We start from the raw sequence: 288358 nt of genomic DNA, 5'->3' as shown, positions 1-288358 counted from the left end.
AATGGCATTAAACCCTACAACAACAACAACACTAGTAAAGAGTTCTTTTTGCTTTAAAGGAAAATATTGGGTGAGATAAATAATATACGTTGGGGTTTGGACTCCCAATGTAACCCCTTGACTGCGATTTACTTGTCTTGGTTAAAACCATAACATAGATTTTATATGTATTTCCCAGAAAGGATGAATGGACAGATGAAAATAATGAGAACGAAGTAAGAATTATTTTATTTAGCAAACAGAAAATGAATTTCTTTTTTTCTGAATTTCTATGAAGGAATGAATCAATTTAAAAGATTTTTTCCATATCATTCCAGAATAGTTTTCCTTTTAAAAATATCATAATATATTTTTAAAAAAGTTATGGCAATTAACATTTCAGATGAAATGTTACTATTAGGAACTGTTATGTTAATAGATTTAGGTGTGGATCTCATCAAGAAAAGGAAAAACATTTTTTTCTGCAGTATAATTGCAGCAACTTTTTTTCTTCACTTTTGGAAACATTTTGGTGAAATCTCTAACAGTTAGAGAGCTTAGTGAACTGCATCAATGTTTGTTGAAAAATAAATTTTATGCTGCCAAATAATAATATAAAGATCATGAAATAAATATATCACTCTTTAAATGACTAGCAAACAATTCATACAGTGACAATAGTATTAATATTTGTACGTAAGAGCATGGAAGCATTATGGCAGTTTCACTTACATTTAGCTATGCAACTCAATCAACAGTTTGTTATTCATAAATACTTATATCTACCATATTTACCATACATGTTGAGACACCATAAATTAATTCTGAATGTACATTTTTGTGCACTGTATGTTCTGGGACAAATTGTTTCTTTTCCACTCTTAAGTTGTGGGCACGTTTTAAATCATTTGAAAATTACATGTCGGAAAATGCACTCCAACTTAAATTTTTATTTAAAAAATTATAAAACTGTACTTTTGTTAAATCCATTGCAGCATCATCTCAACAACCCAACCCTTCTCCTGCACATATATGATCCATTCCTTCAGTGCATGAATATCTTTTTAGTTTTGTCATACAGTGAAAATGTATTGTTGGACGCAACACATCTCCTTAAGCGGAAACTGCATGGACTAAAGTCATTTTATTTAAGATCTGCACCAGCCATGCTAATTCTCACACTTTCAACCACCATCTTATTGTCAGTCCATCCAGGAATGAGATCAAACCACACTGGAATTTCATCCATCTTAATGATCATATTGTCTGCAAAATCATCTACTCTTCTGGGCTTCATGAATTCATCAAATGATTTTATTTTCTCCAAATCATCTAGGTGACCCTGGATCATTGATGTCCATGCATGAAGTACTATATTATGTCACTTTAAAAATTGTTTCATTATTTCAATTTATTTCCAAAATTCCTGTGAAAACTGGTCAAACAGAAGCAAAGTAGTTTCCTTATGTGGGCCGACTTTGTGTGTGTGTGTGTCTACACATATATATATATATATATATATATATATATATATATATATATATATATATATATATATATATAAAATCAGAACACTTAAAAGAATCCAAAGTCAGCTTGCTTTGAAAAAAATAACCTTTATATTGATATCCTTTAAAAAATAATCGGCTTAAAAGTATCCAAAGTTGGTTTCCAAGGTCAGCTCGCTTTGCAACAAAAAAATAACCTTTGTCTTCAATATCCTGCTGGCAAAATGACAAATAATGATTTTTATTTGCAAGATACTGCCATATAATTGAACTGGATATAATTTGAATTTGATTTGATTTGAATTTTTTTATATACGTAGCTTTAACAATTTTTCAGTCATATCGCTACGATGTCTGCAATGTGGCAGTTTATAGTGATGTCTAACAGTGGGGCATCATGCCGCAGGCATGTAGCATGATGTCCCACCAAGTCACATTATCCTGACACCAGGCCGACCACTCCTAACACTAACCTCTTAATGCTGAGCGCCAAGCGAGGCAGGAACTGGATATAATACAATCTTGGTTATTTTGCACATAACACTGTGTCATGGGTGAATGGCACATACCTTCAAGCAATCATTCATGTCTCTGATGTATATTTGGAGTGTGTGGATACATTTTCTTTAATGCTCATGATGGAAAAAAGAGAGGAATAAGTGATAACAATACAATGTTAATTGATAACAATACAATGTTAATTTCTTTCATTTTATTATCAAATAAGTGTTTTGTTTATCAATTTTAATGCAACATGGGGGTACAAATTAAACACAAATTTATTTCATTTTTTAAGTCTTGGAACATATGACCTAGGTGTAAGAAAAGTTTCAACATAAGTTCTAGTACATGAAAAAATTTGTGTCCAATATATACAGTTATTATTAATAGGCAAGTAGCACTAATTTATAGTAATATTGATAGACAATGAAGCCTCTGCACAAACAATAATGTATAAGTTCAAAATAGATCATCCATTTATTAGAACCACCACAATTTTCTCTCTAAAATGCTGCGAAATGTAGTAGATTGTTCATATGTTAGTTTAATTATCTGATTATATAATACAGAGAAAAAAAGTATCTCATAAATATATACCTTGAAATGAAGCTACATTGAACACTGATAAACTGAACTAATTTTTTTCAGCAGCTTAAACTATAAAAATTGATGTTAGAAAAGTAAATTAAGTCAAAGTACTGTCAACAATGCTCATTACATTGCTATTGAGACAAATGATGCCTCTAACTTGCATAATCTAAATTCAGATCAAAACTTGCTTTAACTGCATTCAAATACATGAAATTGGAGTATTATCCATACAACTGAACCGGAATGATTGCAGTGAAAGTGTGTAGTATCCAGTGTGCTCAAGAAACAAAAATCTTAACATCAAATCAACATTTGTCGGGGGCCCCTGAGTGGCCGAGTGGTCTAAAGCACTCTCCGTTACGGATCACTGCCATCTCACCTCTGTCTGCGTGGGTTCGAGTCTCAGATTCGGCCAATGTGGGTATGTGAGAAAGTTTGCCAGTAGCTTCTCGAGGGTTGGTGGTTCTTTCCGGGGATTTTCCGGGTTCTTCCTCCACCATTAATATTGGCCGCCATGTATAGCCTATTGTGTGCTGAAAAATGGCGTTAAACCCTACAACAACAATGTCAACAACATTCGTCATTCTGATTAACTTACCTAAAAAATCTAATGTAATCAGGTAACGCAATATTTCCCTTTACCTTTGATGATGTAATTCTTCTGGAATTGCCCACTGCCTTTATTGGATCACTGAACAAATGAAAGAAAAAGAAACATTTTGCATTAGATGTCTGAACACCTTGTATACCACTGATGGAAACAAAAAGGAATCAAAACATACCCATCTTACATAATTTATTTCACCAACAGAAAGCAGAGGTCACATTTAATTGCATAAAGAGGTACCAAGTCTATTGGTAACTATCAGAAAATCTAGGTGATTAATATTTACATCTGAGTTAACATTAAGTCAGTACTCAGAATTTAGTCCCTACCTTTCTTAACGTATAACCCCCCTCCTGCTGGTTCAACATGTAATCATATTGTTTGTTTATTGACTGGTGTGTGTGTGTGACTTGGATTTTTAACGTAGCTTTAACAATTTTTCAGTCATATCGCTACAATGTCTGCAGTGTGGCAGTTTAAAGTGATGTCTAGCACTGGGGCATCATGACACAGACATGTAGCATGATGTCCCACCCAGTCACATTATCCTGACACCAGGCATACCAGTCCTAACATTAACCTCCTAATGCTGAGCGCCAAGCGAGGCAGCTGTTAGTACCATTTTTGCAAGTCTTTGGTATGACTCGGCTGGGGATAGAACACACGACCTCCCGCATCCGAGGCGGATGATCTAATCACTAGGTCACCGAAGCGGTTTGTTTATTGACTGGAAGGCATTTTAGTTACTCTTTGTAACAGTGTCGCTTTAGTACAATTGTCTAAGTTAGAAGCTGTGCACAGTCAGTGATAAAGCATCTTTTGAATCAAAGCTGTGTTGCTACATGAAGTTTTATCACAATACTTTGTGCTTTGATTTCATCTGGGACTTATTACAATATTATATATTTCTAAGCTTTCTTGACATAGGACGAAAGAGTTCTTTGTCTCTGGTAGAATTAACACATGATATATTTTCTTGACCGGCAACTGTAAGATTATTTGTTAGATGTTAATATTTTGGGATACATCATACAAAGTTGTTTTTCAGTTTGGCCAGTGCCTGTGAACTCTCTCTCTCTCTCTCTCTGTACTTATTACCTACAATGTAAAATTGCTTTCACTCCGAACTTTAGGGAAAAGTTTGCTCTACTTGTGATACAGAGACTATCAATATACTAGAACAGCAGTAGTTAAAAGCAACAGCGGTTTATAAACATTCAAACTCATCAGCTTACCCATCATGTAAAGCTGAGTATCAAATGATACTAAATCATCACTACGAATATCCCACCCAAGAAAGATTAAAATTAATACTGCACATAATAATACAATATGTGTGCAATAACTTATATTTACATGCGAACAATTCAAAGTGAAATATCTAAGACATAATGGAAATAATGTGTTTAATCTAGAAAAATTATTAATTGTTGCTCACAGAAGGTTAAACCATTTAGTGTATTGAAGTAATCACAAAAATATTGCACATTTTTCATGTTAATGTTAAAAATAATACATAATTCAAAATGCCGATCCATAGCTTAAGGAACGGAAAATGTACCATTTTTTTATGACAAATTAAAATGTTCCCACTCTATTACAAAATAAATAATATTTCCCTTTCACACATTAATGTACAGCATATATGTTATGAGATGTGGCAGACAACTTTAGATAGCTTTTTATGTCTCATGCAGAATATGGGATAGTCAGTCACACCCATACTTCTAGCATGGATGCTTATACGAGTCATCTATGATATATCAAATGGAAAATATACCTTTGTAGCATCACATTTCTCAGCCTGTCCTTAGCCGCTGACTCATCTACACACCTTTATCAGAGGAATGGTCATGTGAACATCTTTTCGACTATCAGGTGACAAGGCCCATTTGTAAAGTCCATATAATTACCAAAATCAGCCAAAATCGACACTAATCTGCAAACAAAGTTAACAAAAAAAAAGAGAAAAAAGTTACAATGAAGAATTATATTTCAAGCACAAATGAACTATAATGACATTATGGTCAGCTGTTAAAACATTTCATCGATCCAACAACTTTACCCATGAACAGTTACGCTGGCAATAATATTCTGATAATGATGTTAAGGATTGTCCATAAAGCATGTATGCAAACAATTGGTGATTTTTTACCCCCTTTCTCATTACTCATTGCAAATCATACATTTTGTATCCACCCTTGTGTAAGTACATTGCTGAGTCACCACCCCCTTTCCAAGAATAGATGGGGCAATTGAATTTTAAAAGATGAAGTTATTAGTAGTCATTAAAAATAAGCAGCGGTTTAAATTAATACCATGTAAAACAAACTTTGAAAATGAAAGTAGGAAAGTATTAACATTAACTATAATAGTGATACAAAGGTTGAATTTTACAGAAATCGTAACCAATGCTTTTCTACAGCAAATGTAAATATTTATCTCTAGTAATAGTTTTAAACAAGTGACAGCAGCTAATATTTAGTTGACCTTAACTTTTATAGTCAAATATCAGACAGTGGCTAAAATTTTTATATCAACTTTGGAAAATTGGAATATTATCAGCCGTATCATCATTTGGAATGACTGGACCTCAAATTTTTATCATCAGCTTCGATATCATCAAAATCATGAACCATAACAGTTCTTTTCTCAGGTGACAATTTTTGTAAGGTGTGTGCGATCATGTGACATTTCATGATGGCTTAGGATGAGTAATTAATTTAAGACATGCTTCTGAATCTCACTTTTATAAAAGTAAAGGACAATAGGTGTCAAAAAGGCAATCAATGTGTCTATCCAAGTACAATACTGTCCCAGTCTGGCAAGGTATGGCTTCACATATTCGCATGAGGCACCAGGGTCTGGAATGCATAATCTGTTGGAATCATGAGATAAAATAACTGGTCATGGCAGAAAATGAAGAGGAAAAAATGTCTTCTGCAAAGTGCACCATGTGCAATAAAACTACAACATATCACACTTCATAATTCTAAGCAGATATTGACTCTGCCTGACATGGCATACCAGCCACTTTGCATCTAACTCATCTGCTAGTTATGTTTCTGACTTGATTAGTCTTCATAAACATCACAGTTATCAAGGAATATTGACCCCTATTGCTGCAGAACATACTTAGCAGTTACCCTGCCACATACACAGGCTAATGCTTTTTGAATTTTTTTCAACACCTCCCACCTCCACTCAATGAATACATACTTTATGCTCGACCTATTAGTGTCACAGAAAAAATAAAGTGACAGAATGAACTAATCATGTCACTATCACAAAATTTACCAGTACAGACCGCCCCGGTGGCCTAGTGGTTAGAGCGTCCGCCTTGGATGTGGAATGTCATGGATTCAAACCACAACTGAGTCATACCAAAGACTTCAAAAAATGGTAATAACAGCTGCCTTGCTTGGTGCTCAGTATCAAAAGGTTATTGTTAGGACTGGTCGGCCTGGTGTCAGGATAATGTGACTGGGTCGAAGATGATGCTGCATGTCTGGGGAATGATAAACCAGTGCTAGACATCACTATAAGCTGCCACTGCAGACATTATAGTGATATGACTTAAATTGTTTTAAAGCTATGTTAAAAATCTAAATCACATACTATAATATACAGGCAAATGTACATTTATATGGACAAGTTATTCCTAAAACTCGAACAGTACTGATTGTTATTGTCACCAGATATGAATATGCACTGACAAAGTTATCATTCAACTTAATGCATCTGTTGAACAGACTTCTGATGTTAATGATCAGCTGACTGTAAAATATCAATATGATTACCATCAAGGTTGTAAAATGTTTGTTTTAGGAGATTTTTGGATGGATTTTGGTACATATAGGATATGGGAGGATATGGACCAGTATATAGACCCAGCAAAGTCTTTATAACTACTAAGGTAACATACATTTGTGTGATGAAGCTGTATAATGTATATTTATCATTTAAGCAGACCAAAAATGGTCTTAAAACTTGTGTAGTTATGTCACAAAATTTATGAGACTCAGTCAATTCAGATTTTGATTTAAACTGATTCAAAATTTGAATTATTTCTTTCCTTTTGTTTTGATTTTCTGTTATCTACTATACATGAGTGCTTTGATATTTCAGGTCATAAAGTCTGCAATCAGCAAATAAGTTATTAAAAACAATGACCCTCAAGATATAATTTAAGTCTGTTGTTGTTTGTATTAAAATGAATTTATTTTCCACTATAAATCAGATGGCTGTGAGAAACAAACAATAAACAGACGTTATGTACAGTCCTAGTTGTGAAAGGGGAGTTACTCTGATATTGCAGTAAGACCAGCAACAAAACAATAATCTGATAATGGCATATACTTGTATTAATGTTGGAAATTTAATGTATAATTGTGTTGCACAAAGTGTAATCAACTTGAAAAATGGATGCTACTTCTATGGCCCTCATTATGCCACCTGTGCCCTACAGCAACAGAAACTTATAAGAAAGAATTAAAGAAATGCATTTGTAAATAACCACCCATGATGACTGGAGTTGCTCTGTGATTGTTGCTGAGAATGAACAATCAATATGAGGATGAAAGTACATATCAACCTAAGACTGTTTGAACAACAACCGGTGTTCCAATGAAAAGTAATAAATCGTGTACAATGCAGCTTTCAAGTCAATGCCTGTTAAATGTGAAAGCCACCAAAAAACGACATTAACATGCTTCACATTTTGATTCTTATTTGCTACCGTAGATTTGATTTCCTAGTCCTTGACCATTACAGTAATCATATGATCTAACTCTTGTATAACATTATCAGACAACAAACAGGCTAAACATTTTGTTAAAGTGATAGAAATTTTAAGAAGATATTGATTCTATCTGAGAACATAGGTTAAGGATATTATTTTGAAACAGTAGTATTCATGGGTTTACTTATCAAATAGTGTATGCGTCAGCAATCATGACATTTTTCCAAAATAAACTGGTGATTTAGAACTAGTAACCTATGGTCATGTGGTATATATAAGTACACAATATGTGGTGCAATAGATACAATAAATACCGAAAAGTTCAAATACCGAGATACCACAGAACCAGTATCGTCGGAAGCTAGGCCACACCAGACTGGTTTTTCCACAGGGGCTCGTATCGTTACTTACAACTGACCTGTCATACATGTACTATTTATGTTGTCCAAATATCAAAAATGGGGAGGCAAGGGTCAGAGGAAACTCGGACTAATGTACTATATAATAACTACAATACAGCACATGTATGACAGGTTCATTGTAAACAACGATACGAGCCCCTGTGGGTAATAATAATAACGGTAATAAACTTAGAAGTGTTTTATTCGGAAAGAAATGTAATTGCCAGTACCCAAATAAAATGTAACTTATTTCTTAGTAACGCTGTCAGTATACATACTACCGTGCAGATAAAATAATGCGATCTTATTACTAAACCACGAAAACTGATAACGGTCATAAATGGGTACGAGGCGTACTGTTTCGTTTAATTTCAGTTCTAATTTAAAAACGTGTCTATTGAAAAATATAAACGTACAAAGAATTCATAGATACGGTTATAATAATAATAATAATAAAACTAAAACTACTAGCGAAATAACCTTGCAATTCAACCAATCCACGAAAATTGATAACGCCACCAATGGAGGTCTAATTTCATATAGTACTTAAAAATTGTAATAGTAAACAAAATAAAATGCAATTACCAGCTCTGAAATGAAACGTACAATGAATTATTAATAACGGTTAAAGTATATACACTACCGGTCTGATAACATAATACTAATTTTCTAGCAGCACAAGTCTCAATGTCAATGTTATTTTCTAAAAACCACAATGTCCAATGAAAACCATCGTTTCAACAAAGTCATTTGCATATTTGCATAAATGAATATTTAATGATTGTAGGATTTCTCCATTATCCCAAGTGAGTCATTTCGTAGTGAACGCGGTCAGAAAATAAATCTTGCTAATGAAATGGTTTATGATGAGTAATGCATTGTTTTGTTAGAAAGTTAGTGTGGCAAAATAATGCCTACGCTCCTGCGTTGTTACCATTGCAGTGCATACTGACTGGAGTGTGAACATGCAATCATGTGTTGTGTATTGTACCATTTCTTCTTACGACATCAACTACTGAAAGGTCACAGTACTGGTTCACGTTCTGAAACTGTCAATTTCTTTTTACCTCACTTAAACATTTTGACATACACACTCACGTAGGTAGAGTTAGAAGTGTTACAGTACTGAGTGGCATGGTTTTTTGTTTGTTTTTGTTTTTAAAAATTGTGACTAGGATTTTTATGAAGTAAAGAAACTAAAGTACAGTGAACCTAAGGATGATGACCCAAGCTTACTGTCTATTGATGCGTGTATTTACTTAAGAAGAAATATGACCTCTGAAACACAAAGATATACGGCAAGCATGATTAGAATGAACATATCGGCAGCTAACTGTAGTAACAAAGGGGTGTTTTCCTTCCCGTCCGTGTAACTTCGAATTTCAATCCTCTTTCAAGACAAACTTGTATCCTTTTGTAGGGCTTGAAATAAAAACTGACCAAACTTAAGCACTTTGATATTTCCTTTTGCAGCAACAGACTATACAGCATAAATACTGTTACAACAATAGAAAGCCTTAAATCTTCGAGCAAAAAGAAATCTCCACTTTCACACATTGGCAAATTGAATACTGTTTCTTTTCTAGAGTTTTGGTTAGCCCATATATTCTTATTCTACAACCAAGAGACACTTACGTTTTATGCCAGGTCTATTCTGATCCAATGAGAGTGAAATTAATAGTGGAAGGCAAGTCATACACCCTTTATATACGCTGGTCTACCATGGATATAAAGTGACCCAAGATGTTTCACATGTAGTCATTTGACTTTTTGCAGTCAAGATGAAACGATCGAATTCATTTGGGAAGAAAGAAGAAGAAAGTAAGAGGCAGAAACTTGATCTATCGCCTCGTACCATCGCTGAAGTCTTGGCACAAATTCATGCCAGTGATTTTGAAGATGACATGAGTGAACCAGAATCCAGACCCAGAGAGTCTACACCTAGTTCACCAGTAAACCCTGAAAAGTACTATCATATTCGAGAGACGGAAAAGCGCTTCTCTAGGAAATTTAGAACCACGGCTTACACCTACACGGTGAAGTTTAAAGATTTCAAGTCCGACGTACCATTGGAGAAAGCAGAAGGGTTCATCACCGAGATGTGGGATTCTTTGTTAACCACACTGAAACAACAATGTCAAGCCAAAGAAGACGATTGCTTGAGACTTTCCATACAACACTACAGCTTGAAATCCCCAGTTTGGGTCGAGTTTAGCAGCCCTGCAGAATTGACCCCTTCCAAAGTCATGGACAAGATTCAACACGTACAACAATCCAATGACCAGTTTCACATCACCGATGGAAAAGCCACACTGCTTATGACCCACATCTCGCCTCCTCAAGGGACTGGACGCAAAAAGGTCTTATTGGTGGACGAGCTTCGTAACACCAAAACAAGTCTCGTCCGAATTAACAACCCTCAAGACCAGATGTGTTTAGCCCGAGCCATCGTGGTGGGACGAACCTATGCCAACAAGAACGACACGGTAGAATGGAAAAGAGCCTGGAAAACTATTCGACAATCGGACCGAGCCAAACAACGAAATAAAGCAGAACTCCTGTTACAACAAGCTGGACTGTCCAAAGACACGCCCTGTGACATTCCTGAAATGCAAAAATTGCAAGATGTCTTAGCTCCACGCTACACCTTGAAAGTGCACCCTCAACAAGTGCGTGGGCCTCTGTTGTTTCGTGGCCGATATTTTAAAGATGGAAAATACATTCACCTCTATCATCACCATGAACATTTCGATACCATTACTACCATCACCGGATTCCTGGGATACAGATATTACTGTGAGAAATGTGACTATGGCTATAACAATCGAGAGCAACACAAGCATTGTGGATCGAAATGCTCAGGATGTTTAGCCTCTCAACCCTATCTGGACGAAGGACAAGAGCGAGTACATTGCCCTGCTTGTCTGCGCACTTTTGTCAGCCCTGCCTGTTACCAACAACATCTAAAGACACAAGGTTCACAAAAGAAATGTGCTTGTCAACTTCTGAGATTGTGTCCTACGTGTGGACAAGGTATACGTACCAATAGTGCCAAGGCACACGTATGTTCAGGAAAAAACAAATGTCACATTTGTCACCAAATCGTGGACTTGGAACATCAATGCTATATGCAAAAATACCAACCCCAACAAGAGGAAGAAAATGACCACAAGAAGAAGAAAGGCAATTTCATCTTTTTCGATTTCGAATGCAAGCAAGAGACCGGCATTCACATTCCTAATTTCTGTGTGGCTCATCGAGCGTGTGAAAAGTGCATTCAAGAACCTATCTTTAGTCAGTGCCCTCACTGCAGTAAGATTCCTGGGGGACGTGAAAAAATCTTTCGAGGACCGAACACGGTTAGCCGAATTCGCCCGATGGGTCTTAGACCCCATCGACAAGACATCGAGGACATCGAACGTTACGGAGATTGTCATCGCCATGCCACGGTGATGGCCCACAATTTCTCGGGATACGATGGACAGTTTCTTTTGAGGTACTATATGGAACAAGGCACCGAACGTCCTAAAGTGACTTTGAACGGAGCCAAAATCATTTCCATGCAACGGGGACAAGTACAGTTTGAAGATTCGATGAGCTACTTGGCCATGCCTTTGAGTCGAATGCCTAAAACGTTTGGAATGACAGAAATGGCTAAATGGTAATTTCCACCCCATTTGCCTGAGGCTAAAGACTACGACCCTGACAACATGCGTACCGAACAACGAGAAGCTTTCTACGCTTGGTACCAGGCTCATGCCTCGGACCCTTTCGACTTTCAGGAAGAAATGTTAAAGTATTGTCGTTCCGACGTGGACATTTTACGGCGTTCCTGTGGAAAATTTCGAGAACTGTTCATGGAACACGGAGGGGTCGATCCTTTGAAAGAAGCTTGCACCATTGCAAAAATATATTCCTTAGTGCCGACAATGATTCATGCCTGAAAACACCCATGCTGTCATCAGTCCTCAAACGACCAACTATGTCAAACGTCAATACTCGGTCAAAGCCCTACGTTGGTTACATTACTTGTGCGACAAAGAAGACAAATGGATTCAACATGCCCGCAACGGAGAGGGTGAAAAGACCATCGGAACGTATTCGGTAGATGGCTAGGACTTAGAAAACCCCAAGATCGTGTACGCGTTTAACGGTTGCTTATTTCACGGATGTCCAGTCTGCTACCCTGATCGTAGCACTAAAAATCAGTTTTTACAACGAACCATGGAAGACTTGTACCATGACACTGTCAGCGACGCCTAAAGTTAGAACAGCAAGGATACCAAGTAGTGGAAATATGGGAACACGCGTACGATCACCGTTTGAAAACCGATCTCGAGTTTAAACGCATCGTAGAAAGTTACCGGTGGGTGGACCCCCTGAACCCTAGGGATGGATTGCATGGAAAAAGAACCAATGCCACCTGTTTGCTGTACCAAGCCGACGAAGAGAAAGGAGAAGAAATCAAATACTTGGACGTGTGTTCACTGCATCCGTACGTGTGCAAATATTGTCACTTTCCTGCAGTGCACCCACAGTTGCTGACGCAACACATCGACTCGAACTGAACCTCACTCGGCAATACGAAGGCTTGATCAAGGGCAAAGTTTTGCCTCCCACGAACTTGTACCATCCCGTGTTACCTCACCATTGCCAATGCAAGCTGATGTTTCCTTTGTGTCGTACTTGTGCCGAAACGTGTAACCAAGACCAGCCTTGTCAGCACAAGCACACCGAGGAAGAACGTGCCTTGACGGGGACGTGGGTCAGCGTGGAATTGTTCAAAGCTCTGGACATGGGATACCAACTGTTAGAAGTATACGAAATTTGCCACTTTCCCAAGACACAACAATACCACAAGGGTGACCCAAGTCAGAAAGGCATTTTCGCAGACTACGTGGATGCCTTTTTGAAACTGAAACAAGAAGCCAGTGGCTATCCTTCCTGGTGTCACACTCTCGAAGACCAAGAGACATTCAAAGAGAAATACTGGGAACAAGAAGGCATCACTTTAGACCACATCGAGAAAAAAGAAGGCAGGCGATCGTTTCCCAAAAAATGATGTTAAATTGCTTGTGGGGTAAAATGGTACAACGACCGTGTTTACCTAAGACGGAGTATTTGACAGAACCTTCCCGCTACTTTCAGATGATTCACGACAAAACCAAATTCATGAAACACGTGGACGTCGTTCGTGAGGGTTTGATCTTAGTCAATTACGAAGAAGATCTGGACTTTGTACAAGCCGACGAATTTGGAAATGTCATCATTGCGGCTTATGTGACAGCCCATGCTCGATTAAAATTGTTTGAAGCTTTAGAACTGTTAAGGGATCGTGTCCTGTACTTTGACACGGACAGTTGCATCTACATCGATCGCCCGGGTCAACGTCACCCTGACATCGAAGGAGACCGTTTAGGAGCCTGGACAGACGAACACCCAGACGACAAGATTCTAAGTTTCGCTAGTGGCGGTCCTAAACATTACGGCTAAGAATACCGGGACAAACAAGGAGAAGTGTACACCGAGTGTAAAGTGAAAGGACTGACTCTGAATTATCGTACCAGTCGAGTGGTCAACTTTGGGGTATTGAAAGAAGCCTTGCAGTCTGGAGAGGGTGGAAACTTTAAAGTGACCACTCATCAACCGAACAAGATTGTACGTTTACCCACTCACCAAATCGTCAGTCGACCTTTGGAAAAAGTCTATCAAATCGTGTACCAGAAGCGAGTGCGACTTCCCAATTACTTCACTTTGCCGTACGGTCTCATTGATATTGGTCAGCATATAAAAAGGGGCCATGTGCAAGATCGATAGTGTATTGTGACTACCAAGACCAAGCGAACAAGATGAATACTTTCGGAGAAACACAAAACAAGTTCAGACAGGCGCAGTTCAAGTTTGGGGCCTCTGAAGTGGAGTGCGATGCTGAGCCTTACAATGTGAGCGATGCTGTACGTTCTGATGTTAGTTATGCAGTAAAGCATCATGGGAACTTTAGTATCACTACCCCATCATGGAAAGTGATGCTGTGCGTGTCAAACCTGATGGATGCGAAAGAGATGCCACTGGTCATCGTGGACACTTTACTGGATTTCATGGTGTATGTGGATGTCAATCTTCACGTCTACCACCCTACGGATGTCATTCAGCCCTGAGCAAACTCCTGTCGATGTCACCCTACCCTCATTTAGAACCTGTGAAAGACGAATATCCGTTCCCTGTGCGTTTGCCTGAATACTGTAACTTTGAAAATCGTTTTCAATCGTTCAAAGGAAAATGGCCTAAATATCTGGGAGGACCGACCCCCGAAGAATTAACCAGAGCCGCAATGTTCTACTTGGGAAAAGGGGATAAAGTCAAGTGCCTCAGTTGCGGTGTGTCACTTCACCACTGGGAACCACAAGATTCAGCCTACCTGGAACATGCTCGATGGTCTGCCAGTTGTTACTATTTACCTTTAGTGGGACGATATCAGTAACCCTGAATGGATACGTTACAAGAGAACATTCGCTGTCATGGACATTCCTGAAAGACCCTTTCGGGAGGACACTTGTGTGACATTACCCCCCGTAGAACTTGTCAGAACATTACCCAACACATGTTGTACAGAGACTTGTTTCTATTCCACTTTGATTGTTTTCATGTGCATTTTACCGTTGTACTTAAGCCTTTGGCTTTGAAGTATTTTTGTCTTTCGTGTTCATTTTTGAAACATCAATAAATGTGTCCTGAAAAAGGTATATAAACTCTTGTCTTGTCTGTTTTCGTGTCACAAGTGACTTTCCTGACACTATGGCTACCTCTACTGTCTCTGATCCCTCTTCCTCCACTTTCAAAGTCATCGACGAACACTTTGATCGTGCCAGTTGGGAGGCTTTGTATCTTCGCCATCCCTTTAACATGCTCATTGCTGAACCTAGCGGTTCAGGCAAAACCGAATTTGTCAAAGGTTTGATCGAACATAAACATCATTTGATCGATCGTCCACCTCAACGAAACGTGTGGTGTTACAAAGGGTGGCAATCGGCGTACAGCCACTTGCGAGAAAGTCAAGGCGATTCCATTGTGTTTGTGGAAGGCATTCCTAACGAAGACGACGGAATCGTGTCTGACTCCCGTCAAACCCATTTGGTCATTTTCGACGACATGTTAGGAGAAGACGAAGAAGAAATTAAACTGTGGTTTACGCGCAAAGGGCATCATCGCAATGACAGTGTCATTTACATCACTCAAAATTTGTTTCAACAAAGTAAAGCCCATCGCACCATCAGTCTCAATGCTCAGTACGTGGTCTTGTTTAAAAGTCCTCGAGATAAATCGCAAGTGCAAGTCTTAGCCAAACAGTTAGCAACGCCTTGGCTGACTCAGGCGTACGACGATGCCACTCAAACTCCACACGCCTATTTACTCGTCGATTTGAAACCTACTACCCCCGATTATTTGCGATTTCGTACCCATTTTTTCACCAGTGGTCTCAGGACGGAGGGCCTGTCCTGTACACGTCTCCGTCCTCGACTTAACCCCACAAAAAAATCTATAAAAAACCTCGGACACTTTTCGTCTGTCTCACACAGCGTCAGCATGAGGTCCCTTCAGTCTCATCTTCCCGTCAAGTTGATTCGTGCCTTGTATGTCATCAGTCGCGAAAAAAATCCACAAATACGTGCTCGTGTCTTAGAAGCCAGTCTCAAAGAAGTCTTACGATGGCTTACGGTGACAGCACGTCAATTACTGCAAGGCATCATTCAGATTCCTCATCAAACCAAACGCTTTTTTGATAGAAACAAAGGAGCTTTGACCCAACTGGCCGATCCCCGCATAGACACTCAGACAAAAAGCAAATCATTTTCAAACCTGGAGGGAGCGGTACTATGGGAGGTGTCATCATTCGCTCCCTCTTAAGATGGGATCATAATGCCCCCAAAGTTCTCCCCAAGAAAAAAGCCACTCCCAAAAATGCCAAACGAAGTCCCAAGAAGAAAATGAGCAACGGTGTCAAGACCAGGTCACCACCACATAAAAATAAAAGCCCATAGAAAACAGCTTCTACCCACAAGAGAGGCACTTCGGCCAGGACGCAACCTTACATTCGCAAACAACTACCTGCAACAACAGTGACCGCGTATCCGGTAGCCTCAGGTTCATCCACTTCTCCGTTGATGACACCTTGGAAGCCCATGTCTCCAAGAACTTCTCCTCCAGGGGTGACACCCTCCTCCTCTTTAGCAGCCGTGTCAGCTGCTCACAAAGTACCTGCTCCCAAAATCCAAGTCCAAGAGAGATCGGGCATGTTACAGAGTTTACTGGATTTGTCCAAGCCAGACGCGTTCCAGTATAAAAAAGGCCTTAGACAAAATAGGGGTGCTCCTGATGTCCCAAAAGATGTCACCAGAAAGAAGTGCACACCGTCAATTTCGTCATTCTCCAGTCCAAAAAAAGAAAGAGACAAAGACAGTCTCATGATCCGACAAAGCGCTTAGCCAAGCATCGACGTTACCCTAAGAAAAGACAACATCGTTCAAAGAAAAAGAGGAGTCACCAAAAAGGAGGATTCCTTGGCGATTTTGGAAAACACAACACTCAACAGAAAAGTCTCCGTTTACCTCAAGTGCAACGATGGTTACAAGAACAAGCTACCTACACTTTACACAAACCCATTCGACGCAAGTTTTCCAGAAGTCGCACCCAAGTGGAAGGCATCGATCATCAATGGCAAGCCGATTTAGCCGAAGTCTCTCATTTGGCCACTTACAATCGTGGCTACAAATATTTGTTTTGTGTCATCGACGTCTTTTCCAAATTTGCCTGGGTCGTGCCATTGATTCCAAATCGAGGAGCGAGTTAAAGCGAGCCCTGCAACAGGTGTTGAAACAAAGTGGTCGTCAACCTCTTCGATGGCAAACGGACAAAGGCACCGAATTTCTGAACCAAGCTTTCCAAAAAGAATTAAAGAAACGTGACATTCATTTTTTGACCACCGAGAATCCTGAAACCAAAGCCAGCATCGTGGAACGTTTTCAACGCACTTTGAAAGAACGCATGTGGAAATATTTTACGCATCACTACACTCTCAAGTACATCGACATCTTACCGCACCTTGTGCAAGCGTACAACCAAACTTACCATAGAAGCATTGGACGTGCCCTAAAAGAGGTGACTCCCGACAACGAAGTCCTGGTTACTGATCGTCTGTTTGGTACGTCCCCGACGGGGGCTGTCACCAAGAAAGGTGAAGTGTTGACCGTAGGAGATTGGGTGCGTGTTGGCAAAACCATATGCACTTTCGACAAAGGTTACTTACCTAACTCGACCACCGAATTGTTTCGTGTCACTGGACGAGTGCATGGTCGTCATCCTGCTTCTATAAATTGGAAGACATGAACAGAGAAGTGTTAAAAGGAACATTTTACTTGCCTGAGTTACAACGTGTCACCAAAAAAGAAGACGTGTACGACATCGAAAGTATTCTCGAACGCAGAACCCGTAAAGTGGGCAAACTAAGTGTCAAAGAAGTCAAAGTACGTTGGAAAGGATATCCACCCAGTTTTGATTCTTGGATCGACGCTTCGCAAGTCATCGATTATAAAAAGAAGTGATCATCACGCCGTTTCACTCAGCCTCAACTGACGCTACCGCTGCAGCGACCATTCCTTCACCCAGTTCTTCTCTGCAAGATTTACAGAAACAACCCTTGTGGGTGTGGTGTGGAGAACGTGTGCCTAAAACGCAAATCGTCTTTTTCTGCCAAATCTTTGTGGTGTATTGTGTCATCGGTGAAGCTATTGCCAATTTGAGTTTGCAACATGGAGACAAACAATTGTGGACCATTTTATTGAGCAGTTGCATCGGTTACCTGCTTCCCAATCCCTCCCTGAAATTCTCATCGAACGGGAACAACGGGAATCTTGTGTCCAGTGCCAGTGCCAGTCACCACTCCAACAACAACAACAACCCCATTTTGGGCGGAGACACTCCTCTGACTTCCAGTAACCCCTCGGACAGTCACAGAACTCTGGAATTATGAGCCACCATAACCAATTTTACTTAACCTTACCCAGTGACAGTTCCATGGAGGTGTTTCCCAATAACACTTTGTGCTGTTACACGGCCAAATTACCTCAGGCCATCCAATTTGATCAAGATGCCCATTGGGAAGTGGCTTTAGTGGAAATGATTCACCCGACCCAAGTCCTCAATGTCCTTCCCAATCAAAATTTTTTTTTCAGTGGAAGTTCATGACAAGCAAATGCAACAGTACTTGAATACCCATGTAAAATATGATAAGAAAACACATAACTCAGAATCTCAAAAGTCAACCTATCACTTGTTCATTCCCCCAGGCTATTATTTTAGTGGTCAACATTTGGTGAGCACCATTGCATCCAGGTTTAATGTCGTGTTTCTTAAAGCTTTGGAGAGTGTCAAAAAAGTGTCACCCTTGAGTACCACAAAGTAACTCGTCGCTTCCTGATGAAGTTTCCTGAGGGGCACAAAGTGTTGTCCTTTTTATTTTGTCCTGAATTTGTTGACATGTTGGACGGGGATATGGAGATGAGGATGAAAATGATCAAGAAAAACGAATTGCCAGTCATTTCTGACAACGATTATTTTGCCAAGTTTTTTCGTACCCCGGTAGAACTGAACCAAGGACTGAATTTGATCTTTGTGTACTCCGATGTGGCGGAGTACAACGTGGTGGGACACACCTCTGTACCGTTACTGCGTGTCATTCCTTTCAAAGTGGATTCTGCCACGAACGCTGACGAGGAAGGTGGAAACACTTATCACGTTCACCGCGAATGTTTACATCCTCACTATTTGCCTGTCTTATTTTGACACTGTTAACATTGCTATAAAAGGAGATCTTGGACAAAATATTCCATTCACCAAAGGGAAAGTCACGCTAAAACTCCGTTTTCGAAAACGGTTCTCTAACGACTTGTAAGTCATGTATCCAGTGTACCGAGGGGTTGCTCGACAGCGAGGACATAGTTTGGGAGATATGTTGAAATCAGCCTTTCGTTCGGTAGCCCCCGTGTTGAAACCGATGGTTACACGCGGATTGCACGCCTTGAAAGATGCGGCATTGACACATGGTAAAGAATTTCTCCAATATGTCATCATCAACAAACAAAACCCTTAAGAAGCCTTCTTGAGAGCAGGCAAAAATGTCTTGTTGCAAACGGGCAAAGACATTTTAGGCCGACGAGAAACACCTATAAATGCCCTGTCAGGCATTCCTGCTTCCCTGACGCCACAGCAAGGACAAGGTAGAAAGAGACGACGAAGAAAACACCCTTTCACAAGACTTCACACTTCTAAAACTAGAAAGACAAAGAAAAGAAGAACCGTTCGAGACTTAGACGTTTTTTATTATTAAATTATTGAGAAACAGAAAAAATGATGCACAGAGACTCTTGCGCCTGTTCCAAGTCGGAACTGGATCTGTTTGCCATGCCACCCACCATGATGACAATGCAAGAATCCCAATGGGTGGAATTTCATCCCGCCTCCTATTTGACGGATTCAACTCCCATTAAGTTTGAAATCAAAGGACAACCCGAAGATTATATCGATCTGAACAGCAGTTACTTGTATTTGAAAGTCAAAGTTCTAGATAAGACTGGAGGTACTATAGACGATGACGAGAAAGTAGCTCCCGTCAACAATTTCATGCATTCCTTGTTCAGCGGAGTGGACTTGTACTTGAATAAGAAACTAGTCAGTAGCAGTATGGATACTTACCCTTATCGTGCCTATCTGGAAAATCTCTTGACGTACGGAATAGTCGCCAAGAACACCCATCTCAATGCCTGTGTGGTATGGGCGAGTTTGACGAAACCAAAATTGATACAAAGAAAGACCACAATGAAGGATTTGTAGAACGACGAGACAAAATCAAAGAGGGAAAGAGTTTAGAACTGATGGATCATTTGCATTTGGACATGTGGTTACAAGAGAAGTATTTGCTGAACGGGGTGGATGTCCGCTTGAGACTGAATCTCAACAGTACCGCTTTCCATTTAATGGCTGATAGTGCCGATTACAAAAACATCATTCAAGAAGCCAGGCTCTACGTAAGACGCGTGGAAGTGTTACCTAAAGTAGGAAACGACATCAGTCACACTTTGAGCAGAACGACCGCCAAGTATCCAATACGACGCGTGGAAGTGCAAACGTTCACCATTCCTAGGGGTCAGCGATCCACGATCTGTTCCAAGGACAGCTACCCAAACGTTTGATTATTGGTATCATCGAGAATAGAGCCATCAACGGAGCCTTCACTAAAATTCCTTTCCACTTGCATCACTTTGGCGTGTCTAAAATTGAAGTCAGTCGCGATGGCAAGATATTGTGTACCCGACCTTTCGAACCTGACTTTGGCAAGAAGAATTACTTGAGATCGTACTTGTCCCTGTACGAAGCCACGGGACAATTAGGAACCAACACCAGTCATGGCATTACGTATGAGGATTATGCAGGAGGATACGCTTTGTGGGCTTTTGATTTCACTCCAGACCAAGGTAGCGACGAGGGACATTTCCACCTTATAAAATCCGGCCAGATTCGAGTGGAAATTCAGTTTGCAAACCGAGATCCTGATGAAACGGTGAACGTTATCTTGTATGCCGAATTTGACAATACGATATAGTTCAACAGCTTGAGAGAAGTCATTCTAGACTATTAGAAGCCATGGAAGAATGGTATCCCTCTTTACAAAGTGGAGAATCTTTGGACATGGAATGTGAGGAGACCATGAAAGGAGAATCCCAAGACAAACACGAAGAAGTCATCATGATGAAGTCCCGATGGCCAGAACAAGAACATCATTTAGTCTCCTGCTTTGCTAAATACCTGGCAGAAACAATTACGGAATGGATCAAGAAAGATTGCTATGGATGTCAAAACGATCATCCCAGTCAAATTCAACACGATAAATGTCTGATGTTGAGTCAAGAAGAAAAATTGGACGAATATCTGGACGAAGCTTGGAGTCTCATCATCTGGGAAGAAGACGTGTTTCATCGGTGGTATAAAGACTAGCATTCCTGTCCTCCATTAACGCCTCAAGAGATCCATCGCATCGAAGCCCTCTTGGATCAGAGTGCAAAGACAAAACGAAGAAACGATTACTTGTCAGACATTTTTAAGCAAAATGTCAGGATCGAATTGAAGACTTATTATCACCTGTGAAGAAAAAACAACAACACAAACAAGGTTACCTGGGAACTTTACTACGTTTTGAACCACAGTTCGTACACTGCTTCTTGGAATCCTGTTGTATGTGCTAAAGATGAACTTCCTCATCGCAAACCTCAAGACCGTCAAGCTTATGTGATCAACACGGACGACAGTCATCTCACAGGAACCCTCTGGGTAGCCGTTTACTTTCCTCAAGAAGGATGTTTGGAATATTTCGATCGTATGGATTGCCTCCTTTGGAAGACGATGTCATTGACTTTATGAGAAGAAATGCTCAGACCACAAGATTTAATAATGTGAAATTACAAGGCACAGATTCCTTGGTGTGTGGACAATATTGTGTGTATTTTTTGCATCATCGCCGTCTGGGATATTCTTTAGAACATTTAGTGACTTATTTTGATCGTCATTCTTCTAGAAACGATGAGAAAGTAGATCGATGGTTTTGTGACCATTATGCTTTTGTCTTTAGGTAGGAAACGAAGTGTACATCAATGGCCTAATGACTTCCAACAGTGGAAATCACAATTTCATTCACAACATTGTCAGCCATGTCGAAAATAGAGTGTTATTTCAAAAAAATATTTGTTAGTTAAATTGAATGGTTAATGTTGAAAAAATTTGTTACTTGTTAGTGTTAAGTGATTTGAATAAAAATGTTGTGTTTTGAAAAAAATGCCTTTGTCGTTTGTTTTGATACTGGTATCATGATTCATGCTCTTTGACTTCTCTTTATCCCTCACATCACACTATTTGAACGTTTCAACTCGAAACCGTGTAAGAATGTTTTCCTTCGCGTCCGCGCTTTTACCATAAAAACGGCATAGTCTCCAGTCTGTCCATCCATTGTCAACGAGACATCAGTGAAGAATGAGTAGCAGAATAAGCAAACTGTTGGAACTACAGATACACCTGGAATATGTTAGGCGCCTCCTGAATGAGCTGGCAGCGGAGGCCATTGTAGAAGAAGGAAGAATGAAAGAGGAGGAGGAGCAGAGAAGAAAGAAAGAAGAGGAGGAAAAGAAGAGAGGGATCAGGTTTCACCCAATGATGAGACCTAGAGAAGGACAGCATCGTAGACTACGGGATAGAAAAAGAAGAAGACAGAGGGAAGTTTTCATTATCCCGGAAACTGAAGATTTGGGTGCTGAGGCTACTCATCAAACCTCTGCACTCCCAACCACAAGGGTAAATTGGGAAGGGGATTGGAGCAGACGATGCGTGTGCGGTGCCAGACATGGGAGATGCCAGCATTATCCAGGTGACTCTGAAGTTCCAAAAAAACAGCCCTTTTCAGGGCTAACCAAAGCTCTAGAAAAGAGATACGATTCAATTTGACAATTGGTGTGAGTGTGAAGTAGTGTGATTATAAACACTTACTTCTTTACTAATGTGATTATCTGTGTGTGTCTTTGCATGAGCTCACGTACGTTTGTGTAGATAGTAGAGTGTGTAGTTTGATTTGCTGCTTAGCGTGTGTTGATGGTAGATTTTGGGGTTTGATTTGGCATCTCTGTGTGTGTCGATAGTAGATTATGGGGTTTGTTTCTGCTTCTTCCAGTGTGAGGATAGTAGAATTTGGGTTTAATTTGGCTTCTTCCCGTGTGGATAGTAGATTATTGGGTTTTGTAAGCGCTCACGTACTTTTGTGTGGATAGTAGAGTGTGTGGTTATTTAACCTTCCCTTCTGTGTGGATGGTAGAGTTTGGATGTAAGTTTGCTGCTTAGCGTGTGTGGATGGTAGATTTTGGGGTTTGATTTGGCATCTCTGTGTGTGTGGATAGAAGATTATGGGGTTTGTTATGGCTTCTCCTCGTGATATTTTGAGTTTGTTTTGCTTCTCGGCGTGTGGATAGTATAATGGGGTTAGTTATGGCACCTTTCCGTGTGTGGATAGTATATAATAAGTGAAGTGAATGGTAAGGGTCACTCATAGGCTTCGAAAAGAATTGACTTTCTTGTCTCCCCAAATTTTGTTTTTTAAATGTTGTATCTGTGTTTGTCTCTTGTCTGTTTGTCTCTTGTCTGTTGTCTGTGTTATCTCCATCTCCCCTGTTCATTTTCCCTTGTCCCTATACAGACCCATCCATGTTAAAATTCCCCATGTTAAATTTCCCTTGACGCTATACAGACCCAGGGTGTACTTCAAAGTCTTATCGCTATACAGGCCTAGGGTGGTTTCCAATACTAATTCCCCTTGTCGCTATAATTGCTATAGGGGGTCTGTAATGTTAATTCCCCTTGTCCCTATACAGACCCATCCATGTTAAAATTCCCCATGTTAAATTCCCATTGAGGTTAGGGTATAAACCACCTATTTCCCATGTTAAATTCCCTATGTCCCCAGGGTACAAACTCATTTTTTCCCATGTTAAATTCCCTTGTCGCCAAAGTGCCGGGTCAGTTTTCCCCATGTTGAATTTCCCTTGTCGCCAAAGGGCCGGCCCAGTTTTCCCATGTTAAATTCCCATTGAGGCTTGAGTGCATGGACTGTTTTTTGCATGGTAAGTCCCCTTGAGGCTAGGGTGGCTCCATTCACTATTGTTGTGTGTAATTTGGATTTTTTAACGTAGCTTTAACAATTTTTCAGTCATATTGCTAGAAAATGGAGTTTATGACTTTGACTCAAAACAGTGCATCATCAAAATGGGTAAGGATGAAACTGTTATTGGATCTGCTGTTTTTAGACCATGATTTCTTGTGTATAAAGCACATTCATATAGCTGCAATATCGAAACTTACACAGCATAGTGTTAGGAACGCTTTAAATTACAACTTTTGAGAAGACATATAATAAAATGCCCTTGAGATTTTGGAATTAACTGTCAGATGACTCTTTTGTTTGGAAATCTGTTGAGAACCCTGCCTCTGTGTGTAAGGAGGGCATACGTCGTCAAAGCAGTAGCATGATTGTTTCTATCTTGAGATTCCTTATCAATGCTTTCTACAGAATCAAATGAATAGTGCATAGTTTTTATTACATATGCCGTATTTAATGCGTTTTTATGATCAGCTTTATTTGAATCTTAAATGGTGTTTATGAATTAAGTAGTTGTCCCATTTAAGGCCCCGTTAAGTGGAAAGCACTGACCGCATTACTGTTTCCAAAATTAGAAATTAGTGCTTGAATGATGGACTACTATTGCATTACGGTTGCTAACTCAGCAACATAACACTGTTATCCTAGTCTTACTGTGCAAGCTTTCGCCCCTGATAAGTATAGTGGGATTAGGGCTGTTAATTGTCTTGCTTCCTGAACAAACCGTGCCGGTGGCCTAGTAGTTAGAGTGTCTGCCTCGGATGAGGGAGATTGTAGGTTCGAACCCCGGCCGGGTCATGCGAAAGATGTTACTTACAGCTGACTCGCTTAGCACTCATCATTAAGAGGTTAGTGCTAGAACTGGTTGGCCAGGTGTCAGGATAATGTGACTGCAGGGTCGGTCTTAGTCTGATGGGACCGATTTTAAGTTCAATATCATAAAAAAATTTAAGTTAAACATCATATAAAACTTATATTAAAGATTACTTTAAATACCTTGTTGATAAGGGGTCGCGAGCATAAATCAAGGGGGCCCCACCAAAATGATTCAAATCTGGCCCCACATTTGCTAAGGCCAGTGCTGTGTGACGGAGTGAAGTATATCCAGATAGAATGAAGTATTTGTTTTAATGTTTGGACCACCAAGTAGGTTTTTAATTGTTTTTTGGACCACCAAGAGTTACTAACAAACTAATGTCAAGGAACAAATCTACACCACTTCCAACTACCTTCTCTCCAGTCGACCTTCCGGACATGTTTGCAAATCTCTTCCGTGACAAAGTACAAACCATTAGATATAAGTTTGACACCACAATTTCAATTGACTCGTCGTCACCATACAGTTGGGGTACAGAATTTGAGCGGCAACCATTAGCAGCATTTGAACCTGTCTCTACGGATTTCGTACGTACAATCCTGATGAAGAGTCCACCAAAGTCACGTGAACCTGATCCAATTCCAACATCACTGCTGCTTGAGTGCTTAGATTCAGTATTGTCTTCACTAACTGATGTTATTAATACCTCTCTCTCATCCGGGGAATTCCTATCATTTTTTCAAACTGCCATTGTAAAGCCTCTGCTGAAGAAACCAACACTAGACCATAACGATTTAAAGAACTACCGCCCGGTTTCTAATCTCCCATTCATATCAAAAATCTTAGAAAAGGTTGTTCTATCCCAGCTTGTATCTCATCTGAATTCAAACAGTCTTTTCAGCAATGTTCAATCTGGATATCGCCCTTGCCACAGTACTGAAACTGCTCTTCTAAAAGTAGTTAATGACATTCTCTCTGCGGAAAGATTACACTCCTCACCTTCCTTGATTTTGTCTGCAGCATTTGACACAATAGACCATGATATATTACTTCACCGTCTCTAGCATGTATTTGGCATTCATGATACAGCCTTACTATGGTTCAAGTCCTACTTGGTCAACAGGACACAAATTGTGTCTGCAAATGGAATACACTCCAGCCCAGTTGATCTATGTTGTGGTGTTCCACAGGGGTCTGTTCTTGGACCTGTTCTCTTCATTCTGTACACTCAGTCGCTCTCAAGTGTCATAGATCAACATCCAGTGTCTCACCAATTGTACGCTGATGACACCCAAATATACAAATCTAGCCACCCAACTGAAGTTGATGCTACCATCCAAGGTGTAGAGAGGTGCATTTCTGATGTGAAATCATGGATGACATATAATAAGCTGCAGATGAATTATGATAAAACTGAGGCCATTCTGATCACAACACAAAGACTTTGTCATTCACATCCTTTACCTCAAACAATAAATATCAGCAACACCAACGGTAAATTCACACAGTCAGTACGAAACCTAGGTGTTATTCTGGACAGTACTCTCACATTGCACCAACATGTCATGAACATATGCAAGGCTGCATATCTTGAGCTGAGACGCATCAGATCAATTCTCAAATATCTTTCAGTTGATATCACTAAAACACTTGTGTGTTCATTAGTACTTTCAAGACTGGACAATTGTAACTCAATTCTCTCTGGTTCATCTCAATATCTACTCCAGAAACTTCAAAATGTTCAAAACACAGCTGCTCGGATCATACTTAGAGTACCACGATCAGAGCACACCTCCCTGCTGCTCTGTACCCTACACTGGCTATCCATTCGATCCAGAATCAAACACAAAATTTGTTCTCTGTGCTACCTTTCACTGTCGGACTCTAGTCCAACATACCTATCCAACATCACCCATGTGTACACACCGGCAAGATACTTACGGTCCTCTTCTGACAATCGTATACTCATTATTCCCACTATGAAAACAAAGTCATATGGACAGCGTTCTTTTGCATACCAGGGTCCAGCAACGTAGAATGAATTGCCCACTGAACTTAGACACAAAGACACAGTGATCACATTCAAGAGTGCTCTCAAAACTCACTTATTTCGACTGCAAGAACAAACTTAAAGACCTAATAATGTTTCCTACCTTAAATATTCTCAGCATATTTTTTCTGTTTTCTAAATTTCATGGTGTTTATGTTTGTAATCATATCATATATGGTTTTTTAAAAATCTTATAGGTGTTGTCTAATGTTGTAAAGCGCTTAGAGCTTCTAAAGATTATGCGCTACACAAAGTCCTCATTATTATTATTATTATTATTATTATTATTATTATTATTATTTGTGAAAAGAAAATTTACACTTACTTCACACATAGTAGGCATATCTTTGCTTCCATATCTCTTCAATCTACTGAAATGATGGTCAACACATTTTGAAGATAAATACCTGATTTTATCTGTATATACTTCTGTAAGGAGAAAGGCATCAGAGTAGATTTTGTATGATTAACACAGTTAAAATCAAATCTGAGCAGTTTTATCAATATGGACTGTATGAGAGAGATTCTTGAAAGCTTGCCCTTGTTGTTAACTGCTGATAGGTATGCTATAAGTCAGTGATTGTTCAGGCAGTACATGGACCCTCCACCAGTATGTATCAGGGGTGATGCCCTACATGGTATGACTGACTGGTACCCTAGTAGCAGCTTCTTATAATGCTTCTAACTTTTGTTGCATAGTAAAAGCGTGAATGGGTGGTTGATGCAACCAAATAGTGATTATCCTGAATCCTTGGAAGATATCAACATTGGGCTTGATAAACGGTCCTATAAATACTGAAATGATGTAAAGCACAAAGTTTAGGTATAAATGACATTCAGCTTGAATAAATGTCATTCCAGTTAATTGGTTTAAATATAATCACTTTGATTTTAAAGACCTCATTTTGCATATTGATAATTTTTTCTTCACATTGCAATCCAATATTTCTCATTATTGTTAAAATAGCTGGAAGGATGATGTTGTCATTGTGCTATCCAAAGTCTATCTCATTATTCTGCAGTTTTGTTTTATCAATTCATATGTCCTTTTGCTGACATTTAACCCAGATATGTATAAAAAAAAAAGACAGAGTGCCACGCACAGCGAAACATTTTCTGTCTGATGCGTTTTACGTATCCGATATGTAGTTTTTGTAGCTTCTTGAAATATGATGATGAAACTACATGTAAATATACATTATAGCTCACCATTTATACATATTTGATAGGTCCCAATATTAAAAGTCAGATCATAGCAAGCTATAAGATATATGCTCTTAAGATAAGTAACAGAAAAGAGTGAAAAGCACTAAGCTTTGTAAAATTCAACAAATAATTTATTTCCCTAGAATGCAAAGTGAAAATGTAATTAAAATGAACTTATGGTATTATGAATTAGATCCCAAATAATCATAGAATTACAGACACAAGTCCTACTCATTTAAAGGCCTGAATAAGTTATATCCAAAACTAAGGGTGTTGCTGTGTCTGTAGTAGCTTGTAGAATGTTCACGTTCCAACAGTCTTTTGTTGAACCACAGTAGTATAATTACAGGTTTGAATTCACTGTGTATTCCAGTGACTGTCTCTATCCAAGATTTTTGTCAGAGCACTTTTAAATTTCCAGAGAAAATAATCACTTGAATTCAATAATTTGAAGAAAAAGATTCCAGCCCGGAATGAATTACAGCATGACTGAAAAATCATCTCAATTACAAGATTATATAGTACTCTACTTGACCTCAGGTCACTATTGTCATTTTCTAAAACCAAACCTAATACCTAATTGACAATAACCTCCTAGAATGATCATGATGCTTACAAAATAAATTATTTAGTTATTATTAGAAAGCAGAACCTGGACTTTCTATTTCAAAACCTAGACCCAGACATAAACACACATATTTACTTCTTCTGTTAATAATGATCCCGATATTAAGCCTATACACATAGAGAATATTGTAGCTATGTATTTTTTGTTTGCAAAATAAAATTTAAAAAATATCAGTTTAGGTCAAGCAGAAGATGAACTCAGTTTTGAACAAGGTCAAGTCCAACATGCAATGTTACATTACAATATCATGTAATGAAATACAAAATTTAAAAAAAAAACACCTAACAAGCATTGCAAATTAAATTTACATAACAGCAGAATTTTGTGAAGATACTATATTAAACTTCTTGCCCCTGGAGTTTAACACTTGAAATAAATTGATGTGCAATGCTTAAAAAAACCCAGATGTGATCAGAAAAACCGCTAAGGCTGTGAATTCCTTTCAGGATGGTTACCACAAACAACTATTTGCAAGAACCCGTGATCATCTGTATTGGAAGACGAGCTCATGTATTAAGGATATCCACTTAGTAACACCTATAAGTTGAAATTACATGATTATAACATGTTATTTAAATATATCATACTAGATTGCTTAGACCTATTGTTGTATAAAAATAATTATATTTCAGAACATTATAGCACCATCAGAAATATATTTATTACAAACTACAAGCTTTCACATGAAAAAAAGAAATCACTGTTAATGCTAACATCTGTACTTTCAAGATTGTTTAACAAAAATTGGTGATGACTATATCTCACAATATTAGTCTGAGTTCATCTTTTGTCAAAACTAATTGTTCCAGTATATCTAAATCATATTTAGTTAATGGTACATTATTCCATTTTTGATTTGATATGTTGCTAGAGATGTTAACAATTAAACTTATTTACTTTTCTTTACTGGCTACAACTCATAAACTTTATGGCTGTGATACTGAGGTTAAAACTTTTACTGTGCTTGTAGATGATATTCACTGGTAGCTGTTGCTGTTAAAACAAATTAATAGTATGTTACAATAATATATTTGTAAGTGTGCACTCAAGACCCTAAAGTTAATGTTTCCTATTGTTAGTACTGGTTTCTTTACATTGCTTAGAGTTGTTCCATTTAAACATACATGGTACCCAGGGAAGGCAGTGTTATAAAATTATATGCCACGGTACTTTGCTTTCACAGAATTCATATTAAAATGATAAGAAATTTCTAAATTGTATCTTTGGGTGAGTAACCACTTTAAAAGTGCATTCCCTGAGTTCCATGTGTGTTTTTTGTATGGAACACCTCTTACATGGTAAACAGTTGAACAATTCTTATTTCAAATGGTAAGAATGTTTGTGGAATGTAAGATCTGAAAGTTAAAGGGAGTATTTTGTTTTAGGTAAAAACTGCAAGTCAAGTGTGAAAGCAAAAAGGACGAAAATGACTAGAATACCATGGTCTATGGAGGAGAAGGCAGCTGTAGAAATACAGCTGGGACAATTTATAAGAACTGATTCACTACCAGGAAAAGCAACATGTGAAGAGGCAAAGAAGAATGAACCTATTATGGCAAGGTGTCCATGGAGCCAGATTAATGGGACGTTGTATACCTTAAATGCAAGTCTAGTACAATTTTATTTCTCCAACCTAAGTTTGTCTACATAATTCTGAGGGCAAAACTTATTAACATCTTTCAGATGAATCTGTTTATGCAACTGTTCTGTTTGTCGGATGTTTAAAATGTCAATCGATGAGATTATGTCACATCCATATTCTTGACTTGTATTACGCACCTGTTTTAAGTGTGTTCAAAGGTCAGCTGCCCACGTCTCATTTCTATCATTCTTTTGGACTTAGGGAAAAAAATCTAATTGGAATTATAGCGCAGATAACTTAAACTTTGTTTGCTTCTTTCTCTGAATATGTAAAGATGAAATTATTTGAATTACTCAAATACATTTACACTTTACAAAGGAAAATGTCTTGCTTCTTGGTGTTCCTTCCAAAAAACAAATTGACAGTGTGACGTTTCATCAAGTTTGGAAGGAACCACCTTATCTGATTATAATAGAGATTGTCCATGCAGACAGTAATGATTCATAAGATGATGTTTTTATGTAACAATGCAGCAGTATTGCATATGCCTTCCTGTGATGCCATTTTTAGATGGAAGTTGATGTCCTTTTGTTCATCTGTCAACACCCTTTGATTACTCTCAATGGTACAGTTTGTTTTACTTTCTTTCACTTTAATTCCATTGTAACCAACATTTTGAATGTTGCTCATGAGTGGGGTAAATATGCAGGCTGTGGCCAGCTTCTTGTAGTTATTCAATAATGACATACATATTGATTGAAATGACTTTATTTGGGTTGCGTCTTTAATATTAAACATTTTTGTGGAGATGAACATTTACTGTATGTAGTGAAATATGTGTCATATTTATACATGCTTATCTGGCTCAATTAAATTATAATGCAATTTAACCATTTAATCTTTTTCTTTTTCTTCTCAACTTCTACTGTTATTTATTTTTAATATTCTTTGGTTTCAAACAGTATTGAGTAGGTGGCCATAGCAGCTCAGTAGGTGGATCACTGCGTTTCGTAATCCAATGGTCATGAGTTCACTACACTGGAGAGGAAAAACAAAACCTGACTTTACATCCTGAATAAGAACACTCTGACCAGAATTTTTCTCAGCTACAGTCAATGTACCTGATAATAAAAGGCTCTGAGAAGCTCCTATGTCCCTTAATATTTTAATCGGGATAGGTTTGGTAGAATTGCCCATAGGTGATATAGAACCTTTAAACATAAATGGCTTATAATTGTCACGGAATGGTGTACTCGGGTTTCGTTTCTTTTCTCTGTACAACGATACCCGAGGGTGATTATAATATGGTCTATGTATTTCGAAATCGTGAGTACGATTCGTCCTGTGCCACACGTGCAAGGTGCTTTTGATAAAGAATAACGAAAATTCTAAAGGTATAAATACGTTACTACATGTAAAGGACCTTTACAATACAAATGGTTTTGTCAGCAAGCGGACTGCTTAATGGATTCGCACAACTCCAGCTGTAGGGGTAGGTAATGTTTTGGGTTTTAAGTGATAACTAGTGTATTACCATATTTGCCTTTGCATGTATGTTATAGTTTTCTTTACATACCATAATGCGTGCATTTTTTATTCTTGTTGCGACGTAGATTTATATTGGTAATGTAAAGCTACATTTTTTAAAAGAATTGTTTACTATTGTCTTATCAAGCAGGGTTAGGTTTACTATTGAACCTCTGTTTTGTAATTGCCATTATAATATAATCTTTTTAACTTACCATGTATAACGTCCTTACGTTATGTCTGTATCAAGTGTAGTACACTGTATCGGGTATATTTTCAGCTGAGTGAGTGTTTTGATGGTAGGAATATCCGGGGTGTCCGGTGTTGTCAGAGGGTAGAAACGTCCGTGTGTCCGGAGCGTTTAAGGTGCCGGAGCGTCTAATGTCTAGCGTCCGGAGTGTCCAGAGGGACTAAGGTGACCCAGCTGTAGAGCCGTCAAAGGACCAGGGGGTCCGGAGGGTCTAATATTTCAAGTGTCCGGAGGGTCTAATATTTCAAGTGTCCGGAGGGTCTAATATTTCAAGTGTCCGGAGGGTCTAATGTTTCAAGTGATCATAGTATTCCGAGGGTCCGGAGTCTATATTGGTTGTGAAATTGATTCGGAGGAGCTGTGGAGCGGATATGGTGCACGGGTGACGGAGTGCATCTCCACACATGTATTTTTAGCTGTATGCTAATTTTGGGTTAGTAAGACCCAGTGTATTATTCAGGACTGGAAGGATAGATTGTATATCCGTTCTTGTTTAGTGACATAATTTCGCTACCTGAGCGAATACATTTTTTTTACTATGTGTAAACGCTTACATTGTTTACTATTTGAGTGAACTATATTCATCTTTCCATTATTGAATCATTTGTGAAATCATTTATCCTGTATTTTAGGGTTACTGAACTAAATTTATTTGTATATTTTTTCCATCTTTGAAACTGTGCGGTTTTTTTTGTTAAATAGATCCAATATTTGGATTATAAATACGCACACATCTTCATAGCCCACTACTCATATAAATCGCCACATTAAACCATATATCTGTGTCGTCAAAACGTGTTCTGTTGTTAATCCGAAATATCCCACCCGGTTATCTTGTTACAATAATTCTCAATAACAAAATCAGACTGATTTGTTTGATCCAACAAATTTATTGCTTTCAGTACAGGACTGTGACCATGGACTCTTAAAATAGGAGCCTTTGGAAAGTCTGTCTTTATTATGCTGCTTATTTTTCAATCTCCTGCAATCAGAAATACCATGCACTTGTTGCAATATAGGTCTATCCAGTTTCCATTTTGAAATTCCTAACCTGTGTTGATATGTCAGATGCCAACTCATCACCCCTCAAGATACATTCCTTAACCACATCATAATTAATACTTTGTTACAATGACAATGAAGTGTAGATTTTATTAGTTTTTGCCAATAAGTACACTTTGTACAAATATATTTCAATGCTCTCTTGGCCATATTGATTTACTGTCTCTTCTCTAACAACTGATACTAACCTATTATTTATGATAGCATCAAAACACAAGCGTGCATGTAAAGGGAGGGTCGCTTTTCACTTTTCAGTTCTAATTTTTTAATCTAAATTGCATTTCCCCTTTTTCCTTTTCTCTCTGTATTTTCATCTTTTTTTTTTCAGAATGGCCTCAGTTTTATCATAATTCATCTGCAGCTTGTTACATGTCATCCATGATTTCACATCAGAAATGCACCTCTCTACACCTTGGATGGTAGCATCAACTTCAGTTGGGTGGCTAGATTTGTACATTTGGGTGTCATCAGCGTACAATTGGTGAGACACTGGATGATGATCTATGACACTTGAGAGCGGCTGAGTGTACAGAATGAAGAGAACAGGTCCAAGAACAGGTCCAAGAACAGACCCCTGTGGAACACCACAACATAGATCAACTGGGCTGGAGTGTATTCCATTTGCAGACACAATTTGTGTCCTGTTGACCAAGTAGGACTTGAACCACAGTAAGGCTGTATGATGAATGCCAAATATATGCTGAAGACGGTGAAGTAATATATCATGGTCTATTGTGTCAAATGCTGCAGACAAAATCAAGGAGGGTGAGGACTGTAATCTTTCCGCTATCCAACGCAGAGAGAATGTCATTAACTACTTTTGAAGAGTACTTTCAGTACTATGGCAAGGGCGATATGCAGATTGTACATTGCTAAAGAGAATGTTTGAATTTAGATGAGATACAAGCTGGGATAGAACAACCTTTTCTAAGATTTCTGATATGAGTGGGAAATTAGAAACCGGGCGGTAGTTCTTTAAATCGTTATGGTCTAGTGTTGGTTTCTTCAGCAGAGGCTTTACAATGGCAGTTTTGAAAAATGATGGGAATTCCCCGGATGAGAGAGAGATATATTAATAACATCAGTTAATAAAGGCAATACTGGATCTAAGCACTCAAGCAGCAGTGATGTTGGAATTGGATCAAGTTCGCATGACTTTGGTGGACTCTTCATCAGGATTGTACGTACGAAATCCGTAGAGACAGGTTCAAATGCTGCTAATGGTTGCCGCTCAAATTCTGCATCCCAACTGTATGGTGACGATAGAGTCAATTGAAATTGTGGTGTCAATAATAATAATGTTATTGGGAATATAAATCGCCTCGACAGTGAATTTGTTGATTACCATGAAAAACCCCGCACAATGACCCTTAAACAATTATTTCTAAAACATTATGCGATCGAAGAAGACCAATTACAAGATCTCATATTTCCAGGATTTGAAACTATCCAACTAAAAAAAAATCAATCAACATTCTAAACAATGAGTTTTTTCTAAAATACTAGAGTCATGGAGAAAAATAACGCCGCCACGAAGTATTCTCAGATACAACAATGGTCAGCAAGGTGAAGACCGTCATATTTCGCCGGGAATTGTATGTGACGTAATTGATGGCAGCTATCAGAAAAACACCGATGTATGAAATCAGGCGCAGCAGGGATATATCCTATATACTTTTACACCGCAATTACCATCCAGATATCTGATTGTGCAAGAACCGTTCAATCCGGTCTATCTACGATGTCATAATCCGCTATTATCAAGAATAAATTTCAGACTGACTAGACCAGCAACTTGCTTGACCTTCGTAGAGAAGTTTTAAGTCTGAATTTATATGTAAGATCTTAATGATTTTATCAAAAGACAACATATACTTGATACAGGAGGGAAAAATGCATAATAATCTCGATCCTTGATCATTGAGTCTGTCAAGGGGACATTTTTTACTGACAAATCGACTAAAATCAGTGAGAAAAAAGACTAAAATCTGACATACTTTCATTTTCGTTTTCACGAAATGACTCTAACTTTCATTTTCAGATATAATCTTTCTAAGTTGTCTTATGCGAGTATTGATTGTGTTTTTTTGCTTCGAATTCGCGAGAGAGAGGAATTCCCCTACTTCAGTTTATTTTAATGTAGCCAATGATTGGAACATGGCCTCTTGAATTCGCTTCACAACGTTGTATTCTGATGTGAGTGTGTTTCCCCCTTCGAATTTACGTTCTTGTAATGTTTGAAAGTCAGAAAGAATTTTTCAGGATTTAGTTCATCAGATATATTTATGCCGTCATGTTTTAACTTTTTAATAGCAGAAATAATATCATTGATATTTTCGTAATTCATTATACAGTATATAATATATCTTTAAATTATATTTCTCAACCATGTGATATAATACAATTGTGTAAAACGCAACCTCTAGATTACTGAAGAAAATATTCACTTACCTCTGCTGCTTGCGCTTCCGTCCAGACTGAGATAAAATAAATTGTCCGTCTTTTATAAACAGATGTTTCCAGTAAATCACGCGATGAGTCATTTTTGGTATTTACATGATGAGTTGTATTGGGAATTCACGCTATGAGTCATTGTTGGTATTTACGTGATTCACTGCAAACATCTATATACAAAAGACGGAAATTTGTTCTATCTCAGTCTGGACGGAATCGCAAGCAGAAGAGGTAAGTGAAATATTTTATTCAATGTGCTATGTCAATTATCACGTAGACATTTAAATTGTGTGATCGCGGCGGCTAAAAAAAATAATTAATCAGTAACAAACGAGACAATTACTTAATTAATATCCCGGAGAAAACTTAGCTTGATGGAGTTATCTCTCTTCATTATCCGTACCTAACACTAGTGGAACATAGTAAAATGAAATCCGTTGTTCATTCTTCTGCGAGAACGCCGGTTTTTTTTATTTTTAATCTGCAACATATTGCACCGCGCGCGGGTTAATACCGAAATACTTGCCAGCCGCGTTCATTGACTGAGATATTATTTTTTTTACATGTTTCTGTGTTTACGGATTGAACTGCCTTCTTTGCAATTGTTTTACATCTCCCAGTATTACCTCATTTAGAATTCTCGCTATGTGTGATAACTTGAAAGTTGTCCAAAGAATTATTTTTGCGATCTGAGTCAATATGATCGATCACAAGACCGTTTTTGGTCACCCCGTGAAAAGTCTCGTATAAAACCTATGACAGTAATACCTTTTTTCCCTTTGATTGTGAGAACACTAGATAACCAGTATTACTGACAGCACCAACTGGGTTTTTCCTCCAACAGTGTCTGATTACACCATCACGAGATACTTCATAATACTTGATGATAGGATGTCTGACAAATTCTTTTTGCTCCATTTTATATATGTAATATTATTTGTCTAAATTATAATTTGTCTTTACAAATCTAGCTTTATAATCTTCAGGGTTTCTGATAACCTTATCGTGTATATTTTTATCAAGGTCCTTGACATTGTCAAGGTTATTTTTTAAAATCATAATATCGTTTTAGTTCTCTATATTTTTTACCACCACAATGCACGCACAACTGCGTCCTCCTTCTGACTCCAACACCACACCGTAAGCCGGGTTTTGGACCTAGATTTCCTCGACGCAAGCTTTGCAAATGTTGTCCGCAGAATTCATTTACACAAGATTTGTGACAAGGAGTTGAAGACCCTATCATCAACCAGTTGCACTCGTTCTTTGAGTCATTGTATATATAATATCTTAATTTAAATAGTTGTCTAAAATATAATATGGAAGAGTTTGAGAGATTATCTACAATCCAGCCTTGGAAAACTTCGTTTCCTGAATCCAGATTCGATCTTGACACAATAACTCCTGACTTGCGGAGGCGAACTCTGGCTGATCCGACGAATATTCTGATTAATAATATTCGAGATGCTAAAAAAGAATTTCGCGACGATGGTGCATCTCACGTATGGTCAACATTCATAATTATACGCGATGACAATGGTGTCGACGAAGTCATTGATGCTACAATGAACGAAGAGCAGGCGAAAAAGATTATCGATTATCTCAACGATCAAAAATATTTTTCAGAATAAAATTTGTTGTATTATCAGAAACAGACAATCCCAGCGCTGGGTCGGTTATCCGTGACAAATGTGACCCTGTCCTTGCTAATGGGAAAACCTCTGTCTCAATTAAAAATTCCAAACCAGGAATGTTTACAGGGAATTAACAAACCATATTACGAACGAGCGTATACTATAACAGCGGTTATTTATGGAATTTTTTCGCTAAATGATAAATCCAACGTCAATGATCTTGCGCCAATGAGATTGTCAAGACTAAATTGTGTAGCCGAACGAGTAATCGAACATTTTACAAACGCGATACCTGGAATTGGGTTAACCGATCAGCGACGTGAAAAAGTAAACAAATGGACTGATACCGGAGCTACAATAAATGATGTCGCCAAGTTTTAAAAATAAATTCAATAATAGTAGCTATGATAACAGCACAGATTTTACACGATTCGAAACATTATAAAAAGGGAAGAGCTCCAATAAATATCGTTGATCATAATGCGCACGCGTGGACTAGCGCAGTGACAATATTTCCACGAGATCGAACCGTAAGATTTTACCCTCAAGACTCTGAGGAAAACATGTCTGATTTTATTCACGAAATAAGCAAACACGACCCTGTATCAGTATGGCTACTTAAGAGCTCCGATGATGAAAAATATGATCAATTTGTACGACCTAACGGCGAATTATATCGTAAAGAATCTCTTCATGAAGAAATGAAAAATCTTGCGCAGAAATGTTTAACAGTGAATACTGAATAATTGTTGAATCATTGTTTTACAGTTCCATCTGTCGCAGCTCACTTTGCAAGAGAAAAAATTTCGTGGAAGCCAACACGATTTGAATTTCTTTACGATGTGAAATTAAGTTGTTGTGGGTATGGTCATGGCGGATTGTTGAATACCGAGTATGACCACAACGATATTATTTCGGTTGATATGGTCGCGTATTATCCGGGGAGTTTTCTTGGTTACGGGAGAGTGTTCTGGATATTTTTAAAGATTAGGACACCCCATACACGAGATGGCTAGAGTATCAATAAACAGACCCCTACCTGATTTTGATCTAACTGGATTCGCCCGTATCGAGTTATTCGAGTTTGCTAAAGGTTTCATCCGATCTGTCATGTTTGGTTTGGTAGGCACTTTTCAGAAAAATGTGGGCACCAATAGTGCTGTTACGATATATGCTTGACTACAAAATACTAATATCGTTGATTGTAAGTGAGGCAGTTATATCATACCGTCCTCAGAAAGACGTTTGTTTACCACCACAAAATTATTCTGATTACGAAAATAAAATTGCAAAAGATCTTGGTAGAAGAATAATTGGTAAATTTACTGAAGGCGGAGCATATGATCATAAACGACATTATGCACGATTGATCATAGACGATGTTGAATATGATTTTATAATTGCTGATGCAACGAAGAGAAATATATTTGTAAGTCGAGAAGCCGCTTGCTTGTCTAATGGAGCACGATTAGGTACAAATTGTTGGTTATATTGATGGCGAGTCACCTCAGTTTACTCATTTAAGGTCTTCAATGCTTGCTTATATTTCTATAAATCTAGTATCGATGATAAACAGATTCTCTACCAATGCAGTTAGAGTTGCAACGGATTCGTTTTATTTTGAAAGAAAATATTCAGAATTACTCAGTTTAAATCTCACGATGTATCGTGGGGTGAATGGAGAATAAAACAAGAAATGTTATATAATTATTCTGAATCCGCAGATGTTGTGGTTAAAGATATTTATTACAAAAATAATCAGATGTCAGAATTATTATTTGCACCAACCGTACATGATCCAGTATCCCGACACAAGGCTGTTTATCTAAATCGAGCCGATAGTTCTGGTAAAACAACTCGAGTTATTGAATTATTGAGTTCAGATGATAATGTTGTGGCAGTACTCGAGTAATAATCCAAGACGATTTACCGTAAATAGAAAAGATAGTAGTCTTGGTCATACACGCGAAAATGTGATGTTGACCTGTCTTGAGTGTAATCGTCGTAACGGCGCTAGCTTACAAAGGTGATCGCGGTGGTAACTGTGTGTCTTCAGGAATTACTTGTAATTGTTCATGTGTAAATCCACGTTGAGGAGCAGTTGAATCTAATCTGTAGATTGCAGGTCTTCCCGTGGATCTTACCACGCTGGAAATTGTATGCGTTGTAATACTCCAGAAAGGATCAGTCGCTCTTTTTTACCACCTTCAAGTTCACCGGGTTCATATAAATATCTTACAGTCACATTACCTAATACTGGTTGTTTTTAAAAATTATGTCGTTGTACGGGTATATATATTTTTTTTTTGTAATTGCATGAATGGGTTTCATAGAAGTTGTTCGAGTAATTTCATTATTTAATGCAGCTATGGCACCTGGTAATCTTGCAACCCATTCGCGAGATCTCGTATCTTGAATTATTTCCTTCGCATACTGATATCCGAATAACCGCTCAGCAAGTGGTCGATTAAATCGTTCAACAATTGCTTGATCACGGTGTATTACATTGTGTCCTCGTCGTATTTTGACGTTATGTTGCTTCATCAACGATGATACTGCGTCCTGAAATTCTTTGCCAGGATCAACCTCTAATAGTTGTAGCCATCGTAGGGGTCCTCATTGATAAATTCGCTCAAAAGCAGATACAACTTCAGCAGCTGTTTTAGCTGATAGTGGCTCTGCTTCTTTATATCTACTTGCAACGTTAACGACAGTTAACGTGTATTTGTATGTTACTCGACGTCTTCCAATTTTAATAGCATCATGTAGTAAAAACAAAATATCTGCTTCATGAACTTCATTTGGCACGCTAAATCAAAATGTGCATGTTGAATTTTTTAGGTGATGGTAGTTAAATTTGACATATTGCCTGTCGTGTTAACCATTTTTCAGCAGCAACACGTATAACATTTGCTGCTTCAGCGAGTTTACTAATCGCTGCTCTACCCTTCCTCTTGGACTGTAATAAATCGACTCCATTATAATAATAATCGGTTGATTAATTACCAGCTCCTAATGCTAGTTTACCCTTCATCGCAGATCTCACCAACGAATTAGGTAATGATTCTTTGAAAGATTTATTTTTATGGAATTTAACGCATGAATTAATTTTAGGTTTGCAATGTGTTTATCTTGTGGGTTTTTACTTTTATAAGCTACATCATGAGCGTGACATGTTTTCTCAATGGCATTTACTGGATACTCATCAGGCCTTGGCTAATCTTGGTTATCGAGTCGGATATCACGTCTGGTACCAGGATCGCAGTAGTTATTTCCTGGGAGATGTTTTTCTCCTGGGTATTTTCCCCATGGAGTTCCTGGTAACTTTATCTGCGCGGCAATATTACCTTTTTGAAACGTCTTGCCCGTTGGTTTGTGAGCGGAAATAAATTTAAATTTCTTTGTACCACATTGTTCACACTTACCTGTAACTGCTGATTTGTTATTTTTTGTTGTAATAGTTGTTAGTCCACTTGTGAGGGTACGCGCCCTGCATTTTACACAATATAAATCCATATTATTTATTATATTTCTACAACATTGATGTAATTGATTTCTCAGCGACACGAAAGCATGAGCCGGTCAAGCATCATGCAGACCTTCCAAATTCTGTCGGAATGATCATAATAGGCCCATATGGGTCTGGTAAAACGCAATTGTTACTTAATTTGATAATGAGATGGTTGAAATGGGATAAGTTATATTTAATTGCTCCGTCAGTTGATGATCAGAGATGTTACGAAGTACTTAAGGATTTTAATGATAGCGCAAGATTGTTAAACGAAGACGTTATTGAATTTATTACTGATGTCGGTGAAGCACCATTCGAAGACGACCTTGATGGGTTTATTAATAATTTAGATGTGATGCTGGACAGACAATCAAATCCAGCTCGGATATTATCGCGTGGAAGACATAAAAACACAGATGTGATTTATGTTACTCAGCGGTATACACAAATGCCAATAGTGATCAGAGATAACTAATATTTTAGTTGTATTTAACGGAGTTGATACACATACTCTGCAAAATATTCACCAGACTTCATGTAGCGGTGATATGGATATAATTAAGTTTAGAATTTTTTTTAGCCAGGCTCAGTCAACCACGCATGGATTTATAACAATAAACTTACATGACCCCCGATCACGATATCGTATAGGTCTTGATAAAATTTTTGGATAGCAGAAACAACTGTGCGACCTCCCCTTTAAGTAGGCCGTATAGACATTTTTGCCCGGGCCCTTCTAATGGAGCCTTCCTTTTTGAAAGCTTCATTTTTCAAAATGGAACTTTCCCCCGTTAAGGTAAGCCATATAGACTTCTTTGCTCGGATTTACTGAGGGTGTTGCTAATGTTCTAAAATCGATTATTATTAATCAAATATGAAAATGTCCACCCACCCACCCCCACCCCCACCCTCTCTCTCTGGACAATATTAGCAAGATACGGGCGAAAATCTATGAAAAGACGAGCTAACAGGAGGATTTTCGTTTGTGTCATCCCAAGGTGTTTCTGGACTTATGAATGATGGTAAAAGTTAATTCAAGCCGACCAAAGAGAGAAAGAGAGAGAGAGAGACAGACAGACAGACAGAAAGAGACAGACACATAGACACAGAGAGAGAGAGAGAGAGAGAGAGAGACAGAGACGGGGAGAGAGTTTATTGTCGTCAGTACTGTTATTAAAGCAGAATAATGATTTAGATCAACTGTAAATATATTAAAATATTTTAATTACCTCTTGTTTGTTCATCATTTCGCATGGTTTCTATTCCACACTAATTTCCATACGCTGATCCGTGAAGGGGTGATCGTTCATGTCAGTGATTGAACTAATCATGTGTTTGTAGCGCTCTACCTTCTTCATTAATACCATCTTTCAATTTAAAATCATACATGTGTCTTATATTGATTTTATCAATGTAAAAAGTAGAAACTCAAAAAGAAAACCATCAGCTTATAAAACTGCGAAGGTGATTTTAAATAGCAACAAAAGGCGCATACTGCATTTTGTAGTGGATACACTTGGTAAGGATGCGAGTAGTTCATTCGCTCGGTCAATAACAGTTGCCTGTAGTCAACCTTAAACTCCATTGAAAGTGCAAGAACATGTATTTGCATGTGATATAAATATAATATATGTACAGTATGTACGCTGTATCGATCATAAACCACTCGTATACATTTTTCTTTAAAAGGATGTTCGACAAGCCTCTTTTCATTTTAATGAAAAATGTATACATCTCGTGGTAGGCGGACTTTCCAGCCTTAACACAACCATGGAAAGATTGCGTTCTGCATTATATGCTGAGACTCCCGACCCTAAACAATGGGTTTATTTTATAGTAATTAGGTAATAACTGTACATGTTAATAATGTACTCGTGTAAGAATATTTTACAGGCATGCTTAATAAATCACGTATCCATAATTATTATAGCCATTTCTATTCCTTTTAAATGCCTAATCAATCAACCTAAACACCAGCAACCCAATCAGTGTTTATCATCTATTGCATGATTGTTTGCGTGAAAATTACAGAAGGCTGATAACTCTTTATTGTTTGAAAAAGAAGTAAATGAATTAAAATAAGTGTATGTAACTCCTTCTCAAAAGTCAGCTCGTCAGAGAAAGAGTTTAAATGCATGTCGCCGACTTCATGGTGACTATATGATTATTGTTAAGCAAATGGATAAGTCAGTGTTCTCAAATCATTCAGTTTTAAGAAAAACTATTATTCCATAAAGTCTAGCTTTCATTACTGTACATGTTGATCTGGTAGCGTAGTATAGCTACGATGTCGTATCCTCAACTTGATTTGTTGTGGTTGAGGCTACGAACTGATTCCATAATATGTAATGGAGCAACAAATATCATCACTAAAGTCAGAAAAACAAACAGTGTAGAAATCTACTGCATAAGTATAATCATGCTGTGAAAGAAGTTTGGCTTATTTTGAATTTATTAAGCCCTTACACGATAAAATAAATTGGCATGGTTACACTAACCTCACCCTGTCCGCCATGACAGATAACGCGAGACTCTCGCCGTGACCCCTTTTCTACGTAAGGCTTGCCAGACCATATTTTGATGTTCTACGCTATGTTATTATCAATCAAGTGGCGAATAATCGCCTCTTGGTGGAAATTCAAAATTACCGATAAACCGTATTTACTTTTAATGCGTAGAAGTTCTGACTCAAACGGAGCCAAATTTTTACTACGATTTGTTTACGTTTCCAAATAAGTCGTCAATGTCCTTATATGGCACACAAACAAACGAGGCTGAGAACGGAAGTAATCATTATTTGAACTAATATGGCGGACGATCTAAACGAAAATATCGGCTACAAATGTAAACGAGATTTTACAACTATTTCTACAATGATTTTCGATACTTCCGGTTTTAAATAAGAGAACTACTCAATTTATTGGATTATATGCAAGGAATTTGATCAAAGTCTTATTGTTAGGTTAAAAGAGCGCCAGGTGTGAATCACACTCGGCTTGCTCCATTGACACGTATATGCTCATGTTAGTACCCTGTCCACGAGGTAGGAGTAAACGTACTAATATTAGTACTAGGCATAGTAAAGTGAATTTAATAACGGTTCCAAAAGCAAATCAGATGAACCCTATAGAAATTTTTTTTTAATGTTTCAGTTCAATGTATTTTACCTGTGATATATTGTCACATAATGAGTCAAGCGCCGATTTCCCAAAGGCAACCTCAGTTCCAGAGAATTTGCATTGGGCAAACTGACTTATGACATTTGTGTTGCTTTGGTGTCAACCTACATTTTTTGAAATCACATTTTTTATTTTAATAGACGAATTGATATTTTAGATATGTTTTATATTCTTAAGTTTTTATTTTGCACTATCTAGACTTGATGCATATTTTTTGCTATAATGCTATTTCACATTTACCAACTGGATAGTAATTTTTGATTATGTCAATAAAAGAGGTTACAAAGTTGCAAAACAGTGTCTGAGGTTTTGTTTTTGGCAAAATAACTTAAAGGGGACCAAAACCCTGACCTGACAAAAAAAATTGTAAATCGAAGGATATTTAGTATTTTGTGTATATAATCTATCCCGACTATTCTTTTCTTTGCATCTGCTGTATTTGTAAGATGATTTCATAAAAAAAAAAGACTAGTCCTGTATTCCAAGATCGAAAGGAAAGAACCTGTCTCGAATTTGTTATCTCCCTTCCATATAAACAGGATGTGACGTCATTTGAGACGATTAACTTAAATAAATCATTTTCAGTTTGTGCAGCGAAGTGTCAAGTATAAACAAGATGTTTCAGTGCGCAGCTCTAAATTTTGTCAATAACAGCAGTTCGGGACAGAAGATTAGTTTTTTTCTCATTTCCAAAGGACCCTAAAAGGAGATATGTATGGACGATTAAATTAAAGAGAGAAGGCTTTATGCCAACTCAACACACCAGGTTGTGCCAGAGACACTTCGAGCACAGGCATTTGATTCTGGGGAAACTGATGTGTACACTCACCATTTAACACAAGGTAACTAACTCTCGCCGTTACAATCTGACCCCTCGATGACTCCGATCTAATTTTCCGATACTATCTGCGCATTCAGTCACTCATAACGTATACCGCTGTAAAGAAGACACTCCATACCTTTCATCCATTACCATTTATTTAACCCTACTGATTCTGAAGGGCCAATTTTGCGAAAAGTTTATCCGTTGCTTCGTCTATTCCACACACTGACAATACTTCCATGGCTCAACTTCCGGTCTGCTTCGGAGTGAATGCAATTTGATCGTGATTGCTTTTAGTGATTGGTTCTTTCATTGCATGAGCCTTTTCAAACCCCGCTACATCTCGGCTTAACCCGGCAAATATGCAATCGGAATATACACGGTATTTTCTGTAAAGTCGTTTCACTGTTCCGATAGTTACATGTGCTCAAGACTATAGTATATTTTCCCGGAAAATATTTAACATTTCTTGACATGTTTAATTTTTTCTAAGCGCTTTCTTAATAGCTATATAGGTGATATATGGTTGTGCTTGAAGAAAGATTTTTTAAAATAAATTGTAGACTTATTTAATTAATAGTTAAGTAATTACCCGAATTTCAACTGACATGTTATCTACATAATGTTATAGATTGATTTGTAAACATTTCTCTGTATGTTAAACACTATCAATCATGCATAGGATTTACCCTGTCAAGAAAACTCAAGGATCAATTTGGTTAGTTCTTGTGTAGTTATTTGTCACTAATTTGCATACCCAAACACAAAATTGAATCTCTTATAGGATTTACATTGTCAAGAAAACAAAAGGATTAACTTTGTTAATTCCTGAGTAATTATATGTCGCTAGTTTACATATCCATGCACAAAATTTTATTCAAAATGTATACATGTTATGACTTGTAGAGCTAACATCACTTAACCAACCACGTGAGGTAGGTGATTGTATTTGGTGATGTAACCATTTACTCTTTGTAAATGAAAGCTATTTTATTTTGGTAAACTTCACTTGTTTATGTACTGTATGTGTGTTTTGAATGTAAAATGAATAAAGCACAGTTATTTGCTGTTGAAAAAGCTATAGAGGACCACAAAATCATTTTATTAGGCCAAAGTGGGATAGGCAAAAGTTTTGTGGTTAAGGAAATACAAAAGAAATTGTCAGCAGCAGGTAAAAATGTCAGTGTAACTGGCACAACAGGCATTGCAGCACTGAATGTGAAAGGATGCACAGTGCATTCCTGGTCTGGAATTGCTGATGGTAGATATGACAGTGATGATCTGTGTAGAAAACTCACTGATAAACATTTTGATTCATATAAATAAAATATTTTGAAAGCAGACTGTTTGATAATTGATGAAATTTCTATGCTTTCACTGAAACTTTTTGAACAAATTCAATATGTATGTATGTAGAATGATTAAACATTCAGATTTATATTTTGGGGGTATACAAGTTATTCCAAGTGGGGACTTTTTTTCAGCTTCTGCCTGTACCTGACCCATTCTACAATACAAGTTTTGTACAATTTTATTAAAGTTTAGAATGCTGTAGACATTCTGTTTTTTTTATTAGAGAACCCCAGTGTTGACTTTAATTATGAAACAAGTTCTGATAACTTTTCTGATTGAGAAATTTTAGAAGCTGATGAAATGTTATCCATTGGGGAAGACATGCCTGCTTCATGTAGTGACCAAGAATGTAGGTTAACCACAGTTGACTCTGACATTTTGAAGCATCATGTTGACCATACAAAAATAAAACATCTAATACAAGATAATGCATTAACACCAGAGAAAATGAGATTAAAAGTAACACTAACAGAAATCTTCAAAAAGCCACTGGAAGAGTTGAATACATATTTTGTGATATTGTACCAAAAAAAAGTATCTTTATTAAAGTATGTGGTAATATACAGGTCAGAAAACCAGATTCAAAGACAAGGACTGAATATCATTCTGAAGTTTAGCAGTTTTCAGGCTGACAGTGTTTCAGGAATGCATCTAAATTCCTTAAAATTTCTTAAATTCTGTGCCAAATGATGATAACGTTTTGCATTTGGAAAGATTTTTTTGACAGAATTTTTGAAATTGTTTTGGACAAAAATACTACTGACATTTTTAATACCACACAAGTTGCATGAAAACCTTCCATACTTGTGTCACAGCCAGGGCAAGGAAAATTAAGGTATATTGCAGGCTGATCATTATTGCAAAGAGTAGATACCATAATATGAAGAAAGGAAAGAACACCTTGTACAGAAAGGACAAAATTAACTTGGTCAGTGAATGTGTCTTACAATTAAAAATGTTAGATCACCTTACAACTTTAGCTGTTGATTTGGAAAACAATAGCAAGTATAAACAGACCTTGCATGAGACACAAAGAAGACAGAATATCAACCATGGTCTTACTAACATCAAGGACTCTGTATTTGAAGTTTTCTTGCAAGCTGACGATAAAAGGAGGCAGTATCAACATGTAGAGGCATTACTTTGGCATGCTGCAGGGAGTTTACAATAATGTAAGATTGTAATAGTTAAGGATGAGACACTGTTTGAAAATTGGAAGTTGCTGTACATAAAGTTTGATCCCAGCATAAGTGTCACACATGTGGACAACACCATGATTGCTTCATATATCAGAGATCTATATGACGATTTGATAGGTCATTACAGTAGAATAGGTGACAGTCATTTCAGAAAAGATACCATTTCCAGTCTTGGAAAATTGAAATCAGACAGTTTGAGAAAGAGGGTGGTTATGAGATCTAAGCACAAGCACAGTAGTGATGCAATAGCCTTGGACATGAAATATATCTTGGAAAATCAGTCAGAAAATAAACTGTATTTTCACTTAAACCTGAAATACCAGTTTTATGATCTAAAGATTGTAGTATTTACTAGCTTCTTGAAATCGGATCTGATTTTGCTATGTAAAGCCTATGGCATAGAAGCAGGAAATGCACAGAAGACTGGTCTAATCAATAAACTATATACAGTAACCTGCTTTGAATGAAATGCCAATGCCGTATTTTTAGTACAGAATAATCCTGTTGCCAGTTATTTGAAAGCTAGTAGTAATCAAGACTTCCAGCTGTAGCAAAAGTCAGCCATGTACTAGAAAAAGAACTATAGTAGGAAAAGAAAAATGTAAAGGAAAGAAGAAAATGGAAAAATATGACAAAAGAAACACTGATAATTCAGTTTGCTCTGTATGTAAACGTCATTATGCAGAGGGTGAGTTGTGGATCGAGTGTGATTTGTGTAACGGTTTGATTGGTTTTGTCATGGCATAGATGAAGAGACGTAGAGTAGCACAGAAAATGAAAAATGGTTCTGTACCAAATGCTCTTAGAAAAAGAGTCAATGCAATATCACATATATAAACATGGCAATATTGTCGTATTTTGTCATTGTGCTTTTGGACTTTGGTTACATACACTGAACTCATATGCGCTTGTTTGTATCAGTAAAAAGGGAAAAACTAATGAAAATTTGATCCTCTGCTCTCAATTGACATGTTATGTGTAAGTAAGGAATGGTGTTATCATTAGTTTTCCCCTATTTAACTAAAATGTATTCTTTAGTTGGCATCACCCAAAATCAGGGTTTTGTATATTATGGATAAGTGTTCAAGTTAATATTTTAATTTGTAAATAATTAAAAGGATGGTTTCATCAAAATGTAGCCTCTTGTCCTCTGTGTTTGTCTTTATTCCTTTTACATTATTTGAGCATGCTAATTACTTTTGCTGCCCTTACCACCATTATTGCCCCACTCATGTATTCCATACTGAATAGGGCAAGGTTGCCTGGCTCATACATTTCTTTTTACATGTAGCATTTTTTCATACACTTTACAAGATGAGATTGTGAATTGACTTAAGTGTACTAATATATGGCGAAGAAGAAACACGGATCATGCTTAAATAAACCGAACATTTAGCAAATGATGTATGAAAATAACAAGGAAAGGCGATGGATTCTATCAGAATTAAAAATAAAAATAGAATCAACGATTTGTAAGTGATACCATGTAGCCCTAAGGGTAAAAACGCTCTCGCTCTCTCTTCCTCCCCCCCCCCCCTTTCTCTCTCTCTCTCTCTCTCTCTCTCTCTCTCTCTCTCTCTCTGACATAGAACGTCCAAGCTTGGGCATTCTGCTTTCTGCTGACTGATGGACCCTTGCTAGATTTTACATGACCTTGTATCCATCGATTTAAGTAGCAACTATTTCGGAATACATAAGGATGGTAATGTCCTACTTTAGTTCACATTTTGAATCATACTACATTATTTGATTATTATAATTTTGGCGGCGACGGCTTGCCCATAGTTATGGTCATATTTTAGAAATGTCATTGAACGTTTGTTTGACATTTAACATACAAAATTAAGACTGAAAAACTATCGGGAAATTATTTATCTCAGATGCTGCAGTCATGGTATGAACATCATTACAATGAAAAATATAGTATTGTATATGAATAATAACAACTACTATTAGGTTCACAAAGTACATGTATTACCATACGAAGAAATAAATACTCTAACAACGATACATACAACTATACAAGCAGCAGGGAGGGCGAACAAGGAGGGATTTCAACCAGAAATAACGTCGACTACGTTTCAAGAGGAACTCTCAGAGAGATAAGCCTCTTTGGGAGGTCCTCCTGAGTTAGTCCAAATGTGGTTTCTGGTTGAAAAACCCATTAATGGCGCTTCGATTACAAAAAATGAACCAATTCGTTGTCGTCGCCCTCCCTGCTGCTATGAATTAAAAAATTGTTATACCAAATAATGGTACACCCGGAATCCTACACAGCTAGATTAGCACGAGAGCGACTAGAAGCAATCAAAAAATTTCTTCCTGTCAGAAATGATTTTAGAAAAAATTTACAATTACAACAAGAAGCTAAGGGAGGTTTTACAGAATCAACTGAACTATTGTTTAAGCCTGTTACCACATCATTAGGGCGGCCACTGCTATCAGGGAAGTTTCAGCAAGACCGCCCGGAGAAGTTTTCATAGATGCGTCAGAAACGCTACCTGGAGCCGAAGCTCCGCCGGAATACAAACCTGGTAAAGCAAAAATCAGCGAGGATGTGGAAAAAAATATTACGATGAAAAATTACGATAACGCGGTTGATCTTGTAGGTGAATTTAATGATCATGAAAACTGCCTGGAGCCGAGTTCACCATCGTTAAGTTATGACCAATGGCAATGGTTGGTGTTTACTACACATAAAGGTATTCAGCGGGTCACGGCAAAATACGAAAATGAGTTTATACAATTTAAGAAAGATGTTAAATCAAGGATCGTTGCAAGCCCTGTTGTGACCGCAGATTTATCAACGCCGTTAAAAACACCATTAAAAACAACACCGATAACAACACAGCTGACTAGCACAAAAAAAAAAAAAAACGGATTATGAATAGTAACACCATGTCCTGAAAACATAGTACAAGATGTGCAACGGCTAGAAGTCCTCATAGGAGAAAAACGAGCTGGAAACCAAAAGTAGGCCCTCTTGCAAAACAATTATCAATGAAAGCCATTAATGTTGTTGGTGAAAAAGCTCCTGGTGCAATTGCCAACGTTGCTGGTAAGGCACTCTCGGCAATCAAAGAAAGACTAGCGCGATTAATAAGACGAAAATCACCACCAGTAAAACTGGCAAGCACTGAAATTATGCCCGCGGATGTCAGTAAGGTGATAAATCAAGCTGCAAATCAGAAACTAGCAGCGTTGATATATCAAGGGGCTGACGCAGAAAGAAATATAGTATTACCGGATTTACAATTCTCGCTATGCGTGACAGCTTTCAGACTGGATAAAGAATTGTCGAGTTTGTTGTTATTGATATGATCTATCACAAGACCGTCTTTGATCTCTCCGTGATAAACCTCAAATACGAAACGATGACAGTGATATTTTTTTCTTCCCAAGGCCAAATTGGAGATAACCAGCATTAGTAACAAAATCAACTGGTTTTTTTCAACCTGCAATGTCTAACTTCACCATTACGAGACGCTTCATAATTCTTGATGATAGGATGTGGATAAATCAGAATTATCAGAAATGTCGAGTGCACCATCTGTGTACGATCCAGTATCCAGACACAGGACTGTTTATCTCAATATGCCGGGAGGGTCTGGTAAGACGACTAGAGCAATTGAATTATTTCGGAATTCAGATATGATCGTGTTAACACCTACACACAGACTCGCGCAAGAGATGAAACAATGAGGGGTTAACTAATGCACTTATCACAGCTTTTCCAGATACAAGGGCGACGCATGGACTCCTGATCGAATGGGAGAGAACTATATTCCAAGGATTATAATTTGGGATGAAATATGTACGGTACCGTTAGAAACATTAAAAATATTTTTCGATTGGTTATTAACAAAAAATACAGCAGTGATAATGTGTGGTGATCATGGCCAGCCACCGTTTTTTGTTGGTCTATCTCCACATTTGTGGTTAAAAGATTTTGTTGATTATTACGACGAGATAACTGATGGTTATAGAGCGCTTGATGCAGAATTAAACGAGTTTAAGAAATTAATCAGACTACAACCGAATAAAATTCAATGTGAAATAATGCGTAAAATAATTTCAGAGACTTCAATGAGCGACTTTCTGCAAACGTGGAGACCAAGCGACTTAATAGTTGCAAGTAGAAAGATAGTTCGTGATACACTTCAACAGCGGTTGTTTCAGTTACACAAAGAGAAGTTTCCAACGTTGCCAGTGCCGTTGTGTTATCGACCAGCTGATACGCGACGGCAAAATATTGACGTTGATATACCAGGACAGATCGAAAAACAAAATCTCGTATTAAATGACATTGTCACAGTTGATATCAACGCTGTTGAAGATGCTCTTCACGCTGATAAATCCCCGTGGACGCTAGGATACGCAGTGACAATTCACTCATCACAAGGATTAACTATCTCTGATACAGTTGTTTGGATCGTTGATGATCGTATCGAGTGGTCAAACTTAGTTTATTTGGCAGTGTCCAGAGTTAGAAGAATATCTCAACTGCGGAGAATTGTCTTGGACGAGTCAGTGATCGATGACAACGATAAATGTCAAGTCGATATAATAAGAAAAAATTAGCCGGTTATAAACAAAGTGATAAAAAAAAAATCGCGATTTTGATCTTGATGTTGAATTTATCATGACACTGAAGCAACAGCAGAATAATCATTGTGCAAGCTGTAATTGTATAATGTTGTGGCAGTATTCGGATAAACATACAAGACAATTCATCGTAGATAGAAAGGATAACAGCCGTGGTCATACACGCGAGAATGTGATACTGACCTGTCTTGAGTGTAATCGGCGTAGGGGTGCTAGTTAAGTGATCTGGGCGGTAATTGTGTGTCTTCGGGAATTACTTGTAGTTGTTCACGTATAAACCCACGCTGAGGAGCAGTTGAATCCAGTCTGTAGATTGCGTGTCTACCAGTAGATCTTGTTATACTAGATATCTTGTGTGTTGTGATGCTCCAGATAGGATCAGTCGCTCTTCTTTTTACCCTTTTCAGGTTCACATGATTCATATAAATACCTCACAGTGACATCGCCCAGTATTGGCTGTGCTGAAGAATCACGTCGTTGTACGGGTATATTTTTTTTGGTAATTGCGTTAATAGGTTTCATGTTGGTTGTTCGAGTTATTTCATTATTTAATGCAGCTATCACACCTGGTAATCTTGCAACCCATTCGCGTGATCTCTTGTCCTGAATGAATTCCTTCAAGTACTGATATCCAAATAACCGCTCAGCAAGAGTTCGATTAAATCGCTCAACAATTGCCTGATCACGGTGAATTGCAGTATGTGCTCATCTGATGCTGACGTTATGTTGTTTCATCAACGATGATACTGGACCCTGAAATTCCTTGCCGGGATCAACTTGTAGCACCTGTGGCCATCGTAGACACCACCTCGTTGATAAATTCGTTCAAACGCAGAAGCTACTTCAGATGCTGTTTTAATTGTTAACGGTTCTGCATCTTTATATCTACTTGCAACATCAACTACAGTTAGCGCGTACTTGTATGTTATCTGACGTCTTTGGATTTTAACGGTATCATGAGGTAAAAATAAAATATCTGCCTCGTGAACTTCATTAGGAACACTAACATCAAAATGTGCAAAGTGAATTTGTTTAGGCGGTGGTTGGTAAATTTGCCATATTGCCTGTTTGGATAACCACCTTTTAGCAGTAACACGCGTAACTTTTGCTGCTTCAGCGAGTTTATTAATCGCTGCGGTACCCATCCAGTATCCTCTTGGGGAATAATAAATCGATTCCATTTATAATTAATTACCAGCACCTAGCGCTAACTTACCTTTCATTGCGGATCTAACCAACCAATTAGCTAATGATTCTTTGAAAGATTTATTTGTAATAGAATTTAGCGTGTGAATTAGTTTCACATCTGCGATATGCCTATCTTGTAGATTTTTACTTTTATAAGCTACATCATGAGCATGACACGCTTTATCAATAGCGTTTATTGGTTCCTCACCTGGTTTTGGTTGGTCTTGGTTGTCAAGTCTGATATCAAGTCGAGTTCCAGGTCCGCAGTAACTATATCCTGGAAGATGTTTTTCTCCTGGGTATTTAGGCCACGGAGTTCCAGGTAGTTTTGTTAATTTTGCTGCAATATCACCTGCGTGTTGCTTTTTTTTTACTCGACGCTGGCTTATTGCCCGAGGAAATAAATTTAAATTTTTTTGTACCGCATCGTTCACACTTACCCGTAACCGCTGATCTGTTATTTTTTGTTGTAATGGTTGTTAGATCACCTGTTGGGGTACGCTTCCTGCATTTCACACAATATAAGTCCATATTATTTTATATATTTTCTATATGGAAATCACTGACTTTTCTGCAACAAGGAAACGAGAACCAGTTAAGCATCATGCAGCGCTACCAAATTCTGTTCGTATGATTATTATAGGTCCATCTGGAAGTGGTAAGACGCAGTTGTTACTTAATTTAATAATGAAGTGGATGAAGTGGGATAAGTTGTATTTGGTAGCACCTTCAGTTGATGATCAACGATGCTACGGTGTGATAAAGGATTTTAATGAAAGTACAAAATCGTTAAATGAGAACGGAGACGATGTTGTTGAATTTATCACTGATATTGATGAAGCACCAAGTATTGATAATATTGATGGATTTATTAATAATTTAGTTGTTTACGATGATGTAATGTTGGATAAACAATCAAATCCAGCTAGGATATTTTCCAGAGGTAGACACAAAACCACAGATGTAATTTATGTAACCCAGGGGTATACACAAATTCCTAAAGTGATCAGGGATAACTGTAATATTCTTACTGTGTTTAACGGAGTTGATACTCACACGTTACGAAATATTCATCAGACCTGGTGTAGCGGTGACATGGACATGAATAAGTTTAGAAATTTCTTTTCACGAGCGCAAGCTACTCCACACGGATTTATAACAATAAATTTACACGATCCTCGAACACGATATCGAGTCGGTCTTGATACAGTTTTTTAATTCATAGCAGCAGGGAGGGCGACGACAACGAATTGGTTCATTTTTTGTAATCGAAACCCCATTAATGCGTATTCAACCAGAAACCACATTTGGACTAACTCAGGAGGACCTCCCAAAGAGTCTTATCTCTCCGAGAGTTCCTCTTGAAACGTTGTCGACGTTATTTCTGGTTGAAACCCCTCCTTGTGGAGATCTTATTTCGGCATTTGGAACCTTCTAAAGTTTGTATGGTTCGCCCTCCCTGCTGCTCTACAACCAAAAGTCTCATTAAAAAAAAAAAATGTTTTTTTTTAGAACTTCTTCCGTTGTTCATTTAATCTCATCTGGAAAACATAATTTTTCTTCATATACCTGTACATAAAACAGATATACCACAAACTATACAATTATCACTTACCTCGTTCAGCCGGAAGAGAGCGTTCATGTAGCTATATTCGTCACCATCATTGTTTTTAATGCAAATTCGGCACATAAATTTATAATTCCCGGAAAGAACATTTAATTCACTAAGTGTGATGCCTTCACACAGTGCATGTACCCAACTTTTCCAATAACCATAATGGACCGAATCATTGACACAATTCTGTTTGCCAACAGCGCACGGGTACAGATGGAGTTTAACACGCCTACGAGCACGGGCAGAAGGCATTCTGACAAATATACACTTCTTTACCCAATAAAGAATATTATATGTAGAGAATGTTTAACACTTTAACACAGTCGAAACACTATTACACTACAACACCTATGTTTAAACAGTACAACACAATATTTTAAATAAACTCTATACAACTTATTGTATCCTACACATAGCATTAATCATTTGAAGCTTAATATCGTAACTGAATCATGACAAAATGCTTTTGATGAAGATTTTTATTCTTGGCCATTTAATAATCCACAAACTTAAAATGCCAGGTGTTTAATCAGTCTGCTAATTGATGCAAATAATACATACCTTTGATATAACCCGAAACCGCGGAAGGCGCGACATTACAGTAACAGTACCTACGTTTGAGATTGCCGACGCCGGTATATAATTGAAGGCTGATTAAATAATTACTGTTTGAACAATACTGCATGAACAGATTTGTATAGTAACATAGCCAGGAACCGCGTTTGATTTTGCCGACAGCGGCAGAGTAATTTGTTACTGTTTGTAGTATAATCACTTCTTCTCATCGTATACCGCAAACATTAATAGCAACAGAAAAGATCTGTATTACCGCTTATAACACTGTAATGATTATGCTGAAACAAATTATGATATTAACATGTTAAATGATGTACAGTATTTGTACTATCAATTTTGTCATGGTCGATCATTTTCGATGAAAGTACATCATGAATTTATGATTATGAATGTTAATAGACTATTTAATGTCACTTTCATAATATTATTACGCGTCTCTCAATAAGATAATTATTGTATAAAATTTTTAAATCTGGTTTTGTCACAATTAGATTGCCTTTGTCATGCGCTATCTGTGTTATAAGGCTTCGTCATACTCTCTCTGCCTTTGTTCTACTAAATGTACGTATGTACCAATTTTACTTTCAAACAACATTAAATCACGCTTTTTAAAAATTTAAATATCAAAGCAAAGTTAATATAGTATAATGTATACAAATATGTAGAAAGAAAACAAAAATTTGTCTGCCTTTGTCTGGCTTTGTCTGACTTTGTCAGCCTTTGCCTGACTATGCGGTGTTTAGTAGGATCGAGTAAATATGCGTTAGGGTCTAATTATCGTATCGAACACGGCGCAGAATCTGTTATCTTTTAATACTAGGGAAATTGAATAATGCGGTATCAATAGATTAGTTGAATTGGCTCAGAATAATGAATGCATCATGAAAATGTTATTTACAGTAACATATTACTACTATTTTCAAAAGTTGTGAATAAAATGCTCTCACTCTGCACATACATACATACATACATACATACATACATACATGTGTGTACGAGAGAGAGAGAGAGAGAGAGAGAGAGGGTTTGGATCAGAGAAAATGAGCAGAGATCACATTCAAAGTCGAGCTGTCAAGACAGTATTTTACATTATTTTCGATGCAAAAGGCCCAGTGATCCGGACTTTACTCTGATATGAAACTGTTAATGGAAGCACAGGAGTCCTGTGATAGGAATCATAAAGATAAATTGTAGCAGATGACACAACTGTAATGTCTAACTCGCGTCATTCAATGCAACAGCTGCTAGATACAATTTCCGACTATGCGAAAAGGTGGAGATTAAGATATAATGCAGATAAAAGTTGCACCATCTTGTTTACTAACAAAAGAACGACTGGTATACCTTCTTTTATGCTCGACAAATCTCCAATTCCGGCAGTCAAAAGTAAGAAGTATGCCGGCATACCTCTAAAATACAACTTAAAACCAAACGACGCGATAAAAGAAGCATGTGATAAAGGCAAACACTTGTTAAACTCTTTATATTTTATTGGTATCAGAGATGGAGGAATGAACCCTCTAACAAGTCTGAAGATTTGGAAAAGAATTATTCTACCCTCGGTCCTATATGGATGTGAACTATGGTCAGGTATCACAAACTCAAATATAGAAGAACTTGAGTTATGCCAGAGATATGCAGCGCGACGTATGCAAGCTTTCGATAAATATTCGCCTACGGAGGCAACAAGTAGTACCTTAGGACTCTGGTCAATGGAAGCATACATAGATAGGATGAAATTGCTCCTTTTCAACCGATTGTGTAAGGGCGATTGGACTTTTATCTGGAAAAAGATTTTCATTATGCGCCTATGTCAGTATCTGAACAACCCGCTAAAACAGACGGGATTTATACCTGATATTGACAAAATAACTAAGAAATATGGTATGGGAAATGTTCTTTTAGACTATGCAGAAAGTATACAAACTGAAGAAAAACTCATCTGGAATCGACATATTACTGATATTATCCAAGACCATGAAGAAACTACCTGGAGAGCAAATATGGAACTAAGGGATGATTTAATTCACTTCAGAAACATTCATTTGGACTTAAAACCAAGTAATATATGGTTTCTTGGGCGTAAATATCCATCCATGTTATGGCCTCTCTCTGAAGTAATGAAACTATATATCATGCCTGTTGGTAAAGTTATGGTATGCAAACTCTGTGGAAAAGAGACTGACGACAGAGCGAAACATCTTATTTTAGGCTGCGAAATGCTGCTTGAGGAACGAAATGTTTTCTTTGAGAGAGTGATTGACTCTTTAGAAGTGAGAGACGGGGTTAACTTATTCAATCAAGAAGACGATATATTGTTGGAGACACTTCTTGGAAGCAGGGTTGACTGCATGTCGTCTATTGACGATGACGTATCAGATAGGCTCATGTTGGTGACCGCAAACAGCATAGCTTCATTCTACAATAAAATGTGTGCCCTACTATCAACTAACATGCCCTAACATGATATTAAAAGTAAGTAGTAAATTAACATTAAATATAAACAATTAAAGGCCAAAGTCTTCTTGTCAAATCCGCAAATTTTGTTGTCTGACAGCTGTTTGTGTGTGCGTTTATGTATTTGTTTATGTATTTGTTTATGTTTATTTCCAAGAGATTTCTATATGGTTTTCTGTATTTATATATCTCATTTTGTAAAAGCATTAGTTGACGATGTATATATCATGCTTGCGTTCTCGTCTATGATGTGTCTCATAATCCTATGATATGTATAATATGTATCTTAGCAACCTGATATACTCTTTGTTGTAGAGGTTACTAAGTCACTTAGACAGTCAGTCATAGATAAATGCATGCACGCACGCATACGCGCAAACAAGTATATATATGCATAAATACATGCGTCATATGAAGAAAAGAAACTACATATAGAATTACACTGTTATAAGTTTTTCATTTCATTTTCGTTGCTATCTCGGACTTAATGTTAAGCACATAACACTATAGACGTATTAACTTTTCGAAATATTATCATCATCAAGCAACTGTTAAAAGATCAGTGCCATGCTCCGCCAAATGATTGCAGATTTGTATAATTGCAGGTATTGAGATATTTCGTTTTGTCAATACGGTAGCTTACACAGTATTACAATTGTATTACTACTGTATCTTTGTCACTTTTCTGTTCTATTTTATGATCTTGTATTATTCTGAATTTGTTTAATCTGATGTAATCTCTTTTTAAAGAGGAAATAAAGTCAGTCAGTCAGTCAGTCAGTCAGTCATACATATACATACATACATACATACATACATACATACATACATACATACATACATACATACATACGTACATACATACATACATACATACATACATACATACATACATACATACATACATACATGTGTGTACGAGAGAGAGAGAGAGAGAGAGAGAGAGAGGGTTTGGATCAGAGAAAATGAGCAGAGATCACATTCAAAGTCGAGCTGTCAAGACAGTATTTTACATTATTTTCGATGCAAAAGGCCCAGTGATCCGGACTTTACTCTGATATGAAACTGTTAATGGAAGCACAGGAGTCCTGTGATAGGAATCATAAAGATAAATTGTAGCATGCGATAAAATAAGCTGTTAATGAGAGCCATGCATATATCATGTAGAAAACAATATAAATCTATTAATAGGAGTTATAAAAATGACATGTGGAATATGATAGTGAGCATTATACTGTATGATCTTTCAACAGGGCCCTTGTTACAATAGTACATTAAAAGCACAAAGGATGTATAATTTATTTAATGTGAAATTACATCGTATTTGGTTTTTTATTCATCAGCAGCTAAAATTACACCGGACATTTTTATGTTACTAAAGTGTTCCTAAAATTTCCGGAACATTACTGAGCCACCTGTCGGCGCATCGGTATTTGAAGTATCCATCCACACCATGAAAACATATGGACATAGAACACAATTAATTTTACTATATGTTCTCTACATTTGTTTCTCAATACTGACCTTTCCACTGTGTGACAATCAATACAATTCATATGTTAATCTAAAATACATTCAAAGATGACTTCACGGTGAAGTTCTTGTCAAGGGTTGACCTGCATTTTTTTGAGAGGCTGGACTGTCAACAGAGCAGCATGTAAACAGGACACAGATTTCACTTCCGGATCATCACCAAGACCTTATTGCTCACTGTGCACTGTCGCCGAAATACATACGGAACACCACACCCTAAGTATATTTTCGAACCTACATATAAATTCTAGAAGAACACGGCTAGATTAGTATTATTAGTATTCTAATTAGTATTTTTCTTCTGCTTCTTCTTCTTCTTTAATATTATTATTATTATTATTATTATTAATAGTAGTAGTTGTGGAATGCGTATAATTATATATATTCAAAGTCAAGTTCTAGATCTGAAACGGTTCACATTCTAACTGGATCTTCTGACGTATCATCAGCTAAAGCCTCCTCCCCCTTCCAAACAAATTTAAAAAAAAAAAAAAAAAAACACAAAATGTTGTTTCCTTCTTTCCTGCAAAACTTAAATCAACCAATCAGTGATCGAATGTATTCAAACCATATTGAAAATTAAACCAGCCAGTACCAGAATGTTGCAATTGTTTCATATATGCTGCAGGAGATGGAACATCTCATTGTTAAGTACTTGTCCATGCGATGCTGAAAAAGAACCCCAATAAATGAAAGCCCCAGAAAGAAAAGGGAAAGGCAAAAGGTCAATATCCAGCTTATTCCAAACATGCATAGTTGCCGATACTATTTTGCTCAAATATTGTAGCACTTCGTGGATTCTGGTCGGATGGGCAGTCAAGGAAATATTGTATGAATTGTTTAATCCAGCTTTCAAAATTCTAAACTTTTGTAGTAGTCTTCGGTCTTTTTACTAGTTCGCGGACCACTCCTGTGGCTTGAGTGGTTAAAGCATCCGCCTAAGATGCGGATGGTCGTGGGTTCGAACCCTAGCCGAGTCATACCAAAGACTTAGAAAAATGGTACTAACAGCTGCTTCGCTAGGCGCTCAGCATTAAGAGGTTAGTGTTTAGACTGGTCGACCTTGTGTCAGGATAATGTGACTGGGTGGGACATGATGCTGCACGTCTGCGGTATGATTTCTCAGTTCCATACATCACTATAACCTGCCATGCTGCAGACATCGTAGCGATATGTCCCAAACTGTTAAAGCTACGTTACAAATCCAAAAACACACACATCAGTATATTAGGAACCAGTTGAGGACAAAATTGCTGAATTGTAAGTGTAGCTGGTTGGAGCTTTCTGCAGGTTTTATATGTGATGTCAGTGCATCTTCGCCAGCCAAGGTTCCTATCTACATCTTGGCGGATCGAACAGATATAATGGTGCTTTGTCATAGCGACATCTAATAGATTTCATGAGTTGTCTCCTTTAGCATCCGATGCCAACTAAAAAATAGCGTGGTGCATTGTACATCTGCCGAAAATGGTGGAGGCAACTGACCTAAAAAGGATACTTTGTAAGTTTAACATCAAAAGTATGACTACGTACCAGAGGGAAGCCACTACAGGTGTGTTTGAGTGAAAGGTATTTACGCAAACACGGACCGGCAGTGGAAAATTGCTTATTTTATAAGTCCATTCAGGTTGTGTGCTCCCTTTGTCTCGATCATGTAGGAATATTGTTCAAATTTGAACAACGTAATTTTGATTGAACGCGGTGGCTTTCCACCGCATCCAATGAAATTCACAGACTTGAAGCATCAATATATCTGTTCGATCCGCCAAGGTGTAGATAGAGTTATATCAGATCCTTGTAAGTGCCGATCTAAGGCAAGTTCTTATCTATTAGCGCTAATAAAAATTACCGACGAATATGCATTTATCCCCGTCGAAGAACTTGAAACGCATGACAGGGACATAACTCTTGTCACTCATCTGATAAAAAAGTTTTCCTTAAATGGAAAGAATGTTTCTGAAATCCACGCAATATATCATGCAATATAAAAAGATATTTAAAAATATAAGATAGAATACAGTTGCATTATTCTCTGATTGTATTTAAATTTAAAACAGAAACAGAATCCTCGATGGTTGTTAAGCTAAAACATGACTGTCGCGGTACTAGTTATATTTAGTCGGGTCACGCTAATGTTTTTAATCTACAAGCATTTTACCCCAAATCCCAATTAAAACAATTGGTTATACAATTTATTAAGGACGGGTATTTTTGCCCACAAAGTTTTAATCATTTGTCAAGTTGACGGATGAACATAGTGATGTAGATCTAGAAGTGGAAACCAAATGTTTTTTTAAACTGGCATCTTGCGGAATGGAACCACAATTTATGCGGTTTTCTGGAAATATTACTTTTCTGTTCGCTTTCTTCTATATGCTCACATGTTGCTATCTGAATGCTTCTTCGACAGCAGCTGACTAATTTTAAAGAATCTTTTTATGAATTTCATGCTTTAAATAAATAGCTATAAGTATTATGTTCCGTTTCGCAAAATACAATTACCCGGAAGGAATACTGATATCTTGCAGAACGGTACCAGATATTATAAACAGCGTTCATCTTAGTGTTTGAAACACTATATTCTTTGCATGCTGACACTCAGAGCAAGAAAATATTTTTCTTAATATATTATTATAATTTTGTATGGAAATCCAGGTGGATATTGGTATTTTGCGAACAAAAAAAAAGAATCAGTTTAAACGAAAATGTGTCGAAGCTATAATATATTTACGTAAATGGGTGAGATTACCATTCTGTGTGTCTGTCTGCTGTTCTGTCTTTTTGTATGTATATGCAATAACTGATGTGCTTTTATATATCTTAATGAATAAATGTGTGTCGACAGGTTGGTTAAATGGCTGGTAGATTGTCTGATATCTAGAGAGATATTGGTATTTTGAGGAAAGGAACATAACTAGTTTCAACAAAAACAATTTTATGCGTTCATATATATACTACTTAAATGTACTCTATGTAGCTGACATTCCATCAGTATAAGTTTACCATATAGCAGTATGACGTAATCATATAATAGCATGAATATGCCATTTAGCAGCATGAATGTACCACGTAGCAGTATGAAGTGATTATGCAGTAGTTTGAACTTGCCATGTAGTATGAATTTACCATATAGCAGCATACTATGGCACCGCAACATATCGGCGATAATAACGATTTGGTCCTGTCATCATTTCCACTTTCGTGTATTTGAATAAAGTACTCTGTAACAGAAACAATAAACACTTCTAATATTCGGAATTATATTATCTAAAAACGGTTATGGTATCAGACTTCACCGATGAGGAGTTGATTGGATGCGTCAATGCGAATAGCTTAACCGATCATGCAATGAGATTGTATTTTCTTGAGTGGTGTCATGAAATCCTGTGTAGTGTATTTGAGATCGCATAACCCCGGTTGAATATGTTTATTGGCTACTCTAATCATACCGTACATGCTTGGGTACAGTAGTCTGACGTTTTATCAATAAAGTACGGCGAAATCTCTGACAACATGGAATCACCTTATCGGTAATATCAATTATCAATAAAGTACGGCGAAATCTCTGACAACATGAAATCAAGTTATCGGTAATATAAATGTCATTTATATTACCGATAAGGTGATTTCATGTTGTCAGAGATTTCGCCGTACTTTATTGATAAAACTCCTGTGGCTTGGGTTAACACCGTCGCGCAGGGCATATCAACATACAGAGCTAAATCATTGTTACTGACGGAAAAGTAACGAGTCTGTGAACACGCATCTAGTTCAACTTAAATTTGGGGTAAGTAACCAAAAAGACACATGCATGTGTAAAAACGCTCGCACACATACACACACATACATGCAAATGCACAAATAAACATATACGAATAATGAAAGCAGATTAAATTTTAGTTCATTTGCATTGGCAAAGGTAGAAAGGGGAGCCAGCAAGGGCAAAAACAAAGAATACATATGGAGGACACTCGACGCTCTGCCTTGGAATTGGACATGCAATAGTCAGATAAATAAAAGCTATTGCGTGACAGAACAAACTCTGTCAACTGAAACATTTTACTATTAGCAATATAGATAGTATTAGGATTGTAATAAGTTTGTTGAATCTTTACAACATGTGATAAAATATGAATCACTAAAAAGAGCTGAAAACGGGGTTTATGTCGGTATCTATGCTGGTAATTTCATGCCTTGGTTTTGTTTTAGGGTGACCTATTGTAGGTGGCACATTTTGCTTGCGGTATACAACAAAATTAATTTACCCATTTGTGCTCTACACTGGTATTGATATGATTAACGATGCTTAAAATCTCTTCTAGTTGCCTTATTGACCGGGGTCTATATACCGATGAAAACTCAGCCTGGGTAAATACCTTTTATATTCTTTAATTTTAGTGAGAAAAAAAACTAAAATCTTGACAAAGAAGGTGATCATAGTTGTGACCAATCATGACCAGCTTGGTACAACCGCGAAGACTGGATGGTATTTACCGGAAGTAGCTCATCCACATCACGTATTCATTAAGGTCGGATATGAGGTCACGTTCGTGAGTCCTAAAGGAGGGAAGGCACCAATGGTGAGAATTCATACTTTAATTCTGGGCTAATGACCCACCCTTACAACACACTTCTTTTATGAATTTAACACAGCTAAACTGACCTGCTAACTACTTATTAACAAATACAATGTTCTACAAGTTATTAATATGCTTATAAAATTTGCCATCCATGTTTCTTCAACACTGTTTAGTACACATGTTTAGTACATATTATTGAAAACTTAATCCCAGTGGAAGCAAATATGACCAATTAATAATACGAATATGTATATTTATATAGAGAAAACTAGATATTGATCTTTGCAGATGACATCACGGAAGGTAACTAATGCTGAATCAAAAACATATATTTCTGCGAACGTTATATAACTTCAATAACAAGAGATCTTTCTATACGGGCTTCAGTAGTGTTATATCGATAATTTTGGCCCATTTAACGTCGACACTGTGCATTCCATTCAGCCTAGAAAGTTACAGGCTTTCGTAATGTAAATGTCTGGTATACCGAGACGAATGGCTAGAAAATTGTATAACCTTGCAACTTGTGACCTTCCTTGAATAATGACGTGCTATTGTTGTCTTTATTGTAATTTGCAATCATATTTATAAATAATCGTTCAAGGGAGAAGAAAAACCTATTTTTAATAAACTAAAGAAAATGTTCCAGACAAATTACTGAACTGTTTCCTAGAAATTAATTGCGATGTGGAAAACTGGAGCCACTCCTGCACAATGACTAGAGTTTCATCATTAAAATAACATTGACACACTATGGGTGAGTTGTGTGTAAACTGTCAGCGTCAACTGGAAAAAAAACAAAAAAAAAAAAAAAAAAAAAACCAACTCTGATATTATTGGCGCTCTCTTGATAGGAATAAAAACCTATCAAGCGAGCGCCAATAATATCATAAAAACCATTTGGTTTATTATATTTGTAGACGCATCTCCCGGCACCATTCGCGATATTGTTTGAAACCACTATTGTTCTCAGAATTATCTTTCCTCATGCTCTGAAAAACAGCTATTAGGCGGTAATATTGTTTCGTGCTTGTTTGGTATGGAATAAGAGTTATTCTTTTATCGTGATCACCCCTAAACACTAAATTGATTGACAACAAATTTTCAGTGACCGAATTTAATTCAGTTTCTAGGCTCCAGCGAACTGTTCAACATTGAGGTCGTAGATAGCTTGATACATTCGAATGATTATAGAGACCACAGGCATGGGCATACGCATGAATTTTGGGGGTGGGTGGGTGACAAAGCAAAAATCAAAAATATTATGTACACACAGCACGAATGAATATTTAAAAATCGGAGGGGGAGGGACTGCGTCCACTCCCCACCCGCCCATCGACCTCGAAGCCCATGAGCACGAGGAAGTATTAGGGTCATAGATAGTTTGTTATGTTCAAACGTTTTTTAAGAGGCACGAGGAAGTATTAGGCCCACCCACCCCCACAAAAAAAATAAAAAAATAAAAATAAAAAATAAAACTAAAGCAAAGAGGAAAAGAATACATGGCTCGTGTGATCCGACAAACTTCAAAAGAAAGGAGACTATGTATGATCATTTTAGGTAATTGGCTTCCAAATAAAACAATGTTATAGAAACAACTAGAGAGGTTTATAACTGCTAAATCCTGTACCAAATGGACATATGTGATGTCTATATTTGAATACTGTGTTATGCATATCTATAATTTCTGTAATTTTTATTCATGGCTGTAAATTGTAGTGATTATCTTTAGCTGAAATTTCGTACGCGCATAGGTTCTATTTTAAGACATTAAAGAACGTAAACTTTTATACGATCTATAAATATATGCTTACGTACGTGCTAACCATTACTAATAATAAAATTACAAGCAGATATGTTTATTTATAAGTCTTGGGTTTTCTCCCATTGGACAGGTCGGTTGGGTGGTATCGGAGAAGAATTAAGTTAATTCCCGTTGGATGGGTTAAGTCACTTGAATTCTTTTACGATGTCGTAAATTGCGATTTGTCACGTTGGAGTAGTGATAATATACGCGTTTTAGCCTTTCCGTCTTGTTATTAGTAGCTCGGACTGGGCAGTTTACTAATTCTTATTTCTTGTGTTCTTATTGTAACGTAAAGTCTGCGTACGTATTTAATGATGTATTTAGATACTATTTATGAAGAAAAAACATTTGTTTGAACTGTTCAGCGGTAAGAGAAAGTGCTCATTGGACTAAAATTTTATTTTCGAACTGTTGGGAATTATTCCAAGGAGTTCTGGACAACGCCATTTAGACACGTTAGGACTGTTGTTGGACTAGTATATTCTTGGATCTGAAATTTATACGGAACATTTCATTCTTTTGGACTTTAATGGAACTTTTTCAGGATTATTTTGGATACAGTTCATAATACTGTAAGTGGCTCTTAAATGTTCATTTTTATATCATTGATAATTAAATTGTTTGTTAAGTTTTACAAAACATGTTGATTTTGCTTCTTTCAGTTACTTAGCTTATAAACTACGACTAACTGAAATTGTTTTGAAATTTATATTCGTTTTATTTCGGACGTTTCTTTATCCCTAATCTTTTGACTTCATAAAGTGAAACCAACAAGCCTTCACAATGTAATCTAGGTTGTAGAGTTTTGCTTCCAATCGGAGTCAGGAAGGTTTTGCGTGTTTAAGGAAAGATGAGTTGCTATTCATTTTCGGACACAAAATCTTCTTTTTCATGACAAGAAATTAAAAATATTTTAGTTAAGTATTTGGTAGAAAATATTTTTTCTCACTCAAACGCTTTAGGATTCACTGTAAAAGAAAGAAAGGGAAAGAGAAAGGGAGTGGCGATAAATGAAATTGCAAATGCAAAAAGAAAGAGAGATAGAAATGCAAGTAAAATTAAAAGAATTAAAACTGGCAAGTAGAATGCATTCCCCTCTCGAAAGTTCAGTTTTTATGATGATGGCACAGAAATATTAGATTAGTAACCCCTTTTAAATAAAAAGATTTAGATCAATATTTTTCACATTTTGAAGACAAAAATAGTTGAGAATTTAAAATGACAAAGAGAGCAGTGAAGTTCATTATAACTGAGTGTACTTTTTGGCAAAGATCTTTAAGTTTATACTTCACTGTCGGTAGATGCAAGTTCTGATTATGAATTGGTCAAGGAATGTATCTTGAAGGGTTATGAGTTGGTACATGAGGCATATCGACAGAGGTTTAAGAACTGCAAAAAAGGAAGTAGCCAAACCCACATAAGAGATAATACTGGACAGGTGGTGTACATCTAAATAGATTGATAAGAGTATGACAAACTTAGACAACAACATATTAATTGAAGAGTTCAGGAACTGCGTCCATAGTGACGTTAATATTTACTTTGATGAACACAGGTAACCACTTCGGAAAACGCTGCTCATACAGCTGATGACTATGCCTTGACTCACAAAGATTCTTTTGTCATGTTTTCTTCTCAGTATGTTCTTTGGAAGAAACCGTTTCAGTCTCAAGTGAGTACTTACAAATTTCTTGGCTGTACATTTTTTGATTATCTTTAGTTGAAATTTCGTATGTAGATATCACAATATGCATGCTTAAAACCATGTAAGCCTTGAATGCATATAACTGTTTATACAGAAAAACTTATATCCAGGTGTACCCGATAACTTCCAGATGTTTAGGTAAAAACTAACTTACTTAACATTTTGTCACCTATGATTCCCGGTTGAATTTTTAGGACCCGAGTAGTGAAGAAGCGTTCAGAAGTGATCCGATTTGTCATGAATTTCTGAAGTCAACAGCCAAGAAGCTAGAAAATACAGTTTCCCCAGCCAGTGTTAAGTCAAGGTATGACAAGTTGTACGGTTAAACATATATTATCTGCGCACAGATTAGATGAATACATCCAGTTATCTGAGCTACTTGCTCCTCAACACTACGGCAGCATTTTACATCGTTGTACCGGTATCATTCCAATTATCCAAACTTCTGATCTTCCGGACCGTTTTACACCTACCCAATAAATGAAGATTTGCATAACATATAAGTTTCTTTCTTTCTTTCTTTCTTTACAAGGGCACCTTTGTCGTGTTAGTAGAAACAGAAAACACAGCTTTCAATTTTCTGGCGGCAGCGGAAGGAAGTGATGGTAACGGCAGATGCAAGCTAGGTTTAAAGTTATTATTTTTTATAAAACCTTTTAACGTGGGTGCAATTGTACATGATCATAGCGACTGCCTCCGAACCTTCTTTCTAACCACAGATTGAAATTCAGCCTAAACAGAAGTAAAATCAACAAGGTTATGTAAATCGATTTAGATGCGCTTCATTGTTATGTTATCGGTATTTTGTGACGTCTGCCGCTTGCAACCTTATATTGTTTTTAGTCCTGTCCTCCATTCTCTGCAAGTGAAGAATTCCTTATGTTTCCCTTGTGCGTCCTGTGCAAATATTAACTTCCTGAACCAAAGCTGTTCAAGAGAAAAGATTCCCAAAAAGAATATCAAAACTGAGTGTGATGCAGTTATTAAAGCGTATTACTTTCTCCGGGTGGCAATTTACCAACATGTTTCATCGTTGTAGCGTATCATTCCAAGGGGAGATAATCTATGAAAGCTAAACTGTTTACTTCATTATTTCATTATTTTCTGAGATAGTATAAAATGTGTCCGTATGTGCGTATTTGCAGGGCCGACGGGGGAGGGGGGTGGGCAATCTGGAATATATCCTCGGAGCCCGGGGCCCATAAGGGGACCCGGGCTAAACTAGTCATACAATGTAAGACATAGCACGTGTTGTAAGTGCTATCACCCCCTAGTCCTACAATGCAAGACATAACAGTGTTGGTTTTGTTTTAGTGCTGATGCGCAAAACATAAATATCAGCGTCAAAGTCTTACATGTAGGACTGTATCACCCCCCAGAACAAAAATATCGGGTGATGTGTCATACGTTGTAGGACTAGGGCCAAACCACAGGTGCTCGACGTGAGCTTGATGTTGAGAAAGAAAAAAAAGAAAAATAATCTGAAGGAAAAAAATCGTACAGAGTGAATAAAATTACCTTAGATTACCCCCATGGCCCTTTCTGACATAGGATTCTCTCTATCATACTATATATTATATCCTTTGTCCTTAATCTGGGATTAGGTCAGATTAATTTGGTTATCTCGACGATAAACATAGACAGATATTGTAATATTTGTTTGAATATAATACGAATACACAAATGACAAGTAGTTTTATTCATTTGAAGACCATTTCTCATCTGTATCGCTTTTCTTTATTTCATAACTTGACTCTTTTTTTGTAGATTAACTCTTTTAATCAGATATGCACTAGTTCAGATTTTCCCTTAAATTTTGTGCTAAGTATTTCTTTAGTTGGTTAAGATACCACTTACCGAGATTTCCTTAAAAATAACAACCCCAACATAAATCCATTAGTACAACTAGACTAAATTTGACTAAGAACGGGCTGGTGTTCTTGGGTGTGCACGACATCCATGGCTTGCTTGCCGAGTTCCTTGCCCTCTTGCCTTTCTCGGACATCGTATAACGACGGACATGTGGAACAATTTCCACCCGCATAAAGCTAGGTGTCCTGATGTGACGTCATCCTTGTGACCAATCGCAACGGGCGTTACATACTGCTTGGGTCGACACCTAGTACAGTTAATTCCGGACTGAAATCAACTCTTTGTTAACATGAGTGTGTGTTGGGCCCATTCCCACTTATGAAAGCCCTTCATTCAGGTCGTTAGGGTTATATAGTCCTACGACCTGACGGCTAAATTAGCAGTGCTTCTTGAGCACATAAACGCCTGGGGGATGTGGCGCTAATTCCTTACCCAAGGAACATTTAGCATCCCGCTGTGCGGGAATAAACCCATCGCACACGCCCTTTTGGGTGCACGCGACGTAAATCCAAGTAATCAGTCAACCAGTTGACAACAAGCTTGAGGAGCTCGAAACGTTGTGAAACTGTTTTTGTTCATGTATATGTTTAAAAATTTCCTTTTATACAATCACTTTACAGATTGTTCTTGGTCACATAAATGCCTAAGACATAAACATACGCTATGCATTACTTAAATGAAGTTATTCCGCTTGAAGTGGCACACTGTTAAAATGCATATAAGTACAATAGTGCCTTATTGAAATAAAATCCAGATTCTTTTTTATAAACCTGAAATACAAAATTGAAAGCACTTATCATCATTCTAGGCATTGTGGCATACTGAAGAAAGATATAAACTAACATGGTCCTAGTTTTTTGTCAGTTGTGTCTTGAGAGACACAAGGGATTGCATTGAAGTTACTCGCGTCATATAAAAGGCACGTACATACGACTAGATTGATGCTTCAGGTATTTTGTGAACCTTTTTCTTTGATAAGTAATCCAAACCTTGCACATATGTTTCGGATTTCCTCAGCCTTAGAAATTCGACTCCGCTAAGCAATGGCAAAATAAAAAGTATTCGAACACGAAATTTGTTTTTCTCATCTATGCGACAGAGAAATCTAGCTGTTTTGCTAACCTTACTTTTCTTATCTCAGTCTAGTCACCTCAGACCAGTCATCTCAGTCAAGGTGTCCACGCGCTCAGAAATACTTTAAAAAAATAAGACCTTGTTTTCTGCTGTGACTGACATAGTTGTTCTAAAACAAACAACAGCAACAACAAATAATAACAAAAACATAGTAACTTAAGGTAAATCCACCTTTGAGAACACACCTTACAAAAACATTTCGAGGGAGACAAAGACATACGCGCATAAGATGTCGAGCTTTTTGGTATTATGATAGTTCGTTCCATACAGCACGGTCAGTTTTATCCTATATGCAGACCTAGTTCAGTAAATGTTCAGGTCACCGTTATTAAATGTAGCTAAAAGCTACCCAGCTAGTTTTAATTACTTCATGTGAAACAAATTATATACTGTTAGCTACATTTAATGACGCTGACCTGAAAATGCTACAGATAGGATACAATTCTCAATGCTGTGTGAAATGAACTATGACAGAAAACACTGATCCAATGCACATAGACTATAGACCTATACACTTCATAGCCTCCCAACTCTCTTAACAACTACGGAAAACTTAGCCACAGCCAGAAATGTGTTATGTCAAACAGGCTTTATTGTAATTTTATTACACATCTCCATTGTGCCCCAGTTGAATAAAAAATATACCTACAATATTTAATGACAAATAATGCACTTACCAGCCAGAAGGACTCATTTATCAGTCAACACATTAATCCATAAACAAATTTCTCTGCAGCACTTGCCATATTTCCAAGATAGAAAAATAATTTTTCAAAGAATCTGTGAACTTGAAAGTTTAGCACCTGGTTATCCGCTAGGGTCCGTATTTTGGGGGGATCTTTTATACACGGGGGTAATTTTATAATCAATATTACGGACAACACAAGTATGTCACAAACAGTTTCACCTCCTCCAAAGAAAAGGATAGCTATATATGATAGTGACACAGATTACTAATTACCCATGAATAATCTAATGCAACATGTTACTCTTATTTACAGCTTGTACTATGTATAATTACCGTAGAGCTGAGTACCCAGTATCGTTTCATTATTTACATAATAACTTTTCAAAACTGGAACTGATGAAAATGAAACAGTTTCTTTTAATAAATATTAATTATTTATTGTCAATTTCATATAACATCCAGACATTAAATGTGATAATACCTCATTACTATGCGACGTTTTATGTTATTTTTCTTTGCTTACGCATATAAAATGTACTTCGGATGCAATGGTCACACCACAGCCCTCATTAACATATTTGTATTAATGAGCCACATGCAAACTATATTACACTAGTGAAGAGTTCTTTTTACTTTAAAAGAAAATATTAGGTGAGAAAAATATTCTGCGAGACAAGGAAATCCCAGGAAAGGGGTTACATTATATGTCTCCCCACGAGGCAAGCCTTGTGGGGAGACGTACAATTTAACCCCGCGACTGGGATTTCCTTGTCTCGGTCCAAACACCAGCATAGATTATATATATCTCACACTTGCTCAGCAATAAAGGAATGCTCCTGCTTCAAACTGAATACAAGATTTAATTCTCATGTCACTATATTTTAAAGATACATTATTTCTATACCAAACAATGAATTAAAACTAACGGAGCCTTCAAGCTGTTTAAAAAGCTAATTTATGTTTCATATTATCTTTAATAACTGAAATGAAAGATTTATGCTTAAGATTGTAAATCCTACTGACATAGAACTGGGTGAAGCTGAGGTTAATGACCCTCCCTCCCCCCCAATATTGATATGGTTAGTTAGCCCATGCCATACCTCAGCATGCATTGCTTTTCGTTTTCATATTTGTAGAAAAATCATCACATAACTGTCTTTGACAATTTTTGACGGGCTATAACCTTGAATCTTTATTAAAAAATAGCGAGGAACTGAACATAGATTATATTTCAGCATAGAAAACGGTTTCAAATCAGACGGTGAGGCTTTATCTAGTAAGGTATAAGAACAAATGCTAAGATTATCTGTTATACACGTATGTAGTGCGGAAAAGACTGTCGCCTATTGTGGCATATATAACTTAAATATGTATCATTCTATTTCATAATAGTGATTTTAAAGGCCTAATGTATGCTGGAGGTCACGGGCCGATGTTCGACTTGCCTGATGCGAAGAATATAGCTGATCTAGCTCTTGCCATATATGAAAAGGGCGGCGTTCTGGGAGCCGTGTGTCATGGGACTGTAGGTAAGAACTTTTACTAAACATTAAGTAAAATTTCGATAACTTTGACAACAATAAATCGAATGTTCAACATAACTCGAATGACTTGCTCAGTCATTGTGAAAGGAATTATTTTGTTTGCCATATAAAAATCTCAGAAACAATCGAAACTTTGACTCAAACATGTTAGCCTGCAAGCACTTTGAGGTTAAAGTTTTTAAAGTAATATTATATTTTTATACCCGGTAATGTACAACAAGTTTTAACAACTAATGTGAAGTACTCTCAACGGCCAGCCAATGAGGAGATGCGGTATTGCCAGTTGAAGAAACCAGAAAATCAAGAGGAAAAGAATACTTCGATTCGTATCCACTGATATAATTTAGAAATAGTCCAACAAGAAATAGAAAATAGCCCCACCAACCAAGAAACAAACAAAAGAGCGAACGAACGATCTAAGAATCTCTATCCTGATAAACTGTTGGCGATGAATGGTCGACCCGAACTATTGAACATGATCACATGGTACAGTGCCTGGACCTGATAAACTGTATACTATAGAATGGTCGACCGCGACATATTGAATACACTGGTCAACAGTGAAATCATTACTGACTTGAAAAGGCCCTAATCTGTAGTATTTTGGTGTGCCGAACACGAATATAACCGTGAAAAATTTGTATTGGCTCTCGTTTTGAAGATATTCATATACCTCATTTTCTATGTTTCACTGTGTAAATTTCTCCAGTAGGACTGCAGCAACATCCGGAATAATGATGTAACATTGCATAATACCATCATGCTCACATCATCCACAGTTGATTGCATCATTTTCTGATGCAATGCAATACTAATGCCATGCGGCTGCTGAAGTAAGTTGACGTCAGCAGTGTACTATACATGTGTAGGCCTATTATACTAATGCCAGGCGGCTGCTGAAGCTGACGTAAGCAGTGTACTATATAAAGCCCAATCAGATAGGTTCAGCATTTAAAATATTTTAGACGTTGTGCGAGACAGTTCAAGCTACTGTTACATAAAACTTATTATTTTATCCATTTACGTACAATAAAGAACAGTAATGCCTCGAAAGTGTGTTAATACCGCGGACAGTTTTTGCTATATTTGTGGGGAAGTGACATTTGCCAACCAGAAGAAAAGTATCAATTCTCAAGTGAAGAAGGCATATCATCTTTACTTCGGATGCAAGGTTGGTGACCAAGACAAGCCTTGGGCTCCGCATATATGCTGTGCTACATGTACAACACAGCTTTCACAGTGGTTGAATTGCAAAAGGTCATCAATGCCGTTTGCAGTCCCAATGGTGTGGAGAGAGCCAAGCAACCACCTAAATGACTGTTACTTCTGCTTGGTTCCTCCTCTTTCCGGCGGAATAACGAAGCGAAAGAAGTTGAGAGTAGTCTACCCAAACATTCCGTCTGCATTGAGACCAGTTCCACATGGTGAGGGACTTCCTATTCCAGAACCTCCAGCAGAATATTCTCTTGATTCATCTGACGAAGACAAAGGTGAGTCGACCTGTTCTTCTCCTGGTCCATCAGCATGCAGTGATCCAGATTTTCACTGTGGTGCATCATCAGCCCCACACAGAATAACACAGGAAGAACTAAATGACCTGATTCGTGATTTGGACTTATCAAAGAACAAGGCAGAATTGCTAGGATCAAGTATAACAAGTACAGCTGGCACCTCTGTGGTGATTTGAAGGTAGTTGCCCTTTTAATGGGACTGCAGCAAGGATATACAAAATACATGTGTTTCTTATGCGAGTGGGATAGCCGAGCAAGGGAAATGCACTACATGAGGAAGGAATGGACTCACAGGCAGAATGTAGCCATTGGAGAGAAGAATATCCAACACCCAGCTCTGGTTGAGGCTCAGAAAATCTTGCTACCACCCCTTCACATCAAACTAGGTTTGATGAAGAACTTCGTGAAAGCCATTGACCGGACTTTGCCAGCATTCCGATACCTGCATGAAAAATTCCCTCGACTCAGCGAAGTAAAGATTAAAGAGGGAGTTTTTGTGGGTCCTCAGATTCGAGAGCTTTTCAAAGATGACCGGTTCAACAACTTGCTGGAAGGTGACGCGAAACAAGCATGGAATGCTTTTCGCCTAGTTTCTACAAACTTCCTCGGAAATGTTAGGGCAGAAAACTATAAGGAACTAGTAGAAGACATGTTGATGAAGTATAAGAAACTTGGCTGCAATATGTCTCTAAAGATTCACTTCCTTCATTCCCATTTGGATTTCTTTCCTAGCAACTGTGGTATTGTTAGTGATGAACACGGCGAACGTTTTCATCAAGATATCGCAACAATGGAACAAAGATACCAGGGAAAATGGTCCACTACAATGCTGGCTGACTACTGCTGGACACTCCTCAGAGATGCTCCCGAACAGCTGTACAAGAGACAGGCGAAGAAATCTAAGATGTAGTCAATGACTTGATTTTTTATAGGTAGGCTATTACAGTTGACCTTTTACTATTGGAATGCATTTCGTTATGTAAACATTAATTTCTTGCAGATTACAAAAAAACTAGAGCCAATTTTGCAATTTGACTGTCATATTCGTGTTCAGCACATAAAAATTGATAAGAATTGACTAATTTTATTTCAGTAACATGACTTTTGTAAAAATTTGTTGTCCAGTGATATCATCACACAGTACAGTGTGCCTCGATAAAATAAAGCGATCATCTGTTTTCATTTTTGCATATGTATGCTCTATGTATAATTAATTTGCATTGTTTGATAGTTATTTTTTATTTGTTCAAATTTCAATGTATGCTATGGAAAATTGTATGTTGGACTTGACCCTTGACCTTGTCCATAATCACGATTATTTTCTACTTGACCTGAATCTTTTTATTTAAAAAAAAATAATTTTGTAAAAAAACTAATACATAGCAAATAATTTTTTATGAGTATGGGTTAACTATTCAGGTTATTATCTTAGCTTAAGTGAAGAATATTGTGTTTACCTCATTTTATATTCTAATTATAACTAAGATTTTGTTTTCGTAAACATTGGGAACCTTTTAGTTTTTTCCCTTAGGTAATAGAGTTTCTTTTTGATAGAAAATGCTAAATGTGACCCGAGGTCAAGATTACTGACTATATAATCTTGTTTTTCTTTAAATTATTCATTCACGTTTTAAGATCTGAGCAGAATCGATTGTATTATTGTTGTTTCCAGTAGTTTATTTGGGCTGGAATTTTATTTATTCAAATTTTTATTCACTAGAAACACAAAAACATTCTTGGAAATAGAGACTTGAATTTTTAATAAAAACTTTCAAATGAGGATTTGTTCTTGGACTGTATGATTGTAATCCAAAAATAACGTTGGCACATCACCACTACACAAGCCACAAAAGGCACATTAACACTTCCAGCGTTCGATTTAATTTGGATTTCCCCATAAGTTTATACAGAACTTTAACCATTAGGACTTGTGTCTGTTATTCTATTATTATTCTGAGATTTAATTCGCAATATCATGAGTTCATTTTTTTTCTTCCCATTTTTATTTTGTATTCTAAGTAAATCAATTATTTGTTGAATTTTACAAAGCTTGATGATTCTCACTCTTTCCTATTACTTATTGTAAGACCATATAATTGTAATAGATTGCGTTATGTCACATAATTCCTAATCCATAATCTAATACATAGACTTCAATCAGTGGTACGTTTGCACTTCTCCAATCCACCGAACCACCTTCCCCAGGGAAGAGGATGATGAAACAGGAGGGGTTAGGTAGCAGAAAGAACCATCGAGACATGTTTGTTTTTCTGCAGATTTCTTTCTCATCTTGTAAATTGCTTATGCTATTCGATATCACATGGAACACTTTCATTTTTTTATCAAACAGAGTGTGAATATTAAAATCATCTGTGAATGAAAATCATTTGTATTCACTGTTGTCGGACATGTTGTCCATAATGACCTCAACCCTGGAGTATGATGCATTCTCTGAAACGCATCAAACTGTGCATGATATTTGTAAATTGATTTCACATTTTTAGTTTTAATAATTCCTATTTTCAGCAGTTCACATTTAAAACAGTGTATCCATACTTTAAGCATACGGGCTAGACTAGGCTCGACCCAAGTTTTCAGGAGGTGAAAATTAATATTAGAAACATTGGGAATGACCTTCAACAAGTTATTTTTAATAAATATTTAATCCTAAAACAAAAATGGTCGTCTAGAAAGATTTTATTTAATATCAAAGTCAAATAGGTACATGAATTCAAGCCAAGTCAGCCACCTCTTAGAATGAGCAATGACAGCGATGATGTAATCGTACAAATATGGATGTTCGCACACAAGACAAGACTGGATGAAGCTCCCAAAACAGATACTGCAGCCAGATATGTGAAGCAGAGTATAACTTTATTAGGTCTCCACCATATCCATGTCCCCTTTTGAATCACCAGGAGTTACTTATATACTATACTAAAATCTGAAATCAAAAGAGTATTTTTCTGCATATATCTAAGAATTTTAAAATCATTTTAAACAGGTTTCGTCCCTATCTAGCTCAAAAATGGTTCCCCTTTGGTGAAGGGTGCCAATGTAACAAGCTTCACTAACAGTGAGGAAGAAGCTGTCAAGCTTGTGGAAACCATGCCTTTTCTTCTGGAAACAAAGCTTCGGGAACTTGGAGCGAAATTCGTGGAAGCAGAAAATTTCAAAGCAAATGTCCAAGTAGGTTATATTCACTGCATGTAGTCATTTGTTTTTCTGCTTGTCCGTTTGTTTATTTCTTTATTTGCTTGGTTATTTTATGATCAGATGTGACAATTTAGGTAGTTCATTGGTTGGATAGAAAGGTATTTGATGCCGTAACGTTTGTGTTTAATAACAAAATGTCGAAATCTATGTAACTGGGTGTTTTTTAACAGTTCTTAGCTAGGTTTTTTTTTTTTTTTTTTTTTTTTTTTTTTTTTTTTTTTTGTATTTCACCCTATGGATAGAATTTAATCCAAATTTTCTAACTTAAATTAACAATGAGTATGAGATTGAAACTAATGGAAATATATCTTGATCTTTATTTGCAGACATATATTTCCTTGCACAAACAATGGAAGAGTTCAAAATATCAATACACACCCATGTTTCCTTTATTGTTAAGAAAAACTCTACGAAGCCCTAATTTTTTTGTAAAACTGCGCTTTCTTTTGTTCTTTTCTGTCATAGATGCTTAATTGCAATATACTCCTTCGGAGTTAAATCAGTGTAGTCATCTGTTTAAATGAGACAGAGAAGCCCAAAATGTTATGGCTGAGGATCTGTATATATTTTCGTATTTAATTACATGTAAATGTAGATGCATGTAAATTATATATAGCAGTTATTTGTTTCAATGCCGAACTACAAAGGATAAGCTAATTCTTATTTTAAAACTATACTTAAAAATATTGCGTTGTTTGCATTGTTTTGCTACGATGTTCCTATTCACAAGGACAAGCATTGGCGGCACATGTGTCGAATCTAGTTAAGTGCTTATGATTCTTTTTGGACAAAGTGTGGTCGAGAATTATTATAATTTTGACTTTCGATTAAGATCACGGGTCTCATTTAAAAGGCTGCCTTTGTTTAGTGTTTCTCCCTGTTGATAAACTTGTTTTTAATTAACGAGTGTCCCTCTTTACAAATAATTTCAGGTGAGTGTTCGTTTGGTAACAGGACAGAACCCAGCTTCATCTACACCTATGGCAGAAGAGATGGTTAAATTGATGAACAAGTAAAAAAAAGTTTTTGTTTGTTCTTTTACAACATTTTGTAAACAAAAACTCTTTTATCCTTTCTCAAGATATCTTTTTTTGTGTGTGGAAAAGAGGATTGAGGAACACTCTTATTGTTTGCAAGTCAGTGAACTTTAAAGCATTACTCACTAGTCTAAAAAAGGAAAAGAAAATAAACGAAAAAATAATCAAACAATGTTTCTGTTTATTCTGTTATTGACATCTTTTTGCCGAGCTATTGTCTTGCCAAGGAACAGTGATATGGCATCACAAAGTATGTTAAAGTTTTGTGTGAAAGTTTAAAAATCATGTTGACCAGTTGCTGTATTTAAATGACACTTTGGTAACAATATTACTAAATGACTCAAGTTTATACCCTGGTAAGCTAGAATTCCTGTCGCGCGTGCGTCAACAGAAGGATATGTCATCATAAAGCTGTTCACAGGCTAGATATTACCTTCCACTAGAAATAAATGTGAAAAGTATTATGCCAGTGGTATTAAAAAATAGTTAGCTTGGAGTATAACACCAGCATATTGTGTGGAAATGATTTTCTATGACGAGTCTTTTAAACTTTATACGAACATGTCTTTTTAAACTAATTATAACTTCAGAGCTTTAAATCTGAAATGCTTAGTAAATTCTTATTTCAAGGTAAATTTCGGTTCAGGCAAGTAACGTTATTTAAAAAGTACATTATCTTCGTTTAGTTAATCAACCTCAGAGAGATCCGTTTTAGGTTCACAATGACATACTGAGTAATGTGGCAGATGTTGTCGGTATGTGTAATTTCTTTTAATATTAACAGTTGTACAGGGCTACATTGTCATGCTTGGATTCAAGTACTTCTTTATTTTAAATTTTTTGTAACAGTTTTAGGATTTTTTAAATACTTTTTACAAATATGTTAAAAAATCTTTTCTTATGTTAATACATATCAAATTTCAATAAAGCCGAAAAAGTGTATTTTCCCTGCTTTTGTGCTGAACCCCTCACATCATTCATCAAATAAATTTAGCTACCTTACTATCCAGAATCTGTGTATCACTACCCAGCTACGGGAATTCTCCATCTGTTTATTCAAGTCCAGACTGTTATCTGACCAGTTGGAATAAGTTCCCAGTACAGAATTGTAGCATTGCATCGAGAGAGAACGTGAGTGTGTAAGTGCGCAGATAAAAAAAATTTAAAAAAATAGCAGGGTGTTAAGACATTATTTGTGTCTACGATTGTGTACTCAGAAGTCACCTGTGTGTTTGCGGGTGTTTTATTCTACATTCCTTGGTATAACTTGTGACGTGGAAATGTCACTTTTATCACAAACAATTAATTTAAATTTTTTCTGGTACCCATGTATAGAGATATACTTTTGTACGCGTTTTATTCTCGTATTTGCGGTAACAAGCACAAAATAAGAACATAAAAATATTAAACCCAAGGAGAATTAAGTGAATTTACCTAGTAACATATCCAGAGTTTCACGTCCAAATAGTAATATACAGAAATTGGCACCGTTATTCATATAAGTATATATATTCTCAAGACAACCTGCATTCTTTTTAATCGGTCAAGTGTCATTAAGTTTTCGCAGGGCAATAATGAAATAGATATGTACATCTCAAGATAGATTTCGAGGACACTTTACGAAATATTACACTCAGATTAATGCAGGAAACTAGATAAGACATGAACATGATCACAACAAACAACCAAAACATCATCACCATAAATCATTAGCAACACCACCAACCACTACATTTACTGTTACTGCTCCTACTATAACTTATACTGCTAAAATGAACATTTGGAATGTTTTACTTTGACATAGGATTGTTAAAAAAAATATTTTGATAATTATATTGTTTGGAAAAAGTTACTGATGTAATATTTAGAAATATTAAAATATTTTTTTTTAAACTAAAGGATTAGGTTGTTATTAGAAGAAATCCCTCATTTTCCAAAGAATTTTATATGCGTTTGAAAACCTTTAAAGCTTTATCATTTGCGAGTATCACCTTTAAAGTTTTCAGTGTTGTAAAATAGTTGATAAATATATACTATATAATACAATCATATATAAATCCTAGGTAGAGGAATCTATTATAAACCGTTGACAAGTGTATTACATATTCTATCATAAACTTAAACCAGTTTGTTTGTTATTCATCAATGTGATAAAGATACTTCTGAATTAAAGACCTGAAATTTTAAAGTCATTTTGATATTTAATTCCTGTGTGTCAAACATTTGCGAATAATCTCATATAAAATAACCAACAAGGAAGAAATGTTTGAAATTTTCAAATACTGAAATGTACACATCACCAAGGACCGAATATCAATTAGAGATGGAAGCCCCATATAAAAGTTTTGCTTTTCAGATTGTTGTTACGACTTTATCTCTTCAATTCAGTACAGAAAGAAGTGAAATCAATAATTTAAGTAAAATCAGCAAACAATCTATTACTCTAAGTTAGGAAGTGAAAATTGAAGAGACTTGTATATTATTAGGAATTAAATCCCAAATAATCATAAATGTCTTATCCCAAGTCCAAAAGTAAAGATTGTTCTGAATGAATTCCAATACACTTGAGTGTCCTGATGCAATCCAAATTGTTTTTAAATGATTTCTCAATAATTCCATAAATAATGTGTTAATCCAACGTCAATAAGCACTTAGCAATTCCACTGAATAATTTAAATAAATAATTCTCTCGAATTCGAACTGAACACAACTGTAAAATCTTGTGACAAAATGGATTCCAGAGACTGACCTAAGTTAGGAATGACTTGTTTGTTTATCAATTATACACATTTTCACTTGACCTAGATGTGAATCGCTGTAGTAGAAAATTCCAATCATATTGTAAACAAGTCAGTTTCTAGAATATATTATGAACTCGAAAAGTTGTCCACATCTTATTTACAACTTACAATCATGGACAAAAGAGTTGGCTATGTAAGCATGTTTACACATGACTTGACCTAGATGTGAATCACTGTAGTAGAAAATTCCAATCATATTGTAAACAAGTCAGTTTCTAGAATATATTATGAACTCGAAAAGTTGTCCACATCTTATTTACAACTTACAATCATGGACAAAAGAGTTGGCTATGTAAACATGTTTACACATGACCATTATCTTAAAGTACAATCTACATCATGGACAAAAGTTAGGAATGTATCCATGTGGTATGTATGGATTGCAGTAGGACACCTATGCATGCTACACTGGACAACAAATTTTTACAAAAGTCATGTTACTGAAATAAAATTAGTCAATTCTTATCAATTTTTATGTGCTGAACACGAATATGACAGTCAAATTGCAAAATTGGCTCTAGTTTTTTTGTAATCTGCAAGAAATTAATGTTTACATAACGAAATGCATTCCAATAGTAAAAGGTCAACTGTAATAGCCTACCTATAAAAAATCAAGTCATTGACTACATCTTAGATTTCTTCGCCTGTCTCTTGTACAGCTGTTCGGGAGCATCTCTGAGGAGTGTCCAGCAGTAGTCAGCCAGCATTGTAGTGGACCATTTTCCCTGGTATCTTTGTTCCATTGTTGCGATATCTTGATGAAAACGTTCGCCGTGTTCATCACTAACAATACCACAGTTGCTAGGAAAGAAATCCAAATGGGAATGAAGGAAGTGAATCTTTAGAGACATATTGCAGCCAAGTTTCTTATACTTCATCAACATGTCTTCTACTAGTTCCTTATAGTTTTCTGCCCTAACATTTCCGAGGAAGTTTGTAGAAACTAGGCGAAAAGCATTCCATGCTTGTTTCGCGTCACCTTCCAGCAAGTTGTTGAACCGGTCATCTTTGAAAAGCTCTCGAATCTGAGGACCCACAAAAACTCCCTCTTTAATCTTTGCTTCGCTGAGTCGAGGGAATTTTTCATGCAGGTATCGGAATGCTGGCAAAGTCCGGTCAATGGCTTTCACGAAGTTCTTCATCAAACCTAGTTTGATGTGAAGGGGTGGTAGCAAGATTTTCTGAGCCTCAACCAGAGCTGGGTGTTGGATATTCTTCTCTCCAATGGCTACATTCTGCCTGTGAGTCCATTCCTTCCTCATGTAGTGCATTTCCCTTGCTCGGCTATCCCACTCGCATAAGAAACACATGTATTTTGTATATCCTTGCTGCAGTCCCATTAAAAGGGCAACTACCTTCAAATCACCACAGAGGTGCCAGCTGTACTTGTTATACTCAATGGAATTCAGTAGCTGCCTTAAGTTATCGTATGTCTCTTTCATGTGGACAGCATACGCTACTGGAATAGATGGAAGAATGTTTCCATTGTGCAAAAGCACAGCCTTGAGACTCAGTTTCGAAGAGTCCACAAATAGTCTCCATTCTTGTGGGTCATGAGTGATTTTTAAAGCATTCATGAGGCCCTCAATATCGGAACAGAATATCAGATTACTTTCCTTTCTGAAGAAAGGCTCCAATTGCTGGTGGCGCTTTCGATATGCAGTAATTGTGACATCTTCTTCTAGAAGATTCCATTGTTGGAGTCTTGATCCTAGCAATTCTGCCTTGTTCTTTGATAAGTCCAAATCACGAATCAGGTCATTTAGTTCTTCCTGTGTTATTCTGTGTGGGGTTGATGATGCACCACAGTGAAAATCTGGATCACTGCATGCTGATGGACCAGGAGAAGAACAGGTCGACTCACCTTTGTCTTCGTCAGATGAATCAAGAGAATATTCTGCTGGAGGTTCTGGAATAGGAAGTCCCTCACCATGTGGAACTGGTCTCAATGCAGACGGAATGTTTGGGTAGACTATTCTCGACTTCTTTCGCTTCGTTATTCCGCCGGAAAGAGGAGGAACCAAGCAGAAGTAACAGTCATTTAGGTGGTTGCTTGGCTCTCTCCACACCATTGGGACTGCAAACGGCATTGATGACCTTTTGCAATTCAACCACTGTGAAAGCTGTGTTGTACATGTAGCACAGCATATATGCGGAGCCCAAGGCTTGTCTTGGTCACCAACCTTGCATCCGAAGTAAAGATGATATGCCTTCTTCACTTGAGAATTGATACTTTTCTTCTGGTTGGCAAATGTCACTTCCCCACAAATATAGCAAAAATTGTCCGCGGTATTAACACACTTTCGAGGCATTACTGTTCTTTATTGTACGTAAATGGATAAAATAATAAGTTTTATGTAACAGTAGCTTGAACTGTCTCGCACAACGTCTAAAATATTTTAAATGCTGAACCTATCTGATTGGGCTTTATATAGTACACTGCTTACGTCAGCTTCAGCAGCCGCCTGGCATTAGTATAATAGGCCTACACATGTATAGTACACTGCTGACGTCAACTTACTTCAGCAGCCGCATGGCATTAGTATTGCATTGCATCAGAAAATGATGCAATCAACTGTGGATGATGTGAGCATGATGGTATTATGCAATGTTACATCATTATTCCGGATGTTGCTGCAGTCCTACTGGAGAAATTTACACAGTGAAACACAGAAAATGAGGTATATGAATATCTTCAAAACGAGAGCCAATACAAATTTTTCACGGTTATATTCGTGTTCGGCAGACCAAAATACTACAGATTAGGGCCTTTTCAAGTCAGTAATGATTTCACTGTTGACCAGTGCTATTTATATAAGACAGTGGTTCTCAAAGTGGGCGGTATAGCCCCCTTGGAGGCGGTGGGATTACGGGGGGGGGGGGGGGCACTAATTATGAATATTACTTTTTGCGGGGTAAGTTAGGGGAGCGCTCAGGATAACCAAGGGGGTGGTGGCCTGAACAAATTTGGGAACCACTGATATAAGATATATAGTGTTGTGTATATTTAATTTAATTGTTCATTTCTTAGTTTTTATGTTTTATTTTATTTGATTACATGCTACTGTAATGCAATATTGTTTATTGGACTTGATTTTTTTTTGTAATTAAGTTCAGTTCTGTTTGACCTAACTTTTTTTAATTTTCGTTGGTAAACACCTAATAATAGAAACATTCTATCAAGTTTCTGACCTTGATTCTGAACCAATGACAGGTTTAGTAAGCATTTTTTAAAATTCTTTCTCAAAAAATTGTTAAGTCAATGCCATACCTGGATTACGTGATATTTATCATGTAACAAACTTCAATTTCTAGATGGTTGACCCCCATCCGGGAAACTATTTTGTGTCTTAGACTTATTACTGATGCATTGAGAAAGAACTGTCAGTCGTGCCGTAACACTTGAGATGTGAAGTTTTTATGTTGTGTCCAGTTTGGGCTAATTATTTTATGTTCTTCAAATTATTGTATTTCAGGTGATTGTTTTCCCTGGAAATACTAGTGCTCTAAATTAAGTTTTGAGCAAGGACATTTATCAAATTTTTTATAGAATTCAAAAACTGGAATAATATTTTCTGTGATTCAACAAGAGACCGTTGACACTGCAGCACTTCGCAGGTTACAACAGACGTCATCGTCATCCATTTTGGATTTCATTGGGATTTGAACTCACTTTCATTCAGGACTTTTTATTATCTGGACTTCTATTTTTTAATTCTTGGATTATAATTTGGATTTGATTCGTAAAACCAGAAGTTTTATTTCTCTCATTTTTCACTAGATTTTCGAGGAAAATAAATTATTTGTTAAATTTTACAAAGCTTGTTCTTTTCTGTTACTTTCTGTAAGAGCCTAGACTTAAAACAATAGTTTCAAACATTTAGAATTTCAACATCACTCATCTAAATTTGTATAACATTTTCATAACTGACTTAAACGTCCCATGTCAACCAAAATTGTTTTCAAGCCAACCCATTGCAGATTTTAAGAAACTTTTTGCTAATTTGTGGAAAAAAGTGTTTCCTTACACCTGTGGGGTCATTTGACTTATCGCCAGATCCGAGATATCCACGCCTACTCATTAGCATATTACATTTCAAAAAATCCAAGTATTCCATGTTGACACGTACTCCATATGAAGTAGTGTTCATTCTTTAGTGTAAACTCAAAATGTTCAAAGGATTTTGAAGTTTTGAGTTATTAAAAAAAATTGTGATACGTACGGCTGTCTATTAGGTGACAGACATAAAACCTGAATGTCTCACAAGCTTCCAGTGATGCTTCACACCGCTGCAAGTATTGTACAGGTCAGCCATCCTTTGGTATGTGTTAAGGTTTGACTGACAAACAATGATCTGTTCATTTACCAAGCAGGTGCTATATCAGGATCTATTTACAATTACAGCCAACGATATAGCTATAGCCAGTGCAGACTTGATGCATTAGCAGATTTCTTGTTAAGGAGAAAGTGAATTTTTGTCCCTATGGGCCATTCAGTAAAAGATTTGTCTCAGGATGTGGAATTATGAACTCTCTCCATACATCGCGAATGACATGCAGATTATCTGCTAAAAGACTAATTACTCGCTACATGTATGCTTTAACACTTTTGACTTCAAAGGTCCTATCGAAAGTAAGAATGCCCCCCCCCCCCCTTGTAATACCCCTTTGGAAATTTACAATAATGGTTCAATGATACTCTTACTTTAGTGGAAGATGTAGTTGAAATTTGTTTAGTCAGAAGCCTAATGTTCTGTGACCCATTTGTAGAGTTCTGATAGCGATGTTAAGTTTCCTTGAGCAAATTATTAGGGAACAACGGACACTTTTCCAATCATATTATTTTCACTATATTGTAAAAAACAAATGATTAGAAGACTGGATGGTATTTACTAGAAGCAGATGTTTTGTACCATAAATTCACCAAGGCTGGATATGAGGTCACGTTTGAATCTATCAATCCTTATACCCAACTTATCTGTATAATTACTTACTTAGCTTCATGCATACATACGTAGATACATACTTGTGAATGAATGGTCATGAACTATGCAGCAGAAAGAAGTAAAGCCAACGAGATTAACAAAACCAAGAAATATTTCCCTAGAATAAAATCAGAATATTCAAAAAGACACAGTACTGTGAATTAAATTAAAAATAAATGTTTTATCAAGTCCAAAAATATAAAATAATCCTGAATTCCAATAGTTTTGAACGTGCAAATTTACCAATATTCTTGAATGTGCTCATTAATAGTCTCGACTATGTTGGTTTACCACAAAGATATATTCCAGAATGTATTTGAAAAAGCTCTCAGTAATCCCAAAGTAGTGTTTTACTCTAAAATATTAATGAGCACTTTGTAATTTCAATGAATAATTTGAATAAATGATTCCTCTAAAATTATATTTGAAAACAACAGTGAATTATTCCAAACACTCGTCATAAGATAGGAATGAAGACATTGTTTACAAAAACCTCTTTATATACATCCCCACTTGACCTATTTTGCAATAGCATTTTCTGAAAAACTAAGGGAAACAATCCCAAAAGTATTACCAACAAGTTCACTTGCAGATTACACCAAACTGTACACATGGTAAGGCCTCGAACTTAAATCCAAGTAATTATCTTTATAAAAACAACAAGCAGGCCTAAACTCTACCCTTAATCACGGACAAAGAACCAGCACACATTATAAAGAAAATACACATAACACATCTCCTCACAAAGAAAACGATTTGTACAATAAAGTTTTCTTTTACACATTCAAATACACTTTAAACTATAACTAAAATTACTTAGGAAGATGTCTTATGAATGACACTCATCTTAGTTATAAACAATAAAGCAAAATTGTACCTCTATACCGAGTCTTGTTAAAGTGCATCACAGTATCTTTTCCCTTGATGTGCCTAATATCACTTTTGTTTTACTTTTTGTTAATGAAAGTAAGGTGTTGTGATCCCTGAATACAATAATTAGAGAATGAGCTGACCTAACATAACTTCAAAGTGTTGCAAAGCCATTATCAAAGCCAAATATTCCTTCTTGATTGAAGAATAATTTATCTGGTGCTCATTTATTTTCTTTTAGAAAAAAAAACGCATACTGGATGATCCACACTATATTTATCTTCGTCAGTTAATATTCCACCAACCCCAACATCACTTACATCAACATACATTATAAATGACTGACCGAAATTTGGAGTTAGAAGAACTAAAGTTTATCCTTTAATTTGTCAAAAGATTCCCAACACTTGTCAGACCAATGAAAGTTATATTTCTTATTCAACAAACTTGTGAGAGGCTCAGCAATTATGGAGAAATTTGAAGAAAATTTCCAATAATATCAAGCCATTTTCCAAAACTGCATGCTTTTTACTAACAGGTTTTGGGAATTCAGACAGCTTTGACCTTAATTTCTATAGGTTTAATTCATACAATATGTCTAAAAAATATGACACAAGCATGGCAAAATTCCTAATTACTGAAATTAACTCTCAGATTTGTATCTCCAAGTCGATCAAAGAATTTCCGAATAGGTTCCAAGTGATCTTTCCAGGTGTCATTGTAAATGATGATATTATCGATATACGTGTCAAAATTTGTCTACACCAGATGACATGTTCATTAACCGATTCGGCCCCGATCCCGTCTGTAGGCGTGATGAGGCTGTACCCTACTTCCAAGCTCTGCAGCATCAAGGTCATTTAAGATACACCAACGTGGGTGGTATTGAAAAAAAGCAGACATATAAAACTCTATAATGATACCAAATAATCTGGAAGCTCTACTTGGACTACAAAATACAGAGGGAAAAACCTCATTTCTTGGACCCGGTTTTTTTTCACCCAAAATTCGCTCGAGGTCGGAATGCGATTTTGTGTCCGGATTTTAGACCTTTTGGCCTCCGATCTAAGGCATACCGGTCTTAACTACACACAGACAGGTGATTCTTTGCAAGAAAAACTAGGATAAGGTGGGCATTTGGAATAAATTGCGGTCTCCATACGAAGAGGATGGGTCCATTAAGCCAAAAAAAAAAAAAAAAAAAAAAAAAAAAATGTTCCCTTCTGCTCATGCGCAAGCAAAATAACCAATGAAAAAGGATGTTTCTAATACAACTATGCTTTACTCTCATGGAAAATCTGTTGAAAACCGATGTATTACGATGTATTCAGAAATAGCCCCGAAATGTCTTTCCTACGCACATTTCCGGCAAAAACAACAAAAACCTCTAGGGCCGAATGCGTTAAACACTGGAATGTTGACAGAGTTTTTCATACTAAATGGCATCACTTTATATTGGCAATATCCATCAGGAATTGCAAATGTCAAAATTTCTTTCCCTATTTCTTTCAGTGGAATTTGCCAAGATCCTTTTAAAAGAACAAACTTGGCGTGTTACGACTCTAAGGTCTTAAGCTAAGTAACTGATAAAAGCAAAACCCAACTCGTAAAATTAAAAAAAAAATAATTTATTTCCTAAGAATACAAACTGAAAAGGAACTTAGAGTATTGTGAATTAAATCCCAAAATGATCCTCAAAAGTTCTATCATGAGTTCAAAAGTATTCGAAATGAATTCCAATCTGAGTGTACCAATGGTCTTAAGTTCGCTGACATACCAATATTCTTATCACAAAGACATAATCAAGAATGAATTCAAAATAATCCCAAACCCATGTCTTAATCCAAAAGTCAATAAGCACTTTTTGTTAAAAAATAAATCATCTCAAATTATAACTGAACACAACTAAAAGACTGATTGTATTAAAAATAAATCATCTCAAATTATAACTGAACACAACTAAAAGACTGATTCCACAAGACAGATATTAAAATAGGAATAAATAATTCTTTCTGCTGATTACAACCTTTATATAAAAACCTAAGACACAATAAGAGGACCAGGATGAAGGTCATTGTGCCATCAAAATGGTGAACAAAAGTCAGAACTGCTTACTTACATTTTAACAAACTACCTGATAAAGATCAGGTAGACTATGGTTTTACCAAGGGAGAAACCAATGTCCTGAACTCAAATAGAAATAAACATGTTTGCAAATGATCATTATCTTAAAGTATAAGTTAGCTATGAAATATATTTGAAAAAAGTCTCTTACAATCTATAGTCATGGACAAAAACTAAACACACAATACAGATACACATAACAGGAGACATATTTTGCATTTCCAATTTCGTCAATGAAGCCCTCTGTCCTTGGCATTAAAAATTAATTTATTATGGTGATACTGTTGACATTCTAAAGTCAGTACACACAATGTTTTGTATGGTTTCAGCACAGAGTATACTGCAAACTCCAGTTACTTTTACTTTGTTCAATAAATTTATTCTCTGAAAAATATTGAATTTCTTTATTTCAAATAGTCCTGCTTGAAAGAATTCATCCTATAAGGATGCTATTTCACAGGTCTAGGATCTACAATCTATAATCCCAACATCATGATAGATTTTATTTGTTTGCTTTGGAACATCTGGAAACAAGTGCTCATATTCACATAATAGCTATTGACTAAAGGTGTGATGATAATGATAAAGAAGAAAAGGAAAATTGTTTTAATAATAAAGGTTTAATACTATCTGTTATTATTATTACTGGTACCATTATCAATCATCACTACCACTTCTATATGTAGAAAGACTAAGACATGTATCTGACGTACAACAATACCCTATTCCCTTTCCTATAGAACTAATGAAAAAGCATTTACCAATGGAATCCATATTTAAATTCACTATACACATGCAATATCTTGAATATGTTTGGTCAGTATCAATTCTTGTCATATGATTCAACCATTGAGCATTTAATAAAATGAATTAAATGGAAATAAGTATAAGAACATAAAAAGAATGTATTTAATTTGTAAACCCATATAAGTTCCATTAATTAAAGCTCAGTAAGTTACCTTCGCATTTATTGGTCACCAGTAAACTGCAAAATATTCAAAGTGCTTTTAATCAAAGGGTGATCTTTAAAAAGCACATCAGCAAGAAAAATGTGCTTCAACTTCCGAAGATGATTCATAGGCAGTGGTCACTGAGACTTGCGTAAAACAGGAATCATTTAGTTTGGCAATATACAGCTTAAGGGCTGACATACACAGATTACATTGGGAGTGGACTCTAAATGGTCAAAACCAGTAAAAACTGGAGGAATAACAGTATGAAGTCTAACACCATAACCATATATTACAAACCAACTGTCATGTGATATTACCATTAGTAAAAAAAAAAGATTGTGAAAGTGTTTCAAATGCAGCAACATAAGTTTTTTTTAATGTTATTTCTCCAATTGTAGAGGATAGATTCGGGACCTTGTTGTTGTTGGGCTTAATGCCATTTTTCAGCACAAGAGAGTCTATACATGGTGGCCAATATAAATGGTGGAGGAAGAACCCGGGAAAACCCCGGAAAGAACCACCAACCCACCAGAAGCTACTGGCAAGCTTTCTCACATACCCACATTGGCGGAGCCCAAGACTCAAACCCATGCAGACAGAGGTGAGATGGCAGTGATCTGTAACGGTGAGTGCTTTAGACCACTCGGCCACTCCTTTAAGGACCTTGAGTATGGGTAAAGCAGCCTTTCAATTCCATTTGCTACTGGTTGACAAAAAGACCATTGTTAAAATAATGTATTGAGTGACAATTTTGTATTTCATCTTTTCATTAAAGCCCAAAAATCTTGACATTTAATTGAATTGTACTTGTAACCCTAACTTTAGTACATAAGTCAGATTTTTGTTTCTGGTAGTGGAAACAGTTAATTTAATCAAACAGTCTCCTCAGACCCACTGCCAAAACATCCTAGCAATTTTTGTTTTTTTGGAATTATAGCTTAGAAAATCTGGATTATATATTTTGTGCTATAATGTGGCACATGTTGCAACAAAAAAATGCCAATGTTTAATGAGTGAATATACCCTCAGAAATAAAGTAGCTGTGAGGACAAATGCAGAGGGAATCACCTAGTCTAATGAAAGAACAACAAAATCCTAATGGATGATACCTGGGATGATGCTGATGATGATAAAATTGCCAATAATAATGACACTATCATGGTGCTTTGTGAACACATTTTAAATGGTCCTAAAGATATATGGCACAAATGCACCATTATCTCATTATGGTATCTGAATTTAATCACTGGGTCATCAATTGTTTTCCCCATTTAAGTTTTAAATGTATTTTTATTTTCAGCCAAATGAGATTGGAGGTATGTCTAATTCTTATCTGACCATGTGACACTAAATCCTAATCACCTCTGTCTTCTTGTTTAGCCAATTGCTCTGGTGTCCTGCTGGTTAGTGTGTCCACCTTGGATGCGGGAGGTCATGGGTTCGAACCCTGGCAGAGTCATAACATAGACTTCTAAAAATGGTACAAACAGCTACCTTGCTTGGAGTTCAGCATTAATAGGTTAGTGTTAGGACTGGTTGGCCTGGAGTCAGGATAATGTGTCTGGGTGGGACATCATGCTGCATGTCAGCAGCATGATCCCACATTGCTATACATCACAATAAACTGCCACACTGCAGACATCATAGTGATATGACTGAAAAATTGTTAAAGCTATGTTAAAAATCCAAATTACATAAGCACACAGCTTTAGCCAATATGGGAGTATTTCTTGAACCTGATAACTTAGCCAATTATGCCAAGTCCTACCCCAGTTCCATTAGCACCTTGATTTAAACTTGAGGTTATTATTCTGGTTATTTCCAACTGGTATGTTATGAGAGCATAATCTGAACAAACCTGTCTTCTCAGTTATGTCTAAGTTACTCTTTCTATTCTTTGACAATTTCCTCCTATAAGAACATCTTACTGGATATCAGACCATGGTTACTTTTTAAAATCAACAGATTTAATTGAAGCATGTCCCTTGTAAGATTTAGTCAAATTTAGTCTCATACCTGTTCTGGCAATACAAGTTTTCTTTGTTAAAAAATCTACTGATTCAATCCCTACAGGACAGCAGTCTGGGATCAATTTCACTTTTAAATAGGCTTTATACTTGGCTGTTCAATTTAAGAAGTTGGTTACACTTCATCACAGCAGATCTGAGTAATTTTTGTTCCTCTGATTAATCCTAACAAACTTCAGAGACCCATATATAATAGCACATTATGTCAAATCTGGGTCTGTGCAGTTTGCATTATATAGGGTTTCAAAAAGTTATGCAAATCCAAACTCTATTTAATGCAAAGAACACCTTTTCCTAACTAAAGTTTCCTCAGTACTGTAAGTCTTACACAGGGCCATAGAGGAAAAGTTTGATGTCAACCAAAAATACTAGATATTATGATATTTGGCTAATGGTCCAATACAGGTCAGGTGAATGATCTCAGACCCCCAAGGGCCCTAAAATATCCCATAAAATTGCATGGATTATAGAAGGGGAAGATTAAAAGTCAAAGAACCTTCTTTCATTTTTTTAGTCGCACATGATGATAATATAATGTTCAAGACATGGACATTTCTAAGTATGTGTGAATAACACTTTTAAAAGCAAAAATAAAAATCCAAGTAACAGTTTTATAGAAAAGCACACAATATGCTATGAAAATTCATTAATTTTCATAAATGATATGAACTGTATAAAAGATGCAAAGAACAGTATGCACACATTAAAAAGTTAACAAATTTCATTATAAATCCCTTCAGCACATGTATATAATTCATGGAATAAGCCGACATATACAAACTACAACACAAAGATACCTTAGTAAACCTCACATCCCTCTTTAATATTTTGTCTTAACAATGTTCATCAAATAAGGCCAATGCACTTATATTTTATACGTAAGAGATAAATATATTGTGTCTTTATATTATGACATAACAATTATCATCAAATAATGGCCAAAGGCAGTTTTAAGCATTTATAATTTATATGTAAGATGTAAGTGTACAGTGTCTACATATTTACTGTTCTGTATCATGGGATATTCTGTCATGCTTAAATTTTTAACTGCATTGTGTTATCATAGACAATAATACCAAATTGGAAATGACAGTTCACTTATAGTTGTCCATATACACTTGGAATGACTTTGTCAATAAACACACTTATTCAATAAATAGGATGAGTTCAATACAACTGCACCGGCTTCCAACTGTATATTGTGGATTATGCTGCTCAAATTTTATGGACTACTTTGCAGATCTAATGCAGTGAGCAGAGGAAATATCACAGCAAGGTTTCAATCTCTGTTACATAAAGACCTGGAGCCTAATTGGTGAATGACTGGAATTAAGTGATAAATGTCAAAATAAAACTATTTAAATACCAGGTTGTCACAAGTCAAGTTACATTCTCTGAACAGAAACAATCTGGCTATGCATAGCAACATGTGGGAAGAATGGCACAAACTGAACATATGAAATTAAACTTCAGCTTCCATACTGGAGTAACAAGCCTCCCTTCAACAATCCTCTCCACATCAAAACAAGCATTTTATTTCCCTTTTGCTGGTTTCTTCATATACTGTGAATAAACCATCTTTCATAGGGTACCAATTTTTATGTATTTCATGCTTTCAATGACTTTAAAACCCCAACAACAGAACACACAAGAATCACTGTGCAAACAATAGAACTCCTTCCCCATATCCACAAAATTAAGTTGTTGTTGTTGTTGTTGTTGTTGTGGGATTTAATGCCATTTTTCAGCACACGATAGGCTATACATGACGGCCAGTATTAATGGTGGAGGAAGAACCCAGGAAAACCCTGGAAAGAACCACTGACTCACCAGAAGCTACCAGCAAGCTTTCTCACATACCCACACTGGCTGAATCCAAGACTCGAACCAGAGCAGACAGGGGTGAGATGGCAGTGATCTGTAACGGAGAGCGCTTCAGACAACTCGGCCCCCGACAAAATTAAGTAATAATAATAATAATGAGGACTATGTATAGCACCTAATCTTTAGAAGCTCTAAGCGCTTTACAACATTAGTCAACACCTATAAGATAAAAAACATATAATGATATGATTACAAAAACAAACACCATGAAATTAGAAAACATTAAAAAAAATGCTGAGAATATTTAAGGTAGGAAACATTATTAGGTCTTTAAGTTTGTTCTTGCAGTCGAAATAAGTGAGTTTTGAGAGCCCTCTTGAATGTGATCACTGTGTCTTTGTGTCTAAGTTCAGTGGGCAATTCATTCCATGTTGCTGGGCCCTGGTATGCAAAAGAACGCTGTCCATATGACTTTGTTTTCATAGTGGGAATAATGAGTATACGATTGTCAGAAGAGGAGCGTAAGTATCTTGCTGGTGTGTACACATGGGTGAGGTTGGATAGGTATGTTGGACTAGAGTCCAACAGTGAAACGTAGCACAGAGAACAAATTTTGTGTTTGATTCTGGATCAAACGGATAGCCAGTGTAGAGTATAGAGCAATGGGGAGGTGTGCTCTGATCGTGGTACTCTAAGTATGATCCGAGCAGCTGTGTTTTGAACTTTTTAAAGTTTCTGGGGCAGATATTGAGATGAACCAGACAGAATTGAGTTACAATAGTCCAGTCTTGAAAGTACTAATGAACACACAAGTGTTTTAGTGGCATCAACTGAAAGATATTTGCAAATGGAGCTGATGCGTCTCAGCTCAAGATATGCAGCCTTGCATATGTTCATGACATGTTGGTGCAATGTGAGAGCACTGTCCAGAGTAACACCTAGGTTTCGTACTGATAGTGTGAATTTAATGTTGGTGTTGCTGATATTTATTGTTTGAGGTAAAGGATGTGAATGAGAAAGTCTTTGTGTTGTGATCAGAATGGCCTCAGTGAATGAGAAAGTCTTTGTGTTGTGATCAGAATGGCCTCAGTTTTATCATCATTCATCTGCAGCTTGTTACATGTCATCCATGATTTCACATCAGAAATGCACCTCTCTACACCTTGGATGGTAGCATCAACTTCAGTTGGGTGGCTAGATTTGTATATTTGGGTGTCATCAGCGTACAATTGGTGGGACACTGGATGATGATCCATGACACTTGAGAGCGGCTCAGTGTACAGAATGAAGAGAACAGGTCCAAGAACAGACCCCTCTGGAACACCACAACACAGATCAACTGGGCTGGAGTGTATTCCATTTGCAGATACAATTTGTGTCCTGTTGACCAAGTAGGACTTGAACCACAGTAAGGCTATATCATGAATGCCAAATACATGCTGAAGACGGTGAAGTAATATATCATGGTCTATTGTGTCAAATGCTGCAGACAAATCAAGGAGGGTGAGGACTGTAATCTTTCCGCTATCCAACGCAGAGATAATGTCATTAACTACTTTTAGAAGAGTAGTTTCAGTACTGTGGCAAGGGTGATATGCAGATTGTACATTGCTAAAAAGACTGTTTGAATTTAGATGAGATACAAGCTGGGATAGAACAACCTTTTCTAAGATTTCTGATATGAATGGGAGATTAGAAACTGGGTGGTAGTTCTTTAAATCATTATGGTCTAGTGTTGGTTTCTTCAGCAGAGGCTTTACAATGGCAGTTTTGAAAAATGATAGGAATTCCCCGGATGAGAGAGAGGTATTAATAACATCAGTTAGTGAAGGCAATACTGGATCTAAGCACTCAAGCAGCAGTGATGTTGGAATTGGATCAAGTTCACATAACTTTGGTGCACTCTTCATCAGGATTGTACATATGGAATCCATAGAGACAGGTTCAAATGCTGCTAATGGTTGCCGCTCAAATTCTGTATCCCAACTGTATGGTGACGACGAGTCAATTGAAATTGTGGTGTCAAGCTTATCTCTAATGGTTTGTACTTTGTCACGAAAGAAATTTGCAAACATGTCCGGAAGGTCGACTGGAGAGAAGGTAGTTGGAAGTGGTGTAGATTTGTTCCTTGACATTAGCTTGTTAGTAATCTCGAAGAGCTCTTTGCAGCTGGAACTTTCCATGATCATAGTAGGATAGTGGGCTGATTTCGCTGCATGGACTATATTTGTGACATTCTTCTTAGTGGCTTCATAGATTTGCTTATGAATAGTGAGTCTGGTGGAAAGCCAAAGCCTCTCAGCTTTACGGCGGTCTCTTTTAGCAGTGCGAAGCTGGTCCCTAACACTGCTATACCATGGAGAACACTTCTGAATTGATACTCTGCACTTGATAGTTGGTGCATGTTTGTCAAGCAATGAACGCAGGCAGTTATCAGGTTGTTCTGCAGTAGGAAGTAAACAAGTTTGTTAAGTTAGCCTGGATGTCGTGCATTAGTTTGGTTCTATTTATCATACGGAGGTTTCTCTTAGTAGCAGATAAAGGTGGAGGGTTAGGGACTGATACGTCAAGATGGCATACAATGCATTGGTGATCTGATGCAAGGTCATGGGATACCAGGGACAACCGTAGAATGTTATCATCAGGTCTATGAAGAATCTGGTCTAAAATGTGACCATGTTTATGGGTGAGTTGGTTAACTGACTGTTTCAGGTTAAAAACATTAATGGAATCTAGGAGTTTTGATGTCTTTGGGTTTCCGGGACAGTCAAAGTTGAAATCTCCAAGAATAACCAGGTTGCCACCTATCAAATTTCCATAGTCCTGGAGATTCGGAAACTGCTCCAAAAAGAGAGAGTCAGCCAGCTTGTTTTTTCTACTAGGAGGAGGGTAGTATAGGCAGAAAAATTGAACTGACCTTTGCTCCAGTGTGAGTGTGGTTTGGACTAGTTCAAACGATGTGTGGTCGAAATTGAATGTTGTGGTGTGGTTAAGACGTTTTATCATGGAGTTCTTTGTGATGACAGCAATTCCACCTCTGCGAGAATTACGGGGGAACAACTTGATGGAGTAACCAGTGGGTGTTAGATCCGCACACTTGGGCTCATCGCCTATTGTTTTTAGCCATGTTTCTGTCAGGAAAAATAAGTCAATATTTTGGTCATTGATAAAATGAACTATTTCTGTGCGCTTTTCCGGTGGTCCTACTGACTGGGCATTGAACAATGCAATACGCAGAGGTATCTCCTGGATAGTTGACACAAAGGTTGACAAATTAATAGGGATTTGAATTAGGTTATCTAAATTAACAGTCGATTTTTTTTTTAAATTGTTGAACCGAAATAAGGAAGATAACTGGAATTCTTCTTCCTGTTCTACGTCGGCCAGCTTTGAAACAACGTTTCTTTTTTCGCTTCTGTTTACATTTAGGTAATGATGAATGCAGTTCCAGTTCGTTTAGCCTAGAGCACAATGTAGTGTGGACAGCCAAAGAGTGATCATTTAAAGCAATTAATGTGGGTCCATCATAGCATAAACGGGTTGACTGGCGAGTATCACGTGATGGTGGTTTGTTCAAAAACAGTGGAGCAAGACAGCTGAGAAAAGCCTAATTGTTCTCATTTCCAAAACAAGGAGATGAAGAAACACATACAAATTTAACAGCCAATACATAATGAACACAATAACGTAGATGAAAACAGGCAACAAGCACAAATATCATGAAAACGGCATTAAAAAACAGAACAGCTGCTTCAAGCCAGTTAAGCGATAGCGGCCATCTTGTCCTAACAAAGTACTGACAAAAATGTAATATTTTTTTTGCCTATAAAAATAGATACCCATAAAAATAAATGAATTCATAGTTTTTACCTCACTTCAGAAAGCATCTGTCTTAACAAACAATTTGTTTCTCTTTATCTCCCAGTTGGCTATTTAAGGGTGGATGTAGTCTATGACTTGAACTTCAAGAGACTGATACTCTGCCTTTATATATTAGAAAAATTTAGGGTGTGTGAAAGAGTCAAATATTACAACAGCAAATTGCATATAAAGCAAGTTTGGGGAATCTACCATGATATAAAAGACTGGGCAAACATGACCATTACTTCAATACATTCTGGTATGGGGAATTTCATTAGCTGCAGGCAGATAGTTCTTATTAGCAGCTGGCAGACTGTTCTCATTAGCAGCTGGCAGTGTGTTTAAAATCTTTCTATGGTAAGAAATTGCAACATTATGCCTATATACCTTACAAACTAACATTTTTCATTACACTGCTGCAGTGAACCTACTTAATATTTTTAAATTTCAGATGGCAACTTCAAAAAATAATTAGAAGGGCGAATTCTGATAAAAATTAAATACAAAGCACACACAGACTATTAAAAGACAAAATGTTAAAAGTAAAAATACCAAAGACAACACTATATTTAACAAAATAAAATAGCACAAAACCATTTGTTTGCAATTATTTACAACTGCATCAAGGACATTATATGACAAATACATTTTGGGTGTATGATGTGAAACAAGAAAACGAAAGTAGTATAAAACAATTTAAATTACCTTAAAAGACATTATTATCTGAAAACAAAAACATAAATAGCTTTTATTCACCAACAATCTGTGTTCATGAATAAAATGGTTCAATAAGGCCTTTTTCACAATCATGGTAGGAATGGAAGAATAATATCTATTGAATTTATGCTCTCCTTCTCTCTCTTCCCCACTCCCAATACACATATAGAAAACTTTAAATTTGTTCATCATATTTCCTTTCCAATAGTTAAGCCCATTTTTGTCCTGAAATCTTATCCGACTGGCCATATCATCTGTTTGAGCTCATGGCACTCCTCAGGCATATAATAAATGAAAAACATACCATATATTCACACATATATCCTGCGAGTTATAAAGAATTGTATATACTCTGCACTCCCCTATGTGGTGTATCTCAGTGGGCATATACCCTGCACACACACCACCATGCAAGGTATCTCAGTGTGTGTATAGCCTGCACTACCCCCCATTCAGGATATCACATTGGGCAGGTTGTAATACAGGTTACTGCATTTGTATGGGAAAATATGAACGAGTTTTTCGGATGGATATGCTGCATGACCTTGTAAGTACAGTATATCCATCTGAAAAAACGAGTTCGTATTTGCCCATACAAATGTAACCTTTTTATTATATGTTCATTTTCTTATTCTACCGAAGGCTTAATTATATAATAATAAAAACACTACAAGAAACAAAGTAACTGAATTTATGCCACATTCCAAACTAAATACACAAGCGCAGATTCATCAGTACACAAAAAAACATTATTAATGTGCACATAACTCCGCTTAGATAAATTTGAACATTGTTGCACACTAGACATAACTTTAAAAAGAAAATGGCATTTTGGTCTATGTAAAACTGAAATTTGGATTTGTATTTTGAATGAATGCGCATTGCAACAACTTTTCCATTTAGTCTGGAATGAATAGATTTTGACTGCAATTATCAAAAAGACACTATAGAATGTTTATTTCATTTTGAGTGCAGTAACGAGGATGTAATTGCACTTGGAATATATTCAAAATTATGGTACAATTTCAAAATGTGTAATCAAGCTTGAGAACCCATGACATTGCTCATGTAATTCAGATTTGCAGAAGAAAGTAAATTTTGAGGAAATTCAGGATGTAAAACTAAGTATATTTTTGGCCATTCTTATTACCAGCTAAAGGAGACATTTTATGCCTTGTCACTTGCATGTTATTTGTAGGGACCCAGACCTATCTGGTTGTCTATCTCTAGCCTAAATCTGAAACACTGTATCAAAAAAGTTAATGCGGAATGTGGCAAAGAAGCTGATATGTGGCAGACCACGAATAACCTGCTTTAGTTTATTCAGAAACAAATTTAATCAACCAAAATGTAAAGCATCTACTACATGAATGTACGTGATTTGTTCACACAGTAGTTCGTAATACACTACTGGGCACAAACGAGTGCAATATGAAGCGCACATGAGTGCAATATTGTAAAATACTGCATGATTCTGACAATGTAAAGTTAACAGAGAAAAACATGAGCGTATAATAACATTGTTTTTAATACAGCTAGTAGTCATCGGCTTATTTCTAAATTTATACAGATATAATTTTTAATAATGGTGTTTAAAAACAACATAAGCACAGGAGCTCATATCATTACTTACAATTTACCAACAAATCATACAATTACTATATAATTATATGAGAGGACTCTGTTCTCCTCTTATGCAAGCTATGCAAGAATTAATGCTGATCTTTCAAGCTACATGTCATGTAGCATATTAAATCTGGTACCACTGTTTAGCTCAGACATTCAATTTTTTATGCCAACACAAAGTTGTACTTACCCTCGTACTTTAAGGACTGCCAAACCAATTTTCTCTACTACTGCTTGACACGGCAATCACTAGTTGACTGAAAATGACATACTGCACAACAAATAAGGGAGCAGTATACCATTCAGTGTGTTGCACTTGTGTATTAAGCAGATGTAATCATGGATGTCAGGAAGGTAATTTAACTACATTATTTAATACATGTACCTAATGTTCTTCACTACTGTTATACTAGTGTTCATCCCATCACTACTTTAGTAGAAATATTGAAAGAAACCTATCTGTTTCATCAGAATTTCATCCTGTGAGAACTGCTGTCAAATCCATATAAGCTCTTGTCTGACTGGTTTTCACTGAAAGCACATTTTTAAGTAAATTATATTTCTCCAAGAATACTTACTCAATCACATTACATGAGGAATATTAGCCTGCTACCTCACAAATCCAGCCCTACTATGAGACAAAAGCATCTTATCCTGTCTTTTTTTTGACAGGGCAGGAACTCTTGCCCATTACCTCCCCTTGATACCACCAGATGTTACCAGTTTTGGGCTGAGTGAGACACTAACAAAGACGCTCACATGATGGGGTGGTGAGGAGGGTTTTTAAGTAATTTTTTAAGTAATGTGATTGGGTAAGTATTCTCAAATAAACATAATTTACTTAAAAGCTGACCACTCTGGTGGCCTAGTGGTTAGAGAGTCCAGGATAATGTGACTGGGTGGGACATCATACTACATGTCTGCGGCACGATGCCCCTGTGCTAGACATCACTATAAACTGCCACACTGAAGACATCTTAGCGATATGACTGAAATGTTTTTAAAGCTATGTTAAAAATCCAAATCACACACATACATATACTTAAAAGTTTGTTTCTTCCTTTGAATAAATTATCTCCTAATGGCACAAGCAACACAGCCTGGGATCCCTTAACCTAGGACTCATATATATGGTTGTCATGAGAAGATGAAGCTGAAATCTTCTCAACTACAAAGCATTTCACTGGTGAATCCAGCAAAGCTAACAGACTGTGTTGATTGATCTAGTTGGGTCTGGTGACTGTCTGTACTGCTGCCACCAGATCCAAAATTTGTCTCTGCAATGCTAAATCCCTGAGGTAAAAGCTTGAGAAGTTTGACTCTGAAATTGCCAGCCAACAGCTTCTATAAGATCTAGGATCAAAATGTTGCATTCAAAAGCAAGTCTCACAGAGAAGGCTTGAATCTCTTGAGCTGTAATCTTCATTAGGTGACTCTGATCTTGTGAGATCTCAGAGTATGCCAAGCATATAACCCACTTCAGCCATGAAGCAAGGGCTTGAAGGGTGATGTACTCTTTCTGGCTTTCACCAGGAGGAAGAGGCGTATTGCACATGCCATGACTTGTCTCTGTATGTCTCAAGTAGTGCTTGAGGGCGCAGACAGGAGCCTGCATGGCTGCTGCTTTCAACTTGTCTATGATTGAAAAGGGAAGGATGACAACTCGTTGGTTACCAATGGATAGTAACCAGTTTTTGGCTACAAAGCCTGGTTGTGTTAGGAGGACTACAGAACCATCTGTTCTGAACTGAAGATAGTTGGGGTTGACTGAATGGGCATGAAGCTTGCATGCAGAAGCTAAGGCTATCAAGAAACATGTCTTGTATGATAGAAACTTTAGCGAGGTGTGGGCAACGGGCTCGAACTTTCTTGAGTTGAGCCATGTTAGAACCCAGGACAAGTTCCATTTGTGAAACAATGTATGGATTTTGGTAACTGGAGATCAAAATTGGCTAAAAGATCGCAAAGGTCTCTATCACGCCCAATGTAATATCTGCCATGTAGTCAGAATGTGTCTAATATCATAGACTGATAGCCTTTGATAGTGATCAGGGCCAACTGTTTCTCTTCAAACAGCCAGAGAAAAAAGTCAGCCAAATGAGAGACAGAGGCATGCAAAGGGAAGATGTGATGGACCTAGCACCAGTCCCTAAACACACACTACTTCCCCTCATAAGCCTTCAGAGTGGAGGATCTTCTTGTTCTCGAGATTTCTTCCACAACTGAAGGTTTGAACTGCTCGTCTTGCAAGGCTATCCTGATAAGAGCCAAACATGTAGAAGAAGATGGATCAGGCAGTGATTGAACACCCTTGACCATGGTTGCATAAGGATATGGGTTTGCTGGGATCTTCCTGGGTAGATCTATCGCTAGCTCAAGTAAATCAGTGACCCGGGATTTGACCCATCTGAAAGGGGTGATCAGAATCATCTTGCAATTCTGACCCATAACTGCTGGTATCAGGAGTGGGGGAGGTATGCAAAGGCCCTCTAACCTCCCAACTGACTGACAGCACATCCACAGTCCAAGCTTCTAGGTCTGGAACTGGAGAGATGAAGGTGGGCAACTTGTGATTCCACCTTGTGACAAAAAAATCAATCATTGGGAATCCCCAGAGGGCACAGATCCAGGTAAAGACTGATGGCTTGAGAGACCATTCCACATGAAGGACTTGGCCTCTCCTGGATAGAGAGTCAGCCAGGACAATGAGTCTGCTGAGAATGTGTCTGACTTGCACATTGATATGGAAATTGTCACACCAATGCAGAAACAACCACATCAGGACACACAGGTCAGGTGATTTGGTGCCCCCCCCCCCCCTTTTGAGGAGTTAGGTCATCACTTCCGAGTTGTCAGCCATGCGACAGATCTACCCAGGAGACCAACCACAGACATGCATCCAATTGGATTAGGTCGAAATTGGCCGAAGTTGTCAAGGTATTGGCCATAGTGTGGTGAGCTGTTCTGTTAATAACCTGAGTGATCCTGGCCATCGCCTTCCAAGTGTTGCTATTGTTGGATTGATCGGCGAGTCGGAGGCCAAATCTAACATGGAGGATGTTGCCACTGTTCTGAACCAGCTTTGACATGGCATGGAACATGTTTTTATCCACTCTGTAATACAATGAAGCTGACATGTGGATAGCTGCCAAATTCATGTCAAATGTCAGGATTTCCATACTGAAGACATTGGAGTGCATCTGATACAGCAAGAGGAGAAAGCTGCTGGAACCTGGCTTTTCGAGAACACCTTATTGTTGCCTGGGTTGCCAATGCAAGCCTGTCATTAATCTCTTTACTCTTCACTGATTTGGGAAGCAGCTGAAAAGACAACATCTCCTCCTCCTCCCCAATATCAAGCAATGCCTGGACTTTGTAGTCTTATGAAGTGGGAGGAGGCGCACAGCATTCCAAAATTAACAACACCTGATAATTTTTCTCGATGGCAGCTAAGAAACCTGGATTCAGTCTACTCCATAGTTAGACTTGAGTAAGACAGATGTGTCAGTGGCTGATCACAATCACTGTGTGCTGGGCCCTCATCCAATTTGGCTTGACGCTCTGTGAAAGTCATGCTGGGTGTCATCAACGACTCCGCTCGGTCATATTTGTCAAAGTTACAAGCTCTCCCTTGAGGGTAGGCCAAGTGTATTCAAAAGTCTGTCATTGCAAGCTGGTGTGAACATTGTGGTTAGCCTGGAGACTGGCTGTAAACATGTCATTCCACCAAACACTGGTACCAGCCACTCCAAAGGCCTGGCTGAATGGACCAATGCTTAGTAATAATTAATCACAAGATCAAAACAGCGTGAAATCCTAATAATATAATCATAAATATCCAGCAGCACTAAATTATAGTTGCCAATACATGCTCTACAACGAATGTCATAAACAAAAAGGTCAAATTCATGCTCAACAGTTTGGTGGGATGAGGTCTTACAGACAAATTCCTGAATAAGTAACAAAATCAGTCAAAAACTGTCCAAAATTGCAAAATAATGCATACAACCTGCAGGAGATCAATAAGTCCACAGATAATTCCAAAACAAATGATAGATGGGCCTCTAGGAATGTAGAAATGGCTGGATTATCAGAGGTGATTGCAGTATGTGTGCTCTGCACAGCAGTGAAGCTAAAAACCTGATGGTATCAAGGGGAGGTAAAGGGCTAGAGTTCTTGCCCTTTGTCTATCTAAAATTAGGATGAGACATTTTCCTCTTTTAGTAGGGCTGGATTTGTGAGGTAGCAGGCTCATATTCCTAATATAATGTGATTATGGAACAGATTTGTTGAAAATAATGTCATTTACTGTTGCAGGATGTGATTCAGTCGTCTTTTTGTTTTCTGCATCATTGTCATCTTTGTCAACAGCATTACAATCAAACTACTGCTGGTGAAATTGTCCATTTTGCTTAAGTATTCCATCACTGATTAATCCATTGGTTCATGTGAGATTATCTTAGGGTTTGTGCTAAGTATAATCGTGAAAGGGGTATACAAAATATCTTTTACATTAGTTAACTTCTGCAGGGTACATGCATGGGTGCAGTATATGTATGAAAATACAGTAATGATACAATCCATTACACCCTTTGATATCCGACATAAAACAAATGGTGTTAGGAAGGATAATACATTCTATACAATATAAGCCAGTAAAATTGTGAAATAAAGAACATACTCTTTTACAACCCAAACAATAAAATATGAACGAAATCAATAATGAAGATAGTAAAAATGTGTTATACACTGGTAGCCTAGTGGTTATAAGCACTGAGTCTGGATATGTATTAGGCTCTAGACGAGGAGTGGAAAACAATTCTTAGGGAAGGGGGTCACTCCATGAATACTGGTAAGTTGTCACAAAATAGCAAATTTATACAATATTCATAAAATCACTCACAAACTATTACATAAAGACCCATTAGTTTCTTTCTACAACAAAGTAAATACAGTTAGTAACAATTAACTAATTACACATATATCCAAAACTTATCTTAGGGGGCAATTCATATTCTAAACCATTTTGTGGGCTAGATAGAAATGTGAGACAGGCCAGATCCAACCCATGGGCAGTATTTTGCCTACCCCTGCTGCAGACCACTATCTTTCTTGTTGAAGTCCAGTAAACAGTGTTGAGGTAATATGTCTGAAAGGTTTCACTTCCTTTTTGCTGGTATGGTAGTTTCCTCCACCTCACAACTTAATATCGGAATGGGTGTTGGGTTCTAAATATAGAAATCTCCACATACCTTGAATGCATTATCATGGCTGGGGAGTGTTGAGTTCATAACTCTACCTAACCAGTTGAAGGTATTCAGATAAATTAGAAAAAGGGATCTACAATAACAACAACAACAAACACACACACATACCCTCATATATTGTGATAATCATTAGCTTTATCAGTGTCATTCAGGCAACTTTTATTGGAGTTGTTATGGTGAAACAATTTGTAAAGATATCAGATATCAAACTGCAAAGCAGACTTGATATATGGGTATAGGTTTAAATCTTGCTAAAGGAATAGGGATGTTTTTTAAAACAGAAAAGTTACTGGTCATTTGACCAATTTTTTAAAATGTGTTTCAATTGTAAATGCTAGCTTCTCTATCATATTTTTAAAAAGTAAAGGGATTTTATAGGTCAACTGGTCTAAAAAATACAGGGAAAATGATTACTTTACTTTAGAAAATCACAAGAAATATAAGCAATATAGCTGCTAATATCACCAACTGATACACATTTGTAAGTACCTGACTAGGCAATAACCAAAACTAAGGCAATTAGTGATAGGTGCATCATAAAGGGTCTAATTAATTACAACTTGCTCATCAGAGCCTTAAAGAGAATAAGCTGTATTGGAAGACAATACAAGTAAAATGGGCATTTGGGGGGCAACTAATCAAATTGATCAATCTGAATGCTAGAATTTCAACTCATTTAAGGCCATTTTATTAGAAAGCTGCATGCCAAGTTTGGCTGACACCCAAAATTCCATGCTAATGTAATTCAGCTGGACTGACAGTCATTTTAACTCCTGCATATGTCATGGAATGCTAATGGTCATACTTTCTCAAGGCCTTATTAACATTAATGTACATGCTAAATTCAGTTTACATTTTAAAAAATGCTATGTTAAGTTATGCTGCCAAAACACAAAATAAGAAGAGTGAAAAACTGGAGCCATAAATCCTCTAAAACAATAAAAACTTGGTTGAAACAAGAAAACCCTTGTCAAAGAAAAGGTGCATTACTCCTTTATGGAAATATAAATGCGAATCTTGGTAAAGTGATCCTGTTGAAATCAGTCAGGGTTACCGAATATCATGGCACATAACTTCTGTAGGTCACATCATTACAGGGCTGTGTAAAAACTTTGGTTGAAATCCAATAATCATTGACTATTTTAAGATTTTAAGATTCAGTAACTAAAATTAAGAGGATGGGCAATCAGGGGACATAACTCTTCTAAATAATGACACTGAAGCCTGTACATCCAACTTTTTTAAGGTATCATCAATATAAAGCTGCACACCAAATTAGGTATAATCCATTAATTCCCATTAAGGTTATATAACAGATAAATACAGGGATGGCTGGAAGGCATGCACTTGTTCCCAATGTCAAACAAAGAATTCATTCAAGGAAACCAAAATATGCATACTTGGGTATATAATGATATGTCATGAAAATAAGATTAACAATATTACATATAATGGATGAAAACATTAGAAAAAGTTTTGTGAGCATAAAAACACTTTGTAGAGATGGAAATGAAGGAATTTCTCAAAGGCACATATCACCTCCTGGAGAATGTGACTTTAAAAGCTCTGTAAACAGTCACTGAAAATATATGCTGGAATAAATTAGTGGGAGGGGATGTGCCACCTTAATAATATTGTAAGCATTTTCAAAAGGATCAGTAAAATTTCTTTACATTATTGAGAAAGTAAAATTCAGTTTAAAAATAGTTGAAATGTGGAAATATTGGTTGAGTAATCATTTAAGAAAAAAAGCTTATGTTAAAGTTGTTTGTTCTATTGTTAACCTGTGTCAATTCTGGTTAACCTATCACCTTTTCAGCTTAAAGATTTTATATGTGACACATAAATACTACCATGTTACAATGCTATCCCTAAATATAATATCATGTAGTATAGATCATCTGTTAATCACATCATCGAATTTGTAACATAAAAATACTACCTCAACCAAGTTACATTATCCGTGGAGAAGATATAAAGCAGATATCAACTGATGATGAGAATTGGGAAGAGAAAAAGAGACAGAGAAAGACAGACAGACATGTGACTCAACCATTATTTAGTTTTATACTAATATAAACACTATGTTATACAGCATCTCCGTATTCTGGTAAAGGAGCAGCAGCAAGAGAATATTTTGGTGGTAACATGATGATAGGCTGAATGCCACGTGAAGAACCATCATAAAATTCTATGCTGCCTTGACCTTCATCCTCTGAACTGGCCTGTGGTCTATAACTATACACAACCATTTCATAAGAAGGAGGTGGGTCGCTGTATAATGGTCCAGCTAACTGATCTTGAGAGGGGGTATATATAACTGAAATAAATAAATGTATGTTTATGTATGTATATATTGATTTCAACAGAACATCATCTCTATCCTGGATATGCAGTACTTAGTAAAGTTACATATTAAAAAATGGTAAAGGCACAAAAAAGGGAGGGGGGGACTGCAAAAAGCTTCAGTTAGATAAGTCATTCCCAACAAAAGTAAACATAACAAAATTATCATATCAAAGATAAATGTTTTAAGTTGTGTTACACCTCTGTAGTCTTAAATTAAGTAACAGAAAATAAAACCATTTTGTAAAATTCAACAAAAATAATTTATTTTCCAAGAATACAAAGTGAAAATTTGAAGAAGAAAAAACTTGTAGTATTGTGAATTAAATCCCAAAGAGTCCAATAAATTCTATCACAAGCCCAAATGTATGAAATTTGAATTAAATTCCAGTGGAATTCCAACTATATTCCAATACTGAATGTGTTGAAGTGCCTGTGATCTCAAACATAGTAATGTGTCAATAGCCTGGAGTGTGATGATGTACTACGTCTTTTGATGTATCACATTAATATAGTCCAAAAATATCTTTGTCAGAATTCACAATAATTGCAAATTATTGTATCTGTTCAAGAATATTACTGTGCACTTTGCAATTCCTGTGAATGAAAAAATCCATCCAAATCCAACACTGGACACAATAATAAGATTCATTCTGCATCAGAAGTTCAGCAAGAATGAGTAATTTTCCATTAACAAGAATATATACTCCTCTACTCGACCTAGGTTGTGATTACCACTTTCTGAAAATGCTATGTCACTTAATGGAAACTTCCATTCTAGAAATTTCTAAGGTCAGAATCAAGACCATAAACATGTTTATCATTAACAACAATCTCAATATTTAATCCACAATCATAGAAAAAATGTTAGCTATGTATTCGTTTGTTTACAAAATAAATGAGGGCCCCAAGTGGCCGAGTGGTCTAAAGCGCTTTCTGTTACGGATCACTGCCATCCCACCTCTGTCTGCATGGGTTCGAGTCTCGAATTCAGCCAATGTGGGTATGTGAGAAAGCTTGCCAGTAGCTTCTCATGGGTCGGTGGTTCTTTCTGGGGTTTTCCTGGGTTCTTCCTCCACCATTAATACTGGCCGCCATGTATAGCCTATTGTGTGCTGAAAAATGGTGTTAAACCCTACAACAACAACAACAACAAAATAAATGTTACTGGTCATGTACACCATGAGCTTGATTTTGGACAAGGTCAAGTACAAAATACAGATATACGTAACAAACAATTATTAAGAAAAGGTCAACAAATAGTAGAAATTTTTAATAATCAAGCCCAGAGTCAAAGCACTGCTGAAAAATTTAACAAAAGCCATTACAAAAAAATTTTCATAATGCTGCTACTGCAGAGAAGTGAATGTCTAACTTTAAATTAATGTGGGTTTGACAGAAACATGACCTATGTACACAGGTTTACCTTTTAAAATTTGTTTTTGAATAACTACAGTACAAATACTATTATTATTATTATTTAATATCATGACTGTTGTATATACTCTATTCAACAAAATATAAAATACCCATTTTAATATTGTTCTCTCCCAAATTTATGTTCCACACAGATTACCATATCCTGCTCACTTTAATCTTGTAGGTTAAATCATCACTGCCTTAAAAAAATATTACTGGCCTGTGTTTTGTGTATCATAGCAAAACAATAATTTCACTAAATACAAATATATGATATCTCAGCTATACCTGTCATACTGGCTTAAAAGACAACTTCCACTTCTGCTGCTATAACATGACTACTTTTCCTGCCATATAATAAATTAATTCCTTTGACCCTCTACCCTAATGATAAAAACTGCCTTGCTTTTAATTCTGACACCTTTAAATTACAGTGTCAATGTGACTGGGGTATAGTGAGTATCTGAACATAAATTCACAATTATTTAAACAATACCTTCCTCATGAGGCAAATTTTTGTTGTTGCACAGACTGTGCCATCAATATAGATACACACCAGCATCCACTTAAGGTAGAAACAACTGGTTAGGAAACAACTTGATGCTGACCACTGAAGGCAGGTGACTGCTACATACAGGATGTTTATACAGGAAATTTGGAGAAAAGGGATCATTAGGAGATTTGACTGTACACAGTGAGAAGTGTTACACTTATAAACATGTGTCAATATGACCATTCCTTAATGAACAGCTATACAAATATTTTCAATATGGTCACCAGGACCATCAAATTGGAGACCTGGTCAACATCATTTTCTTTTGTTGAATGAAAACCTCATGTCACTATGACTGTCCATTCAGGATAAGCATTTAATATATCAAGATTTGATTACATGGTCACCATAGTGGATATACTAGGTGTCAGATCTGCTTCTTTATTTAGGATGAACATGACATCTTTGGAAACCTTTTACAGAAAAACCCTATGTTGCTACAAACCATATGTGTAAGAGAAATACCCACAGCAAGATTTTCAAGATAGCCACCATGCAGGCAATATTGTATATCAGAACACCATCCTTTTTATTTAATATAACACAGACATTTTAAGAAGATTTTTGTTGAATCTATTTTGGAGAAGAAGTGAAAATTAAATTTGGGAGCCATGTTTTGAGGTCAGATTAGCACCATTTTCATTCAGTACCATGTAGACATCCAAAATCTTTTATAAATCTACCCAATATTACCATCCGTTCAAGATGTAAAGATGTCTGCTATGTCAGCCATATTGGATGTCCAAGGAGAACCAGTTTTGTTTGGGACCAAGAAGACATCATATGAAGTCATTTAGTGAAAATCTGATGTCATTAAAACCATCAGTTCATGATAAGTTGTAACAAACTTTTCAAGACAGCCCCTGTGGTGGACATGCTAGATGTCTGACAAGTACTAGGAAGCCACTTTCAACATAGTAAAGATTTTAGTGCAAATCTAATGTCTGTATGACCATTTGTTCAAGAGGTGTAGTGTTATATTTCAAGAGTACTGTTCCAATTCCAACTAGTCAATGGGATGAATGATTTGTAAAGTTTCATCAGAATCCTCCAAGTCATTAAGGAGTAGTGATAAGAAACTTGAACTTGTGGATTCTGGAGACCGAATGGATAGACCAAAGGCTACTGCATACACTCTTCTGCTCTATGACTAATGAAGCAAAACACTGCAGGAGCAAAGTGCTTTGTTGACATGTGCATCTTTAGGTGATAAGCACAATATTTGCCAAGTTTCTTGGCAATCCATCAAAAATAATAAAAGACTAGTTACGCTAATGAGATTGTGTTATACACAGTGAAAAGACAAAAAGGGGAATAGCTCTGACAAAAATTGAAGGTAAAAAGTGAATTTATCGATATGTGCATCTTCCATCTTCAGGAGATGGTTATAATATTAACAAGTTTCATGTAAGTCGTCAATAAACTGCAGGAATGGTTGCAATAATGACTGTGTGTCATATAGAAGCTCTAAGACTAAAAAGGGCAATAACTTTAACAAAACTGTGGTAAAAAAGTGATTTGCTGAGAAGAACATCTTCAGATGATGACTATAATATTTAGCAAGTTTGATATGCAATCCATCAAATTTTGCTGGACTAGTTGTGTTAATGAATGCCAAATGGAAGGTTGGACCATGACCATTACTATATACCACAATCTCAAGGTGCAGGTAGAGTCTGTGTGTGATTTGGATTTTTAATGAAGCTTTAACAATTGTTCGGTCATATTGCTATGATGTCTGCAGTGTGGCAGTTTATAGTGATATCTAGCACTGAGGCATCATGCTGCAGACATGTAGCATAATGTCTCACCCAGTCATATTCTCATGACACCAGGCTGACTGATCCTAACACTTCCCTCCTAATGCTGAGCATCAAGCTAGGCAGTTGCTAGTACCATTTTTAAAATCTTTGGTATGATTCGGCCCAACTACTTAAGCCACTGGAGCTGTCTGCTGGTATAGTAACAGAAATAAATAATAAAGAATCATTTAGCTGATTCATGTAATAATTTATTTCACAATTCCTTTTCTGATTGACACTGGATGCAAATATACTGAAAATTCACACAGCAACAAACACTATAAATTAATACTAAAATTCCAACCCATCAAGTCATATTAGGAAAGAATCAAATTTGTCATCTTGAGATTTGTCCCCCATGACCATGCCAAATTTGTATAGACATCATTGGAATAATGGTTTCACCTTAATTTAAATTTACCATACACATTAACAAAAACTGTCATTTTTAATCTATATATTTTTTTAATCCCTTGACATTTAAAGGTTTTCTAGTTTCCACAAACACAGTGACAATTGTCAAATTGTCAACAGCATTGTGCAGCTCACAATAAATAAAGTGTATAAAACTATTCCTGGTTAAATAAATAAAGCTTATTAATTTTCACGAGTCAAACTGTAAATTGTACTCACTTGAACAGGTATGAAAACAAGCTTGAGGTGGCTGGTGGTTGGGTTGTCGTCCTTGATGAACTCTCCACTTTCTGGAGATAAAAAGGCGACCCAGAATGGCTGTTCCAACTAAGATTATCATTCCACAAACTGGAGAAAGAGTAAAATTAATTCTGTGAATATGTTCATGACTTATAGTATTTTATAAATAGTTAATGAAGAAAATCTATTAAAAGATCTCCCATTCAGTTAAATATAAGAACTTTAATTGAATAGGAGATTTCAATACCAAAGACACAGGTCTAATATACAAAAAGAACACGGTCTGCAGGTCAAGTCCACACTATAACATTCTGGGCCATAACCCATGGTCAAAAGATTGAATGAGTGTTTTAATTCATAATGAAACATCAGATGTATAATGTTGTTGTTGATGTTGTTTTTGGTTTGTTTGTTTCTAATGCAGTTCTCAAAGAAAAAATGTCAGATATGGGCCCAAGGTAAATAGCTTCAAAAATATCACTTGCCTCAACTAAAAATTTCAAATGTTCCAAATATTAATATGACATGCCACTGAAATTAGTATACTTTAAATAAAAAATAAAAAAATGATTGAAACTGATTTTTTTGGTATAATTTGCATTTAAAAAGTGTACTTACAAAATCTGGGGGACCTACAATTCTGATTTTATCTGATTTCATTAAAAGCAGTATTTTCACCAGGTGAAGATGCCAACCAGTCATCAGAACAAAACACCAGTTTATGCTTTACACCAGTGGTTTCCAAGCTTTTCGAGTATTAGGACCACCTTCTTAACTCCAAACAATTTTGAAGACCCCACACATGCTAATAGTTGTACTTTTAAGCTCTGTTAATTGAGAAAATACATACCCCTTGGAATAACCCCATGGACCCACTGATGTCTGCAATCCACAGGATGGGAACCACTGCTTTAAAGTGTTTACAAACAACACTGGTGTCTTTATTTACTGAAGTTCTGATTCCATTTCACTTAAAAGAAATGTATTCCTCCAGCTCATGATGTCAATATGTGCCAAAATGCTCTTCAGTTTCTTCCTTGCTGCCTGAATCATGCAAATTAATTTTAAGTCTGCCTTGCTTTAAATAGTTTTTCTTGACTATATAATTTTGATATTGGCTAACGGATTGAACATTCATGGATGGAATTCTTAATAATTGTGGCCAACACCTCTGTCCATTGGTTCTCTGACTGTGCATGCATATCTCCAGCCTTCCCTTCAGGTTGATGTATATCTCTGTATTTCATCATGATCTGAACGGAAAAGTATTTGGGAAACTTGGGATAGTTCCATTTTTTGAACACTGCATAAATCTCCACATGTTGCTTCATCAAAGTTGAAAACAAATGAAGTTTGACAGCCACAGATATCTTCTTTAGCTCAAGCAGTAAAAATAATACCTTTAAATAGTGATACATTAACCTATAACCAAGAGCAAGGGACAGTTCATTATTCATGAAGGAAAAGTAAATGCTTATCATTGGTAATCAATGAAATACACTAATATTATAGCATTCGATACAAGTAAGCAGACATTCTTCCATTCATGAGGGACCTACAAATGGAGCCCCAGTAGGAAATTAAATATGAATAATTTACCAGTGTATTTCAAAAGTGTCAAAATGAAAATGCTGCATTTCAATGACATGCACAGGGTTATATCAGACAAATTTGATACAGCTTTTTTGTTATTTCGACAAGCACAATGGGCAACTTGCTTCAAATATGGGAGGGGACCAATTTAGGTATGGAAGGCCCTGGTCATCAGGCTATCTGATTTGTTGAGGAAACTGCAAAAACATTATAGGCTATATCATGACCAGCAAATGGCAGCTAAGTGCCTTTCCCACATAGGCAAACGACCCAGGCTGGTCTCAGCTGATATCGAATCCATGACTGTTGGATTATGAATCAAATGCTTTACCAACTGAACGACCATGAGTTAAGGAACTGTAATCAAAGTAAAAAATTTAAAACCAAACTGAAATTCAAATCTTGTAAAAGTGTGGCCTTGACCCAAGGTCAAAGGGGCATATATTTCATAGAATGAGTTGTCTTTGCGTCATAAAGATTCATCCCATACCAGCAGAATCTATTAAAGTGTTGAGGTAATGTATGCAAAAAAAATGATTACTAGTCATAAACAGAAATGAAAGGGATGCTAGGCATAATGTCTTATAATGGCAGAACGACTAGCAGATGACAAGACAAAATCAAACTGTATTCCCAATCCTTGCACAACTTAAAAGAAATTACATGTACTCGAAAGTAAAACTTTCCATCATATTTCATTTATAATCGAAATCTCTAAAATTTAAGGACCCTTGGGTGAAAAATCAATGACTTTCAAGGCCTTGAAATGTGGTGCTCATTTCTCAACAACTTTCAAAGACTTAATAACCATTATAACCATGACACTATTTTACACCTGTTCATGTGCATTCATGCTAACCCCAGAGAGGCATAGGCATAATTATTCTTAATATAAGTGGTAAAATAGTGTAATTTGGGCATAAAAAGTCTGATGTATATATTAGATGCCGTAAGACTACAATGTATGAGAAATGTACATTTATTTTTACTACTAGCCTGCTTCTACAGCTAGTCAAAATTCTTGTCCAAAATCCAAGTGGATTAGAACCAGAATACAAACACAAAATATACTGACAACTTATTCATATTCAGCACTCACTCTAACTAGTCTATATGTGTAACATTTGCTGAATGACCATGAAGTCATGAACTCTGTAATGAGCATGACAATCATGTGCTCAATAAGAGTGCTGTATTATATTACTTATTTTTCTTTTAAAGACTGTGAAGCGGTGTTGTGTTTTCCATTTTGTGATCTGACATATTTTGAAGTTTGAAAAGATCCATCTGCTCCAACAGTTTCAGTCATAAAACATCCACAAGTCACACCATTAAAGCCCGTTTCACTGAACATGGCACCATTTTCTTTAAAAGTTTTGAATGCTCTGCTACCTAACTATCCAATCAATATAATGAATATATTAGGCGAAGTTTCAAGTTGAAGAAACCCATGTTTTCTTGAAAATGTGTCATATACAGTTGCTATAAATAGAACATAGGAAAAGCACATCTATGTCTAGGACATCTAGTATTATTACACTATTCTTATGAAGCAGCTGTTTTTTTTAAAGAATATTCTCAATTTGATATGAGTGGAATTAAAGAGATGAAAGGTCAAACACAACTTTTTATTGCTTTATTTTCATTTTATTTTTTTTATGTACCATTAATCCATAATCCATGTACTGGTGAGCATAAACAATTCCATGATCCAATAAACCCTGGATTTTCAATACAACATCAAACATAAGTCATACCAGGCATGTAAAATGGTGTATTATGTACTATACTTGCAGGGATGGTCCTGGCTTTTAAAAAGCTGTCGCCAAAAAAATCGCCAACCTCAATATTTTGTTGCCAATTTTCAAAAAGTGTCGCCAGAACAAGTAGTGTACATTTTTGAAGTGTTAATTTAGTCTATTAATTAACAGCAATGAAAATTACCAATGGTGGGTTAGTTAATACTCTAATTACAATAAGCATTAACAAAATGTTACAAAGTGTTATATGAAGATCCGTCGCGATTTTAGGGCTGCCAACTTGTTGAATGCAGTTTCGAAGTCTAATTTTTCACATCTGTACATGCTGATTCTCATTAAATTCTCGAGAGATGATATGCAGAGTTTATTTCTGATGTCAGTTTTTATGAGGTTCATCTTACTGAATCCACGTTCACAGTCTACAGTGCTGACAGGTGACACCAGTAGTCTCTCGCCAGCCCCCCCTCCCCCTTATGGCTAGCTTCACAAAGCTTGAAGTGAATTGCTTCCTAAATCCCAAGAATGATCACTGAATGCTGTATAAATTTTCTCAACAAGCAAACTAGGATCTCCATTCCCACGAATGAAACTTACATGAGTCAACACCTGGCAATATTGGACCGTATATATAAGCATAAATTCACACCCAATTTAGGGATTCTTTCACTCCTGTATTTTGAGAAATAAATAATTATTATTAATTATGCAAAACTGTTTTTTTTTTGTGCTATTTCTTGTTGCGGAGTTTAAGTCTCTGCAGCCATAACACGGATTGATGGCAAAAGGAAAAGATCAATGAGTAAAATGCTGCACTGGCGACAGATATAATTGTGATTGAGATTTTTTCCATTTGCTTCGTATTTATACGCAATAGTCGGTACTTCAAAGGTTATCAGTTTTCTATGAAGGTTCAGCAAAACTATTGTATTGGTATATGTAAAAAAAAAAAAAAAAATGAAAACAACAACAGAAGGATTAGCCATTCAATTAATTGTATCTGTTCTATTCGCGTCTTAAGAAGTCGGTCAGTTGTACGTATAGTTCGGTAGCATGATTGACTGTATCACAGCATACAGTACTCAGCCCAGATGTCAGCATAAGCAGATTATGATGTAACAATGCACTCTAAAGATGGGGTTGTCAATACGAACAAAGGATCGTTTGTGTAACAGATTGATTCCAATGCATTGCTTAGTCAAGTTTGTGGCTTCCTTTCATTCTCCCTTTTAATTTATCCAGTCAAAATCCATGATTGTATGTACAAATTAAATAACCAAAAAGTCTGTCGCCAAACAAATCGCCAGATGGGATATTTTTGTCGCCAATAAGGAAAAAAAATCGCAATTTGCGACATTGGCAAAGCCCAGGACGATCCCTGACTTGGTTAATTCATTTTCAGATCGTATCTTCATCGCTCATTTCTGTCTACATCTACATCCCAATCATAAATAGTATATCATAGGTGTAACACTGTAATCAAGATGGAGTCCACCTGACTTGCAGTCGAAATAATAGCTGGGTCACATACTAAAATTTGGGGTACCAGATGTCAGGCTTTTGGAATTTTAAACCCTGATCTGTCAACACTGACCACACATAACAACTAATTTGTTTAATGGCCTGAGCAGCTCTAAAGGTCATGGGTGATTCTGGGGTATACCTATCACAATATATATATATATATATATATATATATATATATATATATATATATATATATATATATATATATATATATATATATATATATATATATATATATATATATATATATATATACATATATACTGGGTAAAAGTTTGAGTTTTGTTGTTGAGTGAAACTTTATTTGTTCATCCATGATAATTTAATAATTCCAAATGGCCACCACAATGAAGGCATACATATTTTTACCCCAGGTGACCTCTGAGCAAGTGTAATGAAACATACTTCATATCTCAGCTTGTAAGACTGCAGGTATTTATTATAACAAATAAGGCAAACATAAGATCCAAAACCTAAACATAATATGTAGTTTCTGAGACAGGAGACAAATTTCAGTGATGTAATACTTACCTGTCAGCATTGCTTTGCTTTCTTATCCTGGAACGGGATTACCATTGCCTGTAATTTAAAATTCATTCTTCCATGGGTAAACCTCCATAGTGAATTCTGGTAAGAATCCATACCATAACACAGACCCAAAAAAAATTCAGGACTAGACTACTCCTGGGAAATCAAAGTTAGATAGATGGAGATAATCTGGCCAACAGGTAATTATTACATCATTAAAATAAGTTTTATGTCCCTCACCTCCCATTCACCTTAATGTAAGTAATATGTAACCTGACAATATTGCATAGATGAGTTTGCCAATGCAGTTGGAGGTTGATGACCTCAGAACTGGTTTAAACAAGACAATACTCTAACTCAAGGAATGTCCACAAAGCGCTACAGAATAAATGCCTTCACTAAAATCAACCAAGGAATGTAAGTATGAGGAGGTTATGTGTAACAGCCAAAACACATACCATAACACAGCATCCTCTAATGATGACTGAGTTAGATAGGCCCATGAGGCAGCAATGATTCTGACCTCATGGGTTTCAATCTTCATAAATGAAAGATCCCTGTCGTTCAGGGACTTTTAAGTTGATCATTCATAAAATCCAACTAAAAGTAGTGGACACTGAAATGTAAGCAGAGCCCTTTAAGGTGAGGAAAAGATGCCTCCTAATATTTCTTTTCCTTTCAGAAGTGAACAAATAGAATCTTGATGCCCTAACTGGGCATAAAAGTCAAACTTGATCTTCCCCAGGACAGGTACAACTTAGACTGGGGATCTCTACAGGGTGGTGTACAGCTCCTGAAGGTAGATGGCTTGTGGCTAAGAAACTGGATGGCAAAGAAGAGATACCAGGCTAATGAACCTTAAAAAACCTTGTTTAATATAGGGTATGAAGCTCACTCCCTTCTCTCATGGATACTAATGAAGGATGCTTCAGCCAAATGCACATAGGGGATTTTATTTAAAGACCATAAGACAAATAAGAGGTTTAATTTTTTGACTGAAATACTGGTCTCTGCAATTCAAGTTACCTAATATGGTTAGCGATGTGAGAATCTGAACCATTTGCTAAGCCTTCAGAAAACTTAATACAGATGCTATACAGTCTTTGATAGTATAACCCAAGCACTGTTCTCTTCAAAAAGGAAGAGAACAAAAATTAGCATTTCCTACTGCACCAACTGAAAATGATTCTCTACTTGGCATAAAAGACGCGTATAGAGAATCTCCTGGCCTAAGCAATACAATCATCAACTTTGCTCAAAAAGCTTCTCCTGGCAGATATATTGCTTGAGACGAGCCAATCTGTGGGCTATTGTGTAAAATGAAAACCCTGCTGAGACAAGACCCATCCTCTGAGGCTGGTCTATCAGAAGGTCAAGATCATTTGACCACAATCACTGGGTCACAAAAGGGCTATCAAGATGAGCTCAAAAGTCGAGGTCCTGACTTTTTTCTGAGCACTTGCAGAATCATTCTGAAGTGTGGGATGGTGTACATTAACAGGCAGTAATATTTCAGGATGAAAGCATCCACTGCCCAGGCTCTCTAATCTGCAACCAGAGAGCTAAAAGGGGTGTCTCTTGTTCAGTTTTGTTGCAAACGAATCCACCAAGTTGGGCAGTGGCAGATGCTTTATCTGCTCGGGAAATGGACGCACCCGCCCATCCACGAGTCTCCTGCTGCCTTGCAGGTCGGCTTTGGTTAGCCAAAGGTTAAGGGAGTAAACCCTAAAAGAAAATCCGGAGTGGAGACCCTAAGGCAGCTGGACGATGTACTACATCCCCTTCTGGCAACTCCTTGGTCTGGAGAGGGATGGGCTCCACCAGACGACTTTTGCCCAAGACACACTGATAATGCTGGACAAATCTGAGCTAACAATACCGGATCGGTCGTCGCCCGGGTCAACAAGGACCGCGCCTGCCGTTGTCCACTAGGACAGAGGTGACAAGTGTGCTACTGGTGCTATGCATACAATCAGAGTGACAGACAACATTGCCATCGCCACCTGGAACATTAGAACTCGGGCGCAAATAGGAAGACTCCAAGAGTTGACACATGAGCTGGAACACTACACATGGCACATTCTGGGACTCTGTGAAGTTAGATGGAAATCCCTAGGAGAACAACAAACCGAAGATGGGCATATATTATACTATAGTGGAGAGTGTGACAAGTCCATAAATGGAGTAGGCTTCCTTGTAAACAAAGCCATCAAGGGATCTGTGCTGGAATGCTGCCCCATATCTAGCAGAATCATTTCCATTCGTCTGAAATCATCTCCCTTTAACATCACAATTATCCAAGTCTATGCTCCAACTACCGATCATGATGATGAAGAAATAGAGGAGTTTTACAACAAACTACAGGGTATTCTAAACACGGTCAGTAAGAAAGATATCCTCATTGTCCAAGGAGACTGGAATGCCAAAGTTGGCAAAGATGCTCTAAAAGACTGGGAGGTAAATTGTGGACCTTCTTGCAATGAGCTTACCAATGAAAGAGGGAGACGGCTGCTCGAGTTCGCAAGCTACAACAACTTGGTACTAGCCAACACCCTGGGACAACATAAGCTTCACGATGCTGGACATGGCACTCACCAAATGGAATCCATCACAACCAGACTGACTACATACTGGTTCAAAACCGTTACCGATCTGGCATCAATAGAGCAAAAACAAGGACATTCCCAGGTGCTGATGTTGGGAGTGATCATGAACTTCCGAGTGAGGCTGAAGAAAATTAACAAGCCAAAGAACATCAGGCTCAAATTCAACCTTGAACAACTGAAGGACCCTAACATCTGCAAGTCATTCCAAGCCACAATTGGAGGAAAATTTGCTCCACTACTTGTGATGGATGGTCATGTCAATGAGATGACAGACACCTTCAACACAGTCATGACAGCAACTGCCAAGGACATCATTGGCCTCCATCGCCCGAAGAAAAAACCCTGGGTTACAGAAGAGATTCTGAAGTTGTGTGATGCCTGAAGAGAACTAAAAAACACCAGACACACAACAGGGGCATTGAAGTACCGAGAAATAAACAAGAATATCAGAAAAAACTTGAGCAAAGCAAAAGAAAATTGGACTGGACAAAAGTGCACAGAAATGGAGAACAGTCTGATAAAGAATAACAGCAAAAAGGCATTCCAAATTGTGAAAGACCTCACCAGACAGAAACAACCAAGAGTCAGTACCATTCAAGGCAAAAATGGAAAATGCCTCACAGAAGCGAGTGACATTGCAGAAAGATGGACTGAGTATTGCAAAGAACTTTACAACCATCAGTCCACAGGAGACCCAGAGGTGCTTGAAGTTCCAAACTCCTCAAATGATGACGACTTCCCCATTCTCAAAGAAGAGGTGGAGTCAGCAATAAGAGCACTGAAGAATGGGAAGGCAGCTGGAGTAGACAACATCCCAGCTGAACTTATCAAGAATGGGGGAGAATCAGTGAAAGAGCTACGAACAAAAATCTGCAATAAGATCTGGCAGACAGGTGAATGGCCAACACAATGGACCCAGTCACTGATTATAACACTTCCCAAAAAAGGCAACCTCCAGCTGTGCCAAAATTACAGAACTATCAGTTTGATCAGCCATGCTAGTAAGGTAATGCTGAAGATCATCTTGAACAGACTGAAGGTGGCGCTATACAGTTTCGCATTTTGCATAGGGTTAGGATTTTAAAGAAAAAGAATGTCCCCGGCTTTCTTCACTGGTTATACTGGCTATTTAAAAAAGACCTTGTATATCTTAGGTATAATGCAAAGAACCTTTAATTCCCTTTATTTTGGTGTATGATTGATGGGTGTACTATGGGTTATAGAGTATACAGCTTGGCCTTACTTCAAATGTGCACCTTTCAAAAAAGTGCTAGCTCTACTTGGTCATTTTCACTTCCTGAACTTCAGAGGTCAATTGTATAAAAAAGAGCCGATAACTTTTTTTACATTTTATATATTTGGTAATTCATTCATTGCACTTTCAGAAGCTGGTATTGTCTAGTCTGGCAAAATTCATTTTCCCTATTTTAATAGCTGCTATGTATAGTGTACTTTAGACTAATTCAGACTGATTTTTTAACACAAGGGAGCAGTCATTTTAGTTAGCAGTGTGCTTAAATCATGTAAAATTTCCAAAAGTACAATATCCAAAAGAAATATCATCCACATTACATTAATGTAGCATAGAGGTATGCAAACGTTCTCTCCACTGTGCATGTTTTAAATGCGAACTACTTCACCTTACATACGTCACTCTCTCAAAAGTACATATTATCTGGTGAGTGCCACCATAAAGAAGATGTAGGTATTATTTTTTATGATTTAATTATGTTTATATGGCTGAAACATTTAAGTCGCAAGCATCAAAACAATCCTTATGAATAATTCTCCTGCCTTTTTCCCCACAGAACAGTATTTATGAGTGTCAGAGTCTCTAACAAGTCCAGCCTACCCCCCCGCCCATGATAAAAGTGAGCTATTTTAAGAATGCACATTACATTTTGTAAACATAGCAACCAATGTTATGCTGAATGACAGGAACATGAAACTAGCCAGAATTATTTCTGAAATATCAACAATGAATTTTACAATTAGAAAAGGGAGGTAACTCATCAGCTTCATAAAGGTCAAAGGTCAAAGTGTAAAATATTTGCCTATTGTTTAATATGGAAGAAGCGAATTCACTTTCTCTTCATTTATTTTTTTATTTCATTGCAAATAAATGAAAAGAAACATTTTCACCATATATTTCTGTCACTTATTGCAACAGTTTTAAATTTAAGTTGACTCTATTCCTATATTCTAAGTCTTCTAATTTCCCCATAATTAAGGTCACTACTCACACAAACATACCTCATGGCAAGTTATGTAAGCAAGAGAAAAATGATCATAATTAGCTTATTTTCATGCTTAAATGCAATATGAATGTACCATTTTATTCAGAACATCATACATAATTATATGAAAATAAAAAAAAATAATTGCAAACATTTTTTTATTTTCTTTAAGGTGGCGCTATACAGTTTCGCATTTTGCATAGGGTTAGGAATTTAAAGAAAAAGAATGTCCCCGGCTTTCTTCACTGGTTATACTGGCTATTTAAAAAAGACCTTGTATATCTTAGGTATAATGCAAAGAACCTTTAATTCCCTTTATTTTGGTGTATGATTGATGGGTGTACTATGGGTTATAGAGTATACAGCTTGGCCTTACTTCAAATGTGCACCTTTCAAAAAAGTGCTAGCTCTACTTGGTCATTTTCACTTCCTGAACTTCAGAGGTCAATTGTATAAAAAAGAGCCGATAACTTTTTTTACATTTTATATATTTGGTAATTCATTCATTGCACTTTCAGAAGCTGGTATTGTCTAGTCTGGCAAAATTCATTTTCCCTATTTTAATAGCTGCTATGTATAGTGTACTTTAGACTAATTCAGACTGATTTTTTAACACAAGGGAGCAGTCATTTTAGTTAGCAGTGTGCTTAAATCATGTAAAATTTCCAAAAGTACAATATCCAAAAGAAATATCATCCACATTACATTAATGTAGCATAGAGGTATGCAAACGTTCTCTCCACTGTGCATGTTTTAAATGCGAACTACTTCACCTTACATACGTCACTCTCTCAAAAGTACATATTATCTGGTGAGCGCCACCATAAACCACAAGCAGAAGAAATAATTGCTGAAGAACAGGCCGGGTTCCGGAGTGGAAGAAGCACAACAGAACAAATATTCAATCTCAGGGTTCTGTGCAAAAAGTACTCGCAACACCAACAAGACATCTATCATGTGTTCATAGATTTCAAAAAGGCCTTTGACAGAGTGTGGCATGAGGCATTGTGGGCCACAATGAAGAAGTATAACATGGGTCAAAAGCTAACCAATACCATCAAGCAGCTGTATGCCAAGGCTACCTGTGCAGTAATTGCCCAAGGTGCTGTTGGGGACTGGTTCCAGACAACAGTGGGAGTGCGTCAAGGCTGTCTCCTGTCACCCACGCTTTTCAACATCTACTTAGAGTGCATCATGAGCGAAGCCCTGGAAAACCACTGTGGGACAGACAGCATTGGAAAGCGTAAGATCATCAACCTCCGCTTTGCAGACGACATTGATGGGCTGGCAGGCAGTGAAGACGAGCTAGCCACCTTAGTGAAGAACCTGGATGAAACATCTTCCAGATTTGACATGGAGATAAGCGCTGAGAAGACAAAACTGATGACAAATAGTGGCAAACAAATCTCAGCCAAGATTAAAGTCAGAGGACATGAACTGGAAACAGTGAGCCAGTTCAAATATCTTGGTTCCATAATCACTGAAGAGGGATCAAGAGCAGACATTTTGTCAAGAGCAGCACAAACAATGGCAACTTTGTCAAAGCTAAGACCCATCTGGAGAGACAAGAATATCTGTCTGAAAACTAAAATCAGACTATTGCGAGCTCTAGTCATCTCAGTCTTTTTGTACTCATGTGAGGCATGGACCTGACAGCAGAATTACAACGAAGAATCCAGTCACTTGAAATGAGATGCTACAGAACCATCCTTGGCATCTCTTACATAGACCACATCACAAATGAAGAAGTGCATAACACCATCAGGCGCGAAGTAGGCCAATATGAGGACCTCCTCATCACCGTCAAAAAGAGAAAGCTGAAAAGGTATGGCCATGTCAATAGAGCCAACAGTCTATCCACAATAGTCCTGCAGGGCAGCGTCCAGGGTGGCAGAAGGAGAGGTAGACAGAGCAAAAAATGGACTGACAACATCACAGAATGGACCAGGAAAAGTTTTGCAGAGACACAGGCATTGGCACACGATTGAGACAAGTGGAGGGAACTGGTCAGATGTTCAGCAGCACAGTGCCTCAACGACCACACTAGGTCATGAGACTGATGATGATGATGATGATGATGAATCCACCAAGGGTTTTCCCAACAGTTTAAGCAGAGTCCATCACAGAGACCACTTTTGAGACACATGCCTTTCCTGGGCAGCTAAAAAGGTTCCAAACTTTTGCACAAGAAGAGCCATGTGTGCCGCCTTGTCACTTTGATGTACACTATGATCGACGTCATCGGAGACCATCATGCAGCGACTGCGTATTGAGTTGATCCCCTACCCCCAAGGGCTTGAAATACTGCTCTCAAATACTGATGGGCAGCAGACAGGGTCTATTTTAAGGTCTTTCCATAATTTTCAATAGAGGTTCATCCATTGGAGAATTAATTCTTACTACACGGATGAGGGTACTTCAATCCTTGAATAGGAAAGCTATGCAATACTGAAAATGTATTACAGTTATTAAAATGATAATCCAATCCATTGGGGTGAAGCTCATTAACAACAGTATCACAAAGGTCATAATCAATCTAGTACCATCAGTACATCCTAACATAAAAGTAAATACTTACCTATACCCATTACACAAAGCATTACGGTAATAGAGTTATCTCCCTTGATCGCTTCTCCAATGAAAACACTACCCAACACCAGCATAACAAAACCCACACAGGCAGCACAGATGAACCCTATTACCATCTGTCGCCATAGCTTGGGTCCACCAGGAACTTCTGGCTTTTGAAAAACTCCATTCTGTGCTGGTACATATTCCTGATAGGATCTCCCTGTGGCAGGTCTGGGGCTTATAGCAGATCCAGAATCGTCAGAAGGCATCTTTGATGTCCAAAGTTCTCCTGTTTACTTTTTCAAGCACATAAAAATTATTACCAAATCAAGTGCTACCCATCTCCTGCTGAAATGGAAAAAGAAATAAAAATGTTTCAAATATTGAAGCAGTTCTAACAAATATAACTTTACCTTTACCATGTAGCAGATGTCATTTTGTAAAACATTACACAACTGTTTACATTTCTTGCAATACCATTTCATATATGTCTTCATAGATTTTTTTCCAAACTTACTGTGAATGTGGTCTCCATGGTCCCATTACTTTATAGAAAAAAAATGATAAATTGGGAGAGAAATCTGAGAAAGTAAGCAACAAAAATAAGAATTCTGCTTGGATTTGGAACTACAGAACTTCAAAAACTCAAAGAAGAGTGTGCTATAGTGTTTAGCTGTTTATAGTTTTCTCAGACTGCAGACATGAGAATGGTTTTCACAGGGACTGAACTGTGTTTGGCTGAAAAGATGAAAAGAAGAAAAAGAAGAAGAAAAGCAAGACAATGAGAAAAATGAAGGGGGGTCATAAAGACCCCTGAAAATGAAAATATACTGTGACAAGTAGCCAGTAAGAATAGCCAAGAGAGAGAGAGAGAGAGAGAGAGAGAGAGAGAGAGACACAACAACAAAAAAGACACAAAAGAGACCAAAGAAAGATCATTCCAATAGAAAACACAATAGGTGAATTCATATCCAAAATAAGTGACCAACAAATGATTAGAGAAGAGAGTGAGATCACGCAAAGTCAAGGAGATAGCCCAGAGCTAGAAAGGAAAGGATCCCTTCCCAAAACAATCACATTCACAAACAAGCCAAAAAGATAAAAAAGGAGAAAGGCAATAATGCATCAGGAGCCAGAACAAAATGCAAAATCAAAAACAAAACCAAAATAAGTAATCAAAATTATATTGGCAAAACAAAAACAAGGTGAGAAAATAAATATGCAAAAACTCAGAGGTCAGTAAAAATAACTTGGAGTGGAAATAAAGACATTAGTGATATGGAACAGTAAGACAGGAAACCAATAGATAGTTGATAGTAAATGGAAAAGAATGGGCCCATAGTATAAGACTATTTCTTATAATATAAATGGAATAACAAACAAAAAGGTAAGGCAATAAAAATGTTAAAAAGATCACCATACTATATAATATTCATACAAGAAAGTAGACATGTCACAAAAAAAAAGAAATTAAAGCAAAAAAACATGAATTGAATGCTATATTTAATTTACAAAATAATAAAATGGGGTAATGAGGACAATGATAATTTTGGCTAAAAATATTTATACATAATCCTGGACAAATATATAATTTGACCTTTCTGTCATATGATTTTATAAACATACATGCATCCCATAAATATGCCAAAATAACTTATTCTGACAAATCTGGGAAATTTTTTAAAAATATTAGAAGCAAAAAGCTGTAACTATTGGGGGAGATTTTTGTGTGTGTGTGAATGGACCTTTTAATGTAGCTTTAAGAATTTTCCAGTCATATCGCTACAATTTCAACAGTGTGGCAGTTTATAGTGATGTCTAGCACAGGGGCATAATGCCCAGTCACATTATCCTGACATCAGGCTGACCAGTCCTAACACAAACCTCTTAGGTGGCGCTATACAGTTTCGCATTTTGCATAGGGTTAGGATTTTAAAGAAAAAGAATTTTCCCGGCTCTCCTCACTGGTTACACTGGCTATTTAAAAAAGACCTTGTATATCTTAGGTATAATGCAAAGAACCTTTAATTCCCTTTATTTTGGTGTATGATTGATGGGTGTACTATGGGTTATAGAGTATACAGCTTGGCCTTACTTCACATGTGCACCTTTCAAAAAAGTGCTAGCTCTACTTGGTCATTTTCACTTCCTGAACTTCAGAGGTCAATTGTATAAAAAAGAGCTGATAACTTTTTTTTACATTTTATATATTTGGTAATTCAATCATTGCACTTTCAGAAGCTGGTATTGTCTAGTCTGGCAAAATTCATTTTCCCTATTTTAATAGCTGCTATGTATAGTGCACTTTAGACTAATTCAGACTGATTTTTTAACACAAGGGAGCAGTCATTTTAGTTAGCAGCATACTTAAATCATGTAAAATTTCCAAAAGTACAATATCCAAAAGAAATATCATCCACATTACATTAATGTAGCATAGAGATATGCCAACATTCTCTCCACTGTGCATGTTTTAAATGCGAACTACTTCACCTTACATATGTCACTCTCTCAAAAGTACATATTATCTGGTGAGTGCCACCTTAATGCTGAGCATCAAGGGAGGCAACTGCCTGTACCATTTTTATCAATCTTTGGTATGATTTGGCCAGGGTTTGAACCTGGGACCTCCCCCATCCAAGGTGGATGCTCTAACCACTTAGGCCACCGGAGTGGTGCTTGGGGAGATTTAAACTAGTTACCAACAATGATTAAACCAATGGCCCTTAGGAAAAAGATAAACATTCTATTATAATTTTGCCAATTAAAGAAAAAAATAATGTTAAGCAACAGTTTAAAAAACGAAATCCAAGCCAAAGAAAATACATATACAATTATGATAAGAATAAAGCATGCATAATGATAAATTTTATATCTGTAAAACACTAGAAAAAGAAATTAATGGTACTCTATTGGTACTACAAGTTCTCTGATCATTTTTGTGTTGAATTACGCTTATCTATAAAAGAGAACTAAATGGGGCAGAGGGATATATGTATAGAAAATGAACAACACTATACTAGAAAATAACCAATATCATGCAAAAAGTTAGGAAGAGATTAAAAAATTACAAGTGCACATTGACATGGTAGCAGATCGGAATTTTTTGGGGCAAAATTACACAAACAATATAGTAAAATTGATAATTATAAGTGGAAAAATAACTGGAAATAGAATTCAAAAGAATAATAGAAAATAATGAAGATACAGAAGAAATGAAAAGGAAACCCTTGATAAAATTAAGAAGTTTAAGGAAAGAGAAGAGCAAATAAAAGCAGGACATTTTCTAGGCATCCCAATGGAATGTGTTATGAAACATCAAAAACGTAGGCATTTTATGTTTCACAAAATACTGTGTAAAGGAAAAACAAAACCACCAAACATATTTTAAATAAAATTAAAATAAATATAACCTTTGCAGTCCCCCAGATAAGCAGCATATCTGTATATTGTATTCAATTATAAAAAAAAAACCCAATTTTTTAAAATTCCAGTGTGCAGTTTAAAGTACATGTAACTGAAATTTAAACCCATGAAAACCAAGGCAAAAAACATGACACAGAAAAGAGGAAGCTGAATTGGCTGTTTTCATCTTTACTTTAAAAAAAAAATTAAACTGAAAAATGTCCAATTATTTTTGTGAAAATCTAATTTCCCTAAATTGTAATTTAATGAGTGGAATACACAATACATGTACATACAAAAGTTATCTGGACACTGTCTTTGGAAAAAAACAAATTCCTAGCAAAAGAAAAAAAATAACAAAACCAAACTGTATTAAGCAACCCTACCTATAATCATGTCAGATGAAACAGAAAAAAGTAATAGATATCTGGGCAGAGGAAATACATCATCTTAATTTAAAAAAAAACACTAATGAAAGATGAAGAAAAGAAGGGATTTAATATACCAAATATATGATTAAAATTCAAAGCTATATTAGTGAATATAATAGAGATGATAGATGAAAATATTGATTTCATATGGGCAACAGATCTTACTATAATATATTAAGTTGTTGTTGTTCTAGGGTTTAGCGCCACTTTTCAGCACAAGATAGGCAATACATGGCGGCCAGTATAACTAGTGGAGGAAGAACCCTGGAAAACCCAGGAATGAACCACCGACCCACGAGAAGCCGCTGGCAGGCTTTCCCATCTACCCACGCTAGCCAAGCCTTGGACTCGAACAAACACAGACAGAGGTGAGATGGCAGTGATCCTGAACGGTGAGCGCTTTAGACCACTCAGCCACTCAGGGCCCCTAATATATTAAGTAATAAAGAATGACGAAGAACAAAATGCAAATAAAATGACAACACTTTAATTGGTAAATTTACGACAAATTTGGGGGACAATAAAAAATAAAAATAAAATATATACAATATTTCTACACCTTCATGATTCATGGTTAAAATCGGATTACCAAAGTAATGAAGAAGAAACACATAATTCCCTTCAACCCAGTATTTTGAAATTGCTACAATGGTCAATTTACAAACAAGCATTTAATCATACAATATAAGGTGTCTGAAAAGGAAAGAAAAGAAATAAAGTTAAACAAATAAAGTTAAATGAAGTCAAAGAATATGGACCAGCAGAAGATAATAACTTCCTGTACTTAAAAACATAAGAAAACAACAAATATATCAGGATCTAACAAACTGTATTGTCAAAATTACAGAACAAAAAGTGGAGGAAATATTATTCATTAAAAACAACAAAAAACATTTAATATATTTTTGCTTAATATACATTTATTTATATGTCATGAAAAGGTTTAATAACTCAAAAAAGAAGGAAAAATAAGTTCTTTGGCAATATAATACTTAGTGCAACTTAAAATTTTATAAAAGTATCATACCAATTAGAAGTATATATATGTTTATGTGATGGATATATATATATATATATATACACATACATACACCTCACACATATGTATATGATCCTTTCTTTTTCCCTGGAGGGTCCTAGACAAACCTGATACATAGTGTTTCATCTACAAATGGCTTCATGTAAGTCATTCGACTCGTCAAGGCAACAAAGGAGTGAGTGAAAATCCAAACTTATGATTCTTATTCAAGCCGATGACCAGTCTTCAGTAGTTTTTAAAAAAATAATTATATTGTTTAAATACACAATAAAAATATTAGTTATATAACTAAAGCCAATAAGGTATGTTTTCTAAATATTTTTATATAAGAAAACATTACACTAGTTAGTAGTGACTAGAATGTATTTATTCGATAAGCAGACAGTACACTAGGTAGTACATGTACTGACTAGAATGTATTAATCTGACTAGCAGGCAGAGGAGAGCTTATCCCACACATCATGTTGTTGTTGTTGTAGGGTTTAATGCCATTTTTCAGCACACGATAGGCTATACATGGCAGCCAGTATTAATGGTTGAGGAAGAACCCGGGAAAACCCCGGAAAAAACCACCGACCCACAAGAAGCGTCAAATCGGAAAAGTCTGCATATATGATGCATGACACATGGTTAGATAAAACTGTACATATATTTGATAGATGTTCTAATTACTAAGCTGTTTATCTATGTATTCTTATTGTAACTTTAATAGGAGGGCTATGCTCACCTAAGATGCAGGAAGAGCAAGGTATAACCTCTGGGAGGGGAGAGATAGGGTATATCATTCCCATTAGGGGGATGGTGTGCAAGGTGTGACCAAACCCCACCACCACATGCTGAAAAATTCAATCCAATACAGGGACAAAATGTCCACTCACAAATTTAACCCATGTAGCAAATTACATCTGACAAAAAGCAACAAAATCTGAAAAAATTCATAGTAACATAAGCCAAACTGTTTAAATAACAAATCTCTCCGTAGACAAAACGGGTCATATGCTCATTAAGAAATGTCTGCATGGGTTTGAGACTCGGCTTGGCCAATGTGGGTATGTGAGAAAGTTTGCTAGGAGCTGTAGTGTAAGCCTTAATCTAATTAGCTTTATAATATCATTTGACAGTAAAAGTAATTTGATATTCCACACTGGATTAGAACTGATACACACCAACAGATGGTTTATGTTATACATTCGCTAGGGTTTATGTTCCATGGAAAACATACTCTCAGGGCAATCTTTACTCCCCTTCCTAGCTGTACTGATGTCTTGTATTTAATAAATAGTGTAGAATGCCTTCTGCAGTTATTCTTCAATAACAAATAACATTACATGGTTGCAGCGGTAAAAACACAGGATTGAAATTATTAGAGTTGAAAATGGCTTCATTTCAATTTACAAATCCAGACAAATTTGACTTTTCAAGACCTGAAACTTGGGAAAAGTGGTTTCAGCTCTTTGAACACTTTTGTCAAGCATCTGGACTTAGTGAAAAAGAGGAAGAAATTCAAGTAAATGCCTTGATTTATTCCATGGGAAGTGAGGCTGATGCCATTTTGTCTTCGTTCAACCTGACAGAGGAAGATCAAAAGAAGTGGAAGCCTGTGACAGATAGATTCATGCGATATTTCATTTCAAAGAGGAATGTAAATTTTGAAAGGGCAAACTTTAATCAAACAAAACAGGAAGAGGAAGAAACAGTAGACAGTTTTGTTACAGCTATCTATGTGTTAGCAGATAATTGTAACTTCGAGCCACTACATGATGAAATGATCAGAGATCGACTTGTACTTGGTCTGTGAGATTCAAAACTGTCAGAAAAATTGCAGTTAGATACAAATCTAACTCTAAAGTCTGCCGTTAGTCAAGCTTGCTCAATAAAATGAGGCTGTGAAAAAGCAACAATCAAATATATGAGCAACTGGAGAATGAATGACTAAAATGGATGCAGTAAAATCATCTTCACTGAAATATGGGAAACAGAAACATAAAATCTCAAAAGTTCAACAGAACAGTGTCAGCAGCAAAGGATGTATGAGATGTGGAAAGAAAGTTAATCATTCTCAAGACCAATGTCTAGCAAGAGAAGCAGAATCGAGAGCGGAACCTAGATTTCTAGGGACTACTAGCACAAAGAAGGGTCAGCCATGGATAACGCGTGTGAGATTGAACAACACTTCACTTTTATTCAAGATTGATACTGGAGCTGATGTGACTAATTCCTGAGAGGGATTTACAAAAAATTTGAGACCAAAAACTATCAAAGTCTGACTGAAAACTGTATCCACCTGGAAACTATGAACTTAAAGTGCTGGGAAAATTCACATGTGGACTGGAATCGAACAATGCATTCAGTGTACAAGACATATTTCTTGTAAAGGGACTGAATCAGGCACTCTTGGGCAGGCCTGCAATTCAGGCTCTCAAGATTATCGAACAGGTAAATATATCCTCAGTCAATGCCTCAGATAAAAACTCACAAAATGCAAGCAAAATTCAAAATAAATTCATAAATTTAGATAGGGATTATCACGAGAAATTCCCAAATTTGTTTAAAGGTCTAGGGAAAACAAAATGGTTCTATAATATAACTCTGGACAATTGAATAAAGTTCAAGAGGAGTTGGATAGAATGGAAAAAATGGGTGTTATTTCAAAAGTAGATGAGCCCACTGAGTGGTGAGCGGCAATGGTTGTCATTCCAAAGAATTAGCATGGATCTAACTAAACTGAATGAATCAGTAAAATGAGAGAACCACCCACTACCATCAGTTAAAGAATCCCTTGCAAAACTAGTTGGTGCAAAGTTTCTCACCAAACTTGATGCAAACTCAGGCTTTTCGCAGATAAACCTGTCAGAAGATTCATGCCACCTTACAACTTTCATTACTCAATTTGGTAGGTTTTATTTTAATCACTTTCCATTTGGAATCAGTTCCACACCTGAATTTTTTTCAGAAAATTCTGTCAGAAACTCTGGTGCGACACAGGGAAAATTCTGTCAGATGGACAATGTTCTTGTTTTTGGGGAAACGCAGAAACAGCAAGACGAAAGACTAGAAATGGTCATGAAATCAATTCAAAAAGCCGGCATCACTTTGAACGCTGAAAAGTGTGAATTATTGAGACCATCCATTAGGTTTCTTGGGCATGTTGTTCAAGAAAATGGTTGCCAACCTGATCCAGAAAAAGTCAAAGCTATAACTGAAATGGAAACTCAGAAATGCGTAACAGAGATACGAAGATTTCTTTGTATGGCAAATCAGCTTGGCAAATTTAGTCCAAATTTGGCAGAAAGATCAAAACCATTACGTGACCTTTTGAGGAATAAAAACTTGTGGACATAAGGTCCAGATTATGAACAAGCCTTTAGAGATATCAAGCTAGAAATGATATCTTCACCAACTTTAGCACATTATGATTCAAATTTCAAATAGAGAAATAGTTGTATCTGCAGATGCATCTTTATTTTTACTAGTTGCTGTGCTAAGGTAGAAGCAAGACAGCACTCTGAGACTGGTGGCATTCACATTGTGATGTATGTCAAAAATTGAGCAATGCTATGCTCAAATAGAAAAAGAGGCCCTTGCAATCACCTGGGCTTGTGAAAGTTTCAGTAGCTATTTAATTGGGTTACAATCCAAATTTGAAAATGACCATAAGCCATTAGGACCACTAATGAGTATAAAATCTTGGGAGATTTACCTCCTAGAATTCAACACTTTAGAATGCGTTTGTTGAGATTCAACATTTGCATAGTTCATGTTGCTGGCAAAAATCTATTAACTGCTGATGCTCTGTCCAAAGCACCTTTAACTTATCACTCTGAGAGTGACAGAGAATTTTAGGCTGAAACTAACACCTATGTTGATTTCGTAGTTAGTAATCTGGCTGCATCAAATACTCAACTTGAACAAATAAAGGCTGAATATCTAAATGATTTAATTTGCAAACAACCTGTAAAATTCTGTGAAAAGGGGTGGCCAGATAAATCTGCTACTGATGGAAACTTCAATCGTACTGCGCAGATAGAGATTAATTTACCACTCAAAATGGTCTTTTAATGAAAGGTACATGCCTGGTCATACCAGAATCACTTAAAAAAGAAATCCTAGAGAGAATTCACGATGGTCACCAAGGTATAGTTAAATGCCAAGAATGCACCAAAACATCAGTTTGGTGGAAAGGACTAAGTACTCAGCTAGAACATTTGGTAAAGTCTTACCAAAACTGCATCGAAAACTCAAGAGATCAAGCTGAACCAATGATACCAAATGAATCTCCAAGCTGACCTTGGCAAAGAGTCACTTCAGACTTATCTGAACTTAATGGTCAAACGTGTCTCTTGGTGATTGATCATTCTTCACGATACATCGCAATAGCAAAATTGCAAGGCAGAGGTTCAAAAGCAATTGTCAATCATCTCAAATCAATCTTTGTGCTACACAGTATACCAGAAGTATTAATTTCAGAAAATGGTCCACAATATACATCCACAATACTCAAAGAATTTGCGACAAATTATGGATTCAGGCATATTACAAGTAGTCCAGAATATCCACAGAGCAACGGTCTCGCCAAAAGAGCTGTTCAAACAATTAAAAGAATGCTTAAAAATGCAAACGATCCTTACATAGCTCTTTTGACATCTCGTGCAATACCATTACCAGATGGATACAGCCCTGCTGAGTTACTGATGGGAAGAAAATTACAAACTACTTTGCCAATGGCACCAAACAACTTAGCACCAAAATGACCAGATTTAATGAAACCGAAGAAATTGGAAAACTATCAAGAGCAAACTCAAAAGAGAAATTATGATCGTCAATATCGTGCCCGAAATATGAAAAACTTCAGGTAGGGACTAAAGTATGATTAAAGATCATTTTTCTCCAGGAATTATTAAATCTGAGGCATCTACACCTTGTTCATACATGGTAGTAACTGACGAGGGAAAGATACAGCATAACAGGAGAAATTTAATTCCCATGCTGATTACATTATCAGAGCCTCTCAGAGTGACAGTTTCAAACCCCGATACTTTGGCTGACTCAGATGAAAGCAAAGCAGTGCCAACCAGTCAAAATGGATATTTCACACATTCAGGAAGATTGTCAAAACCACCTGAGAGACTGAACTTGTAAAAATGAAGCTGACATAGCTTGTTTAGAAATGCAGTCATCAGATCACATTCTCAGGAAGGGAGATGTAGTGTAAACCTTAATCTAATTAGCTTTGTAATATCACTTGACAGTAAAAGTAATCAGATTTTCACAATGGATTAGAACTGATAAACACCAACAGCTGATTTATGTTACACATTCACTATGGTTTATGTTCCATGGGAAACATACTCTCAGGGCAGTCTTTACTCCTCTTCCTAGCTGTATTGATGTCTTGTAGTTAATAAATTGTGTATAAAGCCTTCTGCAGTTATTCTTCAATAACAAATAACATTACAGTAGCTTCCAGAAGGTTGGTGGTTCTTAACAGTGTTTCCCCCAGGTCTTTCCTCCACCAGTTATACTAGCTGCCATGTATAGCCTCTCCAGTACAGAGAAATGGAGTTCAACCCAAATCAACAACAACTCTACCAAAATGTGAGGAAACCAGCCTCAAGGTGCAATGCCTTAGGGACTATAAGCCAGTTTTTACATAAAAATTTAGGCTTGGGGACTGAACAGATGGAAACATGGTAATGGAAATCTAAACAAATATGTCCCTATAAAATAAGATGAGGAACTCAAAACAAATGTCTACAATACATATTTCTTGATGAAAATTCCCATTTACTTTTTGAAAAATACCCACATCTACAGAACAAGGAGAGAGGACAACCTATATAAAAGAAACTTTTAACTTTTTGATCAAATGGGGTCATCTCGCACGCCTGATTTGGATTTTAATGTAGCTTTAACAATTTTTCAGAGGGAGCCCCAAGTGGCGGAGTGGTCTAAAGCACTCTCCGTTACAGATCAATGCCATCTCACCTCTGTCTGCGTGGGTTCAAGTCTCGGATTTGGCCAATGTGGGTACATGAGAAAGCTTGCCAGTAGCTTCTCGTGGGTCAGTGGTTCTTTCCAGGGTTTTACCAGGTTCTTCCTCCACCATTAATACTGGCTGCCATGTATAGCCTATTGTGTGCTGAAAAATCATATTAAACCAAACAACAAACATTTTTCAGTCATATCGCTACGATGTCTGCAGTGTGGCAGTTTATAGTGATGTCTAGCACTGAGGCATCATGCCGCAGACATGTAGTTAGTCCTACATGTAAGACACAGCACATTTTGATTTTGTTTAGGTGCTATGTCTTACTATCCAAATAACAGCCTTGTATAGTATGTTCCGATGTCGTTGACATCGGAATGAGTAATCAAAGTTTCAGGAACATCTCATACACTTGGCAGCCTATGTCGACATTTTTCCACTAATTTATGTGTAATTAATATACTTACTGTGCTGTCTTTATCTGTTGGAATGAAAATATGACACTAGCAAATGGATGCATTTTCACGTTCCATTGACATACATTTGAATTTGTTGCAATACGACGGTAGTCGAGGTTTGCCGAAGCAAGTTCAAGTAGGTTCATGTTGGGGATCTGTTTCTTCAACGAAACGAACCGTTGCTTATAGTTCCAATAGACATAATATATTTTTTATTCGTTTTGTTAAAAAATAATATTTCAACTTAACCTGATTTCGGCATTCTCGGCTTTCATTGCTTTCCAGCCAACTGAAATGTAGGCCAAAGAAACTTGAAACGGGTCCATTTCTTTTGTGAGAATATGAATTTATTAGAGAAAAGGCATCAGAGCAAGTAAAGTCTGACTAAAACATCATAACTTTACTTTGTAGAAAAGCGTCGCTATTTTAGTTGTCAGTTTTGTGAAATATTCCTGAAAATTTTACTTTCATGACAATGTTAGCCGACGTTAAAACACACTACACAGCAACGTTAGTTAGGCTGTAAGACCCTGACACCCACAACATAATATCAGTGCCAGGTCTTACACGTAGGACTAACATGTTGCATGATATCCCACCCAGTCACATTATCCTGACACCAGGCCGACCAGTCCCAACACTAACCCCTTAATGCTGAGTGTCAAGCGTGGAAGCTGTATATACCATTTTTGTAAGTCTTTGGTATGACTCGGCCAGGGATCGAACCCACAAATTCCTGCATCCAAGGGGGGCACTCTAACCACCAGGCCACCAGAGCGGTCTTTGGTGGAAGGTATGAAAAACAAATCGCATGGTTCTCCTGTACTGCACATCACTTATGATGGCATGAAACGTTATATGCCCGACTATATATACGGTTAAGCGATTTGCTGATATCAACAGACGATCGTGACAGTTTGGCGGGTATCTTGTAATATTTTATGTCAACTGCTATGCAGACAGCAAGATCATGCTGCTTTACAACATTTATCACGAACATTTATATCTGTTTCATTGTTAATTATTGCCAGTATGATAATCTTATTTACATTATACAAATATGTGTAACTGCACCAGATATCACCATGTACATTTTACAGGAAATTAATCAGCAAACAGCATTATTTAGACAGCCCATCAACATGTCAATTTCCCTTTCTGACAGTGGTTTGTCTGATCTATATAAACAATTCAATACTACAACAGAAAAGTAAAAACAGACAAAGCAAAATTTGTACACCAGTCTGAAACAGGATGCATATCATTTGGATATCTACTAAATGTATAATACGTCATTTCTATCATTTTATAGAGTTGTAAACAGTAAGTGAAGATGTCAATAAATACAGCGCACGCGAACGGAGGCGTTTTGATTTATTCAGGGGAGAGGTAAATCATCCACATTTCCTAACTCTTGTAATATCTTGAACGAAGATACTTTACGTGAATTAGGACAGTGGACTACTTGCTATGTTATTTATTTTTAGCCAGTCAGCAATTGCAGATGTTAGGGAGAGTATTTTGGGGTGTCATCAATACGGAATCAAGTACAAGTTGCACAGATGACGTAGACGTTCGGTACCGACTATTTCATCGAAAGATGGTCTCTCTAAACACCCCAAGACACCCCAAGACCCTCCAAAAACACCCCAATATTACATATATTGGCACCAAAACTCTCAAAAACGTACTAAGAAGAAAGAAAAAAGCAAACACACATACAGACATCAGTGATTAATATTATTAGTTGATGTCCCAATTTCCAATATCCTACGGAAACTATTAACAATTTCTTTATTTAATGGCTATGCACCATACTTTCCTCATTTATTTTGTTATAAACTGTTTATATACAAATTTTCATTTTAAATCATGTATCAACATTTTTGACAGAGACGTTCAGAATACATGACCAAAGAGTGTTACAAGCTCCATGCGAGTGATTTCCCTTGATTCTACGTAGCCGTGAAGGAAAGTTGCTCTGTAATTCCTTCCGATTTTACATCAATGTCATGCTTGATATATCAGTTGTAATTTATCTAAGCTGTCTGATTGGTACAGTCACATAGACAATTAATTATCAACAATAACTCACAAACCACCAAGTCGTTTAATTCTCTGTATGAATTACTGTCCCAAGAGCGAATCGAGAGCACATGCCAATAATATTACCCAAATTAAAGACTGATTAAAAGAAGAAAAATGATGAAACACACATAGCTGGTTTGTTTTATAAGTTATTAATGTTTTCGCAAGCATAGTACTAGAATATAAAAGGTAGATTTTTCATCGTTTTAAATTTATTTAATATAGCAAGTTTCTAGCTGAAATCAGAAAAAAGATATGAGCTATCACATTTACATTTCTTTTTAACAAAATAACTTTACAATGTTTCCATAAAGAAAATATAAAATTAACTTTTAGTAAACAAGGCCATTATCAACACTATCAGACAGCAATGCATATTTATTGATTATTGAGTTCTCTAGCAAATCTGCTTTCTTCGCATTATATTTACAAAACAAACTGCATAAAGAGTTATTGATGAGTAAAACGATAGTATAACTTATCAAAGAGTTGATGGAAACAGTAAAAATGAACATCCGATGTGTATTGATCATGTCCTTCTGTACACAGACACTTCTTACAGAACTTACAAGAGCTTTCTGGAACATATTACTACAGAGCTAGATAGATGTGTTGAGTCCATGATCATTAATAATTAATTTAGAAATAAAATACCTTGGAAACTACAGAACATGATATATTGGTATTTAAAGTCAAACATTTAAGACTTTGCAATTACTGCAAACAATGTTGGAGTCAGCCTGAACTGTTGAAATTAGTAAGATGTTTTTACTAATCGTTAATTGATTCAATATTTACTTATTTACATTATGTTTTAAAAAAAAAAGAAATTCTATAACTGTATGCAGTTGGTAAGCTTGAAGGGGACAAAAATTATATATATACTTTTATATCTAAAATGTATGAATATACAAGCATCATATATGCTACTTGGTATGTTCAATTCAGAAATAGATAAATAAATAAATATTTAAGAGAGGAAGACTGACAGAATGAAAAAGGATAATGAATCATTACACTAACCCGTATCACAAATGCGATGCTGTCATTTCCCGCATATATTACAAGACAAAACAAACTAACGAGGCCTGACATGATTATGATATTGTACACAAGGATAAAACGCCATTGTCACAATTAACACAGTTTAGTTCATATTGTACCAAAATATATCCGATCGAAATGTCACAATATAAACTGTAGTTACTATAAATTAATCCAAAATTTACACACGTGTGGCTCGTTTGTACAAATTTAAAGCGTGTGGTGCGTTTAATTTTCAAACCTTTTTCTTTTCATTCAAATTAGAGTGCATTGATTAACTTAATAAAAGTGACTTTAATTATAATTGACTGTTTTCTATCTTTTTTTTTTAATTGCAGACATCAATGAATAACCATGTGATTAGTGGTAATGGCCATTAGCAGAGTGCTAATTATTGTTTCTAAAACAAATCGGATTTTTAATGCAAATTTCTAGTGTGCAGTAAATATGATTTATTTTCATTCATAAATACAGTTAGTGGTCTTCTACAAGTTACATTCTTTATGTCAATATATGAATTACCCTGTCTCAATAGCGAATCGATAGGACATGCCAAAACTATGACATGCTGAGTAAAGATGATGCTGTTACATTGACGAAATGGGCGTTTGTCTCTTTATCTCTTTATCTAAAGATGTTGTAAGTGGTACAGATGTTGTAGCATGTAGATAGAGTCTGAATCCAATTTATAAAGGGTATTTTTCTGTATGAGTACCTTCACTGTTTGTTTCAAAAGTGGCATTTTTGTTCTTAAACACAACTAAAAATTTGCCCTTCCTCCTCCGTTTTGCCGTTCTGTGTATTAGGCTGATTTGGGTAATGGCTGATTGGGACCATGCTTATTCAGCACAAATTATGGGCTGTTTTGTCCCAAATTACTGACTGATTAAAAGAAGAAATACAAACAATGAAACACACATACCTGGTTTACTTTAGAAGTTATTAATGTTTTCGCAAGCATAGTAAGAGCATATAAAAGGTCGATTTTCATCGTTTTACATTTATTTAATATGTCAAAGTTATAGCTTAAATCAGAAACGAGATATGAGCTATCGCATTTACATTTATTTTTACCAAAATAACTTTACAATGTTTCAATATAGAAAATATAAAGTTAACTTTTTCACAAATTAGGCCATTATCAACACTATCAAACAATAATGCATATTTATTTATTACTGAATTCTCTAGCAAGACTTATTTTCTTCGCATTATATTTACAAAACAAATTGCATAACGAGTTATCGACGAGTAAAATGAAAGTATAATGTACCAGTTATTGATGAGTAAAACGATATTATGTATCAAATAGTTTTCGGAAACAGTACAAAAATACATCCGATATGTGTTCATCCTGTCCTTCTGCTGTTGTTGTTGTTGTTGTTGTAGGGTTTAACGCCATTTTTCAGCACGCAATAGGCTATACATGGCGGCCAGTATTAATGGTGGAGGAAGAAACCGGGAAATACTCGGAAAGAACCACCGACCCTCGAGAAGCTACTGGCAAGCTTTCTTACATATCCACATTGGCTGAATCCGAGACTCGAACCCACGCAGACAGAGGTGAGATGGCAGTGATCCGTAACGGTGAGCGCTTTAGACCACTCGGCCACTCGCGGCCCCCGTCCTTCTGCACACACACGCTTCTTACATAACTTAAAGAGCTTTATGGAGCATATTGCTACAGATCTAGCTGAAAGTACATACTAAGTGCTCGTTCCATTAATCAAGGTTGACGTGCTAATGACCAAAATTATTGTGGAATAAATAATAATATATTAGGCCACGGCTGTTTCAACCACCATATATATATATATATATATATATATATATATATATATATATATATATATATATATATATATATATATATATACTTGACTGGGACTTTTAGCCCTTGGGGGTGCGGGTGGTTTGGTTGACAGCGAACATATTTAAAAGTAGCCTTCTTCGACGTGTATTAAAATCTTTAAATTGATGTGCTCAAGAAAATAAATATTAAAAAACAATAATAAGGCCCACTTAACATCAAATGTATTTATCGACTTTTTTTAATGAACCTAAAACTTACTCAAGTATTTGACTTAGTCACAAGAACTCTTACATAAAACAACAACTGGATTATTTTGTCGCCTATTGCCTTAGAATTTGCCATAAATATATTAGAACTTCACCTCTTAAAACAACAGCATATGTTAGCATAAACTAATTGTATACGAGTACGGGCATGAATGCGATTAAAGCGTTACGGGTATTGAACTAAGTTCCAGAATAAACAGATGTTTGCAGCCCCAAATACTCGTGATTAAAATTTGTTTACATCAAGGTGTTTTGAGTAGTAATTAGGCTTGAGCTTTTGATCTTACAGCTACAGTAAGCAACACTAAAGGACATTTGCCAACCATGCAGTACTTTCATTAGTGCTTCAAGAATTACCCGACGCGCATAATTGGCCGACATGTGGGTATATATATCATGAGTTATTTGTGTAAGTTTACATCAAGATTGTTTAGGTATTGCATAATCGTTGTCCTTTGACAAACAAGTTTCAAAATGTTTCCAAAAAGGCGTAAAATTACTACTACTGGAAGAGCTGCGTTTTTCCCGTGCGGTTCCTGTCGTTTAAACTGTACGTCTAACTGCATTCATTGTGACTCTTGCCGTCAATGGAATCATTCAAACTGTGAACAGTTGTCTGTGGAGGAATTTGCCTCTTTTACTGAACATTTTGACGTCCCATATATGTGCAACAAATGTTTCGCCTTAGAGAGCAGAACATCTACTTACAACTACAACAAAGGATTAAATCGCTTGGCACAGGTAACTTTAATCAATTTGTACTTAGTACTATTTTAAAATGTATCTGTATATGCATGAAATTATGAATTTAAGCCTTTTATTTTCTCAATAATGACGCGTGTAGGAAGCACCAACTAGTACGGGTGTATCAATTTTTTTTTGTATTGTTTTTGCTTGTTCAATATTTTGCTTATTTTGTTTTGCATTTATGTTAATTGAAATGATAGTATTGGATGCTTTGACTACTGATTCTTTTTGTGGGGGGGAGGGGCACCAGACAGACCCCCCCCCCACATTAACAAAAAAAAATATAGTGTTTTCATTTATTTTTGTATCCCCCAATATATGCATGCTTGTTTAAAGTTTAGAAAATAATTTGGATCAAAATTTTAGTTTAAACTATATTTATTGTGTCCTAGTGTTTTCTAACGAATAGTAATCTCCTATGCCCTGTGTATGCTATGTGTATCATGATATAGTGTTTGTATGTTATATAGTCTGTATGTAAGGACGGCAAAACACATTTGTTATGTTCAAACAGACTTGAAAACGTATGTCCAAGTCGAGGGCTGTGGTGAGGGCTCCAGGCGCTCACTGGCGGTTGCGCACCTTTTTCGTGTAGCCTTTCCTCTTGTTGACATTCTGGCTGTCTGTTTTGTTCGTGCTATGTCAAGAGTTTCTACTGATTCAAGCAACTGTTTGATATAAATTACATTTATGTTTCTAGAGATTATGTCATAAATCATACCTCTGTATCTGGAAGATAAAGCAAAACTACATAAATCTGTAAGTTGTGTATCTCTTGTATAAAACACGTACCTCGAAATATGTTTAAAATCCAACAGTTAGATTCAAGGGAAATATATGATAGCTTGTTCTCATTATCAATCTAAGTAAACATATCTTAGCGTCTGGGTCATGGTTATTGCGATTCTGCCGTACAAATACCTAGCCTCCCTGATGTTTACTACATCCTTATTATAATTTTATAACAAAATGCAGCAGTACATTAAATAAACTCATCTCTTACAATTGAATTAGCCTCGATTTCTTTTCCGCAAATATCTTTTATGTGTTATTGCCGCTATATGTATCATGTTAATTCAGATCATGGATGATTGGATAATAATTTTAAGACCTTATAATTGTACAATAGCAACACCATTATGATGCATATAATTGGTGTTTTGTTTCCTTAAATGCTTATCAGACATGCATCAACGCATCTGGGAAATAATGAGAAATATAATATTTTAAACAAGTATAAATAAACTGGCTAGAGCCAGCCATGGTCCGAATCAGCTAGCATTCGCCTATAGTGATTATAGTCTAAAGATCATAATTAAATGACAAATGCATTATTTATCATATTTATGCTGATATGTCTAATCTGTTTCTCTTTTATACAGTGGACATCGCTTCACGGCTTAATGAATCTTCAGTATGCTGCAAAACGTGAGTCAGTCAGGATAAATCCCCTCAGTCTCTACGGCCAATCATTAATCCAGCCTGCGTTTGTAGAAATCGACAGGAATGCACAAGACATCATGGAAAAAGGAAAATTAGGCACGATCGGCATCCCATTAATGACCACAGGAAATGGCAATTGTCTGTTCAATGCTGCATCGATCGTGCTTACTGGTGGTGAAAATTCATTGATGGAACTTCGGCTAAGAACGTCCATAGAAATGTCACTCAATTGCGATACATACACGTCAAGACCTGATTTCGACCAACTTATGGACTACTCACATTCATTTGAAGAGTCACTCAGGTCGTGCTGCAATGACGGCGAATATTCCTCTATATGGACAGTTATGGCTCTATCAACAGTAATTGGGTTGCCAATACAGACACTATATCCTTCAATGAATGGACCGATTGACAAGGCTCCTGAGGTACTAACGAAACTCTTCTCGCCCGATGCTAACAAAGAACCCCTTATAATATTATGGAGTAGAATGGGGCCAGGCCAAAGGCCCACATGGACAGCTAACCATTTTGTCCCAGTATTCAGGCATGGTATCACTGAAGATCTGGTTCAAAATACTGAACACTTCATGCCAAATAATATAAGCACGCCAGTTACCGATTGGAAAACGAACGCGACATTCATAATAAAAGATAACATGGGCCTCGAATTCATGGTCACAAATATCAGCAAATCCAATCTAGATGATCATAACAACACTGAATCATTTTTGCACACATCAGGCATCAAAACTGTAGTCAAGCAACCAACAAGAAGATCTGAAAACTCTGGTTGGCACAAATTCGTGATTGAAGAAAATGGAAGCGATACACATATGGTTTTAGATGATACTACATATGAAAACATTTTACCTTGTCCCGATAATGTCCGACCATTACCTTCAGGCAAATGGCATTCATCTGATGAAGCTTACCATTTAATCGTTAAAAAAGAACACGTACATACAGATGTTCCTGCAGGAGACAAATCCAACTGCTTCATATTGGTTGAGAACAGCATGAACATTGACAGGATAAAGGCAGGGAAAATTTTTTTGATGACTGTGGGATTTGGGACTTCACCAAAGGTAATACCGTCAAATCAACTTTTGTAATTGAAAATGGCTACCTTAGAAATGAAGAAGTTAAGAATAACAAATGCTGCATTAAGCGTAGACTTAAGGGCCATGTAACTTGGGAAGAACTGAATCCTCAACCAGATGAAGAAAATGTAGTTATTTTGAGCAGATATTATGCTACACTTAAAAGTGACTCTGATTTTAAGAAAAGGGTATCTTATTTTGTCAAAAAGAACGACCCTAGCATCAGCAGCATCGCTCTTTATGAATACCAAGGCAATCATCAACCAGTCGCAGCATCACATGGTAATAGGCGAGGAGAAAAACATTTCGCAAGAACTCATCCGAGGACTTTTGACAAAATAAAGGAAAGGATGAAGGAACAGATACCAAGAGATATATATCGTGAATTGAAGAAAGACGACTCATTGACTGGCGCTCGTGACACTAGAGTAATAAGCAACTTCAAGTACAATGAAAAGATGAAGTCCACAAACAAACGACGTAACCAAGCTAACGTCGCCGACGATATGTTAGAGGTCCCTGGAATGATAAATGAACATCCGTTTGTGCAAACAATAATACACAACAAAGAGCAGGTACCATCCATAATTTGCTATACACTAGACCAAATTACTGACCTACAACACTTCTTGATGTATGGTAATAAACAAGCAGTAGGTATAGACAGAACATTTAATCTAGGAAACTTTTATGTAACCACGTTGGTATATAAAAATCAAACAGTTGTTCGAAACAGTACAAACGAACATCCGATTTTTATTGGTCCTGTCCTTCTGCACAAAGACGTATCTTACAGAACTTACAAGAGTTTTCTGGAACATAACTGCTACAGAGCTAGACAGAGATATTGAATCCGTGGAAGTACGAGTGTCGGAAAAAATGGAATTTGGAAGTGATGACGAGAAGGGCGTAACAAAGGCAATAGAACATGTATTCCCCTCAGCTACACGTTATCTTTGCACTAAGCATCTGAAGGATAATGTGAGGCACTACCTTCAAAATAAAATTGGGACTGAAAAGGGTGAACGTGACATAATAATGGCCAAAATATTTGGTAACGGTGGCATCACAGATGCAAATACTACAATCGATTTTGAAAGCCGATCAGAACATCTGGAAACAATCATAAACAAACAACATCCGACATTTGCACCATACTTTACCAGCAACTTGAAACCGAGACTTCAGAAATACGTTTTCGAACCTAGCCGCAAAAATACTGAATGCGTGAATTGGACTAATAACAACGCAGAGTCCATCAATAACATTCTAAAACTCTCTGTGGACTGGAAACCAAAACACACGAAAGATCTAATACATAAGCTTTTCAGCGTGACACAGCTCCATTTCATGGATTATAGAAGCGCTCTTCATGACAGCGGGAATTATCAGTTAACAAAAGAAGAAAATATTTACCATATACACGACAGCGTCTGGAGGTGCAAATCCGAAAATCGTAAGGCAGAGATTTTCGCAAAGTTCCTCAAGGACGTTAAACGTACGCAGAAATCGAAGTACATAAAATCGTTAGATGGAAAATATACCCTAATTAATAAGGCTAGAGGAACTGCACGAAAACCTGGTCAGCGAAGAAGGCCTGTCAACGAGAGGACCAAGAAACGCTAAACAAGTACTTACAAATGAAGAATTGAATTGTTTAGCTCTGTATTAATAATTGTCAAAATAAAGGAATAGATGAATAGTTAAATTGCTATTGAGATAAACAAATAATTTTATATACAATACATTTGCTATTTTGTTTAACTTATTTAACAACTTTTTGTGGTATTGCTAATTATTTATAAATGTTGAAAAATATTCACGTTACTGTACTGGAACACTCTTCGTCAGAACGGGAGTTATTTCCCTTGGCAACTCCTGACCGCACTACTTTTCCTGTTACACAAAATATCGCTAAATATTCGCAGTTTTTTGTTTGTTTGTTTGTTTGGGGGTTTTTTTTGTGCTGTTGTTGAAATTTTAAGTAGGTATTATGTAAAGTTTAAGGTGTTCTTGGAGAGTATTTGGGGTGTCTTGGGGTGTTTAGTGAGACCCCATCGAAAGACGTCAATTTTGAGAATTTGTTTACTGGTGCCTTCGGATGGCAATTATTTACTTATTTCGCCACTCGTCGATCAATATTCCTTATTGTATCACCGTGACATCAGTTTCGGGGCGTCGTGTGGTTTCGGAGACCGGGAGAGGCTATTTTATTTCGTTGATATCACATCTTGACAATTATGTCATACTTTGCTGCAAGTAAAGAAAATGCTTCGAACTTGTCTAAATCCCATAAATATACACATTATGCATAACAACGACCAAAAGAGGTCTAATTGCCTAATCCACTCAGAGATCTCGGAAACGCTTAATTATGTGTATTTGGACGCCAGTTTTTGATCTGGGACGCAGAAAATCACTTGAGGCGGGAGTCCTCCGTACGCATGTAATAGGTGTGCGGCAAAATTCAAAGACTTGCCAGTCCTGCTTCAGCCACCTGCTTTGTGGGAAAATGTGTTGATCAATTAACTGTGCTGATATTTACAATGACAGAATTCAGTGACTGAAAGACCCCTTGATGTACATACATGTTGCCATTATAAGAGTGCATCAAAAAGAACATGATGGCAACTGGGTGGGGAAAGGTACTTATATTTACAGTGATTGAATTCAGAGTCAGAAAGACCCAGAGATGTACATGCGGTCATTTATAACAGTACATCAAATAAACAACTTCAGCTTTCGTTATTGTGTTCATTTCCGAATGTATCGGAATAAATAGTGCACATGACCTCAGAATCAAGACATGTTGAGACTTCAACAAAATGCCATTCATAAATTTGGACAAGTATTTTGGGGTTAAACAGCAAACTTAAGAAGATTCTAACGAGATTCAGAAGAGTGCTAAAGCTGCTAGAATTGATAGTTCGGATAGGAGAGTAGCTAAGTGTAAGAATGTGTGTGATGCCTAGCTTAGTGTTTTGAATAAGTCCTTACTTGGATTGACAAAATTAAGTATCACTCTGATGGACGAACAAGAGATATTTAAGAGGTGCATTGGCTGACCATGCTTTTTTTTAAAATGCCCATCGTCTTAGCCCGGTTCTAGTGTTGTAGTGAAATGCATTCATTAAGACATCAGTAGCTAGGCCTGTTTTGATATCAGTTACACTGACAAACTCTTGCCTATTCACAAGCATATGTTTTCACAGCTGATTGACCATTAACCCTTTTCCGAGTAAGGTAGCAACTATCAGTTTCCTGCATGATATCCTTTGATGATAAAACATACAAACATGTGTTTTAAGATTAGAATCAGTGATCTGGATATATATTGACTGCCTCTTGTACACTATTTCATCATAAAATTAGTTTGAAACTGTAAGTGAACAAGTAGGCCTAACGGGAAATAATGGCAGACTTTGCTAAGTCTGGGATGTACCAGTTTATTAGATTGTCTGTTTTCATAAATCATCGGGCAAATATTTTCAGAAAAAATATAATATCATTGAAAGCAAAGCCAAGGTATTATTTTATTAAAGATTTAACTTTAAAATGCAAATTATGTAGGTCAGAAACATATAAACAATGCTATGTTGTGGAATTCGCAGGGTGCACTTTTAGGTCTAAGCTGTTTTATGACTTGACACGTATTTGCCAAACTACGGGGAAAAAACATCAAATCAGATACTATTTAACCACTGCCTAAAATTACTACAAGGATGTATACAAATAAATAAGCTATAAATTTGTAATCCTGTCAATGGACTGTTGTAATGAAGCTATATTAAAGTGAGTGATTACATTACGAAAACCCCTCCATCTAAAAATAGTTGCACTAACGTTTTTTTTTGTGTTGATTCTGTAGGAAAGAAGGGACTGCAACTTTTGATGGTGGGACTCCCATTTTTACCAAAATGGGAGTCCTGGACTCCTAGTTTTAAAATCCTAGTGAGACCTCTGCCACTAATACCCATCCAATACACCTTTATTTTTAGATCATGTCAGTGATTTAAAACCCTTGATGCAACTTGTTTTGTTGTCGACTGTCTAATGAATAAAATCCAGTGACTTATCTCCGCCCACTTTGCATTTTGTTTATGCTATAGAACCCCAATAATGATATAACTATTAATTTAGCTGTTGAATTTAATGACATTTTCTTTTTTTTATTCTTTCTTTACCAATACTGAATAAAGAAAGTAATCTAAAATATTGAAATATATTGTTTTTTTTAAAGAAATTTATATATTTTGTTACATTAACATTTATGTAATTTTAGAAACAAAACAGTATTAAATATTTCTAACCCTGTTATAAATGCATTACATGTCATTTGCATGATTTTCAGAATGGTAGAAAACTTCATTATTATGACCAAAAAGCTTGAACAAAAACATACATATATGTTCAGGAGAAAAAAATATGAACTCCTATTAAGATTATTTATTGTTATACTCACCGTTGTTGCCATTTCCTTTGATTGTACATTTCTTTTCTCATCTCTTTGATGGCCACAAGTAGCGCTGTGAGCAACTGCTCCTAAACAGATGTTATAAACAAAGGAAAGCAAAATGTGTTACTCATAAACCGTCACGGGACAGACGTCTGCAACCATGAATAGTTTTAAGTTTTGAATTTTGGTACAGGTATAATTATGATTCAAAGCATAAATGAACTTTTAATAAATTTACATTGTTTATGAATTATCCCACAATTTGTTCTTAAGGGGTCCGAAACCATTACCGCAAGGATATATTCACCTACTCCTATGGAAGTCCCCAGTTAAGATTTTAAAAATGAAACACCTCAGTGATATAAACAAAATGCACAGAGCATGGTAATATCACTAATTAATTTATTATTTCTAACTCCGTTGTCGCAAGTGGGTCCCTCACACTGTCATGCTCGTGTTTCAAACAAAATGGGAGTTTCATTATCAACAAGGCATCCATATTTGTGTGTCTGAGTCTATTAAAGTAATGTATACTTTAATTTTTGTTTTAATCATACAGACTGTGCAGCAGTGATTTTTCAAAACGTAAAATATGACACATCTAAGGGCTCGAAATTAGTGGTAGTCCGCTAGCCCTAGGCTAGCAGATTTCCTGTTGGACTAGTAACTTTCGTAATGTTATTAGTCCGATGGGCTAGTAGGTTTTGATTATCAACAGTCAGCTTTTGTTTACGCCATTCCCTAATAAAGGCTTGACTTCAGCAAATGTTCTGTAGAATCAACGCAGTGACCGTTGTAAACACAGTCATAAAATATTAGCACGAGAAGATAAAGTCAATTTCTGCCTCGGAAATGTGTGTTTCTATAACAAGAAGCCATCTGATTTTGTGCATTTCGCTTAACAGTGCCAATTATGGTCCTGTCATTAACAATGGAAGTTTGGTAATTGATCCTAATTAATCTGATAGTGAATTAAATGAAAAATAACCTGGTATCACTTTATTCACATGACCACAGTCACAAACTACAAAGCGTTATACCACACAAAAAAACATGTCATCAACTATTCAAAGAAATTAATTTGCATGTTTGTTTAAGTTTTTTTTGTGTGTGCTTGCTAGCCAAATGCTCCAACAGTCACAAACGGGAAACTGCATATTTTACGTTTGCATCAAAATAATTATAAGAATTAGATCAATTTATTATGATAACATTACTGACACATCCTTTCCATACAACTACTTTTTCTATGATAATAAGAATAGTTTTTATATTGTTTCCCATATAAGAATGAACAAATAATTGAATACGTGTGGAGATATCCAAGCAGAATGCCGTACATTTGTTAGGAATTAAAATCTCTCAGCATGGGCATCTAAGATTTGAAAATTTTCCTGCTTATTATTAATTTCAACAATATATTGAGGTCCAATTAATTAGGAACAATTGCCAAACTTATGCTATTAATGATGAGACCGTAATTTCTTCGTTTGATGGGAACACACATTTTCCAAGCTGAAACTAACATTATCTTTTGATGTTAATATTTTATAACAGTGTTTCCAGTAGCCACTGCTTTGATCCTGCAGAACATCCGCTGAAGTCAAGTCTTTACGTCAGCTATACTGTAACATCTCATATTTCAAAACGAGGCACAATTCCCGCCTTATAAGACAGGCAAAATGTGGCATTTTATAGAAGGTGTTCAGCCTCTGGAAAAAAGCAAAAGTTGAATGAAAATGACATAAAAGAGAGCAATAATTCTTATGATGGGAAAAATATAATTGAACGTTTTAGAAGACATGGACAAAAGACAGGGAATGGCTGAATTGTGATGAGGAAAAGAACATTATGTGGTGTAACTGGTGTATGAAATTCGCAAAAACAAACACAGAGAAAACATCCAGTTTTGTTGTGGGTTGTTCGAACTTTAAAATTGAATTGGTAAACGCACATGAAAGCTGTGGGCAACACAAAAAGAGTTCAGAGAGAAAAGCAGATATGCAGATACCAGCAGAAGAATTGACCGCTGGTAAGATCTTGGAAAGTTTAAATCGGAATGTATTTGACGGGCTCGTTAATTTGTTTAGAAATGCACATGCTATCGTAAAGAACATAAGACCTTCACTGATTTTGTATGGATGTGTCAGCTGAATGAGATGAAAGGAGTTGATGTTGGAGATACTTACTGGAATGATAAACATGTTGTTACATTTATTCACTACATGGCTGAAAGCAAAAGACAGAAATTTGTCAAAGGTGTGAATGAAGCAAGGTTTCTTGCAGTAGAGTGCGACGGTTGTACTGACAGTTCAATTCAGGAGGAGGAAATCGTATATATAAGAATTTGCAAAGGAGGAGAGATTAAATCATCGTTCCTAGCAATTGATAGTGTAGAGAAGGCAGATGCTAAAGGGATCCTGAAGGTGATTACCACTGCACTGGATAATGCTGGAATCGCTAATTGGCAGAAAAAGATTGTTGCATTTGGTAGTGATGGAGCAAGTGTAATGATGGGCAAAAATGCTGGAGTTGTATCTAAACTGAAAAACATCCAATCACTGCTTTGCACACCGTTTTGAGTTGGCATATAAAGATGTAGTGACAAAAACCTCCCATTACACAAAGATGAACACTCTTTTGATGGGACTGTATTATTACTACCACAACAGTCCCCTCAAAAGAAGTAATTTAAAGAGGTCATTTGCTGCTCTATACGTATCATCAGTGATGCCAAGCAGGGTTGGAGGCACACGCAGGTTACCGCACACTGAGAGAGCTCTTGACAGCTTCTGGATAGATGTACAGCCATTAAGAACCACATTGAACAGGTATTAATCTTTAATTTAAAATTTAAATACCCATTGAAAATATAAAATGCAGTTTTAAATACATAGCTCTGTCACTCGCATATAATGCAACTGAATTGTAATGTAACAAATTATCACATGAAAATACGTTCCATTCATAAGTTTAATTGTACAAAGTTTAATTGTAAAAATTGCTTTCATTTTTTAATTTATATTAAAATGGTATGTTTATTACTACTGCTTATTTATTTTTTATCCATATTATGTTAATTCGTCATTTTTTAAACTAAGAGTAATGTTCAATTTTTACCAAAAGTTTTTTTTGTTATCAGTTTCCTTCACAGAAAGGTGCTATGTCAGATGCACTTGGAAAGGCCAAAGGTTTCTTGAAAATAATGAGAGAACCTGCTACGTTGAAATTTATGCTGTTCATGACAGATGTTATATCACTTCTGTCCAAACTGTCATTAATGCTGCAAGACAGAAGTGCTTCACTTGCTGACATCAAGCAAAAGTTGGATTCATCCATTTCCATTTTGAAGAAGTATAAACTCAAGTATGCTTAGCTAATTTATCTTCCTCATCTGCAGACTGTTACATTCATTACTTACTTGAATCATACTGATTAGATTATATGCAAAATTAATTTTACAGCTTGTCTCACAGAATGCTTATTATATTTGATCTTTACATATTGTAATTGCAATTTTGTAATCAATAAATATAAACATCATTAGGTAAATACAGTCATTTATGGTTTTAATACTAATGTCATTTCAGCTGTTCTAAGAATATAAATTGTCATAGCACACTTTTACATTTGCATTACAACAGTCAGATACATTGTTCTAACCCCTGCGTATTTTACAGGGATGGCCCTCGACTTAGACAGCTTGGCAGTATTTCTATGCTAACAGGTGTAGACTTTGGTGAAGATGATTTGATCCAAAGGACCAGAGAGGAAGTGACAACAGCCTTAATCTCTTGCGAACAGATTTAGTGATGATGGTGTTATAGGTGCATGCAAGATAGCAGACTTCAAGATATGGCCAGCTTCACAAGACAGTTCAGGTAATCTCCAATTACTGTTTTCATCAGACAGTTGATGATTTGCCCATTTTTATATTTTTATATATCAATTTATGTAGTTATTTAGTAGATGTTGTCCAAATGTTATAGGCATCATATTTCTTCAGCACTAAACTATTTTTCTTAAAATGCAACTTTTTGGTTTAATACGGACTTTGGTGATGATGGCGTGGCAATTTTGGTGGAGCATTTCTGGCCAGTGCTTGTCAGTGCAGGTGTAGATGCTGATGCAGTGGAATTGGAATGGGACATATTAAAGAGACTAGTCTACAGCAAGTAGGTGTATATTCAAATATTTAAAAATAAATACAAGAAACATCATTGATGCCAGATTTATTAAAAATTCTTTATTTAGCATAGTATCTTGATTACAAAAGGTAACCATTTAAAGAAATAAAGAAAGCTTTTAAAAAACAATTCAATATAAACATTATTTAAGTATTGACATTACATTTTTCTTTATGTAAATTTATTCAGATTAATATTTTCTTAATGTATTCTGTTATCTTGCAGTTACAAAGACGTCTATGCTTTGACTTGGCCCACAGTTGTAAAATCATGTGCTGCTGACTGCAAGAAATATTCTGGCATTGATTGACCTTATCCTGACAATCCCAGCGCACTCTGCTGATGCTGGGAGGGGTTTCTCAGAGATGAAAATGGTGAAGAGTGACTGGAGATCTTGTTTGCGACCTTGGGTTCTGTCTGACCTACTCTTTATCATGTTTCATACAAATGATATTCCAACATATGATCCATCACCAGCAATACATTTGTGGAATGTTTCAGGGAGACGAGTAAGGAGACCAGAACAAACACCAAATGGATTTAGGGTGCAGGTGGAGGATGAGAAAGGACACCTGAATCCCGTTCCGGAATTGGATCCAGATTATCTTGAAAAACAAGAAATGTGAATTGACTGATTGATGATTTGAAGTAGGATTTATACTTCTGTACTTCTGCATTTCATATGATAATGCTATTTATGAAATAAAATTGTTGTTAATCTCAATACAAGTGTGTGACATTGTTTTGTGGACAGGACTGGTAAATATTTGGCAGGACTAGTAAATTTCTCAGTACACTAGTCCTTCTGGCTACAAAGAAATTTGTGTTAAATTCAAGCCCTGGTTGGAAATTCAGCTAGTGTATTTGTCAGTCAAGCAAACCTCATGACAGTTTTGGAAATAAAAACCTGTGCAGCACAGTATATGCATGACACTAATCAGCATGTGAAGTTGAGTTTTATCTTGGTGGATCCAGATCTCTCTGGACCTATGATTGTAAAACTGAGAAACAAACCCACCAAAAGAGAGAGAGAGAGAGAGAAGGAGAGAGAGAGATATGAAGGAAAAAAAGAACCTCATATGGGCAGTAGCAGTTTTAAGTCAAGCATAATACTGACTTGGAACAACTGTCAAAAGCATTAAATGTTTGAAATACAGAACCTCATATTTGTTTGTCTTTTCACTCGTCATGTTTCCAACTCTTACTCACCTGTGACTGAATGGCAAAGCTTTCACTGTTTCGTGACAATAAGCCATGCACTGATGGTTAAGTCCTTATTTCTCTAATTTAACCAAATTTTAAGTTTAAAACTGTAAATTATTTAATCAAAAGAAGAAATTTGGCAAAAGAAGCAACTTGACAATTTATGACGAGTTTACTACAACAGAACTACATGTATATATTGTTGTGTACACACACTGCAGATGTAAAGTGATTAACTCTCTCCATTAATACACATCTACTTGCAGTCAGTCTTAACTAGTTGGAAATGTAAGTGTATTTGTATGTGATAGAAATAAAATATATGCATAGTATGCTTTCTGTACCTTTGATATACCACTTCTGTACATTTTCCTTTACAAGGCAGCTTGACAAGTTTTGTTTCTTTTTACTGAAAAAATATATTCATGATAAGAAAGATATGGCATGCAGACTAATATGCTCTCTCTCTCTCTCTCTCTTTTAAGATACACAAATACCTCACGGTAATCAAAATAAATAATGACTTGTCAGTCAAGAGAACTTTTAAAACTTGTTCTTGATTTTTTTTCCTGGTATTTCCAGGATTCTTCTATATTGTGATGGAGTGGAGATGGCTTTTGATCCCAGTTCGATTCCCCATTTTAAGGGAAACAAGCATGGAACAGTATATCTGACTACACATAGGGTATGTAACATGAAATTTATATGTACTTTGAATGATGTAAAAATGTACATGACAGTGTTCATGCACTGCAGATCTACTACATTTAATATAATCATTTTCTCTTTGGAGAATTTTCCTTTCATGTATTTTGGCTTGGAGGTATTATAAACCCATGAAGCATGCGACATCCACCTATTCTTCTGTTACTGTTAATATTTTGTACTATTAACAATAGTAAAATTTTGTTGTTGATAGTTAACAGTTGTTATTGTTGTTGTTGTTGTTGGATTTACCACCATTTTTCAGCACAGGATAGGCTATACATGGCGGCCAGTATTAATGGTGGAGGAAGAAGCAGGGAGAATGAACCCCAGAAAGAACCACTGACCCACGAGAAGCTACTGGCAAGCTTTCTTAAATACCCACATTGGCCGAACCCAAGACTCAGACCTACGTAGACAGAGGTGAAATGGCAGTGATCCTTAACTGTGAGTGCGTTAGGCCACTCGGCCACTTGGAGTCCCCCAAATTAACAGTTGTATGTTAAAGGGGATAAATGTATAACTAGAATTTTTAGCTCTACTGGTCATGGACCAGAACAGCTTATGGAATGGTTTCTTGTCCATCTGTCTCTTGCTAGTCCTTCTAAACTAGTAAATGGGGAAAAATAAGATGGTTCACAAGGCCAGTTGTCAAAGGTAAGTGGACAAACTTTAAATGTGTATTATTGGCAACTAGTTTACTTCAGCTGGCAGAACATTTATAAATTTGGTGTTTTAACTAATGTGTCAATCAGTAAGAACTGCTCAGTGATTTATTTCATGCTTTTGGAATTATTTTAGACTGAATAAGGAGATGGAATAATTTTCTCATATTAAATATATTTATGAACTGTAAAATAACAAAGGCTCAAAGAAGTGTATTTTCTTTCTGTCTTGTTCTCTAAAATGTCCTGCCTTGCAATATGCCTGGTTCATGTTGTTTGATGCATATGATCAAATTGTGTTGGTTATCATGTAGAACTTGTATATTCGATTCCTGTCTTCAATCTTATGACATTTAGTTTGTCCTAATAGTGCCCGTTCAGGCATTTGGTATGTTTTTGCCAGTGGCCATTTTCAGTGCTGTGTTTTAACTATTTCTTCTGAATGAATGGTCATATCAGCATGAAATTTTCAAAGAAAGACTTATGATGTCTAGTTGGTCATAAATGAAAATGGTGACGATCCTAATATGACTTCCACAATGGCCATATTGAAAATCTTGTTATCACAGTTTCTAGATGGTTAATCGTATCAACATTTTGCTCTCACCAAAAGACTTTTTATCATGTTCAGTTGGTTCTAAATGGTGCCAATCTGATACCAATTTTGGCCACCATTGCAACCATCTTGAAAATGTTGATGTCGTTACTCCTCCAAATTGTAAAGTCATATCATGGCAGGATTTCCTTCAGAAGACTTTTTATGATGCCATGTTATTCCTAATGAAAATGGTGCCAAGTTGACATATCCTATATGCCCATCATATCAGTTAATTTATAAATCTTGTTTGCACTGAAGAACATTAGAGATGGTTTGAACACTTGGTAATTGAAAGGATGGACTGGTCTCATTATGAATTCCTGGAAATTCTTTTCAACCACAAGAGCATTAATTCCTTCAAATGACTATTGTTTTAACATGTAGAGGAAATAGATTAGATCTTACTGTGGTGACTTGCTCTGCAAGTTGGATGATAGAGCATTTGTCAAAAGGTAATTATCTATGTGGAACAAACTCAGGGAATATGTGATATTGCTTGACATGCATGTGTGTGTGCATGCATGTATGAATTATGTTGTGCAATTCCTACATTGTTTAAGATGGGGACTTCAAACCTTGGAATATGATTAATTATGGTCTTTAGATGTGCACCACTGTTTTAAAATATGTGTGCAGCCCCAATAGGCAGGCTTAGGAGGGATGAGGGTTCCACATATGTAGCTGTTTGCTGCTATGATGTTACCATCATTTTCTCCTTCAAATACGTTCCCTGATCACATTAACGTTAGGGGATATAAGCCTGCTACCTCTTGAATCTAGCCCTACTAAAAGACGAAAATTCATCTTTTCGGTCTATCTCATATAGACCAAAGTGCAATAACTCTTGCCCCTTACCTCCCCTTGCCACCGCCAGGTGTCACTAGTTTTTAAGCTTCGCTTGTACGGATAACACGTACATTATACCTCCAAACAATCCAAGCCATCTTAGCGTTAAATTGGACCATCCGAAGTTAAATTTGGATTTATTGCGTTGGACAATAATTCTTCTACAGGTTGTATACATTATTTTAACAATTTTTCTCAAAATTGAGTGACTTTGTCACCCTTACGGATTTCGTTTACTGAAGACCATGTTACACACGCTATCGCGGAACTCGTTTTGTTAATTAAGAGTTAACGCGACACTGACTAATTTCGCTTACTCCGTTAGTAACGGTTGTGGTATTAGCAAATTAATAACATGCATAATTGCTAATTTGTGCTTTGTTTTCTTTTCTTGTGTCGTTTCAGTAGAAATGTCAACCAAATGCATGAAATGCAAAAAGTTCAAAGCAAAAGAAGACAACCATGACTCTTGTATTGTATGTACTAAGTGTACATCATCTATACCATGCAGCATGTGTAATACTTGGACAGAGCAAATGTGGGCTGATGTAGTCCAGAAGGCAGCAAAAGGGAGGGATAGACGGAATAAGTCGAAGAAAGATAGCATTGATGTCCTCAGTATACATCTGAAGACAGCCTCCACTGCAAGCCTTGTGGGGGACGTTGGAGTCCCCCCTCCACCTAAAGTTCGTCGTTTGCAACCGTCAGCCACAGTAACATCAGCGGCAATGGAGGAAAATAATGTTGACAGGGTACAACAGTCCAATTTTGAACAGATGCGTCGTTTGGTCCAGGAAACGACGACGCAGCTATTGACATCAGGCCAGATATTACCCTTATTTCCCTCGCTCACTTCCACAGCTTTTTCTGACTCATTGGGGGAATGTTCCCCCAATTTTAGGCTGCCCAGTGGGCATAAGTCCCCCCCCCCCGCATGTCCGAGCATGGCCTTCGGGCCTGTAAGTCAGGACGCATAGAGGGTTTTTACTGGATCCATCGGATCCATTTCTTTATACAACCTCTACATCACTGGCCATCCAACTGTCCCAGCATGGGGACCCTATTGGTAAAACGATCCGACCAAACATGACTTATGGGGATTTTAGTGATAAATCCGTCCGTCAAGCTGTACCGCCGGCAACATACCAATACTATGGCAGAGATTTTAGTGAGAAATCTGTCCGTCCAGTCAGGCCATTGGAGCAGCCGGTACCGGTGATAGCAGGACCGTCGCCAACATTCAGACCGACCACAAGCCAGACAAACCAGCCGGCAGGGCCGGCCGTCCATATGTTCACAGCTTATCCACAAGGGAGAGTTAGTGACAGTGTTAAGGATGACGGAATCGCGTCATCTATGCCACCTGGTATGCTCTATCCAGAAATGCAAGCTATTACAGAACACGACTCGGCACACAGTGAGGGTGACAAAACTCCTGCAAATCAGCTGTACACAGATCCAACCATGGAACGGACTGAGTTTGCCTTAAAGGCGGCAGTGGAAGAAATTTATAGGGTGTTGGCAATTTCAGAATGCCCTCCACCTCCTACCGCCACTCAAGACTACAAAGTTAAGGCGTCTGTAGATCTTGATGGGGGGGAAGAGATGCCGTCTTTCCGGCTCCTTCCCCAGTCGGCAAAAATTAAGGAGATCAACGATCGTCTATCAGGACGAATAAGTGATCCGGGGAATGCTAAGGCGTTCTTTTCAGAAAGCCAAATACCAGTGACGTTCTCGGGTCGCTGGTACAAAACTCATTCAGACGTCTTCAGTATGGATCTTCCGGCCCTGGACAAAAATATGGCAGCAGTTCACATGTCTGCTCCACTGTTTTACAAAGTGGACAAAAATGTGTTCCATGCCACATCAAAGCTAGTCCTGAGCGTAGTCGCTACATCTTCAATGTTAGACTTGGCTTCATTAGCCATTTTCCAACTCGCAGAAAAATCTGACAATGACCACGCTTGGGAAGCGACGGCCCGGATTGTTAGAGTTATTAACAGGGCAGCTCACCATTCCATGGCTAATACGTTGACTGCTTCTGCCAACTTAGACCTGATACGACGTGACGCATGTCTGCGGTCCACGTCGCTCAAGCCCCATCATACTCTGGCTTTATGGATGACTCCGTTTGGGTCGCCTTTACTCTTTGGAGGAAAACTTGAAGAAGTTCGGAAGCAGGCAGCTCAGCAACTACCCCTCCAACTCGCCGCCCAGCCCTTGCAGGCGTTTAGAAAAAATCAGCCCCTGCCACAGCGGAGGGATGATTGGTGGACCCGGGACAAGGGATCCTTACAATCAAATATGCAGCATAGATCCCAATCCAATGCCAGGAGACAACAATCTAATCAAGCTAGGAGGCAACCATACAGACGCGGTAAGAAACAAAATTTCTCCATCTTCAAGCCTCCTAACTCTAAAAATTGACATACCCTCTCCACCACCCGTGGATAGCCTACCTGTGGGCGGCCGCCTCCTGCAATTTCAGGACCACTGGACCACCTTTTTTCCTCAGAACGATTGGGTGATTCAGGTCATTTTGGAGGGACTTCGGATTCCATTTATCCAACCCCCTCCCCTGTCCTCCTCTCCCCTCTTCACGGACGTACCATCCGATTGGGAGAAGGATACCTTTGTACAGGAGATACGGTCGCTCATAGAAAAACAGGCAGTGGAGATTGTGAAAAACCCGCAATCGCCGGGGTTTTATTCCAGGCTGTTTCTTATCCAGAAGGCAAACGGCAAGTTGAGGCTGATCATCGACCTGAGTCGCCTCAACCAATACATTTTACCACCAAAATTCAAGATGGAAACGGTGAGATCAATCCCTCTTTCCATCTGGCGGGACGAGTATGCCGTCAGTCTAGATATGACCGACGCATATTTTCACGTCCCTATCCACCCCGCGTCACAGAAATTTCTCAGATTCACTTACGGCGATGCGGTTTATCAGTTCCAGGTCCTACCCTTTGGCCTCAACATCAGCGCTTGGGCTTTTACCAAGGTTATGGATTGCGTTGTCACCCTGTTCCGCTCGACTTCATCTACAGGAATGGCAGTGTACTTGGACGACATCCTCCAGAAACATATGGTAAGTTCTATTCTGCTCAAAGGCAGAAACGATCTTTTAGCACTTTTAGATCATCTAGGCTTTCTCGTGAACTGGAAAAAGTCCGATCTCCGTCCATCTCAGCGTTTTGTCCATCTGGGTATGGAGTTTCTCACCGATCTGAATCTGGTATGGCTTCCTCGTGCTCGCGTAATCCGGATTGTCGAACTCGTCGAGTCCATTTCCAACAGGACATGGATTTCAGTGAGAGAATTCTTGCAACTCCTAGGATTATTCAGTGCAGCGGCGGACTTGATCCTGTTTGGCCATCTTTTTATGCATCCCTTACAAACGACGTTACTGGCACAATGGCGCCACTTTTCAAGTCCCCTCAATCAAACAATAATGATCACGCCCAAGATACGATCATTCCTGAGTCAGTGGCACAACCCAGGTTGGCTGTCCATGGGGATTCCTCTGGAGATGCCCCAAGCGGAGATAACGGTATGTACTGACGCCAGTACCTACGGTTGGGGTGCCCACCTGTTGCCAGACTTCGCTACAGTCAGCGGCACGTGGGGGCCTGGGGAGAGGCCTCTCCACATCAACCTTTTAGAAATGAGGGCTGTCATCAATGCCTTTCATTTCTGGAAGGATCAACTCTCAGGAAAAACTGTCCTCATTATATCAGACAACTCTGTGGTGGTGACTTACCTCCTCAAACAAGGGGGCACCAAATCACCAGACCTGTGCATTCTGATCTGGCAGTTTCTACGTTGGTGCAACAACCTCCACATCAACGTACAAATCAGACACATTCCCGGCAGACTCAATGTCTTGGCCGACACTCTATCCAGGAAAGATCAAGTCATTCACACGGAATGGTCACTCCATCAGTCAGTCTTTCTTCGGATTTGCACACTTTGGGGGCGTCCGATGATCGATCTTTTTGCAACAAGGTGGAATAGCAAGTTGCCCACCTTCGTCTGTCCGGTTCCAGACCCAGAGGCTTGGGCTGTGGACGCTCTGTCAATCAGCTGGGAGGTGTTGTGGGCATTCGCCTACCCTCCCACGGTTTTGGTACCAAAAATAATCCAGAGGTTAAGGGGTCAGAACTGTCGGATGATTCTGATTGCCCCTCTCAGATGGAACAAGTCCTGGGTTACCGATCTACTCGATCTAGCGATAGATCTACCCAGGAAGATTCCAACCAGCCCAAATCTTCTCAAACAACCGCGGTCACGGGTGTTCCACCCCTGCCCGGACCGTCTTCTTCTTCACGCTTGGCTCTTGTCCAGGCAGCCTTGCGAGACAAACAATTTAAACCTTCGATTTTGGAGAGAATCTCAAGAGCAAGAAGGCCCTCCACTCTGAAGGCTTACGAGGGAAAGTGGCGTGTTTTCAGGGACTGGTGCCATATTAATAACATCGTCCCTTTGAGTGTCTCAATCCCTCAACTGGCCGACTTTTTTCTCTGGCTTTTCGAGGAGAAACAGTTGGCCCCAATTACTATCAAAGGCTACTGCTCCATGATATCAGACACATTCCACCATCATGGTAGATGTGATATTGGGCATAACAAAGATCTATCAGATCTTTTAGCCAATTTTGATTTCAATCGACCAAAATCCCTCACCCTGTTTCCAAAATGGAATCTGTCCTGGGTTTTAACATGGCTCAATTCAGACAAATTTGAACCTTTAGGCCACACTTCGTTAAAGCTACTATCATACAAAACATGTTTCTTGATAGCCTTAGCTTCAGCATGCAGGGTGAGCGAGTTACATGCCCTTTCCAGTGACCCGAACTTTCTTCAGTTCAGATCAGATGGTTCGGTGGTCCTCCTGACACAACCAGGCTTTGTAGCCAAAAATAGGTTACCATCCATTGGCAATCAAACAATCATCATTCGCTTGCTCTCTTCCGTAGATAAGTCAAGAGCAGCAGCCATGCAAGATCCTGTTCGTGCACTCAAGCACTATTTAAAACGCACAGGGGCGTGTCGGGACACACGTAAGCGCCTCTTTCTTCCGGTCAAAGCTGGTAAACGGGATATCACCCCTCAAGCCCTTGCTTCATGGCTGAAGTGGGTTATACGCTCAGCATACTCTGAGGTCTCACAAGATCAGAGTCGCCTCATGAAGATTACGGCTCATGAGATTAGAGCAATCTCGGCGAGCCTGGCATTCGAACGCAATGTTTCGATCTGAGATATAATAGAAGCTGTTGGCTGGCATGCAGAGTCAACCTTCTCCAGTTTTTATCTCAGAGATTTGGCTTCGCAGAGGCAAACCTTCAATCTGGTAGGGATGGTGTCGGAAGCCCAGATGACCACCAGACCCATTTAAAATGATCAGCACAGCCTATCAGCTTCGCTGGATTCGCCAGTGAAATTTCATAGGTAAGAAGATTTCAATAACTATCTTCTTAACCGTATATAGGGGTCACATATCACATGACCCTGGGCTGTGTTGCTGATGAAATTAGGAGAACAGGTTATCGTTCAAATGGGGAATCCAGCCATCATTCCCTGGAAGGTACCCGGGGTGGAGGTAGGATGCTCAGCATTCCCTCCTCCTATTACTTATTCTCCTAACGTTAATGTGATCAGGGAACGTATTTGAAGGAGAAAGCAAATTTTTAGTAAATTGTGTTTCTCCGAGAATACTTACCCGATCACATTACTTAAAAACCCTCCCAACCACCCCGCTATGTGAGCATCCTCGTATAATATATGTCGCTCAGCTTAAAAAACTAGTGACACCTGGTGGTGGCAAGGGAAGGTAAGGGGCAAGAGTTATTGCCCTTTGGTCTATATGAGATAGACCGAAAAGATGAATGTTCGTCTTTTAGTAACGCTGGATTCGAGAGGTAGCAGGCTTATATCCCCGAACGTTAATGTGATCGGGTAAGTATTCTCGGAGAAACACAATTTACTAAAAATTTGCTTTCTTGGAATATTTTTACGAAAAATGTGAGCTACAGTTCAAGGGATTGATTTTATGGGCAGAGTATTTTTCTGTATAAAGTTCTTCATGTCTGAGTTCTATTAATTTATTAAGCACTTCAGCTTTATCACTAAAATGCTTTAGTATGCCATACTGCACTCCATCCAACCACCTGTGTGATTATGAATGAAACCATTATATGTGAATCCTTGGACCATTGACAAAAAATATAAACAAAACAATGATTCATAAAATCCCTTTGAATAAAAGTCAAAATGGTATTCAGAGCTTGAAATTAACTTGAATTTGCTAAACTAAATTCAGCAATTTTGCTGATGGATCACTAAAACCTCTAATCCAATGGAGCGGTGACAATCTCCACTTGCTGCTATCATAGAAGTTAACAAGTGGTCTTGTGTCAGATATCAAATGAAACAGATGCAATTCCCGTTCATGGTTACCGTATTTACCTTATATGTTGGGACACGGTATTTGTTGAGACACCATAAATTAATTTTAAAAGTAAATTTTTGTGCACTGTATGTTCTGGGACACATCGTTTTTTTCGAGTCGTAAGTTGTGGGACACCTTTTAAATCATTTGAAAAATACATGTTGGAAATTGCACTCCAGCTGAAATTTCATTAACAAAAATATAAAACTGTGTACTTGAGATAAAACTCTTTAATCCACTGCAACAGCATCTCATCAACACAACCCTTCTCCTGCACACGTACGATCTATTCTTTTGGTACATGAATTTTTTTTTAGCTTTCTCAAACCGTGAAAAATTGTTAGAGGCAACACACCACATGAAGTGGAAACTGCAAGGACAAAAGTCAGATTTTTTCAAATCTGCACTATCTTGCTAATTCTCACTTTGGACGCCCATCTTATCGTCAGTCCATCCAGGAATGCGATCAAAGTACACTAGAGTTTCAGCCATGTTAATGATCATATTGTTAGCGAAATGATCTGTTTCTCTTCTGGCCTTCATGAATTCATCACATGATTTTATTTTCTCCAAATCTTCTGGATGATGCTGGGTCATTGATGTTCACGCACAAAGCACTTTATTGTGTAATTTTAAAAACTGTTCCATTGTTTCACTTTATTTTCAAAATTTTCTTGAATAGTGGTGAAAAAGAACCAAAGTTAGCTTCTGTATCTCGGCTGTCTTTGTATATTCAAAGCTAAAAAATAAAAAATCGGCACACTTAAAAGAATCCATAGTCGGCTTCCAAGGTCAGCTTGCTTTGCAGTAAAATAACCTTTGTGTTGATGCCTTTTAAAAAAATTGGCTTCTGACGTCGGCTTGCTTTGTAATAAAAATAACCTTTGTCTTTGATGTCCTGTCGGTAAGTTCAAAGAAGTAGTTTACTGCTGGCTGCCAGTTGTATTTATTTACCACCAGGGCTTCTATGTGCTTGGCATCTGTAGTAATAATTAAAACAAAGGTGCACTGATGTCTGCGGGTAAATAGTAATGATACTTTTGTAACCCGCGCCAGCGAAAAGATTGTCACTTGCACTCAAGTAAATGTGTTTTCAAATAATGATTTTTATTTGCGAGATACTGTCATATAGTAGACCTGGATATAAATTCATCTTGGCTATTTTGCACATAACACCGTGCCATGCGTGAATGGCAGTTGTCTTCAATATATCGGTTGATTATTTCCCTCTCGTTTGCGAAATCGTTTGCTTTTCTTCTGGCGTTTCACAAATTCATCACATGATTTTATTTTCTCCAAATATTGCTGGCTCATAGACATCTGTGCACAAAGCACTATATTGTGTCACTTTAAAATTTGTTCCATTGTTTCAATTTATTTTCAAAATAACAGTGAATACAGTCAAAAATGAACCCAAGTTTACTTCCATATCTTGGCCGTCTTTGTATATTCAAAAAAAAAAATTGGCTCACTTCACAGAATCCATAGTCAGCTTCCGATGTCAGCTTGCTTTGCAATAAAATAACCGTGTTTATTCACCACCAGGGCTTCTGTGTGCTTGGCATATGTGGTTACAATTAATACAAAGGAGCATTGATGTCTGCGGGTAAATAGTAAGGATAATTTTATAACCCAAGCTGGTGAAAAGATTGTCACTTGCACTCAACTGAATGTGTTTTCAAATGACGATTTTTATTTGCGACATACTGTCATACATTAGATGTGGATATAATTCAGTCTTGATTATTTTGCACCCAACACTGTGTCATGTGTGTATGTCATCTTCAAGATATCGGTTGAATATTTCCCTCTTGTTTGCGATTTTGTTGGCTCCAGTTTTCAGTCGGATAACATGTTCAAACCTTTGAGCACAACCACACACAATTGTTTCTCAATGTTCATGTCAATGAACAACGTGGTGTGTGGTATCAGACATAACTGATACACACTACAGTATGGAAGCCTATGCCACTTATACGGATTTCGTGGAAATATTTTATTCTTTAATGCTCATGTTTGAAAAAAGAATAAATGATGACCACACAAGGTTAGTTTCTTTCTTTTTATTATCAATTAAGCGTTTTATTTATCTATTTTATTGCAGCGTTGTATTCCAACATATGCGGTAAATACGGTAATTGGTCTGTTTATTGAGATAATTTTATACCTGGCAACATGCTGCTTGAGGTACAGTAAATCCCAACATTCTGCTGGAGGTACAGGAAATTCTGTGGGGGAAATGGAAGGGTGTTATTCAATAGATCAAGTAATCTAGGGTGATTGTTGTCAAAATATTATTCATGCACACAGAACTAGCCTGGTGTACTGGCCCCAGACACTGATTTCAGTACAGACGGTAATATAAGGAAAGAATTTGGGCATCATGCTAGCATTGGCCAGCTGGAAAAGGTCACATTGTTTTAATATTTATATTGTTGTTGATAGACTTTCAATGCATTGTGTTGTGACAACATTCAAGTATATATTTATGTATTAGCATGTATTTTTATGAACAGTCCACTGTATTCATATGATAGATATCCTTGCACAATCATTGTAACATTCTTTTTCGTTACAGGTCATTTTCAACAACTTGGAAAAGAAAGATATGCTTCAGTCCTTCAGCCTGTCCTTTGGCTCAATGAGAGAAGTGGAACTGGAACAGCCAGTGTTTGGAGCAAACTACATCAAGGGCAAAATGGTGGCTGAGCTAGGAGGTGAGGCATTGTTTAGTAAACCTTATCTGCAATATCAGATTTTGGGGAGTGGTCCTGTCAAAAGTTTCCAAAATTTCTACCGGGTACCCATCAGTCCTGATGATTGGCTATGCAGGTACTCAATCAGAGGAAAATTGTATTTAATGTGAATCTGAACTGCTTTGTTGTAGGTTCACACATGCCAACCCCCAAGAAAGGTATAAGCATAATGTAATACTAATATGAGTGGCAAAAAACATAATTTGAGCATAAAAAGAGCAATCTATATATTACATGCCAACATTACAGAAAACTTTATGAAAAATGTATTTATTTTACTTAACGTACATTTATTTTTGCTAGTTACCTGGGTCCACAGTTAAAATATTTGTCCCAAATCGGATAAATCCATATGGATTAGTAGTTAATATAAAAGTATAGAAACAAAAGAAACGGATAGATTATTTATGCATAGCTCTTACTTTACTTAATAGTCTATTAACTCTGCCTACAGTAACTTTTGCGAATAGTTGTAAAGTCCACAAATGATTACTGTTTTAGTCTCCTTGACCTGCCATGGTTTGTCCCTAATTACAGTCTGGTGCAACATGTTTTTAAGTTTAAGAAAATCCCTCTCCTCTAACATTTTTCAATCATATAACATCCAACAATCACATAGATACAGCCCATGTTTTTAGGATATCTGGTGCCATTTATTTTCAATTTAGTCTGGTCTGCTACATATCCATTATCAAGACAGAATGGATCTATGAAAAGTGGTTTCACATTCCAAACTCCTTATATTTAAATATTATAGTGAAAATTTCATTCTGTATAATTGTTCATTTTTTCCTAATATGGTATAAGAAGTGCATGTTATGGTAACCAAGTTTTTCTGTTGCCTTTGCCATGACAAAAATATGTCTTGTGTTTCCTGCTAATAAAAAATAAAAGAGTCCAGTAAACTAACATGTGAACTGCGGCCTGGACTTGAACAGCTAATACTCACTTAAGGATCGCAAACTTGAGCCATAATTGGCATTAGTAAAACTGGACATTTATATTGTGCTTTCTTTTATTTGAATTGTAGTACGTATTTAACTTTATTTCCTTGAATATTTCTTAATCAGTACTTACTGTTGCTGTCGACAAAAGGTACTGACCTAGTCAATGTCATCAGGTTAAATATCATCATTGATTCTTAAATAGGTCATGTGGGAATGGAGAGAAGTGTCCTTCCTTGTATTATTATACAGTACATGTATGACAAGTAAATTATAAGTAGCCATACAAGCCCTGGTGATGATGAATAAATGACATGACATGAGCCATGAACTGTAATTATTATTCTTTGTCTTGATCTGAACTTTAAATACTTTTTTTTAATGGGTACCCAGTTGTTCATTTTATTATCCTGGTTATTATTAAGGGGCAGGTACCTGAGTATCCGGGTACTCATTGGCATCTTTATCTTCATCTTTCATGTATCTATTCAGTTGCTACTTAAAATTTCTCAAAACCCACAAAACACAAATTTGTCAGTATTTGACAGAAATCATCATTGCATAACACTTCAAATTTGTTCAAGTGACACCACTCTGAGGTCAAGTTTTGGCCAGTTTTACTCAAAAATAGAAAAACCTTAAAACTTCATCTCTAAAATTGTTCAACAGAATTTGTCAAATTTGAAAGGGAGCATCCTGGCATGAAGGTCTTTCAAATTTGGTCTGATGATGGTGATCTGCTGTCAGATATGTTGCTTGTTAAAAAAATACTCACCAGAGTTTCACCAAATCTGACAGAAAGCACCAAAGCATTAAAGCCTCAGATTTGTTTCAGAGATGTTGATCTGCCTTAAAACAAGGTTGCTGTGGGTTCCTGGAACCTTGAAAAGCTTTGGAATTTAAAAGATAAATTTCATGGGACCTTGAAAATTCATGGGATTTTTCAAAACCAAACCTTGTAAAGTTTGGGAAAAGTCATGGAATTTCTGATAGTGGAGGTACCGAGCAGAGATTTTAAAAAAAAACTTGTTTCAAATGCAACACAGTTACAGTTGATAAATGGTTCCATTTCGTATAACAGTGCATATTTTGGTCCTTGAGTTTTGTGAAATGGCCTGGAAAAGTCGTGGAATTTGTTTTTGATAAGTTTACAGGAACCCTGATAAATTATAGCCACAGTTGCTAAAAAAAAATAAAAGCCTTTAAACTACAACTTCTTAAAATCTGCTCGACAGAATTTGATGAAATTTGACAGAACACATTTTGGCATGAAGGTTTTTCAAATTTGTTCAAATGTTGTCCACTGTTACTAAAATGTTCAAAACAAATGACTTCTCAAAAACTGCTTTTAAATTAGCAAATTTGACCAATTTTGACAGAAAGCATCCAGAGAAGATGGTCTTTTGAATTTGTTCAGATGATGCCAATCCACCATCACATTTGACTGAGATTATTTTTTTTAATATAAAAACAAAACAGCTATAAATAACTTGTTTTCAGGATCAACACAATGGAGTTTGACCAAATTTGACCGAAATTATCATGGCAGAGATGGCTTTTAATTTTCTGCAAATGATGCCAAAGTGCTTTGAAGAGTTACTGCTGTTGCTAACACTAGAAAAATATTTAAAAAACCACGTCTCAAAAACTGCTTAATGACCAAACAAAAGGCATCATGACATGGAGATCACCTGATGATGATCAACCATTAAAATGGTTGCAATTACTGAAATAGAAAACCTTTAAATGACTTCTAAAAACTTGACAGAAAGCATCCTGGTGTGAAGACCTTTCAAATAGCTTCAAATGATGTCAGTCCAAAATTAGTATAAAAAACCTGTAATGACATCACAAAATCTATTGAACAGAATTCCATCACAAAATCTATTGAACAGAATTCAGCCAGATTTGAATAAAATTTTACCCAAAAAATGACAGAAGCATCCTGGTATAGATGGCTTTTAGTTTTGTACAAATGATGTTGATTAACCTTGAAATATGGCTACTATTACTGAAAATAGTAAAACCTAAAATGACTTCACAAAACTATAATTTGTCCAGATCAAAAACCACATTATTGAATGTTGCCAAATTGGACACAAAGCATTTTGGCATACACTATAAAGGCCTTTCAGGTTTGCAAATGACAAAAAAATCTTTCAGTGGCATCTTCTCAGAGACTGCTTTACAGGATTTATAGACTACTGCATTTGTATGGGAAAATATAAACGAGTTCATATTTTCCCATATAAATGAGTAACCTTTTCATTATATGCCATTTTCTTATTCTACCTAAGGCTTAATTATATATAAAAAACATACACTACAAGAAACAATGTAACTGAATGTATGCCATATTCCAAACTAAATACACAAGCCCAGATTCATCATTACACAATAACAACATTATTAATGCGCACATAACTCCACCCAGATAAATTTGAACTTAGTTACATGTTAGACAGCTTTTGAAAGAAAATGGCATATGTAGTTAAAATTGAAATTTGGAGTCATATTTTGAATGAATGTGCACTGCAACAACTTTTCCATTTGATCTGGAGTGAATAGATTTGGTATTTTTGTAAATTCTATGAAATGTTATGATTATGGACTGGATTTATATGTGACAGTTCCACATGAAATATATCGGATTGAAGAAACAAGAAGTGTGTTGACATCTGCAGATGTGTTTCTGTTTCTGTCATTGAATGTTTGAAATCATAATGTGGGAAAAATATGAAGTCTTTCAATGGCAATTATCACAAAAACACTATGGAATTTAATGCTTATTTCATTTTGAGTGAAGTAAGGAGGATGTAATTGCACTGAAATATATTTGAAATTACAGTACAGTTTTGAAATGTGTAATCACGATTGAGAACCTATGACATGGCTCATGTAATTCGGATTTGCAGAACTTAGAAAGTATATTTTAAGAATATTCAGAATATAAAACTGTACATATATTTTTTGCCATTCTTATTACCAGCTAAAGAAGACAAGTTTATGCCTTGTCACTTTATGTTATTTGTAGGGACCCTGTCTGACATCTACTTAATAGCTTGCCTAAATCCAAAACATTGTATCAAAAAGTTAACGCAGAATGTGCCAAAACAGCTGGTATGTGGCAGTCCATGAAACGTCTGCTTTAGCTCATTCAGAAGCAAATTTAATCAACCAAAATGTAAAGTGCCTACTACCCGAGTGTACATGATTTGTTTACAAATCAGAAGTGCTAGCATCTGCTTCCATTGTTTGTTTACAATAGAAAGTAGTTCCTTTATGTACATGAATGCAGTATGAATTGCACACAAGTTCAGTATCATAAAATATTGCATGATTCTCACAACGTAAAGTTAATGGAGAAAAAAATGAGCATATAATAATTGACCATATTTGATCCATGACACTGGGCTTTCAAATTTATACTACAGTTGATGCTGATTTGCCATCAAATATGGCTACCATTACTAAAAAATGTGACCACTCCGGTGGCCTAGTAGTTAGAGCATCCACCCTGGATGCAGTAGGTCGTTGGTTCAAACCCAAGCCGAGTCATACCAGAGACTTCTAAAAATGGTACTAACAGCTCCCTCGCTAGGTGCTCAGCATTAAGAGGTTAGTGTTAAGACTGATCGGCCTGGTGTCAGATTAATGTGACTGGGTGGGACATCATGCTAGATGTCTGCGGCATGATGCCCCAGTGCTAGACATCATTTTAAACTGCCACACTGCAGACATTGTAGCAATATGACTGGAAAATTGTTAAAGCTATGTTAAGAATCTAAATCACACCCACACACACTAAAAATAATAGAAATACTTTCAGTGACTTTTCAAAAGTCACTCAATATAATTTTACTTAATATGACATAAAGCATATATAGGGCTCTTAAATATGCACAAATGATGCCATTTTGCCATCAAATAATCTGTTGCTACTAAGAAAGAAAACTAAATACCATAGCTGCCAAGTGTCCTATTTTTGGGGGTATTTTAAATTCTTTTAGAAATGAACCCTCCTCTGTTACTACTGTTGCTGGTGATTTATTTAACACACTTTTTCCACACAGGAAAATCGCAAATTATTACTTGTGTGCTAGAAGGAAAACAGTTCGGTAAAAAGTCACACAGCATTCATATCATCAGTGAAAGATGGTACATTGGAATTGATAATGATTGAAAAAACAAGGTGTGGAAAAAGCTCCTATAAACAGCCTGTGTCTGTGTATGTGTTGTATTCTTGCACCTTCTGCATGGGCATCCGAGTGGAACAGAATGCCCATTCAGAAGGTGCAAGAGTGCAACACATGCATCGTTGATATTAAATAATTAAGTAAGCTGCTTTACTGATGGTTGTAGATGTTGTCAATAATTACACATGCATTAAAGTTTAAAACCAGTATTTGTTCCTGAAAATCAGTATATTTGTCTTAAGCAGTCAGTATATTTGTACTCTGGGGTTGGCATCTGTGAAGTACTTGTTTTAAAGTGCTACATAAAAGAATTTGACTCAATTTGATTGAATGTGTCCTCTCCTAGAGGCTTTTTACATTTATATAAATGATGCCATCCATAATCAAATACAACAATTTTCTTAAATTATTTTGACCAACTCTGACAGAAAGCATCATAACATAGGGGCCTTTCATTATTTGACAATTTTTTTTATATGCCATCAATTATGGATAAAGGTACACCAAATGGATAATCTTGGAAACAGTTTTTTTTTCAATGTTAAAAACCATATTGGATGAATTCTACAGAAAGCATGCTATTGTCTCCTAATTTCTCTAGCATTTGATTATTAGGAAGATAACAGTATGTGAGTAATCTTGAGTCTATCTTTACTAAACATTCAACAGTTATTTTGTATTAAAATAGTGTTTTATCATCCATAATTCATCTTGAAAGAACATATTTAAAAATTCCATGGATAGACTTTTTAAGTTTTCCTCAGAATGAAGGAAATCTGGAACTCCAGAGTTAATATTTTTAGTTATTTTTTTCTCATTCTTTTGACTATCCTCATTTGTGCCAAATCCCAGCATTGTCAAATGTGTCACAAGCATAGTGATGTTTAATCTTACTTTATGGAGAAATTTATGAAATTAAGTGAAACTGCTGCCAAAGTTTTAATGTGCCTGGCATGTGCCAGGTTTTACTTAAGCACTGTAATGACATTTAATAATAGTGACATAGCAAGAATGGAACCATATTTAATCAATAAAGAAATAGGATTCAATATTTTTTTTTCACTGCGCCTATTATTGGATGTAGAGTTGACATGTAAGGCACTGGCATTCCAACCAGGGTAATCATATCCTCTCAGTTCCTTCTGAAGCAGTAATTATACAGCCATACAAATATATCCTTCATTCATGTTGTTAAATTAATGTGAAAGGTGGTTGGAAAATCAGCCATCTGTATGTTATGGAATAAGAAACAAACACCTCATTGCAACAAATAGGTGTATATACTTTTGTTATATTATTTTTTTGTATAGGTAATTGGTCTGGAGCAGGTAGATTCAAAATGTGGTTCAAGAATGGTGGAGCTATTGAGTTTGGACAGGCTATGTTGAGAGCAGGACAGCTAGGTATGACATTGTTAACATTTTATTGTTGATGATACTCAAGTGATTTTCATTTCAGCAGTCCACGACATCAGATACCAGAGTTGTGGACCCTGATTGCTCAGTCTTCCTGTTTTCTGCAGTACAACTTTACTCAGCTTTGTTGGAGTTCAGCTGAATGTAGTAGATTTACATTGATGACACCTTGGATGAGTTAATTTCAAATGTTCCACATGATCATTATTTAGAAGAGTTACGGATTGCAGGTCATTCAAGCTTTGCTTCTGCAGCATAACTTTATAAGGAATCTTGTGTTGGAGCCAAAGTTTTTGTGCACACTTATATTGAAGAGACCTTAAATGTTATGAACCCTGAATGTATTCTCCAAACATTTTTTCCAGCAGAGTTCTACTGTTTTAAACATTGCAAAGCAAATCATAGAATTCATCCTTTTATAATGAGCCCACCACATTACCAGGTATACACCACTCCCTCGATAACTCGCACCCTGATAACTTGCGAACCCGGTTATAACGCAGTGTCAGGCATGGATCCCATTTTTTTAAACCCGAAAATACCCCAAAAATGTATCCCTATTTGTCGAACTTGAAGAAAATCGTGATCAAAATTGGTAACGGAAACTTTGATGTATCGCTCATTTTATCGCTGAAAATGGTAGATAGGACATGGAAATTTTAATCAACACTATTAAATATCAAATTTACAAATAGCTTATACAATTTTTTTACATTTTCTTTCCAAACGATATTCCTAGTATACCACAATTACCGATATGTAAGGAAATTTTGATCAATGAAAATGTCACTTACGCCGAATGGAGGCAGTACTTTAAAAAATAAATACAAATTAAATAATTTTTTTATCAATTAAAATTTGTGTTCTAGTTCCATCTTTTAGTTCTTTTTAAGTGTAATCGTCATAAATGCAATGTGTCCCCTTGTAATTAAACGCAAAATGCATCAATCTACTGTAACATTATTTAATAGTTTTACATCTTTTTGATGTAATGTTATGGAAAGACACTAAAATAATAATTCATTGTCATTTTTTGAAGAAGATTTTTTGGTTGCATCACAGTATTATTAAGTGTTTGAATGTCCTAATATCTTTCAGGGTGGTGGGGGAGTTGTTTTTTTTGGTTATCCCAACATGTGATATATACTCAAGCAATAAGAAATAAAATGGCTGCCATTATATATTGATTGAACTGCAGTCTTATATCACAGTCACAATGCAGAGATGAGGTAATGGATATTCTGAGATGTTATTTTGCATGTACTTCTGAAAAGGTTACAAAACTGCCCATGACGTCTCATCAGTGTAGTAGCTTAAATCAGTTTATTATGAAGGCATCCCTTCTCTTAGCTGGATTATCACTGGATCATTGCATCATTAGAAATGAAAGCGTGTATGTGTGTATGATTTGGATTTTTAATGTAGCTTTAACGATTTTTCAGTCATATCGCTATGATGTCTGCATTGTGGCAGTTTATAGTGATTTCTAGCACAGACATGTAGCATGATGTCCCACCCAGTCACATTATCCTGACACCAGGCTGACCAGCCCTAATACTAACCTCTTAATGCTGAGCACCTAGCGAGGCAGCCGTTAGTACCATTTTTATAAGTCTTTGGTATGACTTGACGGGGGTTCAATCATGTGACCTCCCAATTCCGAGGCAGATGCTCTAACCTGTAGGCTGCTGAAGCGGTCGCTCTCATTTGTATGGTTTAATTCATAATGAATTTTTTTCTTCAAACCATGTTATTTTACAGATCTCATTCAAAATATTCTTCAGACATATCTACAAACTGGATTGATAAAAATCCATTTATTTGTTGCATGTGTTATGCCATCACAGTTAATAACCCATGTCAAGACCTTTTGTCCTGTTTATTGAAAAGCTTTAAAATACAAAGTCTGGTCAAAGTGGACTTTGTGTTCTTACGATCACAAGTACAAAAATACAAGCAGTGACCTTTGACTTTACATCAAGGTTAAAGTAGGTTTGATATTCAAACTTGTTCACAAATGTGCAGATAAATTGGTGGTCATATCTGTGCTATTTTTGTCAAGAACCAATTATTGCAGGAGGTGTTTTAGAAGCATCTGATGTCAGTACAACACTTAAGAGAAGCAGTGTTAAGATTTTTTTAGATGGCAACTACAGACGTCAGATCAACACCATTTACATTCAGGACGTGCTGCACAGTTATTGTGTTTTGTGAAAACCCTATGTTAATATAACCATCCATTTAGAAGTGGCCATAAGAAAATGCCAGTAATCAAGATGGCTACTAGAGGTTACATCAGTGCTATCATAATATGACTATTTCTTTGGGGGGGTAGCCAATGTGGATAATATCATGACAACTGCAGTTTCAACCATATTGAGAGGTTTATATTGGCACCATTTCACTCAAAACCAATGAGGAAAAAAACAACACGTTAAAATCATCTATTTAAAAGGAATATTGATAACAAGATTTCACAGATGGTGGCCATGTTAGACATGAAATTGAGACCATTTTCGTTTAGGACAATCAACATGTCATAAGAAGTCTTTTAGTAAAAACCCACTGTTGATACAACCATCTTGCTATGGTGGCCATATTTGATGCTTGAAGGGAACTGTTCTTCTTAAGGGCAAATAAAACTCAGGATAAAATCTTTATGCCAAGTACCATCAATTTCCTGCAAGTAGTTTAGGAAGACTAACAGTAACAAACAACTGATAATGGACAACAACTGGACCATCACATTAACACCTTTAGTCTTTGACCAGTAGAGATAAAACTAGCCACGAGAGTTGACCAAATATGGTAGCATCCTGGTATTATAGCCTTATGCCAGATCTTTCAGTTTTGAACAAATGATGCAGAATCACAATTATATATGGCAGTTGTCATTGATATGATTTCTAAGAAAACAGTAAGTGGAGGTTTAACTGATGTTACAGAAAGCATAAAGCCCTTGATGTTTGCACAAATGATGCTGATCTGCCAGATGATATGGCTCAGTTACTAAAAGATTAAAAAAAACTTTAATTGCCAGAAAGCATAAAACTAACTCAGATTTCGTGGTTGGTAGCTCTTGCATTTGACATTCAAGTAGATGTCAGCCATTCAAGCAGTTTTAGACTCTCATGCCTCTTGTTAAATGAAATAAGGCCAAACTGCATATTTTTCCAATTTTAAAATGTTGAATGGCCATTGACCTTTTAGAAAGGGAGATAACTTGTTTGTCTTATGAGAATGTGTAAATTTTGTGATTTTGATGGTAGTGCAGTATATTTTCTTTTCTTTTGTTTCAGCTTCCAGGAACAGGCAGTCATTCAATGTACCTCCAGCATACACCCCACCACAAGGACCATTCTACCAGGCCCCACCCCCAGCATACAGTGCCCCACACACAGAGTACTATGCCTGGGTTCCCTACCAGACCTTCCCATCTGCACCCCCAGGTAAGGAAACTTGCATATATAGCAGATAATTGATAGATCCACTATTTGTCTTCAGCCATGCCCAATCATTACCCGATAAATCTTTTCTTATTAAATGAAAATTGTAATGTTTTGAAGACGTTTTGCTTTAACATACAGTACAGGTGTCACATTTTATGGATTGGCCTACTCAATATGGTAGACATGGACAGCGAGTCAGGGGATTAGTGGAAGTCTACTCAACCGGATGGAATTCCCTACCAGTCTAGCAGAAATCCACTCAGACAATCTATTGGAAGTTCATCACGGATTTTATTTCAGCAGAAGTGGGTTTTATGGCACCCCTCAATAATTCTGTTGTATTCGCTCTGTGAGTTGACACACTAAACAAACTGATGGGAGAAACCCCAACACCATAAACCTGACCATGGCAGGTGTCAGTTTCATATCTTATCTGTACAAATTACATATATACAGTGGCAACGTTTTTGTGGTATTTCTCAGTGGCCTAGCTATGGATAAATAAAAATAAATGTGTATAACATAGACAAAAATGCAAGGTTTTTAATTTCTTGGATATCTTCCCACACGTGTCCATAAAGGAGTGTATATCACAAAATATTGCTCATCTTCAACATACATCCATTTTAATTGATTACATGTGTATGTACCTGTTAGAATATTAAGAAGTGGAAATTTGCAAACTTCTGCATAAGTTTGATGTTCTTGATATTTTAGGAAAGTGTTTCATGCACTGGTTATTAACATGTCATAGTTTCCCTTTATTTCCATACTATTTACAAGATCCCCTTTGAAGAAATTATGGAAAGCAGCAATATATATAAAACTCAAAAAGAGATTACAAATGCCTACTGTACTATTTTTATTGGATTTGTAAGATCAAGAACAGTGAAACATTATGACATGAATATCTTAATTCTTTCGAAAGTTTATTCTGCATGTATAACATGGCATCTAGGGCATAACCGATTAGCATTTTTCTACTGATTTCCGATTCCGGATTTTGGGCATGAAATTTTTCCGATTCCAGATACGATTCAATTAATCGGAAATGCTAAATTAAAAGGTTTTTCAAATTAACTTTTTAAACCGTGTTACACACGTTTTGCATATCACACCAATGTCACAAGGGGAAGGATATGGCAGGACTAGAGCAAAATGCAACGAAGTTCAAAGCCACAAAGAATCCATGAAATTTTTTATTTTTTTGCCAGTTCCGACCCATTCTTTGTTCAACAATTAGTTGATCTTGCCGCCAGGCTTTTATTTTCCCGCCTTAATCATTTATGTCGGCAAGCGGCCAGTTCCATCCTGTACTTTATTCAACAATTAGTTGATCTTGCCGCCATGCTTTAATGTCACGGTCAAATAAAAATAAAACAGGCTTTTGTTTGGTCCTATAAAGTTGGCCTCTTGCGGAATCATTTTCTTTTAATACCTCATTAGCATGTGTCAATGTATTCAATATTATGCCTTCATTATTGAGGATGTTGACATAAACGGGTAGGACTGTATTATATATTTTAATAAATTTAAATCTTTCGGTCTAACTCAAGTATTATCGTTTCACCCCGTTGTGTTGACCATATTGGACTTTTCTGACTTCTTATTTAACTTTATTAACGCACTATCGAATGACATGCAGTGTTAGACACGGTGCTATAGAAATTCAACTTTATTATTTTTATTATCCGAATCGGTCGTTCCTGCCTTGTCCGACTCCGATTAATCGGAAGTTCATTATATCCAGTGGAATCCGATTTCCGGATCAAAAGTCGGTTATGCCCTAATGGCATCATACATTAAAATAAAAACGTTACATGAGCTATACTACAGAAAGGTTTTAATCTGCACATTTACCTGTAAACTTTGAAAAAAACATTGTTTATGAGAGAGTACAACATTTTTTTAATGCACAGAATTGGGTATACTGAATCGACTGCTGTATTCTACCAGTAACCTTTCATGCCATGAACAAAATGATTTAAATATAAAAAAGATACTTTCCATCCTGACAGTTTTAACAAATCTTTATGCATCACCAGACAGTGGCCAAGGATAGTCTGCTATCTTCCTGCTTTGAGTCAACAACAGTGAGCCAGGACAGTTCCTTCATGTACCAGCTACTGTTCAGTGTTGCACATTGATGTTGAATGAAGTTATCACAAAAGTCACACACCATAAAACTATAAAGATTTTAGTTTGTGAAAGCAAATTTGGACTGAGAAATGCATTTGATCTTAAGTTTTCATACTGTGTAAAACTGGTCTCTAGGGCCATCCATCACACAACAAGGGGAGGGGAGGGGGTCCAGCTTGTATGACAATAGGTGGGGTTGGGTGGTTGTGAAAAATGTGACATCACATAAAAAATCTAACAGAGAAAATATAAGCTTTGTAGTATTGCAGTATTTCTAGGACATTGCAAAACAAATTGACGAGATGAGATTCCTACAACTTTATTCCTTGGATTTTACGTCTGTTACTTATCCATAATTTTTCTCTTTGGTATAGGTTTTAGACGACTAAAACTACATTGATAAAGATATTTTTTACAGTATTAAATAATTCAGAATGCAGTGTAGTATTGTTTTGTGTTTTTCTATACAAAGTGAATTAAAAACAATTTTATTTTTGAAACTTTTTACTTGGGAGTGTCAAAGCTTTGTGAAATTGAATATGATGTGGGTCTGAGTTTTTGTGATGAAATGTGATGGTGGGAGGGAGTAAAAAACCACTAAAATTGCTTGATATATGAATGACCTCTCTAGCATTATATGAAAAATAAAATATAATCAATTTCTATTTTCCCAATCTGAGACCTACCATTTAACTTAAGTTTTGTAAAAATACAAAACCATTGCAATGACTTTGCAAATCTAAACTTGTTTTCTTTTCTTTTTAAAGTTTGGAACAAGTATATTTGTTTCAAGCTCAGTAACATCTTCTCGTCTCTCTTTGTCTTACATACCTCCTCCCCTACTCTGTAGTGTAATAAGCGAATAGAGTAAAAGTCTTAATTGACTTTAATTATTGCGGTAGCTACCAGTCAGTATCATGCTTCACTGTTTTAAAATGAACACTGTTGAAAGAAAATGTTTCTTGTTACAAACTCAAGCATTCCAAAACTTGCAAGATATTAGTTAGTGATAATGTGTAAATGCAGCAAATTTGTCTGCACAATATTGAAGGCTGCTCTCTATCACTGGCTGTTCATGCCATAAATGAAGTCATTTTTATGAAAAAGTTACTCTCCATAACTTTTTCTGAACCTATCTTCAAGCAACATCCATGGAGTGACAATTTTCCTTTTGAAGTCAGCTGCGTTGCTTGTGCTTCTTAATAAAACCAATAGACTGGTGTTGAGCTTTGATATTATTAGCACCAACATTTCAAAACAAACATTAACTTCTGAAAATGTTTCTTGTTGTTTATTGAAGGACATTTTGAACTTGTAATATGGACTGAGAAATGCCATGTGGTTATGTTGTGATATTTTTTCAATTTGTGTGCTTTTCATATTATCTCTATTCAAATCTGGTAATAATTAACATTTACAAACTTAAGGAGCGCTTCAGACACATAATAGACTGAAATTCAAATGAGCCAGCATTAATGTGATAATCAGAGTGAACACAGTGACAGTTACAACAACCTTGGAATTAACATGAATGGTTCAAGATAAACAAGAAATGCTAGAGATTTACAACCTTTGAATCCAAACTTCATCCAGTTCAGAGTAGTTAACAAAGCTCTGCCAGGGATATCTGATTAAAGCCATGAAAATTAAGAAGCCATATATTAATAGCAATCAGTACAATTAGAGATTTTCTAGCCTTATCAAATATGTGGCTTAGCCATTTTAGGCCATTGGCAAGGCATTATTGATAGATACGATGTGCTCAGCTTACCACTGACACAGTACAAGTTAAACAACAAGGTGGAGTGGTAGGCGTAAGGAAGAAATATGAACAAGAGGAAATACCACTTCGATAAAGCTTAAACCAGACTGACGCACAAAAGTGGAGTCTATTTTTATTGTTATATCAGATATAATCCTGTCTACCACAGGTACCCATTTCACAACTAAGTTTGCATAATAGTATGCATTTCAGTTGAATTGCAAGCAATGATCACATGATGGACATACTGGAGAAATTAACTACTAGACAGTGCAACATGGGGAAGTTTTCCCACATCCACACATACTAACTGGCCCCACATTCTTTACCTTTGTTTATTATTGCTTTTAATTGGACTACCATATTTGCTGTATATATTGGGACACTGTGTTTGTTGGGATGCCATAACATAATGTTTTAAGTAAATTTTGTTTGATGTATGTTCTGGGACATATCACTTTTTCAGGTCGTAAGTTGAGGGACACCTTTTAAATCATTCAAAAATTACATGCCAGAAAATGCACTCAAACTTAAATGTTTTTTTTTTTTTTTAAATATTAAAGTATGTACTTGAGATAAAACACTTGAATCTACTGCAGTATCTTCTCATCAACCCAACCCTTCTGTACATGTACGATCCATTCTTTTGGTGCATTAATATTTCTTTGCTTCCTCATGCCGTGAAAAATTATTGTTGGAGACAACACGTCTTGAACAATGTCATGTGTTATCTGACATAAGCGATACAATCTGCAGTATGGATGCATATGTGACATATGGAGTGCATGGATATATTTTTTTCGCTAATAAATTGTTCATGATGAACAATGAAGAATATATGATAACAATATAAAGTTTCTTTTATTTTATTATCATATAAGTGTTTTGTTTTATCTATGTTACTGCAACGTGCAGTGGTTGGGGTCTGGGGTGCAAATTCACAAATTTATTTCCTTATTTAAGTCTTGGGACATATGACCTAGGTAAAAAGAAGTTTCACCTAAGTTCTGGGACATGAAAAAAATTATTTTATCATGTTCATTATATAAGGTAAATAAGGTAAATACAGTAGTCCCAAAATCTGTTCATGTAGCTTAGTTTTGGCTCCCAAATATTCAGTGCCATTTAGTGATTATGGGCATAATTTCAGTAATTTTACCTTTTTTTTGCCTAATTGCTAAACTCTGAATATTTATGCATATGGATCCATGTTATTTGGCGACAACATGTCAACTTCTTGAAAAGGATAATTGAGTTAAACCATAGCAAATTAGTAGTTAAATTGGTAAATAATTTGACATTTGGGTACAGTTTGCAGTATTTGTAATGTGGATTGTAAGAATTTACCATACCAAACAAATTGCATCTATATTAACTGAAAATAATACATTCAAGTTCATCTCCTGCCAAATATATTTAAGTGATTACACTTTTTCATCTTTTCCATCCATCCATTTGGTAATATTAAACTTGTCAGATGACCAAACCAGCAATCTTAAGTATATTTGTTAAACTGTTGGTTATAGAATGCATCATCACATGCTTCCTTGAGTCTGCTTATAAACAGTAGGTCTGTGATGAAAGTAAACTTGTCTAGTTCTTGAGAAAATGGATGTGATGTGTGTACTGTAAGTAAGCCATAATTGTGTACCTCCCAAGTTTGAGGACAATTCTCCCAGTATCAGAAATGCCTCTTTCCCATCTCATCCATGTTTGAAAACTCCTATCTCCAGAATTCGGGGGTGGGGAATATGATGTACAATTTCCAGGTCTGAGTGTTTGGCACTGTGATCCTACTAGTAATGCTGTTTGGTTATTAGTACAGCATGATCTGTCAGTTTATTCTTCCTTGAATATATTACCCCTATCATAATGCCATAGGAGTATGACTATTACCCTACTGATCCAGACCTCCCAGTTTAAATATTAGCCACAATAAAGTTGAAACTGGACTGCTCACATAGGTGGGAGTTAGATGAGTGATCTTCCATTGGATTGTGATATGTAGCAAATCCCATCCATACCTTTTTTGAGAGCTCACAAATATCCTACCTTTTACTTATTCCATCTTTATTTTCTAACTATTCCTCACTCTTTTCTGCCCAAGATATTATCTGACTTTGTTAGAACAACAGTTTTGTCATACAATATACATATGTGTGCACCTTTTTGTTGTAACTGCCATGGTTGCTAGTATGCTCATTCAGTAAGATGCTGTTTTAGGTTTGCAGTCTTTGACTGGATAATATTATCATACAAATAATTTTTGTTGACATTTATTGTTCACTAGCATACATTTCACTGTAATACGGTGCTATTTGCTCACTGACTGTATAATATTACAGACCAGGTAACTCTACCTGGTAATTTCTAATAACATGCATAACTGGCATACACCTCATGTTAATTTTATATGACATTTAATGTTTTACCAGGTCTGGTCACAAGTAGTTTGATTTAAATAGATATTTACTACTACTGTATGATTTCTGGCACTCATTTTTTTAACATTACAGACCAGAAGGATATTTTATGTAGGTGTTTGCATTGTTTATTAGCATCCACTTCACAATAAACTATGCAATGCTTGGATGATTTCACCTGTAGATGTTGTTATTTTTTTCCTTATTTATGGGTGTTGACATAATAGGCAGGATAAAAAAGTCTTGTCAGTATAAGCACTTTTACTGCCTAAGGATAATCATGTTACATGTCTGGAATGTGTAGGATCTGGTTCACAACATACCTGTAACATGCCAGCATTGGATAGAGAAGCAATGGCTACAGTCTTGGTCACATTTAAAAGGAAATCAGATAGCACGCCAGTAAAAGAGAATGGTGCCATTATTAGTACTGCTGTTAACTACATTACTACAGCATCCTGTCTTTACTTACTATAATGTTCAAGGCTCTGCAGGTAGGGACTAGTTATGGGGATTGAGTAACTCCTAACCTGTCCTGCATCATGAACCTCGACCGAAACAGCCATTGTCAGTGTCACTGTTAGGACTAATTCCAGATAGGTACGACAGCATATCTGTACTTACAATGGCACTAGAGGCAAATTGACAACAGTCAATATCAGCTTAGACATGGCCTCACCTGATTCAGGTAGTGGCTGGTTATGGGAATCCAGAATCCCCTAACTCATCCTGGCACGATGAACCTGGAAACAAAAGGATGGAAATTATGTCTTTGCTCTGTCAGTACCAGATTCTGCCATCAGATATATATTGTTCAGTACTGAATCTGATCTATCCTACATATATTCCTGAGGGGACTGCTCATATCCTATCCCAGCATCGTATCACAAGCATTCAGTGTTTCTGTAACCACAAAATGCAATTCTTTACTAATCTTTTACCCTTTGATTATTATTTTTTCCAGCTAGTTCTGTATATATGACAGAGGCTCCTCCACCATACCCTGGGATTGATCCAAATTTCACCCCATATCCACCACCCTCTCAGCAGAATGGATATCCACCAAGTAAGATCATGGGTGTATGTGTGTGTGAGTACATGTCTAATATATACAGACAGTATATACACCACTCCCTCAATAACTCACACCCTGATAACTCGTGAACCCGCTTATAACACGGGGTCAGGCGTGACTCCCATTTTTTAAACCAGAAAATACCCTGAAAATTGATCCCTGTTTGTTCAATTTGATGAAAATCTCGATCAAATTTGGTAATGGAAACTTTTATGTATCACTCGTTTTATCGTCAGAAATGGTAGATAGGACCTGGAAATTATAATCAACACTTTGAAATATCAAATCTAAAAATGGGTCATAAATTCTTTTACTTTTTCTTTCCAAACAACATTCCTAACAACATTCCTAGTACATCGCAATTAGTAAGGAAATCTCATCAATGAAAATGTAATGCTGAGTGTAGGCAGTACTTTAATAAATAAATACAAATTAAATAATTTTTTTATCAATTGAAATTTGTGTTCTAGTTTTATCTTTTAGTTCCTTTTAAGTGTAATCGTCATAAATGCAATGTGTCCTCATGTAATTAAATGTAAAATACGTCAATCTACCACAATAGCTATGTCCGCGAGCATTTCTCTGAGAATCTAATTAAGTGCCAACCGTGTTTTGATAACTGATTTCTGGAAGTATTTGTTGTATTGTTGCACTGAATTAAAAGCTGGCCTCCTTTGTATTACCACATCAATTATGTCTTTTGAATCAAATAAAGGTGGTGGAATAAAAGAAATGTTAAATGGCACGAAAATCCTTCAAACTTAAAATCTAGCGGTCCCGGTCATATGTTGGATGAACTCACTTTATTTGATCAATCAAACACTTATAAATGTTATTGTGTATGTAACATAAACTACGTTAAAATTAACCGACTCTTTCATAACTGTGATCAAAGATAACAAGGCAGCCAAGCGAAATGAATACTTAGTAAAATAAAGAGCTTGATTTCACAGATACGGATAATTGTGGGCAAGCAAGTTTGAGAGAATTCTTGAACTGGCACTTAGAGGCATCCTCAAGGATGATAAGAAGTTTCATTCATTGCTTCCAATGAAATCACAACATCAATATTGTACTAACTGAAAAATACAAAAATTGAGTTTTGACGTAGACGATTGTCTCATGAAATAAATGTTGTGTGTTTTTGAAAAAAGGAATCTTGTTTGGTGGTGCGTCAACAGTTAGTCTAGTTCCCTGCTCTGCAGACTCCCGATTTGGCAGGATAATATTAAACACCCCTACGGGAACCAGACTCGTCAAGAAAACAAAAAGCAGTGATGTAATACACAAATTTTTTCGCGTACACTTGATGGTTGTTGAAACCAATTGGAACAATCTTTCATATGTTGGAATTTTTGAAAATAAACATTTTTTAAACAGAATAACGAACAGCTTCATTAGAAAAAGCGTGTTCTCGATGTCAAAGGAATTTTTTCCATTTTTGGAGGTCCCTCTGTAACTCACGCCTTGCTTATAGTGCAGTCTGTGTTTGTGGACCCCATTGTGCACGAGTTATCAAGGGAGAGGCGTAATTGCTCATTTTCTATTGACTCTTAAAATAAGATAAAAATGTATTTTGTGAATGCAATTCACAAGAAAGATTTTAGGATCGTCTAAACATTGAAAATGTACAATGCATTTTATGAAATAAGGATAAAAGTTAGATTTATTTATTTTTTGACAAACAAACAAATGTTTTATTTAATACACTTCCAAATGATCTTTGCTTTGATCTACTTTTGTTGATTGTTGCTTTTTTAAATAGTATTTTATGATGGCAAATGCCATATCAAAATTTTTAAGCATTTTTGTCCAGTATTCAACATTTTTAAAACATCTCCAGCATTTTGTTGTTCATAATTTACATGTAATTGTTTTACGTAGATGTCATAAGGGAGTTGCATTTGTGTTTGGTCAGACCATACTTTTGGAGTTTATATTATTCCTAAAATATGGAATACGTTATAACAGGTACTCATATTTGCCAGGGTTACATGAGAGCTACTTATTTTCTAGGTTACACAGTAAATAAATTTGTTGAATGATGGCCTAAATCTTAAAGTCCTCACTGTGTCCTTTATTTTGTTTCAGGCTCCAAGGCGAATGAAGCTGCTGCAGCATCCAGTGCTTACTACAACCCATCTTACCCGCACAATGTGTACATGCCAAGTGCACCCCCACCCCCTTCATATGATGAGGTGACCAAAAAGTACAATTGAGCATAACAGTCATCACACAATAAATGTATCTGGACCTTATAAATTGGAATGGTCCTTTGTCACTTTGAACCCAGCTTCCTGCTATTAATATTCAGATTATTTTGTCTTTGAAAATGGCTTTGAATAATTAATGATTATTAGGAACCCAAATGGGCCACTGTACTTCTGGCAAGTAAATCAGTGGAGAATGAAATACAGTTTTCACTACTTTTGTTTAGAAAGGAAAGATTAAAAAATTTATCATTTTCAGAGTGAGTATTTGAAGAAATATAGTAATATCAGCATGATAAACTAACAAATATAGATTTGTTGCCTGTATGATAAATTTGAAGAAAATAGTTTGACACAACTTCTGTGAAAAATGAAACAGAGATAGATGAAATAATTTTCATTCTTCTGTCTTCTGCCACTGTGGCCATGCTTCTTCATCATCCATTGAACAGAGTGTTATTTTTCACAAAAGGTTTATCATAGACATAGTGAAATGAAATTTTCTTGTTATTTTAAAGCAAAAATCTGTATCAAAGAATATATACAATTCCAGTCTTGTTCTAAATGCAGTATTGATGGTTAATATGTAAACTCTAATAATATAATTGTATATTTGTAGCTTTTGTACATTTACGTAAATTTGCCTTCATGTAAATAATTGATGTGTAATTTTAATTGTTTCAAAAATATGTATTGATTATTAAGCAGTTATCTCTTGAATATGGTAATTTCCTATTAGCTGGGCCATATTTGTTTTTGTCTTATTTTACTCTGATTACTGTTGCATCATGGTGGATGCTGTTAGAAAATAAACACATTCAACTAATCTGTTTAGTATAATTATTAAACATGTATATTTTAGAAGATATTGTTTAATGTTGATGTTTATAAATAGAAAATGAAAGTTGTTGATGTTCAAATTTTATCAACATCTTTAGAATACCACTGACCCTCCTAAAATGTTAATCTAAATTCTGTTTTCTTACATTGCTGAAATGTTTTTTTACTGTTTCTTCCAGCTAAAGTTTTTTTTTGCACTATAAAATATATATCTGAAAAGAATTTAACATTTCAGTTAGAAAATTGTTGCAATGAAATTATTATGATACTTAGAACAGGCCAACAATTCAAGAGCATGTATATGACATTACAGACTCAGCATTGTCAAGGCCCCATATATGTTTTGAAGTAACCCTTGTTACACAGCTGTTTTACTTGAGAATCTTCTTCATTTAAGTGGCTGTTGAAAACTGGGTGGACTTAACATCCATACTTGTGGCTGCTCATGTACACCTGAATCTGGGCTGATTTGATCCCCAGAGAAAATTTCCATGTATGCCAAAAGCAATGCTATAGACACAAGTGTGCCAGATATATTACTTTTCACCCATGATCTGGCCTTTAAGTTTAGTGATTCTATTTTTGATTGTAACCCATGACTTTTCCTTTCTTTGGTCAGTCTGATAATGTTTCTGATGAGTCATCAATTTTCAAAACAATATTGTTTAACAATCCTATTGATCAAGGAGGAAAAATTATATTCTTTATGGGTCCAATTAATAATAGCTTTGTAGCCAGTTTTGCATGCTTTCTTTTATAATTAAGAACAGAACTTATTTGGAAAAGTATTCCTGCTCGGGTCATACATATATGGCACATGAATGACATATATGAAAGATAGACCATCTCATTTTAGAAAAGGTAGCATTTAAAATGTTGATTGACCTAAAATATTATTTATGTTCTTTAAATTTTATAGTTGTTGTAAATCTTAGAATAATGTCCAAAATTGATGGTTTGCACAATAAAGTGAATTGAATTGGATTTTCTTGACACATTTTATGTTTGTGCTGTGCACAAGGTAGAATCAAATACACCACATCAGGTCATTATTTTGCACTGCATTGTGACCATTGTTTGTGTTGCTATTAAATTATTACTTCTTGTCTATTTAACTTTGGTCTTAATTCAGTGTTTGACATAAATAAATGGATACTGTACCACTTTAGCTGAAAAGAGCCTTAGTGTTTTTTCACCATAGTTTTAGAATTCTTAAAAACATTTGTCCCTAAAGCTGATGTAAATAGGTTATCTTCAGACCTTCTTTCAATTTTCTAGAGTTTTACATTGTCTCCTTGAACTAATTCCTAGCAGTGCATAACAGAAAATAATTTTGTTCAACAATTAATGATAAAAAGAAATTGTTATAAAATGTTTCCACTGAGGTCATATTTTACTTTTTCAAAATATTTTATCTCCCACAAATTACCATATTTCTTGTATTTTTTCATACCCTTCAATTTTTTGTACACAATCCAATTATCAAAATAATAATTATTTAAATGTATCATAATTTTTTGTACATATGATATCACTTTGTATTTTAAAAAAAAAATACATTAAATTATTGGGCATAAAATTTCTACTAAGAAGGTTTACGTTTGCAAAAAAGATTAAAAATAGCATATTGACATTTTTTTAATACAAAAATTAATAATTGGTGAGAAAATACAATGATTGATGCATAAGCATGGGCGCCCACAGCATAAGTCAAAGAGGTCAGGTGATCCCCCCACCCAAACAAGTTAATCATGCAAATGAAGTTGAAAATATGTTACAAGATTCTGTTCAAAATGCTTAGTAAATATTAGCATTAGTTTCAGAGGCGGTGACTGATCCCCCCCCCCCGCAAAAAAATACCCTGCGGGCGCCTATGTGTATAAGCTCTCTTATTGTCATTAAAATATTTACTTTTATTTATTGGTATTTATTAACAATAGAACAAAGGACTTCACAGACCATACCTTTAAATATTATCGTTAATTAGTTCTCCTTAGAAAGTCCGTCCCCATAACAAAACACCACGTGCATTTTAAAATTAGTTCGGAAGACCTTTGAAAAAAAAAAATCTCAGTACATGCTAAGTGAAGACCACAGACCATTGGTCAACTAGTCTTATTGTTTCATTCTAGTCATACAAACATAAAATATAAAAACCTAGTTATTTTCAATCATAAATATGAAAGTCACAGACTCCATTAAATCGATTTGTGTATGTGTGTGTATATATATATATATATATTTATATGCACTATCTTTTAAGTACTTGTTCTGTTTTGACTTAGATATAATTAACATTTTTTTTGTAAATCTATTCTACGATATACCCCACTATTTTTATTGGCGAGTTTGAATAACAAGTAATGCATATGATTGCTTGTCCTTACAAAATCTGCTGTGTGAACAACGGCTTCAGTAGTACAGTGACAGTTTTCATTTCCCAAAAGATAGCCTCATTTCCCTACTGGCCTCACTGATTTGACGTCTTCTGTCGATTTTTGCACTCTAATCTGGTTTCACCTGGAATAACCCGAAGGCTAAGCATGTTTACTTACCATGTAAATAACACTGCATAGCCATGTGGTTGTTGTGACAATGTACAATGTAATTAAAACAAGAATGAATTGATTTAGCAGTGTTTATTGATAATGGAATATAGTAGGGTCATAATACATGAGGATTATCACAATCGTAAGGTAACATTTTTTTTCTCTGTGCAAACACTACAAATAAAAACCACCCGGAATAAATATGGTCTTGTACACTGGCAAAATTTTGTTTCATCTCTCTCACGCACAAACTTGTGCTCTTTAATTGTTGCAATTTGATAATGAGTTTATTGTTAATGTAGAACTACAAGTTGCACTTAATTTCTTGACAATGTGGTCTCGTATCGTTGCGTACAATTTACCAATAAATAACACCCATAACTAATACATGTTCAAACCATCTTAATCATTTAGCCAACATTACACAACATAACAGCTTCATATAATCTAAATGCAGATGAGCTTGCACACTGAGACATAATCCTCTCTTTCTCTCTCATTCACTAATAACAACAAAAATCATGGAGTACTTTTATTTTTATTGTAATTATATTCTTGAGTTGAGAGCAGAGTGAGACAGAAAATATACATTTACTTTGTATGTTTGTACCATTAGGTTGTTAAGTAGTGTGTGTTCCTTTGAACTTGTCCAGGTACGATCCCTTTATTTTTCGTACAGGGTCATTACCACTAAATGATAATTATTTATTTTGCTTATAATTTTTCGTACACTGAAATTAATAATTATTTTTTCATGTACAAAAAATAACATGGAATACGGTAAAAAAATCTAATTTCCACATTTTTTCTCAGATTTAGAAAATCAATTAAGAAATTTCTAATACATCATTCTAAATCATAAAACCTGTGTAAATTCTATTTTAGCTAGCACTGAAATTTTAGACTTCTGATGTAAACAAATTGACATAAGTAAAAGTCCAAGTTATTACGCTTAAATTTGTCTTTGCACAGATTTGTTTCTCTTATTCAACATTTTAATTATTGGTGAGATATAATGAGTCTGAGAAGCACCTTTGAAGTTTAATTTCTTTCTCCCAAAGGTCAGATATTCTATCAAGATGAGCTAAAAAGAATTTACTTGCTTCATAATTTTCACAAAAGGTAACTTAATTTTGCTTTTGAATTCAATATCATTTATATCGGTTCCCATTTGCAAAATGAACAGTTTGTACTCAGTCAAATCATGGAAGTTAAATTGTTAAATCTGACTATATGCTATCATATTTGCATATGCCTTTAAAAAATCAAACAGAAGCTGCATAAATTCTTTCATTCAGATACGTTCAAATATGAAAGTTCATCTAGAATGTTGATAATCTATTCTCTGAAAAATTTCATTTTTTGTACCACATTTATTTGGAAGTATGTTTTAAGTAGCTTTGTTAAGTCTGTAATGGTTATTCTTCATGTATATAAATGTCATTCAAACATCATACTGCCATTTTCCTTGTGCATTGATAACTTTGAAGACTGTAAATCATTTCTTGTCTCTTCCATTGGATCAGGTTATATATGTGCAGGCAGATGATGCAGTATGAACAAATTTAATACATTTATAATTGAATCTAGCACCCTCATTTCGGGACATAGGTCATGGTTCCCAGAATGGACCATATTCAATATTTGAAATTACCTTATGTTTCGTATTGTTTCTTCAACAAAATATTTTGTTTAAAGAGCAAGTTGCTGAGTGGGTGACATTTTGTTATATAGCAGACCATCTTCATTTTCTTTAGAAGTCTTTTTGATGGACATGTTTGCAAATTTGTGATGAAAATATTTCATGATAGCTATTTTACATTTTGCACACAGGTTTTCTACAGGTACTTCATCTATATTGCCAGGGTACCTTGTTTGATTTCTGATGCAAAGTTATCTAGAAGTACATGGTCTGTATTACCATATAGTACTGTATCTTGTTTGAATTCTAATGCATGCATGTGCCATTGATGATAACGACTCATTCAGAGTCAATAGTTTTTTGACATTCTGTGCTACCAAATGTCAACAATCTTTATCATGGGAAGTTAAATTGATTCAAATATTTGATCCACCATCTTTACATTTTTTTTGTCTAATTGGAGTTTTTTCTCTCAGATTCTACAGTAAGAGATGTTTTATGAAAACTGGTTTCCTTGCTTTTACAGTTTGGAAAAGCTCTTAATTCTTCAACAAAAATGACCTTCCCCCTTTGAAAGTACAAAAGTTCATAGAATTTATGTTTGATTTAAATAAGATATTGGATAAAAAATATCTATGCAGGCCAAATGTTAGCTTTAAAATTGTTGCCCTTTTTTGTTTTGTGCCTTATCTTGACTCATTTTGACATTTTCAGAAGTCTCAGGAATTGTAAAAAGTAAAATGTCAGCGTCATTGTATTATCAGTTTCTTTTCTTATCTCCATACTCTGATCTCTTTCTTATGCAATATGTTCAGGATTCTGCAATGTTGATTTCTTGTTATATATCTGGAAAATCATCAACCCAATCATTAAACTTCACCACCACCCTTTCCCATTTGCATGGACCCCAAAATAGGCCTATTATTTTCGAAACTTTTGGGCACAAACTATGATTTGGGATGAAAGGGCCCACACTTTTACTATTATATCAATTAAGATAGAATCCATACTGGATTTTTAATGCTGCTTTCTCTTCCAGCCTGTTGTCATTGAATGACCTCTGGATAAACGGTGGATTATTTCCGACTTGTGGGTTTAGGGCATGAGTTAGAGTGAAGTAAAATTTAAGAATATGTGTTGCTGATTAGATTCTCAGCTACTTTTTTTATTTTAAGTTCTGCAATCTGATTGGCAGATCTTGTCTGCTAAATAACTTTTGGTCAGATCTACATAATTTGGTTGACTTCCTTGTGATAAATATTAATAGTCTGCCCAAGCCATAGTACTGAAACCACTCTATCTTGTGAAAGTAGTTAACTCTCTTTGAATTATCTTTCACATTTGACACAATAGACCATGATATATTACTTCACTGTCTCCAGCATGTATTTGGCATTCATGATACAGCCCTACTATGGTTCAAGACCAACTTAGTCAACAGGACACAATTGTGTCCATAAATGGAAAACATTCCAGCCCATTTGATCTAGGTGTTAGTGTTTCACAAAGCTCTGTTCTGGGCCCATTCTCTTCAGTCTCATCATTCAGCTGCTCCTAAGTATCATAGGTTGACATGTGATGTCTCATCAATTGTATGCTAACGACACTCGAATATAAAAATCTAGCTGCTTCACTGAAGTTGAAGCTTCCATCCAAGGCATAGAGAGGTGCATTTCTGATGTGAAGTCATGGATGACATATTCTGGTACAAATGAATGATGATAAAACTGAAGTCATCCTCATCAATAAACAAAGGCTTTTTCATTTACTTCAGACCATATGTATCAGCAAACTAACATACATGCCAACCATTATGCTTTTGGCATAATCATTACACATTTTTTCACTAAATTACGCCATATGCGTGAACATATTCAAATCACGCATTTTTGTTATGTCCCCCTCCCGGAAAAAATTGATACTTTGTTTTCTTATTTTTATTAACATCCCATTAATCTTCCAGACTGTTCTAGAAAGGATGGCTTCTATGCAACCACGACATAAGAGTATGCTTCTCTGTTGCCTTGCATGCGCTTTCCTAACAGTATTATGTTCTATTTATAGCAGCTGCCCTATTTCCAAGAAACATGCTGGTTTTGCTTTCAAACTTTTGACCTCAGTTTCTATTTATAGCAGCTGTATGGCTTATTTAGGAGAGAACTGACTGGTTTTCTAATTTTTAATCTTTGCAGATTCTTCTCATTTGTATCTGATACAGAATCAGTCTTTAGGTATTTGGCACTAAATGTCAATTCAGATTTATTCTAGTAGATGTGTGTGTTAGAGCAAAAATGTTTTTCAAATAATTTTACAAATGGATTAGAAAAAGAATAAAAAACGATTCAAAGATAAGCGTTTAATTCTAGGGCAGCTTCATGCCCATTTTAGGCTGTGTGGAAAGGATTTTAATATTGGTCATGATGGTAAAACAAAGAAACCTTGAATTAGCTCATTTTATAAACTCCAGTACTAAGGTAACTTGTAACTTCTTTTTTAAAGCAGAACTAATAAATGCAGAGGCGTTATTTACCGAGTTCTTAATAAAACATGGATTACCCCTAGCAGTAGAAGACTACATTGATCCTTTGTTCAGACAGATGTTTTCCTGATTCTGAAATTGCAGAAAATATGCATGTGCAGGAACAAAATCATCTAATATTGTTAGGTGTTTAGCAGAAGATAATTCACATAAAATTGCAGGAGCCATGAAAATTGGGCTGTTTAGTATTGCAAGAGACAGGAGCAGTGATTATGATGACAAAAAGTTGTACCCAGTCTGTGTAAGAGACTTTGACAGCGAAAAGGGCAAAGTCAGAGTGCTCTTCTTTAATTACCAGAATTAGCAGTAGATTCCACTGGAGAAAACATTTTTTATTTACTTGATAATGCTTTGAATAAACATAAGTTGGCAGAACTGTATGGGGTTTTCAGCTGATAATGCATTAGTGATGACGATGACTGGAATTCATAAAGGAGTTGCATTCTATATTTTGAAAAATGTCTGCATCCATGTACATATCAGTTTGTCCCTGTCATATGATGCACCTTGCTACAGGAAAGGCTGCTGATGAATTAGAAGGAGAACCTCTGAAGTATCAAGTTGGCATTCTAACTGACAGTTTACTTCATGTGGACAGAGTTGATGTGCAATGGCACCTTATTTCCCAGCTAAAAGTTCCAATAACTGGAAGATATATATTTCCTCATCTTTTTCAGGTTATGAAAGGAATATTGGTTCTTTACCATTATAATGCTGACTGTGAGAGATTGTTCAGTATTGTTAACAAAAATAAAACTGAATTCAGATCCTGGCTCTGTAACCCAGCACTTGGGTTTTCTACTGTTGTGCAAAACATTCATAATCTCAGCTGGTACAAAGTGTTTTGAAATGCAACATGAGAGACTATTGCTTTTTAAAGCTCAAAGTGCTGTATATGAAAATTAGAAGAGTAAATGATGCTAAAAGACCAGAAGGGGTAAATAAATAATTGTATATATATGCTCATTGAATTGTTATCATGTTATATGTGGATTACTCTTTTTCTGCTCAGATTACTCTTTTTGTCCACTTGGAATACACTTTTACCTTGCCAGGGGTTGGCATATATGTACTAACATTGAATTCAAATAGTATGAAATTTAGGTGTCGCTCTTGACATTACTCTGTCACTGCACCAACATGCCTTGAACATATCCAAGGCTGCATATCTGGAGCATTGATGTATAAACTCCATTCGTAACTTTCTTTCAGTTGATATCACTAAAACATGTATTTTAGTATTTTCAAGACTGAACTATTGAAATTCACTTCTGTCTGGTTCATCTCAGTATCTACTACAGCAGCTTCAAAAAGTGCAAAACACAGCTGCTTGGATTATCCTTAGAGTATGTAGAACTGAACACAACTCCCTCCTGGTTTGTTACCTCCAATGGCTACCCATTCAATCCAAAATCAAACAGAACTTGTTTTCATTATGCTGTTTTTACCTATCTGACCTCACCCATGTGAGGTTCTCGTTTAGAAACATTTCCTCCCCTTCTAACACTTGTATTCTCATTGTTTCCACTGTTAAAATGAAGTCATATAGACAGTGTACCAGGTCCTAGATACATAAAACGAATTGCCCATTGATCTTAAGGTACAAGGACACTAATTTCATTTAAGAGTGCTAAGTACACATGTATGTAAATGCCTGAAGTGTATGGATGATAACCATAATACATGTTTAGCATGTGCGGGATGCCACTCAGAGAAATACATGTCAAATATGTTCGTATGGTTAGAGAGTCAATGGGCCACAGTAATAGGTGGACACTCAGAACAGAAACATAAAATGGGTAAATACATTTTGAGAAATGATGATTCATTAGTATTTATGCTAATTTCACCGTGGTCAATACATTTCTGATGGATATATTACTGAATCAATAGAACCTGATAGCTTCAGCTACACATACATTTCCAGCACCAGCTTAACTTCCTCAACAAGTCATGACTGTTTCATTGGTACCAATAAGCCTGATGTCTCAAGAAAATGACATAGTGACTTGCGTCTACATTATATATTGGATCAAGATACGCTCGTTTCACGTTAGCTCCTCAGATTCCTTGCCAAGAACAACAAATCTCATATAACCATCTCGTGGTTTTACCACCCATATAGTGTATAATTTAAAACTAATATTAACGTCTCTTTCCTTCAAGATCATGCCCTGAAATAATCTTGAGTTCTCTCAAGAATCACATCTGAACCCCAAAATTCATTTTCCTATTGGGTCTTTTCAATGCGACAAGGACCCGTTTCGTCTGGATCGCCGAATTATGAGACCATTGGACAAAAAGTTTTTGTCGCCGATTATGTGAGATTACCTCTCAGTAAAAGGCAGGTGTTCCTTTGTAGGCCCATCCTCCAGAGATCACGTTTTGTACACGTGCCAGTACGGTAAACATTGATGCCAACCTTCTGCCACCGTTTTTGGAAGCCTGCGGATTCTGGCTTCCTCTGGAAGGCTAATGCACATCAATATCCTAGAGATGAAAGCTAAAGTGAATGATTTCACTGATGACAGGAGATGCTTTATGAAAAGGGCATACTCATTCTATCCAACAACTCAGAAGTGTTGAGTTATTACATAAGACAAGGGGAGACCGAATCCCAAGCCCTTAGCCTTCTGGCTTGGAATTTTCTAAGATAGTATGTTCAAAGACAAATCCACATTAAAGTCCATCACAGACTAACCAAACTAATGTATTAGCAGACTAGTTTTGAAGGAGTCAATTAATCCAAATTGAATGGTCGCTTCACCCCTTTGTATTGCGTCGAATCTGTACTAGCTGGGTCGATCACTGGTGGACCTATTTTGCGACGTGGTGGAATGCAAACTCCCAACTATTATCTCTCAGAACAGACCGACCTTAGGAGCGTCCAAAACCCGAAATAAGGCTTCTAACTCAAATATTTTTCGAGCTGAATATTTGCTTGAAATAAATGATTGTCTAAACAAATTGAGGATTCTCCGGTTAATTAGACCATTTATTTTCATAAATTGCTTTCCTGATCTGAAAACTCGTGAAATTAAAATTACTATTACAAAAAAAAAAATGAACCAACTTGAGGTCATTGTCCCATCTGCTGCTATAATTAAATCATTATGTTATAATAAAATGGTACATCCGGAATCTCATACTACAAGAATAGCTCGAGAACGATTAGAAACAATCAAAAAATTTCTTCCTGTTAGAGATTCATTCAGAAAAAAATCTACAAGCGCAGCAAGAAGCTCAAGTTCAGTACGAAGAAGACACTAAAAAACTGTTTAAGCCCGTTACTGCAGCTACTGAGAAAGTTACAACAGTCATCAAGGAAGATCTTCTTCCGGTATCAAAACAAACAGCAGAACAAACCGACAAACAGCAGCGAGAACTAAAAAAACAAAAAGGATTTTACGAGATCTTCCAACTGATATAGCTGCAACTCAACCTCCACCTGTCGGTGAAGAAATACTTGAAAATATTGGAAAACTTCGTACTGAAGTCGCCGACGTGAGAAAAGAACTTGCATCTGAATCCAAACCAGTAAAAGTAAACGCAGAATTGATTGCAAGATTTAAAAAAGGGGTCGTTGAAGATATTATAAATACTGAAAGAGAACAATTACCCGAGGAAATATTATCTGGTATATTTAATAAATCTAGAATTTTAAAACCCAGTCATGAAAAAGTAACTGATGATAATCTTATTAAATGGATATATCGCGTATATTACAACAAAAAACAAGCTAGAGGTTCAGAATACGAAAGTCTTAGTAGAGAAGTAAAAAGACTTTATAAAGAGAGACTAGAACAAGAACAACTCTCTCAGTATCAACTTCCTCCACCTCTGCAACAAATAGAACAACAACAATCTTCTCCACCTCTGCAACAAATAGAACAACAACAGTCTTCTTCGCAGAAACTTAAAGAGAAGTATCTTAAAAGAGCAAGAAGATCCTTATCTAAAGACACAGAGACAACAGAAGAAGGAGCTACTGGCAGTGGTTTGGGAAATAATTTTGTTTGTCCTGATAATATCCTAAATGACGTGTCACGATTAGAAGTTCTCATAGGGGGAAAACGTGCCGGAAATAATTCACCAGAAATAATTAATGAAGCAGCTGATATTTGTCGGCGATTATTTCAAGGTGGTATTATGGATCGCAGCATTTATCGTTCCCTTATTGATGAAATTGCTGATGATTATCACAGCGACTAAACAATTAATTAATCAGTATATAAAAATGATTATACACACTGCTCAACGTGGACCGATCATGGTCAGAGCGGTAAACTCACGACTGCCAAATTACAAAGTAATTTACGGAGATGGACTTGGTGATGTTGTTCAGGGTTTATTTAGAAGGATGGCTCCAAAAGCAATACCGATTGCAAAACAATTAGGTATGAAGGCTATTGAGGCTATTCGTGAAAAAGCTCCTGGTGCAATTGTCAATGTTGCTGGTAAGGCGTTCTCGGCGATCAAAGATAGACTAGCACGATTAATAAGACGAAAACAACAACCACCACTGAAACTGGCAAGTACTGAGGTTATGCCAGCAAATGTCAGTAAAATAATAAATCAGGCTGCAAATCAAAAACTAGCGGAATTATCTGAAGAAGCAGAAAGAAATATAACATCAAATTTAATAGCAGGAAGCGGTCTTCGTCGACGATAATTTAGATCACCATTTGGAAAAATGGTAATTATAATAAAATGTTTAAACGTATGTCCGACCCAGCATTTGACATGGATGCACCGGTCCTCAAAGATGAATCGATACGCGATTATCAATTTTATTCCTATGACGCAAGACAACCAAATCAGCGGGGGAGAATCGAATTACAGGTTCATGATACAAGTAGATATTTTTTACCCGCAGAGGTGTTTATTGAGGTAGAAGGTAGACTTGTAACGAATGTTGTAGCTAATACGCCATATGCTGCTAATTTGCGTGTTGGTTTTGTCAACAACGGGATTATGGCACTGTTTGATAGCGCCACATACATGATTGATGGAAAAAATATTGAATCAGTTCAGAAGGATGTCGATATTGCTACAACAATAATTGGTCTAGCGAGATATTTTGACGACTTTACAAGATCAGCCGGTCCAACAATGATGTTTGCCAAGGATATTACTAACCACGCTGATCATGTTCAGTATACCAAAATACGGACACCACGAAATACTGCATCTGATCCACAACCAGTTGATTTTGAACACGCAGACAGACCAGCTGATGCTTTTGATATTATAGGAAGTGTTAATACAACTTACAACCTAGGATTTGCAACACGCCGAGCAGCGTTGTCGGGAGATAATAGAAATTTCTCATGTGCAATTCCATTATCTCACATCTTTGGATTTTGCAGAAATGTTAGAAAGGTCATCTTTGGAGCTAAGCACACAGTTGTACTCGTAGGAAAAGGTGATGATAATGATGCAATCTGGCGAGGTGCTGGTGTTGCTGATGGTAAAGTAAATATATCAAAACTCTCATTGTGGATGCCAGTAATGATTCCATCTATTACTGAAGAACAAAAATTACTATCTTTTATGGATCAAGGCGGTAAATCATTGCTATCATGGTTAACAGTAACCACAGATGCTATTCAAAGTTCTATTAATGGTTTATTTTACATGGCATATAGCATCACAGCAAGGTGTTTCTGCACCACGACATATTTTTATTGAGCTGCAAAATAATGCTCGGACGAATAATCAAGAAAGTTCACATATGATATTTGACAAACTTGGAGTTAATGAAGTTTCCTTACGGATAAATGGACATCAAGAACCAGCTGAAGATATATTGTTAAATTTTGATCAAAATCATGTAGCGCGTGCATATCATCGTTTAATGTCATTTATGGGACGTGATCAAAATATAGATACTGGTTTGCAAATATCACAACTAGATTTTACAAATCTATATCCGATTTATTATTTTTCACTAGAACATCTTGATTTATCCAAACAATCTGTCGTTGATATACACTTTCGAGCTCGTGTTAATGCCCTGCCAGAAATCGCGGCTGGTCCACCAGTTGTTTATGGTCCTTACAGAGCAATCGCGATTATACTCACGATAAAGCCATGTTACTTGAAGGTGGTAGTGGTCGAATGAGAATCGTTGATGCACCAGTGGAAAATCTTTGATCGTATTATTTAGAAAAATATTATTTATATAAAAATATCGTATGGTCATGTTAATGTTACTCTGACCCCCGGTCAGGTAAAAAAGCTTCAATCAAAAACCGCCAACAAATGCGGAACTAAAATATCACTAAAACGAGATCGGATTGGTGGTGGTCCAAACAAATTATCATTGACGAATAATCAGATTAAGCATTTCAATAAAGCCCTAGAATCAAAAACCGGAGTTCAGTTTCATCTTTCTCCGAGCGCCATCAAAGACATGGTTAAAACAGGTGGTATTTTTCCACTTCTCGCGGCTATACCAGCATTAATAGCTGCTGCCGCGCCAGCCGTAGCAAAAGAAGCCGCGTTAGGTGCTGTTGGAACAGCTGCTGGAATGGCTCTAAAGAAAGCAACAGGAAATGGATATAAAAAAAAGGGACGCGGCTTAAGATTGCCAGGATCTCGTTGGGGAAAAGGTCTGAGGCTTCCACGTTAGATGTTCCAGCATCAAATTTTGATTTACTTGATGCTGCTAAACGATTAAAAATAAAAGCCTTTAGAGGTGTTTTCATGCGAGATCAATTACCAAAACAGCCAAACAAACTCGAAACAGGTATTTTTAATCTCGATGAACGTTTTGGACCTAGTACTCATTGGGTATCATCGTTTATTTTGATTCATACGGGTTAGCTCCACCTGTTGCATTTATCAAGTATGTTGCACCACTTCACGCGCAAGTTTGGTATTCAACGCTACCCACACAAACAATGACAGATCCGCCAATATGCGGCCGTCAAGTAATTAATGTACTTAATGCTATATCAAAATCATCCAAACCACCACATAAAGTCGTGCATGATTATACAAGCAACCGCTTCGTTGCGCGTAAAGCGTTTTAAACAGCAGATCTTATATAATGGTTGATATTTACGGAAGACCTTCCTCACGCGTTGAGAGAAAATCCGGCGATGTTGATTTGTCAAAGTACGCGACTAAGGATGACCTCGCTGATATTATGAACCTGGCTGGAGTTGACCCAGATGAGGTTGTTATTTTTCAGGATCGACATGGTAAACTAAAAACGAGCAACATCAGATGGCATGATATAGTTCGACGAGTACTTGGTGCCGTTACAGATAATATTCCTGTGTTTACTGACAGCGGCAGAATTAGGGATTCAAGTATATCGTTTAAAACCATCAGAGATGAAATTACAAAAAATGTTGCTAATCGCGTGAAAAACACCGGTGACACAATGACGGGAGAACTCAGCATGAACGGAAATAACATAGTAGTTTTAAGAGATCCAACATCCGACGAAGACGCAGCAACAAAAAAATACGTCGACGTCAACTATGGCACCGTTGACGGTAAATTATCCACGTTGCGGGCCGAGTATGATGTTCACGTAGGCGCTTTTGGAAGGTTTCGAAGAAATTTTCAAAAAACCGATGATGCCATAGATAAATTCTTCGGCACTCCGCACGCCTTTGACATGAAACTCGTTGATATCAAAACTAACCTAGACACGATTAAACAAACACAGCAAGACATCGTAGCGGGGATTCCTGAGATCGTCAATAAAACCAGTCTGATTAAAATCGCAGCCGGAATAGCTCCCGGGCAGATTAAAAACATCGTATACACGGTATCATCGGGATTCGCAACATGGTCGCAGCAAAATAATACTTTCAAATATACCGCAACAGTCACTGGCGTGTACAGGTTTTCTGTGTTCAGTGCTGCAAAATTTGAAATATTTACGACGTATCCATGGCGTCATTCAACTGATAAGTTTTCCGGGGTTGTATCTGTTATACTGGATAATGGAACCGAGGAAATATTTACACTGGAAGCAGCTGATAAGACATTAACAGCAATATCTTTCTGGTGGTGTTTGGAATTTGTAGCTGAAACACCTCAATTATTTACTGCATAAAATATAATGAGTACCTATATCGAAGTTCAAAGATTTAGATACAATCAAGCTCGTGAATGGCAAACGAACTTAAAAGATCGAGTTGAACAATATACAATAAAAATAAAAAAGTATCAACGACGATTAGTTGTCATTGACGTTGTTGTTTATTCAGTATCCGCTGTTGTTGCTGTAGCTGGAATAATATTATCCGCGGTAACAATAATGGCACCAGTAGCTGTGACTATTTGTGTTTGTGCAGCAACAACGATTGCAGGTGTACTTAATATCATTGCAAAAAAAAAATATGTACTTGCACGAATGAAAAATTATCCGATTACAAGATAAAATTACACATAGCAACTGTCGCATACACGATGTTATCCTCGTTGTTATCAGCGAGTCTCAGTGATGGAATTATATCTGATTTTGAGTTTTCGGAGATGATTAGCGTATACAACTGCGTTGGTATTAAAGGTACGAGTATCAATAATGACGGAATTACTCCAGCAGATCGTGATAAACACAACCCAGCACAAGACAACGATGATCTCGGTAAGCTCGATTAATCCTGAATTTAATGTCAATTTTCCAACTGCAATTCGCGCTAATGAAATTGCTCTAGCGCAATTACGGGTATATTACAGCTGGCCAAATATCAGATCAAAATCATTTCATGGTACACCAGCAAATAATTTGCTTGTATTTGCTAATAAAAACAAACCCGATGGTACTCCTGACTGGATAGATGTTGGAATACCCACTGGTAGTTATGAGATCGAACAAATAAATGAGGAATTTCAACGTAGAATAAAATCAATAACCGGAAAAGAAGCAAAAATATCGATTAATATTCATGAGCCGACGCTGTCCTCGACGGTAGAGATACATTCTCCTGATTACGCCGTTGATATTTATCAATCTTCAATCAGATCCGTACTAGGTTGGCCTGATGTTCCCCCGGTATATGAAGGACCACCAGAACCAAAATTAATTGAATTTCTCACGGACGATGCCAAGTTTATAACAACTCCAGAATACCGAAATTTGTATCCATGGACTGGTAGGGATACTCGTATTATTCATGATGGAAAATATTATCCTATTGCGCTGTTTTCTATCACTGATGTTGATAGAAAAACGTTAATTAATATTGTTTATGAAAGAGATTTCAGATCAAGGGCTAACGAAATTAAAACCGAATACACAACTACATCAACGACACTAGCACAGTTGTTTAAAAACTATATTCTGGAGTATCCTAATGACGATCTAAGACATCAGATCATTGCAACGATACCACATTTAAATCAAATTGTATTAGATCTTAAATATTTTAATCAGACCATTATTGAGATAATAAATGCTAGTAATTATATAAATATAGGAGAAAAAAGTATTAAACAAATATACATTGATCATTATAAAATAACTGAAGCAGAATTATTAAAATTTACACTACCAGGATTTGAAACCGGCGAATTGATAAGATCACTCAACGATATTATCAACAAAAACTTTCCTGAAATACTCGATGCGTGGAGAAAACTAGCACCACATCCAACTGTTCTTAGATATAATAATGATCCACTCGGCGGCGGCAGACACGTATCACCAGGAATCGTTAATATAACATCGACAATCGCAGTCAATCTTGTTTGTGACGTAATCGAAGGCAGTTATCAAATAGATCTTGGAAAATCAAATCAGGCTCAACAAGGATATATTTTATATACATTTACACCACAAGTTTCCCCTGGAAGTTTAATCGTGCAAGTACCAACCAATCCTGTTTATCTACGCACACATAATCAGTATTTGTCACGAATAAATTTCAAACTCACAGACCACCTTAATCGCTTAATTGACCTACGTGGAGATGAGCTTGTAATAAATCTATATGTGAAATCTTAATTAATCCAATAAATATTATATAATGTACCAGCACGTGAGGGTTTTTATACATGACAAAGAAGCACTTGAAAACGCCATCAGAACAGCGTTTTCACAAAACACAGAGCAATTTAACGTTAATTTAGTTATTGATGAATACGGAAGCGAGGATTTCTTATTAACACAAGAACAGTTATATGAACTCCGTCGAGAACATATTGTCGCGATCATTTGTGACAGAGATCAGATTCTAAACTATACACACTCCTGTATTAAAGTCGATCAACTTAAAAAAATAATATTTCAGAATAAATAAATAAAAATATTGGTGCAAAATATATCTGATGAGGTAATTGTGTTGGAAAATTCATCTTTTTTGAAATATTTTATTTTATTTTTTTCTGAAAATTTGATCATTTCACATAAATCTGAATATCAACTAACACATCAAATTCAGAATAAATAAATAATAATTCAGAAATAAATAATAAATCTAAGTACCAACTAGCCCATCAAAATTATAAATTTGATTATTTTACATAAATCTGAGCACCAACTAGCCCATCAAAATTATAAATTTGATTGATTTGCATAAATCTGAGTACCAACTAGCCCATCAAAATTATAAATTTGATTGATTTGCATAAATCTGAGTACCAACTAGCCCATCAAATTCAGAAATAAATAATAATTCAGAAATAAATAATAATTCAGAAATAAATAATAATTCAGAATAAATAATAATAATTCAGAAATAAATAATAATTCAGAATAAATCTGAATATCAACTAACACATCAAATTCAGAATAAATAAATAATAATTCAGAAATAAATAATAAATCTGAGTACCAACTAACCCATCAGAATTATAAATTTGATCATTTTACATAAATCTGAGTACCAGCTAACCCATCAAATTCAGAAATAAATATAATAATTCAGAATAAATAATAATAATTCAGAAATAAATAACAATTAAAAAAGATCTGAGTACCAACTAGCCCATCAAAATGATAAATTTGATTGATTTGCATAAATCTGAGTACCAACTAACCCATCAGAATTGCAAGATAAATAATAATTCAGAAATAAATATAATAATTCAGAAAATATAATAAATCTAAGTACCAACTAACCCATCAGAATTGCAAAATTGATTGATTTGCATAAATCTGAGTACCAACTAACCCATCAAATTCAGAAATAAATATAATAATTCAGAAATAAATATAATAATTCAGAATAAATAATAATAATTCAGAAATAAATAATAATTCAGAAAAAATCTGCGTACCAACTAACCCATCAAAATTATAAATTTGATTGATTTGCATAAATCTGAGTACCAACGAACCCATCAGAATTGCAAAATTGATTGATTTGCATAAATCTGAGTACCAACTAACCCATCAAAATTGCAAAATAAATAATAATTCAGAATAAATATAATCTCAGAAAAAATATAATTTCAGAAATAAATATAATCTCAGAAAAAAAATAATTTCAGAAAAAATATAATTCCAGAAATAAATATAATCTCAGAATAAATATAATCTCGGAATAAATATTTCTGATCAAAGATCTACACGTGGTCAGAGCCAGTCATTTTCACCAGAATTATCACTTTGGATCGTTTCACCAGTAACGGGGTTACTCGCTAACATAATTTTTCTTAATAGTCTTATGCGAGTACTAATTGTTTTCTTTTCCTCGTACTCGTGGGATAACAGCGATCTAATTCTTTCTACTGCGGCAGAGAGAGGAACGAATTCCTTCACCTGATTATCTTCTACGGTAGCTAGCGACTGAAACATTGCCGCCTGAATCCGTTTCATGAGCTTGTATTCAGATGATAGTGTGTGTATTCCTTAGTTTTTACGTTCTTGTAAAATCTCAAAATCAGAAACTATTTTTTCAGGATTTAGTTCATCGGATATATTAATTTCATCTTTTTCCAATTTTTTAATAGCAACAATTACATCATTGATATTTTCGTAGTTCATTATTTAGTATATATATATTTAAAATAAAAAAAATATTTTCCCTCGAGTCTTTTAGCAAGTTCAGGGAGGGGTATACAATGAATGAATGAACCTCTATTCGAGTCTTTTAGCAGGTTCAGTAAGTATGCAATGAATGTGAAATCTTAATTAAGGACGGTACAACCAAGAACTCGTAGCTTGCCACCGCATTCTACCAAGTTCAACAGGTACACGAAATATTCCCTCTACGAGAGCCCCTAACCCGTCAAACAACGGTCTAGAGGCCCAAGAAGGAGGACGGCACAAACATATATTATGAAATGTATTTAAGTATGTAATGTAATGTAATGAAATGTAATGAAATATATGTAATGAGATGAGATGAAATGAATGAAATGAGATGAGATGAAATGAGGCCATTTTCTCCGCTCAACAGAACCACCCACGCCAATAATCAACCCGTGGGTAATACAAAACATGTATTAACCACCGGTGATATGTGGTTTGGAGGGTTCTTTTGAGCGTAGGGGGGCTGGCGGTGCCCCAATTAATTATAAAAATCGCTAATATGCGTAACCACCCGACCAATTGTCAGTCATGGGATTCGATCCTGGACCGCGAGCGTCACAGTCCAATATGATACCGATTGAGCTATCGAATTTTTCTAACACTGTATGTTTCGGAAGCTAATATATAGCTACAACATTTCTGAATAGATTGTAAATTTCTGTATAGATTGTAAATTTCTGTATACATTGTAAATTTCTGTATTAAAACAGTGGTTATAAATAGATTGTAAATTTCTGCGTTATAAACAGTGGTTATAAATGGATTGTAAATTTCTGCGTTATAAACAGTGGTTATAAATAGATTGTAAATTTCTGCGTTATAAACAGTGGTCATAAATAGATTGTAAATTTCTGTATTTCTGAATAGATTATAAATTTCTGTATTAAAACAGCGGTTCTGAATAGATTGTAAATTTCTGCATTATAAACAGTGCTTGTAAATACTTGTGCATTAAAAACAGCGGTTTCTGCCAAGATCATGCACTAACAGCGTGTTTTGTATTACCACGGCACCACCACCTGCAGATCGGTTTAAATATTTATGTAAGATTGTAAATATCTACATTAAAAATAGCGTGTTGTGCCTCGATTTCTCATAACAGGTTTAAAAATAACTCGCTATATTGTATGATGGGAAATACGTTTATTTTTCTATTTTGCAAGTTAGAAACCATAAATATACTTCTACGAGTAATTAATTACGACGTAAATGGTTAAACTAACCAATTACGACCATAAAAATCGGAAATTTACGAAGAAAACTATATATTACAAAGTAATCTCCCTTTTACATAATTAAAAATTCAGTAGTATAAGGGGGACATACAGCGACTCCAAATAATAAATGGTTAATAAATATAATTTAAAGTAATGATGATAAATCCAAAGTAATTACTTGATAATGATGATAAATCTAAGGTAATGATGATAATTTATCTCATTAACAATACTGAAAGGTGATTTTCTGCTTATATTTTTTTGAGAAAGTGGATTTGCATATATTTTCCGCGACATAACGTACTGAAAGCATGCAGATATCAAAGTATTTCGAAGCCTCGTTCATTGATTGAAATATAATTTCTTTACCGGTTTCTGTATTTGTAGACTTTACCGCCCTCCTTGCAATTGTTTTACATTTTCCAGTATTACCATGTGTTAAGTTCTCGCTTTGTGTAACAGCTCGAAGATTGGATAAATTATTATCAATTTTCACCCCATTGATATGATCGATTACAAGACCGTCTTTGATCAACCCCTTGTGACACTCGAAAATAAATCTATGACAGAGATAAGTTTTCTTCCCAACAGAAAACAATAGATAACCCAAATTATTAATATAACCAACTCGTTTTTTCAATCGACAATTTCTGATCATACCACTAATATTTGATTCATAGTTTGTTATTGTAGGATGTTGGACAAATTCATTTTGCTCCATATATGATAATATTGTTTGTTTAAATCATTGTTTGTCTGAAAACTTAGTTAGATAATCCTCCACGGATTTTATAGCATTTTCACTATTATTATTTTTTTGTCCTAGTATCTTTTAAGCTCTCTGTATCGTTTACCACCGCACTTTCCACATAATTCTGTTTTTCCTCGCACTCCAGCACCACATCGCAGACATGGTATTGGTCCTAAGCTTCCACGGTGAACGCACTGCATGTGTTGTCCGCAGAATTCCTTTTTACAGGATTTATTACAACGAGTCAATGAACCCACCATGAGCCATCTGCATTGAGACATTGTATACATAATATTTTAATTTAAATATTTGTTTGAAATATAATATGAACGAATTCGATAGATTATCCCGAATAAAGCCCTTGAGCGGAGATAGATTTAATCTTGACAGAATATCTCCTAACCTACCGATACGAGATTTGGTTGATCCAAAAAATAAGGGTTTGATTAATAAAATTCACGACGCCAAGAAAGAATTTCACACAGATGGTGCATCTCATGTCTGGTAACGTTCAAGATTATACGCAACAAAAATATCATTAACGCTATGATGAACGACAAACGAGCAGAATTATCATTAACTATCTTGATAATCGCAAGTATCTTTTCAGAATAAAATTCGTCGTGTTGACAGAAACAGATGATTGGATAATCCGTGACAAATATGATCCTTTCCACGGTAATAAAAAAACTGTCATACTAAGTAAAGATTCCAAACCAGGTCTATTGACTGGCATTGACAAACCGTATTATGAACGAGCATATCCTGTGACCGCGGTTATTTATGGAATCTATGTGATAAATGAAAAACCTAGCGTTGATAAACTAGCGCCGATGAAATTTTCAAAAATAAATTGTGTGGCTGAACGAGTAACAGAACATTTTACCGTTTCGGCTCGTGGAAACGGTCTAACGGATAAAAGACGTAAAATAATAAACACATGGGGGGAAATGGTTAAAGATACCGGTGCGTCTATTAAAGATGTCGCTGAGTTAGGAAAAAAATTAAAATTTCCAATAACCGTAGCGACGATAACGGGAGAGATTTTGTATGAATCAAAATATAGATCAAAAGGAGCTTCGATTGAAATTATTGATCATAACGCACACGCGTGGACTAAAGCAGTATCAATATTTCCACGAGATCGAACTGTTAAATGTTATCTCGGAGATATGTTTGATTTTATTAACGAAATAAGTAAAAACGATCCTGTGTCAGTATGGTTATTTCAGTCTTGCGTGGAAGAAAATAATCAATTTGATCAGTTTGTGAGACCAAATGGCGTTATTTATCGAACAAATCCTCTTCACGAGAAAATGAAAAATCTTGCACTGCAGTATACTGATAACTCTGACGAATTATTGAGCAACTGTTTTACTGTTGCGTCAGTTGCGGCTCATTTTGTAGAAAGAAAAATTCGTGGAAACCAACTAAGTTTGATTTTCTCAATGACATAGTATCCAGTTGTGTCGAATATGGACACGGCGGATTGTTGAATACTAAATACGATCACAGAGATGTTATTTCAGTTGATATGGTTGCGTGTTATCCCGGAAGTTTTCTTGGATACGGAGATTGTTCTGTGTATTTTGAGCGATTCGGTCATCCGACGCACGAAATGACGCGAGTATCGATAAATGGACCATTACCGGATTTTGACCTAACTGGATTTGCTCGTATCGAGTCATTCGAAATGTCTAAAGGACTTCATCCAATTTGTTATGTTTGGTTTGGAAAACATTTTTCAGAAAAAATGTGGACACCAATAGTACTATTACGGTATATGCTTGATTGTGCGATATTAACACGGTTGATTGTAAGTGAAGCAACTATATCATATCGAAAACAAACCGAGGTTTGGTTACCACATTCGGATGAAACCGATTCGAAGGATCTTGGTAGAAAAATAATTGGCAAATTTACACAAGGAGGAGCATATGATCACAGACGACATTGTACAAGATTGATCATGGACGATACTGAGTTAGATTTTATAATCGCTGATACAACGAACAAGAACACGTTTATAAGTCGAGAAACAGTTTTCTTGTCAAATGGAAATAAACTAGGTACAATTGTGAGCTACATGGACGGTGAGTCACCTCAGCATACTCATTTAAGATCATCGATGCTCGCGTATGTTTCAATAAATCTATTATCGATGATAAATAAGGTTTCTACGCATGCTGTCAGAGTTGCTACTGATTCGTTTTATATAAGTATTAAACATTCAATTCTGTTAGAAGGATTAAACATAGGCACTTATGCTTCGTGGGGTTCGTGGAGAATAAAAAAGGAATATATGCTCGATTATTCCGAATCCGCTGATGTTGCGGTTAAAGACATTTACTGTAAAAGATATCAAACGTTGACAACTTCGTTGTTACCATCGGTATACGATCCAATAACTAGACACAAAACGGTTTACCTAAACGGACCTGAAGGTTCTGGTAAAACCATTCGAGCTATCGAACTATTTCAGAATTCAGATATGATTGTGCTAACACCTACACATAGACTAGCGAGAGAGATGAAACAACGCGGTGTTAATTCCTGTACTTATCACAGCTTTTTCCGATGGAAGGGTGATACATGGACATCTTTAAGGATGGGCGAGAAATACATTCCAAGGATCATAATATGGGATGAAATATGCACTGTACCGCTGGAAACATTAAAAACATTTCTTGATTGGTTGTTAACAAGAAATACTGCCGTGATAATGTGCGGCGATCACGGTCAACCACCACCCGTAGCTGGACCATCTCCACATGATTGGCTGAAAAATTTCATTGACCACGCTGAAGAAATAACTGATGATCATAGAGCACTTGATGCAGCGTTGAAGGAATTTAAAAAATTAATCAGACTACAACCGAATAAAATTCAATGTGAAGTAATGCGCGAGATAATTTCAGAAACACCCATGAAAGACTTTCTGCAAACGTGGCGACCAAACGATTTGATAGTTGCAAGTAGAAAGATAGTTCGTGATAAACTTCAACGGGAGTTGTTTCAGTTACAACGAGAAAAGTTTCCAACGTTGTCAGTTCCGTTATGTTATCGACCAGCAGATACGCGACGGCAAAATATCGACGTTGATATACCAGGACAGTCAAAGAGGAAACAGAATCTTGTGTTGAATGTTATTGTTGCAGTTGATGTTGATGTTGTTGAAGATGCTCTACGTGCTGATAAATCCCCGTGGATGCTTGGATACGCGATGACGATTCATTCATCACAGGGATTAACTATTACTGATACAGTTGTTTGGATCGTTGATGATCGTATCGAATGGTCGAACTTGGTTTATCTTGCAGTGTCTCGAGTTAGAAAAATATCTCAATTGAGACGAATCGTCATGGACTCGTCAGTGATTAGTGATGATGATGTTGACGGTGATATAATAAGAAAAAAATTATCTGGTTATAAACAGTGTGATAAAAAAAAACGCGACTTTGATCTTGATGTTGATTTTATTAATGCGCTGAAACAACAACAGAATAATCATTGTGCAAGTTGTAATTGTATAATGCTATGGCGGTATCTGAAAAATGATCCAAGACAATTTACCATAGATAGAAAAAATAACAATCTTGGTCATACACGAGAAAATATCATGTTGACCTGCCTTGAATGTAATCGACGTCGCGGCGCTAGTTAAGTGATTTGGGTGGTAATTGAGTGTTATCGGGAATTATCTGTAATTGTTCACGTACAAATCCACGATGAGGAGCAGTTGAATCCAGTCTGTAGATTGCGGGTCTACCTGAGGATCTTGTCACGGTGGATATCTTATGTGTGGTAACACTCCAAATAGGATCAGTCGCTCTTTTTCTACCGCCTTCAAGTTCACCGGGCTCGTATAAAATCCTAACAGTGATATTACCTAATAATGGTTGTGCTGAAAAATCACGTTGTTGTGTAGGTATGTGCCCGCTTGTAATTGCATTAATAGGTTTCATGTTGGTTGTTCGAGTAATCTCATTATTTAACGCTGCTATCACATTTGGTAATTTTACCACCCATTCACGAGATCTCGTATCCTGAATAAATTCCTTCGCGTATTGATATCCAAATAACCGCTCAGCAAGTGTTCGATTAAATCTTTCAACAATTGCCTGATCACGATGAATTGCAGTATGTCCTCGTCGTATTTTAGTATTATGTTGTTTCATCAACGATGATACTGGACCAAGAAATTCCTTGCCAGGATCAACTTGTAACAGCTGTGGCCATCGTAGACCACCTCGTTGATAAATTCGTTTAAAAGCATCGGCTACCTCAGTTGCTGTTTTAGTCGTTAACGGTTCTGCATCTTTGTATCTACTTGCAACATCAACAACAGTTAGCGCGTATTTGTACGTTTTTCTACGTACAGTATCATGTGGTAAAAACAGAATATCAGCTTGATGAACTTCATTAGGAACACTGACACTAAAATGAGCAAATCGAATTTGCTTAGGACGTGGTAGATAAATTTGCCATATTGCCTGTTTGGATAACCACGCTTTAGCAGTAGAATGTTTAACCGCTGCTGCATCAGCGAGTTTACTAATTGCTGCTTTACCCTTCCAGTATCCAATTGGTGAATAATAAATCGATTCCATTTATATATTACCAGCCCCTAGTGCTAATTTACTAACCAATTAGCTAATTTTTCTTTGATATTTTTATTTTTTATAGCATTTAACGCATGAATTAATTTCATACCTGCAATATGCCTATGTTGTAGATCATTGCTTTTATATGCGACATCATGCTCATGACAAGCTCGATCAATAGCGTTTATTGGTTTCTCGTCTGGTTTTGGTTGATCCTGATTATCAAGCCTGATATCAAGTCGAGTACCAGGACCGCAATAATTATATCCTGGTAGATGTTTTTCTTCCGAGTATTTAGCCCATGGAGTACCTGGAAACTTTGACATCAAATTAGCAATATCACCACCGCGCTTATTAGGTAAAAACGAAAATTTCTTTCTACCGCACACAGAACATTTTCCACCATACGCTATTTTTTTTATTTTTTGTTATAACCGTAGCTAAATCAGTAGTTGGAGTTTTAGATCTACAACGTAAACAATATAAATCCATAGATATTTTATACAGCATGGATATAATTGATTTCTCAGCGACAAGAAAACAAGAACCTGTCAAGCACCATCCTGCGTTACAAAATTCCATCAGAATGATAATAATAGGACCATCTGGAAGTGGAAAGACACAGTTGTTACTTAATCTTATAATGAGATGGTTAAAATGGGATAAATTGTAATTGGTAGCCCCGTCAGTTGATGATCAACGATGTTATAATGTACTTAAGGATTTTAATGAAAACGCGGATAACGATGTTATCGAGTTTATAACCGATATTGATGAAGCACCATCAGTTGATTCCATAGACGGACTTATTAATAATTTAGTTGTATACGACGATGTGATGCTGGACAAACAATCAAACCCAGCTAGGATTTTTTCCCGTGGTAGACATAAAAGTACCGATGTCATTTATGTTACTCAACGATACACACAAATACCAAAAGTGATCAGAGATAACTGTAATATTTTAGTTGTGTTTAATGGAGTTGATACACATACGTTGCGAAATATTCATCAAACCTGGTGCAGCGGTGACATGGATATAATTAAATTCAGAAATTTCTTTTCACGAGCGCAAGCTACTCCGCATGGGTTTATAACAATAAATTTGCACGATCCTAGAACAAGATATCGTATTGGACTTGATAAAATATTTGGATAAATTAATAGCAGCAGAGGGGGCAATGACCTCAAGTTGGTTCATTTTTTTTTTGTACTAGTAATTTTAATTTTACGAGTTTTCAGATCAGGAAAGCAATTTATGAAAATAAATGGTCTAATTAACCGGAGAATCCTCAATTTGTTTAGACAATCATTTATTTCAAGCAAATATTCAGCTCGAAAAATATTTGAGTTAGAAGCCTTATTTCGGGTTTTGGACGCTCCTAAGGTCGGTCTGTTCACCCCCTCTGCTGCTCGAGTAGATACTGTCCAAGAGGCGTTGAAATCGAAATCCCGTAAGTAGTGGTCAAATTACTACAAATTATTGATATATTAGATTAGGGGTCTCAAACACGCGGCCCGCGAAGCCGTCACCTTTGGCCCGCAAAATGATTGGTGTCACAAGGTGTCATGAGAGATAACAAAGGTGCGGCCCTTGGGCCATCAAAATCTCCTCATGCGGCCCTCAGGGCGTTAGAATTTGAGACCCCTGTGATAGATGTACATTGAGCGTGTTTTTCAAACCAGGTACTCACAGGATTCCCCTTAATTCGCTGATTCCTCTCGAAGAAATTCATCGTAGGTCGACGCTGACCCCTAGAGATAAAGTGTCAAAAAAGGGTCGATATAAAAAAATCTATAAAAATCTTCTTACGGTGTGCATTGTATCCAACCCCTTTTATCTAGCGGACAATTTCGTGAAATCAGTTCAACAAATATTCGTCAGATTTTTCCTACAGTTCGAACACATACCTAGCAAGACATTTCCGAAGAGGCGTTGAAATAAATAATCTCTAAGTCGGGGTTCAGTTAGTAAACATATAGCGTTATAATTGATGCACTTCTGCGTGTTTCTCATACTTCCATCCGCAGGGTGGCCCTTATTTCACCGATTCCTCTTCACGAAATTCATTAGGACTTCCTTCGTATGTATACTTCATCCCTTAGAGATAACTATCAAATAAGGATTCATGTCAAAACTCAGTAATGTCCCAAATGTATACATCAAATATAATCTTCCAACGGCATGTGCTGTACCCAAACCCCTTTATCTAGCCGACAAATTCTCTTCAAACTTTTCCTATTTTTCCAAGAGGCGATGAATCAAAGTCATCTAAGTCATTGTCCAATTAGATCAAGTTATAGCTCAATTCGATCCACATTTTGCGTGTTTTTCACAGATGGCACCTCCTAAGGCGCCCCTTATCTCGCTGTTTCATCTTCACAAAATCCATCAGAACTTCCTTCGTAGGTGGACACTATCTCCTAGAGATAAAATATCCATGGAGGGTTCATGTCAATACTGTAAAAAGAGTGGATGTAATGACCCACATGTATATAATCTTACGGCATGTGATCTACTAAACTTCCTTTATTTAGTCGCTAGTTTGTCAAATTCGGCTCGACGAATTTTCTTTATAATTTTTTCTGCTGTTAGAAAGGGGTCTTAATTCGTAACAGTATAAGACGCATTGAAATCAAAATTCTCTAAGTAAGGGTCCCACGAGTACTAACTATAGATACAGTGTATTAACATTTACCTGTATTTCATACCCGGTAACCTTAAGGCGCCCCTTATTTTGCTTTTCGTCTCCACGAAATTTGTCATGACTTCCTTCGTAGGTGGACTCTATCTCCTAGAGATAAAATATCAGTGAAGGATCCATGTCAAAACTCTTTAATGGGGGTACGTAATTTCCCAACTGTATACATAATGTAAAATCTTCGTACAACATATGTTTTACCCGACCCCCTTTATATAGCCGCAAATGTCTTGAAATCAGCTCATCAAATTTTCTCCAAACTTTACCTACTATTGGAAAACGTACCTACCTTGAAACCTTCCAGGAGGCGTTGAAAAAAAATCATCTAAGTAGGTTTTTAATTGTGTCAAATTATTGTAGCTGTAACTACCTCGGCAACACTACACCGAGTCTAGCTATCTCGAGTTCTTTATGATAGTTCTTTGTATTTGGAGTGATGCCCCGCTGAATCTCTCTGAGGACTGGTGCTCCAGAGTGCGACAGATATCTGTCGCAGCGTGATGCCGTCTTATTTCTGGCTTCTTACCGCCGACTGAGTGGCTGAGTCGCAGAGTCGCCGACTGGGTGTCCTGTGGTTGGCGACTGAGTCGTCAACTGAGTCGCTGAATCGTCGACTGGATCGTCCTTCAGATCGCCAAGTCGCCGAATGGGTCGCTGAATCGGTTGCAGAGCATCGACTGGGTCTACGACTGGGTCATGGAGTCGTCGGCTGGGTCGCTGAATCACTGGCTGGGTGGCTGACATGGTCGCTGAGCCGCCGACTTGGTCGTCGAGTCGCCGATTGGGTCTCCGAGTGAGTCGCAGAATCATGGACTATGTTGCTGACTGTGTCGCAGATTCGCCGACCAGGTCGCAGAGGCGCTGACTGTGTCGCAGAATCGCCGACTGTGTCCATAGTAGCCATAACTTTCATTATCATCACTATTTTCACTTTCACTCTCACTTTCATAAGTTAGAGCGTTTTCGTTTTTTTACGATCTGTACTAATCTTTTTCAGTTGTCTTACGCGTGTATAGATAATCCGTTTTGTTTCGTATTTGTCAGATATTTTGATCTAATTTTTTTCAATCGCGATTGAAAGTGGGACGAATTTCTCCACTTCTGTATCTTTAACTGTTTAACATTTTTTGTTGGATGAACTTAATTTATATTCCGCTGGTAGTGTATATCCACCTTCGAATTTCCGTTGCTGTAATGATTCAAAATCGCAAATAATTTTTCAGGACCAATTTGAATTTGTATGCCGTCATTATTTAATTTTTTATTGTAGAAAAAAGATCATTAATATTTTCGTAATTCGTTATATAATACAGATACATTAAAAATGTAAAAAAAAATATATTGTTTGTTAAGCTATCTACAACGTATATACAATCTTAATTCTAAGGACGGCACAACACATATAGTAGCATATTTACAGCATTGTATTAAGCTATTACAGCACTTTATGCAATTTTAATTCTAATTCAGTCAGAAATACCACATAGTACCATGACAATATTTCAGTCAGGCATACCACATAGTGTCATGATAATGGCTCAGTTATGATAATGGTTCAGTCATGACAGTGGTTCAGTCAGAAATACCACATAGGGTCATGACAATGGTTCAGTCATGACATTGGTTCAGTCAGCAATGCCACATAGTGCCATGACAATGGTTCAGTTATGACAACGGTTTAGTCAGGAATACCACATAGTGTCATAACAATGGTTCAGTTAGGAATATCACATAGTGTCATCATATATAATCTTAATTCTAAGGACGGCACACTACATATACGGAGCCTTCTCTACGTTCAACATATTTTTGCACACACCCCGCAATAATCAACCCCGGGAGTGTGCAAAAGAGCACCCACCACTTGGTGGCATGGTGGGGAGGGTGTTTCTTTCTGTTGAAGTTCGAGCTTTGGGGCGGACCCCCATCTTATATAGAAAAATCGCAATTTTATCACCACCGTCGACAGTTGTTAGTTACGGGTTTCGATCGCCAGACCTCGAGTATGAAAATACAACGTTCTAGCATTGTACCACTGTACACATCTTACAGATATATGTTTCAGAAATTAGTATAAAGTTACCTATGCTTGATTGCTACAGTACTGTGTAAAATTACAGCGTGAATTTATTTCTGTTTAGAAACACGCTGTATAATTACGTTTCTACACTGACAAAGTCAAGGCTGAAATGCAGCATTTAAATTATGTAATACTAAATTACAAATAGATCTAAAACTAGCTAACGTTATGGTGTGTGGCTTAATTAATGTTTGTTGTTCTTTATTATTATCGCTGATAGAATCGAGATGAAGCAAGAAACCTGATAAATTCAGAACAATAAAGATAATGTTTCCTAAAAAATCAAACAAAAGAACATTATTGGTCAATAAAATAAAAATTATTTGCTTGATTACAGGCTTTACCTTTCTAACGAAATCATTCCCCTCGACGTATATCATCGACGAAGTCATAAAAACATTAAATTAATATGTCTTACGATAGAGTTATACCCTGAACTAAGATACTTTTCTTTGTATTTCTTTGAAAATACCGATTTGGTTATATTATTTGTAACGCCGATTTGATTGTTTTACCGAAGGAGAGAGAAATAATCACAATTTTTTATTATTATTTAGAAAAGAATACTATTTTAAAATACAGGCGTTAACTCCTTAACGCTCTAGTATCCATTACAGAGTTATCTCTCTTCATCTGTCTTTGATCGGGAGATAATAAAATAATACATTTTGTTATACTTTTTTGAATACGCCGATTTAGCAATATTATTTGCGACGCGTTGTACCAAAGGCATGCACATATCAAAATATTTGCCAGCTGCATTCATTGATTGAAATATTATTTCTTCACCAGTCTCTGTTTTTACGGATTTAACGACCCTATGACATTTTATATTTTCCAGTATTTCCAGATTTACAATTCTCGCTTTGAGTAATAGCTTGCAAATTATATAAGGGTTATTGAGTTTTTCTCCATCAATATGATCGATCACAAGACCATCTTCGATTACTCCGTGAAAAGACTCGTATATAAATTTAGTGGAAAAATAATTTTTCTTCCTATAAAAACCAAACATGAGATAACCATTAGTCGACAATTTCTGATTCCACCATCACGAGAAGCTTCATAATTCTTGATGATAGGCTGTCTAACAAATTCTTTTTGCTCCATTTATATATAATATCATTTAAAAATAATTTGTCTAAATCATTATTTTTAAAATCTAGCTAGATAGTCTTTTGCATTTCTTATAACTTTATCATTATTGTCATTGTTATTTTGCTTATCGTAATATCTTTTGAGCTCTCTGTATTTTTGCCACGACATTGCATACATAACTGCGTTTCCTCTAGCGCCAACACCATATTTCAGACACGGTTTAAGTCCTAAACTCCCTCTCCGTACACTTTGTAAGTGAAGTCCACATAAATTCGCTTACCCAAGTTTTATTGGGAGTTGCAGAACCTACCTTAAGCCACTTGCATATATTCTTTGTTTGAATCATTGTATATATATATATATATATATATATATATATATATATATATATATATATATATATATATATATATATATATATATATATATATATATATATATATATATATATCTTAATTATAATATGAACGAATTTACAGAGATCAAAATTAAGCCTTCTAGAGACAAATTTAATCTCTACAGAATATCCCCCGACTTAACGATGCGAGCTCTGGTTGATGCGACGTACATAATCTCTCTATGAAGAAATGAAAATTCTTGCGTTGAAATATACCTACGACGATACTGAACAATTACTGAGTAACAGTTTCACCGTTCCTTTAATTGCTGCTGATTTGCAAGAGAGAAAAATTCGAGGAAACCAACACGATTGGATTTTCTTGAAGAAATACGGTGCAGTTGTGTCGGATATGGGCACGGTGGATTATGGAATACAAAATACGATTATAGGGATGTTATTTCGGTTGATATGGTTGCATGTTATCCGGGAAGTTTTCTTGGCATGGGAGAGTGTTCTAAGTATTTTGAGCGATTTGGTCATCCCACACACAAAATGACCAGAGTATCGATAAATGGACCATTACCGGATTTTGATTTAACAGGATTCGCTTGTATCGAGTCATTTAAGTTTGCCGAAAATCTTCATCCAATTTCCCGTGTCTTTTTTGGCAAACATTTTTCAGAAAAAATGTGGGCACCAACAGTATTATTACTATATATTATCGATGCAAAAATACTATTATTGTTAACAGTAAGTGAACTAATTATATAATATTGTCTGCAGAAAGAAGTTTGGTTACCACAAAAAAAGAAATATTGTGATGATGAAAGTCATGATATAGCTGTTTAGAGAATAAAATCGCAAAAGGACTTGGCAAAAATATAATAGGTAAATTCACCCAAGGAGGGTCATATGATCTAAACGACATTGTACAAGATTGCTTATAGATGATGCTGAGTTAGATTTTATAATTTCTGATACAACGAATAGAAATACGCTTATAAGTCGAAGTAATATTAATTTATCAGACGGAACAAAATTAGGTACAATTGTTAGTTATATTGATGGTAAGTCACCACAGTTTACTCATTTAAGATCTTCAATGCTCGCGTACGTTTCGATAAATCTATAATTCTGAGTTTGCTGTCAGAGTCGCTACGGATTCATTTTATATCAATAAAATTACAGGATTGCTAGAACAACTACATATCGGCACTTATGCATCATTGGGTGAATGGAGAATAAAACAAGAAAATATACTTAATTATTCTGAATCCGCCGACGTTGAAATTAAGGATATTTATTACCAAAATATATCCAATATCAAAATTGTCATCAGCACCATATGTATTTGATCCTGTAGCTAGACATAAGATAGTTTATCTCCATGTGCCTAGTTGTTGTGGTAAAACAACTTGTGTGATCGAATTATTCTTGAACAGTTGTTCAGAAATAGTTGTATTAACACATACACATAGACTCGCAAGAGAAATGTAAGAAAGAAATATTAAATCATGTACTTATCATAAATTATTTCTATGGAAGCGAGATAAATGGACTCCTGAACGAATGGGAAAGAAATATATTCCAAGGATTATCGTTTGGGATGAAATATGTACTGTTTCATTAGAAACGGTAAAAATATTTCTTGATTGGTTTTTTAACAAAAAATACTGCGGTAATAATGTGTGGTGATCATGGTCAACCACCACCTTTTGTTGGATTGTCTCCACATAGATGGCTGAGGAATTTTGTGGATTATTATGAAGAAATTACTAATGATCAAAAAGCGCTTGGTTCAAAATTAAGAGAAGTTAAGAAATTAATCAGACTACAACCGAATAAAGTTCAATGTGAAATAATGCGTGAAATGATTTTAGAATCTCCTATTAATAATTTTTGGAACTTATGGAAACCAGATGACTTGATAGTTGCAAGTAGAAAGATAATTCATGATACACTTCAACAACAATTATTTATGTTACATAAAGAAAAATTGTCAAATCTACCCGTACCATTGTTTTATCGGCCAGTTGATACGTGACGGCAGAATATCGACGTTGATATACCAGGATTATCAGTAAAACAAGATATTGTATTAAATGTTATTATTTTAGTTCCTGTCAATGTTGCTGAGAGCGCATTAAGCATGGAAAAAAATCCATGGACGCTAGGATACGCAATGATAATTCATTCATCACAAGGATTAACCATCTCTGATACAAACGTTTGGATCGTCGATGAGCGTATCTAATGGTCAAAATTAGTTTATCTCGCAGGTCTCGAGTCAGAAGAATATCTCAGCTGCGGAGAATCGTCATAGAATTCACAGAAACTACTGGTAATAGCGATACTATTAAGAATGATATAGTAACAAAAAAATTAATTAGGTAGTTTTAAACAGTGTGACCAAAAAAACGCCACTTTGATCTCGATGTTGAATTTATCAGACATTGAAAGAACAGCACAGTAATCATTGTGCGAGCTGTAACACAGTAATGTTGTGGCAGTATTCAAATAATAATCGAAGACAATTTACTGTAAATAGAATTAATAGTAATTTTGGTCATACACGCGAAAATGTGATGCTGATCTGTCTTGAAAGTAATCGACGTCGAGGTGCTAGTTGAAAAAAGTGAATGCGGTGGTAATTGTGTGTTGTCAGGAATTACTTGTAATTGCTCGCGTACGAATCCACGTTGAGGAACAGTTAAATCTAAGTAGATTGAAGGTCTGCTCGTGGATCTTACCACGCTAGAAATGTTATGTGTCGTAATACTCCAAATAGGATAAGTCGCTCTTTTTTTTACCGCCTTCAAGTTCATCAGGTTCATATAAATACCTGACAGTAAGATTACCTAACAGTGGTTGTTTTGAAAATTCATGTTGTTGTATTGGTATATGTTGTTTATTTTTGTAATCGCATTAACGGGTTTCATAGAAGTTGTTCTAGTCATTTCATTATTTAATGCATTTATCACACTTGGTTATCTTGCAACCCATTCACGAGATCTCGCATCCTTCTGAATTATTTCCTTTGCATATTGATATCCAAATTACCGCTCACCAAGTGTTCGATTAAATCGTTTAACAATTGCCTGATCACAATGAATTGCAGTATGTCCACATCTGATTTTGACGTTATGTTTTTTCATCAGAGATGATACTACACCAAGAAATTCTTTGCCAGGATCAACCTGTAATAGTTGTGACCATCGCAAGGGTCTTCGTTGATAAATTCGTTCAAAAGCATAAGAAACTGCAGTTGCTGTTTTAGTTGATAATGGTTCCGCTTCTTTATATTTACTTGCAACGTCAACGACCGTTAACACGTATTTATACGTACGTGATTGACGTCTTCCAATTTTAATAGAATGATGTGGCAAAAATAAAATATCTGCTTGATGAACTTTATTCGGAGTGCTGACAACAAAATGTGCATGTGGAATTTGTTCAGGTGGTGGTAGATACATTTGCCATATTGCCTGACGTGCTAACCATTTTTCAGCAGCAGAACGTGTAACATTTGCTGCATCAGCAAGCCTGGTTCCAGGACCACAATAATTATATCCAGGAAGATGTTTTTCTCCTGTGAATTTAGCCCATGGAGTTCCTGGTAATTTTCCTAATGAAGTACCGATATCACCACCAATTTTATTATTAAAAATAAATTTATATTTATTTGTACCACATTTCACACATTTACCTGTAAGTGCACGCTTTTTATTTTTTGTTATTATTGTTGTTAATCCACTCGTGGTGGTGGATTCTCTACATCGAACACAATGTAAATCCATATTATTTATTATATTTCTACACCATAGATGTCATTGATTTCTCAGCGGCACAAAAACAAGAGCTAATCAAACATATTTCAGCATTACCGAATTCTATTAGAATGATAATAATAGGTCCATCTGGGTTTGGTAAAACGCAATTATTACTTAAGTTGATAATGAGATGGATCAAGTGTGACAAGGTATATTTAGTAGCACCGTCAGTTGATGATTGGCGGTGTTATGATGTACTTAAAGATTGTAATGAAAATGCAAAACTTTTAAATGAAGATGGCGATAATATTAATTTTATAACTGATTTTAATGAAGCACCATCCGTTAGCGACTTTGATGGATTTATTAATAATTTCGTAGTATGCGACGACGTAATGTTGGACAAACAAACAAATCCAGCTCGGATATTTTCGCAAGGTAGGCATAAAAATACTGATGTGATTTATGTTACTCAGCGATATACATAAATACCTAAAGTGATCAGAGATAACTGTAATAGTTTAGTTGTGTTTAATGGAGTTGATACACATACTCTGCGAAATATTCATCAGACTTGGTATGGACATGATTAAGTTCAAACATTTCTTTTCAAAAGCACAATATACTCCACACGGATTTATAACAATACATTTACACGATCCCAGAACAAGATATCGTGTAGGTCTTAATAGATATTTGGTTGATATAGTAATGATTTAATTATAGCAGCAGAGAGGGTGCGATCTCAATCAAACGTCCCGCGGTAAACGAAAACACACATATAAATTTAGAAAAACACTAACGACAAAAATAAAGTAACAAAATACACTAACCCTATTAGAGAAACTCTCGGTAAAGTTAGAGGCTTCTGTTTAGCGTTATTGACCTTATATTTTTCATTTTTTCAGTTTTCAAAATCACGTTTCAGCAAAAGATCTGCTCACCCTCTCTGCTGCTAACATTAAACATAATTTATCAACTGGTAAACCACTTGTTTCTTACCATAAAATAAATATGAACGTTGCAATATATCATGGTTCCCAATGGAAGTAAGAAGCAAAGAAGAAATATCATAATTCCGTAAGTAGTCGTAGGATTATCCTTCTTTACCCAAATAACCCCACAGGAAGTATGTGACCCTTCCACTACATACATACCATATCCATAAAATGGCGCCAAAGACCAGAAAAGTCAAAGGATCACGCACACAGCAATCACGACCCCTGACACTCGCTTGGTTATTCTAGTGGCAATTAAAGGCCACAAAATCATAATGTAGCGGTAGATGGACAAATCACAAAGGAGATATATATTGGTGAGTCATGGAAAATAAACATAAAATCCCTCCCATTCGCATGCTGACGTTCCAAGAAACCATTCTCCGTTTATGCTTGCAATAAACGCAAAGAGATTTCCTAGAATGGACATGGTGAAATCTGATAAGGCAACTCCAAGTATAAAGATGTTGCTTTGGGTTTGAATTCGTTTGCTTTTATAAATTACCACTATCGCAGGCCCATTCAAAAGAAAACCAGATAACCCAAATAACACAAGGACCACGGCGTTAATGGCATGAACATAGTAAGGCATTATGTTCTTCTCGATATTCATCGTAAAAAAGATTTTCAGATGTGCTCATTTACCTCACTACAACTGTAAATCAATAAGAATATCACTGAAAGGAAAACTCCCACGTACATGACGTTACGAACAAACTTTCTTTTTGCGGGAATGATCAGACTCAAAACCGATTTGTCAATATAGCAACGTAACATTTTGGAGTGTAAACAAACGTAATTGTAGTACCATACCTATGAACACATTCATTATTTGTTGACTCGGAGCATATCTATTATAAACATGCATGAAAATACTGAAATTTGACAAGCAACTTTGAACTGATGCTAATATCGACATATATTTGTTTTCGTTCTTATTAACTCAATTAGCACTCTGTTCGCTGTTCGCTGAGTTCATCTTCCATCCTTTGCTTGGTAATCAAACCATTGACCCCATTATTAGAGTATTATGATTGCAAATGTACAAATGTAACAGTAATCAAAGGGGACTGATTTGTGGTTCGTGGAAAATAGAAATAGTCCCCCCCCTCTCTCTCTCTCTCTTAATTTAGCATCCAGATAATATCCAGATAGTCCTTGTTTCCGGACTCGTAAGTAGTAGTAAAACTTCTTTTGAAGTATTTGGGTGATATTATACTTCTATTTTCTATTAAATAATACAATGTGGATTTCTATAGTACAAGTCTATGTTGTGTGAAAATTATATATTGGACGAGATGTCATGGGCGCCCAATACAGACTTTCCAAATAACCTTGACGAGTACAAAAAAAAAAAAAATAATATTGTATTATTCAATGTAAATTATACTTGTCATTTTCTGGAAAATCTATAAATGTGACTTAAGAAAATCAGTTCAATGTACGAAAAAGCAAAGAAAAAAAATGGAGGGTTTTATAGTAGTAGAAAGCTAACTAGGGCCAAGCCGGTATCGGTTGAAGTAGAAGACAATTGAATTTTGGGAAGAAGGCTAAAATTGGAAATAGAAGAAAATGGAAAGTTTGGGTAAAAAAAGCAAAAAAGACCGATTGGTAGAGTGCTAAAATGTTGCGATCGGTAGAATGCTAAACAGGAACGATCCGTTATCAGTGGAAGTAGACGAGTCAGTGAGTGTAAATCTTAATTGAATTGCTTTTGTACATTAATTAGATATTGGTTTGTGTCTGAACCACACAATGAATACTTAGTTTGGTTGTAGCATGCCTTAAGGCTGTGTGTGTGTGTGTGTGTGTGTGTGTGGAACCTAACCGGCTTAGGTTGGTGAAAGTTTCTCAAATTTGTAAAGGCTTTTATATCTGTTCCCCTCCCAATATGTATTAAAAGAACTAAAAATTACTTTTGAATGTGATTTCTCTGATCCTTCTAAATTAACCTACGTACTTGATTAGATTCGCGTTGCCAGACTTGTGATCCTCTCCTCATTCATTTTAAAACGTTAAAGTGACTCTTGTCATGGATCGATATACTTTATCCTTTTAATGTATGCAAAGTTCGTGCTACATTTGTTGTAATATGCATAGCAGTCAAGACAGGTATTTCTTTGTCTCAAATCTGCTTTGAGCTTCTTGTTCATTAGTTCTATATTTCAGTAGGGAAATATTCCTTAAGGGATTGTTTGCAAGTGATACTGGCATGTGTCAAAACACAGGTTCAATAAATGATTTGGTTCGGATGAGCCCGCTTTAAAATAGTTTGCCTACAAAGAATTTGTCATTTCTATTTCTTAACGGTAACCCGTACCAAGCCGTATATTTCTTCATCAGTCAGCTTCAAACGTTGCGAGTATTTTTGTCGAAGATGTACATAAAAATATATTTTGAAGGCGAGGGTTCGATGCTTGGGATGAGAGAAACGTAACCTAGATGCCAAGGAGTGTATGAGATGGAAGCCATGGTGGAGACTCGGATGACGAAGCCTCCGGAAAATCCTGCATTCTAAGTATTACCAGGGCATAATTTTAAACATCAAACTATAAAGAATACTTACGATAGGAAATGTTCCGATTGTTTTGCGCTCATTTTCTTTTCTTTTTTCTTTTTTCATGCGGGGGTGGGGGTGAATGTGTCATTGATTCCGCCCCCCCCCAAAAAAAAAACCCATCAAAGTGTAACAAAATGGTCTAGGGTTAGTTACGCTCTTGCAAACTAAGTTTTATACAAGGGGATTATTTGCATTTCCATCAGCCATTTTTCTGAAGCCATTGTCTTCCTTTTTTAGTTTTAAATTACTATTGAAGAGCCCTATTTTATATACTGGTGTTTTTTTCTCGAATTAAAAAATCCAAACTCAATATTTGTTCTAAATTCATTATTTTCGCCAAACATATTTTCCAAAAAAAGATTATAAATATACACTTTATTAGGAAAACATTTATGCATTGCTAGATGGCATTGCAATTTATTGCATATTTTATATCAGAATATTTAATATTTTCACCATTAAAAATAACTTTTAAAATGCATTTTTATATGTGCCTTTTGTTATTAATACATAACATTACGTCTGTTCGTGTTAGTGTTTTACCACAAACAATACACAAAAATACTTGGGATATTAAGCGTTGACATATCTAAGATGCGATTGATTCTAGAAACAAATCATTTGATCCTGTTTAGTTTAATCAGAAATCAGGATTTTCAGATTCCTCCATTTTATAGTCCTTTCACAACAGAATTAAGTATAAAATATTCAAAGGTACGTATACATAGTCCAGTCTGACCTGGTCGAAACACCTTCATATGTTGAAATGAACCTGGCATACGGCTAGATCAAGTTTTGTATTCATTTATTAATTTATTTATTTGTTTATTTATTTATTATTATTATTATTATTATTATTATTGTGTACCAAAGTCGATATAACCTTGAGGAAAAGAAAAAGACAGAAGCTTTGTAATAACGCAATCACTTGAGTTCTCACAAGATTGCTGCCAGTATAAAAACGCACATGTTTCTTGTTTGAGGAGTCGGATAAGTAGGGTATTGTTTTTCTTTCAAACCATGATTAAGCAAATTGTGATGAGACGTGCCCAAATCAGAATATCGTTCATGGTCATGACATTGTGAGTGCAGGTTAATTTAGACAGTTTCGTGTATTCTGTAAATAATTCTTAACATTCTGACGAAATTTATATCTTGTAACGCATGCAATCGTGTTGACGATAATAATGGTTATATGTTTGATTTAACATACCAAGTCAATTAATTGGCTTTTCATTTGATTTTTCACTCCTGGAAGTCTGCTACTAATACAATCAGTGTTACAAGTAATGTCAAACACCAAAATATCATATTCATTGCAGAATGTTGACTCTTCCCCATCGTAGACAGGTATTTTGCCATTTAATCAAGGAGGGGAGAGAACTCGATGTTTGCATCATTCACTCTGTATAGAAAGTTATGTTGTCTTTACTATTCCGTGGCGAGGTGAGAAAGATACGCACTTAATTTTTGTTATGATCCACATTTTTTGTTGTTGAAAACAATCAACTTTAAGGTCTTTTGCAATGACCTGCCTCGAAATGTATGCAGAGCATTTGTGTGAAGAAGGGATATTTTGACCCGTATGGCTCATTAAATAGGAATCTGAACATGCATTGGATTTGCTTTGTAACTGGCAAATCGGTAGCGGGAAGAAGCCGAAATCGACCAGGATTCATAATCAAACGAAATACCACGCGGCCATTTCCGTCGGATCCGAAAATTATTCAGGGCCAAATGACAATATCCAAGAAAGATGACTCTGTCATACCGGTTATTATAGATAAAGGCCTATTCGGTAAGTCATCCGTATTTCCAGCAAACAGTTTACACGAAGCGACGTAAATGAACACACCAAGCACTACCTGAGTCTCTTTCGGTTTACAGAAAAGTACGAAACAATCGGCTGTACGTGTACCAAGCCACGGCTGCCGTTGTACCAGTCTTTGGTCAAGAAATATTTGCATCATAATGTATAGAAAATTATGTCGTTCTATAGAAAAAGGTCTCTGATTACCTATTGCGAACAATTAACATAATAATACAAAATCTACATCTTTTCCTTAGAAAACGTACGCTAAAGCGAGCCTGTTATCAAATATATTGTTCTCGAAAACTTTAAAATGGATGATTTCAACCATGTCCTCTTCTCAAGGAATTTTAATCCGTTTTCCAAAATACACAAATTCAACTCTTAATGCAACATATTTTCAATCACATCTGCGTTCAGAGAGATTTCAGTCCTCTTACAAATCTAAGCTAGGTAACAAAGATGATAAATCCCTTCACACAACAACACCACCATACAGGAAGAGAGAGAGAGAGAGATTGAACATATAGTACAAACAAGCACACAACGACAAGAATGTTTCGCATTTAGACATCTTGATTTTTAATTTGTTAAATATTTTATACATTTTTGTACATAGTACCAGTTTAGATCCTTTTCTTCCATGGCATTGTTTGTATAGGATTTAGCTAGAAAAAGACAACTCCATAATTTGACAGATTCTTATGCCTTATACCCTTAAAGCACGCAGAAACCTGGAACTGTCAAACTGTTATAACACTGTATAAAGAAAATATTAAAATTCAAACAACAATTAGAAAAAAACCCAAAAAGAATTCAGCGAAGGTCAAACCTTGCAAACAACTGGTAAATGGGAGAAAGAAGGAAATCCTACCAACAGGAAATATCTAAAGGAAGGTGAGTACGGACCCGGAAACCTATAGCGCAAGAAAACTTGAATATTTAGTAGCACAAAAAAGAAGAACAATTTTACACCTTCGGGTATTAAAACGTTACGAGTAGACGTCTCTAAAGCTCTAACTAGCCACAAATAACGCCGCTAATAGAGGACGGGGAAAAGACACAAAAAACAACATAATACCAAACTTTCACATTTCAAAAAGGTGGCGAACCTCCAAGTTCTAATCATGAAGATATGTTTGGATCAAAATAAAGCTAATAGATACGAAAATCGGTTCGAGTAGCAGCAGAGAGAGTGAACAGAACTTTTGCTAGAACGTCATTTTAAAAAAATAAGGCTTCTTACGAAAACGAAAAAATAAGGTCAATAACACCAAACTTACCGAGAGTTTCTCTAATCGGGTTACTTTTTTATTACTTTATTTTTGTCGTTAGTGTATTTTAAAAGTATGCGCGTGTGTTTAGGTAGTGACGTCTCATTGAGGTCACACCTTCTCTGCTGCTACAAATATGTGAGTAATTAAATCAATCTCTCAGTCAAATATTTTATCAAGACTTATACGATATCGTGATCGAGGATCATGTAAATTTATTGTTATAAATCGTTGCGGAGTAATTTGTGCTTTTGAGAAAAAGTTTTTAAATCTAGTCATGTCAATATATCCACTACACCAAGTTTGATGAATGTTTCTCAAAAAATGTGTATCAACTCCGTTAAATATAACTATAATATTGCATTAAATCTAATCGCTTTAGGTATTTGTGTATATCGCTGAGTAACATAAATCACATAAGTATTTTTATGTCTACCTCGAGAAAATATTCGAGCTGGATTTGATTGTTTGTCCAGCATCACATCATCGTATACAACTAAATTATTAATAAATCCATCAAGGTTGTGTACGGATGGTGCTTCATCAATATCAGTTATAACACTAATAAGGTCATCACCATCTTCGTCCAACAATTTTGCATTTTCATTAAAATCTCTAAGTACATCGTAGCATCTCTGATCATCTACAGATGGAGCTACTAAATGTAACTTATCCCACTTGAGCCATCTCATTATCAAATTAAGTAATAATTGCGTCTTACGACTTCCAGATGGACCTATTATGATCATTCTGATAGAATTTGGTAGCGCTGGATGATGTCTGACTGGCTTTTGGTTTCGTGTCGCTGAGAAATCAATGACATCCATGTTGTAGAAATATAATAAATAATATAGATCTATATTGTGTTCCATGTAGAGCATTTACATCCACGCGTGGACTAGCAACAATAATAACAAAAAATAAAAAGCGTGCACTTACAGGTAAATGTGTAAAATGTGGTACAAAAAATAATTATTTATTTCTACCAGTAATTTTACCGGTTGTGGTGATATCGCTACTTCATTAGGAAAATTACCAGGCTAAATACCCTGGAGAAAAACACCTTCCTGGATATAATTATTGCGGTCCTGGTACCAGACTTGATGTCCGACTTGATGAACAAGATCAACCAAGATCTGGAGAATATCCTATAAACGCTATTGATAAAGCATGTCATATTCATGATATAGCTTATAAAAGTAAAGATTTACAACAAAGACGTATTGCAGATGTAAAGTTGATTCATGCATTAAATTCCATAAAAAATAAATCTTTAAAAGAATCATTATTTAACTGGTTCATAAGATCTGCAATGAAAGGTAAAATATTATTCGGAGCTAGTAATTAATCAACCGATTATTATAAAATAATGGAATCGATTTATTATAGCTCAAAAGGATATTGGAAAGGTAGAGAAGCTACTAGTAAACTCGCTGCTGCAGCAAATATTACACGTTCTGTTGCTGAAGCGTGGTTAGCACGACAGGCAATATGACAAATTAACTACCACCACCTAAAATAATTCCACATGCACATTTTGGTGTCAGCACTCCTAATGAAGTTCATCAAGCAGATATTTTGGTTTTACCACATGATACTATTAAAATTGGAAGACGTCAAATTAACGTACAAATACGCGTTAACTCTCGCTGACGTTGCAAGTAGATATAAAGAGGCAGACCGTTATCAACTAAAACAGCAACTGAAGTTGCATCTACTTTTGAACGAATTTATCAACGAGGATCTGGACAACAAGGTGGTCTACGATGGCCACAGTTGCTACAAGTTGATCCTGGCAAGGAATTTCTTGGTGTAGTAACGTCGTTGATGAAGCAACATAATGTCAAAATCAGACGAGGACATACTGCAATTCATCGTGTTCAGGCAATTGTTGAACAATTTAATCGAACACTTGCTGATCGGTTACTTGGATATCAATATGCGAAGGAAATAATTCAGAAAGACAAAAGATCCCGTGAATGGGTTGCAAGAATATCAAGTGTGATAAATGCATTAAATAATGAAATTACTAGAATATCTGCCAAGAAACCTATTAATGCAATTTTAAAAATATAAAAAACATATACCCATACAACGACATGAATTTTAAAAACAACCAGAATTAGGTAATGTTAGTGTAAGATATTTATACGAACCTGTGGAACTTGAAGGTGGTAAAAAAAGCGACTTATCCTATTTGGAGTATTACGACACATAAAATGTTCACCGTGGTAAGATCTACGGGTAGACCCGCAATCTACAGACTTTCAACTGCTCCTCAACGTGGATTTGTACGTGAACAATTACAAATAATTCCTGAAGACTCATAATTACCACCGCATTCATTTTTGTAAACTGATACAAGTACCAGCATCCCTACGTCGATTACACTCAAGACATGTCAGCATCACATTTCGCGTGTGTGACCAAGACAACTATTAATTCTGTCTACGGTAAATTGTATTGGATTATTAAGAATATTGTTCCACAACATTACCGTGTTACAGCTTGTTTAATGATATTCTGTTGTTTTAGCGTCATGATAAATTTAACATCGAGATCAAAATTGCGCTTATATTTTGTTATCACACTGTTCATAACTAATATTTTTCTTATTATATCATCAACATCAACTTCGTTGTTGTCTACGAGATGTTCTGTAAAATTTATGATAACCCTCCGCAGCTGAGATATTATTATGACTCGAGATACTGCGAGATAAACTAAGTTTGACCATTCCATACGATCATCGACGATCCAAACATTTGTATCAGAGATGGTTAATCCTTGTGACGAATGAATCGTTATAGCATATCCTAGCGTCCATGGAGTTTTGTCCCTGACTCCGTCAGGCGTTAACGTGCTCTCAGCAACACTGACAGGAACTAAAACAATATCATTTAGTACAAGATCTTGTTTTTCTGACGATCCTGGAATTTCAACTTCAATATGTTGTCGTCGCGTATCTGCTGGTCGATAACACAATCGTACAGGTAGATTTGAATTTTTTTATTTATGTAACAAAAATATTTTTTAACGACCACATCACTTGGTTTCCACATTTGCATAAAATCGTTAATAAGAGTTTCCAAAATTATCTCTCACATTGAATTTTATTTGATTGTAGAATGATTAATTTCTTAAACTCTCTTAATTCTTTATCAAGCGTTTTATGATCATCTGTTAATTTTTCATAATGATCCACAAGTTTTGTCAGCCATTCGTGTGGAGACAATCCAACAAAAGGTGGTGGTTGACCATGATCGCCACACATTATTATAGCAGTATTCTTCAACAACAGCCAATCAAGAAATATTTTAATGTCTTAAGCGGTACTGTACATTGTGACGTCGCCCTCTTAGTAAGAGGGGTGGTTAATTGGGTTTGGCTGCGTTATCCAGAGGATGACCTCCATCGATAATATAGCCCGGCTGGAGTGAAAGAAGAATGGAATTTCAACAGAGAACTGAGCGAGAATATTGGGAAGAATAAACAATACAAGCCCCCTTTGACAAGAAAATAACAAATTTAATCAGAACAAATTAAAACGGTAGTTCAAATTCAAGTTAGATTATATAAGTAGAATTTAACAGGTGTGTCCAATTTGGATTATTACATCATCATAACGAGAGGTGAAGAGAGCGCAATGTCCACGATTGATTGCATCACCTTCATTCACTTTGACCGTATATCAACGTCTCCTAGTTCATCCTTCCTGAACTCTAGGTTTTGCCCCTTCATGGACTTCCTGGTCCATTCCTCTATTCTGACCTCGTCCTTCTTTCTTTCTTTTCCCCGTGCTCCTGTCTTCGGACTGTTTCGTCCTTCTCTCCGAAAGCTGTTCCTCGTAGCTGCTTTTTTCGGGACTTGGGTGTCCTAGCACTAAACATGCCTTTCTTTTTACACGAAGACCAACTGGTCCTTTTTCTTGCTTCACGAGGAAAGCACAAATCTTTAGGCTTCCACGGAGTCGAGACGAAGTTTCCTCTTCTAGGAAATTTCCAGACTAAAGAATTTCGACTAGGGTCGTCACTTTAAAGTCAGAGTGCTCTAAAGTGTACACCCTAATATATTCTACCCAATCGTAGGCGGTGGTCCCTAATCTTTCCCAAAGAAATATTTTCTTTCATCAGATTTAGACAGCTCAGTATCTGTGTACGACAGTGCGTGACAATTTTCCCTTTGAAAATATGTTAAGTGCACATAGGTTCCTAACAAGCGGTTAGGGTTGGTAGCTCAAATGTTTACCTTCTAAGGAAGGTGTTAAGATATCCCGGTCAATTTCACTGGGTCGGATATATTGTTCCTTTAAAGTTTACATTGACATGGGGGGGGGGGAGATGAACTACGAAAGTTCGAAGTGACCTTTCACAAAGACTTTCCTGGCTTAACTGCGATAAGACTTTAATTGCTAAATGCATTCAACTTTAAAAATTCTGTAATTCAAAATTCGACACTTCACATACATATATCATCCCAAATAACAATCTTTCTAATATATTTTTCTCACATTCGTTCAAGAGTCAATGCGTCTCCTTTCCATCGAAAAAAGCTGTGATAAGTACAAGATTAAGATTTTACTCCTCGTTCGTTCATTTCTCTGGCCTGTCTGTGTGTGGGTGTTACACCAATCAAATCAACAGAATACAAAGTATTGCGACGAAATAATTCGATCACAAGTGTTTGTTTACCAGAAACCCCGGGTCCGTCGAGATAAGCAGTCTTCTGTCTAGCCACAGGATCAAATACAGATGGTGCTGATGACATCTTTGATTTTTTATTATTTTTGTAATAAATATCTTCAATCGAAAAATCAGCGGATTCAGAATAACTAAGTATCTTTTCCTGTTTTATTTTCCATTTGCCCCATGCTGCATCAGCGCCAAGATGTAGATGTTCTAGCAATCCTGTATTCTTGCTGACATAAAATGAATCTAGAAACTTTGTTCACCATCGATAATAAATTTATCGAAACGTACGCGAGCACTGAAGATCTTAAATGAGTAAACTGTGGTGACTCACCATCAATATAATTAACAATTGTACCTTATTTAGTTCCGTCTGATCAGTTAACATTACTTCGACTTATAAACGTATTTTTCTTCGTTGTATCAGCAATTATAAAATCTAACTCAGCATCATCTATAATCAATCTTGTGCAATGTCCTTTATGATCATATGATTCTCCTTGGATGAATTTACCTATTATTTTTCTGCCAAGATCTTTTGCGATTTTATTGTCCAAATCGGTTATATCAGGATTTTCATCATCAGAATATTTCTTTTGTTGTGGTAACTTCTTTCTGCGAACTATATGATACAATTGCTTCACTTGCAACCAACGATAATAATACTTTTGAATCAAGCATACATCGTAAAAATACTATTGGTGCCCACATTTTCTCTGAAAAGTGTTTACCAAACCAAACATAACAAATCATATGGAGAGCTTCGGCAAACTTAAATGACTCAATACAAGCAAATCCAGTCAAGTCAAAATCTGGCAGAGGTCCATTTATCGGTAATCTGGTCATTTCTTGGGTTGGATGTCCAAATCGGTTAAAATATTTAGTACATTCTCCCATTCCAATAACATGCAACCATATCGAGTGATATTATATTTTTATAATCGTATTAAGTATTCCATTATCCACCGTGTCCATATTCAACACAACTTGATGTTATATCATCTAGAAAATCAAATTGAATCTGTTTCCACGAAAGTTTCTTTCTAGCAAAATGAGCTGCAACAAATGGAACATTAAAACAATTACTCAGTAATTGTTCAGCCCTGACATAGTCATGAGGTATATTCAGCGATAAATATCGCGGCGCAAGATTTTTCATTTCTTCGTAGACAGATTATGTACGATAAATAACTCCATTAAGCCGTACGAATTGATCATAGTTTCCATCATCTGAACTTTGAAATAACATTACTAATACAGGATCGTTCTAACTTATTTCGTTAAGAAAATCGAACACATCAGCGTTATAAAATTTAACAGTTCGATCTTGTGGAAATATTGTCACCGCAGAAGTCCAAGCATGCGCATTGTGATCATCGATATTAATCGGAGCTCCTTTCGATTTATATTTCTATTCGTATAATACTTCTCCTGCTATTTTTTTTTTCTATTATTGGGAGTTTTATTGTTTTTTCTAACTTAGCAATATCATTTATTGTAGCTCCTTTATCCTTAACTGATTCAGCCCATTTGTATATTTTTTCACGTAGTAGATATGTTAGTTTATTTCCACGTATCGCGTTTGTGAAGTGTTCTGTAATTCGCTCGGCAACACAATTTAATGTCAAGGACGAACATTTAATTGGTTTGAGATCATTAACGCTAGGTTTGTCATTCAGCGGACATATTGCATAAATAATTGCGGTCACAGGATACGCTTGCTCATAATACGGTTTGTCAATACCTGTCAATATTCCTGGTGTGGAATGTTTATTTAACGTAAAAATATTTCCAGTGTGGACACGGACAGGGTCACGTTTGTCACTGATAATCCAGGTATCTTCTACTTCCGCAATAAAATTTTCTAAAAAATATCTTTGATTGTCGAGATAATTAATAATCGTCGCCGCTCGATCATCGTTCATTGTAGCATAGATAAAAAAAATTATTGGTAATAATTTTAAACGTCGACCACATATGAGATGCACCATAGTCACTGAATTCTTTCTTGGCGTCATGAATAATTTTAATCAGAGTTTTCATCGAAACATCCAAAGCTCTCCTGGGCAATTCAGGAGTTCTTCTGTCAAGATCGAATCTGGCTTTAGAAGGCTCGATTGTAGATAATCTCTCAAACTCTTCCATATTATAATTAAAACAAATATATATTTAAATTGAAATAGAATTGTATATATAATGATTTTAAAAAAATGCAACCGGTTACTGATAGTTTCAACAATTCCTTTTGACAAATCTTGTGTAAGTGAATTCTGCGGATATCATTTACAAAGTGTAAGGTGATGGAGTTTAGGAACTAAACCATTTTTGAAATGTGGTGTTAGGGTTAGAGGAGAAAGGCAGTTGTGTGTGAAATGTGATGGCAAAAGATACAAAGAGCTGAAACGATATTATGATTTTAAAAAATACACCGATAATGATAAGGTTAAAGAAATGTGAAAGATTATCTAACTAGATTTACAAAATAATGATTTACACAAACAATCATTTAAACAAATAATATTATATATAAATTGAGCGAAAAGAATTAGTGAGACATCCTATCGTCAAGAATGATGAAGCATCTCGTGATGGTATCATCAGGCACCGTCGACTAAAAAAGCCACTCGGTATGGTCACTTATACTGGTTATCTCATGATCAATACTAAGGGAATAAACAGGTTCGTTTACAAATGTTTTCAAGAGGTTTTCGAAGACGGTCTTGTGATCGATCATATTAATACCAGAAACTAGATAACTCTTTAAGTATTTTGCGAGCCATTAAACAAAGCCATAACAGCAGATTTGGAAATACTGGCAAACATTCAAAACTTGCAATGCTTGTTAAGTCTGTAAATACAGAAACTGATGAAGAAATAATATTTCAATCAATGAATGCAACTGGTAAATATTTTGATATTTCAGTGCGTTCGGTAAAACATGTCGCAGTGAATATTATCAAATCGGCGTTTTCAAGGAAATATAAGCAAAAATTACATTTCATTATTGTTAAGAGATAGATCTAGGTAGAGTAATTAAGTAGTTGTTACTAACTATTTTTTGTGTCATCATTTTTATTGTTAAAACAGTTATTTTATCATTCTGAAGGAAGGGAAGTAACTCTGTTAAGGTTATGTAGAGCGGTTAAAGAGTAATCTCGCCTCTGTTTTATTAGCTTTTAAATAATTATTATTTTTCGTTAATTTTTTCCCCACCGTGTTGCAAATAATATAACCAAATCGATATTTTCAAAGCAATACAAATATATCTTACACCAGGGTAAAAAACTCTATTTTAAGACAGAGAAATTAAACCTCAATGGCTGTCATTGATATGATCCTTGATCATTACTAGTCCAAACCACACTCACACTGGAGCAAGGGTCAGTCCATTTTTTATGCTATACCGCCCTCCTCCTAGTAGAAAAAAACATGCTGGCTGAAGCAGTTTCTGAATCTCATGGACTATGCAAATTCGATAGGTGGCAACCTGATTATTCCTGGAGATTTCAACTTTCACTTTGACTGTCCCGGAAATTCAAATACATCAAAACTCATAGATTCCATTAATGTTTTCAACCTGCAAAAGTCAGTTAACCAACCCACCCATAAACATGATCGCATTTTAGACTGGATTCTTCTTAGACCTGATGATAATATTCTACGGTCCTGCCTGGTATCCCATTACCTTGCATCAGATCACCTCTGCATTATATGCCATCTTGACGTATCAGTCCATAACCCTCCACCTTCATCTGCCACTAAGAGAATCCTCCGTATGATAAATAGAACCAAACTAATACACGACATCCAAGCTAACCTAACAACTTCCTTACCTCCTACCGCAGAACAACTCGATAACTGCCTGCGTTCATTGCTTGACACACATGCACCAGCTACCAAGTGTCAATTCAAAAGTGTTCTCCATGGTATAGCAGTGTTATGGACCAGCCTCGCACTGCTAATAGAAACCGCCGTAAAGCTGAGAGGGTCTGGCTTTCCACCAAACTCACTATTCATAAGGAACTCTATGAAGCCGCTAAGAAGAATGTCACAAATATAGTCCATGCAGCGAAATCAGCCCACTATACTACTAAGATCAAGGAACAAATCAACACCACTTTCAAATACCTTCTCTCCAGTCGACCTTCCGGACATGTTTGCAAATTTCTTCCGTGACAAAGTACAAACCATTAGAGATAAGCTTGACACCACAATTTCAATTGACTCGTCGTCATCATACAGTTGGGATACAGAATTTGAGCGGCAACCATTAGCAGCATTTGAACCTGTCTCTATGGATTTCGTACGTACAATCCTGATGAAGAGTGAACCAAAGTCAAGTGAACTTGATCCAAATCCATCATCACTGCTTCTTGAGTGCTTAGATCCAGTATTGCCTTCACTAACTGATGTTATTAATACCTCTCTCTCATCCGGGGAATTTCCATCATTTTTCAAAACTGCCATTGTAAAGCCTCTGCTGAAGAAACCAACACTAGACCATAACGATTTAAAGAACTACAGCCCAGTTTCTAATCTCCCATTCATATCAGAAATCTTAGAAAAGGTTGTTCTGTCCAGCTAGTATCTCATCTAAATTCAAACAGTCTTTTTTAGCAATGTACAATCTGCATATTGCCCTTGCCACAGTACTGAAACTACTCTTCAAAAAGTAGTTAATGACATTCTCTCTGCGTTGGATAGCGGAAAGATTACAGTCCTCACCCTCCTTGATTTGTCTGCAGCATTTGACACAATAGACCATTCTATATTACTTCACCGTCTCCAGCATGTATTTGGCATTCATGATACAGCCTTAATGTGGTTCAAGTCCTACTTGGTCAACAGGACACAAATTGTATCTGCAAATGGAATACACTCCAGCCCAGTTGATCTATGTTGTGGTGTTCCACAGGGGTCTGTTCTTGGACCTGTTCCCTTTATTCAGTACACTTAGTCGCTCTCAAGTGTCATAGATCATCATCCAGTGTCTCACCAATTGTACGCTGATGACATGCAAATATACAAATCTAGCCACCCAACTAAAGTTGATGCTACCATCCAAGGTATAGAGAGGTGCATTTCTGATGTGAAATCATGGATGACTTGTAACAAGCTGCAGATTAATGATGATAATACTACTTCCATTCTGATCACAAAACAAAGACTTTCTCATTCACATCCTTTACCTCAAACAATAAATATCAGCAACACCAACATTAAATTCACACAATCAGTAAGAAACCTAGGTGTTACTCTGGACAGTACTCTCACATTGCACCAACATGTCATGAACATATGCAAGGCTGCATATCTTGAGCTGAGATGCATCAGCTCAATTCGCAGATATCTTTCAGTTGATGCCACTAAAACAATTGTGTGTTCATTAGTACTTTCAAGACTGGACTATTGTAATTCAATTATGTCTGGTTCATCTCAATATCTACTCCAGAAACTTCAAAAAGTTCAAAACACAGCTGCTCGGATCATACTTAGAGTACCACGATCAGAGCACACCTCCCCATTGCTCTATACTCTACACTGGCTATCCATTCGATCCAGAATCAAACACAAAATTTGTTCTCTGTGCTACGTTTCACTGACGGACTCCAGTCCAACATACCTATCCAACCTCACCCATGTGTACACACCAGCAATATACTTACGCTCCTCTTCTGACAATCGTATACTCATTATTCTCACCATGAAAAGAAAGTCATATGGACAGCGTTCTTTTGCATACCAGGGCCCAGCAACGTGGAATGAATTGCCCACTGAACTTAGACACAAAGACACAGTGATCACATTCGAGTGTGCTCTCAAAACTCACTTATTTCGACTGCAAGAACAAACTTAAAGACCTAATGTTTCCTACCTTAAATATTCTCAGCATGTTTTTTAATCTTTTATAATTTCATGGTGTTTGTTTTTGTAATCATATCATTATATGTTGGTTTTTTTTATCTTATAGGTGTTGTCTAATGTTGTAAAGCGCTTAGGGCTTCTAAAGATTAGGCGCTCTACAAAATCCATATTATTATTATTATTATCATTATTATTATTATTATTATTATTATTATTATTATTATTATTATTATTTAATGATCCTTGACTATCAAGGGGAATAACTCTGTCATGACTGTGTCAAGTAGAAAGATTAAATAATTATCTTTCTTGTATTTTACAACTCGTTTCACTTTTAAAATAATTTTTTTTGGTTGTTTCTTTTTGGTGGGTTTTTTAAGAAACACGATCTTTATTTTTCTAAATATCTCAGGTTTATTGCTTCCTCTAGATTTTGTCACCGATAACAATTAATAAAAAGTAAAAATGCAAACAGCATACAAGCCGCGCCCATTGTGTGAGATACCTTTGGATTTCTACGTATTAGTTAGATTATATAGCATAGTACCCTTTTTATCATTGGGTTCCTCACATAATTGCTCGAAATTCAACAGACAAGCACACATTCCCACCATATTTCGTGGTGGGTGCTCTTTTTCACTCTCCCGTGTTGATTTTTGGGGATGGTGTGCAAAAATGTTGAACGTTGAGAAAGCTCCCCGTCTGTATATTTTGCCGTCCATATAATTAATTTAGATAAAATTGTATGTTGTGTACTCTATATAATTAAGTTAATTAAGTTAATGTTATGCCGTGTATAGAATTTAGTTAATGTTGTGCAGTCCATAGAATTAAGTTAGATAAAATTGTATGTTGGGCAGTCTATAGAATTAAGTTAATTAAGTTAATGTTGAGCCGTCCTTAGTATTAAGTTAATTAAGTTAATGTTGTTTCGTCCTTAGATCTAAGATTTACTATAAATATTTCTTGCCCTCTGAACTTGCTAGAATGTGTTTGGCTATCTTGGAGTTCAAATGGGGTTTGTTTCGTCCTTAGATCTAAGATTGTATATATTTCGTGCCCTCTGAACTTGCCAGAATGTCTAGGGGTTCACATGGGGTTTGTGTTGTGTAAATATTATTTTATTTTAAATATATATTTATTAGATAATCAACTACGAAAATATTGATGTTATTATCTCTGCAATTAACAAAATATGATATGATGGCATAAAAATATCAGTTGAACTTAATCCTGAAAAAAAAAAAAACATTTCTGATTTTGAATCATTATAAACATGAAATTTTGAAGATAGATACACACTACCATCAGAATACAAGTTTATTAAACTCATCCTGCAATCTATGTTTCAATCCTTAACTTCGGTCAAGGAAACAGAAGTGGAAAAATTCGTATCTCTCTCAAGCGTGATCGAAAAAATTAGATCAGAATTAGCTCACGAATACGAAACAATTAACAAAGATTATGTCAGATCGTGAAATTATGGCAGCTCCCTGTCGCTGGTGAATAATAACACGTGTAATATTTATCCATGACTATTAGATTTATTTGTATTCTGATTACAATGTATTTGTTTTACTGAATTATATCTGATTTTCTTACAAACATCCGATATTTTAATGAAATTTAGTCAAAATTCATCGTTGCTTCATAGATTTTAGTCGATTTGTCAAAGAAAATCAGTCAAATTGCAGATCTTCTTTTGGTCAAACCTCTTGCGATTATTTAAATGATTTTAGGATTTATCGGTAAATTTTCAAGTAACACACACGCAATCCGATTTTTATGTGATTTTTGCCTGATTTTTTTTAACCATATTTGCGAGTAAAAAATGAAAATGTATCGAAAAATGCCAAAATCAATTAGAAAACTGCGGCGGTTTTCACCTAAAGAAAATCTGCAAAAAGATGAAGAAAAAAAATTCAGAAATATCTTTCAGATTTTTGAAATATAAGTAAATAATTCTGTAACTTTCAGAAAATTTATACGATTTTACATGATTTTTTATTCAGAAATTCTCCACGTAAATAAATTAAGTGTCCGGAATGGTCAGAAAGTTTGAAATATCTTCTTGACAAAATATTATTATGACACCGTAGATAAACCAGATTGATCGGTTCTTGTACAATCAAATATCCAAGAGGTACTTGCGGTGTGACTGTACATAAAATATATCCTTGTTGAATCTGACTAGGTTGTCAAGAAGTATTTGATAGCTGCCATCAATTGCATCACATACAAGATTAAATGCGATCATTGAAGTAATGTTAACAACTACTGGTGAAATATGTCTGCCATCATCGCATGGATCATTGTTATGTCTGAGAATAGCTGCTGGTGGGGCTTTTTTCTCCATGACTCAACAATTTTAGGAAAGATTTCATTGATAAAATCCTTGAGTGATTATTTTATTGGTCGGTATTAAATCCTGGTAACACAAATTTGAATAAATCTGCTGAAACTATCTTATAATGATTAATATATACTTGCCTAATGGTTGTTATTTTTTCACTTTCTATATCATAAGTACTATCATTTATTATCTCAATAGTAACTCGATTAGCAAACTCAAGGCCTGACACAATTTGATTTAAATGTTGTATCGTTTCAATGATTTTCTTTTTAGATCGTTATTAGGATACTCCAGAATATATTTTTTTAAATAATTGCACTAATGTCGTGAACATAGTTATATTTTCAGTTTTAATTTCATCAGCCATTGATGTAAAATTTAATTCATAAACGATATCAGTGGAAGTTTTTGGATGAAAATCGATTATTGAAAACACGGTGTTGTACAAACTAGTCTAAAATCAGAATCTTTAATACGATTATCTGTATAATGAAACTATTGATATCTATTTCGATATATTGGAAATGTTTATAAATTTATTTTCGTTAGTGGAAAAATCATCTAACATTGGTTCTGGTGGTCCATGATATTCTGGTTTTATTTCATGCCACCCTAACACGGATCTGATCGATGATTGATAAATATTAACAACAGAATCTGGTGAATTTATTTCAATCGCGGATGATAAGGTTGGTTCATGAACTGTTATAGCTATTTTTGATTCTTTTCCGCCATTACCAGTAATGGTTGATTTAATTCTGCGTTGAAATTCATCATTGATTTGTTCGATTTGATAACTGCCTGTAGGTACGCCGACAACGTTCCAGTCTGGTGTTCCATCTGGTTTATTTTCATTTGAAAATACAAGCGAATTATTTGCTGATAATCTACCAAATGATTTTGATGTGATATTTGGCCAACTGTACAATACTCGTAATTGTGCTAGTGCGATTTCTTTAGCTAGAATAGCAGTTGGAAAATTAACATTAAATTCAGGATTAATTGAGCTTACCAATGTCATTGTTGTCTTTGACGGAGCTGTATTATTTTCAATCTATTGTAGTAGCTCGCCTGACGTTGTCAGTGGAGTTGACATTATTGTTATTATTATTAGTAGTAGTAGTAGTAGTAGTAGTAGTATTACTATTATTATTATCATCATTATCATTATTATTATTATTATTATTATTATTATTATTATTATTATTACTATCTAAATCCGACGTGGATTTTATCACAGTCGTTGCTTCTTCATACATTTTTATCATCTCCGTGAACTCAAAATATGATATTTTTCCATCGTTAAGACCTGCTGATATTAACGAGGATAATTTGGAGTATGCTACAGTCGATGCATGTAATTTTACTACATAATCATGACATTTTGCATTTGTACACGTGCATATTTTCTGCGATGATATTATTGTTTATAACAATACGCCGGTTCCAGCGATAACAGCAGACGCCGAATACTTAATTATATCAACAATAACTATACGTCTGCGATACCTTTTTACTTTTAATGTATACTCGTCAACGACATTTTTTAATTTTGTTTGCCACATACATACTTGATTATATCTATAATGTTGTGCTGCAACATTACGTTGAAGGTTAATTATTCAATTATTTAATTAGGTGGGAATTTGGCTACTAATTCAAGACACCACTAATAAATCAAGCCGAGTTTTTTTCTTCCGGTTCCACAGTAAATGTTTCCTCGTCATTTTGATCTAACATCACTAACATAGATACAGGAGATCCACATAATGGAGTCAGTGGATAACTCCGTGAAATTGTGGTAGACATCATAAATGTTACAACACCAAGTACTGAGATCCTGTATATACCGGTAACCTCAGCGCGATGTTTAATGATTTTATTGAGTGGTGAATATAATGCTTGGTCAGACGCTACTGTATATACCATGTCGATAATGGGCGTGTGAGGAATTTTAATCAGATTAATATTTAACGATATAAGGAATTCCACTTATAAAATCTTGTTTTATTTAATATCATCGATATTACTCTGCGTTATCGTGATTAGCTCTAAAAATAATCTACCATCTCCGACAACACCTAATCGTTTATTAATCGTTTCAGTGTCTGACATAGCTGTTTTAATATCGCCAACTTTTGTGCTAATATCAACGAGTTTCACATCAGCAGTCAACGGACATCCAAAGAATTTCTGTGATTCCATTAATTTTTCTAAAATTTATCCGAAGATTTGAAAACATATTTACGCGAACGTTATACTCAGCTCGTAGTGTGGCTAATTTAGTATCTACTCTATTATATTATTGTCTACATATTTTTTGTTGTTGCGGCATATTCATCAGATGTTGGATCTCTTAAAACAACGATTTTATTTCCATTCATGCTGAGTTCGCCTATCATTGTATCACCGGTAGATCGTAAACGATTAGCAAACTATTTTGCAATTTCATTTCTAATAGTTGCGATTGATATATCTGATTTTACCGCTTTCAGTAAATACTGGAATATTATCCGTAGTAGCTCCGTGAACTCTACGAACTATGTCATTCCATTTGATGTTACTCGTCTTCAAGACACCAGCATTTCCTGAAAATTAACAACCTCATCTGGCTCAACTCTTGAAAGATTCAAAATATCGGCAAGTTCATCTTTAGTCGCGTAATTTGGCAAATCAGTATCATCTTTTTTTCTTCTTGCCTCCAGTGATCGTAGAAGATCTTCCGTAAATATCAACAACTATACTTTAAGATTTATTTAATTTGTCTACTTGTATAATCGTGCACGACCTTATGAGGTGGTAATGTTGATCTCAATACAGCGTCGAGTACAGAAATTACTTCACGGCCGCATATTGGCAGATCTGTTATTGTTTGTGTTGGTAATGAAGAATACCAAACTGGAGTTTTTATTGTGTCAACGTAATTTATAAATTCTTTTGGTGGAGCCAACCCATACGAATTAAAGTAAACAGTTCCACAAGATTTATGATACCGGTTTCAAAATGTTTGATCGTTCTGGTAATTGATCACGTATAAAACACCTCTAAAAAAATGTATATTTAATTTTTTAGCAGCATCAAGTAAACCAAAATGTGACATTGGAAAAATTAGCGAAGTGGTCCTGGAAGTCTCAGACTTTTCCGTATCGATAAGAGGTTCTTGGTAATCTTAGGCCTTGCCCTCTTTTTTAATTCCTTTTCCTGTTGCTTTCTAATGTGCCATTCCAGCGGCGGTTCCAACAGCACCAAGTGCAGCTGCTTTTGCAACGGCAGGTGCGGCTGCGGAAATTAACGCTGGAATATCCGCAAGAAGTAGAAATATACCACCTGTTTTGATTGAGTCTTTAATCGCACCCGCAGAGAGACTAAGTTTAACGCCTGCTTTTGATTGTTTGGCGCTATTGAAATGCTTGAGTTGACGTTCTGACAATGATAGTTTATTTTGACCACCTGTGATTTGATCTCGCTTTAGTGATATTTTCATTCCGCAATTACTTTTTGATGCTGATTATATCTTTTTAGTTTGTCCAGGAGTCAAACTGACACTAACTTGATGATATGACATTATAATATAAGTGATTTAATTACACGTCGTTTTGTAAATGATGTTACTAGTCGTATTATAAACGATGTTACATATTTTCAGCTAGGGTATCAATAATTCTCATTCGTCCACCAACACTTTCAAGTAACATTGCTTTGTCGCTGAATATAACAGCCATTGCTATGTAAGCACAATGAACAGGTGGTGGACAAACTACGGCAATAGGAGGCTGTGTTACTTGAGCTCGAAAATAAACATCAACGACAGATTGTCTAGATAAATCAAGATCCTCCAGCGAAAAGTAGTAAATCGGATACAGCGTTGTAAAATTTAGCTGTGTTATTTGCAAACCAGTATCTGTATTTTGATCACGTCCCATAAATTTCATCGTATGATGATTTGCACGTGCTACATGATTTTGATCAAAATTTAATAACATATCCTCATTTGATTCTTGATATCCGTTTATTCTTAAAGAAACTTCACTAATTACAAGTTTGTCAAATGTCATATTACTACGTGAAAAGTAACAAATATATGTCGTGGTGCAGAAACACCCTGTTGTGATGCTATATGCCATGTAAATAAACCATTAACATTAATTTCAACACTGTCTGTGGTTACTGTTAACCATGATAACAATGATTTAACACCTGAATCCATAAAATAAAGTATTTTTTGTTCTTCGGAGATCGTTGGAATCACCGGCTATACATCAGCGTCAGCGTTGTCAGAAAAGTTTCGTGGACGCATTATATTATAGTGTCTGTTGTCAGGGTGGTCAATATCATCTTTGTAAAACATCATTTTCGGGCCGGCTGCTCTTGTATTCGAATTCAGTAAATGCTTCAGCTGGTAAGAAATATCTGCTTGTATCTTGAACTTGTAATTTAATTCGTCCACGCTGATTTGGTTGTTAATCGCGTACAGATTCATCCTCGAGAACTGGCGCATCCATGTCAAATGTGGGATCGGATATACTCTTGAACATTTTATTATAATTGTTATCGTCTAACACGAAGACCATTTCCTGAGATAAGACTTGAAGTTATATTTTTTCTGCTTCATCAGCCAACTCTGATAGTTTTTGATTTGCAGCTTGATTTATTATCTTACTGACATTTGCAGGCATAACTTCAGTGCTGGCCAGTTTCACTGGTGGCTGAGGTTTTCGTCGTATTAATCGTGCTAGTTTATCCTTAATCGCCGAAATCGCTTTACCGGCAACATTTCCGATTGCGCCAGGAATTTTTTCACGAATAATATCAATAGATTTCTTTCCTAGTTGTTTTGCAATCGCTATCGTTTATGGGGCTAAAAATTTAGCAACATCGCGGAGTCCATAACAGTAAATTGCTTCGTAAGTTGGTAATCGTGACTTTATAACTCTGACCATGATCGGTCCACGTTGATCATTATGTATAATCATCTTATTTGTTATTCATTTATCTAATCACTCTAATAATCATCAGTAGTTTCATCGATGAGAGATCGATAAACATTAATGTTCATAATACCACCTGTAAATAATCGTCGACAAATATCGGAGGTTTCATTAATGATTTCTGGAGAATTATTTCCAGCACGTTTTCCACTAATCAAAATTTCTAATTTATCAGAAAGAACATTGATAGGACAAGCAATAAAACCACTTCCTTGAGTAGTCGGGGAAGAAAAGCCACTTCCAGTAGCGCTGGGAGGCGTGTCAGATTCTACATCATAAAATTTTTCTTGTTCGGCTTGTCTTACACCATATTTCAATCCACGAAAATTGTGGTTATCATCACTGACAGAACTAAGACCAGAATTGAAGAGTTATAAAACTTTAATCCAGTCATCTTTACTTCTCCAAGATGCAGCATTTCTCACCCATGCGACAGAGAAATCTACTTGTTTTGCTAACCTTACTTTACTTGACTCAGTTAAGTCATCTCAGACCAGTCGTCTCAGTCAAGGTGTCCACGCGCTCAGAACTACTTTTTAAAAAAGAAACCCTTGTTGTCTTCTGCTGTGCCTTTCGTAGTTGTACTAAACACAACAACAACAACAGCAACAAATATATAACAAAAACATAGCAACTTAAGTTAAATCCATCTTTTAGAACATACCATACAAAAACAATTCGAGAGAGACAAAGACAAACGCATATGATGTCGAGCTTTTTGGTATTATGCGTGTTCGTTCCACACAGCATGGCCAGTTTTATCCTATATGCAGGCTTAGTTCAATACATTTTTAAATCAGCGTCATTAAATGTAGCTAAAGCTACCTAACTAGTTTTAAATACTTCGTGTAAAACAAATGATATACTGTTAGCTACATTTAATGACGCTGACCTGAAAAGGACTGTGCTACAGATAGGATAAAATTCAATGCTGTGTGAAATGAACAATATAACAGAAGACACTTATCCATGCATATATACTATAGACCTATACACTTCATAACCTTCCTACTCTCTTAACAACTACGGAAAACTTAGTAACAGCCAGAAAAGTGTTATATAAAACATGCTTTTTTCTAATTTTGTTTAGCATCTCCACTGTGCCCCGGTTGAATCAAACATATACCTACAATATTTAATGACAATAATGCACTTACCAGCCAGAAGGAATAATTTATCCGTCAGCAGTTGCCATATTTCCAGGACAGAAAAATAAATGTTCAAAGAATCCGTGAACTTGAAAGTTTAGCCCATGGTTATCCGCTAGAGTCCGTTTTTGACGGGTCTTTTATACACGGGGGTAATTTTACAGTCAATATTAAGGAGAACACAAGTATGTCACACACAGTTTCACCTCCTCCAAAGAAAAGAATAGTTATATACGATAGTGACACAGATCTCTAATTACCCATGAATAATCTAAAGAAAGATGTTACTCTTCGTTACAGCTTGTACTAAGGATAACTAGAGTAGAGCTGAGTAGCCAATATCGTTTTATTATTTACAATATAACTTTTCAAAATTGGAACTGATGAAAATAAAACAGTTGGAACTGATGAAAATTAAACAGTTTCTTGTAATAAATATTAATTATTTATTGTCAATTTCATATAATATCCATATATTAAATGTGATAATACCTCATTATTTTGCGACGTTTTATGTTGTCATTTTTCTTTGCTCACGCGTATAAACTGTGTACTTCGGACGCAACGGTTACACCACAGCCCTCATTAACATATTTAAATTAATGCGCCGCAAGTAAACATTGGACGTGAACACTAGTGCAGAATTCTTTTTACTTTAAATCAAAATGTTGGGTGAGAAAAATAATCTACGTTGGGGTTTGGGCCGAGACAAGGAAATCCCAGTTGCTGGTTTATATTATATGTCTCCCCACTCGGGCAAGCCTCGTGGGGAGACAATCAATATAAACCCTTGACTGGGATTTCCTTGTCTCGGCCCAAACCCCAACATAGATTCTATATATCTAGGTGTTGCATATTTTTCTATTTGATTATATTCATTTGCAGCAATATTTATTAGTTCACTGTATTTCGAATTTCTAATAATGTTAAAACCTTAAGGTGTGAATTTAGTTTTAACATCAACGTCAGTTTCTGGCGGTTGTTTTTGAGAAGATTGTGGTTGTTGTCGTTCTATTTGTTGCTGCATTGGAGGAAGTTGATAAAGAGGTTCTTGCTCAGGAGGTTCTGGTTGAGAAGATTTTGACTACCTCGGTAATCTTGATGGTTTTCTTTCTTGTTCTTCAATCGTTTTATATATTGTTCTGATCCCGCAAGATAATTTTGATATATAATATAACGTTTTATACAACACACCCAATTATGCCACTTTTCACTACTTAAAACCTTAACATACTTAGGTTTTAAAAAAGTATGCCTGTGAGGAAAATTCATAGCAGCAAACATACCTAATTCACGTATATCGTCAATTCTTTTTATTACTTGTATATCTTTCTCAGTAAATTTGTCCCTAAAACTAATTCCTTTTGCTCCCTTTTTTGGTGTTATCTTCGTTTTATTTTATTCCTTCGTCAATATCTTCATCCCCGGGAAGTGGTTGAACAGCAAACTGAGCAGCAGCTATTTCAGCTGAACGATCTCTTAAAAGCTCCTTTTTCTCTTTTTTTTAAATTATTTTTTTGCTATATTTTCAGTTGCTTCTGCAACTCTTTCGGTAACTTTTGTAACAGGTTTAAATAATTGTTCCGAACCTTCTGCAAATTCTACTTGAGATTCTTGACGTTCTTGTAGTTTTCGTCTGACAGAATCACAGACGGGAAGGAATTTTTCGACTGCTTCTAATCTTTCTCGAGCTAATCTAGCTGTATAAGATTCCAAAATTGGTGCCATTATTGATATAATAATGATCTAATTATAGCACCAGAGCGGGTGCGACCTCTGTGAAACGTTTAGAGGTAAACACTCGAATACTTTTTTAAAAAAACACTAACGACAAAAATAAAGTAACATAAAAACTAACCCAATTAGCGAAACTCTCGGTAAGTTAGAGGCTTTGGTTTGGCGTTATTGACCTTATTTTTTCATTTTTGTAAGAAGCCTTATTTTTTTTTTAAATGACGTTCTAGCGAAAGGTCTTTTTACCCTCTCTGCTGTTCGAGTAGTGATTACTCACATTTACTAAATAATACGTCAATCTATATGAACACTGACTACATAACTGAATCAAAATTTATATAAAACAATGCCAGTAAAAAAAAAAGAATAAGAACCTGATATGATATACTCCAGCTCCACTTTACACGATTGCACGAGTAAAATAAACGACTAGAAGTAAAAACGAAAAGACAGAAGAGGAAAAAATAAATAAATCCAGAGAAAAATCTTTGGCAAAAAATAGTCTCTTCATCGCAGGCTCTCAAACTCAAATCACCACGAGGGTCGCACCAGGACTAGTATATTATCCCGATGGCCGCAACACTGAAACCTTTCCATTTGCATTATCAATTATTATACAAATTCCGTGCCGCATGGAATAAAATCCACGGGCCGCATGCGGCCGTAGGACGCGTGTTTGGGACCCCTGGCCTATCGAGACCTACAAAGGTGAAAGTCAGAAAGGTGAAATGGGTAGGGTCGGGTATATGGGTAGATGAGTGTATCACCAGAGAAAGTTATGATATAGTACTGGTCGTAATAAAAATTTAAAAATCTGGCGAAAAATCTCATGAAGAGATCAAAGTTGACAGTATGATTTTAAAAAATATGTTGACTTTTTGTAAGGCTAGAATGTATGTAGCTATTAGAAATAAACGTATATGGTACATAAATTTAAAGCCTCTTCCAGAGGGCAAAGGACAAAGAGTACACATTAAGGGTTGGAACAAATGTGTGCAAAAGTGGATTATGCATGAGTGCGTACGTTTGAGTGCATGGATGTGAGAGGGGCATGAAAGAGTGGATCAAGAATTACAAAAATGAGTATTTACTGAATAAAATCAACATTGCTCAACAAAAACAAAAACAAAAAACAACAACAACAACAACAACAAAACGAACAAACAAAAAACTGAAAAAAGCCCGAAAATCAGAACAAGACAGATGCAAATCTTGGATTTAAAGCTTTCTGTAAAATTGTACTTAACAGAATTAAGGCCTGCGATAGCAAAGATGTACACCAGTAATTATTTTCAGGCTGATATCAAGTAAGAAGAAACGATATTGGAATTAATACTGAAATCAAGAAACGGCCTCGCCATTTGGTATTAAATATTGCCTTTAATAACGGTCTCGGCAATTTGGCATTACAGTTTGCCGCTAATGCAGATGGCACATGTTGCAGCTAAAATTAGCTAATTGTATTTCATTGCAAATTTACTGGTTTCAAATTAAACGTATTTGGAAAAAGAATACACCAATAATATTTTATGGGGTACTGTCTAGCACGTAACAGACCAATCACAAACCCAAGAGGGATATTTTCACCAGATTTTTTATATTTTTTTCTGGCGCTGTAACATGTTGTTGTTGTAGGCTTTAACGCCATTTTTCAGCACAAGATAGGCTATACCCTATATTGTGCTGAAAAATAGAAACTTAGAAAAGAAAAGAATCAGCTTATCAGTATGCAAAGGTGATTGTGAATGGCCACATAAATAATATAACTACGTTTTGTAGCGGACACACTCGGCAGCGATGTGAAGAGTTCATTCTCTTGGTCAACACACAAGTTGCCTGAAGTAAATATGAACTCCGTTCAAAGAGCAAATATATATTTGTATGTGATATAAATAACATATATGTATAGTATTTACGCTGTATCAATGATATACCACTCGTTGTCTAATTTTTTTATTAAAAGGAAACTAGGAAAGCCTCGTTTCCCTTTAATAAAAAATGTATACATCTCGTGGTATACATTCATACAGCGTACATATTATACATATATTCTATATATATAGCTTAATCGGTTTGATTGCCTCATTTGATTTTTGTACTGTTCTCTGCATGTCACCTTCGGACTCTCTGTGTCCTTGTGCTAAAGGCAGTCCTTGCACACTATGCACAGGATGCCATTTTTTTTTTCTCGGAGGGGATGGAGAATTCTTGTACTATCAGTTAGTGAATCGTGAGCTGACTAAAAGAGACTGGAATGATCAACGTTACTACTTTGATTGCCTAATTGTAAACGTCAATAGGTTTTTTGAAAGCGTGTTGTAAGCAGCAGTAAGAGAGGAGCATAATGATAAATTGTGCTGACCTTTTTATTTTTTTAAAGTATTTTTTGTAATCACCTCAACACACACCAAGTTCTCTATTAAGATTGGCTCTATCTGGATCTTTGGCTTTTGTAATATTTCTTTGTCATGCTTTTGCTCACTTTGTTTTCATTTTCATTTTTGTGTTAGCCATCTTATATTTAACTGAAAGGTAATTTGGAAAGGTTAGGTAAGAAAAGGTTACTAAATAATAATCATAACCAGAGCAAAGGTTAACTGTTATGTTATGCTTTTAATAATGAAACATATATGAATTTAATTGTGTAAATAAAAGAGATGATTTAAAGTCATCTTCAAGACGTGGAGACGAGAAAGACATAACTGAGTTTTATAGAAACTACAGTTAGTGTAAACCTTTCCATAATGGATACAGAACAAAGTTACAAGATGGAATAACAAAAACAAAGACAATAATATTTTGTCCAAGGTATATAAAAGAGAAAAATTAAGGTGAAGAATTTTGTATATATTAAGAGACATCATTAAATTATAATCGACTTCGATAACCTTTTGTGTTCGGTCGATTGATTTTTATCTTCCGAAACCCTGAATATTCTGGTGAAGATGACCATTCATTAAAGGTTCCTTGTTTGACCTGTTTGATCCTGAAGATGACCATTCATTAAAGGTTCCTTGTTTGATCTGTCCAATGCAAAGCTTGTTACTTTATTAAATTTATTAATTATAACAGCATATACTATTATTCATAAATCTCATCACAAAATACAATAACATAGCAGATAATATATATCAAAATTGTAACTATTTAAGTGTCATCGATTAAATCAAATGTTGTATATGTGTAGAATACTCAAATAAAGCAGACCGTTTTTTTTCAGACTCGAAAGGTGTCTGGCAACAGCCAAGAGTTCATATTATACATACTATTTAATACACAAATACTCTCTAACTTACAATGTCACTATTGTATATAGAAAGCTTATCACTATCCGTGCGTTATAAGTGTATATTTATAACAACAACAAAAAACTGTTTCGGCAAACATTATTTTTTTGCTTTTTGGCAGCGGGATGAGAACAGATGATTAAGGCATACTAGAGGGTACGAGACTGGTTAAATGAATATTAATTAATTCACCAAAAAAAAAACTCGAAACATGTCAATGTTGTAAACTATACTCCCTACACATGAACAATAATATATGATCCAGTCCCTCTTAAAAGAACAAGTCTTTTATATAGAATTATTTCGATGAACATTTTTTTCATCAATGAAGAGTTGCGTCTTTATTATTATTATTATTATTATCATTATTATTATTATTCATAAACCAGGTAATATTCGTAGCGTATTAAATAATGTGTACAATTTTCTCTCCTTTAACTTTTTTAAAAACAAAGGATATTGACAAATATGATAACAATTTTATTTGATGAAAACAAATACACCGAAACTTCTCAAGTTAAAATGTAATGATGCGTATATATGTGTAAAGAAAAGAAATTGAGAGTATTATTATCATTTGTATTACTGTAATAAGTTTCAAGGGGAATATGTCAACTGGCCTTGTGTATTTATAATGCAGAGAAAAGTGCAACCCTTTGTAAACTTGTCTTCCATAGATATGCAACAGTTATTTAACACTAAAGGCAAAATATGCCTTTAAATAAATACATCGTATGATCTTGGATAAATCGACAAAATATACGGGTTATTATATAGCTAGCAACAAGATGTTGTGCGTTATAACATATATTGACATAATACTCTACACTATCATACATAGCTACAAAATATACCGGATATTATTATTGTATATATCAATAATGTATGTTCATACAAACATATACTTATGAACGGGGAGATTAATAAATAAATGGTGTATATAATCGTTGATCGAATTTTCAGTACTATTATACATTCTTGAAATTGTTCGTTTTAATGTCACATTTCTAACAAAACTGTGTGGCTTTTTTCTAGATAGAAGTGATAAAGCAAAATTATCCTCTAGGTTGACTACATATATATTTATAGGAAGAAGAAAATCAGTAATGCAGCGTAATTTTTGAGGATATTTTTACTGTATTTATTTGATGTTGTTGCTGTTGCTTTTCGTAATAAATTCGTTTTCGTAGTCTTACAGAAAAGAAAAATAAACGCAAGGACTTTTGCTTCGTCCTTTTCTTCTTCCTCTCTTAATCATGGTATCTCAATAAAATCACGTTTCGCTAGCCTCGTAAGAGTATTTGAAATTCGTCGTAAAATGTCATTATTTTATTCCAAATTAATTAGGCTTTCAAGACCAATGTCAATTACACTACATTATAGAAAATGGGACTATAAAATGTGCCAGATTTGTCACGTTTGTGTATTTAATCATCTACTAAACTTATCGCCACTGAAATGGGCGTCCGCAATAATTTTTCGGGGGGGGGGGGAAGCCATAATTTGGTGGGTTTGAAAGAGCAAAGGAAGAATTAAAGGTATATATTTATATAATTCACAATGAATTTTTCGGGGTGGTGGTGGTGGTGGGTTGAACTGACCCCTCTAACCCTCACAGCGGCTGACGCTCATTGGTACCGGTCGAATATATTCAATAATTTAAGCAGATTGTTAGAAAAGTAACAAAGATTTCTTTTTCTCTGGTTTGCACGCCTTTCTGAACACGTGGTACCGACTCAAGACAACTCTAGCCTTTACTAGATAAAACCTGCATGCGAGGGTGAATGAAACTTCGTCCGTATTTGTGTTGTCTTGTTAACTAGTCGGGTTGACGGCATTTCCACCTTTATTTTCGCCGCCCTCTGAGGCTTCCGATGTTGTTTCCACTCGTCCTTCTTCTTTTTTCAGAAGCAATTTTTTGAGCTCATCGCAGGGAAGGATGTTGTAAAACCCGATTCTTAGCTGCTTGTTGGTGGCCACGTACACAATAGGGTCCCAGACGCTTGCACTCTTGGCACAGATGGCTGGTAATGTTTGCAGAGCAGGCGGAATGACATGAATGTCGCCAAAAATTCCCACGAAACAAACAATGCAGTACGGAGTCCAACAGAAGAGAAATACAACTGAATTGAAGAAAAGAAGATATATTGTAAAAAGAGATGACATGAACATAATAATCATTTGCTGTTGTTATTGTTGTTGTTATACTGCTGATGGCTTCACTATTTGCGCCCATTATACAAAAGCTGTTAAAAGATGATAAGATATAAATCGGGACGAACAGTTAAATAAGCAGTCACGAAAATGGACTGTTACATATTTGACCCCACTGCATTTCTAGGAGCGCTTACATTAATTCCTATACTGTAATGGTCAAGACAGGTCTGATCATCTACTGTTTCAAACACAGGCGAGTCAATGTTTTTATCTGTTGGGGACTATAACAATAAATCATAATCTACATTTATTTTTCAAACTTAAATGTACTCGTATTACATTATAACGATTTTGTTCGCAGAAATAAGTAGCACATGAGTAAAAATGGGCTAAAATATAATATATATTAATTATAAACATGAACGTAGACTACTTCTGAAATTCATAATATTTTACAACAAAGAAGTACATGTCTTCAAGTGAACGGAAAGAACAAACTGATCCCTGGATACACGTGCAGTGGAATGGCAACATATCCACTTGAGACGGCGTTCCCTCCCCACCCCCAATACCACATATAAAGAAAGTTCAGTCACAGTATATGAAAGTAGCACAGAGGTATAGCAACATTTTTTGCATTGTACTCGTTGCAAGTGCAGACTACTTCATCTCACAACTACACCTCTTTCATTAATACTTACTAAGGATGGCATGGAAACTACTAATGACATGCAAAACCATTCATATTGTTTAAAACAAAAATATCACCCAAAGCACTGGACAAGAATATGCACTGGTGCTGCTTTTCATAATGACACGCAAATTATTCGTATGAACTAAATAACGTCGTAAAGCTAAATTGGATCCAACTGCAGTTTCTTTTTTACAGAGGTGATACAAACACTTCACGAGTTTAACAAAAACAGCAGTGCAATAATCAAAGTATGGTCATGTATCTCTAAACAAGTTACGGCGAGATAAAAGTGTGGTATAAGCTAACTGAGTTACAAAATAAAATGCAAGAGAATAAAAATGTAGAGTTCAAACACAGAAAAGATCTCACTCAATGTTTATGGATATGTTTCGATTTAGATATTATATTTAGTGATGATAGCCTGAAGTATATTACCGGTATCCCGATTAACGGAGGTATTATTTTGTCCAGTATTACGTGCCGAATTACTTTCTCACCGTACCGGTGTTTCTGTAGTTTCCGTCAGGATTGTACGAAAACTCCCGAGTAAGCTGGTTACTAATTTAATGACATTTAAAGCATTATTATTTGACGAAAAAATAATTCCAAAAATTATGTTTAGTTTTTACAAAATAGTTGCATTGGTCGCAAAATAATTTAGACTATAACAAATACAATTATATTAATAAACTTAATCACATATATGAATCATGTCACGACTGCCATCATGGCAACCGAAAGGAATGTTGCAAAGGATATTTAGACCAAATCCAACTTCTGGAAAACATTCGGATGCAAAAAGGAGAAAAAAATTTCATTTTTAAACTTATTTGTTAGTGTATGTTACTGTCCCAAGTACATGTATTCCTTTGCATGACCAAGAATCGTCCTAACAGTTGGGAAGGGGGTTTCTTTCGAGCTGTGATAGTTTATTTTCTTTCATATTAATATATTTATTATAATAATGTAATTGTTATAACATGGTGTCATTATACTACAAATCAGATAATATAATTGCCGAATAACGTTGTACGTATCGCGGTATGCTCAGAAATACCGCGGTACAAACTCTTCTGTGGTACACACCTTCAAAGTAAATATAATTAACCCTGAAGTAACTAAAAGAGACCGCCGTAAAGCTGAGAGGCTTTGGCTTTCCACCAGACTCGTTATTCATAAGCAAACCTATGAAGCCGCTAAGAAGAATATCACAAATATAGTCCATGCAGCAAAATCAGCCCACTACACTACTAAGATCATGGAAAGTTCCAGCTGCAAAGAGCTCTTCGATATTACTAACAAGCTAACGACAAGGAACAAATGTACACCACTTCCAACTACCTTCTCTCTAGTCGACCTTCCGGACCTGTTTGCCACCACAATTTCAATTGACTCGTCGTCATCATACAGTTGGGATACAGAATTTCAGTGGCAACCATTTGAAGCATTTGAACATGTATTTATGGATTTAGTACGTACAATCGTGATGAAGAGTGCACCAAAGTCATGTGAACTTGATCCAATTCCAACATCACTGCTGCTTGAGTGCTTAGATCCAGTATTGCCTTCACTAACTGATGTTATGAATACCTCTCTCTCATCCGGGGAATTCCCATCACTTTTCAAAACTGCCATTGTAAAGCCTCTGCTGAAGAAACCAACACTAGACCATAACGATTTAAAGAACTACCGCCCAGTTTCTAATCTCCCATTCATATAAAAAATCTTAGAAAAGGTTGTTCTATCCCAGCTTGTATCTCATCTAAATTCAAACAGTCTTTTTAGCAATGTACAATCTGCCTATCGTCCTTTCCACTGTACTGAAACTATTCTTCTAAAAGTAGTTAATGACATTCTCTCTGCGTTGGATAGTGGAAAGATAACAGTCCTCACTCTCCTTGATTAGGCTGCAGCATTTGACACAATAGACCATGATATATTACTTCACCGTCTCCAGCATGTATTTGGCATTCATGATACAGCCTTACTGTGGTTCAAGTCCTACTTGGTCAACAGGACACAAATTGTGTCTGCAAATGAAATACATTCCAGCCCAGTTAATCTATATTGTGGTGTTCCACAGGGGTCTGTTCTTAGACCTGTTCTCTTCATTCTATACACTCAGCCGCTCTCAAGTGTCATATGTCATGATCCAGTGTCTCACCAATTGTACGCTGATGACACCCAAATATACAAATCTAGCCACCCAACTGAATTTGATGCTACCACCCAAGGTGTAGAGAAGTGCATTTCTAATGTGAAATCTTGGATGACATGTAACAATCTGCAGATGAATGATGATAAAACTGAGGCCATTCTGATCACAACACAAAGACTTTCTCAGTCACATCCTTTATCTGAAACAATAAATATCAGTAACACCAACATTAAATTCACACACCCAGTACGAAACCTAGGTGTCACTCTGGACTGTACTCTCACGTTGCACCGACATGTCACGAACATATGCAAGGCTGCATATCTTGAGCTGAGACGCATCGGCTCCATTCGCAAATATCTTTCAGTTGATGCCACTAAAACACATGTATGTTCATTAGTACTTTCAATTCTGTCTGGTTCATCTCAATATCTACTTCAGAAACTTCAAAAAGTTCAAAACACAGCTGCTCGGATCATACTTAGAGTACCACGATCAGAGCACATCTCCCCGCTGCTCTGCCTATCCATTCGATCCAGAATCAAACACAAAATTTTTTCTCTGTGCTACATTTCACTGACGGACTCCAGTCCAACATACCTATCCGACCTCAACCATGTGTACACACCAGCAAGATACTTACGCTCGTCTTCTGACAATCGTATACTCATTATTCCCACTACGAAAACGAAATCATATGGACAACGTTCTTTTGCATACCAGGGCCCAGCAACGTGGAACGAATTGCCCACTGAACTTAGACACAAACACACAGTGATCACATTCAAGAGTGCTCTTAAAACTCACTTCGACTGCAAGAACAAACTTAAAGACCTAATAATGTTCCCTACCTTAAATATTTACAGTATGTTGTTGTTTTCTAATTTCATGGTGTTTTTTTCTGTAACAATATCATTATATATGTTTTTTATGCTATAGGTGTTGTCTAATATTGTAAAGCGCTTAGAGCTTCTAAAGATTAAGCGCTATACAAAGTCCTCATTATTATTATTATTATTATTATTATTATTATTATTAAATAATAATAATAATAATAATAATAATAATAGTAAACCCTGATAGTCAAAACAATACGGCCTAAGGAAGAAAAACATTATGTATTTTGATCAGAGTAAATACACGAATTTGCATTTGACTAAATTCACGGCACAGCTTGGAAAGCTCGCACACTTTGCAAAGTTATGCCACAACGAGTCAACAAATAGAGAGAGAGAGAGAGAGAGAGAGAGAGAGAGAGAGAGAGAGAAGAGAGAGAGAGAAGGAAAATAAATACGACAACGTAGATCTATTATGATTTGGAAAAGACCGGAAGCAACCAGGTAATGCTGACATGCCTGCAATTTCAGTTTCATCAGTCGATCAGTCAATCGATTACATGATGAAATTTGTTTTATTAATACAACAGAAAAGCTTTTTGAATTTTTGCTATTTGTTTAACTCTATTTCTATGATAAAGTGACTAATTCAAATGTCATGTTCAATTTTCATTTTGTTTATGTTGTTTTGTTCTATATCTCTGCTCAGAACTCCTTTGTTGCATCCATTATTTATACATTTTATTTTGCTGTTTACTCTATGGGGCAATAACATCATGGTCGATCATTTCCGTGATAGCAATAACCAAAGCATCAAAATGAGTTGGTATCACACAACATCCAGACCTCTCAACAGATTTAAGGAACATATGGCGACTAGGTACACAAAATAGCAGTCTTGGAATCAACCATATAAATAGTAAAAAATTACATAAATATGAAATCATTAATAAGTTTTAAAGAATTGAAGAAACATTGTGAACCGTTGAAAATAAACGTACATGTAGTAGATGGGTTTTCTGTTCGCTTGCTGATAGCACATACAGAAAATTTGTCAAACGTAAAGTATTATCCTGGTGCTTTTAAAAAGTAAAATGGTTGACAATGAGAAATATTTTAAAAGTCATTTTAGATAAGGTCATGAAAGACCAGTTACTTAAAAAATATTTAATCAGCTGTGGTAACAAGTTAAACGGGACAGAAAGAAAACAGAATACTCTGAATTGAAGAATGGTTCATTGAACAATATGCCTACACACTAAACAATCAAGCAAGAAAAACATTTTCCTATAAAACAAAACTTTACAAAGAAATGAAGGTATATTGTTCCCAAATTTGTTTAGACTATTAAACAATGAATGAGTTGTTGGATATACTTTGCTTCGTTCACTTTCCCTGAACGCAAGTCTTTAACTGATTTACAGCAATATATAAAAAAGAAGGAAAAAAAAAAACAGATTTGTACATCAGTTTGTCAAAGTAAACAATACACATTTTTGTTTACATAATCAATCCATAGAAGCAATCAAATATATACATAGTAAAACAATTACATACATGTTATATGGAAAAGAATACTATTTTGTTTTCTTACGTACAACATAATTCTAATGTAAGACCGCCATAGATTGTTAGTCATGTGCTGAAAAGGCATTAAACCCCACAAAGCCAAAGCCTAATGTAATAGTAGTTAATTAATGGAGGAGCAATAGTTAACGCGGAAATACGATATGTTCAAATTATTTGATTGTAATGGAACAGAGTAAGCGATAACTCGATATGCTTTGTGTAGTCCATATCGTTTGGTAATGGTGTAGTGACCTTATAAAGTACATGCCGAAATTAAAATCAAACTATGTCAATTCGATGTACATGCCATTCTCTCATTCTGAGAGCAGCCGGTGCTAAAAGGCAGACATGTTTGTGTACAGCAATTTGAGCTTAATAAATAGTGACAATATCTGGATAAATCAGCTGATGTAATTCCGATCGTATGTATCAAATGTATCTTCTTTGGCATCTTTTATTTCTATTGACTTCTCAAGATTTGAGGTATTTACCAAATCTGGACATATCTTCTAATCAAAGTAACTAACCTAGCTTATAGTACCTGTTTATGTAGTTACTAATGGGTGATTCATCAAAGACTGACCAGCATTAACGGCGATTTTCGTGATGGAAAAGAAATAATGGTAAAATTCGTGACAGAAAGAATATAAAAAACTGGCTATAACAATAGTTTTTTCCAGATTTAAAGATAAATTAGGCATATACAATATGCGTTGTCTGGACTATAATTTCGAAATTATTTTTACTTTTAATGTCATCTGTTGTTTATAAATAATAATAATAATAATAATAATAATATAATGTGAATCAACTACAGCGCCTAATCGTTCGAAGCTCTAAGCGCTTTACTATATTACATAAACATATAAAATATACAACGACAATATTACATAAATATATAAACGTATACAACACACGATTACAAAAACAAACGCCATGAAATTACAAAACAAAACCATGTGAGGTTTGCTTGAATGTCATGTATTAGTTGGGTTTTACTTATCATACGGAGGTGATCTGGTGCAAGTTCTTGGATATATCATTAGATTATTTAATGAGTCTAATAGACAGATAAAAAAATTGGAGTATTTAATGAGTCTAATAGATAGATAAAAAATTGGAGAATTTAAACAGTATAATAGATATATCATTAGAGTATTTAATGAGTACAATAAACAAATATATCATTGGATTTCTAAATGAGTAGTATATATATATATATATATATATATATATATATATATATATATATATATATATATATATATATATATATATATATATAATTGGTTTTTTTAATTAGTATAATATATAGATATATCATTGGATTATTTAATTAGTAATAATAAATAGATATATCAATGGACTATTAAATATTTATAATAAATGAACATATTGGATTATTTAACTAGTACAAAAGATATATCATAAGAGTATTTAATGCATTTAATGAGTGTGTATATATATATATATATATATATATATATATATATATATATATATATATATATATATGTGTGTATGTGTGTGTATGTGTGTGTGTAAACACTAAGTAATGCATATCATTAAGTGTCATATCCTAGTTGCAAAGGAGACTAAGGGGGCTATCAGATCATATCATCCTCCTGATCTACATTTACCATTATTTGCCAATGTTCAGTCCATTTGTCTGCTGTATAGACTGGTTGCAACAGTTTCCCCACGATTGTTAATTATATCAAATTCAAAGCAGCATTTCTGTTAGCTTGCAGAAACAAAATGTGTCTTGCATTAAGTGGTAGTTATTTCATCTGCTTCGTTTGTGTAATGACTAATTTGGCAAGCCAGAATTTTAGGCCGGTAACTAGTAAACCTGTGTCTTCCAATTGGTCAGTCTGTTATGTCAATCGCACAACAGTGATGCCATTTCAAGAATCACTAGTCCTAATACTTAGCCATGAAATGCAGTGATCGGTTGGTAGCTTCACGTCCGTGCGGTGCAGCATGGAATAAAATATACAGTTTCCGTACTTTCACTAAAAATGGGGGAAGATAGTTATTTGTAGTGTCACGAGCGCCGGCGTTGTGACGTTGTTGTCGGCGAATTACTATGCATTTTTAGGCACAGAGGCAAGTGTAAGTAACAATATTGCGGTAAATGGTTTCGTCCAGCACCTGGTGCATGCAGTCTAGTCTGTTTGCTACCACCGCTCAGGTGGCCTAGAGGTTAGAGCGTCCGCTTTAGATGCGGGAGGTCGCGGGTTCGAACCCCGGCCGAGTCATAACAAAGACTTAGAAAAATGGTACTAACAGATGCCTCGCAAGGCGCTCAACATTAAGATGTTAGTGTTAGGACTGGTTGGCCTGGTGTCACGTTAGCGTGACTGGGTGGGGAATCATGTCACATGTCTGCGACATGATGCCCCAGTACTAGACATCACTGTAAACTACCACACTGCAGACATCGTAGCGATATGACTGAAAACTGTTAAATTAACGTTAAAAATCCAACACACACACACACACACACACACACCCCGTTTGGCGCCCTGAACTGGCAATAAAATTAAATTTTGTCCAGACTTTGAAATGTCGAGACACTTATGAGCCGTCTAAATTTTTAGTTATGATAGGAGGTATAACATGATCAAAGTCTTAGAAAAATTACCATATATATGTTTCTCAGCAGATTTAACAGCATCAGGGCAATATCTAATTGGTGACATCGCAAGGTTCCGCTTTCATGACGTGCATGGAATTGTAATGTGCTGGCCGTACAGAAAGCACATGTCTCCTATTATTAGACTGGGTATTCAGCCGTACTGGCTGTTCCTTCTGTATGGAGAACTAGTCGTGTTCACAGGGGCTCGTTACAAACAAAATCAAGGGATGGGGGTTCTAACCTGCAATAATATTATTACAGGTTAGAACCCCCATCCCTTGATTTTGTTTGTAACGAGCCCCTGTGGTATTATTACAGGTTAGAACCCCCATCCCTTGATTTTGTTTGTGACGAGCCCCTGTGGTCGTGTTAGAGGAATGCGACACTGACAATAATAACAAGAAAAAAGAAGAGTACCAACTGAGGACGCCAGCTACCAATTCACAGGAAGATCTTATATCTACCCACACCGCTTCCGTTGGCGAGTATAGTTTTTCTGTCACAATGAACGAATCACCCTCAGCTGACTAGATGCAATGCGGAGCATGCTAGGCAATTAACACTCAGCGAAGAAAGCGGAGAAAATCCGGACGTTTCACACCCTAGGAGCTGAGCTATTTTATATAGGCGGCGCTCCACAGATATTATGAACTTCTGTCATTGTGACAAGTGTAAGGTGGAATAATTTGCATTTGCAACATACACCTTGAAGCTAATGTTGGCATACATCTATGTTACTTTCTTAAACTGTGACTGACATTTCTTTGGATATTGTACTTGTGGAAATTGTACATGAGATAACACAAGCTAACCAAAATTACTGTTCCTATGTACTCGAAAAATCAGTCTGATTTAGTCTTAAAGTACACTACATTTAGGAGTTATTAAAATAGGGAGAATTAATTTTGTCAGAATAGACTAAACCAGCTTCCGAAATTCAATGAATGGATTACAAAATATATAAAATGTAAAAAGGTTATCGGCTCTTTTTTTTACAATTTACCTCTGAAGCACATGACAATGACAAAGAAGAGCTAGCAATTGTTTTTATACATGTACATCTGCAGTAAGGACAAGCTGAATACTCTATAAACAAAAATTACACACATCAATCATATACTAGAATAAAAGAGAATAAAAAGTTCTTAGAACAATACCTCCTACATCAAAGGAAAAACGTGGGAATTTGTTTTCTTAAAAATCTTACCCTAACCGTAGAGTGCCACCATATGTAGATAACTCTATTCCATGTACGACATGTGTGACGGGTACAATACTTATCTATTATGTTATATTTGTTTTGTATAGAAGGCAATCTTCTGCGTAAAAAATTAAAGAAAATGACAAAAACATTTCCGCCAAAAAAATAAATAAGAATGAAAGAAAACAAGTCTAAGAGAAGAGGGCATTCTGGTTCCGGCGTCCTCAAATTAATCCATCTTTTTCTTTAATATGTAAAATGCACAGGGCGACCGTATTAAAATAAGCTTGAATAAATTTAGGTGGGTACTTTTGACATATTTTAAGTTCTATGGGCAGTCAAAGTGTAGCAAAAGATTATACAGAATGTTTTAATGAATGCTGTCATTAGTCATATTTTTTAATACTGATTTCGAGCATTGAGACCCCACCTTCTAGGTGAAGAGTGTATTCTGTGCCCTTACGTGATATATTACCAGAATAATCTTACATATTTATGCCAAGCCCAGTGTCTTGAATCAAGATAAGAAATTAAAGCAATTTTTCTCTTACACGTGCCTTGTAAAGGGCACGTTTTGAAGGAACTTCGATTATTTTGCAGTTTACTTGTGATCAATGGCCCTGGTAAATTCCGAGTTCTAAGTATATGGTTTATATGTCTTAAATATGTACTATACACTTTTTATGTTCTTGAATTTATTTCCATTTTAAATTATCTTATTAAAGTTTTAACAGTTGAGGCAAAAGGTATACAAGTCCATAAAATATTCTAATCTTACTTACTCCAGTTATTACAAATGTAATAATTTTTCTCCGAGAATGAGGTTGTTCTGTAATGAGAATTGGCAGAGACTGATACATGCGCGGAGAACTCCCATCGCAAAGCCACCGCATTCATGGTTTAGTAGAGGTTATTTAGTGCCTAGAAAAATTGGGGTAAAGTGTCAGCGTAACGACCCTCTACGGTATCCAACCCTAGCGGTATCCAACAATGTGTCACCACGGCTCCTGCCTCAATGAGTCTCATAGTACAATATGCATGAGGGCGCATTGAGCCCATTGTTCTCGAGCCCGATGACATTGATGCCAATATCCACACTTGTTGCTTCAGAAATCAAGCATTAGACAGTGATCATCCAATATAGGAATTAAAGATCAGACTTTTAAAAGCAACGACAACCTTAAAGTCTGGCTAAGGTGAAGTCCTTCCCTTAAATAAGTTGTTAACTGGATATTTTATATTTATAACATAGTCGGTACACTTTGCCTATAGTGTGTGCAGTTTCATACTTTTGATATTATAAAATGTGAACATATCAATTGCTATGATTATGATTGGTCCAAGTAAACTCATGAAAATATTTTGCAGTATTCTCATTACTGATTGGCTACGATCGTGGGAAATCTATTTTTAACTCCGCCCTCTGGAATTTTTTTGTTTTAAATGAACATTTCGGCGGTCATTTTTCGATTCGAGTCACAAAAGGAATTGGGGAAAAAATTGTCTCGTCTGTCTAAATACAGACAATTTACCACCACAAGGGCTTCTTATGTCATGTATAACATATCATTACATGAAAAATGGCTAAATCCCCAAGACAAGAAAAACAACAACAAGTAAAACTAAGGGTATTGCTCAGTTCATAGTGAGTGTGTAGGGTGGGGTTGAAGGGAAGCGGTAAACCTGTAGCATGGAATCCACCCTATATACAAGCGTGATTTAAATGTTAACTTACAGAAGTAAATAAACTCACGTCTGTTCACAGAAGAATGTGCACATAAACCGGTCTCCATACTGTTATAACTTTATTCAACCACTGCATATTTACGCGGTAAATATGTGATGCAATTCTCACTCAAAATGAAATTTGTTTACATATTCTGTAGTCTGCTGTTCCAAGTCAAGAACTGCAAATATCCGGTCACAAGTGCATTATATTAAATATGGGAATTTCTTCATCCGTTTAACCTTATTTCATATGAATATTAACAACAATGTAATGTTTAGTTGTAAAAGTGATTTATATGGATTACGTAAACATGTACCGTCTACTGCAATCTAACGGGGTACTGTATGAAACAATGCGACATTACGCACATTGGACCATCTGGGTGGAAAAATGATTTTGCCTCCCTAGAATATTCTATTTATTAGTATGGACGCTTGAACTTTGACTTATAGATTGTAAGAAAAGTATAATCTACTTCTAAACGTTAAAATGAGTTTCACTTCGTTTGGGACTATTTTTTACTCACAACAAATGAAAGGTGCAACGTCTGTCAGAATGAACAAAATTATTTGTTCTTCTTTCTATCTAAATAATTTCCACTGAAAGAAAAGCTTTGTAATAAAAAGAATCTCATATGGGTAATGATTTAGAATTAAATTTATGAAACTCGTTGAATAATGTCCAGCTGAACATTATTAAACTCGTTCATAAATATTATATAAATAATACCTAAAGCAGCAGAGGGGGCGAATCGGACATTTTGTCCAATCGTTATTTTGCTTAATTATTACTTTCTGCACTCAACGATCTAGTGTCGTCAGCGCCTGGTAAAAAAAAACGACGTCGTCGTTGGGGGATCGTCCAAACGTCATTTGGTTTAATTAACACCTTCTGCGCGTCGATCCCCAGCGTCGTCAGCGTCCGGTAAGCACATCGACGACCGCGTCGATGTCATTGCCCCCTCTGCTGCTATGATCTTACAAACAGAGTGATCACTAACTCCTCCTCTTGCAGATCAATTAGGTTATTTGACTGATCGGTAAGTCTGAAATTAATTCTCGTTAAAAACCGATCATGGCATCGCATATAGACCGGATTAATCGGACTCTCAATGATCAAAAATCCCGGAGGGGCTGTTGGTGAAAACGAATAAAGGATATACCCCTGTTGAGCTTGATTTGATTGCTTGGTATTCACCTGGTAACTCCCTTCGATAACATCACACACTAGATTGATCGCTATCACTGATGCGATATTTACGTTGTATGGAGCAATATGCCTACCACCATCTCCGTTATCGTGTCTGAGGATAGTTGATGGGGGGGTGTCCGCGGGTGGATTCTCAGGCCATCCTAGTATGGTTCTTATTGAACTGTTATAAATATCAACCATATACCCCGGTGTACTTATTTCAATCGTCGACGATAACGTCGGTTCATGAACCGTAATAGCGATTTTTGATTCCTTTCCTGTGATCGATTTTATCCTGCGTTGAAATTCTTTATTGATTTGCTCTATTTGGTATGACCCAGTTGGTATTGTAACCTCCTCCCAGTTTGGGGTCCCATCGGGTTTATTTGTCCGTGCAAAAACCAGCGAGTTATTAGGTTGTTGTCCGTTAAATGCGTCCGCTCGAATATTAGGCCAACTGTGATATACTCGCAATTTTGCCAGCGCTATTTCCTTCACTGGAACCGGTGATGGAAAGTTTACACTGAATTCGGGTTTCGTTGACGTTATTGATATCATATTTGTTTGTACCGGAGTGGTGTTCTCCGCGATCCGTTGGAGCAACTGAAACCCTTCGGGGTTCAGCGACATTATTATTATTCGTTGTTTTTAGTGTCTAATTTTAACAACCAGGTGGTTCCGGCTTCCAGTTGAAAATCCTCGATTTTTGACATCGCGGAGCTATACAACTGGACCATCGTGGAGAATTCAACATCGGATATGAACAAATTATCAATCGATAACGAGATCAACCCGGATAATTTCGAGTACGCGTCGGATACTATTTGATGTTTTACTGTGTACTCGTCGAGTTTTTTCTGAAAACACGATGATATCTTCCTAGTGATTGCGTTGGCAATTCCAGCAACTGTTGTCATTGCGGAGACAGCGATTGGAACAGCGATCGGGGTTATCGTGGTCACCGTGGATAAAATAACACCGGCGCCAGCTACTATACCCGACACCGAGTACACGACCGCGTCGATGGTGGTTATTTTTCGGCGGTATTTTTTTATTTTTGCACGGTATTGTTCGGAAAGCGTTTTTAAGTTCGCGGAGAATTCTTTTGCGGTATCGAATCGATATTGATGTGACGTTGGTGATACCTCTGATTCAATTTCCTTGGTGGTCATTTTTATTTTAAAAGAGCTAGTGTTTTTAATTACTTAGATTCGCTGCAAATTCCACATACCATGTAATGTTTGCCCCGGCTAGATTTCTATCAACGGCATAAATTGTAAACTGTTCAGTTGCGTTCTTGTCTATAATTGTTGATATTGTATTGTTAAACCCGGATGAACTCGACGATAATATATTAAACTGCATCATTGAAACCAGTGTCAGTCGATAAATACCCTTAACAGTTGCGGTGATATTTACTGTATTCTGTGTAGGAGTCCAATCGAATGATCCATGCCAAATTGTGTATACTGTGTTGATGATGTTCTCATGAGGGGTTTTTATTTTTTCGAGTTGCTCTGCCATTCTCGGTAGTCTGTCTTTAATCGCTTCAACATCAGTTATAACTATTCCTACTCCCCGCCAACTCGCGTCTATATTATTCTTGTTCGCTGCAACATTAGTTTTGATTGTTTCTATTTCCCGTGTATTCTCGGTCATACTTTTTTTGTTCGCTGCAACATCAAGTTTGATTGTTTCTATTTCATATGTATGCACGTCTATACCTTTTTTGTTCGCTGCAACATCAGTTTTGATTAATCCTATTCCCCGCCAATACGCGTCTATATTTTTTTTGTTCGCTTCAATATCAGTTTTGATTGTTCCTATTTCCTGTGTATGCGTGTCCATATTATTTATGATCGTTGTAACATCAGTTTTGATTGTTTCTATTTTCCGTCCATGCGAGTCTACATTATTTATGATCGTTGCAACATTAGCGCCGATTGTTTCTATTTCCCGTTCATGCGAGTCTACACTCTTTTTGTTCGTTGCAACATTAGTTTTGATTGTTTCTATTTCCTGTCTATACGCAGTGATATCATTTATAGTTATTGTGATCTCATCCGGCTTGGTATTTTTTTTACCAAAGAATTTATCAAAGTTGTCATCGATCCTGTTAACATTTTTTCGTAACGAGGTAAATTGGCCCGGCAGCGTCATAAGATCCGAAATAGCATTTGTTATTATTATAAAATTCGGTTCGGTTGCCGTCGGGGGCCCCCGAAAAAAACTATCGACAATGTGTCGCACATCGTCGAAATGCGTTAGCGTCAACACGATCCGTTCTTCATACGATTTAATTTCACTACGTAAACCTTTTAACGAATTTGACATGGTTATATAATTGTCGCCAAGTGTACTTATTTTTCCATTTATCGTCAAGATGGATTCACCCGGTTTGATTCGTCCGTCGCTGGTATACAGCGCGATAGTGTCCTCGGCGGCATCGCGCTGTCGTATTAAAACATCATCCAGTGACACATTACTGGATTTCAATTTACCCTGGCGGTCTTGAAATACAACTATTTCATCTGGGTCAACACTTGTTAGATTCAACATATCAGCGATTTCATCCTCAATTAGTTTTTTTATGTCATCGGTGGCGGGCGTTTCCGTGGGCTTTTTCAGCGCCGAAACCGGTCGTCCCCAAATATCAATCATTATTATTGTAAATGTTATTCTCTAAAATCCGTTGAGCTTCTACGACCCCACTAGTGTATTCGTTTACAACCACATGAGGTGGTTTTCGCGATGATGAAATCGCCGCAAGTACGTTCAATACCTCACGGCCACATATCGGTGGGTCACTTAATCGCTGTGTTGGCAGCGTGGAATAAAAAACCCGGGCTGAACACGCCCGGATATACCGCATGAACTCTTTCGGCGGGGCTAACCCGTATGAATCAAAATAGACGATCGCACGCGGATCAATCGCGTATGCAACCCAATGAGTTCCCGCTCCGGAGGACCCATCGAGGTTAATTATACCGGTTTCAATATTCCTTGGTACCGCCGGTAATTGATCCCTCATAAAAACACCTCTGAAGTTTTTTATCGCTAGCGCGTTTGCGGCGTCTATTAAATCAAAATTAGACATTGGAGTCATAGACTCAGGAGTCATTGACTCAGGAGTCATAGACTCTTGCGTTAATAAACGGTTCCCGGTAGTCTTAGACCCTTTCCCGAGTACCATGAATACGGGGTTCCCGGTAGTCTTAGACCCTTTCCGGCCACGGGTCGTTTTTTTTTGTAGCCTTTCCCGGTTGCCTTCTTCAATGCCATCCCCGCCGCGGTACCAACGGCCCCCAACGCCGCCGCCTTAGCCACTGCTGGTGCGGCCGCGGCAATCAACGCTGGAATCGCAGCTAACAGCGGAAATATCCCACCGGTCTTTTCCATGTTTTTAATTGCTGCGGCTGAAAAATCTATTTGAACACCCTTTTTATTCTTCATCGCATCATTGAAATGTTTTATTTGACGCGCCGTCAACGATATCTTATGATTACCGCCCGCCATCTGCGACGGCTTCAGCGTTATTGTGGTTCCGCATTGTTTAGCCGACTTTGATCGTAATTTCTTGACTTGACCATCAGTCAACTCTACACTGACGACACTATACGACATTTTATTGTAAACGCGTTTATGCTTTCAATTACATGTTTTCCACTGGCGCATCAACGATTCTCATTCGTCCACCAACACCTTCTAGCAGCATTGATTTATCGCTGAGAATGACAGCAACCGCTCTATAATTAACACCAGCCGGGGCTATACGAGCTCTGAAGTGTATATCAACGACGGATTGTCTCGTTAAATCAAGATGTTCCAACGAAAAGTAATAAATCGGATACAGGTTTTTAAAATCAAGTTGTGATATTTGCAAACCGGTGTCGACGTTTTGATCACGACCCATATATGACAGCAATCGATGATACACACGTGCGACATGGTTGTCGCCGTAATTAAGCTGTATATCCTCGGATGGTTCCTGTTGTCCGTTTATTCTCAGCGAAACCTCCATGACTCCTAATCGATCAAATATCATATGGCTGCGTTCTTGACTGCCCAATCGTTCCCTATTCTGCAGCGCTATGAATATATGACGCGGGGCTGAAACACCTTGTTTTGATGCCAGGTGCCATGTAAACGTATCGGCGACGTTATCCTCTTTAGCATCAGTTGTTACCGCTAGCCAACTCAACAACGATTTTCCCCCCTGTTCCATAAATGCTAACAATCGTGCTTCCGTGGTAACTGATGGAGTCAGCACCGGCATCCACAATGCCATTTTAGTTAAAATGACTTTACCGGCAGCGACGCCAGCAGCACGCCATATTGCATTGTTATCATCGCCCCTTCGCGTCAGGGCAATTGTATGCTTAGCCCCATAGATAACCTTCCTGACATTTCTGCAGAATCCAAATATGTGATGGAGTGGAATCGCGCATGAAAACTGCCGGCGTTGTCCTTGCAACATTCCTACTCGTGCTGCGAATCCTAGATTGTAATTATCGTTAAGACTTTTTATAACAGTGAAATTAGCGCCTGGTTTTGCTCTGCGATCTGGATTGGTTGCTTCATCCTGGTCAATTGTGGCATTTTCTTTTATTAGCACGTTAACGTACTGAAAATGGTCAGCGTTATCGGTGGTGTCCTTTGCGAATATTATAGATGGGCCCGCCGATCTTGTATAATCATCCGAGTATCTCGCCAACCCAATTATCGTCGTTGCAACATCAACCTCGCGTTCTATTGATTCAATTTCTCGCCCGTCAATAAGATATCTGGCGCTCTCAAATAACGCCATGATACCATTGTTGACGAAGCCAACTCGAACACGATGGTCATCTGCGTATGGTGCATTATCGGCGGCATTTGTCACGAGTTCTCCCTCAATTTCGATAAACGCTTCACACGGCAGAAAGTATTTACTGGTATCTTGGACTTGAAGTTCAATTCGCGATCGTAGGTCGGGTTGCGCTGCATAATAAGAATAATATTGATAATCACGGACAGAATCATCCCTGCGCACTGGGGCGTCCATATCAAACGCGGGATCAGAGGTACGTGCAAACATTCTATTATTTATCATGTTGATGTTTTCAATTGCGATTTTTTCGTCGTAAATTCTTTGAATTTAAACCACTTCCCGCTATCGCGTTCATGAGCGCGTTGGTTGCCGCATCGGCGGATGGCGAAGTTGTCGCCAACGACTCTAATTTTTCTTCCACGGCGTTATTTATTACTTTACTGACATTTGCAGGCATCACTGTCGTTGATGGCATCTGTTTTTTTCTTGAAAATCTCTTGGATTTCACCAACGACATTAGTTTGTTCCGCGCGGCTGAAAGCGCCTTTCCGGCAACATCTCCAATAGCGCTGATTCCCTTATCACGAATAACATCAATAGCCTTCATTCCTAATTGTTTGGCTAACGGCGCTACTTTTGGAGCCATTCTTGTAAATAACCCCGCAATGGTGCTACCGAGACCATCTCCATAGTACGCGCGGTAAACAGGCAATCGCGAGTTTACCACGTAGACGAGTACTGGTTTATCGTGGTTGTAGTGTATGATCATCCTTATTAAAAACACCAGTTTTCCAATTAATCATCCACGAGTTCGTCTATGAGCGTTCGATATGCATTAATGTCCATAATACCGCCTGCAAATAAACGCTTGCAAATATCAGCGGCCTCATTGATTATTTCCGTAGAGTTATTTCCGGCTCGTTTTCCTCCGATTAGTACTTCCAGCCGTGATATATCACTGAGAACACTATTAGGACAGGTAACGCCATAGGATTCTTTACCAACAGAGTATCCTTTTCCTTTTTTTGGTGTTATACTCTTAACTTCCTTGTGGAATGCGTCGTAATCGGATTTACTATGATGTGGTAATGCATCTTTATGTTTACTTGCTAAATACACTATTCTTGCCCAGTCCTTTAACGACTTTATATTTTTCTCGTAACCGCTTTTGATATGCTTCTTATCTCGTATGCTCTTAGCAAAATTGTTGGCAGTAAAATTAATTAATTCTTCCCTGCTGCTGAAGCCTCTAATTTCATCTATTGTGCTCTTCTTGAGTACAATACGGGGTATATTTCCCTCTTTTTCTTCCGGTATTTCTTCTTCCGGTGTTTCTTCGGGTATTTCTTCTTCTGGTTCTTTCGCAGCAGCGCCTAGTTCTTCCTCGTCGGCCATTGTAACATAAGGTTCTTGTGGTTCGGTTATAGCGAGTGGTGGTGGCCTCCGTGTTGTAGCAGCCGCTATTTTTGCAGGAAGTGTTTCTAAAGACCTTTTTGTTTGTTCGGTCTGAGCCGCTATCTTTTCAAGCGCACCAAGAACGGGTACAGTTGCCGCCGTAACATCTTTGGTCGCTTTAGTTACCGGGGCAAAGAGTTGTTCGCTTCCAACAGTAAAATCGGTTTGTAGTTGCTGCCGCGTTTGAAGTTGTTCTCGGACCCTGTCTCGTAACGGTATAAACTTTTTAAGCGCTGCTAGCCGCTCTCTGGCTAGCCGAGTAGTAAGTGATTCGCCTACCATTATTGCAATTGCGAAGCAATTTCTAATTTCTCGCCGGAGTTTTCGTCTATAATCCTTCTAATGTTTTTGATCTTACTAGAAATCTCCCGGCGTCGTTCATAAACACGTCCGAGTTTTTTTCGTATTATTTCAACGGCAGTAAATAGTCCAATGAATGCATTTGCGTCATTGTGGTACAAGTTTTCATTAATCGTATGTTGTAATCGTTTTATAAAAAAGTACTCGCGGGCCAGGGTAAAACGCCCCCGTTTCGACTGTTCGTTAATAATCTCATAATCGGATAATATTTTTTCACTGTCGAGACCATCAGATAATTCAATTCCTTGATTTTTTAATTTTGAAATCTCAGTTAATATATTATTGATGTCTTCGATATTCATTATTCTTATAAAACATCTTGTTTTTAAATAAAAAAAAATGAAAACCCCGTGTATCAATTCCGAGGTGTTCATACTTTGTTTTCTTCCGGAACGGACAATTTATTGTCAGCGCCGGTGGCCTTGTCAGCGCCATAGGCGCCGGTGACTTCGTCACTCGCTGATATTTACATATGAAAATCGAATTCTGTGTCCGGTCCTTTTTGAGATCGCTGTTTGATATACTCGTTCTGCAACAAATCGTACTGAGGCCCTACAAATGTCGAAATATTTTCCTGCCGCATGCATGGAGTGAAATGTTTTTTCCTCGTGCGTTGATGTATTAAACGATTTGACACCTCTTGCTTGATTTGAACACTTACCAGTTTGGCCTTTTTTAATATTTTCGCTCTGAGAGATAGCTTGCAGATTACACAGTCTGTTATCTTGACAATTAGAATTAATGTGATCAATAACGAGGCCATCCTTGATCAATCCGTTAAACGCTTCATATACCACCCTGTGAACAAAATACGTCTTCTTTCCAGCACTAAATTGCAAATACCCCCGATTATTCACGGTACCAACCGGCTTCTTCAGTTTGCGGTTTCTAACAATGCCGTCGCGAGATGCCTCGTAACTGACGAGCACAGGATGCGGCTGAAATTCTTGGTCCATTTGTATAATAATACTACTTGTCTAATTCATTATTTGGTTTAATTATAAACCTTTCAATGTAGTCTTGGGGGGTTTTGATGACGAAGTCTGCGGTAGGGTCAATGACGGCGTTTTTAATTCGCTTGTCATAATAGCGTTTTAGTTCCCTGTATCGCTTTCCGCCACAATTAATACATAACTGTGATTTTCCTCGTACACCGACGTGACAAACCAAGCACGGGAGGGGGCCAAGAGAACCATTACGAACGCTTTGTAAATGGTACCCGCAGAATTCACCTCTACATGATTTATTGCACGGGGTTGTCGACCCAATCATCAACCATTTGCAGTGATTCATTATACTATATTCTTTCATTTAAATACTTGTTTTAATTATATGGATGAGTTTGAGAGATTGGCAGTAATTAAGCCCTGGAAAAATATTAAATTCAATCTCGATAGAGTCCTCAAGGACACACCAAAAGCGTTAATAAACGATAAAACCCTGTTGAATAAAATACGCGATTGTATCAATGAATTCAAGCGTGATGGCGCATCTCACAGTTGGTCAACATTTCGAATTGATGGCATTGTTGATGCTACCATGAACGACAACCGCGCAGCAACGATAATATCACAACTTGACGGTAAAAGATATTTCTTCAGAGTAAAATTCATTGTCCGGGTGAAATCAGGCGATTGGATCATACGTGATAAATTTGAACCAGTTCTCAGCGACAAGAAAACAGTCACTGTTAGCCGCGACTCCAAGCCGGGGTTGTTAACCGGAATTGACAGACCATACTATGAACGAGCGTATCCTGAAACAGCAGTTGTTTATGGAATATACCCGTTAAATAAGAAACCTGATATCGGAAAACTGAAACCGATGAAACAGTCAACCGGGATAAATTGTGTAGCAGAACGAATAATAGAGCATTTTACAAATGCGTGTCGAGGAAACAAATTGACTGATTTACGACGTAGCAAAATCAACCAGTGGGAACTAACCGTAAAAGAGCGTGGAGCGACCATCAGCGACATAGCGAGATTAGAAACATCGCTGAGATTTCCAATAACCGTTACAACGATAACCGGTGAAGTATTATACGAATCAAAGTATAAATCGAAGGGAGCCCCAATCAAAATTATTGATCATAACGAACACGCATGGACGCCCGCGATCACAATATTTCCACGGGATAGAACAGTAAAGTATATACCCGAAGAATTCCTGGGAGAACAATTCTCCAAGGACGGTTTTCTCGCGGAGAGGAAACTATTTGATGCTATTGCCTACTTGTGTAAAAACGACCCTGTATCAGTGTGGTTACTTCGCAGCGCTGAAAACGATGCGGATACCTTTGATCAGTTTGTAAGACCAAACGGCGAATTATATCGTACTGAAGCATTTCACAACAGGATGAAAAAAACCGCCATGGAATTTGAAGAGCATGATGAACAACTGCTAACAAATTGTTTTACGATTCCATCGGTTGTAGCTCATGTTGCAGCAAGGAAAAATGCGTGGAGACCAACGCGCAAGGAATTTTTACCAGATGTACAATCCAGTTGTTTGGAATACTATCACGGTGGACTATGGAACACTGAATACAACCGCGACGCTATGATTTCCGTTGATATGGTTGCCTGTTATCCAGCGAGTTTTCTCGGGTATGGATCCGCCGCTGAGTACTTTAGACGATTTGGACACCCCAGACATGAAATGACTCGTGTTGCTATTAATGGACCACTGCCTGATTTTGATTTAACCGGATTCGCTCGCGTAGTATCATTTGAGTTCGCGGCAGGACTCCATCGCTGTTGCTATATTTGGATCGGTAGACACATAGCTGAAAAGAAGTGGTTGCCAATAGCGCTGCTACGGTATATGATTGATTGTAGCATGCTAGTTTCGTTGATTGTCAGTGACGCGATTATATCATACCGGGCGCAGACTGAAGTCTGGTTACCAGAACCAGAGCGTCTAGATAGCATAATTGACGAGTCCAGAAAAAACATTGATGCCGACGAGGAATATATCATCGAATGGTCCAGGAGGATATTTAACCAACGAAACCGCGAGGCAAAAGATCTCGGTAGAAGAATAATTGGTAAGTTCACACAAGGTGGAAAAAACCACGACTACAAACGATATTGCTCACGGCTGATTATAGATGACGCAGAATATGATTTCGTAATCAAGGACGCAGTGGCAAAAAATAGATACGTGAACTGCAAAACAGCTTTCTTGTCCAATGGAACAAAGTTGGGTACAGTTGTTTCCTACAGCGATGGAGACAGCCCCGCGTATCCACATTTGAGGGCGTCTATGCTGGGTTACGCCGCTATCAATTTATTCTCGATGATAAATAGATTTCCCGATACCGCGGTTAGAGTAGCCGTTGATTCATTTTATATAGACGTAGCGTATAAGGGAAACGTAACCGAGTTTACTAGTCCGGACGAGAGTTGGGGTACATGGAGAATTAAAGAAGAAATACGACGCGATTATTCCCCTTCAGCAAATGTCATCGTTGAGAACAATTACCTACGCGGTGATAAATTGTCAGAATGGTCTAATGCACCATCGTGTTCTGATCCAATTTGTAGACACAAGACGGTTTATTTAAGCGGCTGTGGCGGGTCAGGAAAGACGACTCGGGCAATTGAATTATTTCGAACGCGGGCAAGTATAATCGTGCTTACACCGACCCATAGACTAGCGCGAGAGATAAAACAACGAAATGTTGACGCCGTTACTTATCACAGCTTTTTTCGATACAGCGGCGGTGAGTGGACTCCTGATCGAATGGGTGAAAAATTTATTCCTGAAGTTATCATCTGGGATGAGATATGTACTGTTTCGTTAGATACTTTACAAATGTTTCTTGAGTGGTTGCTGCGCGCAAATACAGCTGTAATCATGTGTGGGGACCATGGCCAACCACCACCATTTGTCGGCGAGGGTCCACATGATTGGTTGAGCGGGTTCGTGGACTATTATGAAGAAACCGATACTGATTACCGAGCACTTGATGAACAACTGCGCGAGGTTAAAAAACTAATCAGATTACAGCCGGATAGAGTTCAGTGTGAAATAATCCGCGAGGTGATTCCGGAAACGCCGTTGAATGAATTCTGGGAAACATGGAGACCAAACGATTTGATTGTAGCGAGTAGAAAGATAGTCAGAGACACACTTCAGCGGAGGTTGTTTGCGTTGCATAAGGAAAAGTTTCCAACGCGCCCAGTGCCGTTATGTTATAGACCCGCGGATACACGGCGGCAGAACATTGAAGTTGAAATCCCGGGCCCGACAGCGTCAGGGACAAAAAAACAAATTCTTGTGCTGAATGATATTGTGCTCGTTGATATCAGCGTCGTCGAGGACGCGCTACGTGCTGATAAATCCCCGTGGACGCTAGGATACGCAACAACAATACATTCCTCGCAGGGACTAACCATCACGGACACAATTGTTTGGATGGTTGATAATCGCATCGAATGGTCGAATCTAGTCTATCTTGCAGTGTCCAGAGTACGAAGGATAAATCAGCTTCGAAGAATTGTTATTGACGGAGCCGGTGACGGAGTCACTGACGAAGTCACCATCGATGCAAGCGTCATTGATAGAAAACTCTCGGGTTACCGCCAACAGGATAAAAAAAAACAGCGGCGTTTTGATATTGATGCCGAATTAATAATCTCGCTACGACAACAACAGAATAATCACTGCGCGAGTTGCAATTGTATAATGAGTTGGCGTTATTCGGATAAAGACACTCGCCAATTTACCGTGGATAGGATCGATAACAGTCTCGGTCATGTCAAAAACAATGTGAGGTTGACCTGTCTTGAGTGCAATAGACGCAACGGCGCTAGTTAAGACCACGTGGGGGCAATTGAGTATCGGTAGGTATCACTTGTAGTTGCTCGCGTGTAAATCCGCGCTGAGGAGCAGTTGAATCCAGCCTATAGATCGGTGGTCTACCAGTTGATCGTGTTATCGTTGATATGTTATGTGTGGTAACACTCCAAATAGGATCAGTAGCTCTTTTTTTACCGCCTTCAAGCTCTCCTGGTTCATACAGATATCTCACGGTGACATTGCCGAGAATCGGCTTGAAAACGCTATTTATTTTTGATTTTCCGGGTATATACTCGTATTTAATCGCGTCGCTGGGCTTCATGTTGATTGCTCGGGTAATCTCGTTATTTAACGCTGCAATTACACCTGGCAACCTTTTGACCCATTCACGAGATCGTTTTTCCTGAATGAATTCCTTCGCGTACTGATATCCAAATAACCGTTCAGCGAGAGTCCGATTGAATCGTTCAACAATTGCCTGATCACGATGTAGCGCAGTATGACCTCGTCGTATCGCGACGCTATGATGTTTCAGCGTTGATAAAACAGCGCCGCGAAATTCACTACCGGGATCAACTTGTAATAGATTTGGCCAGCGCAGAGGACCTCTTCGATAAATCCGCTCAAACGCATCGGCTACTTCAGTTGCTGACTTTGTTTTCAACGGTTCCGCTTGTTTGTATCGACTCGCAACATCAACTACGGTTAGCGCGTATTTGTAACCGTTGTCATGCGGCAGAAATAGTATATCAGCCTGATGAACTTCATTAGGTACGCTGACATCAAAGCGCGAGAAGTTGATTTGTTTAGGCGGTGGTAGATAGATTTGCCATATAGCCTGTTTGGATAACCAATTAGCCGCAGTGGTCTTTGTTACCTTTGCAGCGCTTGCAAGCTTACCAATTGCGGCCTTCCCCTTCCAGTATCCTCTCGGAGAATAATAGATGGAATCCATCGTTTTTCTTGGATGATTGTTATTAATTACCAGCGCCAATCATTAATTTACCTTTCATAGCCGATTTTACCAACCATGAGGCCAATTTTTCTTTGACGGATTTATCAGGAATAGCATTTAATGCGTGAATTAATTTTACGTCCGCGATATGACGCTGTTGCAGATCGCTACTTTTGTAAGCAACATCATGAACATGACACGCCTTATCGATAGCGTTTATTGGGTACTCACCGGGTTTGGGTTGATTTTGATCATCGAGTCTGATATCTAATCGTGTTCCGGGGCCACAGTAGTTATATCCTGGGAGGTGTTTTTCTCCTGGATACTTTGCCCACGGTGTTCCGGGGAGTTTTGCCAATTTGGCTGCGATGTCACCTCCTCGCTTTTTTTTAAAACATCTCCGGGTTTAATAGAAATAAATCTAAATTTCTTTGTACCGCATTGTACACACTTACCAGTAAGCGCCGATCTGTTATTTCTTGTTGTAGCGGTTGTCATATCATTTGTGCCAGTACGCACTCTACACTTCACACAATATAGATCCATAATTTATGTATAGAGATATGAATATAATTGATTTTTCGGCGACTAAAACAAGAGAACCAGTTAAGCATGTTGCAGCGTTACCAAACTCGATCCGGATGATTATCATCGGACCATCTGGATCCGGCAAGACGCAATTGTTACTCAATTTAATAATGAGATGGATGAAGTGGGATAAGTTGTATTTGGTTGCTCCTAGCGTAGATGATCAACGATGCTACGAGGTGTTGAAAGATTTCAACGAGAATGCATCAGCGATCGCTAAAAAAAATGTTATTGAGTTTATTACGGATATCAATGATGCACCGGGTATTGATGATATTGATGGCGACGTTAACAATCTAGTCGTGTACGATGATGTTATGTTAGACAATCAAAAAAACCCAGCTAGGATATTTTCCAGAGGCAGGCATAAAAACACTGACGTGATATATGTCACTCAACGATACACTCAGATTCCAAAAGTAATTAGAGACAACTGTAATATTCTTGCTGTGTTCAACGGCGTTGATACACACACGCTACGAAATATTTGGCAGACATGGTGCGGCGGTGACATGGACTTTAATACTTTTCGAAACTTTTTTAGTCATGCTCAGTCGACCCCACATGGATTCGTAACGATAAATTTACATGATCCTCGGACACGATATCGTATCGGACTTGACCAAATATTCGGTTAGTTGTAAATAATTTTCATTGTAAATAACTACTTAGCAGCAGAGGGGGCAATGACATCGACGCGGTCGTCGATGTGCTTACCGGACGCTGACGACGCTGGGGATCGACGCGCAGAAGGTGTTAATTAAACCAAATGACGTTTGGACGATCCCCCAACGACGTCGTCGTTTTTTTTTTACCAGGCGCTGACGACACTAGATCGTTGAGTGCAGAAAGTAATAATTAAGCAAAATAACGATTGGACAAAATGTCCGATTCGCCCCCTCTGCTGCTCCTAATCGTCAGTGAAAATACTATTTTTTTTGAAAGTAGTAAACTGTGGCATGATGCAAAGCAGTGCATCTTAGAGCTTTTACATGTTTTCGCTTTCACCTCCTTTCCAACTACTAATGGATATACAGCAGAATGCCGCTTTACTATTCCTGGATCTGTCGTGAATAAAATAGTTTATAGTAATTATCATTTTCCTGTTTAGTTCGTTCGTTTATCACTTGTCTTTAATGTATCGTTTCCTAAATACGACCTTTTATATACCTCTCAGAGGAAATATTTTGTTTTCATGTATGTATTTAATCTGGTACGTGCTGCTGTTTTTTTGGTACCCAGCTCAGGCGAGGACATTCTTTTGGATGAAGTCATGTGGATGAGTTAGTTTTTGTACAAGTAGTTCCTAGCGCGGACACACGTCGTTCCTGGACGTTATTTCTCTCCAAAACAAAAGAAACATAATGTATGGTAGGGTGTTAATACTGTGAATTTCAATCTGGATCACGAAAAAAAGAAGTTTTCAACAGTTCTGCTGTGATAATCGGCGTAAAAGTCGCAAACATGTACCCGTTTTATTATGGAAGTGTCACATTACAAGAATAAAAAAATAAATTTTGCTTGATCGACCAACAAATAAAATCTCAGCATCGACTCTGGCAGATTTTTATCGCTTCAAGAATTTATAATGGTTGAGACAGGTATCAGCTAATACTTGCATTGGTTGTTGTTCCCGTTGGTTGCGATAGTAGAAGTAATGAAGCGACCAGCGAAGGCATAATCTGTGCACCCTAAAACTTGTTTCAAAGTGCCAACTGTTTTCCTTCATTACAAATAAATATAAACTGTAGTGCATACAATGCTAAATTGTATCATTCTTAGCGAACACTGTTAACGAGTGGGAATATATGAACGAGCGAGCGGTCGGTATTTACATCTACAAATGGCCGTCTAGCTCCAAATACAAGCCACTGGTGGTAGAACAGCATATAAGATAATCGTACTTTTGATTTACATGCATATAACCGCTTGATCAAACTTAGATCATCCTCACAGAAGGCATTTGCTTCACAGCGAAGTCAAAATCTTAGGTCCAGGTGGCTGTTACTGAAATCTCTATACACAGTAGCCTTTACGGAGATATCTGAGTTTTCTTAAGCATCTAATACAAGCGAAAACATTTGGTTGCCGCGTTTTTCTTCCACTGTAATTCTGGCTTTTCAAAAACAAGAATCGCAATAAAAACAACTCATACTTACCTATGATGATCATAAAGCTCTTTGCCATTTTTCGCTCAATCCGCAGGTTTTTTCGTGCCATTCGGCTATTCATATCCCAGACGGTGTTTCTTGCTACATTTCGGACCTAAAATAGAATTGAGTTATTGATTGATTTGAACGAAGTGGAACGTAGGCTCATAGAAGACTGGCTGACTTTTCCAGACATACCACGGCATCAGACTTGGATTGATCCGGTCAGACTTGGAACGTGAGAGATGGAGCAGTGCGCAGTTAGTTCTGGGACAGAATGCCTGCTATCTTGGATCATCAGATCTCTATGTTAAAAAATTTAAGAGTCGTATGATTTTTTTGATCTTCTAAATTATTTTCTCAACGTTTTAGTGATAAACTACTCAATAGTTCAATTTCTTTCCAGCATTTACATGCCTACGTGTGCTAAAGCATATGACGTTTGCTGTTATAAAGTGTAAGGTCATCATATCATAACTTACACACCAGTTGTTTTCACCCGCGCTAACAGATCACAGACACGTTTTTTAAATTTACGGATACAGTCTGCCTGTATGGAAAGGTTGATTCGGAGAGGAGACGTCTACGAAAGTTCCCTTGTTATAATCTTGGGCACCGCTGCGGTGGCCTAGTGGTTAGAGCGTCCGCCCAGGATGCGGGAGGTCCTGGGTTTGAACCCCGGCCGAATCATATCAAAGACTTCTAAAAATGGTACTAACAGCTGCCTCTCTTGGCGCTCGGCATTTAGATGTTAGTGTTAGGACTGGTCGGCCTGATGCCCCAGTGCTGGACATCACTTTAAAACTGTCACCATGCAGACATCGTTGCGATATGACTGGAAAATTGTTAAAGCTACGTTAAAAATCTAGATCACACACAATTCACACACTTGTTATAATCTTGAGTACAATAATAATTATGGATGCAATGGATGGTATGGGATAATCAGCTCTGAAGGATTATGAACATAAGCCTCAGAATGTATTTTCCATAAATCGAAATCAAATACATGTTAGACTGAATATAATTATTGCTTTGTTTAAATTGTGCTTTCGTTTGTATACAATAACTGTTAATATTGTACTTACCGTGTTGAGAAGCTTATAGTACGATACGACCATGGTGCCGACGGGAACCAGGTAACAGAAGATAAATATGCAAATGTTGTAGCTGGTGGTGGCAGCATCCTTATCCGTCCACGTGACACTGCACGTGGTTCCAACTCCTTCCGGGGTGTACCGAGACCAGCCAAAAAACGGCACTACTGTCCAAAACAACCCACCGGCTGCGCAAGCAACTACGGCCAATGTGGCAACTTTAACGGTTATTTTCGAAGCCAGCAAAGGTCTTGATATCACTAGGTAACGATCCAATGATACTGCCATTAGAATATACAAATTGGCCATTCCTATAAAGTATACAATAAAACCTTCAATCATACAGCCTGTGTCGCCCCAGATCCAACGTCCTGCCATGCTGGATGTAGATGATAACGGTATACCAAAGAAACAGAGGCTGAAATCACCTAAAGCCATAGCAATGATGAACGTGTTAGTTGCAGAACGAAGATTCTTATTCTTTGCAAATATTGCAAGTATGATCCCATTTTCAAGTATTCCAAAAATGTAGATCAAAACCAAAAGAAATGCGTTCATAAGATGGACATAGGGGCTTACTTCTGGTGGAACGAACCCGAGAACATATTCGTGGACGGGGGGTGTTCTGGTGGTAATGTTGACGCCAATCATAATGAGTATTTTGTCGTTAGAAAATTTAAAAAAGCATCTATAGATGATGTTTTAAAATTAATTCCACTCTTGGCACAAATATTTCTTGAAAAACTTCACCACTATTTCGATAACTCGACAGGAACTTTCAATTAAAAAAATCTTACATAATATATAAAATGATTGATGTGGTTTCTTGTCCTTGAGGACCTGGATCTAGACTAAGTCTTTCTGAACCTTAATTAGAGGCCGACTCCACTGATATTATAATGACTCAAAAAGTACTAACATGACAAATGCAAAGGATCTTGAGGATTATATATGTATATATCCAATTAAGAATCTTTTCACTCAAAATTTTAAATTTTCCTATTCGCGTGATGCATGAACAGTTCTAGAAATTTTATGATGGAATACTATACGTTGACTTCTGTTCTCAACATTTGATCTAAGAACATCCAGTATTCTTCACCAGCACAGCGATATCACCTTCTTCCAGGAATAGCAGAAATAACTTGATTCATATCCTATAAAGCTTTTTATGAAAGGATGACTCTGCTGGCTTGCACACTCCATCAGCTGGTCTGAACATGCGCACTATACACTTTCTACATAGACTTGCCTGGGTAAATAACTCTTTCGATTCACCTTGATTTTGACTATCTAGCATGTTCTTGTCCGCCTAAAAGCAAGCATTGTCTTGTCTGTTATCGATTTATCAGGAATATATTTCCATCTAACACAGGCGTATATGTCCAAAGCCCGAAAGACATCTGAATTCATGACTCTTGATCAGATTTGGGTTTGTTTCATTTCAGTGGTAGTAAAATATTGTACGCGAGAAACTAGTCTCAGTGGCATTTAAAGTGTTTATGAAGAAAATCCAGCTCAGTAGTCAGAATAGTTACCATAGCAACATAACCAGTGAATTATGGCCACCTCACACACCACAAATTATAGGAAAAAATTAATCCCCCGAAAAGCCTGTTCCCCTTTTCAATAAGTTCACTATGATTACAAATAACAATTAAAGGTTTTATAGAGATCAATCACACCTTGCTCCTGTCCCCGCAGCTCATGTTCAGCCATTTATTTTGCTTAAAAAATTTATGCCAATAAAATGAAGGAATTAAAGATAAAGATATATTGAACAGAAGACGACTCTTTTGACTACAAGCCACGTAAAATTGTTTTGATAATTATAATTTAAAAGCTGATGAAGATGATTCAGTTATTACAAGCACAATTTCAACGGGTGCAGAAAACAATTAAACGATGAGAAGAAAGAGAATGATCAAGATGTTAAACAATTAGTCAATGATTTTAAGTCACGTGTAACAATAAAAGATAGGCCGATGGCTGTCAATATTAATCTTTCACAATTACACAGGATGAAAGACTTCGAATATGTCCATATTAATCTTTCACAATTACAAGGCATGAATGACTTCGAAGATGTCAATATTAATCTTTCACAATTACAAAGCATGAATGCATAGTCTGGTCGGGTCTGGCGCCGGCCTTGATTACATCTTATATATGCGATTATGTTGCCTAAAAGAATCCTGATGATATAACGTCATGTTTACATGTTGATAAATGTACCTAAAGTCCTGATAACATAACGTCATGTTTACATGTTGATAAATGTACCTAAAGTCCTGATAACATAACGTCATGTTTACATGTTGATAAATGTACCTAAAGTCCTGATAACATAGCGTCATGTTTACATGTTGATAAATGTACCTAAAGTCCTGATAACATAGCGTCATGTTTACATGTTGATAAATGTACCTAAAATCCTGTCAGCATTATGTCCTGTTTCTTCTTCTTCTTCTTTTCCTCTTCTTCTTCGCTTGTCCATCATGTCCGATGATGACACTAGCTGTGCAGCCCACGGTGACTACGTATGTTGCTCCTTGGCTGGAAGCACGAAGGACGTTACAAGCCGTTTCTCTTCCGTGGCTGTGAGACGTTGGCGGTTGTCATCTTCCATAATTTCGACAGCCTTTGCGATGAGCGTGCGCCAGGCAGACCGGTCCATGGCCGAGGCTTCCAGCTCGCTGGGCTGGATTCCGAATCATTTCAGCTTACACTTAAGGTTGAATTAGTACCTTTCCCTGGGGCACACTTTTCCCGCTTTCCCTGCTTGAGATCAACATAAAAGAGCTGTCTGGGTATTCTGGTCTTCTCTATCCGAATGAGGTGGTCAGAGCAGGCCAGACTATCCATATGTTGATAAACGTACCTAACATTTTGATAGCAACGTCCTGTTTACATGTTGATAAATGTACCTAACATTTTGATAACAACGTAGAAATGTACCTAACATTTTTATGACAACGTCCTGTTTATATGTTGATAAATGTACCAAACGTTTTGATAACTAGGTCCTGTTTACATGTTGATAAATGTACCTAACATTTTATAACAACAGTCTGTGTACATCTTGATAAATGTACCTAACATTTTGTTAACAACGTCCTGTCTACCTGTTGATAAATGTACATAAAATTTTGATAGCGACGTACTGTTTACATGTTGATAAATGTACATAACATTTTGATAACAATGTAGAAATATACTTAACAGTTTGATAACAACGTCATTTTTATATGTTGATAATTGAACCTAAAGTTTTGATAACGTCCAGTTTACATGTTGATAAATTTTCCTAAGATTTTGATTACAACATCATGTTCATTTGTTGACAAATGTACCTTACATTTTGATAACAACGTCATGTTCAAATGTTGATAAATGTACCTAAAATATTAATAACAAACTCTTGTTTACATGTTGATAAATGCACCTAACAATTTGATAACAACGTCATGTTAACATGGTGATAAATGTACCTAATATTTTGATAACACCATCCTGATTAAATATTGATAAATGTATCTAAAATTTTAATAACAACGTCCTATTTATATGTTCATAAATATACCTAACATTTTGAAAACAACGTTCTGTTTAAATGTTGATCAATGTCCCTAACATTTTGATAACAACGTCTTGTCTGCATGTTGATAAATGTATCCAAAATTTTGATAACAATATAGAAATGTACCTAACATTTTAATAACAACGTTCTATTTACATGTTGATAAATGTACCTAAAGTTTTGATAACAACGTCCTGTTTCCATGTTAATAAATGTATCTAACATTTTGATAACAACGTCCTGTTTATATGTTGATAAATTTACCTAACAGTTTGATAACGACGTCCTGTTTACATGTTGAGATATGTACCTATTTTCAGAACAAGGTCCTGTTTATATGTTGATAAATGTACATAACATTTTGATAACAACGTCCTGTCTACATGTTGATAAATGTACCAAACATTGTGATAGCGTCGTCTTTTTTACACGTTGATAAAATGTACCTAACATTTTGATTACAACATTCTTTTGACATTTTAATAACAACGTCATCTTTATATATTAATAAATGTACCTAACATTTTGACAACAACGTATAAATGTACCTAACATTTTGATAACAACGTCCTGTCGAAATATTGATAAATGTACCAACATTTTTTATAACAACGTCCTGTGTGCATGTTTGAAAAATGTACATAAAATGTTGATAATAACGTAGGAATGTACCTAACATTTTGATAACAACGTCCTCTTTACATGTTGATAAATATACCTAAAGGTTTGATAACAACGTCATGTTTAAATGTTGATAAACGTACCTCAAGTTTTGATAACGACATCCTGTTTATACGTTGATAAATGTACCTAACATTTTGATAATAACGTCCTGTTTATATGTTGATAAATGTACCAAACTTTTGAACATATTGGTTACATGTTGATAAATGTACCTAACATTTTGATGACAGCGTCCTGTTGACATTTTGATAAATGTACCTGAACTTTTTATAACAACGTAGAAATGTACCTAACACTTTGATTACAACGTCCCGTTTACATGTTAATAACTGTACCTAAAGTTTTGATAACAACGTCCTGTTTACATGTTAATAAATGTACCTAATATTTTGATAACAACGTCATATTTATATGTTGATTAATGTACCTAACATTTTGATTACAACGTCCTATTGACGTTTTGATAAAAGTGACTAACATTTTGATAACAACA

The 288358-nt window shown here is 36.4% G+C and overlaps 4 protein-coding genes, 2 long non-coding RNA genes and 1 pseudogene across 16 annotated transcripts in view; 4 read left to right on the top strand and 3 right to left on the bottom strand.

Moving 5' to 3' along the window:
- The window catches only part of LOC149771966 (uncharacterized), a 12240-nt gene extending 3188 nt beyond the window's left edge, over positions 1-9052 (bottom strand). Inside the window, exons 1-3 of one of the 5 annotated variants that reach the window (XR_016418073.1) lie at positions 8972-9052; positions 4967-5125; positions 3222-3270 (exon numbers count right to left, since the gene is read on the bottom strand). This is a non-coding gene — a long non-coding RNA (uncharacterized LOC149771966). The other 4 variants (XR_016418075.1, XR_016418074.1, XR_016418076.1 and 1 more) reach the window with 4 other exon arrangements.
- A 53215-nt stretch (positions 9053-62267) lies between these two features.
- On the bottom strand, positions 62268-137550 carry LOC149771963 (uncharacterized). Of its 6 annotated transcripts, none has more exons than XM_089948021.1 (4): positions 137433-137542; positions 125072-125412; positions 112225-112353; positions 62268-62543 (listed from the first exon to the last, which is right to left on the bottom strand). In XM_089948021.1, exons 2-4 carry the CDS (start codon positions 125331-125333, stop codon positions 62371-62373), a joined length of 564 nt encoding a protein of 187 aa, XP_089804147.1. In that variant the 5' UTR covers positions 125334-125412; positions 137433-137542; the 3' UTR covers positions 62268-62370. The 6 variants fall into 6 exon arrangements, with proteins under 6 accessions (XP_089804147.1, XP_089804143.1, XP_089804146.1 ...); XM_089948017.1 differs by lacking the exon at positions 62268-62543 and adding an exon at positions 92673-107791 and having other exon boundaries at positions 137475-137550; XM_089948020.1 differs by lacking the exon at positions 62268-62543 and adding an exon at positions 92673-107791 and having other exon boundaries at positions 125072-125409; positions 137475-137550.
- LOC149771965 (uncharacterized) lies at positions 63644-77276 on the top strand. The gene is made up of 4 exons (XM_089948003.1): positions 63644-63902; positions 67609-67718; positions 72501-72637; positions 77168-77276. Exons 1-4 carry the CDS (start codon positions 63900-63902, stop codon positions 77182-77184), a joined length of 267 nt encoding a protein of 88 aa, XP_089804129.1. The 5' UTR covers positions 63644-63899; the 3' UTR covers positions 77185-77276.
- LOC149771964 (uncharacterized) lies at positions 77220-79332 on the top strand. The gene is made up of 2 exons (XR_016418077.1): positions 77220-77352; positions 78312-79332. It is a non-coding gene; the product is annotated as an uncharacterized LOC149771964 (long non-coding RNA).
- Positions 137551-137660: 110 nt separating the features above from the next.
- Positions 137661-188190, top strand: LOC149771961 (WW domain-binding protein 2-like). The gene is made up of 7 exons (XM_089948022.1): positions 137661-137772; positions 155316-155418; positions 166576-166714; positions 173204-173296; positions 176608-176757; positions 184046-184147; positions 186248-188190. Exons 1-7 carry the CDS (start codon positions 137717-137719, stop codon positions 186373-186375), a joined length of 771 nt encoding a protein of 256 aa, XP_089804148.1. The 5' UTR covers positions 137661-137716; the 3' UTR covers positions 186376-188190.
- Positions 150908-154046, top strand: LOC149771962 (zinc finger protein 862-like; annotated as a pseudogene). The gene is made up of 4 exons (XR_016418082.1): positions 150908-152174; positions 152486-152709; positions 153024-153224; positions 153756-154046. The product of XR_016418082.1 is annotated as a zinc finger protein 862-like (transcript).
- Positions 188191-252510: 64320 nt separating the features above from the next.
- Positions 252511-284688, bottom strand: LOC149771960 (visual pigment-like receptor peropsin). Its single transcript, XM_089948008.1, has 3 exons — positions 283593-284688; positions 282514-282619; positions 252511-255327 (listed from the first exon to the last, which is right to left on the bottom strand). Exons 1-3 carry the CDS (start codon positions 284250-284252, stop codon positions 255020-255022), a joined length of 1074 nt encoding a protein of 357 aa, XP_089804134.1. The 5' UTR covers positions 284253-284688; the 3' UTR covers positions 252511-255019.
- Positions 284689-288358: the final 3670 nt, after the last annotated feature.

The sequence above is a fragment of the Sinohyriopsis cumingii genome, unplaced genomic scaffold (assembly GCF_028554795.1).
Source record: "Sinohyriopsis cumingii isolate HCF-2022 unplaced genomic scaffold, ASM2855479v2 utg001542l, whole genome shotgun sequence".
Lineage (NCBI taxonomy): Eukaryota > Metazoa > Mollusca > Bivalvia > Unionida > Unionidae > Sinohyriopsis > Sinohyriopsis cumingii.
This window is presented reverse-complemented; position numbering and strand designations above follow the sequence as displayed.

Excerpts from the sequence above, each read along its gene's own strand:
- LOC149771965 (XM_089948003.1), top strand. Across the intron at positions 67,719-72,500 it reads CCAGCCAGTGTTAAGTCAAG|TGATTTTAAAGGCCTAATGT; the intron begins GTATGACAAGTT and ends ATTTCATAATAG.
- LOC149771963 (XM_089948017.1), bottom strand. The coding sequence starts at position 125,333 with ATGCCTTCTGACGATTCTGGATCTGCTATAAGCCCCAGACCTGCCACA. Across the intron at positions 112,354-125,071 it reads GCTTTGTGTAATGGGTATAG|TTTGTGGAATGATAATCTTA; the intron begins GTAAGTATTTAC and ends CTCTTTCTCCAG. Across the intron at positions 107,792-112,224 it reads TTGTTTTCATACCTGTTCAA|TTATATATACCCCCTCTCAA; the intron begins GTGAGTACAATT and ends TATTTATTTCAG.
- LOC149771961 (XM_089948022.1), top strand. The coding sequence starts at position 137,717 with ATGTCAATAAATACAGCGCACGCGAACGGAGGCGTTTTGATTTATTCA. Across the intron at positions 137,773-155,315 it reads TTGATTTATTCAGGGGAGAG|GATTCTTCTATATTGTGATG; the intron begins GTAAATCATCCA and ends TGGTATTTCCAG. Across the intron at positions 155,419-166,575 it reads TATATCTGACTACACATAGG|GTCATTTTCAACAACTTGGA; the intron begins GTATGTAACATG and ends TTTTCGTTACAG.
- LOC149771960 (XM_089948008.1), bottom strand. The coding sequence starts at position 284,252 with ATGATTGGCGTCAACATTACCACCAGAACACCCCCCGTCCACGAATAT. Across the intron at positions 282,620-283,592 it reads ACTATAAGCTTCTCAACACG|GTCCGAAATGTAGCAAGAAA; the intron begins GTAAGTACAATA and ends ATTCTATTTTAG. Across the intron at positions 255,328-282,513 it reads GAGCTTTATGATCATCATAG|TTGTATTTCTCTTCTGTTGG; the intron begins GTAAGTATGAGT and ends TCTTCAATTCAG.